The sequence below is a fragment of the Cladophialophora immunda genome, assembly GCF_000835495.1.
Source record: "Cladophialophora immunda strain CBS 83496 unplaced genomic scaffold supercont1.3, whole genome shotgun sequence".
NCBI classification, from domain to species: domain Eukaryota; kingdom Fungi; phylum Ascomycota; class Eurotiomycetes; order Chaetothyriales; family Herpotrichiellaceae; genus Cladophialophora; species Cladophialophora immunda.
Window position 1 is genome coordinate 1,366,728 of NW_015622543.1, and position 253,313 is coordinate 1,620,040.

Here is a 253,313-nt window from a genome sequence, read left to right on the forward strand (position 1 = left end):
ACAATGCCCTGTGCCATGGTTCGAGTGGTGCCGATGAGGATCAGTCCGATGCACAGCACCACGCCGCCGGTGAGGGAGATGTATCGACGGCCGAAAACGTCTTGGAGATAACCGCTGAAGGGAGCCAGAGAGGCAAACGCCAGGGCGTAGGACTGGGGCAGCCATGAATCGATGTCGGCCCCTCCGACTTGTTCGACTATGAAGGACAGACTCGCCGACACAAAGTAGAGCGGCAGTTGCGATCCTGTCTCGTGTAGTACCGTGTCAGTTTGGAACGGCTCTTTTGGACACAGGACTGGACAAACGAGGGAAGCAAGTGGCGCTGGAGAAGGGAAACGGACCGCAATAGAGAAAGGAGAGCGACAGCGTTGCCAGGATTTGTCGACTTGTCCATGGGGCGTGGCTGGCGGTGTCATCACTGTGGCCGTCTGCTTTCGTCTCGATTTCAAGGTGGGATGCCTCGTCTTTGGCAAGGTCATGAGCAGTCTGAGGAGAGGCTCCTTCAACGCCCTTCTCACCGCGTTCTTCGTGGCGGGATTCCATGCTGTGCTCTTCGGTCCGCTCTGCTTGCTCAGCGTGATTGCGGATGGATTCTTGAGTCATTGCTTTTACAGATGGTCGGAGGCTGATCCCTTACTGTGAAAGCGACTCCATACCCCAGATATATATCCACATGTATAACGTGTATCGAACTCGTGGCCTTTGTTGTGTAGTCTCTGCATATGCCTCGGAGCTGTTACAATACCGGGTATACAGTACACAACGATGTCTCTCGATGCTAGCCTCTTATTGGGCTATAGGCAAAGCCTCATTAGGAGTCTGCCAATGACTGTTCTGTTTTTGGCGGCTCGCAACACCCATCTTTGTCATTTCTCTTTCTTGGACAGTCGTCACACCATACAAGATACTGGTTTTTCCTGAAATGGCAGGCTCCACATTCGGCTATACAAGACAACTTTACCAGTATCATCATGAGTCAGATCCAAAGCCTCGGACCATACAAGCAAGTCGGCAGGCGGTTATGCAACAGAGGCGTCCTCCAGGCTGAAGAGGCCCCGGTGCTTTTCGTTGTCGTTGGCGGAAGTAAAAGTGTTAAATCGTGGCGAGGTCATGCCCCATATTGTATGAGATGGGCCAATCCAAATTAAAGCTGCTCCAGTCGAAGATATCTCCCATATCATCCGGACCAATACCATAGGACCTCGGGTTTCCGCCAAAACTTGAGAGGTCTGACGCACCATACCAGGCATTTTCAGCTGGTGCGCCCACACTCATACCACCGCCAGTGTTTGAATCAACCCATTCTTGGAACATATTGAAGCCCATATATGGCAATGTGTCCTGATTCGTGGAGCCAGCCTCGTTTCCAGACGAGGATGACATGTAAGACGTTTCCCTAGGGAGTGGACTCTGAGCTGCTGGATACGATTCGGCAAGATTCTCCCTGAATGAGACTTCTATCCTCTTTCGTTTCTGAGCTGGTGGAAGGGCGTCGTTGGTTGGCGACTCGACCACTGTCAATCCTAGAGAACTGAAGAGAGCATCCACAAACGATAATACCACATCCGCACCAGCGTAGGCCTGGCGCAGCGAGCAAAGACAAAGCAGGACTTCGTTGAGAGCTCCCTTCGCACGTTCCGCGTCTTGAGCAACGGTTACGGTATGCTGATGCCTCCTATCCCCCAATCTTGCCGACTTGAGCGCAAGTGCATTCGAGATGATGCTCGGCACCAACATAGTAATGGCATTGACAGGTAAGTAGCGCGCAAGGGCTCGCTCATTGAGCTGAGCACAGATGTTGGCAATGGCGGCTGCGGCTTCAGCGACTCTAAGCTTGGACGCAGGTAGGTGGCTTCGAGGCCGGTGGAGAGCTGATACTGCCGTGTTATAAGACATGTGTACGAGCGCACATTGCACCACTATACTGGATGGCGGCGGATCAGTCCTTGTATCGTCTACGTTCTGACTGTGGTTTGTCTCGAGGCAGGACTTTCCCAATGGATGGTCTATTAATTGCCGAAGGAGATGTGCTGAGGGTGGCAGAGATCCGACCCATTCAGCGAGCATTGTATCGAGCAAATCGGCGGTACTGCTTGGCCGCTTGCAGGCAGTTTCGTCTCGTGTATTCCCTGAAATTGGAAGAAGCATGGCGAAGCCACCAAGGCTGGTGGTCCCGCCGCTTTGCAAGAAGGCTTTTGATGGCTTCCGAAGCGTCGAGTACTGAGCAGACATGATGGATCCCATTATCGTGCAGAGTTTGACATTGGAGAGGAATATTTCTGTCAGTGATAATCCTGGGTGCTGGCGGGATGATTTGCTTGAGACTGGACGCTCTTGATCCATCATGGGGGACATTACCTCGCCATTGGGGCCAAAATCTTCAGGTGTTAGCAAGGGAGTATCGAAGTCATCACCACGAATCCTCATGGGGCGGCTCATTCCCAGTGAGATTAGCCGATCTCGCATGAAGCAAGACCACCAAACTCGTTTCCGGAGAGTCTTTCGCTCGGATTGGATCTGCAATGGTGCGGGATCACGGTTCAATCCCATAGTCTGAGCGAGTGAGATGGCTATCCCGGTCCAATGCCAGCATTGCTTGTGGGCATCAGGATTATCGCACCACAAACTCATTAGCAACAGCGATTGGACGAGTGTGAGGCTGTCAGATTCATAATCCGCGTCATACAAAAGCTGTCGAAATTGTGAGAATTCGTGAAGTCAAGATTTGGTGGACACATACCCTGGTTCTTAGATAGAAACTTTTTCGTGCGGCCTTCAGATTGTCATAACCATCTTCCTTGACGAAGGTTTCATCCACAAATGCTACTCCAGCAAACATGACGCATTGAAAGAGTAAGAGGCTGTACTTTGCCACTGGACACGCAGTGGCATCCGATAAGAGAATGTGCAGAAGCTTATCGGCATCGAGGAGGGGCATGTACGGATGCATGTATTGGACATAGCATCGAATGATCTCGAGGCGTAGACGCGCAGAAGGTACGCAAAAGGCACCTTTGTCTCGAAGGTACTCAAGGTCCCGTGTATCCAAGTGACCTGGATGGGGTACAAAACAGCCAGGTAGCTCTTTGGTGGGCTTTTCAACAGTTTGGGATTCAACGGCCGGAGCTTGCACTGATAGAAGAAAGCCCAGCTTGGGTGGAATATCTCCCAAACCCACCATTGAATTGAGAACATCGGCCGTGTTAGACGACGGTAACGAGTCAGTTGAGGCATGGTTGCAAGGTCGTGGAAAGCCTGAGTTAGCCAGACCGAATGAGGGATCCTTGGGTGGCTGACGGAGACGGATGTCGCTGTTTCCAGTTGGGGCGGCCTTGGAGTACCATGATGGAGGTTTCCTGCATTCATGGTCAGAAGCAGCTCCCGGTGACGATCACATTTTGTCTCTGCTCACTTTCCGCGACGGCAGCGGGCAAGCACGCACTGGCCATGATTGTCTCGGCAGTTGGTGCAAGGCACACCTTTCAACATCACGTCGCATTTGACCTTTCGGCCCCGGCAATCCTGGCATGCTTTGCCTGCTCTGCGCTGGACGGTGTGTTTGGTTAGACCATGTCGAGTCTCGGTAACGTTGTTCACTGTGCCAGCCATAGGAAATGTGCAGCACTGTTGGCCACTATACCTCTACTCGTAGGACCTAGGAAAATACGGGGAACAAGGACGCGAATGGCCTTCTGATGTGGGAATTGGGTTTGTGGGGAATTGGCGGAGGCGGGGAGTCCAAGGGCTCAAGCTGTGGGGGTCCGGCCTTGTTGTATAACCGGTTGCCGATACTTGCTCGGCCCGGCGCATGAAACCACAGAGAGAATGAGGCTGAGTATCGCAAGGGTGATGGATCGTTGTCGTCAAATTTCCCATGCCCCAGCCGGCCGAGATAACCAATCATGAGGCGCTTGTATAGCCAGTATAGCCTTGCCTGTGGCCTATGATATCTACCCGTTGGGAATGACTTGCAACGAGCCGGCGATATTGCCCCAGGTATTACTAGGGAACATGTCGCAGTTCTTGGACCAAGAAAGTTGAAGGCGAGTAGTTTGCCAAGCAGGCAACCAAAGTGTCTTTATCAATCCAAGGGCTCTTGCGTCGACATCCCAAATCCCAATATGAAGTTGACAGCCAGAAACCTCACTCATGCTGCTTGCATTTCCCAATCCTTTCGATATCCAAGCCTCTTTGGTTCTGAGACACTCTCGTTGACCGCCGAGACCGTCACCAACCTTTCCCTGCAGATTGATCAGGCCGGATACCCTAGCCACGATGCACGAAACGTGACAAATCTCAGTTTTTGCAATGTCAGCCTCATCTATACGCACCCCGGACAGCACGATAATATTAACGTCCAAGTATGGCTACCATTGGAAGGCTGGAACCAGCGGCTTCAAGGAGCAGCGGGCGGAGGTTTCCTCGCAGGACTTAACTTACCTTCCATGGCTGGTGCATTGAGTGATGGATTTGCGGTCGTTTCAACCGATGCAGGCCACAAAGTCGAAGATGCAAGCACATGGGCACTCTTGAGCCCTGGAAACGTCGACCTTTATGCGTTGCAGAACTGGGCCTCGGTGTCTTTGAATGATGCCGCGGTTATTGGGAAGTCAATCACCCAGAATTTCTATGGCCAAAGACCAATTCGTTCCTACTGGAACGGTTGTTCTGGTGGTGGCAGGCAGGGACTGCTGATTGCTCAGCGCTATCCCCAAGCATTCGACGGCATCTTAGCTGCAGCACCAGGGATCAACTGGAATACCGCTCTTGTCGGAGGGATGTATTTTCCGTTGCAGGTCCAGCAAGGCGGTCACATACCTGCACCATGTGAGACATATGCATTGTCATTGGCGGCAGTTGCTGCTTGTGATGCAAACGACGGTGTCATCGACGACATCATCTCGGACCCAGCACAGTGCAAGTTCGACCCATTCGCATTGGTCGGCCAAAACGTCACCTGTTTTGGCATCAACGCCACGATTTCACATGCGGCGGCACTGGGCGCGGCAAAGACTTGGGACGCGGTACGGACAGCAAATGGGTCTTTTCTTATGCCAGGACTGAACCGTGGTGCGTTGCTGAATGTTGCATTGAACAGCACTTGCGACGCTCAGACCGGAAAGTGCACGATGGTTCCTTTTTGGTACTCAGAGGAATTTGTGAGGTATTGGTTGATCAAAAGGCCGGATTTTGACTGGACCACTCTGACCTTGGATGATTTCTATCGCCTCTGGGATTATTCGGTGGACACCTATACCGATATGACCGCCAGCAATAACCCTGATCTTAGCGATTTTCGGGCATCTGGTGGCAAGATGATAACGTGGCATGGCCTTGCTGACCCAGCAGTTCCAACGAACAGTTCGAGGATTTACTATAACAAGGTCGCTCAGCTTGATCCGGGTGTGAGTCAGTACTATCGATATTTTGAGGCGCCGGGAGTATCGCACTGCGGAGGTGGTAATGGACCATATCCAGGGCATGCGTTTGAAAGTCTCATAGCTTGGGTGGAGGAGGGAAAGGTGCCGGATGTTCTTCAAGGAGTCAGTCTGCCGACAACAAACGGGACAGTCTATCACAGGCCCATCTGCGCTTATCCCCTGATGGCGAAGTACAAAGGCACAGGGGATGTTACGCAGGCCGCGAACTGGAAATGTGCTTAATGTCTGTCACTGAAAGCGGAGATTTGGCCAACGATGTACAGAGGCTGTTATCTCATCCTCGTTGTCGGGACAAGATACTTCCAATTTCTGAAATGATGAACTAGCACACCCCGTAATTGTGTAGAATGGTTCTCCAATCTATGGTGATCTTGCCTGTTGATTCCACCAAGGAACGCCAGAAGTTGCTCCGCCGGTCAGCGAACAACGGCGGAGATTGATGCGATCGGGAAAATATATATCCAGCCCCGAGGTCTGGGCGACGAGGCTGGCAATTGAGCAAACTTGGAAGTGCGTGCTGAGATGTTCGGCCATCAGACTGACAACTTTCAGGGACCTGCAGCCTCGTCCGGAACAATCAGACTACTCCCTTAACACAGTATTCCTTGATGCATTGAATGACCAGACGGCGTTGCGCCATCAAACACAGATTTATGAAACTTGAAACAGACTACAATGTAGAAAGCCTATGCAGCATTCGGTCGAAGTTCGTCCGTTGCAGCCTGGAAGCTCAGGGAAAGCTCCATCTTTCCTGCGGTGTACAAAAACCGGCCATTCCTCCTCTCTGCCTTTTCTTCCTTTGGTTGTTTCTTCTGCCGCAGACCTTCTCATGCTCACCTCATACGAGCTAGTACTCTGCCCATCACTGCCGGATTCATTAGCTACCTTAAATTTCGTCTTTCCTTGTCCTGCCCAGCAAAAAACAATGGCTACAGCATCTACATCCCCAGCTCCCACCGCAGCCGCTGACGCGGCCGCCAATCAACAAGCCAAGATCAAGTTCTTCACAAACCATGGATGCGGCTGGTCTCACCGTGTCCATATTGTCCTGAAGGAGCTCGGACTGGAGTATGAGGAAGTCATCATCAACATGGATGAACCAAGGCCGCAATGGTTCCTGGAGCTGAACCCGGTGAGCCTTCGACGTCTGCTTTGGTTTGATGAACTATTGTCTTGGAAATGATGCTTGGCTGTCGGAACTTGGGACCTGTATCTTCTGCTCCTGACCAGAAGGTATTGGTTACAAGTTGCTATTCGTTTCCCTACGTCTATTGCATTGATCTTTACATCCGCTGGGCTTCATCAAGCTGTTCCATGGCTCAGCTCACAATTGGTCCTTATGTCTAACCAATCGGCCCCTTGCCGATTGTGTCTTGAAGCGTTTTGCTTCTCCTCGGTTCTGCTGTGCTTTCTCGAATGATGCTAACTGACTGTTCTCCCAGCGTGGCCTTGTTCCAGTCCTCCAGTATACACCTTACCCTTCCTCTCCCGACTCCTCCACCGATACACTCACACTCACCGAGTCCGCTCAAATTGTCTCCTTCTTTACGGACCTCTATCCTTCCCACCTTATTCCCACGATCCCCGCCTTGGCTTCGGGCTCGATCCAATCTGCCGGTGCGGGCCAGGTTGAAGCAGCATATGTCCGCTACAGAATGTCCTTCTTCGTCGACACCTACTTCACCAAGATCAATCCTCTCATGTTCAAACTCGTGGGCGCAGATAACGGAGAGCCACAGGATCGGATCGTGCAAGAGATCTGGCGACTTTTGGAGAGAGATATCGAGCCATTACTTTCCGAAGTGAACGAGAACGGGAGGGGTCCTTATTTCGGAGGAAGCGAAAAGTTGACCGTTGTCGAGGTATGGACCCTACTCTCAAAGTCCCGAGCCTACATAGGGCTATTGCCTGCTGACGTGCACTTTCCTCCTAGGCCATGACAATCCCTTTCGTCCTCCGCTTGGTCGATTTCTCCAACGACATCATATTTCCCGCTCGTCTCGCGAAGGAAATCCTGGACACTGACAAGGCCACGGGCAAGCTGCCGCGATTCGCAAAGTGGGCGAAACTGTGCATGCAGCATCCGAGTGTCACGTATACCTGGGACAAGGAGTATATGGTTCCCAGGATTGTAGAGCGGTTGCCGGCTGCCAAAAGGAAGTATGCGCCAGCGAGGGACTAGACAACGGGGATGGTGAATCGTACGAGTACGAAATAAGCGGACAAGGGAACTATGGAACTATGATGGAAGCGCAGGGAGCTGTAGGATGGGCCTGGACTGTTTGGATAGACGTGAGTCAGGGCATCTAAGCAAGAACAGGTGCTCGACCCGGAATAACATCAAGAGGTACAGACGGATCATTGAGGAGCTGCTGGTGTCTTGGTACCTGCTTAGTGTTTGTATAGAGCCAATTGCGATGGCTTCCTCTTCCGATAACGGTCGAGTCCACGATCCACTTGCCCCTCGGCTGCCCCTCTTCTGATTTCATGCCTCCCCCCCTCCCTACCTAACCTATATAAGGATGATATCAATGAGGTGATTGCCCATCCCTCCTCTCGACACCTCTCATAATTTCTCTCTGACTTTTTGCTTCCACCGCCAGATCGCAATCTTCCAGCTTTGTTGGAAAACTCGTCGCTTGGCAACATATCTATCATCCTTTTTCCAAGTATTCCGCTCCCTCCGCCCTCCCCGACACTTTTGCTGCTGCTTGGACTCCAATGCTGACACTCCCAGGTCACATCATCCCATCCATCACGCTTCAAGTAAATCTCACTTGACAAAGATGGAGGTTGGCATGCAATCGTCTCGCTCGGTCCAGAGCCATCATGGTCAAGGTACACTTAATCACAGACATGAGGATGTCTGCGCATGAACCGGTGTTCGCGACTTTCCTGCCAGCAAGATGTTTGCTGCCATCCAACCAGACCCATAGATGGATCTGGAGATGGCGGTTCGCTTGCTGGATCCCTGGGAGTCGCGTTCTGAGATCATACGGTTTTAACTTGATCTGGATAATACCAGCGAAAGGATTATGCGATCTCCCTCTTTCCCCCTTGACAGGTATCTGAGCTTCGCCTAACACCATGCAGGACGTGCACAATGTCTCCACCAATTGCCACCTTCAACGAGTTTGATGGCTACACTGGCACCAAAGAGATAAAGAAGCAAGGCGCCCTTGGAGCTACAAAGGTGGCTTTGACGGCTTCTGGCGAACACAACAGTCTGCTCGAACAATTCGGCGACAAATGGGAGGGCTTCAAGTTTGCCCCGATCCGCGAGTCCCAGGTGTCGCGAGCCATGACCAGACGCTACTTCGCCGACCTCGACCGCTATGCCGAGTCGGACGTGGTCATTGTCGGTGCAGGTTCCTGCGGGCTTTCCACCGCCTACACCCTGGCCAAGGCGCGACCAGACCTCAAGATCGCCATTATTGAGGCCTCGGTCAGCCCTGGCGGCGGTTGCTGGCTGGGTGGCCAGCTGTTTTCGGCCATGGTCCTGCGCAAACCCGCCGAAGCCTTTTTGAATGACATCGGCGTGCCGTACGAGGACGAAGGCAACTACGTGGTTGTCAAGCACGCCGCGCTCTTCATGTCCACGCTGATGAGCAAGGTTCTGGCCATGCCAAATGTCAAGCTGTTTAACGCCACTTGTGTTGAAGACTTGGTCACCCGTCCCTCCGCTGATGGCGGTGTCAGAGTGGTTGGCGTGGTCACCAACTGGACCTTGGTCACCTTGCACCATGACAACCATAGCTGCATGGACCCCAAGTGAGTTTCTACATGACCCCTCGTGGATTGTTTCAGCAGTGCTGATGGGTGCTTCAGCACCATCAACGCCCCCTTGGTCATCAGCACCACTGGCCACGACGGCCCGTTCGGCGCCTTCTGCGCCAAACGCCTCGTCAGCATGAACGCCATTGAGAAGCTGGGCGGCATGCGTGCACTCGACATGAACCGTGCCGAAGACGCCATTGTCAAGGGCACGCGCGAGGTGTCGCCGGGCTTGATCATGGGCGGCATGGAGTTGAGCGAGCTGGACGGCGCCAATCGCATGGGACCTACCTTTGGGGCCATGGTCTTGAGCGGTGTCAAAGCTGCAGAGGAAGCGCTGAAGATCTTTGAGACGAGGAAGGCCGAGTGCGCCGAGTAAAGGGAGGAGGCACGTCGGAGAATAAATCACAAGCGGCCTGTAGCAATCGAGGCGCCCGTCACTCATTCAGATAATCCCAGAATGCCAATGGTATGATTTTGTAGCCATGACAATCCCTCACTGACGTATATCATTGGACGGCAATGCTCGGAACAATGGCATCCCGCTGATTCTGCATTATTTTTTGATTTGTCTCTCATTCTTCGCTCGAGTTGCCCATCAAAGAGCGTGAGTGAGACCGACAGCCGGAGGCCGTCGGGCCGTTTCGAGGGCGCCTTTTGTCAGCATCTCGACCATCGCGTTATTGGCTGTGTGGCTTGATAGGCAATTGCGTAATTACACAGCACCCCTTTCGTCAAGTTTTTTAATCTATCTGTCTCAAATTGCTATGCTGAAATTCATGCCCCTTTGAGCTCAAGGAGCTCTGCAGAGAACCAATGACGGACGACAGTGTCGGATCCGAGAGGACGCCTCTCTTATCCTCGTCATCCACCGCTTCCACCCCGCCGCAGAGTCGCACACCGGAGCCACGAAACTCCCCAAATGAAGGGCTCTCGTCACTGCGAGGCTTCCTCATCTGCGTCTCCGTCTGGGTCCTCATCTTCATCCTGACCAACAATGTCTCGCTCATCACCACCATCCAGTCTCCCATCGCCACCGATCTCCGAGTCTCCAGCGAAGTCAGCTGGTTCACGTCGGCCTACCTGATCGCCATCACCAGCATCACCCCGGTCGCGGGTCGGCTGTGCACGATCTTCAGTCCGCGGGTTTATCTGCTTGCCTCGATCGTCGTCCAGTCCGGGGGCCTGTTCATCACCTCGCAGGCCAAGTCGCTGGCCGTGTTTCTGGCCGGCCGTGCCGTGACGGGGGTTGGAAGCGCCTCCATCACGCCCGTGGCGTTTATCCTGGTCACAGAGCTGACGAGCCCTCGACGGCGAGGTCTCTTCTTTGGCTGCATCAACACCGGCTACACGACGGGCGTGGCCTGTGGAGCCATCATCGCCGGCGCCCTGGAGCCGTTGGTCGGCTGGCGCGCCGTCTTCTGGCTCCAGATCCCCTTTGCCCTGTGCGCGGTGACGGTGGCCTTCTTCGCAATCCCCAAGCCCAAGGCTTCTCTGGCTGCGGGATCTTCTGAATCGCTGGCCAAGAAACTGTCGCAGATCGACTACCTGGGCGTGCTCAGCATCATTTCCGCCGTCGTGCTGCTGCTCTACAGCCTCTCGTCCCCGCGCATCAAAGTCACCCCGATCATCCTGTCGCTCGCGTCCTTCATCCTCTTCCTCTTCGTCGAGGCGACGTGGGCCAGCCAGCCCATCGTGCCGGTCTCGGTGCTGCGGTCGCGGGGCAACATCCTGACGGGCATCGCGACGGTCGGGGTGATGACGGCGCGGTGGGGGGTGCTGTTCTACACGCCGACGTACGTGCTCACGCTGCGCGGCTGGCCGCAGACCAAGGCCGGCCTGACGCTGATCCCGACGAACCTGGGCTTCGGGCTGGGCGGGCTGCTGGCCGGGTGGCTGCACATCCGGCGCACGGGGTCGTTCTACCTCGCGTGCGTCGTGACCTTTGTGCTGTTCGCGCTGTCCATGGTCGCCGTGGCGTGGATCTCGACCCCGACGTCCAACATCGCCCTGTACCTCGGCGTGCTGTTCCTCAACGGCTTCATCGTCGGCGCCCTGCTCAACTACTCGCTCGCCCACGTCCTGCACCTGACCCTGCCCGCCACGCACGTCATCGTCATCCCCCTCAACGCCATGTTCCGCAGCCTGTCCGGCTCCTTCGGCTCCTCCATCTCCGGCGGCCTGTTCCTGCGGGCCCTGCAGCGCGCGCTCACCCAAGGGTTCGAGCAGCGCGGCATCACCGGCAAGGCCCAGCTGATCAGGCAGTTGGTCGGCACGCCGATCCTGGTCCAGCGCCTGAGCGGCGTGGACAGGGAGGTCGCCATGCTCGGCTACGAGCAGGCCCTCCGCACCATCTACATGGCCGGCGGTGCCTGGGCTCTTTGCATGTTGCTGGTGCAGGCGGGCACCGGGTGGACCGCGCCCGAAGTCATCAAGGACGAAGAGGGGGCGGGCAGCGACGAGAGCAGGGAGAGGCAGCAGGACGGCCTGTCGCCTGTTGTTTCGAGGGAGCCGATGGCGAGTTAGCGTGCATGGGTGGCTGAGTGAGGATGTTTTACAATGTAGCCTACTCCTTTTTCCATACCATAGACTTGCAGACCACACTTGGACAAGATATTAGAGCATTGTGTTTGTTTTTCGTGTCTATGCATTAACTTGAGAGGCAATAGCGGCTTCTATTTTGTAACCCTAATTTCCTGACAGGCTGTGATCAACACTGTCTACCTTTTTCAGCTTCCTCCAGGCTGCTTATCATCCTTCAGATCCATGGGATGCGGATCAGCCGTTCCCAAACCCTTGTGTGCACCGAGTCCCGTATGCTCCCCTGTTGTCCTGGGCCCATTCCCTCCTTTTCCACTCTGATGTCCCGGGGCTGCTCCGCCGCTGAGGGTGCGGTCGTTCATCTCGTCCATGCCTTCCGGTAGAGGCGCGGCCTTCTTCGGCCCAGAGAGCTCGGCTTCGGATGTGGACTGGAAAGCCAGGGAGGTGATGTGTCAGTAAGGTATCATACTATGCTCCGGGGAATGGAACTGAGGATTGTCCGGTAGAGGGAGGTGTTTGATGGGGTGCCTGATGGGGTGCCTGCGTCTTACCTTCGAGCCTCCATGGACGATGTCGTGTCTGGCCTCGATGGGGTTGTCTGACTGAGGCTTTCCGTCGTCGAATTCGGCTCCTCGAGGCATCTTGAGATGTAAGAGATGTTGGGACTTAAGGTTGATGCAAAGTGTCTCTTCAACTTGGGTCTGTTCACAATGAGTTCGATACAGAGTACACCAACAAAGATCCCGTGCCTTTGAGGGGTCTATATTTCCTTCAGCCTCAGCCTCAGCCTTTTCTGTCGAGCACTATTGGGCACGGAGAGTCCACCCGGGGGCATTCAACGTCACTGTGAAGTCACATCTGCAAGGCACACGACACAGGCGGATCGATCATTCATTCATGGAACAAGATCGGGGTTGCTTCGACAATAGCAGCCGCGGGAGGATCTGGGACCTCCTGGATTTCATGCTTTCCATCTCACCTTCTGTCCTCCGAGGATGTCGTTGTCGTTGGGAGGACGATGAGTTGGGGAACAGAGAATTGGTGGCATTGAGGTGGATGAGAAGTCGACCGGGGAGTTCCGGACACGCCAATCTGCGGGTTTGCAGGCCCTCAGCGGAAAACCGGCGGGAAACTACCCACTGATTCTTTATTTCCCGACAGCACAAAAGCACAATGCGGGATTGAAAGATGCCTCCAGTTCTGTTTATCGGGTGTCGCCAGAATTTAGCCCGAATTGATGGGCCTCTGGGGGGACGGCCAAGGTGACATTCCCTCCTCCTTCTTGCACACAAGGATTTTGTTTAGAACTACTCAGGACTCACCTGCGCAACCTGACACGTGGCTTTCGTGGAATGTTGAGACAATGATCAAGACCTCAGGCCGCTGTTTCATCTCCTGTTCCTCCTGCCTTGGTTTCGTGGTTTGACGCACTCGCAGTTTCCTCGACATGACATGAACCCAGTGAGAAGAACAAAACAAAGCTAGCACCAGCGAGGTGGACAAGAAAAGCAAACCACAGCGTCCCTACTGACATCTCAAACCGGATCCTACATACCTCCGCAGAACAGAGCATACCTAAAGCATTCTCCTTACTGGCAGACCTCGTGGTGCCTCTACCAGAGTCGTCATGTCCGAAGCCACTTCCTCCACCGAGTCCTCCTCGCGTCTGCTGCGCGTCACGCTTGAAGGGGCCATCATGAGCGCCGTCTCCAACACCCTCGCCCAGGTCCTGAGAGCCTACCGCGGTGGTGGGGCGTTCATAGATCCGGTCGCACTCGTGCACTTTATCATTATCGCCGTCATCACTACGCCGCCGAATTACAAGTGGCAGTTGGCGCTCGAGAGAAATTTCCCGACCAATCCCACGAAAAGCGACAAGGTCGTGGACGCGAGGGAGAAAAAGGACGATGGTGCGCAAGCGGTGGGCAAGAAAGAGACGCTTTCCGTCACCAATACAGTCGCAAAGTTCGTGCTGGATCAGACCATCGGGGCGTCGTTGAACACAATCTGGTTCATCATCATGATCAACTTGCTGCGAGGCGAGAGTTTGAGCTACATAGTCACAACCATTCAAAGGGTAAGTTAGAAAGATTCCGCAGTTTTGCTGGTTGGTGACAAGACTGGCTGACGCTTGTTTTAGGACTTTTTCCCTATGCTTATCGCAGGCTACAAGTTCTGGCCCATCGTCACGCTCCTCAACCTCGTCGTGGTCCCCGTGGAACACAGGATGTTTGTTGGAGGGCTGGCAGGGCTTGCATGGGGTGTTTATGTTAGTCTCATGAACATCTAATGTCGAACAAGAGGCGGAACCTGGGGAGGGTCATACATGGAACGAGGCACACGCAGTACCGTCATGTACGAAGTTATGATTAACGAGCACCGCCTAAACATAGACCGATACGGTTGAGACGTCACCTTGGCAAACGCCTCGCAGACAGCTGTTGATTTGCTGGAGGGCATATTCATAGCAGTGTCCTGAAGTTTGGACTATCAAGTGCTGATAATGTAAAGTCAATGGCTTTCTCGCAAACATTTTCCTCCGTTGCCATTATCGTTATCATCATCCCTTCGACCAGTTCCTGTGAATGTGTCCTATACCCCAGCATGGCATTGGGCTCAGAGGAAATATACAGGACGTGGGCGGAACTATACGGCACGCTCCCATTCTGGCAAATACACTGCACAACGACTCTCGCGAATCCCCAAGCCACCTCCCCATTCTTCGACCGACTTTTTTGACAGCCAGCCACAGCAGCCACCAAGCTCACAACTTGGACGCCTTCCAGACGGGCTTCCTCTTCTCCCTGAACGCGGCCAGCCCTTCCTTTGCGTTCTCGCCGCCCATGAGGCCGCGCTTCATGCGCTCGTCGATGAGCTGGTACCCGCGCTCGACGGAGCCGTTCTCCCAGGTCTCGCGCAGGGCGGCGCGGGTGACGACGATGGCGTCGGGCGAGATGTCGGCGACCTTCTGGGCCAGCTGCACGGCCTCGGGCACGCACGACTCGCGCGTCGCCGAGATGCGGTTGATCACGTTGTACCGCAGCGCCTCGTCGGCCGACAGCGTGCGGCCCGTCATCGACACCTCGGACGCGATCGGGAGCCCCGCGTTGCGCACCAGGCGCGGCAGCCCGCCCGCGCCGGCGTAGATGCCGCGCAGCGACTCGGGCAGGCCGAACGTCGCGGTCGGGGAGGCGACGACCATGTCGCTTTGAGGGGTGTGTTAGTACGAGGATTCTCGTGACCAAAGGGGGAGTTGCGGGAAAGGGAGGAGAAGGGTTGATCCGACACTTCTACGATGTGTATGGGATAAGAGAGGACAAGGATTGATGGCCACACCACAGCTCGTGCAAACACCACCATCCCAGCCAGGACCATATCCGGAGAATGAAAATGAGATCCTCCCACCCACTCAACTCGGACTCACCAGTTCAAAACAATCTCAAACCCGCCGCCCAAGGCGAACCCATTGACCGCGGCGATGATGGGCTTCTTACCCAGCCGCCGACTGATGCCCGCGAAGCCCGTGCTGGGGTGCATGGCCAGGTAGGGCTTCTCCTCGAGCTCCTTGGGGTCGCGCTTGCCCAGCTCGATCAGGTCCTGGCCCGCGCAGAAGCTCTTGGGCCCCGCGCCCGTGATGATGGCTGCGCGCAGGGTCGGCTCGCGGTCGAACCACTCGAACACGCGGTGCAGGTGCCAGTGCACGGGGAAGGGGATCGAGTTCATCTGCCGCGCCCGGTTGATGGTCACCAGCAGGATGTTGGGCGTCGGGTACGAGAGGAGGACCGACTCGTTGGGTGGAGGAGCGGGGATCTCGGTTTTGGCGGTGGTTGGATACATTTTTTTTCTCTCTCTCTTTGCTATCTGTCTGCTTTCGTCTTGCAAAAGGTTGGCTGTGGTGTCCTTTTTGTCGGTTTTGAGGGTCGAATGTTTTCTGAGAGCCGAGTCTTTCCCTAGTCGAGATGGATGAGGGGATTGTCGATGTCTTTGATAGCTAAGCCAACAGAGCGGCAGAAGAACTTGAAGCTTCTAAGCTGATGTTGCTCGGTTGTCTTATATGAGTGCAGACCGATAATAACAGGAGTCAATTCGAGAATGACATTGGAGAACTCCTCTCAGCTACTTGGGATGTGGTCAGCATTGGATGATTGCCAGGAACCTCGGTTTCCCCCACACGCACAAGGCTCGCCGACAGCCTTTCCGAGGCATCTCGACCCGCCTCCTCCACGCGCTGCACGCTGCTCCTACTCGACCAATCACAGCCCCAACGTTCTTCGCCATGGGATCTGGCGACCTACAGATCCCCTACTATGAGGACAAGGAAGAGACGCGGGCGTCGGGCACGATTTACAAGCCCCGAGTCATTGTCAGTGTTATCGCCAGAAGATCCTCCTGACTATACATGTCTCCGCCAGTCAGCGCATCGGGGCTCGGGGCCAAAGAAGTCGTCTCGAGGCGCCGTGCGTGGTAGATAAAAGGACGACTCGCCACCCCGTCCATCACACTGCCGCTATTCGTATCCGAAGGGAATGCTCTCCATGGCTCCACTCCGCTGCACACACTTCGCCGCAGCCTCATTCGCTCGACTGACAGCCTCCCGGATGTTGAGATTATCCAGCCCCTTCACGCGCGCAAGGTGCCGGGCCACTGCTGTCGCAAAGTATCCCACAAACGTGTCCCCTGCTCCGGTCGTGTCGACGACTCGCTCCACCTTCACAGCCGGTATCAGAGCCCGATCCAACAGGTCGCCCGTCTCGAAGGAATAGTAGACCCCCTGCGAGCCGAGCGTCACCACGACGATGCGTATCCCTGCCTTGCCGTGGAGGTAGGTCGTCAGGCGGTCGAGCTCCGACTCTGTCATGATTTCGTCCGGGCGCGAAACCGGGACGGTGTTGAGCTCCTCGACCGCCGCAAACAGCTGCCGGCATTCTGTCTCGTTGACCACCAGGACGGCCAAGCCCTGGAGTGCGTCGATCGGGACCCCTTCCGGGAACATGGGCGCCGGGTTGAAAATGACACATGTCTTGCGTTCGGGCGAATTGAACGCCCTCAGTAGTCCTAGCACGGTAGAGCGAGGTATCTCGCCCTGCATGACCACCACGTCCGGGAGGCCATCTTTGGTCGCCGCCTCCATGACTTTCCCCAGGTCATCGACCCGCGCGTTGGCTCCGGGGACCACCAGGATCCTGTTTTCGCCATTGGCGCCCTCATCGACAATGATTGTAGCCGTGCCCGTCTGGACGCCCTCCATCTCCTCGACCCCCGCGGTGCTCACACCGCTCTTTTCGAGCGTAGGTTTCAAGAGCGAGGCGTAGTACGGGTCATTGGCACCCACGGCGCCGATCATCTCGACCACGACATCTTGGGAGGTCGGCGAGGTGAATGCTGCTTTCCCACAGGCGACCGCCTGATTTGACCCTTTGCCGCCGGGATGGACCGTCATCGACGTCGCGGATAGAGTCTCCCCTGGCCCGGGAACACGTGGAGTCCGTGTGACGAAGTCGATGTTCAGGGAGCCGATGACCCGTATCACCGGTCGGGGCGACATGCTGGTAATGATTTGTGCTGTACCGTCTTTGGAACACTAGTGCAAGTTCTCGGTCTCAGATTGTTGGCGAGTGACAATGACGCTTTGGTCGGTGGTTCGACGATGAGCTGAAAAAAATTGGCTTGATGATGTGCGCGGGGTAAGAATCAAGATAGCCAACCTCCTCTACCACGAAATCGGCGCATATCCTCGAGTCTTGAGCTCGCGACAAAATCGACTGCAAACGGGAAAGAAAAAGAAAAGTTGCTGCAGAAAACGACGATCAACTTGTGATTTTCGATCCCTTGCCTTTTGACACTTGGCTATTCGATCTTGCCAGGTCTGTTGGAAAAGCGCAGTTTGCTCTCACCCGATGTCCCCCCAAATTTTGTGTTCAGTCTCCGCCTGGCATAGCTATGAATGAGGATCTGCTGTCGCGAAATAAAATGAGAAACAAGGTGGTAACGGTGTAAGTAACGGGAAACCTGTAGAGCCGTGGTCTGACGCCCCTTCTCTCTTACTACCTTGCCTCGCTTGGTCCTGGGCGGCTCGACGGATGTTTTCTAGATTGGCAATGGAAATCTCTCTGCCTACTCTTTGTATCTGCGGCCACGAGGACTTCAAAGTTCTTTCCACGGTGTTGCACATGAAATATTGACCCAGTCAGACTCGCCTCTTTTTGTCGTTTCCGTGTCTCGACTGTATCCAATCGGCATGACGTTGAATATTCACTTTGGATTGGCGGAAGGGCGGGGAGAAGATTGGTCTGCGAAAAGTACCAGTGACGCAGTAAATTTGAGAGGCTCATGGCCGGTCTCTGATTGTGAACTAATCCTCCCCTCTACATGCCGTGACTGACCTCCAAGCTGAAGGGGTAGCGCCGTGATGGATGTGCTGCACAGCCTTGAAGAGCAGAAGCTCGAGCGCACGTTCCTAGTCGTGCATTGGCTTGAACCGCCACACATAGAGTCATGATGTCAACACTTTGACCAACGCTTGGTGATATGTCGCACGTCGAATGACACGTCCAACTTTGCCGGTTTCTCCCCAAGAGGTGCTGTCTAACAGTCCTTGTAGTCTTTGGTTGATGGAAATGTACAGCAGCGACCATGCATCGAATTTCCATACCAGAGGCTCCTATCACAGAGAACTACAAGGCCCATATACCACCAGATGGCAGTCTGCTAGAGAATTCCGGCGTGGTTCGGGCTACGTATGCTCCCACATCTGATGCACCAAATGGTACGGTGAAGGGTGACTGGGCAGAGAAACATCAGCATCAGACTGTAAGTCGCCTTCGTTCTGGCAACCCAAATGGCTTGCTGAAATGTGGACTCTACAGGTTTTGGAGCAACACTGCTCCTTCTTCGATCCTGATGGCGACGGAATCATATGGCCCGCTGACACCTATCGCATCTGTCGTTCATTCGAGTGGTCAATCCCCACCTCACTGTTCTTTACCGGCTTCCTCCACGCTGTGCAGTCGTACAACACAGTTCCCGGCTGGTTGCCTGACCCCTTCTTTAGACTTTGGGTGAAAAATGCATACATGAACAAACACGGCAGTGGGACAGGGACTTTCGATTCCGAGGGTCGGTATAGGCCACAGCCACTGGAAGATTTCTTTGCAAAATTCGACAGAGACGGAAAGGGCGGGCTGACCAAGGCCGAATTGTGGCACGGGCTGAGGAGATCGAGAATGGCTTTTGACTTCTTCGGTCAAGTTTCTGCCATGTTTGAATGGGGGTTTGCCTGGGTCTTGATCTGGCCCGAGGATGGGATCATGAGAAAGGAAGATGTAAGGAGACTGTTGGATGGTAGTCTGTATCATGAAAAGGTGGTGGCGTCGGGGCGGCGCGAGAGAAGCCAGAAGACCTGTCCTAAGTCGACATCAGACGGGCCACTGCAAAGCATGTCGCTGAAGGTACAGTGACATTGCTCTGCGGCAAGCAGTAGTCCATATAGAGCCCTACTCCGACCCCAAATGTCACCTTCATGTCCAAACAGTGACGTATCGAGGCCCGTCTCATCCATCACAGATCCGCCATTCTAGGTTGTTCTCACGTCAGAAGAACTGAGACATCGTCGATACTATGGGAGTACGCTGGGTAGCAGAGGAGATCTTGGACAAGAACGACCTGTAGAGTGCGCACCTACAGAGCGGTTCGGGCATTGGGGACATTATCGATCCATATCGATGGACGGATTGTACGTATAGGACATACGTAGGTGCTGTTGGCATCGTTCGGACATTGCGGGCGATAGTTGAACCATTGATTTGAGGCAGACGGGAAAAATCGAGTAAAACAGCTCTTCTCAGCCTGAGGGTCACACTCGCAAACCAAAGTTGCTGCTTGCTGACCCCTATTGCATGTGCACCTGCATTTTGGGTGCTTGTGTCCATGCAGGGGATGTATCGAATTGAGTCCACGTGGTCCGAATCGAAACGAGGACCGTGTTAACATATCTTAATCGACACATTGACTCGCCAAACCTGGGGTCCGCGAACCGGTTCATATCGGATGCACCAATAGCCGCTTCCAGTGTCGCCAGAGCTGTTTATACAGATCGACGATGCCGCCAATGCCGCCAATGCCGCCGACGCCCCTGGTGCCAGGGGAAGTGACAGCCAAGTTCATCGTGGCTGGCGGCCGACAACCGGCTGTGCGTTTGACATTGTCCGTGGATTGGTTCGAGTCGCAAGCACACCTGTGCGTCTGCAAGTATGCGTACGACGAGCACAAGGGGTAGAGAGTTCAGGAGTTCAAACCTGGCCATATATGCATGCAGTGTCACTGTCCGTATATGCTGTGGTCAGTAGCTGCATCCCCTTTCAACAACACATCTTTGCGAGGAGTTATGTTCTGAACTGACTTCGACAGCTCGAGTCTTTCATTGAGCCACGATTGTCATGGCCACTTTTCGCTCCAGATGCTTCTGATAAAAGTGGCACAGGCACGAGTGTTCACTGGCCGAATTCGATGCAGATCCTCGGACAGCCCTATTGGTAACTCACATTTTCAGTGCCTTTTGGAGCGAGTACATGACTTCTCTTCATTCATGCTTCAACGCTGCAAAAAATGCAATGATACGAAAGAATTTGGGGTGGGTAAAACTGAGACATCAAGTTGGCTAGAGGCTTTGGGTGCTAAAATCCGAGGGTATCACATCGACATCTAGACTCGATGATCCACAACAGGGGCATCATTTCATGGGGGGAAGTTGGAGGGCAGACTAATGTCATCAACCGGATCCAGGCCAAATGTCGAGATCGAAGGCTATTGGAGAATGTGGAAGATATTGGCATGATGCAGCGAGAGGTAGGACAGCAGGTAGTTGTCGGCATGTGGAGGTTAAGTTGGGAATTCACGTCGACCCCCTGGCGCAGTTGTGTACACTTTGGCGCGCATTGCGTTTCCTTTCCCAGCAGGTATTTGCCTCGACGACCTGAACCAGATTAATTTCCGTTGTCCAGAGGGCAGAAGAGCTCGAGTCGGCTCTGGAGTACTGAAACGAAAGGCCGAGAATCCTTGTAAGTGAACAACAGGAATGGACATGAAGACTAGTATGTCGAAGACGAAGATTCTCGACTGGGAGCTGTTGATTCTGCTCATCTGATCTGCGCTTTTCCATCTCTTCCGGTATGCGTCAGTTTGCGGTGAAATGCCGCGCAAAGCTCATCTAATGGGGCACATGGTGGCGGTTTCGTAGGCAGCCCGGCAACGGGGGAGGGGCGAGGATGAACATGCTCGGCCATAGCGCTTGAACCTGGATGGGACACGTCAGCTCCGTTCCTCTATCAGCGCGATCGGCAGGCTCAATTGATGAGCAAGGATGGTCGCGATCACATCAAGCTGAAGCGAGCGGAATGAGATACTCTTGTTCCAGCTTGGGGAGCTAGAGGGGTGTAATGAGCCGGCCTCGTGGTGGATGATTCGTGGGCCTCAACGAAACAGACGGGGAACAACTCGAACATGTCCGCATCGTGCCTCCAACTTTACCTTGCAAGGTGGTCTAGCTATTAGCAAGGAGATGAAACAAACCAGAGAGCCGCAAAAAGAAATGCGAAAACGGGGCACACGAGCGGTTGAAGGTAGCGAGGTCGCAGGGCAGCCCTGTCGGTCTAGGATGTGAATTTCAGCAGCCTGAGCCAATCGCTGGGCACCCAGCTGCCCGATCTCCGGGGCGCAATTTGATAAGCGGCTAAGCTCCAGGGCCCCTTGGGTGCCCAGTGGTGCCCCTAGACACCCACTAGAAGCTGCAAGCCACTTTATTCTCCGACGGAACCTTGCCAAAATGTCAGCGCAGGGACCTTTGTTTCAACCCTCCTCGCTCCAATTCGGCGAACAACCGATATATCTCACTTGCAGGCGCGTGGTGGCAGGGATAGCGAACAGTCGGGGTCTGCGCAGTCGCAGATGGGAGCACGAGAGACACCATCCAGAGGTCTCCGGCTGAAATTCCAACTCGCCGCGTCCTGGCCGACCACGCACCGGTAGTCGACATGTAAACACCACGCCCCGTCTATCGTCGAGCAACATCATTCCCTGCTCAGGAGAAGGAGGCGGCGGCGGAGGAGGAGGAGGGACGAGGCCCAGATGAAATTCCAAACAGGGACTCAGTTTGTAACCGTCCTCTTCTGTGTCTTCCCGTTTCTTCAAAAAGCCCTCTGTCGTCGTCTCTGGCCGCTGATCTTCCCTCTGTCCTTTCCCTCAAGCAAATTGTGCGCACCCTCATCTCCTTTTTGCACCACGCTCTTTCTCTCCTGCTCTTGGTGACTCTTGGGGCCAAGGGAACTTCGTGGGCTTCGGCGCTGGGCAGTGGTCAAGGACTGGAATATCATCTGCCACCCTGGTCGACTTGGGCGTTTCAGTCCAGATTGCCCTTCAGATCGTCATTGCGACAAATCTCCCGCCCAACCTCCCAGGCTTTCTAGCTCCCCGCACTCGCCAGCACCCCAACTGTGTCGGGCATAGCCTAACCTGCCATTAGGCCCTATTTGGCTAAGCCCCAGGTACCGCCTGCGAGCCAACGTTCCTTACATCGGACACTCACGAGGCTAAGGCTATCCTTGTCCACGAGGCCCTTGTCGTTCGAGGCCTGCAATTGGCGCAGGACCATCGTGGAGTCACTTTTCTTTGTGCTGTTCGTTCTCCGACTGGTGGCCGTCACAAAGAGGGCTAAGCGCATTCCCAGTACGGAGTATCGCAGACTAGAGGGACAAAACCCGCTTTCATCAAGTCCCTCACTAAATATACTCCCCTTGCGGCTTCGCCTTTATACCACTCCTTTCACCTCGACAACCTCGACTTCTCGACCTCTGTTCTTCTCTCACCTCACCTCCAGTCCTTCTTTAGGCCTTCTGCCACCTTACCTTCGTCTCCAGTCCCTTTTGAGCCCTCTTCACTCACTCGAGGTGCATTCAATTGGACAGTCGCTCTTTTTTTCGACCAACACTTAGCCACATCCCCCGATTGTCGCTCAAGAAGCACAAGCAGAAGCACAAGCAGAAGCACAGTCAGTGACCGTGCCGTTTGGACTAGATCGTCCCTGCCCTGTCAACACAGCTCTTTGACCAGAGTCCGTTCTCGAACATACTGCCTCACCTGGTGTGAAGACCTTGCGTCAACAGAAGCACACTCCTCACGCACCAACAGTGCAGACCTTTCACTTCACAACCTCTGCTTGCTCAGATTGACGTTCTGTGCGTTTGAAATTTGCGGTTTCGGACCCATTGAGACATCTCGAGTCCAACTATCCATCAACATAACATCGACCGATCAACCGTTCTTCCGTCGTTCAAGATGAAGACTCTTGCCCCCTTTGCCGTGGCCGCCTTGTGCGCTGGTATGGCGGCTGCCTCTCCCCTCGACAAGCGCGACTATGTGACCGAAATCGATTTGTACACTGTGACCGTCACCGTAACTGGATACCCTCCTACCGATACACCTGCACCCTCTGTCAGCGACTGGAATAGCTGGAGCAGTTGGGGACAATGGCACGGAGGAAGCAGCGGGGATTGGAGTAGCGAGTCGCCTTCTCCTACCTCGGTGGCCCCTGCCGATACACCTGCCCCTTCTCCAGCTGCAACCTCTGAGTCCTGGGCAGCCTCGACGTCAGAAGCGGCATCGACTCCTACTCAAGCAGCACCTTCGCCGGCCTCCACCTCGGTCTCTTCAGACTATCAGCAAGGAATTCTTGATTCGCACAACATGCATCGGGACAACGCATCTGTGCCGCATTTGACCTGGAGTGATGATATGGCCTCTATCGCCGCTCAAATCGCCGCCAGCTGTGTATATGCTCATGACACTTCCACTGGTGGCGGTGGCTATGGCCAGAACATTGGTGCAGGAGCCCCTCCCTCCGACATCCCTGCCATGATCACTGATGAGATGTATAACGGAGAGATCAACTTCTATCCGGCCTATGGCGTGGAGCCGGACATGAGCAACTTCGAAAAATGGGGTCACTACTCCCAGATCGTCTGGAAATCCACCACCTCTGTTGGCTGCGCCACTCAGTACTGTCCCAATGGGTTGGCCAATACCGGTGGCAATGTCAGCCCTTATTTCACCGTCTGCAACTATAGCCCACCAGGTATGTGCACTCGGACGTCTGTTGTCAATTGGATTACTGACCGATTCCTTAACAGGCAATTTTGGTGGCGAGTATGCTGCGAACGTCTTGCAGCCCGGGAACATGCCTACTGTCACGTTATAAGTGGCGCTTCGCTTCTGCATGATCTCACGATTCATTGGATGGGCCTCCAGCGCAAGGAAACAAACCAATGACAATGATATGTGGTGCTCAGTTCCAGGACGAAATGCATATGCAAGCACGGAGCGGGGGTTAGCGAGCAGTGTGGGATTATTTTCTTTTTCCTTTCTTTCTACAAGCCTGTTGCTTCACCATCTGAATGTCCTCGCTTGGGGTTCCATTTGGATGAGCTGAACGTCATGGCCTTCCTGGATTTTGATTCTTGACCACCGGGAGTGCGGCTTGAAGGACATTTTGGAGGATGAGAGTACCTGGGAAAGAGAGGTCCTGAGGAACAAGAAGGCTTGAGTCTGTAGAATAGAGACCCGAGCAGAAAAGTGTGTATCAACAGCTTGATTGCAAAATCATGAATGGAGTCCCCGTGGGTCACAGGCCTCTTTTTGATGGGTGGCGAGGTTGTCTCGGTTTTAACCCGGCCTCGTCTTCCGTCGTGTCTGGACCGCCTGTTAGCATCATCCTTTCACCCTTGCTACAATTCGGTTCCCCAGGTTTGGCTTGCGGAGAAACGGAAGTGCAGCTCAGCCACCAGAGAGTGCCCTTCCGCGAGTTATTCTCATGATCCGGTTTTGTCATTTTCGACACCCATCCGATCATCCGTCACTCATTTCTTCAGCTGGCGAGAAGGGCGAAGAGTCGCGACATTGGGACGAGAATGCCGTCTCCTTTCCAGATGTTCTAGAAGCCCCGGAATCCCAAGTCTTTAAAGGGATTCGAAGCCCAGTCGAGATCAGCTGGGAACTTGGGATGGTTCGAAGTCACCAATACGTCACAAGATTCTGGCCAAGTGGTGCTGGTATCCGTCAACCATCAAGACAGCTCCAAGGCCCCAACGGTTGCAGACCACTCTTCTGTACTTTTATTCCGCTAAACAATTGTCGCACGCAGACATAGAGTTCTCAGGTCCGATTCAGATCCCTTGACTCCTGCGCGTCTCATCGCCCATCCTCGGTTGAACCAAAGTGTCACGGCGCAGCAAATTCCCACACCTGCGAGGCCCGTGCTCTCAGACGGTCAGACCACTCAGCGCCCCTCAAACCGCCCAAAACGCGGGCGGATTTTAGCCTCCTGACGAGTCAGACTGCGCTCTGCCATTTCTACACTTCTGTACGTCCACATCTCTTTCCTTTCCTCCGAGCGCACCACTGCGAAACGCGGCGACAATTTGCCCACACCTGTTCCCTGTCCCTGCGCAGGCTCGCCCGCCTTGCGATATATTCCGGGCTGCGAATAGATCGTGGGGACCATATCGTCATACGACCACCATCCCTGCGGCACCCCTTTCACATGCACAGATCGGCTCTGTAAGAGGTTGTTTTGAGAGAGCATGCCCTCGGGCAAGGTTCAAAGGGCATGGAAACCCCTCTTGACAGTCTGACCTTGTTCCAGATGGCAATTTATGCAGTTCGCGCGACCTCTTCCCAAGCCCGAGTTCCTCTTTCTCTCCTTTTCCTCTTGCTGAAACCTACGTGCTCCTCGTCAGACCTTCGGGCTTCGCCTGCCTTTCCTCCATCGCGGAAATCACATTCCTCATGCCCTCTTACTATTTGCATGACTGCCACTACTTCTACCGCACTGCACTTCGCCTTCTGAGCATTGCCACTGTGTTGGCTGCGCTGTACGCATGATTCAAATATTGACCATGTCTTCCACAGGGACAGGAACGAGATACTTTGCCCGGCCCAAATCGCTTGACGAGACATTAAAGAGCTCCTCCCCCGAGAACGGCGCCCACGCCAATATGTCAAGCAACCAGGTGGAGCGGTCGCTCGAGGCGGCCAAGGAGGCCACATCCTCCTATACCAAGGCGGAGAAGGAGCCGGTGTCTTCAAAAATGGAAGTTTCCAAGCAGGGAATCACTTTTGCGGCTCAGGACAAGCTACCAAAGTTGCCCATACCTGAGTTGGATTCCACCATGAAGAAATATCTCGATGCCTTGGCTCCGCTACAGTCCCCACACGAGCACAACGAGACAAAGGCTGCCGTTCGGGACTTCCTCGAGAACGAAGGTAAGGATCTGCAGGAGCGATTGAAGAAGTATGCCACGGGCCGCACTAGTTACATCGAACAGTTCTGGTACGATTCGTACTTGAACTATGACAACCCCGTCGTCTTGAACCTCAACCCGTTCTTTCTGTTGGAGGACGATCCCACTCCAGCGCGGAATAATCAAGTCACAAGAGCTGCCTCGCTCGTGATTTCTGCTCTCTGCTTTGTCAGGGCAGTCCGAAAGGAAGAACTGCCTCCTGATACCTTGAGAGGAACGCCGTTGTGCATGTATCAATACTCGCGACTCTTTGGGACTGCACGAGTCCCCACCGAAAATGGTTGCATTATCGGCCAGGATTCCGACTCCAAGCATGTCGTTGTGATGTGCCGCGGTCAGTTTTATTGGTTTGATGTTCTTGACGACAACAACGACCTGATCATGACCGAGAAGGATCTTGCCATCAACCTGCAGGTTATTGTGGACGATGCCGAGCAGACACCTATCCAAGAGGCTGCCAAAGGGGCCATCGGGGTGCTCAGCACCGAAAACCGAAAGACCTGGTCACACTTGCGGGATCTGTTAACAAGGGATGAAGGTTCCAACAACGCGGAATGCCTAAGCATTGTCGACTCTGCCCTCTTTATGATTTGTCTGGATTACACCGAACCTGCCGATGTCTCGCAGCTTTGCGGCAACATGCTCTGTGGCACCAGTGAGGTGGAGCGGGGTGTCCAAGTCGGCACGTGCACAAACAGATGGTATGACAAGCTCCAGATCATTGTCTGCAAGAACGGCAGTGCCGGCATCAATTTTGAGCACACCGGTGTGGATGGCCATACTGTCCTCCGGTTCGCCAGCGACGTCTATACCGACACGATTCTGAGATTTGCAAAGTCCATCAACGGCCAAGCGCCCACGCTGTGGACAAGCCAGAGTCCAGACCCCTCGAAGCGAGACCCTGATAGCTTTGGTGACGTGAGCACAACTCCTCACAAGCTCGAGTGGGATATGATCCCCGAACTGCAAATCGCCTTGCGCTTCGCGGAGACACGGCTAGCAGACCTGATCAACCAAAATGAGTTTCAGACGCTCGATTTTGCTGGTTACGGCAAGAATTTCATCACCTCGATGGGCTTCTCACCTGATGCATTTGTTCAAATGGCTTTCCAAGCGGCATATTATGGTCTGTATGGCCGTGTCGAGAACACGTACGAGCCTGCCATGACCAAGACGTTCTTCCATGGTCGGACGGAGGCCATTCGGACGGTGACGCCCGAATGCGTAGATTTCGTCAAAACATTCTGGGCAGACAACGCCGCTCAGAAGAAGGTCGATGCACTGCGAACGGCGACGCAGAAACATACCAGCATCACCAAAGAATCGAGTAAGGCACAGGGCCCAGACCGTCATCTGTATGCTCTCTACTGTGTTTGGCAACGCAAAGTGAATGACGAGTCGGCCGAGATTGGCAGCACTACTGGATTTAGCTCAAACGGATATTCTAGTCCCACCGATATGAGCGACATGGGCAGTCCGAAACGACTCGAGGAGTCGTCTTCACCAATCAGCCGTTCCCGAACTGGGACCGAGTCCAGCCGCTCGCCGGCACCAGCTCTACAGCAGATGCCAGCCCTTTTCAGCGATGCTGGCTGGGACAAGATCAACAACACCATCATCAGTACATCCAACTGTGGGAATCCATCGCTGCGCCATTTCGGCTTCGGGCCTACCTCCGGAGATGGTTTCGGCATCGGATACATCATCAAGGACGACACTATTTCAGTTTGTGCCAGTAGCAAGCACCGGCAGACCCAACGTTTCGTAGACAGTTTAGAGTCATACCTCCACGAGATCCGTCGACTGTTGAGGGCCACCAAAACGAAAGACGCCGCAGCTTCCAAGATCACCCGAGCCAGAGAGGCAGAAGAAAAGGCGGGCAAGGACGGCCGCCTCAAGTCTCGCGGCCGAATTATCAAGACGGAGGCTTCCAAGGTCGATGGCTTCCAAACACCTACGAGTTTAGACACAGCAGAGGTGGAGGATGATGGATTGGGTGGATGTGAGTTTTCCCCTTGACATGCGGTGGATTGTTAACCAATTACTGACCTTTTGCTTCCCCGCCTCCTTCTAGATGGCTTCTTCGACGCCGGCATGCTGCTGCAGGCGCTCAAAAAGGATCAAACCAAACCGTCCGAACAAATTGCACAAAGGAGGAGGACTGTGGGCAAGAAGCTCGCCTTGAGCGAGTACTAGTACGAGTCCAAGCCCGAATTGGAGGATGGCATTGTGTTGGTTGGATGGCAATTTGGACAAATGGGAATGTGTGGCCGGGGAGATGATTAACCACGCGGAAGACTGACGACACCGAAGTTTTTGTGTGCGTTTTGCGGGGGATGGTTCGCATTCGCAGCTCCAGACCGGCCCGGGATGTTGTGCCTGGATCGACCAAGCGAACCAATTAGTAGCAGGAGGCGTGGGAGGAGGCGCATGTGTGGTGCAGGATGATGACACCAGCCACGGCCGATGTTGGAGTGCATGCGATGCGTGGTGCCGAAGCTTTTGAGATACCAGCGAGCGATATTCCGTTCATGTAGTCAACAGTTCAGCGAAATTGGTCGTTTTGAGGTCGTTGTATCCACCGGGCGCAGGACTGCTTCCTACGTTGTAGTATTCAGGCTGGTATTCCAGTGGCCTGATAGCGCCGATGCACGGCCGGCACTTCGCATGCCAAGAAGATAGTTCCTTCAACACGCTAATCCTGATTGGGCACCATCCAGGACTGCTCGATTCAACGTCCGACTCCCATCGCAGCCCAGTCCTGCGCCAGCACAATCAACAGCGCCCTCCTTCACGATAGACGTCACCCTGTGTTCCGGTCAAAGTTCGTGTTTAGAGTCCGCGACGGACCTCGTTGCAACTCTCTTCATGTGCTTGGACACGTCCTGACCCAACTCCATCCCCTCGCCACCCCCCCCATCAACCCGACCTCAGCCTTTTCCGCCCTTCCTCGTTCCGACCATGGCAGCAGTCACCATGCCCACGACCGCCACCCTCCCTGTTCCTAATGGGCTTGGTGCCGCTGCCTTGGACAATCCAGAATCCATGTCCCAGCCTCTTCCTCCGCCGCCCCAAGTCCATACCCCTCCTACTACGGACGAGGGGAGTCATAAGGATGATGACGCAGCCTCGAGTTCCTCCCTCTCCGAACTTGACGATGACATTGAAGATGAGGAAAATAGAATGAGATTCGAGGAGGCTGCCCGCGCTGGCGCAGAAGCCGAACAGTTCTCGGAGGTCAAACCGGACAGATATGAGAACGGAGTACCCATCTTCACTCCGGTATGTGATATATGACCGATGACATGGCCCGATGCGAGGTTGCGGAAAAGAAAAGCCAGGCTGACAAACACGGACACCAGACAATGGCCCAGTTCAAGGACTTCCAAAGATATGTCAAGGGTGTGGACCCTTACGGCATGCAATCTGGAATCGTCCTCATCGATCCTCCCGAAGAATGGTATATCACTCCTCTTCCAAGACATGCTGTCATCTGGCGGGCATGACTGTCTTCGCGGACCCCAACGCTGACTATATTACAGGAAGCGTGCTCGGAAAGCTCTGGACGAGATGGTCAAGACCATCCGGATTAAAAATCCCATAACCCAGGAGTTCCATGGTGCCCAAGGGATCTACACGCAGAGAAACATGGAGAAGATGAGGTCTTACAATCTTCCGCAATGGAAATCTCTCTGCGAGCAGACCGAGAACCAGCCTCCCGCCAAACGTGGCGAGAAACGCCTCAATGCCGACAAGTTGCTTGGGCGTGGCACAGCTCGCAGTAGAAAAACTGAAGCATCGGCGACACCTGAGGCTTCTAGAAGAGCCTCCAGTCGTGCCAAATCCATTCCTATCAAGGAAGAACCGACCGAACACGATTCTACCCTACTTGCCCCTCCCACCCCGACCAGTCCCGAGGTGAAGCCAGCCGCACTGGACAACGAGGAGGCAGATGATGAGGCGGTTTCCTCGACTGCTGATCCAACTCCAACCAAGGCCAAGAGAGGGAGAGGCAGACCACCTGGCACCGGCAGACCACGAGGACGACCGCCCAAGAGTGCCTCCAAAAAGGAATCTTCAAGCGTTGGTAAAGGGGCAGAGACAACCGTTGCCGCTCGTCGACTGCGGAATGCCCGCGAGGCCATTGATGAGATCGACGAAGAGGCTTTCCGCGATTTTGATTATCGAGCATATGATAACGACCAGTGGACGCCGGAGCGCTGCGACGAACTCGAAGAGAAGTACTGGAAAAGTCTCAACTTCAGCAATCCCATGTATGCCGCCGACATGCCCGGCTCTCTGTTTGACGAGGATACCAAAGAATGGAATGTGGCAAAACTACCAAACCTGCTGGATCTTTTGGGTCAACCTATTCCCGGTGTCAACACGGCTTATCTATATCTTGGGATGTGGCGAGCGACTTTTGCCTGGCATTTGGAAGATGTGGATCTTTACAGCATCAACTACATCCACTTCGGTGCCCCGAAGCAATGGTACAGCATATCTCAGAAAGACGCACCCAAGTTTGAAGCGGCCATGAAGTCTATCTGGTCGTCGGACGCCAAGGACTGCGATCAGTTTTTGCGCCACAAGACTTACCTAGTCTCGCCTGCAATACTGAAATCCAAGTTTGGGGTCAATGTCAACAAAGTCGTCCATCGAGAAGGTCAATTTATAATCACCTTTCCCATCGGCTATCACTCCGGCTACAATCTGGGTTATAACTGCGCAGAGTCTGTCAATTTTGCCATTGAGAACTGGTTACAGTATGGTAAGACAGCGCGTAAGTGTCAGTGCGAAGCCGACAGTGTTTTCATCGACGTGGACTGGTTTATCCGAAGAATGAATGGCGAGCCTACACCCGAGTTTGAAGAAGTTGAGGTCACGGACGACGAAGATGAGGACGAACCAACAGATCTACCGACACCTCCAAGCAGCGACAGAGGCAAGATCAAGATTCCACAGAAGAGGAAACGGGCTTTGAAGGATCTTGGACCCAACAAAAAGGCCAGGAAAATCATCAAAATCAGAAAAGTCAGCAAGAACCAACCCTGTTGCTTGTGCCCCAATGATTTCTCCTGGGAGCAACTTCTGCCGACGACGCAAGGCCAGCTTGCTCACAGGAGTTGTGCAATGTACACGCCAGAAACCTACATTGCAAGCCAAGACGGCAAGGAAATGGTCTACAATGTCGAAAACATCAGCAAAGATCGCTTGGAACTCAAATGCCACGAATGTCGGCAGAAGAAAGGCTCGTGCTTCCAATGTTCGTCGGCGAAATGCACCAAGTCGTACCACGCGACTTGTGCCATGCAAGCTGGCGTTCAAGTCGATAAGGGCGAAATCGCTGTTTGGCACGAAGGAGTGGAGTATCGCGATATCGGTTTCGACTGGAGATGTCGTCTGCATCGTACGGTCAAACGCACAAGAATCACGAGTGAACTATCTGCCTGCAATCACGCAAACAGCTGCTGGCAGAATGCAGAATTTCGACAGTTTCTTTTCCACCTTAAGGAAGGGGAGCTCATCCAATTTCAAGCCACCAATACCGACGATATTGAGGCTGGCCTGGTTATTGCTGGCTACGATGAAGGCCAAGACTCGGTTCTTGTCAAGATTCTACCAGATCTGAAACAGGTCAAAGAAGTAGATCCCACCTGCATCCTGTTTGTCGACTCTGCAACCTCGTATCTACAGAAGCCAAGTGCGAATGCGCTCGACCTACCGGAAGAGCTTCAGGGCAAGACTGCCTCACTCCCTGAATCCACAGAGAAGAAGCCAAGTCCAGGCGACCTGTTTACGGAAGAGCCAAGGACCGAATGGGCAGAGTTTGTCTGTTCTCTACCTCCCATTAATATAGCCCAGAAGCCTGTTGATCTGGGCAAGGACAAACAGCTTTGGTTGTACCTCGGAAAGACGTCATCAGAGGGCAAGGCATTCTATACGGCTGATCCTAACAACCCCGTTCATGATCCTGCCTCCAACTTCCTCGACCTCGTTATGCCTCCCAAAAAGGCAATGGCACCGCCACCTCAACCCAAACGTCAAGCGCTCTCTGCTTCGCACCCACTGGCCAACTTTGCCACCAAGAATGCTGCAATGGCAAGCATGAGACAGGCCATCGATAAGCGGCCTATGCAGAGTTCAGTCCTTCCGGGAACGTTCAGCGGAACAACACAAGATCTGACGATGGGAGGCAGCCAAGCTAGGCCAATCAAAGCCAGCCAGATCAAGCCGTCACAATATAAAGACATCATGACAGGTCAAGAAGCTCGCCTTAACGAGCAGGCCCGGATATTCCAACGACAGCAAGTCAAGGCTCGGCAACTTGACGTTGCAGAGAGCTCCATCAGTTCCGTGCGTCATCCTAGTATCGGGATTGACCATGATGCAGTCCAGCGCCAGAGGCATTTCCAACAGCAGGCATCTCAACATGCTAAGCATATGAAGGAGTGGTCAAACGATCCGTCACTGCCACCGCTCAAGCAGTACGAGCCCTTCCCGAGTTTCGCTACCCTCGATAACACTGGCCGGTACGGTCCTACAATGATGAATTCAAACATCCGGTCCCAACAATACGAATACAGCAGCGACTGGATGAACCCTGGAGCTGTGGGCCGGAGCCCAAGTTTCGGACATCCTCAAAATTCGGGTTTCAACTCCATGCTTTCATCTCAATACGGTCAACTCCAGTCCCCAGCCACTTCTCCCTTCCCTCCATACGTCCAGCAGTCTCACCTTCAGTTCCCCTATCACGGCAGTTCGAGTCACAGTCCTCCAGGATCATCGACGCCAAGCACTCCATATCAACAGTCCCGCATCGAAACCATCCGCGCGGCCGCAAGCCAACCCCCTCCTCCCCCACCCTCAGCCGAAGTCGAACGTCAACGACGGATCTCCAACCCAGCTTATCCCTTCAAAAGTCCTGATCAAATCAAGGCCCAAAGAGAAGCAGAGAAGCACTCTCCACCCGGTAGCAGGCCGAGCAGCTCATACATGATGCCCAGTCCCAGTCTGCAGCAGCACGACCACTCAGCTTCCTTTATGCAGCATGTAGGTTCATCTGCGGCGAGCCCCTCTATGCAACCGCTTGACCCACAGAATCCACCTCAATTTATCAATCCAAATGCGACGCAGATCAGTCCGCCCGGATCCAGTGCTGGACATCGCTCTGCGAGGGGAAGTTTCTCCGGATTAGGTCTGGGTTCAACCGTTCCTCTCCCCTTGACTCACATGGGCTTGAAAAGGAGCTCTTCGATGGACATGATGGATCTCGATATGCTCCATGACATGGCGCCCTTCCCCGCTGCGAGTATCAATCCACTGCAAATCAGCAATTACATTCCTAAGCGCTCGATCTACGATCCACTCAACACTACTGTCCATAGCGGTATCGTGCAACAGAAGCCTCAGCTCCCACTTCCCAAACCAATTCTACCGCATTCCTCGACAATCCAGTTTTCTCCCCAACCTCCAATGGCCGATCCATCCCGCCAACTGGCTCAGTCTCTTGAGAAACGTCCCCTTGGACCAACCGGCTTACTGATCAACGATCGTCCTATCCCAAAGCAACTGAGCGATTGGACTGTAAGGGGCGGGTTCTGGGCGAGGGTGGCCGGGTACTTTATCCAGAAACATAACGGCATGGCTAGTGTTTATAGGAGCCCGTTTATCGCCGTCAAGGACAAAGTTGGGCTGGACAGTTGGGAAGGAGGCTTGGCGGAAAGCTATTATGACAATCTGGAACCCTTGGAAAGGCAAAGGATTGATGCCGTGAAAGAAGGCAAGGCACTACAATGAATGTGAAGAAGATGCCAAGAATCTTCGTTGACATGTTGAACCATTGCAAGAAAACGAAGGGACCGGCACGTGAGTCGCGCAGATTCGTCCTTCGTGGCCGTCGATGAAGTTCCAGTGGATATGAATGTGATTATTCATGCAGGAATTATTGGACTGTTGAAGCGGATCTGAATGAAGGCACCAGAAAAGCAACGAGGATCCAGAAAGGCCGGATGCCACACCATGTACAGGGAACCGAGGAGGAAAGGGGTTCCATGCATACGTTGATTTGGGCTCGAACAAAGATGAAGGCCTGTTCATTCATTTACCCAATCTCCTGGGTCGGACAGCTCCGACCCCGACCAACATCTTTTCAGCTTTGGTACACTAAGTAGCAAAGAGAATATGAAACCCGAGAGCAAAGGACAAGTTTTTGGCCCCCTCGAGTGCTGCACCGTGCTTCCACCCCCTTTTTCCCCATTCGCGCCTCAGCCTCGCCCCTCTTCCGCTGTCTTCTTCGTCCTTCTTTACCAGTCCTCCACGCATCAAGCCTCGTAGGAAAACGAACAGATCCATGTATACATTTCCTCCCATGGGCAAGCAACGCCGCATCGAACCTCCGTACCAGGCTGTTGCGTCGACGGTTTGTCAAGGGAGATCTACGATGCCGGGATATCCCTGTGTTGTCTCATCTATGCCCAGGCCCTCGACCATGACCAAAGCCTTGTGCAGGCAGTGTCGCTTCCTGTTGTGAGGAAGCCCATAGTTTTCCCAAATGATCGGACACAGAGCAAGGGCCACCTTGTTGTCCTGGCTCAGCTTCGAGCCATTAGATCTTCTGTCCGCCGAGGTCATGGTTTCATGGTCGAAACACGCCCCGATTTTGGGATACTGCAGCTGGAATTCGAGGCCGGGTTTCGCCCTTCGTATGATCAAGCTGAACTTCAGGGCGGCCAGGAATGCGTCTTCCAACTTTCGATGGAACTGGAACTGATGATCGAGCCGGTAGTCTGAAAGTCCTCCTCCACTCGCGGCTTGGGCTTCATGGGTCGGGTGCTCCCACTGCATCAGATTGGCAGGCGGAGCGGGAGAAACACAGAGGCTGACAAGAGCATCGAAGAGATCCTTTGCAAACTGACGCGCAAGGCCCGGAATCATGGGTTTGATGACGAGATCCAGATAGGACAACTTTTCTTCCGTTTCCATTGATGCGGCAAATACCGGCAAGTCTGAATCTAGTTAGCTTGATGGCATGAGGTTTCTCTTCTAGAAAGGACTTACATTCTTCGCAAAACTCAAGAAGATTACCACTCATAGGTTTTGGTATCGCAGTTGGACACGAAAGGGAGAAAGGGGAGTCTGCGTCTACGAACACCCACTCCTGGATATCTTTCGATTAGCGACGCTGAAGAGGTGTTTTAAGACGCTATCTTTTCATGAATGAACATTCAAAGACAAGGCACGACTCACAAATATGGCAGCCCCGGCAAATGCGCGAAGAATAACCTGGGTACTTATGAACGGGTCGGCAAGAAGGCTATTCAAAGTGCTGTCTACACTGGTTCGGTCCCACAACAGGCATAGCGTCCGGCCCAATCTGAGTGAAGCCCGGGTAAGGTTGGATGATGTCAGGTGGGCAATAGGGAAAGCCTTGCAAAAGGCGTCGATGCCATGTTCGATATCAAGTGTAATCCCGGCGAATGAGCGAAAAGAGTCGATATTGGACGGTCCATCGCCCCATCGCCGGGCCTCACCGGAGATTGACCAGGCTGTATTGAGTATATCATCGAAGGATTCATAGCCTGGAAGCTTTACTCTGGACAGGAGAGCGAGGACACGATTAAAGGGCTTCGGGGACGAGTTGTCGATTTCATGCGCTGCGTTTGATGCAGCATCGTACGATAGGCTTCCACTCGAAGAAGAAGAAGAAGAAGGGGGATTGTCAGTAGCTGGCGCAGGTGCATTGCTGGCTACTGGCGATAAGGGGTCAACCGATTGCTGCTCTGGATCCTGCGGTGGAACTGAATTGCTGCCGTGCAGGCTTGAAGTCCCTGGGGGCGGAGAGGCACTTTGTTGGTGGTGGCTTCTGGCGACAAACTGTCGTCGATGTCGATCCCATTCGCTGACAAGCTTCTCCCCACTGACGCCGACCTTCTTGCCCAGTCCGTGCAGCTTGGTCTTGACTTGCTTCTCGCTCAATTGCGAGTTCCCCTTCTTCAGAATCGTGAGGAGGTGCTGTTTGATCTTTTCCACCGACTGGGCAAAGGTGTTGGCGCCTTCGTTGACGCTCTCGTCCAGCGCCTTGTATAGTCCCTTTGTCTCTTCTACTGACCACTGGCGCCGCTTTCTGGCCATTGTGTCTGTTGCGACAGTAAGGAGAAGCTCGGGTTTCAAAGATGTGCCTTGGGCACAGCTGCCGATGGAAGAGCAGAGTATGATCGAAGAAAAGGAGTGGTTGCTGGATTGGAAGGCAGAGGAAGGAGCATGAGAAATACTGGGCTGGCAGGGGCAAGAGCGAGAAGAGCAGTAAAACATTCCTGGCTTGGAATGCACGGCGGGAAATTGACCTGTTGGTCCAAGAATGTGAGCGGTGAGCCTTGGATGGCGTCTTTGTTTGCTACCACGCGGATCCCCTTTTCCCGCCATCTTTGAATTCAGACGCAATGCCCAAGCTGGGTTGGATGAAACTGAAATCAGCTCGCAAAGGAAAAGGTCTCAAACGGTGTCAACGAGCATTATCCGGGCAGTGGTGCTCTCGGCCAAGAATGGTTGATATCAGGCAATCACAAAGGCACAGCCTCGCCTTCACTGTCTTCGCTGCCTTGAGGGGTTTGTTGCTGTCGCGTGGAGAGGCAGAGATGTTCTACTACCTTCAGTTCATCATGTTCAGACCATTCAAATATCTGCGTCTCCTGCGAGGCCTGAACTCTCTACCATTCAACAACTTCATCACTTACTTGACACATATCCACTCACCTGAAGCAGACCAGTACCAACAACACCTTTATGGCTACACAGAATGTAGCAAGCCCAGTCAGGGAGTCAACTGGGTCTGGCACTCCGGGATCTAAACGAAAGCAGAGCGACACAGGCATCAACTCTAGCAAGAAGCCGAAATCTCATAGCCGCGAAAACCGATGCACAACAAGGTTCTCTCCAGCAAGCGTCACTCACATCATCGAAATCCAAGGGCCGCAAAAAGACCATTTACAATGTTCTCGTTTCGCTCGATCCTGGCACAGAGTTCTGCAAGGCGGCCATCTGCGTCCTTGAAAACACGGAATCTCCAGAGAAAATCGATCTGAAGAGACTGGAGAAGGTGAAATTCCCTGACGGCAACTACATCGCCCGTTCCCAAGTCGCATTCAAGAACATGGCCCGCAACAGGCAGCCAATTCGCATACCACTTTTCGGCCATGAGGTTGACAAGGCCCTCGAGAACAACGAGATCGAGGCTCACGAAGTCATTCGATACCTCAAACCCATGATCTATAAAGGTCAAATGGCGGCACAGAGGAAGCCTGAAGATGAGATTTCACAGTTGCAAGGGCTTATGGAGAATTTGCATTTCAAGATGAAACAAAATTTGAGTGCTGTTGGCGAATTCGGTACCAGCCATCAACTTGACGAATCCTCGGAGGAACGAAAAGGCTTGCAGAGCGCCATGGCCTCCCTGGAGGTGTTTGCCCAGCTTCTACGATGGCTTCTTCAATGCGCCATTAAATGGGCGATTGACAATCATCCCGAACTCGAGTGGCCCAGTCTCGAGCGGCCTTCAGACCTGGATAGGCTCCTCGCAAAGGCCCGAAACATTCACATCGCGGTCGCGATTCCAGCAGACTGCTCAACCATTCATAAGCAACACATTCTCGCAGCTGCCAAGAGTGCTGGTATACGGGAACCTTGGCCCTACTTGGTTTCTGAGCCTGCAGCAGCGCTCGAATACTATTTGGCAACTCTCAGACACAAAAAGCTGTCGCCACAGAATTCCTATATGCTCGTCGATATAGGTGGAGGTTCCGCTGATATGCAGGTTTGGTCAATCGAAAGTAAGTCTCCGTCGAAAGTCACCGAAATGCTTCCAGCAGTCACAGAATGGGTAGGCGGTTCCGAAGTCAACAGAGATGCTGTGGCATGTGTGATGCGAGCCATCCCAGACCTCGGTCAGGTGTTGCGTGAAATTCGAGAAACACGTATTTCCGAGGCGAGATTGCAAGTTCAGAGCTTCAGAGGAAGAGTAGGGGCTCCTGGTCCGGAATCTGTCAAAAAGATTGAGAGACGTGGATTGACAAGAACTATGCTCAAAGAGGAGATTGCCGAAGCGTTCGAGCAGGAAAAGAGGCATCCTGCCAACACCAGCGCCCGCCTCCTAACGGTCAAAGGTGTTCCCTTCATCCGCGCCAGCATGTTCTGTGGCGGGTTCGGCATTCGGCTTAAGGAGGAGAACATGAAGAAAGTCTACAAACGGTCCCTGGATGCTATCATTTTGACCATAACTCGCACTCTGCACCATCTTGCTGATGCGAAAAAGAGGGCTGGAAAGCAAGCACTACCTGTGGATGAAATCCTTGTTTGTGGCGGTGCCAGTTCCAATCTTCATGTTCAGGCAGAGATTCGCAAAGCCGTGAACGATTCGACGGACCATCTTGGTTCGAAACCATTCCCGGTCTATGTCAATTTCTTGGTGGCTCCCGGAGATCAGTACAATGTACACTTTGTGGCCCTGGGTGGCCTGTTGCTGCTTGCGAATCATTCCGCCCCTCGAACAAGGATGATGCAACGTGAATACTTCACTTGGGCTTTTCAAGACAACGACCATATGGAGCCGAGGCCTACACGAGATCTTCAGTCAAATGTGCAAAATGAACAAGTGGCCAATTTCTTCAACCGGGATGGGCAACCACTCGACTCGAACCAGAGCATTTTGCTCCGAGGCCAGAGCCACTTGCGCCTCGACCAAGTCGTCACAAACCAAGCGGGCAAGCAAGGTTGGTTTCTGGAGAATATGATCTGCTGGCAAAAGCCCGATACTCCTAAAATCACAGAAGGGACAAGATTTTCAGAAGCAAGGGGCCGTTTCGAGTCCTTCCCACCTGTGATCTTTCTCTCCAAAGACGATGTCTCGGCCATGCCTCTCGAGAGGATGAGGAACAGAATCTTGTATTACCAGTGCCAATACGTGGTCAAGTGGAGGCTCAGAGGCACTCACGTACGCATTGTAACAGAAATTTCTCGGTCTAGGCTCCTGGATGAAGACGGAGATCCCGGCAATGATGCATTTCGGTTTGATCAGGACCTGCACGCAGAAGCTCTGCTCTATCCCGTCGGCACTGCCACCAAGCGTGCTTAAGGGGCCAGTCATCAAAGAAATCGATGACATCGAGACCGAGCAGAAGGTATGACTGTGGCTGACCTGGGGCATATTTGGAACGTTGGGTGGAAAAGAAAAAGGGGGCCTTTCAACCCTGCAAAACAACCGGTGAGAACGCTAAGTCGCAAAGGCATGCACGAAACCTTGTCGGAAAAATTAATTGGCGTCTTCAGGCAACGTATGTTGAGGAAGTCGGCCTCAAAATGGGACCACGGCTGTGATCGTTCATGGGAATCATCTGCGGCACGAGACGAAGAGAACTCTTCGTCAACTATCGGAACAGCTATTGGCAAAGGGTATCTTGTTTTTGTGTGGGATCTTGTCGCAAGGGGTCCTCTCTTCTTGCTGGATATGTCATGCGAGCCTGACAAGGTCTGTTTGGGTGGGTATTCGGGGACGAACACAGTCGATGCGGCACTCAACTAGCTGGATGCTTAGATTTTCGAGTGACCGGCTATCGATCATTGAGTACATTGTGAAGCCCAGAGGGATAGATGATATTCGAGGGAAAGCGATCAGAGACCTGTGCCTTATGGATACATAGATGGCTCGAATCCCTCAATACTAAATAGCCTAGTGCTGTGGCTCCCACTTCCATCTCTCGCATTGACACCAATCAAAATAAAAACCGTCCAAACTCCCCTTCTCTGTTGACGTTCAAGAATACGGGCGACAAAAGGCCCAGAGCGCCCAGCTACTATTGCCCTGTTGCGCCTCCGCCTGGCCTCCCTGCCGGTCGCCACGGAGCTTGGCCATGGCCTCCACGCGACAACGGATCGACGCGATGTTTGCCGTGTTTTGCACCTGGATCGCCTTCTCGAGGGCCCGCTGGTAGTAGTGGGAGCTCTGGGCGCGGTCCTGTCGGGCGTCATGCATGTACCCCATGTCGGAGAACGTCTGCTGCAGGAACCGGGCCCTGTCGTCGGCGAGCTCGAAGCCGTCGCACAGCTTGAGGGTCTCGAGGAGGACGGGCTCGGCGGCGTCGATGTTGCCGTGTTGGAGGTGCTGCCTCGCAATCATCTGCAGGGACGTGATGTGCACGCCGCGGGGCACGTTGGGGTCGTGGGCAAGCCTCTGGGCGATGCGGAGCGCGTCGTGGAATTCTCGCCGCTGGTAGTTGAGAGAGCAGATCTCGTCCTGGATCCAGGCCCACTCCTCGACGTCCAGGCCGCTGGCAGGGCCAAACTTGTCGGAAGAAAGGCGGAGAATGGACGCCACTCGGCCGGCGTTGGTGTCGATCTCCCCCTGCGTCCACATCTTGAGCAAGGGCTTCAAGACATGGCCCTCGGTCAGAGTGCGGCCGGCTAGGGCTTGAAGGAAGTGAACTATCTGGCGCCGGACATCCGGGAATCGGCCCCAAAGCGGATACGAGTACAGGCGAAGGAGTCGCAGGAATATCCAGTAGGGAGACTTCTGGATACAATGCGACGCAAGACTGCAGGCCAGGTTAATTTCCTTGAACGCCTCGACTGTATTATTCGTCAATAGCAGGGGGATGGCGTTGTAGAAACACTTGTTGAACACGCGCGAAACGCCATCACCACTTTGGGGGTCAAAGGACGGGGGCTCCTGTCGTTGCTGTCGATTCGCGAAGCCTAAGGGACTCCAGAACGAAACGTTCCAATCTAGATACGACTTGGTCAAGAACAGAATGCGTTCGTCAACGTCTACGGTCGACCGAAAGGCGTTCGGGTGTAGGTCCAGGTGAATCTTCTCGCCTATCGGTGGCACTCCGGTTGCTCGCCGTGTTCGCTTTCGCCCCTGAGGTCTGCTGAATCGTTTGATTCGGTCCCATTTGACGGGTTTCCCACGCAGTTGAACCGGAGGTGTGGCTTCGTCCGTGCATGTAGATCGCGCCATCAAGCCCACGACCGCCTCCTTCTCGGCGGCTTTGTAATTCTTGAAGGCCCCCCACAGCGCAATCCGTCTCTTGAAAGCCTTTTCCCTGCATGGATGAGCCAGATCAGCCAAGACCCAAAGACGCTGATCACACAAGTAACCCACGTTGCATGGAAATTATATTGATCAGCGAGTATCTGCTGGATCTCGGAGAGCTTCTTTCCCTGGTGCACGTAGAGTTCGATGAATACGCCTTTGATGGAAGTCCATTCATCTTGAGAAGGACCCTCCACCACTGTCACTCCGGCAGGCTTGTGGTCTGTCATTTGGAGGCGCTTCGGAGCAGGAAGCACTAGGTAACAGGCCCAGGTGAGGCATCTCTTCAACCATGATCCTGCCTGCCCAGGCTTCAAGGGTAACGATCGTGATCTTTCTGCGAAAACGATCGAATTTGGTGTGCAAGAGAAACGCCAAAAACTCGTAAGCAAAACGACGTAGTTTTAGGAAGGCGCTAGCGCACCGACTGGAGCGCCGCTTTAGATCCAAGCTAGTCCTGGTTTGGGAATACAAAAGTCTCCTGCATATGCGGAGCTCGCAGCCTTGCGGCAAGCTACCCCAAAATTGTTTACTCCCTGCTCCTGACAAACCGATAAGGCGAACAGTACTCGCCCAACAATATTACTAGAGATACTACACCCGAGGTAGCCCATGCATAAAGCCCTTTGTGGACACTCTGCAGGACTACGGTCGCTCCCAGAAATCCTGTTGATTAGATCACCCTCGAGAGTGACGAACGAATTAAATGGTCGATCCGCGAATCTGGTAAATCCCGGTGCTCAAAGACGTTCAGAACCGCTTTGACATCCTCGGAGTCCACGAGCCCCAACCTGTCTGCTTGCATCTTGAATTCCTCCTTGAACCAGTCGTCGCTTGACATCGTCCCCACGAACAATATCCACAGGCGCATATTTGGCGGGTCGTTAGATATTGTGGTAAGCAATTCTTTGAGTTTCGGAAGGATCACCTTTCCTGCATCAAAACAAGTGATTCCGAAAAGCGGGATCCGCTCCATATTGGCCTCGAGACGAAGCCGGTAGAGAGCTGCCAGCGCCGCGCATTGCTCGATGTTGTCAGAGCTTGTATTGTACCGTTCCAGAATTGCCCTCATTATGTGAAGGAACTTGATGATGACAGCTTGTTGACCGGCCTGGAGTGTCTCGGACGCTTTCAGTATATCCAAGGCCACGAGAGCATTTCTCATATCGAGCAGAAGTCGTCGCTGAGGACATTGAATGTTGTTTGCGGCGTCAGCCTCAGGCCATTCAGGCCATAGAAAGCCTGCACAATCAGCCTCAAGGATTTCCCATGCGTTGTTGTCCATCATGAATAGCGGGTTTTCCAGTGTCAAGCTAGCACGTTGGATATCCGAGTGGAGAATGCAGATGAGGTCTGCAGCGCTGAGTTCATAGCGGTTGTTGATAACCTCTAGCTGGCCCAAGTGGACAGCCACAGCTTCGAGGTTGCGGCACCATGTCTCTGCATATAGAAGAGACATGACTGCCAGGGGGAGACGAGAGAAATCTGTCTGAGAAAGGTTTGTGCGGAGTTGCTGCATTGCCTTCGCCTTCAGTTTAAGAACAACATTGAAGGCCTCTTGATCGGGATTGCATCGCGCCTTGATGGCTGCAATACGGGCCAAAAAGCCGTATGCGGCCAATTCATCTTGAAGATATGCCGCAGATGGGTGAAGAGGGATCTTTGAGCTTCCAAATGCCGGGGAGAGATGTATCCGGTCGAATTGCAGCAACTCGTCGATCTGAGAGGTATGGGGGATGGCTAGACTGTCAAAGGGATCGTAGGAACCAGCAAAATAGGTTTCGAGCTGAGGGCTCTGCTTCCCTTGGTCTTGGAATGTATGGTACAAGGTGAGAGCCGAGGCCCGTAGGTTCCACGTCCGCTGGAGTCGTTTCCATTTTCGGTGGGCAGCCACATGCCGAAACACCTGGCTCTTCTGTGATGACAGGCTTTTGCGATCTGCTTGGCTGTCGTGGTGTATCCAAGAGTGAATTGTGGTTGTCGTAGCCATCTTCTCTTTTGCGAGTGCCAGTGTCGTGAAATCTCGTAGGAGAGAAGATTTGGTCCGTTATTTGTATATTCCTTTCAGACTTCAACCACGGCTCGGCTTCGAGCTGCTTTAGCTGCCCGTGCCTCCGCTGCTTTACATTCTCTCAGACGATGTCACTTAACTTTGCCTTAGTCATGGTCTTCGAAACGCTGCGGAGGCAGTAACTGCGCCGCAGACGGCCCAACTCACAAATTGTGCATTTCGACCCCTGGATATTTCGGCTGAAAGCAACCGACCTTAGATCTCGAGCCATTTGCTTGGCAAGTCTCGGGCGGAGAATTTGATTTGTGCTTTGCATGAGCCTTGCTATGGCAACCTCGTTTGGCGGCCTCAAAGCAGACCGGATCAATGTCAAGTCATCTCTGACATCCTTGCTCGCTGCAGCTCACCAGAAGCGCCGTTTAGGTTCTTGGGGGGTTTGAAGGTCTTTTCTGTGGGTTCTCCCTCCGGTCGGGGACTGGGGCGTTGAGCCAGCAGCTGGCTTTGTAGAAGCCGTCATCCACAAAGTTTCTTCCCCTGGAGCTCCTTTTCCCTTGTCAGACTATGCCGTGTTACAGCGGTTGAATTGTTCAGACTTCAGAAGCTCACTGGCAGCTAGTTAGACAAACGTTCACATGAATTACCCCGCCCAACACCGGCGAATAGGACGTGTAGAAGCTCTGCCAGCCCATTGGTGGGATCCCCCGGGCACTCGTATATGCAGGTTGAAGACGCCATGCATTGTGAAAAGCACGAATGCCATGGCTATCAGTCCCAAGGCTCCAGATTTCTCTGCCACAAGACATAATCAAAAAAGCGCGGCATCTTCGAGGACCTGTTTTTGGCTAGCACAATTAACTCCGCCAATAAAAGAGCGTTTGGTTTGACTTTAACCCTTTACGGAATAAGTTTGATTTCGTCTCATTGGCTACATTCCGTCCGTTGTATTCAGAGGACTGTTGTCGACAGTCTTCAAAACAGCGTTCACTTCACAAAGCAATCCTGTTTCGTTAGTCATTGTTGACAAGATAAGACGTTCTATCCAGCGAAGAGATTGAGTCTCTACAGTGATGTCATCTTCCTGCATGCCGAGAAGCTCAAGAAGTCTCATCGCCTCTCACCTCCCAAAGCGGTTAGCAGGTGAGAGGGATCGATATCAAGGAAACCTCACTCTTAACAAATATAGGTTTACTTATGTGACAGTACGTCCAGATGCGCTAGATTTAATGTATTACACGCTCTGGTTCATAGAAATGGACAGAGTAACCATTCGTATCCTAGTATTTTGGCGCACAGCGTGCGATATCTTCCAGAAGCCAAAAGCGCGAGATTTTGTAAACATAGTTTGTTTCTCTACAGGTAACGAATTCTCTCCATAGAAAGTCTGTAGATTCATTTTGAAGCTCCTGGAACGGAGTCGCTAGGAGTTCTCAAGTATAGTCCTGCGTTTCTGATCTTGAACCGGTTGTGCAATGAATCATGTTCATTGCGAGCGCTTGCTGTCTACCTGAATCGGCACATTCAAGAGTATTGAGGGCGCCACATTGGCTTGCCCGTTTACCGACCGAAGTTAAGCCTACACTATTCTAGATTAGCAGAAAAGCGCCTCTTATTGTTGCTAGTCGAAGACAGCCGAGCCATTAAAGGTGATGGATGGAGTAGGTTGTGCTTGTATAGGTATTGAAGGCCACATACCAACTGGACTTTAATGAAAACCATGAATATATCTCAAATAGATGTCCAATCCTTATCTAGTCAACTCCGCTTGTAGTACAAGGATGATCGTACAGAAGACAGTGTTGGGTGTACTCAACGGTTTTTGTGCGACTTGTAAAACACTATCCCAATATATCAACCGTGGAAAGGCGAGATTTTGTGGACTGTACGAGGTTTGTTCTAAGGGAATATGACTTGGATCTTGTATTTACGAGTATAAGAAGGTCCTCCAGCAGCCGCTGGAGCGTCGTAAATCTGGCGATCAACAACCAGGACGATCCAGCGTTAGTGGGAAAGAGAAGTCTTCACTAGCGGGTTTCAGGAGGCGCGAATTATCTCAATATAGAGCTTCTGTAGTGCAATTCCAAGAGATTTAACGCATTGCCGGGTTCAAGGATGTTGCCGACGTGTTGGTAATTGGGTATTACGAAGGGAGTGACAGAAACCCAAGACGTAGTACCTGAGTAGGTACGGGGCGCCCTCGACCCGTCTGCGAATCGCGTACAGTCAAACCCTTGACCAAAAGGATACGATGTCCCCAGCTGATCCCAAGGTCGTGTACAGGGGTGTTGGCTTTAGATCGCCATGCCTGTCATGCACTGGAAGCTAAAATCGACGGCCTATAAAGGGTTTACCTTATCCCTTCGGAATCCTGAATCGCTTCCTGCACCTTTCCAGTGCTACTCCCGGCGCAGTTTCTTCCGCGTAATCTTCTGGGGCCGTGGCCAAGATTGCTGAAGGAAAGTGTCGTCTGGCAGTTTGTGAATATTGGATACAGAGTTGAGGTGTGGAAAGGTTTAAGCGAGCCATATATGCTGGCCTGAGCAGCTGAGCTTAAGCGAGAGCTATAGGGCGATGAGGGAGCGACCGATATCGGGCTCGATGGTCACAGAACCTCCAAGGGCAACTTCTCTTCTTTGATGTTCCACAATAATATGAACGATCCCGTGATGCTTCTTTCATGGAATGACTACTTATCCTTGGACAGCTCGAGTGTTTGCTGATACCTCGGGTGGCACAGCAACGCCCGCCATGCCGTTGGGAATCCATCTCCTTCCGACGACGCATTCTCCAGGTGGTGCTGACCCTCCTCAGCCGCACGGTGTCTCTATGCTCACATTCGTCTTCCAGGACTCCAATACCTTGCTCGAGCCTTATCCGAAACTCACAAACTCCTCCACCACCACAGCTCGCGTGCGTTCCCTCCAAAGAAACCTCTCCTCGTCCTCCATGACCATCTTCCTGTTCTCACCCTGCCCCAATGCCATCAACCACCTCATCTTTGCCGCTTCATCGGCGAAGCCGATCTCAGTCATGACGTCGAAGTCAATGTTCCCCGGATCTACTTCCATTTTCGCTCGATCTGTGCCGTTGCCCTTTGAATCGGACGGCAAAGTGGGTACCGGCGTACCGTTGGCATCGACGCTCGCCCTCACAAACACAAACGCCGGGTCATCCCGGTGGGTATATCGCCTCTTGTATACCAAGGGCTGGTTCTCCGGGCCGGCCAGCCGGTTGATCATGGGAATGTGCTTCGTCTCATAATACGTGATGAACTCTTGGGTGGACAGGTGGGGGAGCTTGACCAGGAACGCAAAGGTGGTATGCATGACGACGTCTGCCTCGCCGTGCGTGTAGAAGGAAGTTGCTGGATGTTAAATGAGTTTGGAAACCGTACCTCGAAGGTATGTGGAGAGAACTACAAACGTGGCTGTTGAAGTTGGAGTCTCGGGCCTGGGAAAGCTCAAGCTTGCCAGATATACCTGTACACCTTGGAGGGAGAGATCCTCCGATAGACTTACTCCACGGACTGTTATATGCTTCCCTTCTTTCGTGGTAAGTGGTACGAAAAGGACACCTCTCTACAACTTCCACTCCGTCCGTTTTAGTCATCAAGACACGACTTTGCAAGCGCTAAGGATCCTACTGGAACCTTATCCGTCTCGGCCTCCGAGATCAGGAGACTGTGGATTTGACGTTTCGACTGCTGCGGTCATGAAAACATGCGAAGAGACCCCTGGATCACTCAAGACGTACTTGTGCGAAACACTGGAATCTACAAGGACAAGTGTGAAGACAAGATGATAGAAGTGGGTCTGCGGGATGACGGAGATCTTTAGCCAGATCAGCCACGTGACAAAGGGACAAAACACCCTTTCAGTTCATCAAGAGGAGATCGTGAAGGACGTGCGGTAAATCTGCGCGGAGTCCGTCACTTGAATGACGACAATGTGAGAATGTTTGAATATAAACACCTGGGTCGCTGTTGAAGTTAATGCTTAGATTCCATGAAAACTTTGAGCTCACGACGAAAGAAAAACATTAACGCGAGACCGGCTACAAGCACAACAAGATATTCTGCACAGACCAAAGAAACATATTTTGAAATATGAAGTGTTGGCATTGAAAGCTAACTCTAAGCTGCCAGGTCTTTTCCTCTGACTCTCTTCCCCCAGTGACCATCGGACTTGTTGCGATGATCCCGTAAACCTCATTGATCAATCCACTCACAGGATGATGCCGAAAAAAACTCTATGCCATGCAAGAGGTATCATTTCCATATCCCATTGACACCGCCAACGCCGGTATGATTGACACAAGAATTCAAGCCGCTCATGATCAAGTGCTTTTGGTCGTTTATGAAACCATTTAGTCAACCTCCTCGACAGTTGGGCCGTCATCGCCGTGGCCAGCACCGCCAGCGCCAGGGAATCCGCCAGGGCCGCCGGGCATACCACCACCAGGCATTCCACCGGGCATGCCACCTTCACCACCAGCGCCGTAGAATTTCATCATGATGGGGTTGGCAACACCCTCAAGCTCCTTCTGTTGAGACTCGTACTCTTCCTTGGTGGCGGTCTGGTTCTCGTCGAGCCACGAGATGATCTTGTCGATTTCGGACTTGAGCTTCTCCTTGTCGGATGCGTCGAGTTTCTCATCGACCTTGGAGTCGGCCAAGGTGTTCTTGAGAGAATAGGCGTACGACTCCAAGCCGTTCTTGGCGCTGATACGAGCAGACTCAGCCTCGTCTTCGGCCTTGTACTTCTCGGCCTCAGAAAGCATGCGCTCGATCTCTTCCTTGGACAGACGACCCTTGTCGTTGGTGATGACAATCTTGTTCGACTTGCCAGTGCCCTTCTCGACGGCAGAGACGTTCATGATTCCGTTGGCATCAAGATCGAATGTGACCTCGATCTGGGGAACACCACGGGGAGCAGGGGGAATACCGGAAAGTTCGAACTTGCCAAGCAGGTTGTTGTCCTTGGTGCGAGCACGCTCACCCTCGTAGACTTGAATAAGCACACCAGGCTGGTTGTCAGAGAAGGTGGAGAAGGTCTCGGACTTCTTGGTGGGGATGGTGGTGTTGCGCTTGATGAGAGGAGTCATGACACCACCAGCAGTCTCGATACCGAGGGACAGTGGCGCGACATCCAAGAGCAAGATCTCGTTGGTCGACTTGGACGAGGTGTCACCAGACAGGATAGCGGCTTGGACGGCAGCACCGTAGGCGACGGCCTCATCGGGGTTGATTGATTTGTTGGGCTCCTTGCCGTTGAAGAAGTCGGAAACAAGCTTCTGGATTCTGGGGATACGGGTGGAACCACCGACCAAGACGATTTCGTGAACGGAAGACTTGTCGATCTTGGCATCACGCAGGACACGCTCCACAGGCTCCATAGTAGATCGGAAGAGATCCTGGCAGAGCTCTTCGAAACGGGCTCGGGTGATCGAGGTGTAGAAGTCGATGCCTTCGTAGAGGGAATCGATTTCGATAGAGGTCTGTGCAGACGAGGACAGGGTGCGCTTGGCACGCTCACAGGCAGTTCGGAGACGACGCAGAGCCCGAGCATTGCTGCTCAAGTCTTTCCGATGCTTGCGTTTGAATTCGTTAACGAAGTGGTTGACAAGACGGTTGTCGAAGTCTTCACCACCCAAGTGAGTGTCGCCGGCAGTGGACTTGACTTCGAAGATACCCTCCTCAATGGTCAAGAGAGAAACATCGAAAGTACCACCACCAAGATCGAAGATGAGGACATTGCGCTCACCCTCAGCCTTCTTGTCGAGACCGTAGGCAATGGCGGCAGCAGTGGGTTCGTTGATGATACGGAGGACGTTGAGGCCTGCGATCAGACCAGCATCCTTGGTAGCTTGGCGCTGAGAGTCGTTGAAGTAGGCAGGGACAGTAATGACTGCGTTGTTGACTGTGCCACCGAGGTATGACTCCGCAGTCTCTCTCATCTTGGTCAAGACCATGGAGGAGATCTCTTCGGGTGTGAACTGCTTCTCTTCACCTTTGAACTCCACCTGGATGACTGGCTTGCCACCCTTGTCAATGACCTTGAAGGGGAAGTGCTTCATGTCGGCTTGGACTTCGGCATCGCTGAATTTCCGACCAATCAGTCGCTTGGCGTCAAAGACGGTGTTGTGAGGGTTCATCGCGACTTGGTTCTTTGCGGCATCACCAATCAGACGCTCTGTGTCGGTGAAAGCAACGAACGAGGGAGTGGTTCGGTTGCCCTGGTCGTTGGCAATAATCTCGATGCGGTCATCTCGGAAGACGCCTACACACGAGTAGGTTGTACCTAGATCGATACCAATGGCTGGTGCCATGATTACTGGAGGATGGAAGGAAAATGGGATGGGTGTGGTAAGGGAATAAGGTGTATTATGAAGAGTCTTTTGGAAAGACTGTTCGTTCCTGATAGAGGAGTTGTTTCTGAATGTGTGATCTGATGGTGAGAAAGAGGGCTGGCAGAGCCTGATCACAGAGATTTATGGGATTTCGTTGTTGTCAAAATTTTGCCAAGGCGAGGGCGGGACGCAGGTGGTAGAAGCGTGAAGAAGTGCGTGGAACTATGGTGACTGTTCTAGCTGCAGGACTGGTTCCCACTGGAAGCTGCCGGCCTCTTCCAGCTGGCGCAGGCGGTACCTGGAAGTGGGCTGTGAAGCTACCTGAAGCATCGCTACGATTCACCGTGAACGCCCTGCTTGTTCGTCTCGCCCAGAGGGAGCTTTGGTTAGGTGCAGCTGTAGCCTGGCTTCTATTTTTTTTGGTGAGGGATGGAAGCTGTCCCGCAGTGAGGGCCTGGTTACGTCATAAGCCATGCACCAATCACAGCCATTTTCGGCCAAATTCCATGAGACAAGGCTGAGGTGGGTTGCAAGGCGTGATTGGAGGGGCAACCAGGCGAAAACAAAAGAAAAAAGTCGCCTGATGCTTGCATCTTCGATACCCGTCAGGAATCTTTCACGATGCTTCCACTTACTGCGACACCTGGGTCAGCATGATGAAACGGCTGCATTGACGAACATCAGCCAATTCTTTCTCCTTCTGACGTGAACCATCGCCACAATGCGAGCTGCTTGTCATTCGCAGTGATCCACTGCCGCCGTGCAACATCCCCACCATGGCATGAAAACAATCCCTCCCCGCCAAAAGTCGTACAGGGCAACAAAGCAGATGCAGGCCGGAAGACTGTGCTAGAACATGAGCACTGTGTGGAGGCGCCTCGCCTAACCTGTTCTCCCGTCCCGTCCCAGCCCTATGGCTTCCCATTCGTTCTTCCATTCCCGCGTCTCTCCCTCATTACCCTCTGTGGTAGCCGCCATGAATTGGAATTGAGGGTAAGGTTAAAAGATCAGCAATATTTTCTCACAATATCACGCGACGAAATCAAACGCTCTGGAGAATGCTACAGATACAGGCAACTTATCTCACCACAAGGCGAACGAAGCCATGGCTGACGTTTTACTAAACCCGGGAGCATCCATAATTGGTTGCAAAATCTTCAAGATCAAGGCAGCCAGTTCGTTCAAGGCGTCGACTTGATTCTCGATAAAGGGGAAACGAGATCTCTCTGGTCATGGTATTGTCGAGGATATCCCCCATATCCGAGCCATGGATCCCTCGGCACAAATTGAGCATGCCGATAATCAACCAGGAAATGTAATAGCCATTTCACCTGATCGAATGTGGTTTGCCTACTTGTACATGCCACAGTAGTAATATCCGCACCATGCCGGTCATGATGGCAGCGATCAGAGCTGCAGTCGCCATATCTTGCTTCGTGGCAAATATGTCGAATCCAATAACGATTGCAATGATTCCAGGTGAAAGCACTCGAGAGGTTAGAATTTACGATTGGGTACCTATTACACAAACAGTGGATTGCTGAAAATTTCCCCTGTTCTTTGCACCTAATAAGACATCTGCGCTGTAGCCTCGGAGCTCTGTTGCTTCATAACCAGCGTCAACTTGCGTAGCCATCTAAGTATCAGGCCTTGAGCAAGATGAGGTTTCTCGTTAACTCACCACTGCAGTAGCATTTGTAGGCCGGTTGCGAAATCAGCGGACAGGAAGGGATGCCACAGCTCTTGATGAAGTGACGCATATGTCGCCCAGCTTTGCCAGTGAGTTCTTTCACGTGACCATTTCAATCCAAAAAAGGTTAGCTGCCCTGCGTTGCTTGGCGTGCTGTCGCGCAGCGCGCAGCGCCTCAAACTCGCATGTTTGTCCACCCGCAATTGTCGCACTTTGCGCACTCAACACCAACTGCTCTTTCGGTTCCGACCCTGTTCCGTTATTACTTCGACATCCTTGAGCCCCTCCTCTCTTAACTCTGCACTACAAAATGTCGGCAAACGGCGAGACCGTCCCCAAGGACACAAGCGAAGTCACCGACACCGGTAAAGGCAAGGGCAAGGCGGTTGAGCAACCCGAGATGATGGAGGAGGATGATGTCGATGACGAGGATGAGGAAGAAGAGGAAGAGATAGAGGTAAGTCTACGACACTCAAATTTGATTTTCTGGACCATTCTGACATGATTTTTGCCTCAGCAACTGGAAGCCGAAGCTGAAGAAGAAGGTACAATCTACCCCCTTTGCGAATAAACTCTCACACTACCACGCTTGTGATGGGATTCATGCATCGATTCCTTGTCATATTTCTATTCATCCATCCTTCGTTCGCCGCTTTCCGGAAAGGTGATTCAAACTGATTTCGTCACTCAGATGATGAGATGGAAGCAATTGAGCTGGAAAACATCGTCGAAACCCGAACCCGCCGCAAGCAGATCGATTGGGCCGAAGCCGAGCAGAAGTCCAAGGACGCCGGTGACGACTTGGATGATGATGATGACGACGACGATGACGACTTCGAAGAGCCCGAAGACGATGATGAGGAGATGAAAGGTTGAGATCGCTGCGTTATGACGCATCTTTCGAGAAGAGCATTGGAATATGAACTGTTCACGGCTGCGTTGGCGGCCGCTGCGAGGGTCTTACTTCAGCTCTCAGGGAAAGAATCACCCTAGTATGTGATTTGAATGGCGATGCTGGGCGGTCGGTTGGGCGCATGTCCAAAATTGACCCCGGACCCTCGTCACCAGATTCATGTTTACCTCGTTCCATCCGTCAGTCAATTTGACACGGCACTGAAGGCATTTCTTCGGGAGGCAAAAGACATACAGGCGCCTAGGAGTCAAGAATAATCTGCCTCACGGCAGGCATGGAAAAGCAATCGGAACGGGTTCTTGCCCCTATGGCAAGCGATAGACCGTTGGGTGGGTGACTTGCTACCAGACAGACAGCTCCGCAGGATCTGCTTTCTCTCTCTACCAGAAATCCTTGTAGGGAAGAGCCCAAAAAAGAAAAATTCAAAGCCAGAAAGTTTCCTCCATTCAGACTGGAATCGATCCTTTCCCACACTATCTCACTGTTTCTGTTTTCTCCCCCAGACTATGTGATCCCCTGTCTATACCCCCATCGCGCAGTATATGATCCCTGTCGAACGCCACCACTGACAAGGTCATATCCACTTCTGCGACCACAACCGCAGCTCCAATCATTCATACAGCCACAACAGCCTGGGTCGCCTTCGACGTATTGACACAGGACGGTCGGACTCCTTCTTCAGACCGACTCTCGCCAGCGGGTGAATATTGTTCTTGGGCACCCTCTACTCCCTTTTGTGCCCTTGCTTCTTGGGAAATTCCCCAGAGTCCAGCACACCTGGCGATGTAATTCAACTATCAGTCCAACCATCTACCTATCGACCTATAGATTTCCTCTCTATTCAGTCCAGGCCACACGATTCTCCCTTTTCAATCTCTACCTCGATGCATTCTGGCTCACTCCAAAGGAAGTCCAAGAAAAAAAAAAAAAAGAGATGTTTTCTCGCGCTTTCCCCCCTCTCTCGAATCATTCTTTGCAGAAAACTCCATCGGAGTAACTACAGATTAGCAGGAAAGAGCTGGGAGACAAAAAGGAGGGTTGAAAACGGTCTGGGGTGGTTTCTTTCCGAATTGATTGTCGGGGGGTTTCTGCTCTCGGTCTTTTCGTCCCCGTGAAATATCTACCTCGACATTTGACATCCAACTTATATAGATATCGACAACAGGCTGCGCGCTCGGCTCTGACTTTGGGATCAAAGGCCTCATTCTGGGTATCGGGCGATATCACATTCAAACAACGCATAAAAAATTTCCCACCTCCTTCGTCGTGCAATGTAGTTGCACACCCTTGCCCTCTGTATATCTTCCCCCCTCTACAGTGCACACCGAGGCGAAGCTAGGTTAGGCAAGGAAGCAAAGCAAACCAGGATTAATGGACCGAGAAGAACATAGACAGGGGGCAATAAGGGGCAACAGACCGCAGGCTACCGGTTTTTTTTTTGGTTCTTTTTTTTGATTTTCGGATGCCACAGATGTTTGTATTCTTCTGATACGAAGGATCACAGCAACGCATATGGTCCAGAGCCTCGTCGCTGGGAAGAGCATTGATCCCGAAGCTTGAGCTGAGCTGATGCTTCACGGCGGTCGCTGGACCTAGCGTAGTCTAGTCGTCTACTCCTCCTGTTTTTTTACAGCTCACAGGCTATGTGGTGGCGGTTGTGGAGGAGCAGGCCATTTGATCCAAGCGTTCGTTCGCGGGCCAGAGCACTCGCACGGCTCGCAGGGCCAGGCGCGAAACAACCAACAAGACAACTCCAGTCAGGATCGATCGATCGCACTGTGCTGCTCACCTCGCTTCTCCTCCATAAGCTCCCTGGTCTTGATCCTTCTCCTTCTCCTCCGTCCAAAGGTTCCAACGCTTAGCTTACGACAATCTTGGTCCTTCAATCCGCCACCGACCCAAAGCGCAGATTCGATGGCCCACTCCTCTCGTTGATCGCCAGGACTCTGGCCGCGACCTTGGCCTTCTCAGCCGCATTGGCCCGGGCCTTCAACGTCGCCACCGGGCCCTTGTGAGCTTTCAGCTTCGGGCTGCCCATCCTCATTGCACCTGAATGCCTCTTGGCGCTTCCCATCCCCATCCTCAAAGGCAGGCTCGTTTTGTTCGCAATCGGAGTGCCCATCCTCTTCCTGATCGGAGTGGCCGACCTATTCCTATAAGGGATGATGGATCTGTCCCTGGCCGGAGTGCGAGATCTGTCCCTGGTTGCGATTCTCGCTCTCCCCCGATCCGGCAGCCCCCACTCGTTTGCGACGGGAGTATCAGCACTGGCCATGACGCGAGTGTCCACGACAGAGGTCTCCATGCTGTTCTCAAGTGAAATAACAATCCCGCCTTGAACTGCAATGCCCGAGCTGCTCCAAGAGGGACCGTCCAGCGTCCCCTCTATTGGAGAGTCCGACTCGTACCCATCTGAAGAGTCCGAGTCACTTTCTGCTGGACTCTCTGTTGTGCTCTCATTCTGGGGACACGGGTCCCGTACGACCTCCTCGCCCTTTGAACTCGCCTCAAGTTGCTCTGCCTCCCTCTCCCTTAGCCGCTTGTTCCAAGACCCCAAAGCCGCCATTTTCAGGAGCGACATCTCTTCTCTCTTCTTCTTTTTCTTTTTCTCTTGTCCTCTTTCTCGCTCCCGGTCCTTCTCCGTCTGCGTCCGCTTGACAAGCATTCTTCCCCTATGGCCGGCGATTCTATAATTCATCCAGCGCTTCAAAATGCAGTCCCTGCATGCCCAGCGCTTTAGATTCCGCTCCGCAGTTTTATCCACCTCTGGAAGAGGACCAGAAAGGTCTCCTCGCACAGGCATTCTGTTTTCGTTCCATACCCGAAGCTCGCCCAAGGCACATCGCTTGTGGTACTTAGTTCCCGGCGACCCGCAATCTTCGACCGTGCAGTAAGTCGTGTCCATGTGCAGACGCTTAATCGGCAGTAGACAAGCACCACATTTGAAGTCCCGCGCAATTAGGTGTTGAGGCTCCTCACATGCCTCCTCGAGCTCCGCTTGCTCACATGGTGGACTTGGCGCCTCCTTTGAAGTTTCCAATTGTAGATGGGCTTCATCGCTCTGAGAGCTTGGCTCCGCCTCTCCGGTCGTGCCCGTCCCTGAGATATCGTGGACTTGAGAGTTCGCCCCAGACGACTCGTCTCCCTCAGATGCCACTGTCCCACTCGGTGCATGATCAAGTACCGCTTCGCGTGTCGCCATTTCATCCACCACTTGATCAGATGGAGGATCATGGAAAATGAATTCATTCACGTCTGCCACGACATTATCATCAATGACACGTCTCTCTTTCAAGCTGCCCAAAAAGTCAAAGAAAATCTGCCACAGCTCATCGTCCCCGTTCTTCAGCCAGACTCTTTGCTTTCTGACAAATCGAATCAGAGAATTCGACACATATCGTGAGTGCTCGAGCCGTTCTTCCATCCGGTGCCGATCCCAGCGTTTGGTTAGCTCGCGCTTGTTGTTGCTCCAGCCCTGTTTGTCAGCCACGGCATCAAGGCTTTCCATATGCGCTTCAATTTGCCAGCTATTGTCGACTTCGTCGTCTGTTTCACTATGTGGGTCTTCACTTGGAGAGATAGGTCGATGGGTACTGGAGGTCCAGACCTGTTCTCTTTCCGGGTACCTTGTCTGGAGGAGGACGGCTTTGGCCTTTTTGCGGGTAGGTTCCCGAAAGTCAGGAACCTGCGCCGCCAGCGGATATCGCGGACCCGTTCTGGTTGGTAACGAAAGACCGAAAGGCCGGTTACTGTTGAAGAGAGGTTGTAGAGGGGCTTCGCCCTCTGTCAAATCTTGATCACCGTTCTCATATGGCGGAATGGCCTCATCGCTCTCTTTCCTTCCGTTGCCCACGAGAGTATCAACCTTCATCTCGATTCGAGTCAACTTCTTTGTTGTCGGATTTCGGTGTTGTTTGGAAGGCGAGAAATCGTATTTCTCATGCGCTGACTTGAAATGTGACAGCAATTCATGCAATCTGTGCGAATCCCGCTCGGGGCATATTGGACAGCCGTACCCCTCGACTATGGTGTTGCGGAACTCTCCAGCATCTGCGTGCTCCCGGATCGTCCCAGAAAGTTTATAGCATATTTTCAGTCCGACTGGAGCTTCTTCGGGAAGAGGTGGCTGTTCCTCTTTGGCCCTGACAGGCAGTCGGGTCCTTTTCTGTTTTGCCAAGCGAAACGAATCGAGGTCTAGGCCTTTGCTCAACTTGCTCGTGGCTTCGTTGGCGACATCGGCTCTCTCCCACGTGGACTTCACTTGGAGACCGTATTTCGTCCGGTAGGTGCACCCTTCAAGCAGGTAAAATACACTGAGCGGGACGTTCCACTCAGGGGCGTCCGGAAGATGCATGTATCTGGCGACAATGGCGCCTTGCCGTTCTCCAAAGCCCAACTCGCGGACGTCCTTGTCCGCAGTAAAGTGGTCACCATCACTCTTACCCAGAATTGGTACAGGATGCCATAGAGGCTCAGCAGCGCATGGAATGATCTTGAGCTCAAGAAAATAGTTGTCGATAGGCTTCATAGCCGATTCGCCCCGAAGGTCGTCGGGAGCATAGATCTCGCTCGCTCGAACTCTGAAAGGTTCCTCTAGTTCCAGAATGACGAGCTCACCATGTACGCCATTGTCAATGTTGATTGAGCGACAGTAAGTTGATTTGGTGACGAGTGGTAGTGGCGAAGCCCCGGAGCCGCGATTGTCCCATATGGTCAGATGACATCTGCAGTCGACGTGGTCGAGTTTCTGACGTTTGGCCATCCTCTGCTTGTTGCTGATAGAATTAGTGCCGAAGTTGAGTTTCTTTCTGATGTTAGTGAGATCAAGCGTCATCTCCGCCTGGGGATCATCGTAGGGTTTATTGAGAAGGCCTCTGATGCTTCGCCGCGTCGTGGGCTCCCCATTTCGAGCGCTTCCGTTAGATGGACTAGATCTCGACGGCATCTTGAACACTATAAGTTCGGACCGACTCGAGGTGGTAAAAGCGTTGTCGGCAGTCTCCGCTCCGTTGGCTACAGCACCTTTCGCAGCCCCGCCTACCTCAGTGGCGCTCGAGTTGGGCCCGCCAGTAGCCTGGCCGATGGTTTTCGAGATATTCCTCTGTAAAAAGATCTTTTGACGTGGTCCCTTCTGATGGCGCCCAAACTTGGAATGACCGATCTTCCCGGAAAAATGTCTGCCTGGCCCTGAATACCTGAACGGAGAGCCAGACTTTTTCACACGCATGTTGATCAACTGAAATTGACGTGCTGCTCGACACAGTGTTCGACGCCCATTTCAGCGCGCACACAACGCCGCAATCACATGTCCGACTTGTTCAAAGACCAAGCAAAAGACAACAACACACCCACAAGAGGTGAAGACGTAAGTTTTTTGGGCTCTAAAGGCGCTTCTAATATCGAATGAAAATTGCGCTGGAAGCCGGACTGATTATGAGGATGTCTCAGCGCACCGCAGCATGCACGCTTAGACCGCCATCCAGATCAATGTTTTCCCGAAGTGAGACCGTATTTGTGATGTTTCGGTGAGACGCGATTGAGACTGGTGAAGCACGGGTCCCGTACACTAGTATGCTGAGGATAGGTCCAAACTCGGAATATAAGCCAAGGGTCGGTTGTGGTTGAGGATGGCGGCAGTGGGAATCTGGGCGTGTGGCCGATTCCTATCAGGGGGCGGAAATTATTTGCCAACACGGAGAGTTCCAGGGCGTGTCATTTGATTCAGATATTTATTGAATATCACATAGCCCATTCTGGAGGCGGGGTCGTCTGACAGCAAGCTCTTTACACGTCTGACGGATGCATCAAGCTTTCCGCTCCAACGCCTTCCAAGCGTGTTCCATTCTTCTCCACCTGCACCTCCTACACATCGTCCTTAGGTTGGACTGGAGGCTGTACGTCAACTTCGTCTCCCTGCTCTATTCTCATTGTCGAGCAGTCTGTGAAGCCATTTATGCCATGCAACAACGCGCTCCTCATCATTCTCCGACCTTGCTGTCCTCAAAACATCTGCCTGCTTCTTATTTAACAGTGTAGCTCTCCCATAACATTCACTAGACCGCTATACCGCCTGGATATACTTTGACCTCGGGTCTTTCCGGTAACTCTGTGCTTTGCCTATTCTTGGTTCGCAACGACCTGAAAATATAAACCAAGCCTCTATTCCTTTGTTTCTGGCCCTGCCTTGCTCCAGGCTCAGGATCTGTAAACCCTAGCACGGTCTGTTTCCGAGGTCCCCTCCGACTATGTTCTCTTTCGCCGTTCTAAAGCATGCAGAAACGGGGCGACCAACAAACTCCTCTGCGGTGACAAGTGTCAGCACGTATATTGTGTCGGAACTGAATCTGCGGACTCCGTAAGTCCCATAGCGAATGAAATTCATCCTGGCAAGCAACGTCATATGAAATATCAAAATCAGAGAAGAAAGAAATGACGATGCCTCACGACCCTCGGTAGAATTTCCTAGGGCGTCTTTTTACGTTGGGGGCGAAAGAATACACCCCTGTGATTATGGTATTGCGAAACAGAGTGACCAGAGTGAGAGTTAAGCGGATGTGATCGATCGGATGGGGAGGCTACGACTTGGTTCATCTGTCGCTGCAGTCCCATTCCCATACATGTGCTTTAGCCTCCGACCCCTTTGCATCGACGGAAGAATAGAGATGCTATTTCTTGTCTCTTCCCTATGGGAACCGGGGCAGGCATGACCTTTCATACAGCAAGCTGGCTTTACCGAACACTTAGTCATGACATCTCGATTCTCACCCTGGTACTGATGCTATCGGGTTCCTGAAGCCAATATTACTGATGAGCGCTACTATCTGCTCTGTATAGAGAACCAAGACCACCATCAATGGCCGAGCACGGATTGTGAACGATTGGTCCTCGCAACTATGAAAAGAGTTCGTGGTAGTTCCCTAGCGATTGCACGTCGTAGAGACTGTATTCTTTGCAGGGCTATCTTCAGCATGCGCCCATGCTTTCTAAGAGAGGGAGTCAAAGCCTTCACAAGGAGGTTGTCAATTGAGAGGCTTTATATGTTCAATCCTGAATGTCGCGATCTCAAAGCGCTCCGACCGCTTCCTTCTGTTTACCTCCCAAGGAGAATCTGCGTGCCCGTGTAAAATGTTCAACGGTCAGGGCCAGCTAGTTCACCACCTTGGAACTATCTTGGTGCAAGTAAAGATTTTCATGACCGATTTTCCATCTCATAGGAAACAGAAGCGGATTGTCATACCTAGTAGTATCCTGTTATTCGGCTGAATGTTGTTCCGTGTTCGCTTTGCGATACGATATAAACCCACATTAGCTAGCTTCCATCAGGTGCTGTTGACCATCTAAGAGTTAACAATGCAGGTGCAGCTGCGTTCCCGAAACAGGGCATATTGATTTCGTAGACCATGTAGCATCCTAGCGTGAAATGTACATCAAGAAATTCAAACAATTGCCCCGCTAATCACCAGCATTCACACCCGTATATTGATATGGCTCTGTGGCTTTCTCACCCGAAGAAGGCGTTAGTAAAAGTGTTCTCGATGCGAAAAGAGAATAAGCAAAATACCTCATTCCCCGCAGAAATGTGGTAGGCACCAAATGAAAGAAACGATGAAGAGACCGCAGGGAAATGATCCAGTGTCGTGGTGTCGAAATTGGCTTCAAGGGTCCTGGTCTTGTCTAATAAGATGTTATGACAGTAAAACGTGAGAACAGGCGAGAAGAATAGTTGCTGATATGAGAAAGAAGGCGAATACGAAAAGGCGACATGGATCTGGATAATAAACACCCTTATATATCAGGCTGGAGTATTCGTGGGCATATTATTCGAATGGGAGCCGTGAATGATGATGTGTTTCTGAGCAGGTGATCCATTGTGCTTGGATGACCTTGGCTAGAAAAGGTAGGAAAAAAGTCATGGGATTTTTGCATCAAAAGTTGAGGAGCTTGTTCAACTTGAGCGTGCCCTGAAAATCAGTCAACATTCATCCTGTCTCCATTTTGACTCTCCATCCCAGTCTGTTGTGTTCCATTTCTCTCGCCCTGTGCTTCACGCCCATCTGGAGCCGGCATCTCCGTCTCGCCCATCAAGCTCGTCTGCATCTTTGCACTCTGGCATCCTGGGCAGTTATGCACGACCTCGTGCGCAAATAGATCACAATCTATGCAGAAATGTCTCCGACAGACAGGGCACTCATATCTGCTGGTATTGGTTGTTGGAGGGGGAACTGCAGGCTGGGGAGGTCTGCTACCAGTAGTGGAGCTGGAGGCCCCCGAGCCGGTAATTGAGACACCGCCTTGCGTCGTTGACTGCCCATGCTGCTGATCCGTTGTCGTTGTAGTTGATGTGGATGACTGATGTAGCTTTGGAACAGGAGGAAAAGGCTTTAGACAAGCGAAGCAAGCAGTACTGCGATAAGCCTTCGACCAGGGGACTTCGAGCCAATTCACAAGCGGGAACAAATGATGATAGCTGCGTGCCAAATGTGTACTTAGGATCAGGGTCAGTCCGCACACGGGGCATTCACTCGGCAGACTGCAGACTTTGGTACTGCAGCGTGAGCACAGGTACCCGTCTCTTCTGGGGGTCGTGTGGCAAGCACACAATGAGGGATGATCCTCCACAATTCGGGAAGGGAAGCCCATCATCAAGAGCGAGGGCGCTGTTTTGTTGGCGCTGTCGTGGGTAATCGGTGGAGTCGTCACAGCCATATATAATTCTCGAAAGTGTTGCTCATGCAATACAACTCCATAGGGCGACAAATCGCCGTCATTTGTCCTAGAGACAAGTTCAGCACAAATGGCAACTTGCGCTGCAAGGCCAATGACCGTAGCACGGATCTTATCGTGAACGAGACTGTTGATTGTGTTGTGAATGTCGCCAGGATCCGAAGTGTGCAAGGCACCAAATACCAACAGTATCTCACGTGTCCCATGGCTGGGCGAGTGGAATAATCCAGCTCTTGCCATCTCAAGTGCATTTTCCAGAGAAGGACTGCCTTTGGGCTCTTCTTTCCGATATTTCTGTATTGCAGACAAGTGCGAGGTTGGGTTTCCAGACATATCACTGATTCTGATAGCGATACCGTCGCGCATGCCTATTATCCCAAGCTGAGAAATTGGGTTTTGCTCGAAGAATTCTCGGATGAACGATTCGGTATAGGACAGGGTAAGTAAGTATCGGGTGGGACGGAGGTCTTTCTCATTCATAGAGAGTGACATGTCGAGGATGAGGATCAGATGGCGGATGATACCGCGCTGGAGGGGTGTAGTGTCTCTGAGAAGTCTGTACAAAAGCCATGGTGAGATAGGTCAAATGAGGTGCACCTTTGTGTGCTTTTGAGACTATTCCCTCGTGTCTCTGTGATTCTTCCCGTCACTGGATCGATAGACCTACCTTTTCCTCTTACCCGCCTCAAGGAGACCCTCAACAGCGCCTGTAATAGTTCCATCGGCGCCTTCGACTAGCAAGTCCCAGGTTCTGGTTACCTCGAAGTTCTGAGCAGATTCACGAGCATTTGCTCTTCGAGCGGCTGCGCGGCCGCGGGTGGAGGCTCTAGGCAAGTCGTCGTCTGATCCATCGGCGACATATTCGTCCCCTGATGCCGGCATCACATTGGACGGGAAAGATGCGCAGAGGGAGAAAGGAAGAGAAGTAAGAAACGGCTAGTTTGGACACAATTGTCGCGCGCAGGACGAGGCTTGAAGTGGTAAGGCTGAAAATAATTTGGAGCTCCAGTTGGAGATGATGGCATCAGTCCCCCCCGCCAATGCAACACCGTTCAAATCATTACTAGATACCTACGGAGTACCTCGACTCGATTGGTAGCATCCCACCTTGTCGTGCCTATACTGGCTAGCCGTTGGGTGCTGTGACTACTCGGTACAGATCTATTTGTGCCTGAAGTAGGAAGGAGGGTTTTGATGCTCGAATTCAAATTTTATTCTTGTTTCACTTCGACATTCAAGGCTGGACCTGTTATCGCGGGCACGAAACGAACCATCTGCACGTTCTCGGTTTTCCCTCAATTCAGACAACTTTCTCTCTCTAGACACACCGGTCAGAGATTCCTCCAAGTTCGCTTTTGCTCAGCAGAGGCAAGGAGAACGATGGCACCCCCCACTGACCGAGATATCCTACCGGATACCGTAAAACCGCTCAACTATGACTTGTCCCTCTACAATCTCGAATTTGGTGGAAACTGGAGCTACGATGGAACTGTCAAGGTCGACTCAAAGGTGAAACAAGAAACACAAGAGCTGGTCATCAATGTCAAAGAGATAGAGATAAAAAATGCGGAAGTCCTGAGCAAAGACAGCGGCTCTACAATCACGTCGATGGCCGACGTATCGTACGACAAGAAAAGCGAACGAGCAACAATCAAGTTCTCGGGTAAAATACCATCTGGTGACGCTGTTTTCGCCATCAGTTTCAAGGGGATCATGAACAATGCGATGGAAGGTTTCTACCGATCCAAATACAAGCCTGCTGTCACTCCAGCTGCGGGAACCCCGACAGATGGAGAGCATCATTACATGTTCAGCACTCAATTTGAGGCTTGTGCTGCTAGAAGGGCATTCCCCTGCTTTGATGAACCAAATTTGAAAGCATCTTTCGGGTTCGAGGTTGAAATCCCAGAGGACCTGGTCGCCCTTAGTAACATGCCCGAGAAATCCACAAGCAAGGGCAGCAAGGACGGTTTGAAAAAGGTGGCATTCGAGAAGACGCCGTCCATGAGCACATATCTAGCGGCATGGGCCATTGGTGATTTCGAATACGTTGAGGGATTTACCGAACGCAAGTACAATGGCAAGCCCTTACCCGTCAGAGTTTATACTACCCGCGGGCTCAAAGAGCAAGGTCGTTTTGCCATGGAACACGCTCACAAGACTCTCGACTATTTCTCTGACGTTTTCGGCATTGAGTATCCTCTCCCGAAGTCAGATTTGCTGGCGGTCCATGAATTCGCGATGGGGGCAATGGAAAATTGGGGTTTGGTCACTTATCGAACCACGGCTGTTCTGTATGACGAAGAAAAGTCCGATGCCCGGTTCAAGAATAGAGTTGCCTATGTTGTTGCTCATGAGTTGGCACATCAGTGGTTCGGCAACCTGGTCACTATGGACTGGTGGAACGAGTTGTGGCTCAATGAAGGTTTTGCTACCTGGGTCGGCTGGCTAGCTGTCGACCATCTCCATCCGGAGTGGAAAGTGTGGAGTCAATTTGTGGTACGTAAGAAGTCCAGAGGTATTGTACCACTGTTGCCCTCGTTGACGATGATTCCAGGCTGAAGCTGTCCAAACAGCTCTTGAACTCGACTCATTACGCGCTTCTCACCCTATCGAAGTCCCAGTCCGCAATGCCCTCGAGGTCGACCAGATCTTTGACCATATTTCGTATCTCAAGGGTAGCTCGGTTATCAGAATGTTGAGCAACTACCTCGGCCAAGAGATCTTCCTGAAAGGAGTGGGTGATTATCTCAAGATCCATGCTTACGGAAATGCCAAAACGAATGACCTCTGGGCAGCCCTGAGTGCGGCTTCTGGGCAGGATGTTCAGGCGTTTATGGATCCCTGGATCCGTAAGATTGGCTTTCCTGTGGTCACAGTAGCTGAAGAGCCTGGCCAAATATCCATACGCCAATCGAGGTTTCTGACCACCGGGGATGTCAAGGCTGAGGAAGATGAAACGATGTGGTGGATTCCGGTTGGCCTTAAAACCGGTACCCCTGTCAAGATCGTCCACAGCGCTTTGATTCAAAAGCAGGACACCGTTCGAGATGTTGACGATGCATTTTACAAAATCAATGCTGATCAGAGCGGCTTTTATCGCACGAATTATCCACCTCAGAGGCTTATGAAGCTCGGTGCAGCTCACGAATATCTTTCAATCGAAGACAAGATTGGGCTGATGGGCGATGCAACCGCCCTGGCGATTTCAGGAAATGGTACAACGGCTGCTCTCTTGTCTCTCCTGGAAGGCTTCAAGGACGAAAAGAGCTTTTTAGTGTGGCAACAGATCGCTAGCTCACTGTCCAAAGTGCGACAAGTCTTTGCAGCGAACAAGGAAATTTCGGCAGCACTGAAGAAATTCACCCTCAAACTGGTCTCCCCTGCCGCAGAGGCAATAGGCTGGGACTATCCTGAAGGTGAAGACTGGCTGACTGGTCAATCAAGAAAACTCCTCCTCAGCACCGCTGCTGGCGCCGGCCACCGAGGAATCATCTCTGAAGGCCAAAAGAAATTCGCAGCTTGGAAATCCGGCGATGGGAAGGCCATTCATCAAAACCTTCGGGGCGTGATATTCAATTTGGCCGTCGCAAATGGAGGGCAAGCTGAGTATGACACCATCAAACAAGAGTTTATCAAGACTACCAGCGTTGATGGAAAAGAAATCTGTATTCAAGCACTTGGCCGCTCACAGAACTCGGATCATGCGTGGGATTTGCTAGACTTTGTCACCTCGGAAGAAGTCCCTCCACAGGACGCGCATGGAGGTATTATCGCTGTATCCAACAATAACACGACACGGGATGTGGCTTGGGACTATACGAAGAAAAACTGGTCCCGTGTCTTCAAGCGATTGGGAGTGACCAGTGTGATTATTGACAGATGGATAAAGGCAGGTCTGCCCAAGTACTCGGACTTCAAGGTGAGAGATGACATCGAACAATTCTTCAAGGACAAGGAGACTGGGCAATTCAGCAGAAGTCTGGTCATCGTGCATGATACGATTACAGGGAATGCACGATACAAAGAGCGCGACGAGGCTGAGCTGTTAGAGTGGTTGAAGGCACACGGGTATGTCTCATAGAACCTCCCGTTGTTCCACAAAACAGAGGTCGAAGGGCAAGCCCGGCGAAGGAATTTGCTACCACGGCTACCTACCGCCTTGATCAGGCTTGCGTGTCAGGAAAGGGTATGTTAGTGTGGATAGACACAATGAATAAGGAAGAACTCAGGGCTGCCCCATGTACATTCATCTATGCTTCCGCCTCGTGGCTATCTGCATCTGCGACTCTTGTCTGAGCTGAAAGCCCCTGGCTGCGAGCCATCCCGTAGACTAAGTCTGGACAGTAGCTGAACAGGAAGATGGAGAAACAGAGATCTTGCTTTGGCCCACTGGCTCCTGGTGATCTGCGACAGGTACTCTGCAGCGAGCTGAGCGGGCTGAGCAACGCTCTCATTTCCAGCAATGTATGGGTTCGTTACCCACAAGATCAAGTCTCGTGAGTGTGAACATGTGTGCGGTATTCTCTGTATTGCTATTTTGAGCGGCGCCTGATGCCACATGCGAGGGCTAGGTTGCTATGATGATGATGCTGGTCACTGGTGAGAGGGAGTCACGCAGCCATACAGCAACGCAGGCTTCCTTATTTGTGGCTGGGCCACGTGATCTGCCCAACCTTGTCATCATCAGCCACTCCGGAACGTTCTCTCTTACAGGCTTCAGCCGCCCAATTACAAGGATCTGGAAAGGTGACAAAGGAGCCTGAGCCTGCGCCTAACTGCCTACTACGTTGCCACTCTTTCGTCTCCAAGTAGCGGATCTCAAAGCCCAGGTTGGCCGCAAACGCCTGACGCCAGATTCGTTCTACCATCAAATTCACCCTTTCCCTTGAACTCAACGGTCTACTTGGCTTCACCGACCTAGGCTGTCCCTCAACTACTTGTACAAATCAAGTCCAACTGTTTCACGATTCCTGAACCTCCTGAGAAACCCCTGTTCCGTTGAGCACCATGAATCCAGAGTGGTAAGTCATCCAAAGTACCAACAATCGATCATCCTTTCGACTGCAACGTATCGGAGTGAGTCTTTCGCTAACAGTCTTTAGAGTCGTGCCTTCGAGAATCCGTCCTCCGAAGCCATCGCCCTGCTACTCCATAGATATTGACGCTTGTCCCACAGATACGATTACCTCTTCAAGCTCTTGCTTATTGGAGACTCTGGTGTCGGAAAATCATGCCTGCTGTTGCGATTCGCCGATGACACCTACACCGAGTCTTACATCTCTACCATTGGCGTCGATTTCGTACGTTGTTGCGATCCCTTGGCTGCTGCCCTGGGATTCCGGGTCAAGAGGAGTGGGAGGCTGACACGGGTTTAGAAAATCCGAACCATCGAACTCGACGGAAAGACTGTCAAGCTACAGATTGTAGGCATAACTTTCGCTCTTTGGCTTCGGTGTGTGATCTGACATCTGAATAGTGGGATACTGCCGGTCAAGAGCGATTCCGAACCATTACCTCTTCCTATTACCGAGGCGCTCATGGCATTTGCGTGGTCTACGATGTGACAGATATGGACTCGTTCAACAACGTTAAGCAATGGCTACAAGAAATCGACCGCTACGCCACTGAAGGAGTCAATAAGCTACTCGTCGGCAACAAGAGCGATATGTCGGACAAGAAGGTGGTCGAGTACACCATGGCAAAGGTACAGTGGCGCATACCCGGGTGAGCAGGCGAAAACGCAGCAATACTCATTTTGCAACAGGAATTTGCCGACAGCTTGGGGATCCCTTTCCTCGAGACCTCCGCAAAGAATGCGTCCAACGTCGAACAAGCCTTTTTGACTATGGCCAGGCAGATCAAGGAACGCATGGGAACCACTACGGTCAACAACAAGCCCACGGTCCAAGTCGGACAAGGTCAAGGCGTGCAGTCGGGTGCTGCCGGTGGTTGCTGCTAAATTGGCCACAACCGCCATGTCGACGACATACGGTACGAGGGAAACGCGCAAGAGAGATAGTCAATCGTTGGAAGCAGGAAAGGCATTGGCCCACGCTTGAGCAAGAGACAATCGAAGAGCAAACGTAAAGCATTCCTGTCTCTCAACATACAGATTTTTGCCCCTCATGGATTTTCGGAAGGCGTTGGGGCGCAAGATCGGCGAAAGATTCAATCCGATGTCTAGACTTTCTGCTTCAGACAGCCATCCAGTTTACACACACGGGCGAGGAACCTCTTTTTTGTTGTTGGAACGGTCTTGGGGAAACCTGTCTCCGGCTTCGGCAGGCTAATGATGGGATGTTTTGTGAGCGGAGCTGGATGTGGACGTCGATGGGACTTGCTCCGAGAAGGGAACGGCGTTTGTTGTCGACAAGAACGCCTTTTCTGATTTAGTCAGAGCTCCATCGAATTCACGAACGGTGTTGAACCATTGGATTTCTTATGCTCTCCTGTTTGCTTCCCTGTTCTACATGGATTATATGTTCTTTTTATTGACACACCATCCCCCGGACAAGCAAATCCTCCTGTGTTTGCACCATGTGCGTTTGCAGATGCAGTTTCTTAGTTGCTGACATACTTGATAGTGCATATATCAGAGATTGCCAGACCTCCATGTCACTCACTGGGGCTGGAGGAACACGCAAGAAGTCCAATGGCCATACCATGGCTTCATGCGACTGCTCAAAAGCCAGGGGTCATCGGTGCTTCTGTGCTTTTGCGAGCTCCTCATCAGACTAGCACCAGATGACCAGCAACCAGCGAGCGGTGGCAGAATCTCAGAAGTCGGTGGACGACGGCAGAAGGGATGTCGACAAGCGATGTGATGGCTCAGACGGACATGTGAGGCCATGTTCCAGACAATTTTGCGGACGGCATAGGCAAAAATGCCTGCTCTCCTCCTCCACGAAGGACTCAACATGGCTGCTGCCGGCCGGACCTGATGGGATCCAGGAAGATTTAAAAAGCCATGTTTCCCACCGTCCAACTTCACCTTTGACCCAACCAGCAGCGACACCAACGCGACACCGGCCTTCTCTTGTCCTGACAGCATGATCGCAAACTCTCTCGTCGCCGCGGCGATGGCATACACCACCGTCAGTCCGCTCCCCACTCTCCTGACCGACGGCGGAGCACCCTGCATGAGCTTGATGTGCCCCGGACCAGAAAACGGGTCTTCTCCAATTGATCCAACATATTGCACGGTGGTTGTAAACACGGCTGGATGTGTCGGTCCTGTCGCCACAGTCGCGCCAGGAACAACACTGAGCCCATTTGCACCATCGCCAGCAAACGGTACGAGATGGACCCGCGGACCTCTTCCCAGTCATGTCAGTCTTTCGCGCCAGCCTTCTGACCGTTCCTCAGTCACTTCAAGTCCAAACTCCGTCACTGTCACTCCTACGCCAGGGGTCAGCTGCACACCAATACCCACGGCATCTCTATCAATTTCTCCCACTGACACTTGCCTCGTGACAGAGGAACCAGCCGTGACAATATATCTATCACCGTCGAGCGCAGATGCGTTCCGCTCATCATTCTCAGACAACCCCACCACTTCGGTAAGCAGCTACTTCCTTTCGCCCTCTAGTAGACACCCTTCCTTCGTGTGCCTGCTGCAAGACTAGGTTGAAGGCAGATCCGCACCGCGCCTGTACCCAAAAACAACCTTTGAGACAACATTCAAGAGAGAAGAGAAGGCCAGACACAATCAAGACAGAGACAATCATCTCATACGGAACAACCTTTGATACAAAGCGCAGCCATTTCAACATCTAAAGTCCACGTGGCGTCATATCCTATCAAGTCGACAATCATCGCACAGGTTGTCAATTTTGTGAATGCGAGGATCTGGCTCCGCTACAATTACACAAAACACTCGAGTGTCCCATCACTGACTGGCTCTTTTCTAGATCGCAAGTTCCTTGTTGTCTCTGACTACTGCTCAACTTCAACCGTCCACCTCATCGCCCTTCATCTCCGCTGGAATAATGACCAGCTTATCTCCCTTGTCTGTCTCTTCAGCCTCAATCCCTTCAACCACGACTACGAGCACCAGCAGTGCTGCTTGGACTTCGACCGCATGCGTTGCTTTCGGAGTCCCTGATCCTGTCGCATGTCCAGGTGGCGCACTGAACCCTTCTGAGAGCTCAAGTCCTACGTCTCTTCCTCCGTCATCCTCTACCACGAGTGCCAATCCCGCTGAACCTGCAACTTCACACCTGACATCCCCTTCGTCCGCGTCAAGCACAGTAAGCACAACATTGTCGGCTTCATGGACTGCTGTCTCACCAGCCCTGACTTCAATTCCTGCCACGGCTTCAACTTCACCTGCAAATACCACCACACCGGGGCCTTTCGTCGATCACCCCTACGGTAGAGATCATGGACACCGTCACACCGCTATCGCAGTGCCCCTCGCAGTCGGAATCCTCATTCTCTTTTTGACGGCAATCTTCCTTTGGCGACGCTATCACCCCTCCTCATTCCACACAATCCTCGACTCCATTCCGGGCTTTGGCTGCTTTGCTCGATGGCGCAAGACACGAGAAAAGAATCGGCAGACTCGCGCCATACACCGCTTGGGTATCTTAACAGGAGATGGTCGTCGCTTTGATGGATCAGGATCAGTCGCAGGTGACACATACGCTCGGCATTTGAGGAAGTTTGAGGAAGATGCGGCGCGCGCAAAAGGGAGATACAGCTCCGACGCGGGTGGCCAAGCTCCTGGCTCTCCTTTCTCGACAGGAAACCGAAGTGCTAAGAGCGGCGGCACGCCACGGACCCCCAAGCTGGGGAGTCCCTGGAGATACACGCCGACCAAGGCCAGAAGCCCCAGAGACATGATCACGCCGTCGTCCGCAGAGAGCAACCGGGTCTACGGGTCGGGACGTCGGACGGACAGTTTGCAGAGCTGGGAGGAGACATGGTATGCCATGGGCACCATGGGTGGGAGGGAGGAGGAGATGGGGGAGGAGGAGATGGGGGAGGAGGAGGAGGCCGCAGGTGGACCTGGCCAGTCCTGGAGGAAGCTGGTTTGACTTGTACATATGATACCAATAGGGGTCGATTTGGACATTTGACAGGGAGACCTCCTGGGTGACAACAGAGAGCTCTTTACTGGTTACATCACAGGACCATTCCCATATGTAGTGGACCTTCTTGTCTTTGTTGGCAGCAGTGGGTTCGCCTTTTTCAGCTCTATACACAAGCAATATCTAAACGGCGGCCACCTCGTGCATGACAATGACGTTTGTAGAGGATGAAGACGGCTGCCGACATGTGTACAGTGCCATATGTTCAGCGTTTGCACCTGGCACCTGCCTCACCTTGATTTCTTGGACCGAGACTATGCTGTGCACAGTTTCACTACGACGTCCTCCTGCCTCCTATTTATCTGTGTTAGCTACGACGACCTCCTGAGACGTGACCTGAACTCCTCACCCCATTCCCGCCCAAGATGGACAAATCCTCCATAGCGCCTTGGGCACGACTGCCTCCTGAGATCAAAGCGAATATCATGGGACGCCTTGTACGAACAGACTTGAAGTCCTGCCGTCTACTGGACAAGTGTACCAGTCTGGCAGCCACGCGTGCTCTCTTCCAAACACTCTGTCTTTCGCCAAGTATGAACAGCGTCCACCGGTTGTCCAAAGTCGCAGCGCGGCCTGACCTCGCCAGTCAAGTGCATACCCTGCAGGTTCATCGGCACTATCTCAAAGCGGTGTCGTTCGACGAATGCATCAGAACCGGCCATCTGGCGGCCCGGCTTCAGAGACTGCCTCCTCTTGATGCAGCCTCGCATGCTCTGGAACTCTCGCGCGCATACAGGGACGAGCTAGACGCCCAACTTCGATTCCCAAACGAAGGTCCTCCTATGCTCTCAAGCTCGCTGAAGAAATTTCCGCGGCTTCAATGCTTTGTGCACCGCGGCACATTGACTCGAACCAAGGAAGGAGATTATCTCCTCGACGGAGACTCCGATTTGTTGAGACGGACGGGCATAAGAACGCTGGACGGTGGCAATCACTACCTGCTGATGAACTCGGTCTTGCAGAAGTGTCGGGGTATGAAGCCTGCATCCATCGACTTGTCATCGTTCTACTGGTGGGAGTTCTACAACTGCATGGAAATCCCACACGCAAAGGCGCTTTTGGAGAGAGTTACCAGCTTTAAGCTGACGTTCGAAGTGAAGAGTTTCGATCGACCGCCATGCCCTCTCAAGCCGACAAGCGCCCATTGGAGGAAAGGCCTGACAAAATACCTGGAGAGCCTCGCAGGATATCTGCCCGCGGCTGAACAGTTGTGGCTTGGTTTCGACGAATTGCCTGTCGGACATCAGAGAACCCATTTTGTTCGCCGCTACGCATTGACAAGAATGACTAGCCTGCTGCTCCGTTCTCCAAATCCCGAGACTCCTTTGTGCAGGTTGATTAGCCTCACTCTGGAAAACATAACGGCCCATCTGAAAGATGTATGCAATTTCATTGCACAACACTCCCAGACGCTTAGGTCGCTCACCATCATCAATCTTCGGCTGAGCGAGGCAGGTACACCCAGTGGAGGAATCTTGGCCTCAGTGATGAAGTTGGTCTCGTTCCTCAACAAAGAAACTCAGCTGGATAACTTTTCCTTGCAAGGCACTGTTCTGGATCCTGACGGCGCCAGGCTGATGTGCTGTCCAAAAGGGAAGGACAGTATTTTGCACGACGTTGAGGAATATGTTTGTCACCGCAGCAATTTCCCCTTCCACAGCCCTGAAATACTCCTTCGAGCGCTCGACACGTCTTGGCCCTCCGCCACGATCACAGGCAACAAGGTCACGATACCAGGTCCACGCAATAGTAGGGTTGAAATAATACTTGGGGGCGATGAATCGTGGTATGTTGAAGTGCCAGACTCTCCGCACCACTGACGAGGTCTTTGGCAGTCAGGAGTGGCAGGAAACGCAGGACGATGGAAGGTCTGTTGGGAAGGCGGATGGGATATGGATGCATGTCTTAGCAAGCGCTCGATGTAATCATTTGGCAGTAACTTGATTTGCTGCTGCGTGCTGTAGTCGTCTTATCAGTTAGGGGCAATTTCCATCAGCCGAACCTACAGCAATACTTGCAGCCACACCGGCCACTAGGTATTACAGAGCATATCGCAGCAAATAGAGTCCCTCCACGTGCACAGAGTTCCCCGAACTGTCTGAGATCGGTTTGAGCACGCAGAGAGTGCGCAAACAGCGGAAAGGTCTCTGCAGGAATTCCGTACGCTCGGATCCAGTCCAGAAGTCAAGGCGATGGACTCTCAACACCCAGGAATGTGGTTGCCCAGGACGTATCAAGATACATTGTATCGTCTCTCCTGTCAGCGCTGCTCTGTCCTCACTCTCAAGACTTCATCCGCGTCCCAACATCACCGACGAACCTTTCGAGGGAGGCCGCACAGTCCCGTCCCGTCGCTCCCCTGAGACCACAGAGAGAGAGGACCTCTTCGTCATGATCTGTGCTGGGTAAATCCAAACAAATTGGCACTCTGAACGTGTCTTGGGGTTTTCGGTCGTCTGGCAATTGCCAGAGGGTTTGGCTGTTGTATGTGCCCTGAGTGCCGCATTCGGTACATTTGTCCCACACATGCGGTGCTGGTGCAGGTGCCACGGTCACGCTGGAACGAGGTAGATACACCGAGCAGAACTTGTGCGATAGCGAGGGGAAGGAAAGCGACAAGACCTTTTGCCAATCGCGCAGAGGGGGATTTTCCGTCGTTTGTGTTGCGGTGTGCTGCCTTGTCTAGAGCATTGATATACATCCATCATTCTCGGCATCACCATCGGCCTCCACAGGGAGACAAAGCGTTTGGAAAGATGCATCCGATAGAAACGCGCCCTCGATTCTTCCCGAGACTTTTTGATTTCCTAAATCTCCGAAATTCCAACGAACCTGAACCTCCGAAATCTCTGACCCGCGATACTGCCCACAAACCAACCCCGTCGTCCGGGGGTGTGAATCATCATCACCTATCATCATCCATCATACTCGCCCGGTTTGCGGCTGCGACTCATAAACGCGTCGAGGTCCTTGTCGTAGATCTCGGCCTCGTCGCCTTGGCTGCCGCTCAGGAACGAATGCCACCTGACCTCCCCGCCTTCGATCATGATGGGCGTGGCGTACGGAGCGCGCTCGGGGCCCAGGTAGTCCCATAATCGACTCTGTGGTTTTGTGGGCAGCCAGTCAGGAACGAGCGCACCACTCTGCAAACCGAGTAACGACAATAACAACAACGTCCAGACCCGAGGAAGGTGTAAGGAAATCAGTACGTACCAGCTGGCCCCAGAGGCGCGCATTGACCTCCTTGCTCAACAGCATGGTCTCGGGATCAAAGTAGGGCAGCGTGGGCAGATCGTGGGTCTTCTTGGCCTGCATGCTCAGGTTCGTCCACTGCGTCTCGCACCACAGTTTCTTGCGGTAGTCATTGCGGTTCTGCTCCTCTTGTGACCCCCCGTGCGCCGACCTACCGGGCCGCGATGCAGAGGCGATGATGTCCCCCGCGGTCTTCCTCGTCGAGGTTGCTGCTGAGAATGATGACATGGCGTTTCGAGGGGGCTGCGGTCGGCGACGTGACAGCCACGGTCTCTAGAAGCGTCCTGGTGGACCTGTGACAGAGTGTTTACGGTGAACTGGCGACGCGAATCGTTCCTAGAATAGAGAGAAGAGAGAGAGAGAGAGATGACAGGCCGTCGCAAAGAAGTGATATAAGGCCTGGTCATGTGGTGCTCGGCAGGCTCGGGTAAATCTGCGCTATTTTTCCGATGTGCCACTCGTATCACTTGCTCAATGGTGACGTTGCGGGTTCATGTCAGTCGGTTATGGAACAATCAATTCTCGACGATAATTGTTTCTCTCAGCTATTTCGCTGTGGTGCTCGCGCAGCTAAAGTACAGGGTGTGATGTTGTGGGCTCCAGCCAAAGCCAGCAGTAGAGTACACAAAGTACAGGAGGAAGCCTACCCGCCATTGTCCCTCGAACAACCCTCGCTATCACATCGCTGACACAAGCGTCGTCACGTCATTGCATTTCATGTTTGACCCATCATCAGCTATCAGAACCAGCTCGCAAATCACACCTCGCTTTCGGATTTGTCCTATGTAGAAGCAACCTAGCTCACCACCGGCACATTGCTTTCACCTTTGTTTCATCGTCATGCATCTCATAGCTGCGCCGGGCAGTTTCGTGGAATGTTCGTCATCGTTTCTTGAAGGATAATTTCCAAGACATGATTTGGGGGTTGTCTGGATACCCAAATAAAGAGCCGCCTGGGCAGAAAGGCTATAATCACATATAACCACCCATTACAGCCGATCTCTTCCATTTCTGCGGCCATGCTTGTGCGCATGACGTTTGTGAGGGTTTGGTGTCGGACTGGCATCGTCTGCCATGGTGACAATCACGATTTCCTCAACCAGGATCAGATTCACCAGAACACCGTTACTCATATAGCTAGTCGTGGTGGTGAACTGACTGTTGGATGTGCATGGAGTTGTTGGCGAGGCGATGGGCGAAGATGCCGACATAGATCCAAGATTCTGTCCAACTGGAGCTGATATGGTGGTGTTTGCGATTGACGGAGAAGAGGTGGTGGCTGGTGCTGGAGCCCCGGGTATTGGTCCAATCGTCGCAGGCGCAGGGCCAGGCTGAACTTGGACATTACCAGGTAGCTGTTGCACAAAGTTGATTTGCTCGCGTTGAAGCACCTCGGGCACCTCCATCTGGCATTGTGTACCATCATCCACGTTTTGGAGTTTGAAGATTGGACAGTCATCCTGGTTTCCCGCGGTTCCCAGCGGAAGATTGCAGGCTGGGTCGTCGATGGCACTTTGTAAGACCCCTTCGTCCCAAGCGCACATAAAATCTCCATGGTAGCCATACCCAGTAGGGTCACCGTTGGCAAATGTAAACTCTCCATCAATACCTTTGAAAAGATTGGTTTGATAGATTGTCTCATAGAACAAGGCTGGCAAATGTACGGGATATCCCTCTGGACATCTCCCATTCTGGATCTCGTCTGGGTATGCGACATGGGTGGTATGATTTGCACTATCCAAATCCTTGCCATTCCAACATGACGGAAACATGATTTCTGCGCGCACTCCGTCCGCACATGTGGCATCAAGGAAAGTCTTGTTGCGGAGATAGTGGTATTCTCGTGCTCCTTCTGCTGGAAGTTGATAATTCAGACAGTTGAAGCCGAGAGCCTTTTCCATGAGTGCTTGTTGAGTTTTGTCACTGTCCTGCCAGTGTGACATTGGTGGATCTGGAACCGGGCCGTAAAAGGCGCGCTTGAGAGAGTTTCCTGCGATCATGCGGAAGTTCTGAGGGAATGCAACCACTGGTGTTGGTTGGTCTGCAGATGGCTCAGTGAAGTAATACCTACGGACAGTTAGAGTGTTGGACAAACGTTTGAGGAGAATCGTTTCTTACGCAGTCAGTCCGCCAGCAGTGGGAACCATCTCGAATGTGCCGTTTGCATGTTGGAAATACATGCGTGGGCTCCAGTAGACGGAATGGTCTTGGAGGATGGAGCAGCTGGTACAGTTGGAAGCCAGAAGCTCGTCGAGAGTAGGATCAAGTCCCATATCTGGAGGAATGCGTCAGTACAATTCTTGTGGGCTGTACGCGACAGTGTTGACTTACTAGAAGCACCAAACATAACATGAAGGTGTTGGGCAGGATTACCAGGGGCCATGATGGGGTCGACGCGACCGTTTCCCAATTCTCCATGGCAGAGATGACGGAAGAAGGCGCGAGCCGGGGTCAACAGGCAGAAGAAGAGTGCAAGGAGCATCAAGCGTGGCGCGGGAACGACAGCTTGAGCTTTGAGCTTGACTCTCGCGTTGGCCATGGCGGAGATTGGAGTGGTCTCTGGGATGAGCGCGTGAGAGAGGAATTGGTGGTCGCGGTAAGTCTTGTGGATTGAATTGGTTGAAGCGCGAGAGATCGGCTGGAAGGATGGAGGTTGGAAGATCAATGAACGAGTGGTGTAAGGGAGGGAAAATAAGGATGGACTGATTGATAATAAGGAGCGTGGGATGCCGGCAGACAAAGGGCAAAGTGAGGTGGTTGAGATGAATGAATGGACGCGAGAAGCGAGACTGAGGCGGATGATAGAGAGTCAAGAGACAAAGTCAGCGCTGGCATGTAGTAGAGGGGAAGGCGCTTTCGCCCACTTACCACTGTAAATTGCTGGGTGAGGCATACACTGCGCTTGTTGGTTCTTCACCAGCGACCTTCACTTGACCTCACCTCACTGTTGACCTTACAATCGACCAAGACGCGCTCCTTGCTTGCGCCCTCTGCCACTCTTGGTCTACCGCCACTAAACCGACCTGCGGCGCAAACGTCGATTCTGCCGACCGCAGTCTCGTCCTTGACTGTCTGCCTCAGCTAGCGAACCCGTTCCCAGTGACACGCGATCTCCCAGTCGCCGACTCGGTCAGCCTTTTCTCGTCCTTACAAACAGACCATCATCACAGACGATATACAAGATTGTGAAGAGCCAGGAAGAACTGTGACCGTCAATCAAACTATTTGCTGGGTTGAAGGATAGAGAGACTGCTTCAGTCAGCCAGCTGCGACGCCTTTCCAAGGTACGTGTCTCAACAGCTCTCTGGAAGCATAAGTTGTCAGAATTGCAAGGAGAGGACGTGGATGTGCAAGATGCACACACACAAACAGGAGGCAATGCCCAATAAATCCACAAAGACAGGAAGAACGCAATGCACACAATGAGACTGCAATCAACAAAGACTGCTTCACCAATCTCCTCTGCTCATCTTACAGACGTGGTCATTCGTTTGCACCTGTCTCCATTCGTTCCATCCTCTTCGCTTAGCAGGCCCGACCTGAAGGTCTGCAGCTGTGGCAGAACCATGGTTGAGTGCCCGGCTGAAATCCCAATTCCTGCTGGCTGCCTTCGCTCTTCCTGCATCAGCGGCAATGCAAAGGTAATGCAGGAGAAGGTCCAGCCGTTCATCTACCGTTCAACTCTTTGTTGTTGCACGTGTGGCATGGCATTTCTTTGTCATCGTTGCTGCACGCTGCCGTCTGCTAATCTCCGCCGAGGTACCATACTCTGGTTGGAGAGGCGAAAAAGCAGCTTCGATTGGAAGGAGCAACTTCAAATCGCCTTCAATGTCAATCATGATGCTTCCTTGACATGCCACGACTAGCCGGAATGTGCGAATGTGTACGCGTGTGAACAAAATGAGAACATCCCTTGCGTCACACTCCGCTAAGCTCAGGTACGAGCGCTTGCTATCAGCGACTCTCCAGGGCCTGGGAGAGATTGCTCCAGTCGACTTCGCAAGCAATCGCGGGTACATGGCAATCGTACCTGAGGTGGAGTGGAAAGGCAGAAGGAACAAACATCGGAGCAGAAAGAGAGTCCTTGAGACGACGACGTTTGTTAGGTTTGGTGAGCAGCGCTAAATTGGACAAAGCCGGTGCGAGATTGAGTCAAAACGAGTAGGGGTCCTCAGCCGGGTTCCGGATGCCGGTTCGCTGATTTCTGCCAGGGTTGTTCTGTTCGAGAAGCCTCTGTGTGTCCTACAAGCAGACCGACAGAATAAGGAAAACCACGATCGGGACCGCAACACGCAGACAGCACTCAAGGCGTCGATAGATCTCCGGATGATCCAATCGAAAGACTCCCGCAAAGTCTGCACTTGGCGTACCGAAGATCCTCGCTGATAGCCGCTGGTAGGCGAGGTGCCTAAAGCTTTCCCCTGTCAGGTCAACCAGGGGTTTGGAGTACTTAGTGCCTGTCGCAGGGCTCTGGACAACCAGAAGAAATTTTCTTAGGCACCGAAACCCTGGTATGCGGTAAAATTTGTAAGAGGGGATCATTAAAGAGACAAAATCCCACAAAAGATGGATGTGACAGCCATGACCTCAGCCGGTAAGCCTGGTACCCGTCAGATCTGCACGCTGGTCTAACTATCAACAGAGAGGGATGGTGAAATGGCTCTAACGCGAAGTATGTGGCACGAATTTTTGTGTCTTCCAGGAACTAACTCGTCTCTAGTGATGAGCAATAATATGTCTTCGTCTCATGTTCCCGAGGCTCGGGTTCTGATAATCATGACCGGGGGCACGATCTCCATGCAAAGGTCTCCCAATGGTCTTATTCCAGCTCGAAACTTTCTGGAAAGGTGCATGGCGCCCCGACCGGAATTCAACGATGGAGAGACCCATGATCCCATTTCTGTGAGGTTTCACGACGGACCCGAAGGCCTGGGCGAGTTCCAGAGTTTGCGGACGCCAACAAGCGTGTACGGGAAACGTGTCAGGAAAGTTGGCCATCTTCAAAACCCCAGAGCCTCGTCGCATAATGCATCGAAATCCGCCGTGACGAAAAGAACGAGTCGGAGGTGTTGCTAATACTCTCACAGATATGCCGTACTGGAATTCGAACCACTTCTCGACTCGTCATCCATTGACAGCAAAGGATGGGCGGAGATTGCGCAAGCGATATTTCGCAACTACAAGTTGTTCGATGGCTTTGTCGTTCTTCACGGCACAGACAGTCTTGCATACACCTGTTCAGCTCTCAGTTTCATGTTGCAGAACCTGGGCAAGCCTGTCATACTCACGGGTAAGTTGCGTCACCAGCGATCTTGCGGTGGGACGGAAGTTTTGCTCCAGGACCTCCATCTAACACGGCTCTTTCGAGGTGTTACCGGCGATGGTCTCGGTGGCTAGGAGGGGGATGGTCAGCGCTGGAATAGATGGCCGTTTTTCAAAACGGGGCTTTGGGCAAAAACGTGTGGACGAAGCTGACCTTTCTCAAAGGATCCCAGGTGCCTTTCTCCGAGCGCAAAAATGATGCTCTCGAGAATCTCCTCGACTCCCTGGACATTGCAGGGCACTTCATGATCCCCGAGGTTTGCCTCTGCTTCAACTCGACCCTGTTTCGGGGCAACCGAACCACAAAAGTATCAGCAAGCGCATTCGATGCATTTGCATCTCCGAACTTTCCTCCATTGGCCAAAATCACTGCCGTAGGTACCCACGTTGAATGGAATGCGGTCAAAAGATCGACCTCTCTGGAACCCTTCAGCATTCAACCAGACCTCGAGATACACCATGTGGCCTGTTTGCGCATTTTCCCAGGCATCAAACCGAAGATGGTAGAGGCGGTTCTGTGGACGGAAGGCCTTCGTGGGCTTGTCCTCGAGACGTTTGGTGCAGGCAATGCACCCAGTGGACACGACAACAAATTGACCCAGGTCATATCTGACGCTGTTCAACGTGGCATTGTGATCGTGAACGTCACTCAATGTCTGACTGGCAGTGTCAACCCACTCTATGCACCCGGAATGGTCCTTGGCCGAGCTGGCGTTGTTGCCGGAGGGGACATGACAAGTGAAGCCGCTTTGACCAAACTGTCTTACCTTCTTGCCCTTCCAGGAGCATCGCCAGAATCGGTGGCTAAAGACATGGCAACGTCAATTCGTGGTGAGCTCTCGGAGCACGCGGGGACCATTTTTAAACATCCGACGGGCGAGTTATCATCCCCCGTCACTCAGCTTACAGCCATTGCATACGCAATCGCCAGTGGAGATATTGAGAAGGTGAAGGACCTCCTTCGAAATGACAATCAACTGATCAACCGGGCCGACTACTCCGGGAACACACCCGTCCATCTTGCGGCAACTGGGCCTAATATTGCGATCCTCCGGCATCTTCTCTCGCTGGGTGCCTCGTAAGTTCAGAACAAGTCACTGTCGGCAGATGCTGTCCATATCGATCCAGGCTAACAAACCTTTGACAGGGTGCACATACGCAACCACACCGGATCGGGCAGGACACCTCTTTTCCTGGCTGCCAACGCTGGTTTATTGCCGCACGTAATGCTTTTAAGACAGGCAGGCGGACATCTCCATGCCGAAGAATTGGAGACGGCCAGACTCCACGCGAGCCAACGACCAGAGGTGTGGAAGCAGACAGGCCTGGGGGTGCCCTAAGGACCTGGAGACGGTGAGTTTCGAATGGGCTTCGAGGACCATCCTCAGGCCCTAGCGCAACTTTCCCAGCCTCCAGCCGTTCTAGCACATGGCTTCCAGAGGACGGTCCCCCTTGGTGGTGTGCACACTTGGTCGCCCATTGGATACCTACTACCGGGTGCTAAGTACACCAGGTCCGAAGTCCCTTCTGGGAAACAATGCCAGATCATCTGGAAAATGCCGCTGGCATTCACGCCTCGTGGCAGTACGGGACGCTACTGCTTTGCACTCGCTAAACAGGCGATGGCCAGCCATGAGCACACTCAGCAACCCAATTGTGCGATTTCCAAGACTCACGACACTGCTCGACGGGCTTGCGAAAGTCCAACACGATGGGGCCGCGGAGGTGCCCGGGGTCGAGATTGACACGTCTAACTTTGGTACCCGCCAACGGCGGCTTATGTTGTCCTCACAGCTGGAGCGGGATTGGGGACACTTGGAACCAAACAGTCATACCTACAACACCCACCGACTACCTGCTTCATCTGAATGAATGACATGGTCACCAAATGATCCTAGGACATCGGGTGAAGGCGCCACTGACGGAGACCTGGACCATTCTCGACCTAGGCGAGGCGAACCCAGCAAGCCTGGTTGGCACCATGGCATGCCGGGCGACCCTCACTTATGCTGGTTGCCACTCTCTCCCCCGCCTTTTCACAACCTGGCAACGGCCCCCGCATTTTATTCGCCAGCTGTGCCTGACCGTATGGCGGAAGTCGGCTGTCAACTCCTCGTCACCTACTACTGCGGCGTCGTTGTGCTACCCCCCCAACAAATTGAACCTATTTCAAAGGGAAATGATGGATTCGGGTTGTTATTCCTTACGGGCGGGCACTCAGGTCCGTCCTAATGTCGTGCTCAGCATGGACCCAGCACCCCGCCGCTACATTTCACTCCGGTTACGTAAAGAATAAGCTGCATCAGGTTTGGCGGTGATAGACCTTTTCACACACGGTCGCAGAATTTGCGCACCCAAAGGGTCCTCGAATAATGGGACCGAATTGACGCACGGAGTTCTTGTGACTCTCTTGCCCCTTATGGCGGAATCGGTTTTTTCTGGTTGTCCTCTAATCGTATGATACCTAGAAAGATTCTGAAAAGTACGGAGCGGTCCATTTTCGCTTTCTCATTTCTATCTTGACCCTATCGAAAACACTGTTGGCAACGCAGATTTTTTTTTCTTTTTTTAATATACGCTTGATCCTTTAAACGGAGATATTCTGTTCGCCTCTTGTGTCAGCCTCGCGCAGTCCATCGTCCCATACACACTCCCAGTTCCAGGCGTTAACTGTCTGACCTCGGGAGGCATATATTCGCCACATGCCCAATAGAAACAAGACCATAGCCATTGTCAACGGTACTGGTCGTCAGGCTGCGTCGGTCATTCGGGCAGTCGCAGCTGTCGGCTATGCTGTCCGCGCCCAGGTGCATTCGATAGAAGGCCTGGTGGCTGAAGAGCTTGCCGATTTACCCAATGTTAGGTTGTTCGAGGGGCCTCTGGTGAACAACCAAGTCCTCATCGACACAATCTTCGAAGGTGCTCAGATTGCCTTCATCAACACCAATCCCCTGGGTGGCGATGAGATCAAAATCGGCAAGGCTCTAGCCAACGCGGCGAAGAAGCGCAACATCCAGCATTTCATCTACAGCAGCATGCCTGACCATTCAATTCACAATCCACGCTGGCCAGCGCTTCCGCTTTGGGCATGCAAATTCACTGTTGAGAATTACATTCGGCAGCTTGGCCTCCCGGCAACCTTTGTTTATGCTGGAATCTACAACAACAATTTCACCAGCCTCCCGTACCCTTTATTTTGCATGGATTTCAAGGACGATGGAACCCTGGAATGGCGAGCACCTTTTCACCCAGATACCAAACTACCATGGCTGGATGCCGAGCACGATGTTGGGCCCGCTGTTTTGCAGATTTTCAAAGATGGACCCGGGAAATGGAACGGGCACAGGTACGTACCCGCGATCTCTTTTGCAGTAGGCCCCTAATTCTGGGAAACATGGCTTGTTCGCACCGCCCCGAACAGTCGAGAGTTTGTAGAGCGATCTTGTCCGGAAAATGTATCCAGTGTTACATGGCCTGGATGATCATATCCATTTTTGACGAGGTCAAAGTGGTGAGCGACACAAAGATAGTCTGGGGGCTAACAGGTTGATTCTCAGGATCGCCCTTGCATTCGAAATGCTCACCCCGCTACAAGTTTGTCAGGCATTTGAAAAGGCGTTAGACCGGCCGTGCAAATATGTTTTCAGCAAACGTGTCGAGGTGAAGGTGCCCATCCCAGACGGATACAGAGAGCAACTTGCCGGCATCGAAATCCTGTTTGGGGAGTACAATGCGCCGTACTTTCCCGGCCCAGATTTTGAGTATGACACAAGACGCAAAGGCAGCAATGATACCATCACAGGCAGAAGCAGCAACGAGGTGTCTCGCAAAACCAAATCGGGCAAACTGACGGACGAGGCTCGATCCCTCTGGCCGCCGTATAGATCCATCTATGAGTATGCCAAGGAGGCATTTGTTATTGAGGAAGAGGCAAACGGGAAAACTTGGATGATCGATAAAAGCGTCAGCACTTGAGGAAGCGGGCTTTCATCCCTCAGAGCCGACGATTCTTATGACCTTGACGACCCTGTGGTAATTACGTTTTGTGGTTAGGAACAAGCATAGCATGGGATGCATTTGTTTCGGGTTATTGGTGATAAAATTCCAGGACAGCTTCGCATTTAGATCCGAGACGGGAAGAAGGCGAGGGTTCGGTTCGTCTCGATAGAACTCATGCCTCTGCGTCGGCCATCTTAATTGTCTTCCAACAGCAGACTGAGGTGCAGAAATACGAGGTGCTTATCAAAAGTACATCGAGTCCAAAATCCGAAGGCGCATTTCTTCCTCTCCCCTCTTCTCTCCAGCATAGTGCGCGGGTTTTAGACACGGATCACATTCGACAGGCTAAACAGGACAGTGATCTTGCAGATCAATTAAGCCTCTTACCCTTGTCTTCATGATTCCAATACTAAGCAGAGAGGGACAGGACTATCATTACTGTTTTAACTCGTGTGCCCGGGGGCGCGTCCAGGGCCTCCCTGGTTCTTCATGTATATCCTCGAGGCCGATCACGGTCGAGGCACCGAAACAAACAGCAACCTAGAACGCTCTGGCCCGGGCCCTGTGCGGGAATCAAAGCCTTCCTTCCTACCGGAAGCTTTTCTCGCCCCTTGCAGAAGTTGTGTGGCCGCTTAAGCAGGCATAGGGCTATCGAAAAGCAGTAACTACTCATCGGATGTCCAAAAGTGACGAAGTTTGCGTGCATAGTATTACATGGTCGCGGCTGGCAAGTTCCACAGGGGGACCCTCAATTGCAATCAATGCGAGGAGGGGCTTTCCTAGGTTCTCAGGATCTTCTGGTCGTCTCCTCCCACTCGCACCAACCCTCATCATGGCGGTGGATTCCCTAATCTTCCACGTGGTAAGCCAGCACCGCTTAAAGGACTACCTAGGACGAATTCATCCGGTGGAGAGATCTACTGCAGAGCGGGATAAGCAAGGACACGGGCCCTATGTACCTAGGAGCCAGAAGCAAGATCCTAGCATCCACCAAGAGCCAGGGAGCATAGAGTGTTATAAAGAAAGCTGACTAAGGCACCGACTTGCTGTTGAATCCAGGATCCAAGGTTCGTTGAGTCTCCACGCCCCGTGTCCAGCCCCTTCTCAACACCCCCCAGCTTTTCTGTTCTTCGGTGGTTTCTGAACTCGATAGAGTGATAGACTGGTTTTGCGGACTGTTCTGCTGCGTCTACCACCGCTTGATAGACTTTTCAACTTTCTGCTCTTTCGCTTGCCGTTTCCAGCCCGGAGCCGGGACGCCAACATCCACCACCGCATCTAATAGAGCCGTGTAATCCGGATCCCAGGGCGACATCTGACTGTGGCCCAACATGTCCGACAAAGACGCCGCGACGCCGCGACTGTTTCTCATACGCCACGGTAAGACAGCCAATCCATTGTTTCCGAGATGGAGCCTCCACCTGGTGGTGTGGATGTACCATCTCTCTAGTCTGTAGGGAATGATTTGTGCCTCTACTCTACCTCGACAGCCGGTATTTTCAAGCTGACGCATTGCTGCCTCTACAGGTGAAACCGAATGGTCTCGTAATGGACGCTTTACAGGCATCACCGACCTCCCCCTTCTGCCCGACGGCGAAGAGAAGGTCCGCCAAACGGCCTCCGTCGTGTTCGGCCCCGGACGCTTAATAGACCCAAGCAAAGTGGCGTCCATTGTCTGCAGCCCGAGGCAACGTGCACAACGGACGCTCCAACTCCTCATGGACCAGATCCAAGACCCCCGCGCACGCACCGCGCTCGCCGGGAAGATTGACGCGACGGAAGACATCGCGGAATGGGGCTACGGCGACTACGAAGGCCTTCACCAGCACCAGATCGAATACCTCCGCAGGTCGAGGGGCTTGGACAAAGACCGACCCTGGGACATCTGGCGGGACGGCTGCGAGGGACCTGGAGGCCACACTCCCGCCCAGGTGACGGAGCGACTCGACCGGGTTATTGGGCAGATAACGTCGATCCACCGGCAAGGGTTGCAGGATGGCAATCGGAAATGCGATGCTGTGGTTGTGGCGCACGGCCATATCCTGCGAGCTTTTGTGAAACGGTGGCTGAAGCTGGAACTGGGCACCCCGATGGAGCTGATGCTTGAGCCTGGTGGCGTTTGCGGGTTGAGTTATGCTCACGGCGACGTCGAGGCCAGGGCAGTGCTTGTGGGCATGAGTTTCCCGGGCTCTGCATGATCCAACTCTGCGTCTTTTGGGCTTTGCCCATCCCCGTCCATGCTGCGCTCTTTCTCTGCCCCTTCGGCCTTTGGGTTAACAACCCTTGCCCCAGAGTGGCAGGTTCACAGACTCGCCGGTCTGAGGGATTCTCTTCTGGTGCTACGGGATCCTTCGCCTGTTCGCCTCTCTCCTAGACTCTTTGCCTAATTAGAAATAGATATGTCAAATAGACTCAAATGCTACCTCGGCGCAGAAGGGCTGTTCCTGGAGGGACCTAGGCAGAAGCACATCCCCTCTCTCCCCTTCATAAGAGTTGTGGTTTTCTGGGCAACCATGCAAGCTTGAGCACTTGACGTCACTTTTTGCGATAAGAGAATTGGTTTTATCGGATAGAAATATCGAGAAGGAAAAAAAAGCTTATCGCAGCTCCAGAGGATCTCGCAGCTCGCCTATCCGAACTCTCCACCACCACAGCGACCCGTGGCTCCCCCGATATCAACCCGACAACTACCATTCGCCAAGTCGTCCAGCTCACCTTGCCGAGTCCCTAACCTCGACCTCTCTTCGTATAATCAAGAGGAGGGCTTCCTCAGCCTCGTTGGTCAGCACACGCAGGCAGGCCAACTCCTACTCGACGAAGCAGTCGCACCCGGCGTATTGCTGTTGTGAGCGTCGTGTTTTCCCCCCTTATCACGTCCTGGGCTGGGGGACCATGCTCAGATGATCGCAGCAAGCTTCTAATCCAAGCCTAGCCCGAGCATAGATAACGGCGTGGGATCGAGCAGTCGGCGCGGTCACAAAACCTGCCCAGTGCCCACGAGCTAGGTCAGATCTGCATAGGGACTACCACGGCCCATGCGACCCCAGTGCCCATCGACCACGCCTTGCCAGAGATAACAAATACCCCCCGATCTTAGAGAACAGACACAAGCTCTCGTGACCAATTGCTTGTGCAGGTTGCTTGTGTCGGCCCCCCCAGCTCTTCCAAGCCAGGTACCCGGGATGGAGCTATCCACCTGAGCGCGGCATCTCGTCGTCATGGTCTCAGAGCCCGCTCGCCTCCGACGGGTTTCGATGCGTCGAATACGTCGCCTGCCAGAGCTGCTCGAGCCACGAAAGCAGCAGCTACTGCCGATGAACGAGGGGGGAGCTTGGAGCTTTGGAGCTCCGACCGAGGGATCAAAAGGTAGGGACGGTCCCCTCTTCTCTTGCGGTGAGTGTGCCAGTCTTTTTTTTTTTTGGCTCTATACCTGCTCGCGTGCTCGGGCAGAGACAGCTGTGCTGCGTGTTTTCCTTGAGTGCTGGCAGTCGAGCTTTCATAGCATCTGTCCCATCATGCGTCCCTCCGCCCTGCTCAAGCTGCTTGGTGCAGCGGCAACCTTGATTTCCACGTCGACGGCATCCCCAGTCGAACGGCGCGGCGATGTCGTCAAGCGAGCTGCACCCATCTCCCCCAAGGTCGTCATCATCAGCATGTTTGCCCCCGAGGCCGAGGTCTGGTACGGCATCAAGCAGTTCGACCTCCTCGCCCAGAACATCACGGTCTCGGGCCTCTCGCCCCTGTTCCCCGAAGTCCACTGCACCGCCAAGGGCGACGTCTGCCAGGTGGTGACGGGGGAGTCGGAAATCAACGCGGCCTCGACCATCAGCGCCTTCGTGCACAGCCCCAAGTTCAACCTCACCAAGACATACTTCATGGTCGCGGGGATCGCGGGCGTGAACCCCAAGGTGGCGACGCTGGGGTCCGTGACGTTTGCCAAATACGCGGTCCAGGTGGCCTTGCAGTACGAGTTCGACATAAGAGACATACCCTCGAACTTCACGACCGGGTACATCCCATTCGGCGTCGACGCGCCGGACGACTATCCTGAAACGTAAGTTTTTGTCTCCATGGAGAGAAACCCCCCCCCCCCCCCCCCCCAAAAGTTCCCCAGGAAATGCTTGTCCGGGGATATAACAAAAGGAGGGGGCGTATGCTTTTTGTGAGCGTGAGTGCAAGTGGCAGGGGCTAACCTAGACGTCGTGTCTCCGTGTTATAGGATCTACGGCACCGAGGTGTTTGAGGTCAACGAGGCGCTGCGCGACGTGGCCATCAGCCTGGCGTCGGGGGCCAAACTCAACGACTCGGCGGCCAGCCAGGAGTACCGGGCCAAGTACGCGGCGGCGAGCATCTACGCGGCGGGGGCGCAGGGCCCGAGCGTGGTGGGCTGCGACGTGGCGACGTCGGACGTGTACTACTCCGGGACGCACCTGTCCGAGGCGTTTGAGAACACGACCACCATCTGGACCAACGGGTCGGGCGTGTACTGCACGACGGCCCAGGAGGACAACGCGAGCCTGGAGGCCATCCTGCGCGCCGCCGCCAGCAACCTGACCGACTTCGCGCGCGTCATCGTCATGCGCACCGCCTCGGACTTTGACCGCCCGCCCCCGTCCGTCAGCGAGATCCAGAACCTGCTGTACGTCGACCAGGGCGGCTTCTCGCCGGCCATCGACAACATCTACCTCGCGGGCGTGCGCGTCGTCGAGGGCATCCTCGCCGGCTGGAACAGCACCTTCGCCAAGGGCATCGCGCCCACCAACTACGTCGGCGACATCTTCGCCACCCTCGGCGGCGAGCCGGACTTTGGCCAGCCCGCCGAGTTCATCACCAAGCGGCGGAAGAGGGACCTCGCCGGCCCCCGCGAGGACCAGTTCCAGGGCAATCTCAGGATGAAGCGCGCCGCCGAGAGCGCGAGGCGGCGCCTGGCCGTTGCAAAGGCCAGGGGCACCATGCCCTGATGGCGGAGTGACCCAATGCGTATAAGACGCTCGGCTCCGGGGGAGCTGGGCAGAAAAATATAGCACCCACCGACAGATTAATGGTATGACACGAGGTAGCTCTGAGTATGTGTACTCGTAGCTTGAGCAGCCCGATTCATGATGACCCGGCAGTATGTGAGAGAGAAACGTCTTAGATCTATGCTTCTCATTTATCGTTTTCTTTCCATTCCATCCAAACCACCGCGAACTGATATCTCCCAACTATTCACGGTTATTCCGTCCACTCGACCTCCATCATCGTCCTGCATTATCACCTCTTTCCCTTCCCTTTACCCCCTCCTTTTGACTTGCCCGTCTCCTTTTCCTCGCCATGCTCCTTCGCAAATCCGCCCTTGACCAGACTCTCCCTCGCGACTTGGTTGATGAGCCGAAACCGGTCCGGTCCGAGTTTGACCCCGCCATACCACCGCGTGACCACCACCATGCAGTTCCACACATCCATAAGCTGCATAAGGTGCAGCAGTCGGCCCCCTGCGGCAGTCTCACCGTCATCGTCGGAGTCCTGGACCGTGATGACCGCGCCAGTCTGCGAGTGGGCTGACTGTATGCGCCAGGCGCTTATGTTGTGCGTGGCACTGGCGACCTTCTTGTTGGAGGCGAGGAGATGCGAGAGGGAGGCCTGCGCTTCATCCAGCGACTGCACGGGGCAGGCACGGGCGACAAACGTGGATCGGCTGACCGTCAGGGGCTCCGAAAGGGTCCAGTTCGGCGGAGGTGTATCTGAGGAAGCTACGGCGGCGTTAGAGGGGACGTCCATCGCGGAGGATTCGTGGCCAGGCTCGGAAAGGAGGGCGTGGCCATCGTGGTGGATGGATGGGTGCGTGTGCGAGGATGAGGCAGACCTATTCGCGTTCGCAGCGCTTTGCTCGACGGCTTGAGTCGTCGCAAGTTCACCGGGCTCGCCCTCATATTGCCTCTGTGAGAGCAGCGGACCAGCTTCCTCGACCAAATCGAACAGGCACACCTGGCCCTCGGTCCACACCCTTGCGAGCACGTCGCGCAGGATGTGGACGGCGACCTCACCCTCTCCTTTCCGCCCACTGTCACCCGTTGACTGTGTTTTTAATATTTCCGGAGGGACATCCGGGTATTCCGCAGGGAAAGAGATCAGCAGGGAAATTTCAGATCCTGGGAGACGTAGAGCCCCGAGGATCGAAGGTCCGGCGGGGGATTGGAGGACAACAGTATCCGAACCGTAAATGGAGTTCAAGGCTTCGACCTCGTCAGCAAGAGCGACATTGGAGGTCGCGATGCCATCGTCAGTGTAACTGCCATCTCCCGAAGGCATGAGTTGGAGGAAAGACGGGATGAGGATGCGGACAAGCAGCGATTGAGGGAGGAGATGGGAAATCATTTCGGGAAAGTTGCCTCCCCGCCTCTAATAAAGTATTGGAGAAACAGTTGGCGCCGGCATCGGTGCCAGTGCTATTAATCGAAGCCTTATTCAGCCTCGTCCAGCTGCCATGAGCAATGGGACACGCAGCCATCATAAAGGCAGCTCGAACAAGGAGCGATGCCTGTATCCACCGGTCTGAGAGACCGAGTTGCAGAATGCAAACCCACTTCCAACATTCATTCGTATCAAGCAACAAGATTGATCTCCTTATTGACATCCCCTGTGCTATCCTTTCCCCGTCCTATCTTTGATTTGTGCCTTATCTCCTTCCATGAGCTATTCAATTCCACCCTTAAGGCGCCGCTGGGGTAGTTGATGGGAGACTCTCCGCCTTTGAAGATGAGAATGTCATAAACGCTCGCACCCGCGAGTCCACCAGTGAGCGTAGCGATCCAGGGTCCCCAAATCCACCACCAACTATCTTGGGTGAACACATGGATACCTGAGCCCGCCATTAATGTTATCAGACGGGGCCCGAAATCACGCGCAGGGTTGAGAGCTGCGCCAGTGTTGTAGGAGAAGGCCATGGAGAGAGCCATGACCAGTAGGGCGATGATAAATGCATGCATACCTGCTCCCGGCGGTGCGTTGTCGTCGTCCCCTAGTGCGAGCACGGAGCAGGCTGCGATCCCGGTGGCGACAAATTCGTTAAAGAAGGCAGCGACATTACTCAATCCTCCACGGGGTTGCGTGTAGAAGGCAGGTCCGACGCGCGCAATGTCTGAAGCCGTGTACTGGTCGATGGCGTCACTGTAGAGACCAAACACGAGTGCCGCCGCGGTGATGCTGCCAAGGAACTGGGCGGCAATATATTGCCAGCAGAGCCGCCATGGAAAGCCACGAAAGATGGACAGGACGACTGAGATCGTGGGGTTCAGATGAGCACCAGAGATCCCACCTGCAATATAAATTCCCATCATCACGCCAAACCCCCATGCCATGTACGCAGTAAGGAGACTTCCATAGTCGCTGCCCGCGGTCATGTGAACGATAGATCCCGAGAGACCCAGCGTCATGAAGACCAGGGTGCCGAGAAATTCGGCGAACGGCCTCCGATATTTCTGCCGTATGGGCCCCCAGGCATTGTAGAATCGTGGGCGAGAGGGGTCATGCAGTTGCGAGAACCGTTCTAGCAACGTGTCTCCTGAGGGATGATATTCTTCCCAGTCAATGTTCGGTGGACACTGTCGCAAGCCACTTTCGTACTCAGCCGTGTCTGCAAGTTGCTGTAGTCGTCGCCGGGCCGATTCAACAGCTGACTCACTCCTCACGGCCCGTTCCAGTTCGTGTCCAACGACCAACTCTTGCGTCCGATCTATGGAAGAATCATGGGCCGTCGAGCCGCTCGGAGACGTGTAGGCGTGGGTACCGGTCCCTTGAATTTCCTCATCCCTCTGTCCTTCTGTAGATGACGTACGGGCTTTGTCGTGTGCACTGATATTCTCAGCAACCAGTTCGCGTTCCTTCCGCCTCGTTTCTGCGCTGAGAATGCCAGGTTGTTGGACAGTATTGTGCGGGACAATTGGATCGCTAAGATATGAGGAGACATTGGCAGTGGTTGCTCGACGAAGGAGATCTGGCCCCCGAGTAGAAGTTTGAGTATCAGCACTTCTCCGGGGCGGATAGTCATGTTGCTGCTCTCCGTGCCTGAGAGGGCTGGCCTCCATCCGAGGTGCTGGGGGTATTCCAGTGGACGATTGTTGCTGTGCTGGCTCGCGAGCATGCCGCCGGGTTCGTGTTGGCTCCTCTGTGGATTCTCCCTCCAGTCTCGTGGTTGGAGACCGCATACCTCGACGCCTGACTCGGGGCAAAGGTGCCGCCAAACCCCAGATCGGCTCGTTAGGCGGCTGTCCATATTCGGGACAGGATTCTTGATATTCCTGACTGACAAAACTCCGTTGTTCTCTGGAAGGATGGCTAACTCTCGGACCTGCGAGAGAGAAAGGAACAGATTCGTGCGTAGGTACCGATCTTAATCTCCTCGCATCATGGGCAAATGAGTGGGGGCTGGCTCGGACTGAAGGGAGATCTCGCGACATGGCGTTCAATGGTGCTGAATGATACTTGAACAGAAGAGGAATCACGAACACCAAACGTATAAACGACTAAGAGAGACAAAGATGGAGATTAGTCCAGGAGAGACCAAATAAGAAATATCAACTCCCGGCCAATGTCACAGCTCAGCGGTAAGGAACCACGTGGAGCAGTTGGTCAGGAACGCTCAGAACGAGGCTCCTTCCTTCCAATGACGGCGCGGGTTACGAGGTTCAAGCGACCGTGAAAGGTATGCAGTGGCGATCATCAAATCATGGATCATCGACCAGCGACTCTCCGTCAGCGAAAGGGTGGAGAGGCACCGAGGGGTTCCCCTTGTCGGTCCATAGAGGCAAAGAGGAGGCGAGCGGAACGTATAACGATGGAGAAGCGAGGAACGTCATTGCGAACGAAGATCAGGGATCGGCGAACCCAGCCGTCCACCAACACGACGCCATGGAGCGAGTGAGGGATGAATTGGTGCCGTGATGAGAAGGAGGATGAATATTGCAGAGAGCAGTACAACGAAGAAGTGAATGACTCGGGCCAGACTGCGCCGTTATGTACTTGTCCCACGAGCTCACGCCCAGTAGCCTGCGGTTGTGCTCTTTCTGGCCAACCTCAATCCTGCAATCCTGCAATCCTCTGCCATACTCACTGACGACACCCACAGACACATCTCACACCCTGAGCTCCCTGACGGACCAGCATGAACCCGCTCCCCTCTCCGACGTGACCTCCGAGAATGCCGCCGCCATCGGAAAATCAGGTGCAGGGCAACCAGGATTTCCCGACCATCAACCGGGCTGACATTCCCCGATGCCTCGCCAAAGTCTTGAATAAGCCCTCATTCTCACTTTTTTCAGCGTTATTGGCCACCGATGCTGTACCAAGACCGCGGGGAGTCGCACTCTATGGAGAAGCGTATTCGCACAGTCAACGGAAAGCCTGACTTCTGCGTGGAAGAGCGGGGTGATGAACAGACAGCAGAGGACTGATGGGTTGTCATAAAGGATGGCTTAGACGGAGACTGAGAGAAGGTAACAGCTCTGATTCCTCGCATTGTACTCAGTCTTGCCCCCATTATTCCCAGACTACATACCAGCAATGAGCGGCAAATACCACATCAAAAACGCAACTGTCCTTTCCATCGACCCGTCTTTGGGCACGATCCAGAACTGCGATGTTCTCATCGACGACCATATCATTACCGACGTCGGCCCCAATCTCACACCGACAGCGTCAGAGCAATACACTGTCATTGACGCCACCAACGCTATAGTCTCCCCAGGGTTCGTCGATACCCATCGACACACCTGGCAGACCCAATTGCGCACCATCTGCTCCGATCATGTCCTAGGTGAATACTTCCTCCACATCCGCAGCATCTATGGCTCCTGCTACTCCGACCGAGACGCGTACTTGGGGAACTACTGCGGCGCTCTGGAAAGCATTGACAATGGTATCACCTTTCTGATTGATCACTCGCATATTATGAACTCCCCAGACCATGCCAATGCTGCCGTACAAGGACTAAGGGATGCGAAGATCCGTGCGGTTTTCTGCTATGGATTATATGCCAATCCTGCCTGGCCGGGCTCGTGCATGGACCCTGACCGAGAGACTAAGACGCCTGAATGGAGATTTGAGGATGCGAAGCGCGTGAGGGAGACGCTGTTCAAGTTGAACCAGCCGACAGACTTGGTTCGGTTTGGCTTCGCACCGGCGGAAATCGAACGCGTCGGTATTGATGATGCTGTCAAGGAAGTCGAGTATGGCCGATCATTGGGTTCGGCGATCATCACCGGCCATGTGTCGATGGGCAAGTACGATCGCGGCTTACACTTAGTTCGGCACTTTGAAGAGCGCAGTCTCCTTGCACCAGACCTACTGTTCAGCCATTGTGCTAGTTTACACGACGACGAGCTTGAGGCTGTTTGCAAGCGTGGTGTCTCCCTCTCCAGCACGCCAGACACAGAGTTACAGATGGGAATGGGCCATCCTGTCGCCTTCAAGGCAAAAGGCAAAGGGTGTACCGCCAGCATTGGCGTCGACGTGGTCTCGAACAACCCGGCCGACATGTTTCAGCAGATGCGGTTGCTGCTTCAGGCTCAACGACACCTTGAACATTACGCGCAAGCTGGCCCACCGTGGAGCATCTCCAGAGGTTGCGCCGAGGTTTTGGAGATGGCCACCATGGGCGGCGCAAAGGCTGTGGGACTGAAAGATGTGATTGGCAGCATCACGCCAGGCAAAAGGGCTGACTTGATCATCACCCGATGCGACTCGACCAGGATGACGCCGGTGCATGACCCTGTCGCCGCGCTGGTTCTCTACGCGAACGCCTCAGACATCGACACCGTATTTATCGACGGCGAAATGGTCAAACACAAGGGCCAACTGGTCGGCGTAGACTGGCCCACTGTCCGCAGCGAGCTCAGGGAGTCGGCGGCTAACATCATCCAGCGGTCCAAGAAGGCCCCCTTCGAGCAGATCAAGGAAGCTGTCATTGCGACCATGAAAGCCTTTGCCGGCAACGCCTGAGAAAGTGATAAGGGAAAGGCTTTGCTCTGCCACACACACACGTACGTGCCGAGATGTGGGAACTTGTAATGATGACGAGGCCTTTGCGGGTCCCAAGCGACGTGTCGGATTGTTATCTCATCTCATAGCCTCGACGATGGAGAATTTGGTAGCTGATGCAATCAAATACCGAGTACTCCTTTCGTGGAGGTTGTCAGCTGAATCCAGTGGTTGTATCAGGGGCCTGAGCCGCAAAAAGAGACTCGCTGTCTGAAAATAATGTGATTCACTTGAAACCCGTTCAATGTAACACCCTGCAATGTCCGGTCCACATTGACTGAGGACTACGGAGTACATGGATACATGTCTCGACATAGTTTTCCCCCTTTTCCCCATCAGTCATACTATGAACGTCGGTAGACCCGACATCTTTGTTCTTTTTTGCTTCGCCTCCCTTTGTGGTTCGCACCGACATGTGTCAATCCCTATCGTGGGAGGACGGGCACTCGTCGCCGCCTATCTTGTCCAACCCAGTCCAATCCAAGGTATCACGATAGCTAGGCTTCGCCAGCAATTACCCCCCATCGAGGGCGCAGGACGCGAATTCACTAAGCAGGGCCGGAAGGCCACAGCTCCAAAAAGTCGAGACTTGAGGGACTGGCCTCGAAGAGTGAAAAGTCCATCGCCTGGCCATTGGGGAAGGAATCGAGCATCTCGGGGTCGTGGAAAGGGCGAAAAAAGTCCAGCGATGGCATACCGGGGGGGCTTACTTCGATGGGCGGTGGCGGTGGCGGTGCGTACGGGAAGGGCGGCGGTAACGGCATCGACAATAACTCTCCAGAAATTTGTTGTCGCGCTCGGTCACAATCTCGCCGACTGGGCGGTGCGACTGCTTGTGTAAGGGAACGGGAACGAGACGTTTGTAGCGGCTTGGGCTGGATGGCGGCGTCCACCACGAGTTCTCTCCCGCGCATATCAAGTGCCGCACGACCTGTGACGAACTCACCATCACTCTCATCTTCGGGCCCAAGATCCGCGACCTCTTCGCCCTGACTGGGCAAGGCATTGCCATTTCTCCACAGTATACGGTTGTGCCCCAGGATGGACTCTCTAGCGTGGACCGCGTTGGTCCTGAAGCTTGTGAGCTTCTTTGGGTCAATATACTTCGGCTCGTTTTCGAGTATTGTAGGGTGGTTAGCATGAATCTGGTAGATGTACCGCACATGGCTTTCCTGGTCACAACGCGTATTAGCAAGAGTCAACCGTATTACTTTCCAATGGTGATGACTGCCCATACCAACAAGGCTGCAAACTTCCAATATTTTGCTAGGGTACGTATCATCTTGGTATTGGCCCTGACGTGTTCGTACGCCCTTTGCTTCACCGTCGGCTCGGTAGACCACATGAAAGGGATCTGTATGGCAGCGCCACAATATGCAGCATAGGCTACGAAACTTGGTATTGCGCTAAGTCGACGAAAAGATGAGAGGACTGCGTCGATCAGCACTGAAGCGGCGCAGGCGTTGTCGTAGGCCACCTGGGCAGACATCTGTCTTGCCGCAGACCACGTCGCGTCAGCTGCACTCCAGCAAAAGAGAGGCACTACTGAGGCGTGGAGAGCGCAAAGACACTGATGATGCACAATGTGAAGGAGTAGCAGGTTCGGAAGAGCCTCGTCGGGTATCTCTGTGACCAAGTCAACCGTCAACTGAAGCGAGTCTGGAAGTTCGGTCCGCCATTTCGATATCCGATCATCGAGGGCGTAGATCGCCTGAAGCCTCTCGCTAGTGCTGGACTCCGGAGATTTCACCAGAGCATTGACCTCGCACCTTGAATGCACAGTTAGTACAGGTGGGAGCTTGCGTTTGGAGGGTTCGCGTTTTGGGAACCTGTTCTCACCAAAATGTCAAGGCTTTGATTAGTTCGGCGAATATGCCACCATTGCTGTCTCCGGACTTCAAACAGACTCTGGCATTGGTCGCAACGCCAGCATCGAAATCCTCCTCGGTCCACGGCAACGTGAGGTTCAGAGTGTTTTCGGCAGACGCTCCCACAGCACACGTTTCGATGGCATGGCAATGCATGAGATAACAAGCCCAAAACCGACGGCGACGTATTTCTGACTGCCACATGTCTTCTTTACCTGGTCGGTCCGTTCCGAGCCCGAGGAGGTGCGCAATTTGTGCTGCAGTGCCTGGCATTTCGTCAGTCGAGATATGTCATGGCATGACGCGAGCTTGCTGCACAACCTTTGTGAATGACAGATCTACGCCATGAGCCCTGACTGTACCAGAAAAGTGCAAGGTTCATGAACGTCACGATGTGCTCGTCGGTTGGGTTCTCCACTTCTTGAAAGGCAAGCTTGCCTGCTTGGTCTGCCCACTCCGTACTGAAATCGTGGTTGCAAAGAGCTGATCGACCGTCAGGGCCTCGATAAAAACTGGGGATCAAAGGTCAGAAGTGTTCTCTAGTCCGCAGAAAGTTTGCTCTTATCTCACTTCAAAGCCCAGGCACATACGCTAAGGACGACATGAGGACGAGCTGTACCCGATGCTATTGCTTCAATGAACAGTCTCTTGTGCAGTAAAAGAGAGGCGTTATACACGCTGGCGTAATAGACGTCGACGAGAGTCATGATTAGAGTCATCGGAATGCCGACATAGGAGCCTTGGGGCGGAAATTCCGGGCGCACTGCAGGCCCATGCCATTGTGGCATCGGTGCTTTTGTCGCATTCTGAATCCTAGGGTCGGAGGGTCGTGTTATGTTAGGACTGGATGAGGACGTTGATGGCTGCGGCCGATCCGTGCTCACTGAGTGCGAAGTTGCTTTCGAGCTCCGTTGGCCATCAGTCGCTTTGTAGAGACATAGATGATTCGACCTTGAGCATCTTTTGCAAGTCGGCTTTTCTCCCGAGCAGCGAACCTATCACAACCTATCAACTCACAAGGTACGGCGCGATGATGTTGGGGTTTCATACCTTTTGGTTCTTGCACCGGCTGCAGGCTTTCCTCGGTCGACCTGCTCCAGCCAGCATGAGATGCGTCGTCTATGGAATAGGTCTCTTCCGTCGAATTTCCGACAGAGACTAGAATTGCGAGGCGCCCGTGGCCTCGTCGCAGAAGGGCTGGAGAGTTAGAACGTGAATCCTGGAGAACGCTGTCCTCGGGAAATGGAGAATGGAGAGGTGTGGGCTTCGGAAAATCACTTGACCTTCTGCCTGCGCCTGCGCCTCTACGTCTCGCGTATCTGCCGTCTTCCTCGGCTGGATGAGTAAGATGCAAGAGCCCTGCTCTCTCTAGTCTCCGGCCACGAGGAAGAGCATGGTAATTTAGGCAGAAGAAAATTCTTGTTGGAGCAAAAAGAGTCAGACGACAGGGAACGATCCATATCACAGATGCTCAAGTCGCCCTACACAAGCAGAGCGTGACACCCAGGGGAAAATGCCATAGATTGACGCTGGCGAGGACTGGCGGCACGGCTCAATCGTCATTGCCACTTCTCGGAATGTCCTTTCCTCCTTCTCCTAGTTCTTCCTGAAGTCTTTCTCCGCCCACAAGTACTGGCTGGCAGTCCTGCAAGACAAACAGCATCCTCGTCCAGTCCGTTTTGCTCGGATTTCTCCACGCGTGGTTGGTCCCCCGCTGCACTGCAACGTCTCCCCGCTTCAAAAGAGTGACGCTGCCATCGTCCAATTCCATCTCGATGGTGCCTTCCAACACTACCCCATAGTCGAGGCTTTGCGTGCGATGCATCAGTGGAGTGCCTCCCGGACCAAAATCAACAATACGACAGACGGTACCGCCTTTCTTGACAAGTCCGAGCTTACCACTGGACATGGTCGCCTTGTGGGTTTCGATGTCGACATCGTCGTTCAGTGAGACCGGGAAAGACGAGGTAGTGTACACCACGTTGAATCCAACGGCCCTTTCAGGGAACCAGTTCCATTGGTTCTGGGACGAAGAGTAGACTGTAGCTTTGCCAGAGGAGTTGTGAGTTGTGATATGGACGGTAGGGTCCGGGAGAGCAGAGGGAAGTGGTTCGGTAGAGGTCATTTTGATATTCGAAACCGAGACGATGGGTTGTGTACAAGGCTTGGAGTGAAAGGGAAGAAGAGCCCAGAGATGGTCAGCAAAGGGCTATATTCAAACGGGCTGTAGCCTGGTTATGAAGAGGAAAACCATGGTCCTGTTCATCCCACACCTCGGTTCCAAGTGATATATGGATTACCTCGTAATCTTCTGAAATGATTCGTGGACAAAGGGTTGGCACGCTGCACCCAAGAAGTTTACTCTTGAGGAGTTGCTGCATGCTCGGGAAAAGCATTGTTGTCCTACACACGAAAAGTATCGGAAAATTGTAGGATTGGCGGCTCGCATTTTGGTTGCGCAGACTTACCCATGCGAACTTGTGAGGCACGAGAAAAGTATCGTCCAACCCAGCCACGGGTTTTCAGGACGATATAATCTGGTGCTCTCGCAGCACATCATCAACGATAGTGCTCACTCTTCTTCGTCCGTCACAGCGGAAATTATTGTTTCAGGGTGTGGAAATCCTTGATGCTCAGAGCAAAGCTCCTTTCTCTCTCGGCTATTCGCAAGGTGACACTCGACCCGGAATGAGGCTGTGTTCTCTTCGGCCCCCTAGGTCATGCCCAGGAGGAATCTCAATCGAGTTGCAAGCAGGAGAGAACGACCCGTCATGGAAATGAGACTGGGAGCCAATTTGGCATGTGGGGTAACGCTTTGCATTCATGGTTCCTGGGCATGGTCGATGGTCGGGGGAAGCGTGGCCGGCGTCTCATATCAGCAGTTTCATGCTTGTCTCGTCCGAGAAACTGGAGTTGGATGACGACCATTTTAGGGTCCGCTGGAGCTCGAGGCATTAAACAATCGAATGTCTGAAGCAGGAAAGGAAAAATTTTCAGGTCAAAAACCCCGGGGTGGTTACCTATTTCAGGGGAGCGCTTCCGACCTTTGTCTGATTAGGTGGTTCTTGTGGACACCCGTCACCACAACGTGGGGTTTCACGCATGCTGGATGTCGGTAACAGGACGAGAAGCCCTGCACGCCTGGTTCCGTTTGAAGAGAAAAAAAGGAGAGACGATGGCGAGAAAAAGAAAATCGAGCTGTGCCGCCAATACTTACGCACTCCTGCTTTTGTCATCCGGAACTCGCAGGATCATTATTCCGCTTCATCCGTCATCTTGGTAGGACAGTCCCTTGTCCTCAAGCTGTACCGAGCATTCAGTACGGAGTACTCTCCTGGCATCTGCTGGAGGTCGGTTGACTATCCTCGCTATCTGACCTTTTACTCTATGTTGACAAGCCCAGCGCACGAGCCAGTGGGAAGCCTGCGTTTCCACAGCAGTCACCACTGACCAAGGGTGTCTTCACAGGGGTTCAATCCTTCTCTCGCAGTATAGCACTGACAAGATGGAGCAGCAAAGCCTTGGCAACTGTCACTATGCGGAATCATGTAGTTCCATGTGGTTGGGATGTAGAAGGTTGACGTGATGACGGTGTGCAGCCGAGCCAAACATGACAATGATGACAAGGTGAAGGAGGATGAGATGACCAGCTATCTTGTTGTGCAGGACGAGGCGAGTGGCAAGCTTTCCCTAGACCAGCTAGCTACTCAGATAGGATATGAAGAAGGGATTTGATCGGAGGCCGTATTCATGCCCTAAGCCCTACCCCTTTCCTGTTCGCAGTGGTTTGGTGACAAAGAGGGAGTGTGGGAGCGTTCACATACTTAGGGCACAGTGCACTGCCACAAGAATAGCAGCAACATACAAGGGGGTGGGTTGATGGAGCTTCTCCGGGCCGGTCAGATGCAGCACTGACAAAGGGCAGTGATCAGAGGATCCGGTTACGAATCAGGATACGTGTGTAGGTGGCCGGCTTGGGAAGGTGCATGGTATCCTAGTAGAGGAGGATGGTAGGAATGATGGAGATGATGACAAGACGGAGTACGAGGCGAGGAGGTACCTAGGGTATGGTTAAGGGAGTTTTGAGAATCACCACTGCGGGAGGTACCTGTGTAGCCACATCTCGAGCAAGCGAGGGCGAGGGCGAGGGCGAGGAAGGGTCATAATGATGTCTTATGCATAGCAGGGGCTGAGAGGGATTCGGCGTGCATTATTCAGTCTCTAGTTCGACTAGGTCCGACCAGGTCCCATGTTGTTGGCCACCCGCGTAAATGCACGATGGCGGCAATCCGACGGTTGATCTCTGACGCAAAGGTTGAGGCAAGAAGTAACTAAAGAAAGCTGAACGAAAAGGTACTTTTGTAGTGCTACCTGGAGTCTGTTGCCACCACCACTACCACCATCACCACCTGGGTAATGAGGGAGCAAAAGTCAACCACCGACACCACCTCCCGACGGTGCTACCAGGAAATGGATGGCAGTGATTGAACCACGGCTAACATTAAGCTAATCTGCTGCATCTCAAGTCATTCCGTAGCGACTGGTGGCGACGAGCCAATTACTAAGAGGCCTTTGCTTGGGGCTCCGTATTGGATGCTTGACTTCACTCACTCACCACCCACTCGTTCACTCGTTCACTCATTCACTCCCTTGGCTGCTCGACACACGCACTCACCCTCTCACCTTCTCACACACACTTTTTCCCTCGCTCTCCCCGCGCTGTTCGAACCTCTCCCTCGCTCTCACACACACGTCCACACACGACCACACGCTCACACATCTTCATCTGACTTTCTCTTTCCAGGTAACCTGACTTGAATTGAGCCTTCACTCTTTCGGAGAGGGGAAACTCCACCTTACTGCTCCTTGCTCCGTACATATTGGTGCTTGACCAAAGCTGCGGTCGCGGATCCCATTGGTCCTCTGGCCCTCTGGCCCTCTGGCCCTCGACCCTCTGTCGCTCCTGTCCCTGCTGATCCCCGACCTCTGACCTGGCCCTGCTCAGACAGAAAAAGAAAGGACAAGCTGGGAAAGTTGAGATACTCCGCAAGGCCCATGACTCGACAACCCACGAGGCCCCCACCATAGTTGGGTTGCTGGGATCGTTCAGGCACGCCTCCCCCAAACCCAAGTCCTCAAACTCAAGGGCTAGACGCTGACCCTTGATCCAGGCAGACCAGACCCTTTCGTTTAAGCCTACCACCCCAGTTCGCCTCAACCGCCCCGTTAGCAACAACCTATTTATCCTTGAAGTCTTCGAGAACATCCACCACCACCCAAGCCAAGAGACCCTCCACTACCACTACCGTCCACCCTCCCACCGCTGCCCGCCGGCCAAATCACTAAGCTAAACCCGATTCCCAAACAGCCAAGCAGTTTAAAAAGGACAAAGCACGGACAAGCAGCCTCGGGCGGGCAGCCCAAACCCCTGTGAACCTTTAGGCATTCATCAAGGCAGCTGGCACGTTTAAACTTTTTTAACTAACTACTCACCTTCGACTTCCTGCCCTCGTGGGGTGGATGGAACTCAACCTCGCCTCTCTGCCGACCTCCAACTCTTGCGCCTCGACTTCATTCCTGTCCCTCATTTCGGATTTCAGCCTCACCCTCTGTCTAACATTCTTCACCGGTTCCAAGGGTCAACGCATACCTAGCAGCTCCCGGATATCTATTGCGTGATTCTCTATCCAGCAGCCTTCATACGCGTCGCAAATTTCGGCCAACCACCGTTTACGCCCGCACTGCCCCCTTCGACCACCCGTCAACCGGAGACATCCCTATCATCCCAACATGCCTTGTCCTCCAAATCCCTCGATATAATGCACTGATTATTATCGCCAATTCCGCCAAATCGCCCTTGACACTTAAAATCCACTTTCCGCCATGGCTTCTGCCGACGGCTCGCCTGTCGATCGCAAAAGCAAAATCTCAAAGCGTTCTTCCAACTCATACACCTCGGAAGAGTGGCGGAGACATCGACCTTTAATCACCCAGTTATACTTCGAGGAAGGCCGAACCCTCAAGGATGTGGCCGAATACCTGAAAAGAGAATATGATTTTGCGCCCACGTATGTGCCCTTTGCCTAATGTTTCATTCACTTTACTTCCTTTCTTGTTACCCATCGGCGCTAACTTGTTCTGATACGAAGTGAGCGCATGTATAAAAGTCGACTCCATACCTGGGGTCTGGATAAGAAAAAGAAGGAGCACGAAATGCTCGATCTGGTTCGCCAAGGCCTGCAACAAAAGGGCGACGACAAGGACAAAGTCTTTTTGGTGAGAGGAAGGCAAGTTACCCTCGCCGACGCCTTGCATTACTTCAACCGCAAGGGCATCAAAGACCCTTCGAGCCTTTTGGAGCCTCACAGATCACTATCCGGCGAACTGTCATCTCCCGAGGATGCCGACGTCAAAACACCGCTGTCATCCAACGATGACGTTCTCAACGCCACCCAAGATGTATCCGATCTTGAAATGACCAGGAGTCCTATGGATATGAGCGAGCAAGAAAAGGCGCCCCTGGCCTTGAGATTGAGGGCTTCCGATGTTGCCGCCGACCGTCTAGCCATTTTACAACAAGCCTTGAATATACCCGAACTCCCGCCGATGCCACCATTCCGCACGATTTCTGTCGAGTCATCGGTCGCGCAAGTCACGGTTTCGGCCGAAGACCAACGATATCAGGATGTCATCTTTCAAAACATGCAAAACCACTACATGAATTTGTTCACGGCACGGAATTTGTCCATCCGCAACACTACCGGCACGTGGACTGCAACCTCGGACGACGCCCTGGCCGACAGGTTTTACTATTCCATGTACCATGGTTATTCATTTCTCTGGAACGGCCAGCGGGATCGAGCCTTTGACAATTTTTACAAAGCCTTTGCGCTCATCGAAGGTCTGTTAAAGGATGATCATGTTGGCTTCATGATTTACATCTTTGACCTGATCATCCGACATGACGGAACGGGATATGAAGAACCCTTACTCATGCTTTTAAAACACTTGGCCGACATGGCCAAAACCGTCTTCGAGTGCGAAGAGCACCCCATCTACATTATTGCTACGCACATGCACGATGCCACCGCGTCGCGAGCCTGGTTAGCCGAGTCCACCTTGCGTAGACTGCTCGATTTCTTCCAAGATAGCATAGGGTACTTCCACCCCGAAACGATCGCCTTGCTACAGACCTTTGCAAGTGGTCTCCTGAATCGGGAACATTTTGCCGAAGCCGCCGTCAGATTCCAGCAGCTGGTTGATGCTTTCGAAACCACTGTGAACAAACGATGCTACGAGGCTTGCTACGCTCTGCGGTCGACTTCGGAAGCATTTTTCCACATGGAAGAGTACACGCAGGCACTCCAAGCCATCAATGCGGCGCTGGAACGGTGCCAGACGTTGCCGCGGCCTGAGGAACGTGAGATCTACGTCCGATGCTTGCGAGGATTGGCCGAGATCTCAAATCGTCTGGGTCGGAAGGAGGAAGCCAACGAAACCATGCAACATGTGGTTGATATCTGCCGGGACGCATTCGGACCTGAACATCCATTCACGAACCGTGCTAGGATGCATCTCAAAACAATTTTAAAAGGCGACGCAACGAGCGACTCTGCGATCCCACCAATGGTTTACAGGCTGGGCCGCGGTGGCAACGCCGCCAAATATATCTGGATTTCTCGATCAAGTCCCACTCGATTGCAGGCTTAATGCGATCAGGGATTTTGAATCCTCAGAGAAAACAAAAGGGAAACAACAAAACAAACGACACGACTGTTACGACGTTTCATGACGGGATTGATAGGATGGTTGCGTCTGTCCGCCTTTCGCTGGTTTTACATACCCTTGTATCGTTGCATGGTTTTTTTGGGAACAGAGCGAAGTCCCCAGTTGGGCTCACCAGGCATTGGAGTGTTCACAGCACATGAGTACATGTTCTTGAGAAGGAAAGATTTGTGACGGCCTCTTATGTAGCTTGGAAGCTTTTGGCGGTGTTGAGGCTGGCTAGTTTTTTTTTTGGTGGTTGGCTTTCGGAGCATTTGCGCGGCCGTTGAAAGTTTGTTTACTTGGTGGCGGCGACGGGCCCTACCACGCATTTCGGAGTGCTCTGGGGCCGGACATGCGATCTCGGGTTGATTGCGTACGACATGCAGGATGGGTCTTCTGTCGAACGATCGGCGTCACAGTACGGAACTCCTGCTTGCAGACCTGTGAAGCGCAGAGCCACCAGGCGTACGATATAAAAGGGGAGACGCCTATCTCGGTGCACACGAGGACATTTCGTCGACAGGCACTTGGTGAGACATCGGACTGCAGTCTGCAAGTAGTGGCGGGGGATTGTGGAGGGCTATTAGGCTTTGTCCCGAGCCCGGGCCTAAACCGAGATACTTTTGGGGGCTGATTACAGCATTGTGCGTCGTGGTGGTGCTCGCACGACTCGCTGGGAAGGGGGGGGGACTAAGGCGACCTGAATTTAGCAGCAGGTGCAGCAATCTGGCCTCTCGTGCCTCTCGAAAGGATTTAGTGGCCCTGGGAAACTTCCGGGGGGCAGCCTCAGCTGCTTCAGTGCCTCGTGCTCGGTTCCTGACCCTTGACCCTGGGGCCTCCTGGACCCCCAAGTTACCTGCCCGTAGTACACTGCCTGCGCAGGTCTTATTTCCGCTGCTGGCCAATGCGTTTCTGCAAGCAAGATGCACACTATCCCTGCGTCTGTTTCCCAGTCCAATCTGTCCGTTCGCGCAGGTCGGAGCCTTTCCTGTTCACCTGCAAGCACTCTATGCCTAACAGAGAGCCAGAGAGCCAGAGAGCATGAGATGACGACCAAAGACTCAAGTTTCAGGGGGTCAATATCCTGTACGGAGTCCCGCGTAGCCGTTGACACCCCCTCCACATTTGGGTGGTCTCTCCCGCTAGTTGAGGAACCATTGAAGCCCCTCTTCAGCCACCCTAATCATCGTACAACGCCCAAGAACCCGCCGGGACTCGGCTCCGGATTTGTTTGCGCCGTGTCTTGTTTATTGACTGTCTTCTCTCTCACCGCGATTTCTTTATAGAGCCCAGGAGGCTATATTTCACGCGCAGTCAGCATTGGCCGACCGAAGAGACGCTCTCAACCACTCCTAAACCGATTCCCTACCCAATCTGCCCGCCATGGTGTCCGCATCGGAAAAATACTACATCAAAGATGCAATCTCGAAACCAGCCGTCCACCACGAGTCATTCCAGAAATTATGGGAGACCAAATGGAAGGGCCCTGTATGTGGAAGACCCAAGGGAAGCTGACTCACAATGACTTACGAAAATTTGGACAGTGCGCAATGGGCGTCTATCCCTTCATGTTCGGCAGTATCAAGGACTTTGAGCCAATTGCGGAAGAAATTATCAAGGTGCCTCTTTGCGACTTCTTCTCCCCCTAAAACTTCCGCTGAGTCCCACTGCAGAAAGGCTTGAAGGAGCCATACGACTGGGATGAGTACGCGCAGATATACTTCCCCAAGGCCGAAGAGCTCAGCAAGATTGCGGAAGAGGCGGAGAAGGCGGGTGAGATAGAGAAAGCCTCAGAGTATTACCTGCGGAGCTCCGCCGTCTACCGTGTCTCGCGATTCCCTACACCACGGTCAGAGAAACAGAAATATGCCTGGACCATCGGGAAAGAGATGTTTTACAAGGGTGCAGCGTCAGTGAAGTCTTCCAATGCGCAGTTTCGTGACGATGGCTGACTGGCGGTGGAAACAGTCTGCTGCCGCATCCTATCAAAGAAGTTCGGATTCCTCACAAGCATGCCATCCAAGGGGAGGGCGATGTCGTTCCTGTCAACTTTCTCGTTCCTCCGACTGCCTCCCCAGAGTCTCCCGCTCCGTGTGTCCTCATCATCACCGGACTTGACGGCTACCGAACTGAACTAGCAGTGTGGCAGCAGGGCTTCCTGGAAAAGGGGGTGGCTACGATTATTGCTGAGATCCCAGGCACTGGCGACTCTCCGGCCCTTCGTCAGGATCCCACCAGTCCTGATCGTCAATGGTCCAGCGTTCTGGACTGGATCGACACCCAAAAGGAAATCGACAACAAGAAGGTCATTGTCTGGGGCTTCTCGACTGGTGGCTACTATTCGCTTAGACTAGCTCACACCCACAAAGACCGAGTCTTCGCCAGCATCAGCTTAGGCGGCGGATGTCATCACGTAAGTCTACCTTCTGTCTATTCCCCCCCAAGCCGCAATCAAGCCCTTTACGAGGCTGACTTAGGTTTCAGATGTTTGACCGGGAGTGGCTTGAAAATGTGAACAAACTCGAATATCCTTTCGATCTCGCCAGCACCTTGACTTACAAATTCGGCTACCCCGACCTGGAATCATTCATCCAAGACGCTGGCAAGTTCTCGCTATTGAACGACGGCACCCTGGAGAAACCCTGTACCAAGGTATTGTTGGTCAACGGAAACGACGACGAAATCTTTCCGATTGACGACCTGTTTGTGGCTCTGGAACACGGCGGACCAAAGTTGGCGAGAATGGTCAAGGGCAAGAAACACATGGGAGTAGGTGTTCCACAAAACCTGTCACAACCTCTCAAGGGGCCCCGTCCCATTGTCGTATGTGCTTTGTCTGCTCGAAACTAACGCTTGCAAACAGGAACCGGACAGTTTCTTCATCATCTTGCGGTGGATCCACGGAGTGCTTGGACTGGATGGCAACATAATGGACCAAATGAAGCAGTTGCCCTCGCGCACGAAGTATTGAGTACTTTTGCGAGAAAGCGCATGGGTTCATGGGGCGATCAATCCGTCTTCTTGTATTTGCTCTTCAGCGTGAATTGTATAGCAGCTCATGGTGGTACAGTTTAGATGGATATAGGGAGCGCACGCGCAGGATAGCACCATGCGGACAGGATTTGCAGAAGTACGGAGTCCAGCGAAAAGCCATGTGTAGAATCCTAGAATTGCAGCACTGTTGTCGATAACGCACCCTTCCGTGGCTATCCAGCATTGCAAATTACCTCGACAATCTACGGGCTACGTTGTATATACCTCACTGTCCAAGCAGTCGGTTAGGTCGCTCAAGCCAGTGGCCAACCCGAACTCGGCCGTTGGGTGAACCACCAAGCTGGGTTAGCCCTATCCGGCACGATTTCTTGATTGGTACTGGGCCCTAAGCCTGCCCTATCTCCTATCTACCTAGCTGCTTCTGCACCGAGTAACGGGCACTGGTGGCCTCAAGCAGCGCCTATCAGTGGGCTTGTGCATTGGCGGGGATCGTCGGGCGGGACAGCCTATCTGGTAATGCACGCGACCCTCAATGCGCCGTCCCTCTTCCCTGCTTGTGTCCTCGCAGTTGTTGATCCTCAGGCAAAATAGCCTGTTTTTCAGTGTCCTTCTATAAATTCACGACACGTCCAATGGCCCTGTGAGGTTGCAGACGCCTTCAACCCGATCGCGTGTTAGATTTCCAGAGCTTGGGCTGGTAGAAGTGGGTGTTCACCTTTGGCTCTTGCATTGGGACCTCTATTCGTCTGCGCGCCGGAATCTGTGCTCGATTCTCCACCAGCTTCAGAAAATTATGCTCTGACGTCCTCAGCTCACCACCCACGCGATCGCAATCCGGAACCTTCCGCGGGATGACCTTGTTCTTTTCCAGTTCTCGATGACTGCGTTCGCTGTGTATCTGAGTGTGGAAATCTCCCTTCGCCAGAACATCCAAGTTTGCCAGACAGACGACGAAGCCGCAGCGCAGCGCAAATCCCGCTGAACACAGAATCGCACCATGGTCACCGTTACAAAGGTCCTTCGGCGGGCGAGCGCTGCCAATTTCTTTGACAATGGGAACTCAAGCGGCGAGTCTTCGAGAAGACCCTCAGCGGCTGACGCATCTACTCCTCGGCGGCCCAGTCTTGCGGCCTTGTCCCTGCGCCTCTCGTCATGGTCGAAGAAGTCGCATTTGTCAAAAGGAGACGAGACAGATGCCGACTCTACGTGAGTACTTTCATGAGGGAGCTGCGTGACAAGTCGACTGCGATGCTTATATCTGTTCTGACAGGCAAAAGTTATGGGATGCTGTCCTATCCTTACCGGATGAAATCGCAGCCCAAATCCTCTGCTATCTCTCAGTGTCCGACTTCTTCAGCCTCCGTTCGACGTCTCGATCTGTCCACCTCTATCTACGGTCTCACGCTGGCCCCATCACGCGATCTCTCCTTCTTCAGAACGCCTATGAGCGGACAACGGACTACGAGGGTAACATGAATGATGAGAAGGCAATATATCTCTACAACTACCTCCATACCTTATATCCGCCGCCACAGCCCTGCAAATCCTTTGACTATTTACTGCAGATGTTGAAAAGACAAGCCCAAGTGCAAAGAATGCTGCAGGTCATGATCAACTGGATCCAAATGAAAGTCTATGTTATTCCCAAGTTCAAGCGATGTGACAATTTCAACCCCTACAAATTCAAACTCATGAGGCGGTTACATCTAGCAACGTGGACCATATACCATTTCCTTGAAAGCTACCGGGCAATTCTTGTCACGGAGCATGCCTGTCATCCAAGGCTCGGGTCAACACTTTCGGGACAGGACAACTCCAGTGGACCCTGCCCTTTCTGTGTCCAATCTGTCAGAGATCTTCTGCGCACATACCCGGGGACCACGATCATTCCTGCCTATCATTTCTTCGAGCTCTGTCGACAACACCTCCGCGCTTTGAGTCGAGCTCCCTCGGCAGGGCCGATAATCCGATCCCGCAAGCCGCCCAGTGAAGCAGACCTTGTACAACTTGTTGTGTTTGGCGGCATTCCCGAGTTGAGTAAATTGAGTCTGCTCAAGGGGTCGTCAAATCAGCGGATCGAAGTGATCGGGAGCTTCGTGGATAGAGTCTCCAGTGCAGCGATACAACAAAGGATAGGACGAAAAGGGTCGCCTTCTTCTCGGTCTCAGGTCTCTTTACCGAGTAGCGCATTGTGGTCATCGTTCGACGACCTCATCGCCCCTCTTCAACCGCCCCTTTCCGTTATCCATCATCATACCATATCGGCCATACCAGAGCTCGAACACTTCATCATCGATTCAGATGAATGGGTCACCCGGATGTATGAGCTCGTCGGGCCAGGGGATCAAATAGTCAATGCTTGGGGATTTATCACGAACGTTCTCTCGGGAAAGAGCGACGATATTGAAGATTCTGGGGTTGAAAATGGGGCGGACAGCGATCTCGACTTTTTGGCACCTGTTAAAGGGTTTGATACTTGAACCAAAGATCACGGGAACCTTGGAATGGTGAGTCATCGTTTCATCTAACACAGGGGACTCGCACAGAATGATCCCGGACCGGCTCTGAGGCCTTCGAGTCGGCAGACCTCCTGACGCCAGTGCCACACAATCAAGCTCATGCTCTGATTGCATTTCCTACACATCCAGGCATCAAGATTTCTGTCTTGATGAACCCAGACACCTTCATCTAGCCTGGCTGTCAAACTTGACAAGCATTTGCGAAGAGGTCACCAAGGACAATAGGCCTATGGAATTGCAAGAGTCCGTCAAGAGGAGAAAGACGAGGATTGGCTCCGACGTGGCCACGAAGGAACCGATGTCTCGGACTCGATTTGACCTAGCCGATGAACGCATGAACAAAAGTGTTTCCGAACGATGTAGGACCGAGGAACGTTTTCAGTGCCAAAGGAAACTCGCGATGAGTGGCCCACGGTACCCTTACCAGATCACGGACGCAGCTGAGAGCCTGCCTGCCTTGGAAGCGTGGATCTCTGCGGCCAAAAGGTGCCTGAGCTGTGTTCGGGAGCGCAGAGGGACGAAGGAGGTCACACAGGCTGCAGCGGCGTAGGAAGCAGAGGATCGCCTTGAAGGCCAGCTGCCTGCATGCCTAGACCATTTCCGATCCTGGGGTATATCAGCGCTATACAAGCACTGACGGATTAACCTCTTACAATGGCCGTCTTTTGATCGAGTTGTGTATAATTACTATACGAAGCTCTTCGATTGCTCATGGCTCAATTCGTCTGTATAAATGCAACCTCTTCTCGTTTGCAAGATTGAGGCTCTGTCTGCTCTGTAGTTACTGTACCGTGGTTCTGCATAGCATACACCACGTCAGTCCAAAGGACAAGCAGTACTCCTTTTCGGTTGTTTTCCCTTTCCTTTTTCCTGTTGTGTGGTCCCAGCCTCACAGGCCCGAACCTCTCATGCCCAGGCGAGGTCGATCCTCTCCCCGACAACTTTGCTATTGAACCACTCGAGGATCTCGATGTTGGGGGTCAGTGTCTTGGCGCCGCGCAGGACGTCGGCCTCGGCGACGCGGGCGACGGCGGCGTACAGCTCGACGGTGGCCAGGTTGCGGGCGATGCACTGGCGACTGCCCAGGCCGAAGGGGATGGCGTCGCGGAGCATCTCGTCCGAGGGGTCGAGCCAGCGCTCGGGGCGGAAGGCGCGCGGGTCCGGGAAGACGTGCGGGTTCAGGTGCAGCGAGTACGGCGTGCAGCTGGCCTCGGTGCCCGCGGGGAAGAAGAAGCTGTCCTTGAACGTCCAGCCGCCCGGGGGCACGACGCGGGGCAGCCGCGACGGGTTGGCCATCGAGAGGCGCAGACCTTCCTTGACCACGCCGCGCAGGTAGGGCAGCGTCTGCAGCTCGTCGAAGCCCGGCCTCTTGCTGCGCGCCAGCACCTCGGCCCGCAGCTTCGCGTAGCACTCGCCGTGGCGCGCGAGCAGGAACAGGATCGTCGCCAGGTTCATCCCCGTGCTGTCCGTGCCCGCGAAGATGAGGTCCTTGCACTGCGCCCGCGTCTCCGACGGCGTGAATCCGGCCTGCAGCAGACGCGCCGGGTAGGACGTCAACGGGTGGTGGTGATGGCTCGAGGTGGTCGTTGTCTTCTCGGCAGACTGCGAGGAAGCTTCTTCGATGGCGATTTCCGCGTCGCGGACCACGCCGGCGACAAACTCGTCCACCCGCGCCAGGCTCTGCGACACCTCCTCGTCCGCATTCCACCATGCGTCCAACGACTCGACGATCTTGAACGCCCAGTTCGGCAGGTACCAGAACCGGCCGACCGCGACGAAGCAGTCGACCATGCCGGCCGCGCTCATGGGCTCGGCCAACTCGCGTTGCACGGCCGTTTTCTCATGCTGCTGCTGCTGCTGCTGGGGTGACTTCTCGGTGAGTCCGCCGTAGGTGGTGCCGAAGAGATACGACGTCACGGCGTCGACGGCCAGCCCCCGCGTCAGGTTCAGGACATTCAGCGGGCCGGCGCCCTGCTCGCTCTGCTTCTTGCCCTCGGCCAAGCGCTCCACGAACCGATCCACGCACTTGTATATGACATCCTGGCTCTGCCTCAGGTTCGCGGTCGAGAACAGCACGGCGACGGCCTTTGCGCGCGGGGCGCGGATCGAAGGGTCGACTTCCGAGAAGATCGAGTTGTGCATCTGCGTCGCGTCGGGCAGGGCAAAGTTCTCGTAGAAGGCCGGCTTGACGAAGCCCCCTCGCTCGGTGTAGATCGTGGCCAGCGCGGCGCCGTCAGAGATGTCGACGCTGTTCGGGCCATTGCGCACGACGGGGCCGTATTTCTGGTGGAGCGCCTCGACGACTGTGGCTTCGTCGCCGATCCAGGCGTGGTAGGTCAGCCAGAGAGAGGAGATGCGAGGGAGGAGAGGACCGGGGACATGGGAGAGCGGGTGGAGAGCAGAGATGCGGTATAGAGAGCGCAGGACGAGCAGAGTCAGCGGGAGAAGGAATATGGTCGAGATTGGATGCGCGAAGATGGCTGGCACCAACGCAGCACCGATGCTGGACAAGGCCATGACGTCAACCCGCCTTCTATTGAAAAGGGAAAAGAAAAAAAATCTAGATCTACACAGAGTACGGAAGCAACACGGACCTCAAGACGCAAGGGAGAAGAAACAATTATATTAGTCGGAGATGTTGATTTTGCGTTCGAGTCATATTATCGCACATGCAAACCTTCTCATCCAGGGCGACTGTGCCCTTTACAAGTCGATCTGGATCCCCGGCCCATTGGAAACGCGCTGATGGCCGCAGCGCCTTTGCTACTGGTGGGTAACTACAGAGCGTCGATGTCCTTCCCACGGCCCAGTCCCAGACGGACAACAGCGTACATGGGGACTTGAATGGGTTCTTTGATAACGCACCGATTGCGTGGAGGGTATAAGGTGAAGTCAGAAACACAGAAATAGACCATTTGAGATTCGGTGGCTGACGAGCAGAAGAGGTCCAAATTGGCCCATTAGACCTGTACCAGAACCCCCCCTCCCATCTAAGGTTCGCGCGAACGCGAAACTCCTTTTTGTATATCTCCTGGTTGTATTCGGGACACACAATTCCCAAGCAAGTGACTGGACAAGGCCGCTCGCTGCCATGGGTTCGATCCAAGGCCCCAGTGCAGGGCATACTGCAGAGTCGAGCCGCAAGGTCATTGTGGCGGGAGCCCAGCTGGGACCAATCAATGTCGATACTCCGCGGGAAGAGGGGATGAATCGAATGCTCAAGTTGATGGACGACGCGCACCAGAAACATGCCAAGTTGATCGTATATCCCGAAATCGCGCCCGTGACATTCTTCCCTCGCCACATCCTCGAGGGAGATGAGCTGGAACAATACTTCGAGCAGGAGGTGGACGGGGACGCGACAAAGTTGCCCAACCTGAAACCCCTCTTTGACCGAGCTCGACAGTACAAGATGGACATGTACCTGGGGTATGCCGAACACGCCACAGAGTCGAGCGAAGGCAACCATGTCCATTACAACACGGCCGTCTATTACTCGGGCGCGGCGGACAAGGTCATTTCCAAGTACCGCAAAGTCCACCTCCCCGGCACATTCGAGCCCTATGAGCGGAAAGACGCGACCAACCAGCTGGAGAAGAGATACTTCCTCCCAGGCAACTTGGGCTTCGAGGCGTTCCGGGCGCCAGGCTTGGTCCCTGGTGCGGTGAACCAGAAGTCGGGGGCCAAGGCCAACGCGCCTGACAGTCTGGGCAAAGGCGACCCCATCATCGGCATGCTCATCTGCAACGACCGCCGCTGGCCCGAGTCGTGGAGGCCGTACGGCCTGCAGGGCGCGGAGCTCGTTTTGTGTGGCTATAACACGACCGCCTGGGCGCCGGAGCTGATTGGGACGAACGAGAAGACGTCGACGCCGGAAAAGGCCAAGGCCGAGGCGCTGTTCCACAACAAGCTGTGCATCACGTACAACAGCTACGCCAACGCCTGCTTCAGCATCAACGTGGCCAAATGCGGCGTGGAGGACGGCAAGTACCCGTTGATCGGCGGGAGTTGCATCGTCGACTGCGACGGCGAGGTGGTGGTCGAGGCGCAGACCGAGGACGACGAGCTCATCGTGGCCGAGATCGATCTGGGCATGTGCCGGCGAGGCAAGGAGAAGGTGTTTGCCTTTGAGCGCCACCGCAGGACCGAGCATTACGGGCGCATCGTGGGACAGACGGGAGTCGTTGAACCGGACCTGTTGTGAGCCTTGGAGGGAAGCAGACATTGAAGCAGGTGAGATGCGAATGATCGGGCTGAGGGCTTTGAGAATATGCGTCGAGGGTTGGGTTGAGGTGATGTCCATGTCCCTGTGAGGGTCAACATGATGCCCAGTAAAGTTCCATACAGCCTAAACTTTTGGGTAGCCATCTTTGCCGCCAAAGCAAAGCAATGCACAAAATATCGTCTTCAAACATCGCCGAGCATGAAGCGACTCAAGACTTTACCAAGCTATTCCATGTTACTAAAAAGGCGAGTTATCCCTTACGTTAATTCCTCTGCCAGAAAATCGATGAAGCCGTCTTTGTGAGGAGCCTCGTGTTCAGTCTCTATCTATACTAGCTAGCCTCTTGGTAGCTTTGTAGGGTATGTGTCAGGAGTTCCTGACACTCGTCCATATTCCAGATGTTGGTAGTGTCATAGGCGCGCTCGTGGAATTTCGCGGCGACCGCGTCAAACTAGGCTTTGACCTTATCGTATAAGGCGCTATTTTATTCGTGCAGCCTCGAGTTGACGAGCATAGATACTCTAGATAGTGGGACGACGATTGAGGAAGCGATAGAGCTAGTCGTGGCCGATTAGTAGGAGGATTTTCGCAGAGACCGCATTTTGTCTTACTAGACACACTAATAAATTATAGTTGTTGCCAGGAAATCCGCCTTCGGTTTAGGCGGCCGTCCCGCTTCGGGTATAGTCGCATTCTGGGCCCGCCGCCGCTTTTGACGGCTATAAGAACCACGTCTCCCATCCCAACTCTCCCCTTCCCTGCTAACTTGTGTTTTCCTTCTCCCCTCTGTTCGCCTTTACACACCTTGTCGTGCTTCAAATAGCGGGATGATCAGGTCCGAGAACGGAAATGGGCTGTGGAGAGGTCAAGGTTCGCCGCTGAGTATTAGAATGGTATTCTAGTTTGCCCATGCAAGCACCTTACCTCCGTGCTGTGAATAGATATCTGGTTCTCAGTGTGCTACTTCCACGATTTGTATACAGCAGAAGAGTGCTGCTGCTCCTACTGACATCCTGAGCTGGTCTTGATGAAAGGTATGAGTACTCTGTACTGCCGGTTCGATTTTCCCCGCTCTCCGCTCACCATTTTGGGTCGCTCTTTCTAACTTACTCTGCTGCGGGGCGTGAGCCGGTGTCTGGTGCAAGTTCGCGAGTATGCAGCGGGGTCGGATAGAGGTGGCTGACTGAACGTGTTCAGCTTCGATGAGCTGCAAGGGGGTAAGTTTTGAGACCTGATGTGCACAAGGTGATGCGACCAGCCTCGGTTTCAGCCATTCCACACCACACGTGCGTCAATTTGGACAGGCCTGGCCAAAAACGAGTAGACCAAACCCCAACGCACCGCGTCAGCTACCTATTTTCAAGCATATGTGGGCAACTCTCTAGACCGGATGGTTTAATCCAGTTTCAGAATTGAGTGGAGCTGAAGAGCATCATTTTAAGTTCATCAGCCCGGATTTCAATCATTCTGGCTGTGGAGAGGTGTTTCTATACTTCAAATTGCCCGTGAATTGGCATTTGGTTCACTTTTTTGGGGCCAGGCCTTGCATGTCCCAGTTCTTTACATATCTGCTGCCGGGCTAGAGAGTGAGCAGCTCCGAACCCTGAGTACACTCGCTGCCGATAATGCTTCACGATCTTCAGCTTTCTGGCTTGTCCTCACTGATAACCATTACGACTTTGTTGCAAGCGGTTATTGGCTGCCTGACGACTTCTGCTGTGTGCGGGTTTCCATGATGGCGGCTTCCCGCTCTGGCTACCCCTCTTGCTAATTCCGCGACCAGACGTGTTGGGGTACATGTCCTCAATCTGTGGCGTAGCTGAAAGGCATGCATGGATGCCATCGGTCGCTGGCGTAGCTGAAAGACAAGCATGGATGCGTCACGAACAAATAATGCAGCAAGCTGCAGGGGCAGATCAGTGTGCAGTCCTGCCGAAAGACTCACATACCACATTCCCATCCCAGCGCGTAAGTGAATCGGTCGAGCAAACTACTTCCATCCAGCCTTTTCCGTCCGCATTGCTATTCAGATATAATTGAGCTACAGCAAAATGGGTATCTTTGCACGTCTTTGGACGACAGTCGTCACTATTACCCATTGGATCACCCTCTCCCCCTTTAACAATCATGAAGGCTATCAACAGCCAATTGGGGGCAAATTTCCGGTGTCAATCGACCTTCCAAATGCTAATCTACTGCGACCAATTTTTCGGCCGCCAGGCTCCAATATCCAAGGGTTTCAGTGCGACTACTCGGCAATGGGTCCGAACTGGATCGACTGCTCTACCACTATTCCTGGATGCTGGCTCAAAAACACTGTAACTGGGGAACAACTGGATGTTACTACAGACTATGAAGATGCCGCATTGACACCGAACGGTACCATCCGCAACTATACCTTGTACGTGACGGAGAATAACACAATCAACGCCGACGGTCTCAACTTCACGGATGCAAGAATGTTCAATGGCATATTTCCTGGTCCATTGCTTGAGGCTTGCTGGGGAGATACTGTCAATGTCACCGTCGTGAACAACATGACTTTCAATGGAACCAGCATTCATTGGCATGGTATTCGCCAGTGGAAAACTATGCATATGGATGGCGTCAATGGGATTACACAATGTCCCATCGCACCTGGCGATAGTTTCAGCTACGTCTGGAAGGTCATGCAATACGGCAGCTCCTGGTATCACAGTCATTACTCAGTACAATATGCTGATGGACTACAAGGCCCCATAGTAAATCTCCCCCACCTTCAACTATTGTCTAACTGCATCCTCGCAGCTCCTATTCTATTATCGAATCGCATGGAGATTTGTGCCTCAATCTAACTGTATACAGACACTCCATGGCCCCACAACCATACCCTACGATACAGCCATATCACCTTTGATTACGTCGGACTGGCGTACGTCCATCTTCTGGATTTCATCCTCTTTTTCGTCTCTACTGGTATTCTTGTATCTCGGAAGTTTTTTGGTAATGCTAACATGCACCCAAAAGTTCATAACAGTGCCTTTCAAGCCGAGTTGAGTACCACGACCGCTCCAACAATCCTTTTGAACGGAACCGGTAACATCACGCGCTTTTATGGACACAACACTCCTTCGAATCCAACAGGATTCAATAGTTCTACAATACCCAAAGGTTTCGAGATTACTTTCAATTCGACAAGCCCAAACAATCAAACAGGTGCAAGGCGATATCTGTTGCGAATTATCAACACATCCTACTCTACAGAAATTACTTTTTCTATTGACAACCATTATCTAGTGGTTGTTGAGGCAGATTTTGTCCCAGTGCTACCTAAAAACGTTACGTCGATACTGGTCGCTATCGGTCAAAGATACCACATCATCGTTGAGGCGCAGCCGGCTACTCTCGGTGCAGTCAATCCGATAGAACCCAATGGCAATTACTGGATACGAACCAACACCTCGGGGTGTTTTGACGATATCAAGGGCACAATTAACGGTTTCGAACGGACTGGGATACTTCGGTACACCAACAGCACTAGTGAACCAACTAGCAGTACTTGGCCAGACATTGCAGAATTGCCAGATTGTTATGACAGCCTTTCTGGGAGCCTGCAAACCGCGTACAATTGGACTGTCACCGCTCCTCAGAACGGTTTGAGCGGGTCACTTGGCCAAGGTGGGGAACTCTTCAACGTGAAATTCAATTCCAAAGGGAACACACCGCAATATGCGGCGGCATTTGTTAACTTTCAACGATCTCCCAATGCTGATTTCACACCCTTTCAAACTACTTACGGCAACCCTACATTCCTAAATCTCGACAACACCGCAGATGCTTGGCCCGTCGGTTGGGTGGTTGTGCCTGAGAATTATACAGACAATGACTTTGTATGTTGACGCTCTCTTCCACAGTGCTTGAGTTGCGCAGCGATCTGTTGGACGTTTTTGATTCTGACGTGGTCAACACAGGTCTATCTTGTTCTGCAAGGAGGAGGACACCCAGTAAGCAACACCTCAAGTTGATAAACAGACCATATTGACTCAGGTGTTCCAGATTCATCTGCACGGTCACGATTTTGCGATCCTTGAATACGAAGCTGACGCAAACTTTACTGTACACCCTTGGAAGGCGCCCTATATTGGTCCCGTGAGGCGTGATGTTGTACTCTTACCCCCGAGCGGCTATGCTGTCATCGCCTTCAAAACCGACAATCCAGGGGCTTGGTTAATGCACTGTCACATTGCGTAAGTTTTCGGTGATCAATGAGGTCAGGGAATTTGTTTGCTGACACGAGCATTGAACAGGTTCCACGCCTCTGGGGGACTGAGTCTCCAAATCATGGAGCGACAGGCCGATGCCAATACCATTTGGCAACCAGGAAACTCCTCAGCACTCTCGGTGGCCAATCGACTCTGCTCAAGCTGGAATTCATGGGCTTACGACTGCAGAAACTACTGGCCTGGAAGTATCAACGGATCTTATCCGGCATGCGACAATGCTACTCTACTCCAGAATGACTCTGGGGTCTGACCAGTGAAGCCTAAGCTGCACCGCCCGAAGAAGAGGATATTCGAATTGCTCTATGACTGTTAGGACTTGGAGCAATTTCTACACGGAATCTGACTTACCGGATTGTCGAGGACGTCGTCTTTGCAGAAAGGCAGCCTACGCACTGATGCAGAGGGAGCGGCATGGAAGATTGAGCGAGACAAGCAGCCTCGTTGGCAAGGCTGAGAAGGTTACACGTGACCGCGATAGCACGTGACCATAGTACTCCGATAGACTGCATCGGACTGTTGCAGTCCACCGCAGTCCATTGCGGAGCACAGTCATTACACAGACATATAGGTATGGACTGACACCCACAGGGTCAGTCCGTAGTCAATCTCAGTTATATTCTAACCCCTAGAGTAGGCGCTCTTTCAAGGGAGGAGTGTGAGACGATCCATTGTGATCCTTGCTACGCATCCTTGAGGCGCCATACACGGGGCAGTGAAGGCACCCATTGTTTTAGTGAATGAACGGTCCCGTTGTTTCTGAAGGGGACCGTTCCTGGTCCCACTGAAGCCGGCATGAGAGGGGAGTCGTGGGAGTCAAGTCTGCAATGAGGGAAGACAAGGGTCGGCGTCTTTGGCTCCGAGCTCCTAGCTGGGCAGTGACATCCAGCGCCTCAATACGGAGAGACGGCATTTCCTACATGGTGGCGCGGTGGGTGTTTGCTTAGACGGCTAACCGTGAGAGTCGAAGAAGCCTACAGATCAAAGAAACACCAAAAGTGGTTATCTCGGTCCTCGGGAAGATGTTCTCATCGTCCTTCGAACCCTTGGGACTTTGGAGAACGAGGTTGCGCAGGCTCATGGCTATTGGCCTCGTTTGCTCAAGAATACTGGCCTCTGCCTTGCAGTGAGCCTGGTCAACTCATACCAGCTTCCTGGGGAATACGAGGTCGCAGCCTGATCTCAATTCACAGAAGAAAGATGCTGCGACAGTGTCTCTCCTTGATCTTCTGCAGCTTGCAGACGACGTTCGATGCGCGATGCGCACCAAGATCGTCCGTGGAGAATCATGAACAGCCAACGACAAACCGACGCTCAGCCTGACGGTGCGTGCAGCAGTGCGGGAGAATCCGCCATCCCCTTCTCGCAAATAACCGCTACCCTTTCGGCGTCATCTGGCGAACTACTTCGACGGCCAACCTACATAGAACGCATTCGGTCCTGCTATCAAAACGACCCGGAGGCTTTCTCCTACTATGAAGAGCTGGTCGATTACATTGAAAAAGGGTTGAAGAAAGACCTTGGCTCGAGCGAAGACAAACCCAGAGTATTCGAAGTTCGGGCGGCCACGTCTTTAAATCATATCCCGCTGCATTTCCGTTCGATATCTTGGAGTGGTCAGCCATCTCGGAAAGACCGCGCGCAGTGATCCTGGAGGGATTTCCATCCCCTCATGCGGTTCTCCAGCTGGCTCAATGGTGGAACCTGCGCCCGGAATTCTTCACAGGACACATCTTCGGCAGCATTCAGAACCACCAACGCGGGTTCTACAGCCTTCCCACGTTGCCGTCGAGACAAGAGAACGTCATCCGCATCCACTTCGTCAGCCTGGTCAAGTCTCTGGTCGAAAGACCCGGCCTGACTTCGTTCCTGGAGAAGAGATCGGAGGTGGAAGAAGCTTGCCGACAATATGAAAAGCACCTCTTCACCGGGAATCGATTCGGTGTGACTAGGTTTCGAGAGATCAGCCAGCACGACGCATGCTACTGCAGCGTCGAGCAGATTATATCCTTCACGGTCGCTGCCAACAGATCACCGTGGGTTGGTGAGTTCAAGCACCCGACGATGACGACGGCCATCGTCACAAACAAGCTAACAACATATCCTCCTAGCTGTCTACCTTACCGACCAAGGCACGTCCCTCCTCGACGGCATCCGCCTCCCCTGGACCGACTACCACAGTGGCGCCACCACCCTCAACAGTGGCACTCCCATCGGCACGGTCCCTATCGTTCCGTACAATGCGCCTATCACCTCTGAACCCTTCCATCGCCGCCTCGCAGCCCGTCAGTCGTCCCGCGAAGGCAGCCCCTCTCCCCTCCCATCCCCGGACAACAAAACCAGCATCAACGGCCCGTCCTTCAGCCAGCTCCATCCGCTGCGGAACATCGTGGTCCACGACGAAACCGACATGCAACTCCTGTCCGAAGACCCCTTCTTTCTGATTGCCAGCCTGTTCACGACCTCGGCGCTCTCCTTCGTCCAGCTCCTCAACTACCTGCCGGTAAGCATCGCCGAGTGCCGCAGCACCGAAAGCGCGCTCCTCGACGTCAAGCTCGAGCGCCTGCGCCACTGCGTCAGCGTGATCTACCGCGCGTCGAGTTCGCGCTCGCCGAGAATCTGCGCTGGATCGCCCAGGGCGGGTGCAGCACGTGGCCCCGGGCGCAACCGGGGACGGACACGATGGTGCGGAAGGAGGCGCTGCAGACAACCCTGCGGACAGACCATGAGGCGCTGCAGCAGCGGTGCGTCATCATGCGGCGGGACTGTGAGTCGGCGACGATGTTTTTGGTGAGCTACTCGCAGCTCCAGTGTGCGGAGCGGAGCACCGCGCAGGCGAGCGAGATCCAGCGCCTGACGAAGCTGGCGTTGTTTTTTGTGCCGTTGGCATTTGTCACCTCAGCGTTTGGCATGAATGTGAAAGAGCTGCAGCAGCATTTCCCGTCGATCTGGGTGTTCTCGGCGACGGCGGTCGTGATCTCCGTGGCGACGTATTCTGCCATGTTCTGGTCGGAGGTATGGCACTGGTCGAGCTCGACGTGGAGGAAGCTCCGCGCAAGGGCTAAAAGGGATCTCAAACGAAGGTGGACTGAAGCTTGAGAGTTGTTTTCACTTGGGCCATACAACGGAGTATCACAGCACTCTCGCAAAAGCCACCGTCCATTACCTATCTTACACCCAACACACGGCACTTTCAGAGCATTTCCACAACGCACTCAACAGGTTATCAGTATTGACCATTAGCAATGGAATAGATGACTGCTCTTAAAGGTTCTATTTTAGTATCAATAAAGTCGCCGCTCGAATCGCTATATTTGCAGAACTAATTCTGTAGATATTCGAACAGAATGTTTGTTGTGGGAATGCTTTGAAAATGCCATTTTTGGGCGTAAAATGGGCAATGGACGGTGAATTTTGCTCGCATGCTGTGAAGGTTTCGAGAGACGTGACGCTCGTGAATTTTCTTATCGGGCTGCGAGGCTTCGGCGTCTAAGACCATCAGTTCCGTGTCGAGCGCCCATCGGCTTAGAATAGGGTCGGACCCCAAGAGCTACTCGCAGAGAAATTCGAAAGATGGCGCGGCGGAAGCTTCCAGAGGAACGATTTTCTCACTGGCCTCACTCATGATGTCTAGCCACGCCCTGTAGTCCTCACGAAACGCTGATCCTGGGAGCCGGCGCCAGGAGGAGTGCAGGACTGAAGACCATCACGACAAATGTTGAGCTTCATCGTCGCACTCATACCGTATGTGAGAAAATTCTTCCGCCGCCATCTCCCTTCCTCGACGGCTTCACAAGTTATGATCGAGTTCGACAAGGTCAAGCGTCTGTTCCAGGAACATCAGAACACCTTGGTCGTGTACGCGACACTCGTTCCCCAGCAATCCCTAGTTTCGAGAGACTCGCCAGGCTAAGCAAAGGCCGCCTCTACCGAGAATCACGAAGTACCGCCTAAACACATCCTCTCATTTCCCAAGTACCTCCGAAGCCACGACTGCGTTACAACAGGAATCCGATCTTGCTCCTTGCGTCTATTCCACCAACCTCCCAGACAGGTAGTGTTTTACTGAAAGGGCGACCACCCCGATTACGACTAGCGAGCCTCTCTTGTGGCTGATTCACGGCGGACCGGCGTTTGCAAATCCCAGCGCCGAGCGATGGAATGTGAGTTGGCTCGGCGTTGTCGAATAGGCAATGGACACTGGGCCAAAAGGGGCTCAACTGAGGTTCGGCTTCATTGCAAAAGCGCAGGTAAGGCCGATCAAATAGAACAACTTGGAGCGTGTTAACAAAAGAAGGCTTCGTTCCCTTGTGACGCTGACTACTTACACCCGTACAGATAAACGGCAAGCCCTTCAACGGATCTCGCAAGCCAATGCCAACACCAAGTAAGCTCTGGATTAGTGGCTCCCCTCCCAGCATGCCAAATTGTTCGACGAGAAATACGGCGCTGTAAAGGGTGGCGGCGCGCTCGGGGTCGATCCACGACGTGATGAGTGACAGGAGCGTCGAGCGGGCACCGAATCCGAGAGCGTAGATCATCGTTGCTAAACACGATAAGAGGAGCCAAGGTACGGGGAGGTGAAGAATACTAACCTATGATTAAAAAAGTCGAGCTCCAACTGAAGGCAACGAGTAGCGATCCGGTAGAGAGTAGTGACAGACTAGCCCTTACAATTCCAAGGTTAAGGGTTTGATTTGCAGGCTTCAAATATCTGCTAACCATGCTGATTAGGGCTGGCATGACGAGGAAGAAGAGAACGAGGTTGACAAAGGCGACTTCGCTGATGAGACCATTTGTCTGTTTCGAGAATGAGAATAAAGTTCGAAACGCGTGGGATACCAACTTGCCTTGGAAAGCTTCCAACCAAATCGAGCGGATGCATACTGTATCAGAGCACGCAGGCTGATGCCCCTGGATGTGCCGACGAGAAAGATTGCTGCTGCCAGTCGCATGTTGCGGCTCGAGAACATGAATTTGAGGAGTCGGAATTGATCAACCGAGGCATGAAGAACTGTGAGAAGGACGCCGGGGTGCTCTGGCGGCGTATTGACATCCGAAGCTTCCTCGGAATCCGTAGGCGTTGAATCCAAAACGTTGTGGTCGGTTGGCATCATGGCCAGGAGAGGGAAAGCTGAAAATAGTAGCAAATAGCTCACGGCAAAAGGAAGCCAAGGTGAGACGTCGGCAGTGAACGACGCTATCGGGGGACCTATGAGCTCGCTGAAAATGAAGCATGAATAGAAGTGGTAAAGGCCTCGAGTTCTATGAATGTGAGCTTGGCCGCAATTCGCAAAGCCATGGACGGTTGCAGAGCGTACCTTGTCTCTTCGTTACACACTTTTGCAACCATGGCAGCAAGCAGCATTTCAGCAGCGTATCTACCTCCTCCTATAAGAAGGAATACGGAAGAGGCCCATACCAGCTTGATGGGAAGCTTCGGATTCGTTGCTATTGCATTTTTAATTATTTGGAGCACAAACCGGTTTGGAATTCTTACCGATGACCAAGGTCCATGTCAGACTCATCAACATGCCCGCTATAATGACCATGAATACTCGGCGTTGGTCTCGACGATCAGCAATAAGGCCAACGGGTAATGCAACGATAATGGCTATCGAGGCATCAGTATTAATTCCGAACATGTATCAATAAGTCATACCGGCAAGGGTCTCGAACGAGGCTGTCCAGCCTCTGACTTCGGCCAAGGTCCGCTGAATGGGCGCGATCTTGCAGAGATCAGGATTCGAAATGTCTCCATGGTAGTATCGAGTGCATATAGCTTGTTCCAGAAGAGACACCATCGGCACGGTCAGAATCATCATGGCGAGTTCGCACAAAAGCTCAAGCGCAATGCAATACTTGAAGCTTGGAGAGAAGCTCAGCCAAATGTCGAGGATTGGGTGCGGGTTTTCGTTCTTCGGATCGCTGGTGGTGGCAGGAGGCTGCGAACTGAGGAGCGGTGCATCTTCTTCTGGCTCCATATCTGGATCACAGCGTTAGAATAGTGCTAGGGGAAGAGACTGGTAGCAAAGAGGAGTGATACCTTCTTCAAGCGTCAGCCTGCCGCGGCCGTCCTCAACAGGGCCTTCCTAGGTGTAGGTATTGTTGTAGCAGTGTGGAAGGGGCGAGGCTGGTAATCTTTACACGGCCCTTGACCGCATGTTTCGAAGCACTTGGCGCTGTCTTTACAATGCTTGGCGTATCGACATTAGCAAACAAGGATAAGGTTCTTCCCGAGGCTAGTAACTCCGCATTAGGCCCGTTCTGGATCTCGCTTTCTTTCCTTCGGTTTATCGTGATGGGATGGAAGGTGTGGGCGATATGGTATCGGAGGGAGCCTGGACCTGTCGGGAGACGGTAAGGGAATGCACAGAGAGTCGATATTGATTGATTCCGAATGATCAAGACCAACAGCCTCTCCGCGGAAAACTCAGCCAGCCCACGATTGAGACGAAATTGAACATCCGGTTGGGTTACAAGTGCGTTCGATTGCTGCTACAGTAGCCCTTTGCACGGTGTGTGGCAGGTCATGTCCAACCATACCGCCTACACCTGGATCCGGCAGTTAAGAACTCGACTCGTGGGTGCTGAAGCCCTTTTGGGCTCGCTTGGGGCCTGCAAGCAGGCTGGGACGAGCGCGCTTTTAACTCGACATGATTCGTTGATACAGATATGTTGATATCATTCCCGCTACCCGGTTGGCTCGCTGAGTCTTTCTACAGGGTTCGCTTAGTACCTCAAAGGGTCGCACTACCCCAGGGTTGCGGATCAGCGGCAAAACTGCGCCTCGTCACGAGCTGTGAGGTTGTGCCAACATTAAAAGACAGCGATGGTTGTGTTGAAGAAAATAGTGCTATCAGCCTCTCAGGACCCTAAGAGCCCTGGACAGGCCAAGCCTCCTCCTGGATACTCTTCACTTAGTGCCGTCTGTGCTGGACATGAGTCCTCTACCAGATCCCGCGTGCTCGGATCATGGCGTTTCAGTATGGTTTCACCAGCAAAGACGGCATATCATCGTGGAAAATGCTGCTGTAACATGCAATAGCTCTGCCTCTGGGCCTCACGATACGGCGGGAAGGTATGGAGCAGAGGCCAATCGTCTTCGTTTGCCATAGTTTTGGCGCTCACATTCTTAAAAAGGTAGATGCTTTTCATATAGGGAGGGTCTCCCTTTTTTTCATTGACGCTGTCAACATGCTCTGCTCGTTGCAAAGGAACAGTATCAGTTTCTTGCATCCTGGAAAGCACAGGCGGAGTCGTCTTTCTCGGTTGCCTTCATGACGAGAGAAATCCGCGCTTCGAAGACCTCTGTACCAAGTGTGCCGCCGTCAAATTTGGAACGATGAGGAAGACAGAGGTGTCGATTGTGCTTATGGAGCAAGTTCACCAAGCTTTTGCACCGTCGACAAGAGTTAATTTCGCCAAGAATCCACTGACCTCAGCGGAGCAGGATCTAGCGGTTTTGGAATAGTGCCTTGGCATGCCCAGTATTCTTTTCATTCTTGTAGGGCTGTCATTACACAAAGAATACCATACACAAGGAATTCAGCCACCAACGTTTTCATCCCTGCACCTTGCCCTTCACCACCTGCAAGTCTTCACAAAGAATTCGTTGCTCTCACAATGAGCTCCCCAAGCTCCAATCTGAAAGACAGCACGGATGTTTGCCCAACAGTGATGACTTCGGGCGACCTTTCTTTTCCGATTATAGACGGCATTTCGTATCTGGTCCATCCACAGTCTCTGGTATGTTTTCGGTATCTATCCGCCGAATTAAAGGTGAGGCTCAACTGAGCAACTAACATTCAACCATCTACTCAAAGGCTAAAGTCGTTGAGCCATCGGGCCAAACGAATCCCATCCCCGTTGTCGTGCTCACTATTGGTGATGCTACAGCTTCGGTTGACAAGGCTGTTGCACTAATCAATCGCTTTGCTGGCATCGACGATGTTTACTCTCAGTCTTTCGCACGCACTGTTGTTCTGCAGTCCATCCAAGGCAGGAATGGTGACGTGCACTTGGCCCAATTCAAGGCGTCTGGTTGCTTCTCTGCTGTCTACCATATAGCTTCAACCTCTCCGACGAAAGCCCTTCCTCCCGGTCCATATTTCCTGTCCCAAGGCAATGTTTGCCAAGCATATCGCTTGTATGAAGATGAACTGGACAGCTTCATTTCTGGCGTCATCCCCGACGACGTCTTGAGTCCAAAGAGGTTCGAATATCCTCGCTACTCCGGCGTCCATCTTGAACTTGCTCTGACCACCCCAGGTACTCCTCTCTCACTTCCCTCGGTCATAGCGGCCTCTGGAAGAATATTGCCGTTCCAAGTCGTCTTTACGCCAAACCAACCCCAGAAAAGCCTCTTGCTGGCGCGCGAATGGGACTGAAGGATATCTTCCGTCTTCAGGGCACTCAGTTGACCATGATGAGCAGGCCGTGGACCGAGCTCTACGGTCCGGACGAAGAGAGCGCTGACTACACAAAGAAGCTCATCGACCTCGGAGCAGTCATCGTGGGCAAGACCAAAATGACTTCTTTTGCATCACCGGAGGAACCTACGGACCAATGGGTTGACTTTCACTGCCCGGTCAATCCGCGCGGAGATCGCTATCAGAGTCCGTCGAGCAGTTCGACAGGCGCCGGCACGTCTCTTGCCGGCTACGACTGGCTGGATTTCTCCATTGCCGGAGACTGTACGACCGTCCTTCACCCCTTGTCTCACAACACATGCTGACCGTTCTGCGATGCACTTGAGGTTTTTAAATGTATCTTTCTTCTCTTAAGGTAAGGAGGAAGTTGCCTTCTAGTAACATGGAATAGCTTGTTAAGGTCTTTAGTCGCTTCATGCTCAGCGATATTTGAAGACGATATTTTGTGCATTGCATTGCATTGCTTTGGCGGGCAAAGATGGCTACCCAAAAGTTTAGGCCGTATGGAACTTTATTGGGCATCACCACGAGGAGCAATGAGAAGTCACCGCGTTGTGATGTCTTACGATTATTTAACCGCGCACCCCTGTTGCAGTGCCAGGCCCAAGGTTACTGTACAAGGAAATTTAGGCAGCAAGCTAAGGGCAGCGAATCTAACGGGTTTTCTCGCGCCCACCTGAAACAGATGCCTAACCGAGTGGCAGGCATAGCCGATCGCAAGGGGCCAGAGTACTGTAGGCCCCCCCCCCGACATGTTCGCTCAGGAAGACTCAGGGAGAACTCCGGGAGCACCAGGTGAGCCGGGGGGTGAGCACAGTGGCGAGCGGCTAATCAAAAACGGAGGGAGGATAGGACTTTATTATAACATACTATCCAGGTAGTGCGCGAAAACGTGTTCACCCTCGGCTTACCTTCCGCTCCCTGAGTGCTCCCTGAGTGCGTGGTAAGTTCATCTACTAGCCCTATTCATAGACATACCAAAAGCCGGAACACTTCCAGTCCAAAAATTACTTCAACCTTCGAAACATCGCTAAGAGGTTTGCAGCGCTTGCGCAATCGAGACGAGGCAGTCCATGTATCATGTCACATGAGGAGGCTGAGCAATATGCGCCTAGCCCGGATGGCCAGCACCGCGTCCTTGTTTTCAGCCTCAACGACACGGGAACGTCGAAGGTATAAGTTCTGAGACCTGGACGTGAAAGCTACCAACTTAATAATTGCTGACCATACAACCTCGATCATTCGTATCCGTCCCAACTCTCCCGATGGCAATGCCTTCCGATAATGTCGGTCCACAACGTCCTCCAGAACGACGATCAGCACCAGGACGGGAGTTGAACATGCCGTCGTGCTTCGAGCACCGGCCACTTGATCTTTCACAGCCATCCATCCGACTACTGGATGTCCTACCGCGAGATGGACGGAGTGAGATCCGATGCGCTGTCAAGCACGTTCTTCTTCCCGCTTCCTGCAAAGAACTTCGATACACAGCCTTGTCGTATGCTCGGGGCGACGAGAAAGAACCTCGACACGCAATCTCCATCAACAATCAACCGTATGAGGTCTTAAAAAATCTATATACCTTCCTCGATCTTCATGGTTTAAACGGCATCTCGAATCTCTTCATCGACGCGCTGTGTATTGCGCAGAACAATATCGACGAGAAGAACCACCAAGTTCAGCTTATGAAGGACATCTTCACGAATGCCGCAAAGGTTATTGTTTGGCTCGGACCATCTGCCGATCGCAGCGATGAGCTTTTCGACATGATAAGCGAACTCGGACCATTTGAAGTCCAGGACGGCATACGAGGTAACTACATATCAGGCCCGCAATCCAATTTTGATGTACAGCTACGACTTGCATGCAAGGCTGACGCCATCGGGTCGCAAACCAGCAAGCTTTGCCTACGCAAGTATTGGACGCGAGCCTGGATCGTTCAGGAAATCGTCCTGGCACGTGAGCTTGACCTCGTCTGTGGCGCAAAGTGGCTCCCTTGGATAGCCTGGGTATACTATCTCAGACTGCTTCTTGGCCTCGAACGAAACATGAAAAACGTCTGGAAAGCGCCACCTGCATTTGAGGCGCTGACTGCGGCTCTCAAAAGCTCTGTGATAGCTTCCTTGTGTGAACAACGGAGTTCCACGAGGCACCGAAACAAGTCAAGGCCTCTGTTATCGCTGGTTGCTAAATTTGCCAGATCAGAATGCTTACTACCACACGACAAGATATACGCTTTCCTCGGCTTGTCATCGGATGCCCAGACAGTGTCCGTGAATTACAGCTTGACACCGGAGAACCTCTTACTCGAAATGCTCTGCTTGATATCAAGGAGTGCTGTGGGGAAATCGTCCAAAAGAAAGGTCAATGGGAAGCCTACTGCTCAAGCTACTCGAGCCATTTTTGTGGCTCAAGTACACCATCTCTGTCATAGTTTGGGCTTCCATCCGGCGGCTCTAACACTAATGCTTGATTACAACATGTCAGCAAGAGCAAATCGTGCTCCCAGCTTCTATCGATCTACACAGATTGAGGCGGATCTTTACAATGCAGTGGCGAAGCTTCCCGCAAAAGAGGCGATGATGGAATATCATCTACCACATGTCCGAAGTATGCAACAGGCTGATAAGACATTGCTTTGTCTATCACAACCGGCATTCCATTTACGCGATTTCGTACTGGACAGACAGTGGCTATCGCCAAAATTGACCACCGCTATGGTCTACGACAACACTTTTATTTGCTTCTGCGTACGCTGTGAGAAGAAGGGCATCGATCTAGTTCGCATGGGCATGGCATGGATATCAAGAGGTGACTGGTTTGATATTTTTCGGGTTGACGTGCCCTCTCCACAACCTGAAATCAAAGGATTCCCTGACAATCGCGGGGGCAGGTATGCAGAGCTATGTTATCTGAGGGGCAGCTACATTGCAACGCGTATTGGGTCAAAAAGTGCCGGTGATGGTAAATGGTCATTCGATCCTCGTGTCAAGCCGAAATATGTATTGTATCATGATCCGCCTCAAGGCCGTGATGAGAATGCGGTACTGTCAATGCACCAGATTTTGAACCTCATTGCGCACGACGGTCGCTATCATCGCCACGGAAACACCATTAACTCGGCCAACGACATCGTTGGGAGGCCAGTTTTTCCCCTGAAGGAGTTGCACCGACTGTCTACTCCGGACGCACAGCAGCAGATCAGAGCTGCATACAGTCAAAGAACCATCGTCGAATGGAAGGACCCTGACAACTACCCCGACTGGACAGCTATCGAGCCTCAGAGGACAAAAAGCCCGCTCAAAAGGTCCATACTATTTTGAAAACGGCAGGTAGAGGCAATCATTGCAGATCATCCAGATCGCGACCAGGAATTCTCGGATGACGATTGGAATACGCCATCAGGCCTTGACTCATGAATCGAGATCGAGCAAAAGTTAAGCCGTCAGTTGAAAAGAGCAAAGAAGTGACAAGTTGACCTCAATCAATACAACCACTCACACTCAATTCTGGTATACGGTGACGGATCTCGGCGGAGGTGCATTGGGGTCTTTCCCGTTTTGGATTTTGTCCGCGCATCGCGGAAAAGTCAAGCTTCAGTTAAGTTACTATGAAGCGCTTGGCTCTCGCATACCGAATTCTGAACGCGGTTTCAAGCATACTCAGACTCGGCGCGAGCAAGCCTGTCTCTGTCCGACCTAGTCGTTCCCCATGCTCAGCCTTCTGGGCTACTGAAGTTTCTGCTGTCTGAGCTTGGGGTGGCACAAGGCAGAACCGGTGGTGATAGCACAATAGTGTAACAGCGGGCAAGCGGAATTGGCGAGCTGAGTCCTTTCGTCAACGTGCCAAAAGCCCAGGGCCAAGTTGTGGATTATTACTACCGTAACGCCTAGCTCTATTCCAGCTAATCAGAACATACTCGAGGGTTTCCGATTAGCTCTACTTAGTGCGGTTATCCTGATCTCAGCCTCCTCTTGGGCGTCTAGCAAAGATACACTATTGTCTAACGGATCAGGAAGTTTAGGTAGCAACAGGGATTTTGTCGGTTTCAGATTCTGTCCTAAACCGGTGCTAGCCGAGATGCAAGTATAGCCGATCACTGGAGGCACCAGATTTGGCTCCCGGTGTGTTTGCTCAGGGAGCGCTCAGTGATGCTCAGTCAAAGGCTCAGGGAAAGCTCAGGTTAAAGCGGTCTTCGTTCACCCTCTAGCATCAAACCGTAAATGGCAATTAGGTTTTTCGTTCTCGAGTAATCTAGGTAGTTGCGCGTGAGCCGTCCTAATCCTTCGATGTTTCTTTTTGAAATACCAACTCTGGTCAACTTTGGACGACGAGATCCATTTGGGACGCTAGAGGATCCCAATACGGATCATTCAAATGACTGTGGTCTGGGCTTTTGTCGTGGATGCTGTGCCGCACCTTGATTTCGTAAGGTAATGGAAGGGTGGGGTTGGTAAAGGGCGTTTCTGGAAAGGGAGGCGTTGAAATTGGGCTGTTGGGGTGGGCGGTTTGAATGTTTCTTCTGGTATGATGTGATTTGACAAGGCAAGGCTAGGAATAATGATGCATAAAGTAGGTGGGCGCGTGAGTGCACAGGTAAGTCGGTGGCTGCATCCTAGGTGCAGAGAAGAGGCGATCCTCAACGGGGTTGACATTCGGGTGGAAATTATGGAACATTTTTGGCAGGTGAAGAAAGAATTGCTTCGCTGGTATTTTGGACAACTCTGTTGCGATTAGAAGGTTGGCACAGTATTTCACTCGGTCCGTCTGATCAAGCGAGAAGCAATGTGAACCTGTTCCAATCACTTGACCCTCGTCAACAAGACCTTCGACATTCAATTTATTGATCTCCTTTCCCTCCCTACTCACGTTGCAAATTCCCAATTGCCTCTTTCACGCCAAAGCAAACCTCTCTGCGCTAAGTCCATACCTCCGTCCCAGTCGTCTCCCAATCCGTCTCGCCGTGCCAAGCCCCATCTTCGGCGCTGGATGCGGTTCGTGGATATGAATTCCCCGAGTGTTCGTGTTCTCCCAATCTAATCCATCCGGCGGAGTAAACTGCCATACAGAGCCATACAGCTTCTCCGCTGCGAAGCCAATCCTCGTCATCGCGTGAAGGAAATCTATCCAGCTAATTTCGCCGCCCTGGGAGGAGTTAGAGGGTGTTGGGAAGAGAGAGGCGAAGACCCTGTAAGCGCGTCGCGGGAGGGTGAAGACTGGGAAGGGAGGCGTCGAAAAGGAAGTCGGATCGTCGGGTACAGGTGGTGTTGCGTCGCTGGAATCGGGCGGGTGAGATGGGCCGCGGGTTTTGAACTTGGATGCTCGAGATACTTCGGGTCCTTTGAATTTGCCTGGTCTGTCGGGCTCGACGTTAAGGCGGGAAAATGAGTCGCTGAGAGCTTCATTTTCTTTCTCCTTGTTGGGCGGCTGGGGTACTTGTGGTGGGGGTGTCCATTCTGGCGTGCGATGGATCTCTCGAGCCTTCACATCGCGACTGAGGAATATCTCGTGAAGTGTCTTGTCGGTATATTTTCGAAAATGCGCATCGACAACCTTCCACAACCTATCCAGTTGATTTTCGGCTTGGCGGCAGGCGTTCACGTTTGTCACGTTGTGGACCCTTTCGGTGGGATATTGCAGGTGTCTTGAGAGTGGGACAACGATGCGCGCGAGATTCGGAGCGAGGTCTTCACGGAAAAATTGATAGACAGTTGCTGCATCTTCCGTTGCTTTAGCATACCCTGGACCTCGGTTTTCTGGACCCATCTCTATTTCCAAACCCGCGGCCCATGGAAAGAAGGTCTTTACCTGCCTAACGAGTTGTGCAATGAGGGCCAGGTCGGAGAAATACCCGGCGACGCAGGACGACGTTCTGCCCTTCTGACCAGGGTCGTGGTCAACGCATCGCTGTAGCTCATCTACGAGGTTGGGAAGCTGCGTTAAAAACACCTTGTCCGCATCCCACAGCATGGAGAATAGCTGTAGTAAGGGGTCCTTGCCGACACCCTGTTTCGTCTTGATCTGGATGACGGCCGTTCCTGGTTGTTGGGGTTCTCGAACAAAGCGCTCGCGCATTGGTGACGAAGCTGGCACACTGGACTTCAATTCTCCAATCAGGCCCTTTGAGATCATTTCGGCAGCGAAGCATAACTCCACCAGGGCGGTCTCGAGCTTCTCAGGCAGAGGTTGGTCATGGTTAAGGGTTCCGGCAGATTTGAACGCATCGTCTAGGCTGACTGCGTAGTTGTAAAGCACATCCCAACTGAGAAAGGACATGTAAGCCTCGACCGGTACGCTTCTTATCACTCGGTTCCAGAAAACCTCGTCATCGTCGTGTGGGTGGCGTTGGCCCCATACGTCGAGAAGGCTTTCCTGGCGATGCTGTGCTTGATCAATAGCCACCGATGCGAAATACCCTGGATCTTCTCTAAGATCCCAAACAAGGTCTTCGGCAGCTGCTCGCTTGGCCTCTACCAGGAGAACAAGCCGACGCGTATCAAGCTTGGCTGGTAGTCTATATGGCGCTTCTGCTGCCACTGAAGAAAGTTGTGCATAGGAGGTCTCAGAAGCAACGATCGGTGGTGGCTCAGGTTGCTCAGGAAGTTGGAGGCTGGCCAGCTCGTCTCGCGGAACATCGTGGAATAGTTGGTAGCAGCACTCGAGAAGGAAAGAATAGATCTTGCTCTGGATTTCCAAAACCAAAAGTCCCGTCCCAGGCTGGAACTGGAGACAATTTTGATGCAGCATGAACGCGTCGTCGTCATCGTCCCAGCTAACCAAGCGACCGTAGCTATCCGGATCTGATTCGCCAGCGATGTACATTGTGTATTGGTTGAGGAATACCGGGACAATCATCTTGCTAGTCTGTCCAACATGCGTTGCGTCGAGATCGGCGTGGGCAAAGGAATGGGGTGGATTTCGACCGCGTGAATTCAAGAATAATAACAATGCTCTTCCTTGCAGGAGATCTTCCTGGTTGACATAGGGATATTTGAAAGCTTCGATATTTCTTGACCTACCACGGGATCCGGTCTTCTCAAGCTCGTAGAAATCTGGTCGGTGTTGCTCGGGCATGTCTGGCCAAGCGGCTAAAAGAATTTTCTTGCGTTGTTCTTTCCTCTTGTTCATCCAGCGTTTTCGAATCACCTCCTCGCGACGCGCCAAAATGTCACGGAGGGTGGTCCAGCTATTGAAGATCTCTTTGGAATACGCCGTTGACTTGTTTCTGATTTCAGCAGCAGATGGAAATGAAGGAGGGACTGGTAGATTTGGGTGTGCCTGAGCCATCATGTCAAAAAATTTCTGCGGGTTGCTGTAGAACGAAGACATATCGAGGTCCATATCTGTTATTGATCTCATGATACTAGGTGCTAGACTGGAAGTATAGGGTCAGGAAAAAGAATTAAATTGTGCATAGGAATCTTTCGTGAGAAGCAGCGTCGTCAGCGAACCGTGGTGCAAAACTTGGAGGGGGGGAAGGGCAGGGAGGGTAGGACTTACCTACCGGTTTGAACCTGTCTCACCTGTGAATGAGGTGGCGCAAAGAGGGTTGTAGTCCCTTCAAATAAATAAGAATGAGAACATTATGATATTCTATAGGGTCACGTGATAGACTCTCATAGCCTTGTTGACATGCACCCAAACAAGGTCACAAAGGTTCAGTCGTACGCGATGGAAGTTTTAGTCACTGTTGTTCAGTATTTTGATCTCGGTGGCGAAGGCGGGAGCCGCAGTCTTGGCAACAAAAGAGAAGGTAAAACCTGCTCGCGCCTCACGTGCGACTCACTCTACGCGTGCCGCTTTTATAACCACCGAGGCCACTTAGCTCCCTCTCACCTTCGCGCTCACCTCGCTCGCCTTCACACTCACTCTTCATCCAATGACTGCGTTGGTCGTGAATAATGAAGTCTAGGTTTTGGGACTAACAGATCTGGCTGACGTCTTGGACGTCACGACGACCGGAGATCTTTTTGTGGTCACCGCTTCTTTGGTATACAAGTAGGTCAGGCTGAGCATCGAGACCGATCAGTCGGTGGTGGTGCGACTCAAGTACGGTGAACACACTAATGACGACCTTCCCTGCTCGACTATCCCAAACATACTACGCAGCTTACCACGGCTCAATCAGCATCACGGAACCCAGTGCACCAAACCCCTCACAAACCGCTTCACGACCGCTTCGTGCCCATTCGTTACAGCCCATGACAGCGGCGTCCGACAGATCTCATCCTTTGAGTCCGGGTCCACCTTGCCGGTATCCAGCAGCAGCTTCACGACCGCCTTGTGCCCCTGCTCCGCCGCCCTGTGCAGCGCGGTCAATCCAATCTCGTCCTTCGCGACGAAGTCCGCCCCATTCTCCAACAGCAGCAGCAGCAGCAGCACGTCTTCTTCACTCACGCTCTGGGCCTCCCTGTCCAGTGCTGCGCTTGCATATGGAGGATGACTTCTTCGCTGGATGTCAACCGTATGATAAGAGGGAGGTGGCGATGAAGCACGACCTATTTGTTAGATACTGACCCTGCGACGAGAGGCTGCCGTAAGAGGGGGGTTGGTTTGCCAGTTTTCAGACGGAGGGCTTCCGAACTGTGGTGATGAGGAAATGCGGCGTCGAGGCATTCTTCAGTTGGAAAAGCCGTTGATGAAAAGCGAGCGTCACACAGAGCCATGCTCCAAGATCGACGATGTGGAGCGACAAGCAGGTCAGATGGCAGAGAGGTGTGGTGTTGCTGCGCGACATGGGGCGCTCAGGATGCTCGTTGATTCCTTGCGAGCCCTGCCTGCATGCTAGCCAAGTATAGTCAAGCGCCGGCTCTATCGCAAGGGTGCCCAATTCGACAGGCGATTTACGACCGCCTCCGACGGGTCCTGTTGACCGCGGTTGCCAGCCTCCAACCACGACATCAAATGTATGGCAATCAGATCTCGGAAGACTCTTTCGGCAATGATCCAACGATCACCGCGATTGGCCAAGGTAGGATATGTGCATCTGGGTCCTGAGAAAGACATGTGCTTTTTGTAGCAATGTTGAAGGCCATAAAGACGTCGCAATTGTACCCAATGCCAAAGACGCATTGTAGTGATCCCCTTCATCGTTCTCTTTGCTGCTGTTCTGCGGGTCGGTCTGAAGGGCCTGTGCTCTTTTCCTCGGTGTTTCCATGTTTCCATCCTTACTCAATCAAATCAACAATATTGACATAATGGCATGACAGATGGTATGCCACGAGTCAAATCATTCTCTGCGCTTCACTACTTCCGCAGTTTGTCTAATGCGTCTTGATATCTATAAACCATGAAACTTGTCGTGGGCGATACTAGACGCGGTCGGTTACCTGCCGGTAGACACATCTATCAGAGCGAATCGGTTAGGGCAGAGCCCGTTGGTCGTCGTGGCTATATGTGTGATGAGTTTCCCTATCGTTATCGCCACTGGGTGGTGGAGACGAGAGGGCTTCTGCCGCGCTAGTCTGATGAGACGATGTTGAAGTCTTCCAGTCAAGATATACATGATGGTAAGGCAACTCGTTCGCCTCTGCCACAACTTGGACCGACACCGATATATCATATCCCGCAAGTGAGATGCGATTAACACTTTCCTCGCCCTTGATGGCCGGAAGTGCCTCGATCGCCGAGGCTTCCTTACCTGGAAATCCGAACGTGGTAGCGTTTAACCCCTCCCAAATTTCGGCGCTGACGATCCTCACCGACACCATTGAAGGGTCTCGTTTCATGTCATCGCCTACTTGAATGACCAAGACAAAGTATTTGAAGTCAGGGTTGCTCTCGTAGTTCCCTGGGATAAATTCAACGTGCATGTGACGCTCGGATGCCATCTCCAGAAGAAACTGGTTCGCGGGGATGTCCCAGCTCGCCCTAGGATATGCCGTTCGAACATGCCAGAATCTTCGTCCCAGCTTTTCCCAGGGCGTCCAGCGCAGACGCACTGCATAACGCTCCCACAGAGCCAGTTTTCGGGCCAGCGGTTCAGAGAGGTTATGAAGAATACACGCCGGCTCGTTGAATGGTTTGGTAACGAGCTGCTTTTGGAATGCTCTCAGCCGCTCCGGAGTGTCATGAAGGCGGGTAAAAAGTCCCGGACCTATTTTTTGAAGAAGGAGATATCTCTGTTTACGTTGTCTGCCCCGAAAGGAAGAATCACGATAGTTGAGGTCTAAGAGGTAGTGGTGGCGGTATCCTGGCACTGCATTCTGGTATTGGAGTTTCGCATTCGGGAAAAAGACGCCTTGATTCGTGAGAGAAAATTGTGTGCTCAATCTGCTGCCAAGCTGGCTACTATTACCACTGCCAGCATGAGCTAAAGGTTGCTGGCGAAGCTTGAAGGTGATGCAGACAAAATGGGCATGAATCCCGATGCTGTCGCTTCTCCAGTCCAGGCGAAGATGGACAGATCGTTGAATTTTCGAATAACTTCTTCTTGGAGTCGGATGAAGGCCATTGGTCCTTCCCCATAGAGCATTGGCATGTTGACGCCGAGAATTCCTAGAAGGCTATACGATATGTCCTCAATTCTTGTGGTCCGACGCTTGGCTATCCAGGATATTCGTGCCGCGATTGGATATTCATGGATTTCCTTCTCCGGGGGCATAACCAGGACCGCCTCAGGAACCCCGGTGATGTCTGAGATTAGTCGACTGAGCATGCTCTTCGTCCCGATTTCTTGCCATTGTTGGTTCAAGAACTGTAGATGTCGTGGCGCAAGTAGTTCTTGCAGACACCACCCGCGAGTAAACCACCGACATTTCCGGAAATCGTCTTCAAATAGAGCTGGCCGCGGAGAAACATCAGCAATATCGAGCGTGAAGTCGCTCAGGTATGCATAGCAGATTTGAGACCGCCGGTACCAGCCAAACATGGAATTGATAGCCTCGGTGAGTTCTGCACTGCTCGCTTTGTCTATACACACCGTATCAACCCACACATATGGGCACCCATCCTTCAGTGCCAGCTCGCAAGTTGCGGCAATTTTGCGATATCCTGCTTTGCTCGTGGTTCCGACGTTCTGAATTTGGGTGAATTCCCGGAAGGACATCTCGCCCTCTCCCCAGGTATGCGACAGAATGGCGTAGGCAGGAATGTCATCGCCGTAGAAGTGCTCTAGCGACAGTGTAGACGCGTTGATGAGCCACATATTTCGCTTTCGACGCAGTGTTGATGATTGGAGTCAGCCCTGCTCTAGGCCCAGTTTAACTTAGGCCAGCCCTCTGGGCAAGAGACCAGCCACTCCGGTAAAACTTTATCACGTGCAGTTGACCATGTACTGCTCTCTCCCCCAAACCTTCGGAATGTCAGTTACTGAGATCTGAGTGCTGGTGAAGCTTAGTGATAATCGCTCTAGCTAAGCACAACTTGGTGTTGGGGAAAGGCAGGAATCATTGGAACCTCCAGACCCACTGGATCTGATGCCGTGGAAAGAACTCAGACTCGAGCCACGGCCTGCTGCTCGAGATGAAGGAAGTAGAATCATGTTGAACGTTCAAACGCGCCATCAGGCTGAACGTCGAAGCTTGCTGGCATGCAGGCAAAGGTCTGGATGCGGCTTGCCGAGAGTAAATCGTCGCCGCTATTAGTGCACGCTGCCACGGCGTTCGGAGGTAACAAAGACAGTCATATAGTTACTGAAAGAATGTCGATGAATAGGGCTCGGTTCGCTGCTTAAGGGGGGGGACGTTGGCGTCCTTCTAGCCAATTACCAGCAGGCCTGATTTGGCCCCCAGCAGCTTGCTCAGGGAGCACTTCAGTGATAATCAGCTAATGGCTCAGTTAAAGCTCAGGTTAAAGCGACCTTCACTCACCCTCTACGATCAGACCGTATATGGCGATTAGATTTTTTCGTTCTCTAGTAATAGAGGTAGGTGCCTGTAGTTGCGCTGGTAGTGCCTAAGAGTGCCGCCGTTAGGAAGGGCAGGCGCCTGTAGTCGTAGGCCTCGCTAGCCCAAGTCCCCCTGCCACTATTAACGGCATGTGCCATCAACTGTTGCCCTTACGTGGCCCCTTGCTCAGAACTGCCCCCCGCTCACCGCTGGCCCCCCTGGAAAGCTGGTCAACGTGGCTTGGACTAGTCCGTCACTTGCTGGCGACACCTTGCTCTTTCGATCGAGGGATGATAAGCGACACCCAAATATAGCTTGGGAATGTCCGACAGCCTCCAACGGCCCTCGCCCTATCCAGCTTCACCTTGAGATTGCCGGCCTGAGGCTGTTTGATGAGCGTTTTCCCCAATCCTGGATCGCAGTTGCGCGGGTCAGCTCGTTGCTTTGCTGGGAGCCCGAGCAGGAATTAAACGAGAAAAGCTAAGTTGGACCTCTCTCGTCTCTATTATTGTTGTTGTTGCTATCACCTGTTCCTCTTCTTCTCGTGGGGTCTCCGTATTCTCTAAACTTGTCCCATCCCGACACTGACACCAAGATTCAAGGCAAACCCCTGCCGCGCACACAGCCCGCTCGTGTCAAGCACGTCATTACTGGCTCCCAGCTGGTCTCCAATTGGCGTGCCGGAGGATAAAACAGGCTTGCTCCTAGTCCACAGCCAAAGCCAAAAGCTCAAGCCCAAACCCACGAGGCGAGGGGCCCAGCGTCGGCCACCGCACCACCACCATATCTCGCCAGCACAGGCAAAACTCGCTTAGCCACTCCGGAGGTCGCATCTCGCTCTTTTGGGGGACATAATACCAAGAAGGGGGGAAAAACCACAAAAAAAGAAAGACCAAGAAACATGGCCGATTTACAACAACAACAATCACCTCCTACCATCCTTCAACCTCAGCAAGACGACCATCCCCTCTCCTTGCGACCTGGCGGCTCGAGATCTGGCTCTCCCCAACCGCAGCAGGCCCTTCTCTCCAGCTACGAGCAGCTCGAGACTGATCCCGCCATGTCCTCTTATCAGCGTGTCCCATCCGCCGGATCTGGCAATTTTGGGACTCAGTCACCGCCTCTGCCCCAGCAATCGTCGTCGTCGGCCAATATGACCAGCTACACCAGCGCGCGATTCCCCAGCCAGTACTTCCCTCCCCAGTCGCCCACCAATGAGCAATCCGGCTCTTCTGCCAACCCTTTCGCCGATGGGCCAGGAGGCTCGCGCTCTCGAAGCAGCACCATCGGCCAGAACTACCCAATCGCCGTCGCGCCGCCCATGCCAACTTCACCTCCTCAGCAATCCGTCCAACCACTGTTTGCCCAGCACAGCGGCCACGCCGGCTCCTCATCCCGCCCAGTTTCCCGCTCCGCTGGGTCTGGTGGCTCCGGCTCCATGGGCGGACCCATGCCATCAATGCCTACCGGTAGCGGAGGGAGTGGTCCCAGCACCCGCCCCACCAGTGCCAAATCCCCCTTCTCGCCACCCATCACCTCGCCGCCACGCAACCGCCCGCATCAGATCCTGCTGATCAACCCCAACTCGACGCGCGCCATGACCGAGGCCATGCTCCAGTCCTTGCGACCGGTCATCCCTCCGGGAGTCGAGGTGACAGGATACACGGCGCCGTACCCAGCACCCACGGCCATCGAGTCCACGACGGACGCAATCATGTCGACGGAAGCCGTGCTACGAGATCTCGCCAAACACGCCGCCTCGAACGGCGAGACGGTGCAAAACTACGACGGCATGATTGTCGCCTGCTTCAGCAAGCATCCGCTCATCGACGCCTTGCGAGAGTCTTACGATGTGCCCATCATCGGCATCATGGAGGCGAGTGTCTACGTGGCGCGCATGCTGGGTGGACGCTTCGGCATCGTCGCCACGGCACAACGCTCCAAGATCAAGCAAGATGACGACATCTCCGCCTACGGTCTCGGGCATTTCTACGTCGGAAGCGAAGCCACCCACCTCGGCGTCCTTGAGCTCGAGTCCCGCCCAAGAGAGGAGGTTGCTAAACGAGTTGCACACTGTGCCCGCGCGTTGGTCATGAAGGGCGCCGACACCATTTTGCTGGGCTGCGCGGGGATGACGGACATGGTCCGCGCGGCCAAGGATGCGGTCAGGGATGAGGACGGGCGCCGGACCGTCAATGTCATTGACAGCGTTGAGGCCGGCGTCATGATGATGAGTAGTCTGATTGGCATGGGCATCCCTACCAGTAAGAAAGGCATGTATAAAGGGGAGAAGGAAGGCAGGAGGACGAGAGGTCAGAATTGGTTGTGATTGTGAGGGGCTGAATGAATGCTGGGAAATAATAGAAAGGCGATTTCGATGGGTGAAGTTCTAGTGTTCCCATTGCAAAACGTCTGCGAAATGAAGGACAAGATGAGACGAGATGACTTTGGGCCAATTTGTGCAAAGATCGAGTATCCGTTGGACGAGCCTCTGCCGAAAGCACGTTTGTGTGGCAACACAACTATAGCTATATAATATAGCCAGCTGCACATATAACCCCAGACCACAGCCCGGGCTCCGAGACTTGAGAGCGGGAAGGCTTTTGCAATTTGAGCGATGAAGCGCATGGAGTTCCAACGGGTGTTCCGTACTCTGCCTGCTCTTCTTCTCCCAAGCACCCAAACATGTGTAGTGGAGGGGAGGGGAGGAACGGGTATTTCAAATGGGCGAAAATATATTCCAGAATCCAACTTCCGGTATTAAACAAAACGCACTAGGCACGTAAGGTAGATATGGGAGGTATGTAAATATGTATATATGTGATGCATACTGAGAGGCAGACTTGCAGACGGACAGGTAGAGCCGATCACGTCACGGTATTATAGCCCACTCCTGCAGACCGATGCCCTCGCAGCACGAGAAGTCGGGGTATTGACTGGGGATCAGTGGTGAGGCCCCGCGGCCCTCCTCTCGCGGCCGGAGATGAGATAGACGCTGGCGCGCATGTCGATGATGGGGTCGGCGCTGGCCTGCAGGCCGGGGACGCGGGGCACGGGGTCGAAGATGATGGTGCGCTGCTTCTCGTCGTTGTCGTCGGCGACGGCCTCGAGCTTGAGGGTGCCCAGCTTGACGAGCCGGCGCGACTCGGGCCAGTGGATGGTCACGTCGTCGGTCGGGTCGCCCTCCTCGGCGACCTGGGCCCACAGGGTGAAGGCGGCGCCGCCGTCGATGATGCGCGTCTGGATCTCGTTGTGCAGGAACGCCGGGTCCTTGGCCTTGGCCTCGTCGTCGGTCAGGTGGGCCTCGCCCGCGTCCGGCGTGATGCGGTAGCGCACGTAGGTGCCCGTGCCGTCGGCGGCGATCAGCTTGAACGCGTTCAGCCCAAAGTACTTCTCGGTGGCGAAGCTGGCGGGCGTGGGCTTGGGCGCGCCGACGAACGCCGCCGCCGACGGCGTCTTGCCCAGGTACACCTCGATGGGCGACGGGGTGGGGGCGTCGGGCGCGGCCGAGGCGCCGATGGCGGCCAGCAGCTCGAGGAAGTCCTCGCCCGTGCGCACGGGGAAGAAGGGCGTCGAGTGCGCGATCACGTCCGTGTGTTGGCGCCGCCCGTCGTGGTCCGGCAGCACGAACCGCACCGCGATGCCGCGCGGGTTCGCGTCGCCCGCGTTGTCCGGGATCTGCGGGATGCCCGTCGAGTTGGAGAAGCGCACGATGATGGGCGTCGAGCTGGCGTGGAAGTGGTGCGCCGAGCTCAGCGCGCCGGCCTCTGCGGTCGGCGTGAAGGTGCCGTTGAGGAGAATCCCTCGCGCGTGCGCTGATCGGGGTCGAGTCAGTTAGTCGGTCCCCCGGGCCATAGAAAGTGCTTCCATATGTTTGTGTGGGTGTGGACTAGGGAAAAGAGGACATACCTGGTCTGAAGCCCGGCGGGGTGTGGAATGCTCCTTGCAACGTCTTGACCAGAGCAGCGGCCGTCTCGTTGGTTTTGTCGTTGGTGGAGAGGGGCATCTTGAGGATGGGCTCGGGCTCGATGTGGTGGAAATGTGTGAAAAGTGAGAGGCTGCTTGTTGTTCTTCTTCTTCTGCTTCTTCTCCTTCGACTGACTGACGAGGTCTCGTTTGCATCCTGCTTCGAATGTTTCCCTCCATCCTTATATATACCACAACTCTGGGTGCGGTTCTTCTTCCCACGCGACACCAAACAGGGCCCGGAATGTCAAATACCCAGCAGACATCAGTCAGCAGGCATGATGGCACGGGCCAGTGAGGACCAGACTATTACCACTCTCAGCTCAGCCATTCCACCGCCATTGGACGAGCATTGGGCGCGTCGTATTCCTAACTCGCTCAGGTTCATGCACGGGCTTAGTCAGTGGATGGTGCGAAGGCTTATCGGCCTCTTGCTTGTCAGAGGATCAAGAAGTTGGTGAGCCGTGATTAGTTATGCCCGCGGTCGCCAAGTCGGTTCCTGAGGCTCCCATGGCCTGTTCTGACCACGATGCGACTCCTCCCGGCCATGTCCTCTCTCTTTGTGGTAGAGGAAGAGGAGAGGGGGGGTGGCAGGGGGGGAAAACCCCTCAATCGCGTCGCCCCCCATCGTGGTATTTGATATGGGAATTGCGTGCTCGGCACTTTCGGCTTGGCCCTGTGATTCACCATTAGCTCAAAGGGAATCATCATTGACAAGGGTGTCCATTCTACCGTTTAGATGTAGTGGTATCCCTATCCTGATTGAGAATATTGCCTATGTCTGATCCGGCAGCCACCTCGACGCTATTGAGAAAAGGTGTCTATTCTATTATCGGTTGCCACTTAATGCGGAACCAGGTTCTGGTATTAATCATTAAACATACATCATGGGAATAACTTTTTGCGGTCCTTGTTGGAGGTCCTTTTTCTCCTTTTTGCCCCTTTTGTCCCTTTTGTCCCTTTAGTCCCTTTGGTCCCTTTGGTCCCTTTGGTCCCTTTAGTCCCTTTGGTCCCTTTGGCCCCTTTGGCCCCTTTGGTCCCTTCGGTGACGCTGGTGACGCTGGTGACGTTGGTGACGCTGGTGACGTTGGTGACGCTGGTGACGATGGTGACGATGGTGACGATGGTGACGCTGGTGACGATGGTGACGATGGTGACGATGGTGACTTGAATCCCATCCTCTACCACGCCATGATCATAAACAGGCGACTGCAGTGATCTCCACAACTGGCACGTAAGAAACATGGCTTCAGATGAAGGTCTCACCTGCCCATGCCTCCTGGACACGCTGCGCTTCATCTTCCAGATCACCCTTGGCCCCGGATCTGTGACAGTCAAGACACTCGGGGGAGAACGCAGTCTTCATCATAGGTTTCCAGATCTTGATAGCCCATTCATGGATTCTGCCAATCCAGAGCTCGAAGCGCTCACAGTCTGTCGACACAGACCCAAAATCAAGCCTCGACATAACATATCCAGTGCCAGTATCATGGGCTAGCACAGTCTCGAAGACCAGGAAGTCGCCATTGCCGTACACGACAATGGCATAATGACGTAGATCGCTCCAGTGCCCATCATCACGGCCTATCAATTTGAGTTCTTTGACGTGGGAAGATAGAACACAAGAAGAAATCAGAGCCGCCCGTGCCGTCAGTTCTTGGGTAGGCTCATGATTGCCCTTTTGCAAGACGGTTAAATAGGGGAACATGAGTCTCTGTTGAATGATACCTGTCGCCGAGGCGGTGGTTGGGTGCGAATGCGTAAGCCAGAACGTGCCATGCGGGAGGAGTCTGTTGAGCAATGTATCATGTGTTTCGACCTGATTCGAGATGAGTGGGGTTGGATCGAGCGGCATAGGGTGCTCCATGACACGCGAGAGAGTTTGGCCAGTAGCTCCTGATCCAGAAGTCTTGGTTGTGTGAGAGCGGGGGGACGTCTGAACTGCAGGCCTAGCAGTCCGGAGGATTGATGGTTGTGGGACTTCTGCTATGAGTTGTGTGGCCGCAACACCAGAGGTACTCTCAAAGCCAGAGGTGCTCTCAAAGCCAGAGGTGTTCTCAAAGCCAGAGGTGCTCTCAAAGCCAGAGGTGCTCTCAAAGCTAGCGGTACTCTCAAAGCCAGCGGTACTCTCATAGCCAGAGGTGCTCTCAAAGCGTAACTCGCCAACGGAGAGAGATGCATTGAATAGTCTGTAGTAGGGATTTTTCAATCGCAGGGAAGGAAAGAAGAGTTTCTCGATCATGTCGTGGACATGATCACCATCCGCATGGAGCATTTCTGCTTCGTGCAGCAATTCTTCTACTTCATGGACATCAATCTTTGTAGTCGGAGGAGAGAGCTTCAGTAGCGGATAAGTTTTGATGAAATGTCCATCTGCAGCCGTAGGAGCAGATAAGTGCACGTCGATATTGTTTGCTTGGAGGTAATATGTGAGTGGTCTTGGTGGCATGGGGGTGTACGGTAGGAAAGAAAAGGGCGCTAGCTCCATCTCTGCTTCGGCGTGGGTGTAGTAGGTGGACTCGCTGAACTCACGTACTTCTTGCCAGAGTTCCTGGACAGCGGCCTCGTCACATAGATCGCTCTGAGTAAGCTCTGGTTCTTGTGGGAGAAGGGAACTTTCTGTATGAATGATGGTCAGTGTTTCAAGGTCCGGCTGGTTTATTGCTCTGGTCAAACAGGGCAGCGCAGCAGTGACTCCACAGCGGAGGCAGTGGCAGTTGAATTCGGACTTACCCTCCTCAGAGTCCATAGCTGTGAATTGAATGTCCATAGCGGGTATCGCGCGCCCCAAGCTTGAAAGAGTAGAAGATGGAGGACTTGGTGAATGGATGTTTGGTGGACTGTCGCGAAACGCGGCTGTGGACGTTATATACGAGACTCTTTGACTGTTTACGATTTTCCATTATCGATAATGAAAAAGTACTTGGCGCATCGGTATAACTCTGGCCGATGAGGATTGACGTCATGGATCAGTACGGTGGAGTGCACAGACCGCGTCTTTCTACCTCAGTAACACACCACGTGCACACCCAGCAGAATGAACACCTTTTCTCAGCAGCGTCGAGGTGGCCGCCGGGCAAGAACAAGGATAGGGATGCCACTACATTCATACGTTGGAATGCATTCTCTTGTAGACGGCGATTGCCTCTGAGCGAATATACTGTGGTACCCCTTTCTCGCCAGACTGCGCCGCTTCCTGTTTGTGATTAGCTTCACATATTCATAACAATGCTGGAAGTGGCGGTCACAGAAAATCATGCCAAAACAGTTGTCCCACTGCTTTGCGTCTGTGAGCATGTCGGAGAGCAAGGCAAACGGAGGGCATAGGTGCGTGGTGTCAGAAACACGGGAATCATCCTTCTTGAATACAGGAATGAACCTGCGTGCCGCGCCGAGACTCGCGGTTGGAAAGAATGTGCATCTATCAGCCCGTTGCCCAAGGCTGTCCCAAATAACTTATCCCCAACCGCAAGCTCGGCTTGAATGTGAGCTCCCCCTTTCCCTTCTTTTTTTTGGTGCTGCTCAATGTGGTATCTGTCATTTCCCCTGTTTTCCGAGTCCCGGCTACTGCTTTTCTGATGCTCACTTCGTGAACGTGTTTACCGGCAGTCGGTAGACGTCGATCGTCCAGTACGGCCTCCTCGTGCCCTCCCACTGCTTGCTTCCGTGCAGTCCCGAGGGGACGGCGATGTCTTCCCACGCGGTGTCGAATCCCGCCTGACGGAGATCAATTTCCGCAACCTATGGGTTTTTGCATCGGTCAGCCTGTTTCTAGTTTGGTGCGTCTCTTTCCTTCTTCAACGACCCCCCTATCTCGAAGCCGCTGCGGAATTGCTACCCGTGTTCATACATACCTTGGTGTACACGTCGTAGCAAATCTGCCGATCGGCTCCAAGGCCGTTGTACCACCCGAATCTCCCCGTGGGGCCCAGGAGCTGGACGACATATTCCGAGAAGAACTCCCTCAGCGCCTTGTAGTCTTCGGCAAAGGTGTCGTAGTAGATGGCGTCGAGCTGCACCGTGCCCTTCTCGACCAGTTCGGGGAGCACGTCCTGCCACCGCCCTTCGTGGATGGTGACGTTGGGCTTGTCGTACCAGCCCTGGTCGCGCAGCCGCTGGAGCACCTGCGGATGGGCTTCGACGATGTGGTGTTCGGCCGGTTTGTGCGTCTGGATGGCCGTGTCGACGATGCCCATGCCGTGGCCCACGTTCATCACCTTGAGACCGGCGTGGGGGATCAGGGTTTCGGCGTGCCGCTGCATGATCTGGGTCTCCCAGTCCATCATCACCGCGTTGTCGCTTTCGTCCAGCAATATGCCCGGCTTGTACCGTAGTTGGCTCTTCAGGTATGCGCGGTTATCGAGTGAGACGTCATCGAGGACTTTCTCTTCGACCGCCTGCTCGACTGCTTGTCGTTCTCCGTTCGAGAGCTTCTGCCTCTTTGGTGCCGGCCGTTTGTCATGTGATTCATCCCCGTCGTCGTCGCCGCCGTCGCCGTCGCCGTCGCCGTCGTTTTCATCCTCGTCCTCGCTCTCGTCCAGCCCTAGGGTCTCCATCTTGGAGAAGAGCAGTTCGGCCCGCACACCGGCGTCGACCATCATGTCGTAGATCCTCCTCTGCCCAAGCCGCAGAGCAATGCACCCGGGCGTCTCGTCCTCGCTGTTCAGATCGTTCCAGATGGCCCCGTTCTCGAGCAGCAACTCCACCGTCCGGACCGCGTCGACGTCGTCGTCACCCACCTCTTTCCCGGCCCCAGCGTTCCCGCACGCCGCGATGGCAGCGTGGAGAGGGGACGATGCGACCGGCGCCGTAGCATCCTGCACGTTCGCCGACCCAGTTTTGAGAAGAATCTTCAGGGCCGGCACGTCGTGGCGCGCTGCGGCGGAGATGATGCGCCTCGCGAGGAGGACGTCTCCTTCTGAGGCTTCCTCAGTCATCTTGCTTTCTCCCTTTTTTTTTTAATTTCCTCTAGGGATTTTGTTCCAGAGATCAGGACTGAGCGATGTGTTGGGGAAATTTTTCCACACAGAAAGTCTGATGAAGTAGGTTAAGCGACCATTAGTTCTGTTAAATCACGATCTACTAACTAGGGACGGCATAGCATGGTCGACTTTAGACACTCCCGCCCAGACCAAGGTGGATATCTTCACGCAGCACTCCAATCGCGTCCTGTATCTCCAATGTACCGAGTACACAGTATCCCCCTTGTCACAGCCTTGCGAAGGGAGAAGGTGATGTGGCAGCCAAGAAGCCTTGATGGCTATCGTACTCTTCAGGATTTATCCTGGCACGCCCAGTATCCATTGAGAGTACTCTTCGACCATTTTCAAATGACCACTACCCCAGTTCCCTGATCAGTGCCCGGTGCAGTGTTGACCTACACACTCCCAAACCAGGGGCAGGTAGCTCTTTGTGGGGGCTAGGATTGGGTTCAGAATGGTCTTTGCTGGGCAGAACGACAACTGACCTTTAATTCTCGGGCTAGCGGGTAGATCTGAATTCAAGAATGAGCTCTTTCGGCGCTATTCCACAATGTAGGTATATTGTCTACATGGTGACGATGCTCGAAACCCTGGAACGACCGACGGCGTATTTAGTCCGGCCATACTGAAGGTGAAGGGCGTCCTCAAGAGACCCTCGTCGCGCCGTCACTCCGCCAAATCAGTCCCTTAAAGGCTAGTCATTTCTTAAGGACGAAGCTGTCTATTGTCTATGTTCAAGAACTATTCTCCATCGCCAGCGGTTTTTTGGCGTTAACCCCCGCCGTAGTCCCTGGGATTCTTCCCTTGTACTGCGGGATCCATTCATTCTCAAACTTGCCTCTCGGCTGTCTGAGACTGTTCTCGACCCTCTTTACAAACATTCCACGGCTCTTGTCGCCCAACACGCCACCCTCGTCTCTGGCCCAGACCACTTCGCCTCTCACAATCGTGTATCTCGGCCAATTGCCGAACCGCACACCCTCAAATGGTGTGTAGTCGCATGTATGATGCAGCATCTCGTTTTTCAGGTCAAACGGTTCGAACGACGAGCCGGGCTTGCTATCGTTGTACCAAATGGTGATGTCTGCGTCGTATCCAGCGGCCAAGGTGCCCTTCGTGTTCAAGCCGTACAATCTTGCAGGATTGGTGGATGTGACCTCGACATACTTTTGGATACTGATTCGGCCGTCCTGCACACCCTTGAAGATAAGGGGGCAGCGCGTCTCCACGCCAGGAAGACCGTTGGGGATATCGGTGAATCGAGACACTCCATCCTTGAGCCCCAGTTGTTTCCCAAGCGGATGTTGAAAGGAGAACGGGCAATGATCCGACGAGACTGTAGTGAAAGTCCCGTTGGCGATCCCCTCCCACAGCGCGTTGAGATCGTCGTTGCTGTCCCTTAGGGGCGGGCTGCAGACGTATTTCGCGCCTTCGAAGTTTTCTCCCCGCAGCCGGTCCTTGAGCAGGTACAAATACTGCGGACACGTCTCAGCGTGGATCGGCAGGAGTTTTGTCTGCGCCTCGCGAATGTGTCGTGCGGCAATTGCGGAAGAGATGTGCACGAGCAGGATCGGGGTGTCCATTAACCGAGCGAGCGAGATGGCACGATACGTCGCTTCGTCTTCGGCAACTTTGGGCCGCGACACGGCGTGGTAGTACGGATCGCCCTTCTTCTGTTCGTAGAGCTGCTCGATGATCATCTCAATCATGTCCGCGTTCTCGGCATGCATCATCGTGGTCATGCCCAAAGCCCGTGTGGCGAGCATGATGTCTAGAATTTGACGGTCACGGAGCTTCAAGGGGTCGTAAGTCATATAGAGCTTTACCGAAGTTATGCCCTGTTCCACCAGAGTGGGAAGTTCCTCTTCGACAATCGATTTAGTCGGGTTTGTCAGGATCATGTGGAAACTGTAGTCACAGTACGAGAGCCCTGCCGCCTTTTTCGAGTCCAAATCAGAAAGCAGTACAAAAGGGGCGGAGGCGTAAGACTCACCTTCTTATGATACGCTTCCACTACAGGCAGTACACTCTCATCAGTCTTCTTCTGGAAAGCGAACGCCACCACGGTGGTGGTGCCGCCAGCAATAGCACTCCTGGTGCCGTTCTCAAAGTTGTCGCCCAGAGCGCCATTGATGTGCTGGTCTAGGTGGACATGGGTATCGACGCCCCCAGGTGTAACATACGCACCATCGGCGTCAATTACTCGCTGTGCCGAGAAGAGTCCTTGAAGAGCACCAATGCATACAATCTTCCCATTCTTCACGGCAATATCAGATGCCGGTGGATAGATCAAGTCACTCGAAGAGACCTGTAAGTCATAATGAGTACCGAGTTGTTCTTCAAGACATCTGACCACTTACAATGACACCGTTTGTGACCAGGAGGTCGCACTCCAGGGCAGGGGGTGCGTAGCTACCCATTGGTGTGATGTGTTAAGGCCGAAAGTTGACTGGTTTGTCTCCTGATTGTGCTGTCGCTGATCACTTAAAAATCGACGACTTTTGGAGACACAAAGGACCTGGTCCCTGCGCCGATAATCCTGAGAACCGAAAAGTACATTTTGTTGTTTCGCACTACCCATTGTACGACTTTCGCCTTTGGGATTTGCCGTCAGCCTTCGGGAATGCCGATAAAGGCCGTTAGGTAGCCTTTGAATCGATGTGCAATTCAAGTTCCGAAACCATATGGCTGGTACCTGGCAAGCCTGATGGTGATTGGCCAATATCAACGTTCGTATCTTGATCCTGTAGGTTGCCGCGACGCTTGATCGGCCATACTCCGCTAGCTGGGCGCGTTCCTCCGACACCAGCTTTCGGTTGAAAGAAGAATTGACTTGCTCTTCATTGATAATGTGGTGTTATTGGATACTCACAGCTATCGCGGACATGACCTTCCGACTTCGATGTGGAATGTTGGTTCACACGTGCGATTCCATATGCCAAACTAGCATGATAGGGCCCGGTTCGGGAAGGTAAGGAACACCCTTGGCCAGCCTTGTTAAGTGCCGAGTTGCGCCTGTGTATGAAGTCGAAGGCTTTGACGTGTGAGAAATTAGTTCTGGAAACCCTCAAAGTCCAGATTCACGCCGGTGCGTACGACGATCATGAGTCGGCTCTTATCGACCGTCTTCGATAAGGTCCACCAAGGGTCGTCCGCCTTCGCCTCGTCTTTGCCGGTCGAAGATAAAGTTGCCCGTAGATGTCTCCATAGACTGCCTCGTGTAGGCCCTATAAAAGGGAGAAGACCCAATATACGGCAGAAATCCGAACGCGGTCTTGGAAGGAAGACTGGCTCACCACACGATTCCCCCAGAACACTCTTCTTCACCTAACAGCCATGGGGTTCAAACATTTTTGGGACGAGCATGTGGTGCTCAAACCACATCCTGGCTCATTCGGGGCAGATGACCCTGACGCCGCCAAATACACCAATGAGGACATGGACCCGATCAAGCGCAAAGACCGTACCTATGCATGGTACCAGATGGGATTGTTCTGGATAGCTGAAGGCTTCAACGCAGCGCAACTAGAGGTGTCAAGCTCAGCCTTCTCTCTCGGACTGAATCCAGGGCTCTGTGTGGTGGCATGCTTGGTCGGAAACATCATCGTCTCCATTCCCTGCGCTGCATCTGGATACCTGGGTAGCAAGCTTGGTACCAACTTTCCGGGTACGGTCAGAGCATCGTTCGGCATGTTGGGGTCGAAATGGGCCATGATCGTGAGAGGGGTGCCGTGCATCATTTACTACGGCATCCAAGTCAGTCTCGCTGGCCAAGCAGTTCAAGCTTGCACCACTGCCATCTGGCCGTCGTTCGCTCACTGGCAAGTCAACGCAATTCCAGCCTCGGCCAACGTGACAGCGCAACAAATTCTGTGCTTCTCGATCTTCTGGCTGATATCGCTGCCGTTCCTCTACCTCCCGATCAAGACCCTGCGATACCTGTTCATCGTCAAGAGTATTTTGGTGCCTCTGTTTTGGACGGCCATGTTCACATGGTCAGTCACTGCAGCGCGCGGTTGGCCTGAGGTATGGAGAGCCCCGAGTAAGCCTCTTGACGGATGGAGTGTGGGCTATCTGTTCGGCATATGCGTCAACGCTGCTATTTCCGGCAACGCTACCTTCGCGGTCAATATCATGGACATCTCGCGGCACTCGAAGAACGACACGGCGGCATGGGCCACCCAGCTATTCGCTTTACCTGTGCTGGTGACCTTGACCGAATTTCTCGGCTGCACCATGGCGGTGGCATCGTCTGTCGTCTATGGCGAAGTGCAATGGAATCCTTTGCTGGTGATCAACAACTTCGAAAACCGGCCAGGGAAGTTCTTCGCGGGTGCCTGCTTTATCTTCTTCAACATCATGACCAATGTCACGGGTAATTCGGTCCCTCTTGCCAATGACCTGACGGGTTTGTTCCCCAAGTACATCAACATTCGCCGCGGACAATTCATCTGCGCGGTGATCTCGTTCGCTATCTGCCCATGGGAGATCCAAGCAAAGGCGACCACCTTTTTGGCTTTCTTGGGGGCGTACACGCTGTTCCTCGGCGCAACAACGGGGGTGATCATGATGGATTACTTCTGGGTCCGCCGCGGATACGGCATCAACATTTCGCACCTGTTCAAACCACACGGCATCTACTGGTACCAATATGGCTGCAATTGGCGGGCCTTCGTCGCTTGGTTCGTGGCCATCGCTCCGCTGTTCCCGGGGATGCTGTACTCGATGGGCGTACCGGTTCACAATCGGGGCATCCTCAATATGTACTCATGGAATTATGTCCTAGTAGTCGTCTTCTCTGGGTTGGTGTATTTTATCTGCACAACACTGTCACCCATCCCAGTGAGACCCGCTGACGGAGAGGAGGACTACGGCAAGCTGTATCTGGTTGATGGGCTGGAGCCGGCAAGTGAGAGCAGAACACCAACGGAATACACGGAAGGCCGAGACATTGAGAAGAATGAGAAGATTGTTGCCGAGACGCATGTGACGCCGGCCGCGATACAAACAGTGGTTTGAAGTGGATGAGGGTTGATGTAGATATAGAAATTCCAACTTTGCCAAGCCTGTCAATCAGCAGATTACCTGACACTTACCTAGTAATCTTCGAAGTTGATCTTTGATATCTCGAGTTCAGAAAGAGGGCTTTTAAGTAAAGGCTGCATTTCAATAACGACGTGCACCATCGTGCTGCATTTAACGAATATAGATGTCCAGTCACAAATAAACTGACGAGGAATGGAGCATTGCTCTTCAAGCAAATGAAGAAGCGTGTATCATATCCCCAGCCTCGGTCTACTTCAATGTGCCTCGTTGCTCCAGCCATCATCCCAAAAGCCTTGCGCGCGTCATGCAGTACCAAACTTGGTCAACTGAGGAGACCCTTCACTCGGTGGAGCGCTGAACTTTGTCTGAACGTAGACTTTCTGCAGGCCCTTTTCTCGCGCATCATATCGCTTGTACACCTCCTCCAATTCCTCCAACAACACACGATGGCTGACCATCTGCAAGACATCCAGACTGCCGTCTTGTATCTTCTTGAGGAGGTCTTCCCAGTATAAGTGCACTGGAGCTTGGCCATTGCCGATCAACCGGATACCGCGTTCCATGAGAGACCCGATGTTGAAGTGATTTGTGTAGCCGACATAGACGCCCGTGATGCCACAGCGGCCGAAGTTCTTAACGCTCATGATCATCTCATTGACGATTTCCGAAGTGTCTGTCTCGGCACCAAGGAGCAACTCAAAGTAATGAGCCCAGCCCTTCGCATACTCGCCCGCCACACATTCAATGGCGACATCGGGCCCCCCGTGTTCCATCTTTTTCAGAGTTGAAACAATGTTTTCGCCCTTGGGAAGGTCCGTGAAGTTGATTGTCTCGACCTTGGGAAGTTTGGACTTTACGAAGTCGAGTCGCCATGAGGCATCACCGCCGTCAATGACGATGACGCGCTTAGCGCCGCACATAAACGACATGGCTGCGCACATCTGGCCAATGGGCCCTGCGCCCCAGATGGCGACCACGTCGCCTTCCTTGACTCCCGTGTCCACAACGGCGTTCCAAGACGTACTCAACACATCAGACAGATAGAGACCTTTCTCATCGGGCACGTCATCTGGGAGTTTCAGGAGATTAGCATCGCCATATGCAACACGGACATATTCTGCCTGGCCACCAGCATAACCACCGGTGAAGTGCGAATAGCCCAGCATGCCGGCCGTGCGACCGCCATACATGACGTTCTCAATCTTATTGTCGTTGGTCCTCTCGCACTGGCTGCTCAATTTCCGCTTGCAGTACATGCAGCTTCCGCATGCGATTTGAAAGCTGCATACCACGCGGTCGCCAGGCTTAACTTTGCTGATTTTGGAACCCACGCTGTCCACAACACCACAGAACTCGTGCCCTAGAATGTCCCCCTTCTGAAGCTCTACCACCACACCGTGGTAGAGATGAAGATCCGAGCCGCAGACTGTCGATCCGGTGACTTTGACGATAACATCTGTGTCTTCAATTTTTGCAGGCTTGAAAGTCTCGACGACTTTGACGCTATTTTTCCCGTTCCATACTAGTGCTTTCATCTTCTTACCAGAAGGGTCCGCGTACTTTCCAGCATCTTTCGACGGGTTGCTCAGGTTCTGTTCGGTGTTGGCATCGCCTGTGTGGCCGATGATCTTTTCGACTACGGCTGCTGCTTGAGAGAGCGCCATCGTGAGGATATAACAAGTTTTCCGTGCTGGGCCAATACTTTCAGGGACTTGCAATTGTTGTACGGGATAAGGAGATGCCTAGAAGAGTGCAGCTAGTCTGGTTATATCCGTTCGTTCATTACAAGACGAATTCGGGGTTTGTTCATGTCGATGTTTTCATCATGACATCACGTACTTGAGAGCCGCAAGGGAGGCGCTCCCCTGCTGTGGCCTCTCGCCTCACAGGTCTGTGAGGCAATCATTTGTCGGAGAACGGCTCCGTCGCAAGGGTTTCCAATGCATGTGGTGCTTTTTGCGTTGGGAGGCTTTGCTCGTGCGTTGTCCTGGAATGTTCTTGTCAATCCCAGCATAGCGAAAGTGTGTTCTCTCGTGGCATTCGCTGCGCGTGTCTCCTCACGGAAAGGCAACATGAAATTCTCAATCTAGGCAAGGGTAGTGTCCGTGGGCTTGAAGAATTAGGAGCGCCATTGGCGATACATTCTTCCACCACGGACTTCGTGTGTTGGTGTGCTGTTTGTTTACCAAGCAGAGTGACGGAGACCGCAGCTTGTTTACCGGGTTGCACGTGACGCGTGCTAAGAGTGGCTCTGCAGGGGTTGGAGGGGCAGATGGTGCAGGTACAAGGCTCGGCGGGCAGCTGCGAACCCGCGTTTTCAGGGCGGCCATGGGGCGGACTGTCGGTGGCTTGGGCTGATGCGGGTGAGGGCAGGCATACGTAGACATCAACACCCGAAATCCAGAAATCAACAACTGCGACGAAATACCTACCTGGCGGGAGTCACTCTGATTCTGACACTACAGCCTCATCGTTGGGAAGGTATTCTCTCCCTCGTTCCCATATATCTTATTGAACAGCCGTCAACCATCTATTCCGCTACAATTGCATCTCATAGAATTCCTGCTAGATTCCAGCCCTTGTCCTCCCGCATCCCACGAGCGTCTTACCGTCTCACACCTCATCTGCCTCCAGAAGATTCGGTTTCCTCGAGTTAAGATTCCTACCCAAGTTGCCTCCCCCGCACCAATGCTAGAGGCGATGATGCTTGTCTGAGCATCTGTTGGTGGAAGTCTCAGAATGTCACCGCCTGGGTGACATCGGAAATCCTGGACCACACCGTGATCACCACTTATCTACCTGCGCACTCACCTCGAAGAATGTACCATCGGCAATAAGCCGAGCAGAGAATATGGAGCAAGGAACAGATGCTGCTTCGATCAAACCCGTCTCGTCTCTAAGATCACACTTCGAGGGCCTCAAAGTCAACCCGCCGCAGCCTGACAACCGTGGCAGCATACCTGCATCTCCGCAAGCGTTAAAGCCGATTGACAGACCCAGCCCACTGCCGCCTCAAAGAGCCTCTTTTGATCTGTCGCGGCCGACGTCGCCATGGGCCGGTGCTGGTGGAGTGCAGTCCAACTATGCAGGGCCACAAACTCCCACCAAGGGCACCGAATCACCCCCCAAACCTGGTCACCGACGGCCCATGTCCATGCTCCTACAATCCTCGCCGCAGCTAACTCCCTCGGTCAAGATAGACTCGCCGCGATCACCACCGCGCACATTCTTTGAGCGGAGTTCTTCCAGATCTCCTGAGCGGGTGGACAACACTCCGTTTGGCAAGGTGCGCGAACTCATTTCCCAACACTCAAGTCGCTCTTCAACCCCGGCACCTAGAGCGCCCAGTGCAGATCGTTCGGACATAGCGAAGACATTGGATAACACACATACTGGTACTGAAGCACAAGAAGAAAAGCCGAAAGCTGGACCTCCCCCAGTCAATCGAGCGGACAAGCCAAAGATACCTGTTAAGCCATCCGTGATTTCCATGCCGGGTGGTAATGTGTTGAATCCAGAGCCTCGGAGACCTTCGTTTGAAGCACGGATATCACCATTCAGTACCCCGCCAAGCAGTGATGAAAACTCTCCAACACAAAGCCCTGATGTATTGCCCCCTCCATCCTCGACGAAGTCCTCGGCGCCTGCTCCAGCCCCGACCAGAGCGACTCTCTCTCAAGTTCCTCCGGAGGCGAGCTCTGCGCGACCAAAGGATGCGCGAATGTTTGGATTCTCAAGCACGCCGACCGCGCCCGAGAGGAAGGACCCTAGGACTTTGGGATTCACAGCGCCTGAGCCACGGCCGCCCAGCCGCGGGTCGAATCTTCCATCAAGAGCAAATACTGTCTCCGAGAAGCCCACGAGGGATCCTCGTGAGCTGGGCTTATCGAATGGTAAACCAACACAGCGCCACGTTTCGGAGACCATTCGACACACACCTCCACCTCCGCCCCAAGTCGCTCCCGCACAGGCCCCGTGGCCACGGGCGAACATCGTACGTGATGCCCGTCTGCTTGGCTTCTCTGGTGCCCAACCATCGTTGGTGGAAAGGATAGCGGAGGAACCACACCCCAGTCTACCTCCCCGAAGAAACGTTGAACCCCCTCCGCGTCCGTCTAATGAATCCAAGAATCCGTTACGGTCTGTACAACCACAAAGCCATGTCGCCACCCCGGACCGTTCCAAGAAGCCTCCACCTGGTCAGCAACCCTTACGAGCACCGACTTTACCTTTGGAACAACATTTCCCTCCGCCACCGAAACGAGCAAGCGTCGATGAGCGAGTGCTTCACCAGCCGACACCGACACACAGATCTCAGACGTTTGCTGGCGATTTCTTGAGGCGACCTGCGGCAAATGTGAGTGCCGAAGACTCTGATGATGCAGAGGAACCAGTTGAAGAGCCTGCCACCTCTCGGTCCGAGTATCCGGACGCTACTCATACAAATCGGCGGCCTCCGTTCAGTAAAGGCAGTCTTTGGGACATCGGCACGAAGTCAGATTCACGACTTGCTGAAGTCTGCGGTCAATATTTGTGTACGGCTGGTTACGTGACCCGGGTGTTTGATATGTCTTCGGGAGATCAAATCATGAGCATCAACCATGGCGAAACCGTTAAGGTGACAGCTGTGGCTTTCAAACCTGCAGTAGATCTAGCCAATGAGGGCACCAGACTCTGGCTGGGCCTGAATACTGGCGAGTTGATGGAGGTCGACGTTGCAACGCACACAGTGATAACGACTAATTCGTCACATAATCGGCGAGAGATTGTGCGCATACTCCGGAACAGAAGAGACTTGTGGACAATTGATGATGAAGGGAAACTTTTTGTGTGGAAGGCTGACGAAACAGGCGTCCCCAACCTGAAATATAGCCATATCTCTCACAAGGTTCCAAAGGGACATACATTCTCCATGGCAGTTGACGGCAAGCTCTGGTATGCTTCGGGCAAAGAACTGCGAGTATACAAACCAGGAAATGAAAGCTCATTCACTGCCTTGACGCCGCCATTATCCCAACATGGAAATGGAGACGTTACTTGCGGGACTTACTCCAATGACGACAAAGGAAGAGCATATTTCGGCCACATTGATGGGCGCGTGTCGATCTACTCGACTAAGGACTATTCCACTGTTGCAAATATCAAAGCTAGCGACTACAAGATCAACAGCCTGGCTTTTGTTGGAGGCAAGTTGTGGGCTGCCTTCAAAACCGGAATGGTCTATGTCTATGACACTTCCAGTTCGCCTTGGAAGACGCAGAAGGACTGGAAAGCGCACGAGGGCCCGGTCACGCAACTTCTTTTCGACCCGAGTAGTGTTTGGACCCTTCAACAATTGCAAGTTGTCACGATCGGACATGACAACTTCGTCAGGCTTTGGGATGCCGCCCTCGAAGACGATTGGATCGAGATGGAGATGCAGCGGCGCAGTGGCGAATATTGCAAGTTTCGGGACATCCGAGCCGCAGTTGTCACCTGGAATGTTGGCGCGTCTACGCCTGCCGATTTGCGAGACGACTTCATTATCGAAGCGATCCACGCGTATGATCCACCAGAGATTCTGGTATTTGGATTTCAAGAAGTTGTTGACCTGGAGGATCGTGCTGTGACCGCAAAGAGCATTTTTGGATTCGGCAAGAAGAAAGACACGGTCAAGTCAGAACAACACCAAAGTCGTGTATATCGAGAGTGGCGAGACTATCTCAGCAAAGTCATCAGCCGGTCTACCACTGGCTATGGATACTCAGAACTCCATCTCTCCAGCCTAATTGGGTTATTCCAATGCGTGTTTGTTCGGCAAAGTGAGCGGTCGAGTATCCGAAACTTGCAAGCTGCAAGCGTCAAACTCGGCTTGAAAGGCCATTATGGAAACAAAGGAGCGCTCGTTACGCGTTTCATACTGGATGACAGCTCCGTATGCTTCATCAATTGCCACTTGGCAGCTGGCCAGACACACACCTCACATCGAAACAACGACGTAGCGACCATCCTAGAGGCCGAGGCCCTGGATTTGGAAAGCGACCCCGAAGTACGCAGTTCGATTTATATCGGAGGTGGCGACGGGACTCAGATCCTTGACCACGAAATATGCATCCTGAACGGCGACTTGAATTACCGCATTGATGCCATCCCACGAGACGCGGTCATCAACATGATCAAGCGCAATGAGCTGGACACGCTCCTGAAAAAAGATCAGATCATGCTGTCACGTCGCCGTGTATCCGGGTTCCGTCTAGCCCAATTCGTGGAGCTCCCCATCACTTTCGCTCCCACATATAAATATGACGTGGGAACAGATGACTACGATACCTCCGAGAAGAAGCGCGCCCCAGCATGGTGTGACCGGCTACTCTACCGAGGTCCGGGACGGATAGAGCAGCTTGAATACCGTCGCCATGAGGTGCGAACGAGCGATCATCGACCTGTCAGTGGGGTGTTCAGACTCACGGTGAAGACCATCGACGCCCAAAAGCGGGCCAAAATCAAGGAGGATTGCTTTGAGAAGTTCATCGAGGTGCGCAGGCGGATGGCGGAGAAGGCGAGCGTCGATTACTTGGTCACCGTGTTGGGCGTCGCTGAGCAGGAGGCTAAGCGGCTCATAACAGCCAGATGAAGTCATGATTGATGCCGGTATCGGACAGGAAAACTGGTTCGGGGGCGGTGCAGGCGCAACAAAGAATCTGTTCAACTAGCAGAATCGGTGAAGAACAGGCTCGTCTGGGCTCGTCATAGCTCTTAGCTTTCTGCGCGACATTAGGGCCGTTGTTGCGATGTGAGAGCCTTGTATAAAGGGTGGTAAAAGCCCTGCGCTATATGGCGTAACTATTGGAAAAGCCGTCGTGTTATCTGCGGGTAGAGCACCCCGATATTGGGCAGCGAGACATGTAGAGCTGGTGGTTTGACACCATATCAGGCACCACCGTGAGCTCTTGACGGCCCAGGCATGATTTGTCACGACCAGGTGTTTCAATCTCGGTGAATGTTGCTCGGTTCGTTGGTGACTGACTGCGCCTCATTCAGCAGTATCATCCCCGCCATCGCCCACCAACCAAACTGCGCCCCTCGCCGAGATTCCCTCATCTGCGTCTTCGATTTGCCGCCTATATCAACATCACATTCATATTCCTCCTCATCTTCTATCTTCGTCCTTTTGCCCTGTTCCCCAGTTCTGCCTCTTCTGCACGCGAATCCTTCTTCACAAATGTCGGATTTTGCGCCGCCTTCTGGGCCACCTCCACCGAGGGTCCCGGAAGGCTGGAAGGCTGTCTTCAATGATCAATACAAAGAATGGTGCGAACATCCGCGACCTTAAATAATCCATCAGCTGCCCGTTTCATTGTTTATCCATGCTCCGCCCCTGCTGAAGGTCACTGACATTGTTCCGTCTTCCCCAGGTTCTACGTCAACCTCCACACCAAACAATCGACATGGGAGAAGCCGACTGCGCCGGCTGCTGGTGCAGACGACGATGCCCCGCCTGGAGCGCCTCCTCCGTCCTACTCCTCCGGTCGGGATGCCCCTCAAGTGTCCGACGCAAAGCGCCCGTTAGAGTCGAACAATCCATACAACACGAGCAGTCCAGCCGGAGGCTCCCACGAAACAGATGAAGAGATGGCTCGACGCCTGCAGCGAGAAGAGAACACCCGCGGCGCGGCCGAGTCATACTATAACTCCGGTAACAGCAGTACTCCCAATCCTCCCGGCCTTCAAGGCGGCTACCCCGGTGCTCCCACGTCGCCCTCGAACCAGCTGCCTCCGCGACCGGACAGCGCTGGCCGATCCAAGGGTTTCTTTGGGAAGTTGCTTGGAAAGTCGGGCGGCAGCTCCTCGCCGTATCCACAGCAAGCACGTCCCGGCGCCGGCTACCCTTCCCAGCCAGCAGGCTACAATCAAGGCTACCCCCCGGGCCCCCCGGGTCCTGGATACGGCGGCGGCTATGGGCCACCGCAGGGAGGCTATCCCGGATACGGACCGCCTGGCCCCGGCTACGGCCCTGGTCCGGGATATGGAGGCTATGGTGGTGGCTATGGTGGTGGCTATGGTGGCTACGCACAACAAGCTCCACCCAAAAAATCCGGTCTCGGTGCAGGAGGCGCAGCGGCACTGGGTCTCGGCGGTGGTCTCCTCGGTGGTGCACTGCTAGCTGATGCCTTTAACGATGGGGAGCAAGATGCGTATCAGCAAGGTTATGACGATGGAGCAGACAACGGGGGCGGCGACGGCGGCGACGGTGGCGATGGAGGTGGGGATTTCTAAGGAGAGATTAGAGGCGCGGGCTTGTGCAACAGCAAGAGTGAGTGGCTGAAGTTGTTTCCGAGTATCACGATCATGAACGACGACTTGTCCCTAGAGGCCAGTGCGGCAGGGCTGGGGGGATCCCATAGGTGAAAGAATGAATCTTACTTCCAAGACAGGCGACGCATGGAAGCTGCTCAAATCTGAAGAAACCCGCATTTGAACCCTGTTGACTAGAGCGATTTCCGGATGAAGCGAGGCGCTGAGCCATAGCTAGGACGGGTAGCTTAGACCATCGAAAATGACCACTATGAAGACGACCAGTCCGTGTACTCGGGGTTTCAGAAGCTAGCCAGGGTATTCAATACCTTTGCAGCGCGAGACGAATGAAGTTGGGAGAATAAAGCCCGATCGGGATGGGTAGAACAGCCTTGGCCACCTGGGATACATCTTGCTTTCTCCATGCCGGAATAAAATCCGGCATATTAATCTCTGCGCCTCAGAGACTACGAGGCTATCTTTCAAGACTGACACACAGCACCGCACCGACGCTCATTGCACCCAAGATACCAGCCGCGACGGCTGCACTGAGCGTGAAGGGGGTGGCCAGATCCTTTTTTCATCGTCAGAAGATGCAGAATCCCAAGGTTTACCCATACCGATTGAAGAGCATCGAACGTGGATGACGAGCCATTTCCTCTGTCCAGGCTCTCGACCATCCAACGACACATCCGGTCAAGGCGTGGAAGTTAGCATCTCGCTCAGTATGCCGGTCCAAGACATCAGTGGATGAGAATGGAGAGCGATGACCCTTCACTCTCGAGAAGAGGAACGAAGTGTAGGTCACCGGTAAGAGATCACAAATCAGCTATACTGGAAGCTGTCTGTCAAGGGCCCAAATCTACGATATCCATGCTGATCCGCCGTCTGTCGTACGCCCAGAGGGTGCTGCAATGACTCAATCGGTCGGTATCCGCGAAATAGATGCCTTTTGAGCAAAAGCCTGACTGAAGATTGTGAGAAGCAGGATTCTGGCTCATTCCTGAGAGTTGCCGGATGATACTGTCGCCTCTCCCAACGACGAGCTTAACCTGTGACTTTGCCTGTGAGAGAGTTTCCTGTCTTGCGAACCGCGTCTATGGACCTCATTCAATAACGAGTTGAATGGTGGCGATCATTGCTGGCCACAAATATCAATCACGACTTGGTTGTGCAGAATCCGTGTCAAAACAAGAGACAATGTTTGCAGCGAAGCAATGCCTTCTCGAGCTTCGAAGCGTATAGCGTACCTGAATCAGACTGTGCTCGACTTCTGTCGGAGGCAGAGGTTCACCTGGAACCACTCCCTGTCGAAAGTCTCCCAGCTTTTCTTGAAGCCTCCGAGACAGCCACAACATATCCCGACCCGAATGACATCTTATTTGGTGGTACTATGGCATTGGTAGGTGCCACGCTGATCGGGCTGCTTGCTTCCCGAGAGAACCAAATAAATTTAACCGCGCTTCTGCTGACCTTGATGCTCAGGCCATACCCCTGGTGGACAGAGAGTCGTATAGAGATCCACTCTTCAATGCTGGGATTGTGTTACGAAAGCGCTTCTACGAGCGTTCCAGACATCCTAGGTTGTCGGGCCTAGTTTTCTAGCCTACATGCACTGTGAGCCCAGTGAGCCGTCCCCCCCAAAGAACACAAGAGGCCCAGCTCCGAGTACGCTTGAGACGAGAAGCAGGCGTAAAAGCTGCTCTCACAAAACATCGGCTATGCCAAGAGCAGCACTGATGCAGAGCATTTGTCACCGCTTGTCGCTGGCCTAACGTGATTCCGCACTGGAATTGGTGGTTCTATCCCAATCGTCCGGCTTCAACCACCACCAAAAGGGCCTTTCGAAGTCGCAGCCCTTACCCTTCGAGGTAGCAAAATGGGACTCCACATCCCCTCCCCTGGAAGAGACAAATTGCTCCGAGTTTCCCTCTGTGGAAGGGGCTATCTCAACCGACGGGAATCTTCAACTGCACTGTGGCTTTTGTTCGAACGGGGTCCAAAAAACCACATTCCCATTTCCCAGAAGCCCGAAGAAATCCTTCTGATCCCCGAAAAAGTCAGTCCACCATTTCCTCAGCCAAGGAAGTCTACGCGGTGCCGTGGACGGGGGGGAAGAAGGGGGGGGGGAGGTGGGCAACTCCTGGCCTCGAGCTGGCTATTGGCACGCGAGGCGTTGATGAGGCTGACTCAGAAGTTTGACCGACTCCCTCCTTGACGCTTGTGGAGCTGCGCGGCTCTTCCTCGTCCCCTTACTCGTACAGTCCACTGAATCACGCGTTAATCTTTTCTTTACCCTAACGAGGCTTTCCATCTTGCATGTCTGGACATGCTTGTAAGTTCAACCTCGTCTGAAAGGGGATGGTGGCGTGTGGAGACGCGGTGTGGTGTCACTGGTGTCACTGGTGTGGTGTGGTGTGTTGTGTTGGTTACTTGACGACCGGATCGAAACCGAAAACGGTTTCCGCTGCGATGGACAGAATTTCGATGAATGGATGGATGGATGGATGGATGAAATGCAGGCATTCGGACGAGAGGCCAATCAATCGTATCTGCGATTCCCCTTTGCGAGCGCCCAGCTGGCAGCTGCACAAACCATCCTTGGTTGAAGCCCCCACTGACTCAGCCTGATCAGTGATGAGACGGTGAATGAAAAAAAAAAAATGAAAAAAAAACCTGGGGTTCGAGATTAGTCATGGGCCCAAAAAATCCCCCGTCCGTCCCTTTTCGTCTTTTCCTCGCTCTTGTTTTCGTATGATTATCATTTATCAGGACGAACCGCTTTGGGACCTGGCGGCACAACAACGAGTAAGAATACGAGTCAGACGGTGAGAATGGGGGGGATGGATCATGATGTGGGAACGTGGACCTGGGATGGGGGCCATTGCTGCTTCAGCCTTGTCGGGTTCATTGGATGCCCGAATCCGACTGAGCCCCCATAGTTAATACTCGGAGTCATTAGTTAAGGCTCCTTCAACGGCTGGAACAAAAAGGCAATCGGGACGGCCCAGGTGATTTGTCCGTCGAAAGACTCAGGAATCTCCCCCTGCCCCTGCTCTGCCCTACTCGTAAGGAGTACTCTTCCCGCCTTTCCCAAGGGAGCCTGGACAAGCACAGGGGGGACATGGCGCATGAAATCAAATATGTCCCGAACACATCTGCTGAGAGAGGTGGTGGATGAGGAGATACTGAGTGCGATGACTGGATATGGAAAGGGGCATTGAATGCTCATTAATCATAACCTCGATTCATGTTCCTAGCCGACCAACAGCGACGGGAAAAAGCTGTATTGAGTCCCCAGGTACCTAGTAGGCAAGTTGGTTAGTCCTCCATCATGCTGTCCCCTGGTCTATCTATGTGTCCCCATTGCCCTTCCTCGTCAAGAACATTATTGGGGCATTCCCTCTCAGCTGTCCTGGTTCTTTTCGTTCTGTGCGTCTGCACCTCTGTCTGGGTTTCGGTTTCAATACCATTGATGCAGCCGAATACGAATCGTTACCGACATCCCTGGGCAAGGCCACCCGCCCACCCACCGTCCAAAAGAGCTCAGATCGATAGATATGCTTGCTGCGTTTCTATCGTAATCAATGAAAACAAGATGGCAAAACACTGGGCTGGTTATTCCAAGACTCGCAATACCATCCACACATCATTTCTCCTAGTACAAGGGCATAGTCCCCTCGGTGGTCTGCAGCGCCTTCTCCATAATCTCGAGGCCTTGGTCGAGCTGCTCCTTCGTGATGACAATGGGCGGCGCGATCCTGAACACGCCCCCGAAGCTCGAGTGGCTGCTGAGGTTGGCCCACAGCCCCAGGTCGTACATCTTGTGCGAGACGTTCCGGGCCAGGTCGATGGAGGGGGACTTGGTCTCCCGGTCACCCACAATCTCGACTCCGGCCATGAGTCCACGGCCACGCACGTCACCGATGCAGCCGTAGCGGGACTTGAGGCGCTGCAACCCGGCCAGAAGGTGGAGGCCCATGGCCCGCGAATTGGCGACAAGGTTGTCGCGCAGGACGATCTCGAGAACTTTGTCGCCCACGGCCGCGGGGAGAGGGTCATTTACATGTGTGGTATAGAAGCAGTAGTCGCGCTCCGTACACACGCGCTCGATCTCGGAGCTCATCACCACGGCGCTCAGGGGCAGACCGTTACCCAGCGTCTTGCTGAGTGTGAGGATATCCGGGACGATGCCTTCGTGGTTGATGGCGAACAGGTCGCCGCAGCGGCCCACACCGGTCTGAGCCTCGTCCACGATGAGCAGCATGCCCCGCTTTTCGCAGTGCTTCTTGAGTGCCTTCAGGTATCCCGTCGGCAGCACGTGCATGCCCGCCGACGACTGGATGCATTCGACGATACATGCCGCCAGGGAGCCACAGGAGGCCCGGTCAATCAGGTCCCACCCATAGTTGAGTTCGGTTTCCCAATCATAGGAGCCGTCCGGCTTGCGGAAAATGGAGCGGTAGGCATTCGGTGGGGGGAGCATATGCATCCCTGGCATCAAGGGGCCCTGGCCCTTACGCCCGAAGTGGTATTGAGTGCCCAGCGCCTGTGCGGTGACGCCATGCCAGCTCGCTCCCAAGCCGACGATTTCAAACTTGCCCGTATAGACTTTAGCCATCTTAATGGCGGCCTCGTTGGACTCACCGCCCGTGGAGAGGAAGAAAGCCTTGTCTAACCCGTTTGGCAGAACCGACGTCAGCCGTTGAGCCAGGTTGATGACAGGGGGCGACAGCATGCCAGAGAACAAATGGTCCAGGTTTGCCGCGTGATCATGGATCGTGGAGACAATCTCTGGATGACCGTGCCCTACGAGACAAGACATTTGACCTGATGTCCAGTCCATGACTCGATGGCCGCTGGCGGTGTAGACGTATAGTCCTTTGCTGCCTGTGATAATGTCCTTCTCGAATTTGGTGCCATAGTTGGCCAAGCAGGCCTTTGCCGTCTCCTGGAGTTGGTCTTCCTCGACATCGGTGTAGATGTTGGGGTTATCCCCAGATTTGGCCGGGACGGGGTTGTTGGAGGGTGACTGGACGCCATCCTCAATCATTGGAGCCATGGTTTCCTATAAAGTTCTTTGCCCGGGCGCAGCTGATCGCTCAACGGCCGAAAACACTGACAAAGACTGCAGAAAATGGGGCCGGCCAAGTTTTGGTTAGAGATTATGGGACTCGTAGTCATACACGCCTCTCTCGACTGGGAAATTTCCCTCAGGTAAACAAGGGAACTGATATAGACCAGGCACTATGCGACTTCCGTCGGGAAACTCGCATTGTTTGTGGTGCGGCCAGGGGGTCGACTTTACCCCGAGGAGGAGGGAATGACGGGAAGGGGGAGGGGTGATTGGATGCAGCTCGCATATCCATCGTGAAACTCTGCCTCTCATTCGAGCAAACGTATAGGCTCTGCGGAGCTGAAGTAGACGGTGTGCACCAGTGATAAGTGTTCCTCATCGGTAAGAGGTCGCACGGGACGTGGACTGCGGGCGCAGGGGATAGGCGATGTCATAACCACAGAGTAGCATTGACCACTGATGAGGCCAGAAAAGATCGGATTCGGGTGGCGATCTGCAATCACAAGGCGCCATTAGCCAAGAGAGGGGCGTGGCTTGCAGCCTGAACGAGTTTCCCGCATGACAGGATAGCCTTGTCGAGGAGCGGGCGAGGAGGGGGAGGAGAGGGAGAGGCGCACCCACCATTCCTTGATATAATAGTATGATGGCGCGCACTGCCACTGGCGATGGATTGTAGACAGGCGTTTCCTCTGCCCCCAACGGACGAGCAGGACTAGTCCAGTGTGCCTGGTCCTGTCAGATCAGCACCATGGCCCAGATCAAGTCTAGCAGCTCCAGCAGCTCCTCCATCAGCAGCGGCGCAGGAGGAACCAAGCGCAAGGCCGAGTCACGTGGCGGCGTCGCAGACCCGGGCGCACGTGACTGGCCCGCTTCCTCCCTCACTGCCTCACCTCGACCTCCATCTTCAGGCACAGCAGCAACGCTGACGCCGACCGAGTCCACCTCCCCTTCTCCCACGACGAGCCCCGTGGCCCCCGGCACCGCGTCGACCTCAATTCTGCTCTTGGCTGAGGCTCTTCCCCAGGACAACTCCCACCATCCGCCCACCACCATGAAGACCGCCCGTCCCTATCGCTCCCACAAATATCCAGCTTGTGCCCGCTGCCACAAACGGCGCTCGCGATGCACCATCGAAATTCCCGGACAGGCATGCTTACTGTGCCGTATGCACGGTGTGCCCTGCTCTTCCGCCACGGCCAAGAAGGATGATCGTGTTACTCCCAAGGTGGGCTTTGTCCATCGTTCCCTGATTGCCGACGATAAGTCTATGGAAGGCTTTTCCCACATTGTCGGCCCCGTCATCGCACGCGACACCCAAGTTCTCGACCAGTATCTACCCCAGGGGAATGGAACTCCGGGCCATGTGCCCATCCAGCCGAGCCTGGGGAGACGAGAGTCGCAGAAGGCCATCTATCATGTGCCTATCCCGCCCAGGAGACCCAGCCCGACGGACTGCAATTGCACCAGGAACATGCCGGCTGAATTGCTTGACCAAGTCGACCCTTTCCTCGATAAATTACTGGCCAATTATTACGAACATTTCCATCCCTGCTATCCAGTTACCGACGAAGAATGTGTCATGTCGCGAATCAAGGACAGAAGTCAGCTGCCTCAGACATTCTTTGTCAACATGATAGCCTACGCACTGTTTTATTGGGATACTTCGCCTGCATTGGTGGGCTATGCCAGACCCGATCAGGATTTCGCCTGGCAGACGGCAGTGGCGGCAAACATCGCCGACATGCAAAAGGGCGACCTGGCTACCATCATCTCAACTTGCATCGACATCTCTGGACGACCTTCACGATGCTTGGTGAAAAATGTCGCCGACGTAGCGCGGGCGGTCGCCTTGTCTCACGCGGTCGGGCTGAACCACGATTGTAGTGAGTTCAAGATCAGCGAGATGGAGAAGAAACTCCGGTGGAAGGCTTGGTGGGGAGTAGTGATACAGGATCGATGGTTCAATTTCGCTCAAGGAACACCTCCCTATATCTCCAAGGGCCATTATGACGTCCCACTTCCCACGGTTGAGCTACTTACTCAAGGCAGAGGCGGGTCTGTTAAGCATGTTCGTGCCGCCGAAGTTTATATCCATCTGTGTCGATTGACGGAAATCGTCGGAGATGTCCTTCCACTCATATACCATATACGGTCCGGAAACGACAGCATTGCCGCCGAACAAACCTCGAGATCGGAAATCGAACTCAACCGCTGGATGGAAAGCCGTCCGAGTTGGCTGAATCTGAACGACTTCAACAATCGCCCGCCCGTGCCGGGACTGGTCAACCTGCAGCTTTCCTATCTTTCTGTACGCATGCTTCTGCGACGCATAGCCTGGCACGAGATCAGCCAACGAGAGAGCGATCCTGCCTCGTCATGGCTGCTCGGTTGCCAAGCAGCTGCCGAGGATATCGTTCGATTCGTCAGTTCGTTGCACAAGCAAGACCTGATGGGCTTCTGGTTACCCTACAATGCGCATCATTTCACATCTGCCGTTACTCTGCTGCTCCGGTGCGCACTTCAGACAAGTTACTCGAACGTTCGGACGCAGTGCATGGGAAGCGCGAGGACACTTGTGGACTGCCTGAAGAAATACCACGACGAGTATCAATGGGATCTAGCAGAGACGGCACTGTCGCAGAGTGAGTCTGTACTGAAGCGCATCGAGGACTCGCTACCCAAAGCGCCGGTTGTGGGAACTCCCAGCTTGCCCGCGGTGTCGATGCGCCCTGAGCCAAATGACACGCGCGGCTATGTGGATGAGAACATGCTTGGTGATCCGCTGCCGGACGATGCCTTCATCACACCACAAGGTCAAGGCTCAATTGAGGAGTTGTTCCCCGAGATCTTCTCAGATTTCACAGACACTGCCTTGTTCGCTAGTTCGATCCATAATGAATACATGGATTGAGACATGTTACCTCTGGATTTCAATTCAATCGATTCAGCCCACATACGTGCTGAGAAATACTGGGCAAGCCGCGCATGCAGAGCAAGTCTCGACCCTCTGGTCTTCGGCTGATCTCCTGATATCGGGAGGGAAGTACTTACGGCGGCTACTCCAGTGGCCAACTCCAGTCCGACTCTCAATGAGTTCACATTGGCGCTGGAAGGTCGATTCAATCAGTAGTGCCACAAAAAACCAGTGTAGCGATACCGGGTGGTATCTCAAGTCACTAGGGCATACCAGCAACACACGGCAACCAGGGAAAATCAGCCTTACCCGCACGGGCACTCAATGGACCACCTATGGAACCCTCCTGAGCTCACTCTCCAGAGCGGGTATGTTGCCCCGCCAAGCTGATGATCGTCAGGGGCTTCCTGGTCCTTCCTGCGCTCATCGAGGCGATGGCGAACGCGATGGCGAAGACGAAGGCATTGTCTTAATGGCGGGGACCGAATGTCATGAATCAATAATCCTATTGGTGACGAAACCGACATTAAAATCCAACGACGTATCACGGTTCGCATGGGGGTCTTTATGGTTAAGTCCCTGCAGAGGGGGCAGGCATTTGACGTGGCCAAGTCAGCTGAAGAAGTTACGACAAAACTAGACAGGGCGGCAGGGCGTGACAGCATAGCATATGATATGATAGCATTTGCCGGCATGGTACGGGAGTACAGGATAGCATAGCACAAAACATTCAGGGGAACGCACACGCCTGATCGTGACTGGTCGTTGGGTCTGCCGCCTCCCTCTCTCTCCTTCTCTTCCTTCCTTTCTTCTTCAAAAGAACAAGGCCGGTCAACTCCAACAATTGACACCCTCACATCACCCGTGCATGAAGGCTCTGGCCCCCAAGACCCGCTTAGTGTCGATACGCAAGCGCGTAGCTGAGATCCCACCTCTGGTGCGAGGTACTACTGCTTTTGACCAGTTCTGAAGCTACCTATACGCATACGCATACGCGCCCGGGCACACATGTGTCCACACGTCCGTCGCGCAGACTTCCTTCCTTGCATCCTTCGTCCGTCCGTCCCTCCGCCCCTCTCGCCATCGTCTACCCATCTCTCTACCTCTCCAGCCCACCCGTTGAGAGCGCCCCGTATCCGAGTATGCACAAGCACAAGTACGGCGTCTGTGTCTGTGTATGTATAGGCACACACCCAATCCACACATGCCCCCCAATTGCAGTGATGCCAGACGCAGCATGTCTGGTTGGGCAGGAACACTCGCAGTCCGGGGTCGGCCGCGCGTAAGCCCGCATTGTACATGAACGAGTCTAGGCTGCTATGTATGTCGGTAGGTAGCGAGTAGGTAGGTAGGTCCTCCGTCGTGCACACCCATCCATCGCTAGACCCCAGGGGGAGAGAAGGGAAGGGGAGGGGAGAAGGGGGAAGAGGCGGGACGAGGGGGGGACTATCTACATAGGGTAATTACTCTATTCGGCATCGACATCTACATATTAATTCATTACAGTATTAATCAATACAGGAGTTAGGTATCTACCTACACAGATAGGTAGGCACCATACCACGGCCAGAGGTAAGGCTAATACACGGGTTCACATCCACATACACAGGCATACGTGTGGTACAAAAGTACTTCCTCCTCATCCCAGCGGTAGTCACTTCATACGAGCACGCTTATTTTGTTCGGTATGGGGGCCACGGCATTGCGAGGGTAGACCGCCCACTAATTACTTGGCCGGGGCATGAGAAGACAACGCGGGACGGGAGCGTCGATTGTTCGTGCAGGAAAGAAATAGCGGCGCCCTCTGTGGTGGACAACTTCATCTGTCTCGAGCCTCGACAGACCCGACATGTGGTGGATATTCACGCTTGCAAGAAGGGAGGACGGGGAAGGAGTTCTTGCACGCCAACCAATATAAATTGTTTATTTAGCACAAGTGTAGAACATGTGTGTTTACGCAGGGAGAGAAGATCGACATGTTCCTATCTTCCCACTTTGTCACCTTCACTTGCATTCGTCGAGCAGTTGACCGACATAGTCTCACTTCGGTCGACCCGTGCGTGTTCTCCCATTCCTGCTTCACCCCCGAGGTCGATCCTGGCCAAGTTGCAGCACCTATTGTCGCCCAGAGACAAAGGAAATGGGGCAAGGCAAACAACCAACTTTGCCTCCTGGCTGATTGACCACACTAAACAGCCGAAGCACGAAACCCCGACCACCAGAAGTCCCGGTCATTTCACACCTTGGGCTTGTAATTCCTCTTCTCCGGATCCACTTCCTCGCTGCTGACACCGTGTCCATAGGCGACCCTCTCCAGCTCATCAAACAGTCTCATGACCGTTGGGTTCAGAAAAGGTAGAATATTCGTGCATATCATCCCTGCAATGCCAGTCGTGGGATCAACCCAGTAGTACAGATTCCCGAGGCCAGCCCATGCGCCCGACCCGGACTTTCGACCAAAAGGTAAGTCTTCGTGGTTGATGAGCAACCCAGCGGACCAGCCCCGTTTCTCGGTCGGTAAGGAGGGTAAGAAGGAGCCCTCAAGCGACGCTTGTGGGACGCTTGCAGTAACTTCACCAACACCAGACCTGTCTACTTCTGGACCGAGCAGGTCCTGGAAAAGAAGGTTTTGGACGGTCTCGGGTTTCAGGATCGAATTGCCCGTGGTGGGTGATGTGCCGTTGTTGAGCAACGCCGCCAATAATTTCGCGTAGTCGTTCATTGTCGAGTAGAGGAACCCTCCACCTCCCCAGACCACGGGAGATTCGTTATGCTTTGCGTCCGGAACTCCTACAAGCCCTGCTCCGTCGGACGCATCCATGTGGACTAGGAAAGTGTTCTTCTTCCCCGGGGGAAGCTTGCCGCCCGTGTCGTTCATGCCTAGGGGCTTGCAGATGTGTTCGACGATATAATCGGGCAGGGCTTGGCCGGAGACTTCCTGGACCACGAAACCAAGCCAGTCGATGCTGATGCCATAGACATATTTGGTGCCCGGGTCGGCCAGCAGCGGGGTTTCGTAATCTTCCCAGTCGCTAATCCCGTGATATTGCATGGGAGTGCGACCCGTGGCCACACGGTATGCAAGTGTGCCGTGATCAAAGAAGTCGTACGAAAGCCCAGAGGTGTGGGTCAAAAGATGCAGAATCGTAGGTTTTGACGCTGGTGACCGCAAAACGGGCTCGGGTCTGCCATCTGCATCTGTCTTGACGGACTCGAGCACCTGAAGCTTCGATATCCGAGGAAGGTATTTCTCCGCCGGGTCCGAGAGCGAGATTTTGCCTTGTTCGACCAGTTGCAGGGCAGCAATCACGGTAATAAGCTTGGTGCATGAAAAGATGGTCATTGTGGTGTCCGCATCGAATGGAGCGGCATCCGGGTCCTGGAGATGAGTGGTTCCCAATGTCTCTTTGAGCAGGAAGTTGCCCTTGGAATCGATGATGAAGCATCCGACCCCTGGGACCTTCTTGTCCTGGACGGCGGCTTCCAGCATGGATCTCAGTTGGGCCTCCATGGTTTGATTTGGGCAATTGCCAGTGCCTTCGGTCTGCAGCGAGGAAGAAGTGAGGTGTAAATCGGGCCAACAGAAGAGCTTCTGCAACTCGCCAGAGGCCCTGTAGTTATAGCAACTAAGCTTCGCGCGAAGCGGGACTGGGAGCGACTGAGAAGCCGGGAAAGGACCGAGAGGAATGAGGAGAAGCGAGGGGTAGTGGAGGAACGAAGAAGTGTAACGGCAACTGGTGGCGGGACGCCCTGATACTTTATCTCCTAGATATGCGCCAACAGTCCTCGCCCATCTCGTGTGTCCAATATGTCCAGCGAATCAAGCGACCCGCTCTGACATCTCGCGGCGGCCGTGGTGGTCAGGATAGTGGTGGTGCAATAAGGGGCAGGGTCTTTTGCTGTCAGATATCGCCTGGGATCCCCAGGTAGAAGGATTCGTTCGTTTAGACGCTTGACCTAGTTGTCGCGAGGTGCCAAAAATCCGAAGCTGCATGATACCTTTTCCGCAGTGGGCGCCGTGGCCGCCTGACGTATTGGACTCCTCGAGGAGGCGGGTTTATGTGAAGCTCAATCAGGCACGAGATGCTTGTTCAAGACTGAAGATACAAGTCACAGGCAACTGCAGAACACAAGCCTTCCCAATCTAGTGCTTGATAGTGGATTTGGTCTCGTTGCGGGATCGGATCTATGTTTTGCTGATCGTAAAGTGTTTTCCAATCATGTCTCGTAACTTGTCCACACAATCCCTAGCTAGCTGTCGCATCCATCGTCTTGAGAAAGCAGCGGGTCGTCAGCAGGATTCCACCGAGGCGCATTGACTGGGCTGATTCGACCGAGTACTGGTTGTAATCGCTGCGTCCAAGCTAGACGTTACTGTATGATACCAGTGTGTCTGCTTCTGCTATCCAATTCTTGCGGTTTGTCGCAAGTGGGTTCACGATCGGATTGGCGGGGGCGTACTGCGAGTGGTGGAGAGCTCCAGGGGGAGGCATATGATAGGACATTGTTCCCCAAGCTCGTATCCCGCTGCTGACCGTCCCGAGAGCAGATGGAGTGAAAATACGAAGTGAAGACTGCTCATTCGGTGCTGCGGTGCCCCGAGATCAGGTATTCTCATGTAATCATCTCAAGCCTTTGGGGTTTCCGTCCTTCGAAGTCTTTGGCTAAACCCGAGGTCGGGATTGACTGCGACGCTGGATGAGGTGCGGCGTCAAATATCCGATTTACATGTTGTGGGCAGCGGAAAGTCCTAGGTTATTTGAGAAGCCGTGTCCATTGTCCTGTACAAAAAATCCACGATGCCATTTCGACAGAGGTTCACAACTGTGGACGGGTAAGAAGGAGCTGTCTATCGCTTTCTTTCGCGGATGCTGTCCGGGGCTCGATCAGTGCCAGTGCCAGTGCCAGTGCCAGTGCCTTTGCCAGATCCCGCCAGGTAGCCCGCGAGATCAAAGTTCTCTGCCGCAGACCCAGCCCCTCCGCCTTGCATGGCGCGCGTCAGACCGCCCATGGGGCTCTTTTTCTGCATCTCTTCGTACTCGGCGCGCATTTCGGGGTCCATGTTCTCCAACAGTTTGGGCATCCCAAACGTAAAGGCAAGAGCCACGACCGCCATGAGGATCATAGGATTCTTCAGGAGACTCAAAGGGTTGAAACCCTGGCGCTGTTCATAAAAGTTCTTCCTCGACAGAATCTTGGCAGACATGTCCAATTGCCCAGTAGGGGTAGCTACTAGAGCTACGCCTCGGTCATCCCATCGTGTTCCACGGTATGTTTCCCAAGCTCCTGCAATGACGGTACCGGCGGGGTCGGAGGACGAGGGAGAGATATCGATCCTGTAGGGTGCGAAGACGTAATCGTGACTATAGATGTCGAGAAGATGTGATCCGGTAGTGGAGATTTCCGGGAACTCAAAGTAGTTGCCCTTCCGCAGGACAGCCCGAACTGGTTGTCCAGAGCCTGAAGTTAAGACAGCATGCGTCGAGGCTGGCAGGACGTTAGGATTGGGAAGAATGTTGGAAGGCGTCACCGAAACCCGGAGCGAGGCAGCCAGCACGGGGCCGAAATAGCAGGAGAGGGCGAGTAGAGGCAAGATAAGGACAGCCATGGTTCTAGATCTGGTAGCAAAGCTCGGTGGACGTGAAACAAAAAGGATCAAGCGAACACAACAGAAATGAAGCGCCGAGTTGTTGAGCGGCGGCATGGCGGGAAAGAGAAGGCATATCAGGCCGCTTTAAGTGGCATGATGGATAACATTAAAGCAGCAACTATCACTTGACCGAGCGATACAACCGTCAGGTCACCTCGCCCATCCATTATTGCTGTCGCAAGATCCAGCATGGATTGCTATATTGATCTCCGGCGAAGTGTAACACAATGGATAGAATTGCACCACAAGCTATGGGCTTTACGCTCCAGAACTGGGGTACCTGCGCTTCTATCCTTTCGAGCAGCTACTTGAGATACATAGTTCGACCTACGCAGCAGCCCCCGAACAGCATACGAGATCATCATCGAGGAGTCAAATAGTGGCTCCCTTGTTATTGCTTCTGCTTCTTCCCTATCATACATGTCTTCATCATGGACTTCAACTCTTGATATCTGGTAACCATTTAACCACCAAAAAGACGACAGCCGCCCCCCCCCCCTTTACCATCAAAATCAAAAGCGTGCATTCGGTCGAGTCCGTGTGATGCCGCAGACAAGCTGGCAGCGCCATACGTACCCGATTAGCCTACTATCAACACCCTCTCTAGGAGACCTCTAGGTACGAGATCTCGACATCGGTCTGTTTTCTAATGTCGTCTCTGCGCTTGTGTCCTTGTGTGTCTGCTCCTGTCTTTGCCATGTCTTCCAGCATGACAACCTCATCACTGTTTGATTCGCTGATGGGATATGACTTGGGCCCCCCACCGGTGATGACGGTCGTGGAGAACCCCTTGGTGGGAGACGCAGGGTTCGGAAAAGACGAGACTCGCCCTTTGACAGAAGATCCATGATAGCTGTCGGAGAGCGGGTATGCTCCAGACCTAGATCGGAAATTGGTTGTTGGGTGATTGTAGGACGAGCCGCGGAAGATCCGCGGGAAGAATCTGGTAATCGTTGCCTTCAAAGGTGGAATGCAGGTGCAAATGATGGACGTGTTCACTTCGACGCCGAGCCACAAGTTATTCTGAGCCTGGTAGTCTGCAAAACAGGATTAGCTCGAGAATTCAAGTTTACCATTCACTGTGCCGGCGAGGGCATATTGAATCAATGTAGTATTCAGGGCAGAGGCGGGTGCTCACATGTGCTGTCCTTGGCCGTCGCTGCTGGGCCAAGGGTGGCAATACGAACCACGCAGGTTGCAATAATGCTGGTGATGCGTCAGCCATACATGTGGATGAGAGAACCCAGGGCTACATGTGCTTACAACAACCCCAGACTGAACAGGAGAGCCAATCCCAATTTCTGGGCCTTGGGTAGTTTAAGAGATCGGATTTGGATAATTGGTAGTGCTATGATCATCACGTCTGTGGCGATGTTGATTGAGGAGCTGGAGTACCAGATTCCCGGAGTCCAGATGCATTTGCCGGGTAAAGTTGGGGTCCATGCCTTCTGGATAGGGTGACATGCGAAAATTGTGGGAATGATGGTCCCAATGGCCGTGCCGGCGCATATGAACATGACAACAAAGGCGGCGATTCGGAAGTTGCGAGAAGAAGAGAAGATCCGTAGATAGAGGAAAAGCATGGACAGCTTTGCAAAGAGAGCGGCAGCCTTGTATAGCACTTGGCAGGCAAGGAAATACTTTTCGAGCAGTTAGCGTATGCCTATTTAGCCCTCGAAATGTTGCCCCAGAGCAACAAATGGGCTGCAACTCACTTTCCAGGCTTGCAAAAAATGTTCCTGGCTGACCGTGGCTTGGTGAAGTCCGAACCCATTCTTTGTTTCTGTAACAATTGTCAGTTCAGATCTGACATTTCACTTGAACTATATATCAAAAGTGTCGAACGTACCTCCGTAAAATAATCCGGTCATGGTGATCGAAATAAACTGTTGATGGGCAGTTAGAAGCCAGAAGTTACCAGATGAACCGTGAGGCGCCAGGCTACTCACCAGGGCCATTAAGACACACCAGTCGTCCAAACCAAGCATGTGGTTGATTGCAATGCGTGTCCAGAACCGCGCGATGACCAGAACTGCTGCAACCACCACCAGCGCGATATTGACTATAACCACAGTGTCACCTCGGGGGTTGGGAACACCGTTGTCCACAGCATCTCGTTTGAGCAACATTGTTTCCATCGATATGTGGTCGAGTGCTGGGAACTCGAGAGGCCTGTGGTCCTGCGGACTGCTGGGAGAAGGAACATATTTTGGGGGGGCGAAGGGCGGTATTAGGTACCGCCATATATGATGTTCGAATACGAGGTGTCTAGAGAGGCCGTGGCCAGGTTTCCAAGCCTCGCTCTCTTGTGCCGTGTTCTGAGCGGACCCAGACCAAGTAGCGAAACCCGTACCCCTGATCTGTTGCCACTAACAGTCGTCGCAATGACCGCAGACGAGAAACCACTTCTCGAGTAGTCTGGAGTGGACTGACTCGAGCCATTGAGGTGAGGCTGGGGCATGGGTCTTGGGCTTCGTCTAGTCCTGTCGCTAGCGGTTTTCCAGAATCCGCGCCAGGCACATGGTTCATGGGGGAGTCAAACGTGTTTGGTGATTTGAGCTTTGTATTTCAGACGACGTCGCCGTTGGCTGCGCCTTCTTAATCGAAGGTGAAGTGCTGCAAGGGGAGAACCAAGCCTGTAACTAAAAGACTAGGGACTGCGTGGCTGCAGACCCATCTTCTCTTAGCTTCTCTCACATTGCCCGCTTTCGGCAAAGGGAAACGGTAGGCCCATGATTCTGTACCAGGTACGAGGAAGCCATGGCGCAGGCCATCATTGCTTCACATCCGTCATTTCCGAGGGATGATGTAGGCTGCTTTGTGCTTGTCTCCGTCGACCGTATGCAAGTCGTCTTCGGCTTGAGGCATTGGTTCTCGCTCCCCACATGAACACTAGCAACTCGAAGTTCATCAGAGGTGCCTGCTCTTGGCGGGGTACCCATTGACCGTGGTGGGTGGGTATATTCGCTTATTTACATAATTGAGCCAAGGTAAGGTAGGTCGCTTCTGTGTGGGTGCGCAGCCTGATCGTCTCAACACATGTGCGTACAGGAGCACGTTGAATTATGCACTGAAAATGAGCAATTTGCCGTTTGACTGGCATCAACCTGCCGCCCCCAATTCTGTCGCCAGCTCCGGGAAAATGGCAGGGAGAGTTGGAAGGGGCGTGGTGTTTTCCCACTGAGTGGGCGTACGCCGACTCGATGGCGCAGGTTTTGACACAGCGTGAATAATCTCGCACGAATTTTGTGAATACGAGGTCCCTAGTGATAGAAGGGGCGTCTAATGTCGGGGCGAGCATCCCGGTACTCGTCGCAACTCGGTGAAATCGAACGATTGGAGGTATAACGAGTCAAACTTTTTGCTAGTAAAAGTGGCTGAAGTTAGGAGCATTTAGTATCCTGAAGCCGTGTAGTAAGTTGTTTTAGGTAGTGTCGCCAGACACATTTTGAAGCGACTGATATCTTTTAGTCAATTGTGTCAATCAGCGCATCCTCTTTCCACGTGCATGATAGCTTGAGTTTCGCTCCCGCAATCCTGGTGGATGGCGGGGTTAGCTTTGTAGCCCAGCTGCTCAGGCTGGGAATTTTCCGAGGATAAGTCCTCTCCTATACCAGCCGTTCTGTACTTACCGCAGCGTTTGACTTGCCTAGCAGAAGAGCCGGCTGTCCAAGGGGTTGAATAATCTCTTGGGTTACCGTACGAATAAGTAGGTAGGGGCATCGTCTGGTTCGGAATGCTAGCTTTGTACCAGGAACTCGGTGGTTCGACCTTCTTCCCCTGTGGTACGAGTACTTACTCAAGGATTACCCAGCGACCCCGGAAGTCGGAAGAAACCCTAATGCTCCTGCACTAACCACTAGCGTGCGTTCTGATCTTCTCGCTCCTTCTAGGCAACGGGCAGGCGGAGGACAGTTGATCAAGGGTGTGCATGGGGGCTGCGTTCGCTTGCAGGAGGGCCAGACCACCCAACTCCTGACCTAGCAACTGGAGGCAAGTGAATTATCCTCGATTAGTCCCGCTAAAAGACAGATGGCCCTGGTTAGATGCACAAGTTAAGTCCGCCAACCAGTCTCAGTTGAAAGACTAGGACGACGTGTGACCTGTGTTGAGACCCGATCCTTGAGCTGCAGTCGAAGTCCAGCCAGCCGGATGTTTGCCTGCAAGGGGCACTACTCGTATGCAGAAGCGATCCCGACACTATCATTCAGCGCAGCATGGGTCTGCAAGTCCTGGACATCAGTCGCGTACTTTGAGCCTCCTGCATAAGTCTTTTTTCTACTTCTTTGCGGTACCGCTGCTGTTGTTAGGTGCATTACATGTTGGCTGGTGTGGCGTTTTCTCTGGTGCCTCCCAATGGTGCCCCTGATAAGCACTGACAAATGAAAGAACAAATGAATCTCGAAATGAAATCTTCAGATCATTAAGTTGCCATTGCTTCTTCTTGCATTCTTATTGCCTCGGCTGCGTGCCTGGCGGTCCAAAGATGCACAGCGGAATGTTGAGTATAGGTATTCTGTGTGGTAGCACGATAAATTATAGAGGGCATGTGACAATAGTCTTTCAGTAGGTGGGACTAGAACAAGACTGAGAAGAATGAGTATCATGCTGGCAAGAAAAGAACAGCAGGAGATAAGAGACAAGAGAGGCAAGAGAGGCAATCAGAAGCTCTTGGAAGAGGGTTTGGGTTTTTTGTGGCATCCGATACCGGCATTTAACCGACAATCGACGATGTGGTATTGACACACTTTGGGGCTTCAGACAGCCACCAAACACTGACCACAGCTGCTGAACTCCCCTAGACAGGTCCGAGACTGTCCTCTATCCTCAACAAGTAATGGAGACCATCATTCACGTCTACGACCCGAAGCGGCCCCTGCTCCTTCTCGAGTATCGAAATACCAGCAGCAAGACCACTCCCCAGCCACTATCCTCCCCTCCAAATGTTCTTCTCTTCGTGGGCGGACTCTACGACAATTTTCGGTCGCCACGCTACGTCGATGACTTGGCGGCGCTGTTTCCGCGCGATGTTCCAAATCAGACATGGCGTGTGATGCACGTCCAGCTCTCGACGAACGGGAGGAGCTGGGGGTTGTTTGACCTGGATCGTGATGTAAGTTGTGCGAGTTGCGCCCTCTTTTGTTGCCATGATCTCTACAAAGGAGAGGACGTTACATGGGTCTCCTAGTCTCTCTGTTCCAATCTTGTAGAAGAACTTAGGACGTTGTCACCTGGGTTCACATTGACTTGAATGGAGGATGTTGATTTTGACACCTGAATCTAGGTCAGAGAAATCGCCGCTGCAATCACCTATATCAGAGACACGATAACTCAGTCTCCTTCGACGCCTGTGGTCTTGATGGGCCATTCCACCGGCTGTCAAGACCTCATGCATTATCTCGTCTCTCCTGTGTCGTCATCTTCTCCACGCCCCGATATCTCAGGCGCCATCTTACAGGCGCCCGTGTCCGACCGCGAAGCAATTTTGAATGGCGTCTCTGAGTCTGCGGCCGCAAAAGCAGCCTATGAAGCTGGCCTGCAGATCGCCTCCTCGACACCCAAGGAGAAACACAAGACGACAATTCTGCCCATGGACGTCATGAAGCCCGTCCTCGGCCCTGTTCCGGTGACCATTTCCCGTTTCCTCAGCTTGGCGTCACCAAATTCGCCAGAGAACCCGGCAATGGACGACTACTACTCCAGCGACCTGTTTGACCAGAGGCTCCGAGAGACGTTCGGCCGCATCGGCGCTGTTCCCCATCTGCAGCCAACAAGGCAGGGGATGAAGAAAAGTCTATTGATTCTGCAGGGCGCCAACGACGAGAGCATCCCCAAAACTGTGGATAAAGCCCTGTTGCTCTCGCGATGGAAGTCGGCGCTTGAGTCCACTGCCGAGGCAATCCTGTCCCGCCACTCGCTCATCATTCCCCATGCGGTGCACGACATCTCGGGCTCGTCTAAAGAGACGCGCAGAGCACGGCTTGTGGACATGCGTGGCGCGGTGTTGAACTACCTTCAAGACGTGGTTGGTGGGATTGATCCGCCATCGGGGACCGATGGTGACAACGCGATGAGCCCATGGGACATTCTGGAGAGGGATCGGAAGGAGATTGAAAGCGGCGACGACGCGGCGGACGGTACGGGGAAGGGAGTGGACACTTCTAAATTATGACCTGGGGATTGACCATTGACCATGACGAGCCGTTGTGGGACGACTGGTCATTCCCATGTGGTACGACGATGGCTACGACCATGCCGTGAATGGTATGGATGCATCCCGAGCCTCGTAGCCTCGTAGCCTCGTAACCTTGTAGCTTCGTGGGGCTTTTGCTATTGTCAGAAAAAAGGACCCGCTGGGCTCCTGCATGGGATGCCTGATTCTAACCGCTCGTCACTTCGCGCCTTACATACGGGGGGCGGGAATGATAAGCAGAACAGAATTATTCGAACCTCAACCTAATCTCTTCCCTCACTTCAATTGTTGCTCTGTGTTTGTGGGCTGAGGCCATGTTCTATGCTCATGTCCCTTTTCCTTCTTTGCGATCCTAACCTCTAGTTTTGTCTATAGGTGCTTCCCTTCGCCTGCAATGCAAAACCTAGCCCGACGCTTGCTTCCTTCAGAAAAAAAAAATACAAAACAAAATCAAGGTGAATTGATCCGGAGAGACCCCGCAATAGTATCTCTGGAACAAAGTTCCTCCCAACGCCATCGCTGAAGAAAAAGGGCATGAAACGACATCAGATGGAGAAGAGGACATCAATCAAGCAATGAGCATCCGGGCGCATTGATGGAAAGCCGCACCAATACCACCCTTGGAAACAAAACACCATAGGACAGAAACTACGTCTGGCTTTCGGCCTTCTTCTCCTCCATCGTCTCGGCCTCGGCCTCTTGCTCACCATCCTCTTCCACCTGGACGTCCCTGTTCTGCGACCTGATCTGCTGCATCACTTCGTGCGCCTGGGCGGCATACTTGCACTTCATCCTGATGCTTTCGCCGTATTTGTAGAAGACGAAGGGGAACGGGGCGCAGGCGAGCGCCAAGAACGCGGGGATCGAACTGGCCCAGTGGATGCCCAGGTTGTGGAACATTTGCACGGTGAAGAGGGGGAAGACGGCGCCGAACAGGGACCGCAGGACCGAGTTGGCCGCCAGCACCGACGCGGCGTAGATGGTGTACGCGTCGATGAGGTAGTTCATGCACGCGAGGAAGACGTTGACCATGCCGAACCCGAAGGGCGCCGAGGCGATGATGCACACGATCCAATGGATGGAGGGATAGTTGGTCCACGCAAACCAGAACATGCCGATGGGGATCGCGACGGCGCCCACGGCGGCGGGAGGGAGACGGGCTTCGGCGGGCGCCTCGCCACCGTGCTCGGCTTCGATGCGCGCGTATCGCTTGTTGTCCCAGATGGCGTAGATGACGCCGGAGATCATTCCGACAGCGACGCCGGAGAAGGCCAGCCCGCCGATACCCTGAGACCAGCCTCGCTCCTCTTCAAAGACGATCGGGAAGGCGCCGAAGAGCATGTACAGGGTGCCGTACAGAATGGCCATGTATATGGAGATGAGAAGGACGATCGGTTCGAGGAACAGCAATACCCATGGTCTCGAGAGGGCCTTGGAGAAGGCGGCCTGGGGCGTGACTTTGCCTTGACGTCTCTCGATGGCAGAGATATAGAGCTTGCCCGTGCGCTTGGTCAGCGCCTTGGCCCGGCGGGACAGAATGACGGGGGCATAGGTCTCTGGGATGACCAGGGCGCCGAAGATCCAAAGACAGCCTGTGAAGATGGCCATCACGCCCTCGACCCAACGCCATCCGATGGTCTCAGCGATGAAGCCTCCAACAACCGGGCCGATGGTAGGGCCCAGGAAGGGAGCGGCGGCGAAGATGCTCATTCCCAGACCTCGTTGATTGGCGGGAAACATGTCCGCAATGACGCCACCGGCGTTGGTGAGCGGCGAAGCCCCAAAGGTGCCAGCGAGGAATCGCATCACGATGAGACTGGCGATCGAATTCGCGCCAGCTGCGCCCGCGTTGAATGCGGTCAGGACTGCGTATGTGCCGATGAAGAGGACTTGTCGGCCATACAGTTCCGACAATGGTGCCCAGAGCAGGGGCCCGATGGCGAACCCTAGGACAAACAGAGCCACCCCGAGCGTCGCGACCTCTTGACTGCACCCAAAGGCTTCAATGAGCTGCTTTGTGCTGGCGGTGTAGGCCGTGGAGACGAACGCCACGGCCAGAGTTGCAAAGGCCACCGTGAGGGTGAGCGCCCACTTCTTCCAGTCCGGGAATTCCATGGGATTGCGAGGGTCGCCGGGGATGAATTCGACGATATAGGGGTCTTCCTCTGTTCCCGAGCCCTTGTATCGATGATTCAAGACTTCTTCCGTGATGAGCGACTGGCTGACCACGAGGCGCCAGTGGGGCACTTTTCTGCCCGAAGGGTCACTTTTCTGGCTCTCGACATCGTCTGTGAGGGTCGAGGTGGACGAGTTGTTCGGTGAATTTGACATGGTGTGTGTTGGTTAGGTGCTTCAGCCTACTGGGGGAAAAGAGCTGCGCGTGTTAGACCTCACGAGACAGGGAACGGGCGAAAGGGCTGTTCTTTAAAACAGAATCATGGATTCATTACGATATGCATCACCGCAGCACAGCGCCTATGCCTATGCCGAAACACCATATCTCCGCCCGTGGCGGCAGATCGTGGGCTGCCAGGGACCATGACCACCTGGGCATCATGTTAAGATTGTTCATCGATCTGCTTCGGCCACAACCTTCAGCTCGTCCGGCGGTCGGATGGCGAGCCCGTCGTCAAGGTTTGGAGTCTTTGTTTTGTCAGACAACATTGGCTTGGTATGCTGCTGGGGGGGAAAGACGTCGGAAAGCGTCTCGCCATCTCGTCACGAAGAATCTGGCTTTGGGCAGAGACTGCCGTGATAACCGCACAGGGCAGGGCGAGACAGACAGCATGCCCATACAATTGGCTGAAGGGGCCATTAGCCTTGTGCCGGCGTGGCTAGTATAACGCCCGATTGACGATTGTTGCATCATAAGCCATGCATAAAAGAGGCATAGATGGCTTGTGCTGGGGGCATAAGCTCTCACTCCTTGCCTGACAGGGTTACCGTCGCCTTTGTGGTGTGCTGCTTAGTCTTTTCCATGCAACCCAGCGACTGAGGGGCCCGGCCGAGCCTGGATATTTGCACTTGGTAGATTAAAACCCCGCCCAATCGCCGGGTGACGGTGGCATGCTCCCTTCCTTCAAGCACAAGCCTGCTGTCGTCCTCTTCGTATACAAGAACTCGCTCTGCCCAACGCTGCGGTGTTAAAGCTCGCTGTTAAGGCCACCGTCATCATACCCCGAACAACCCAGGTCATCCCATGGCCGGTCCTTCTTGTCTCAGTATGGCAGCTCCCGCCTGGCACATAATACTTGCTACACATGCAAGACTCCTTCCTCAATGGGGAAAATGCAATTGTCCTCCGACACGGACGCGCAAATATCTGTTTATATAATCGGCGGATGATGTGTTGAAACCACCCGCCCCATCCACCCCACATTGCCGCAAATCCCGGGTCCTTTGCACAGGGTGTGAAAATGCAAAGGTACAAAAAATAATAACAATAATATGTTCCAAGTCCATTCGACTGGCCAGGGGGCGTAGGTGTCGACGACATCTTGATTTGGACCAGGGACGCGGTAAGGGATGCTTTTGGCCAGAGATTCATATGATCAGAGACAAAACGAGATTCGCGGTTTGGAAAGCGTCGCGGCAGGGCAAAATTGCTGTGTGTTGTCCTACATACCCACCCGCTTTCGTCTTCCCCTGTGCCTGATGGTTTTTTTTTTTTGGCTGAACGCACGGTAGCAGTCTTACGGTCCCAATAGACCAATGGATCTCTCTTCTAGAACACAGACCTGCTGCAGAAGTTATCGATGCACCTGATATAACTGACGACGGCACTGTGGTGGTCTCCAAGAGTCATGTCGTCATGACCCACGTTCTTCATCCACGTCAAGAGAACCCCAAACTGACCATTTTGTATGAAGACATCTCTCAGTCAACGCATGTAACGTACCTAGTAGATTCTCTTTCGCATCGAGGAGAGCCATCATGGCAGAGACGACGCAAGAGCTCCATACCAAATACGAGCCTCATCCAGATCCCCAGCAACTGACGGGCCACGACCGCCATGCTGTAGATTACGAGCCTCACCCGGAGCACTCGTTGAAGATATCACCGGAGCACGAGACTATTGTCAAGTCCATCACAAACCTCTATTCGGGCAGCTGCAGCGAGAAGGACATGTCGGTGTACGCAGAGAAGGCGATCTACGATGACCCGCTCTCTTATTGCGACACCCGATACAAGATTGCCGGCCAGTGGTATGGCCTGCCCAAGATCTTCACCAAGTTGGCGACCAAGAAGGTTGAAGTGGTCAAGGACACGCCGACGGACATTGTCTTCAAACTAAGACAGGAGTACACTCTTAGGGTGGCCAACACTCCCAAGGAAGTCGACTCTCTCGTCTCACTGTCACTCGACGAGGCCGGAAAAGTGCGGTATCACAAGGACATGTGGAACTCCCAGGACTACAGCCATTCGGGCATTGGCAAGCTGATCAAGACCTTGAATGGTGATCATCTTCCAAAGATCACTCAGCCACCGGATTCATTGTAGGCGCCTTCACACCAGGCAGTCCTCCGGGGTTGGCAGCATGGTACCACCGGGCTCATTTCTGGGGTATAGATGCCTTTGCAGAGGGAGCGACCGAAGGAAGAAAGATATGCAATAGGATGAGTAAGGGTGAGCGAGCAAAGGTTCTGGCGAGAGATGGACTGCGCCAATCGGAGCGCAGGCGGGTGTGTTTTGGGGGCAACTGGAAACGGTTGGAGGAAAGGTACGGAGGGAGAAATCCCATGTGCTGGAACGAGAGAACTCGAGGGCGTTTTCGACAAAATGGCGGTGTGAAAGATGGTTGAGGCCTGAGCCGGAGCCCGTTGTCGGTGTTGATATTGATGTGTTGTAGCAGCCCTTCTGAGGCACCATGGGGATCCAGTCCATATTATCTCCAGGAGTGATAGCGATCACCGAAAACGAACAAAGTGTAACAGCGATAGAAAAGGGCCAAAGGGAAAACAAGCAATGGCAAGCAAGGCACGAAATGCCGTTGACCAACTGCGCGCAGTTTAGCCTCCAGGCTTGCGCTGGCGGGGTTCCGGCACTGTGGATGGCGCCCTCGAGTTCCTCCACTTCAAACGCCCCGAGAAAGATTCTGTTCCCTGCTGCTCAACTTGGCGTCATGCCTCCTCCTCAGCATATCATTCCCCTTGTGCTCCCTGCCATTTCACCACGCAGATCCTCATCCTGAAGGTGCCAGCTCTCTCATCCTTCTTCCGCTTCTTCTTCTGCAAAATGTGGTTTTCAATGCTCAACCAACGAACAACATCTCCTCCCCACGCCCTCGCTGTCATGCCGCTCCGCACTCCCGCTCCCTTGCTCCTGCCCTAATAACGAATGGAATGACCTGCCCTGACATGCGACCTTGAGTACCCGCCAGAACAGAGTCCTCAAGAAAGAAGGCGACAGTCTCGATTTGGGCCTCTATCCCCTTATCATCACCGGACTCCAAAGCCATGGGTCTGGCAGCAGAATGGGCCTGGAATTTCTGGGAGTTTTGCAAGAGAAATATCATCCCCGATGTCTTCATCAAGAGGAGGTTGAACTTTATCACCATACACTATTTGTATATGATGGGAATGACTATCCTGGGCTCGGTCATCATCTTCGGCATTGGTGACATCCCATACATCGACTCCTTGTTCTTTGCCTCCGGAGCTTGCACCCAGAGCGGCTTGAACACCATCGATGTGGACAACATCAAAACCGGCCAACAATTCATGCTCTTCTTCCTGGCAATGCTCTGCAATCCCATCGTCGTCAACTCGGCCGTCGTCTTTGTCCGCCTGTATTGGTTCGAAAAGCGTTTCGAGGCCGTCGTCAAGACCACAAATGCTCTACGACGAACAAAGTCGAGGCAGCGTACCATGACCATTGGAAAGGATGAGCCCGAGCCAGGTCTGCCGGGTGTCGCAGGGAGAGCAATTCGGATACTGCGAAACACCGGGCGCAGCCAAGGTCATGCAGATGCAGAGAAGCTCGACAACGGCAATGGAAAGGCAGTGGATTCGTCTGACACGTCTCAGGAGGACCAGCAGGAGTCCAAGGGCCACATCCCTGATCACCGTCCACCAATTCAGACATCTCGGTCCGTCGATGATGTGCGTGTGCCCCCGCAGATGGACCCAGAACAGCACATCCGCTTTCTCGAGAATCAACGAAATCCCAGCGACACGACTGCTCTGCGAATCCCCAGCCCTCGCGAGTTCGAACTGGGCGGCAGACCTCAAAACGTTAGTGCCAGCTTTGACGAGAACCCACTGCGCCCAATCACGAGCGAGCCCGACCTCTCCAATGTTAACGAGGGACGAGGCGATGTGGCCGCTGCAGATGACACTGTTGCTCCTACGCATATCACCATTGACGAACCTCAGTTCTTGCGAGACCGCCAGGACCGAACTGCTACCTTTCCCCGACTCAATACCAGACAATCCACACAACCCTCACATACCTACGATGCCCCTGAACCGGGATCCTACCTTCGTCGGAGGGGTTCAAACACCTTCCGATCGCTGCATCGCGTCAACACGCCGCGCACACAGGAGCTGGCCCCGTACCTGAGTTGGCAACCGACCATCGGGAGGAACTCATTTTTCCTTGGTCTGACCGAGGAACAGCGAGAAGAGCTGGGCGGGATAGAGTATCGGGCTCTCAAGGCCTTGGCCCTGATCCTCGTCCTGTACTTCTTCTGTTTCCACATTCTCGGTATCATCTGTCTGATCCCGTGGATCCTGCACACGAGCTATGGAAAATACGTGACAGATCAGTCGCAGGGAAGAGTCTGGTGGGGTCTCTTCACGAGTGCTTCTGCCTTCAACGACCTCGGTTTCACTCTGACCAACAATTCTATGCTCTCATTCCAGCGAGCAGTGTTCCCTCTGCTGTTGATGACCTTTCTTATCATCATTGGCAACACGGGATTTCCGTGCATGTTGAGGCTCATTATCTGGGCCACGTCCAAGTGTGTCCGGGAAGGCAGTCCCCTGTGGGAGGAGCTCCGATTTCTTCTGGACCATCCTCGTCGCTGCTTCACCCTCCTGTTTCCAAGAGAAGCTACCTGGTGGCTGTTTGCCATTCTAGTTATTCTCAACGGACTGGATCTAATCTTTTTCATCATTCTCGATCTTAATGATACCACCGTCACCTCCTTGCCAGGGGGCATACGTTTTCTTGACGGTCTCTTTCAGGCCGCCTCGACTCGAACCGCGGGATTTTCCGTGGTGAACCTCGCCGAACTCCACCCTGCCATTCAGGTCAGTTATCTGATCATGATGTACATATCCGTCTTTCCGATTGCCATTTCCATGCGAAGAACCAACGTGTACGAAGAGAAGAGTCTGGGCATCTACGGAACTCTAGCCGAGGAAGAAGAAGACGAGGGCGAGCCAAGCTATGTTGGCGCGCATTTACGAAGACAACTTTCCTTCGACTTGTGGTATATTTTCTTGGGCATGTTCATCATTGCCATTGTCGAGGGTGGACGACTGCAGAATATCAACGAGTCCGCATTTACTCTTTTCTCTGTCCTCTTCGAAATTGTGTCGGCATACGGCACTGTGGGACTTTCCTTGGGCTACCCGACTATCAACGCTTCCTTTTCCGCCGAGTTCCACGTCCTATCAAAGTTGGTGATAATCGCCATGCAGATCCGTGGAAGACATCGTGGACTTCCCTACGAGCTTGACCGCGCTATCCTTCTCCCCTCCGAGAGCCTGCAAGAGAAAGAAGCCAAGGAGGCCGAAAGAGTCATGTCTCGGGTGCAACGTCGGAGATCGTCCATAGGAGGGCATTCAATAATGTCGGCTGTCGACGGGAATATAGAAGGCCGCCAATTCCGGCCTGAAACGGGGCTCTCTTCGGGACTGCGAGATATCGATGAGAACTTGGAGTTTCCACGTCCTCGCGCCAATACGAATCGATCACACCACAGAACAAGCTCATCGGAACATCCACTGCACAGTGACCGACACAGCGAACCGCACAGCGCACGCCGCGGCCTGGGTGTTGGAATGTTCAAGCTGGCGTCTGGCGTGGAGGCCATCAAGGAGGAAAGGTTCCGAGAGTAGAGCATGAAGAGCATCTGAGCCGGAGAGCCTAATAGCCGGACAGCCGGACAACAAAAATTGTATTCATATTGACACGACGATTCCGACAATATCGATGCATTTGAGCAACGGCGAAGAATGGAGTACTGATTGATATGAGCCTTACAAGTGCGGGCTATATTGCATTGACATACAGCGACATGCTAACAACGTATGGTTGAATGCAGATTTAGCGTGCATGTCTATTTCAAAAGTGCCACAGAAGTGAACCACCGTTTAGAGATTCTTATATGCATGGACTCAAGAAGAGACTGCTATGTGCGTCGCGTTCATCCCTTCATCGACCTTTAGGGGGGTGAAGTCACGACCAACTCGGGACACGCGAATGGGCTAGCTGGCCTGGGGAACTCGAAGCCAGCTCGCCAGGGCTTTTGGGAGAATCCTCCGCCGGAAAAGGATCGTCAGGGTCAGCACCTGCAAGATTGTGCCAAGCCACGCCAAGACAAAGGACGTGTATTGTCCCGCCGCTCCAAGGCCAATTTTCCGGGCGGAGGCGCCTTGGGGTCAGGCCCCATTGGCTGCCGGTTCCTTTGCCAAGGAGACGACGTCTCACAGAGAGCCCCCTTTGAGGTTGGCATTGCTGTCTGGAACAACAGCAGATGGGCGGGCTGTCCTCCTTTGAGTTGAAGATGTGGCTGTGTGACGCTTTGTTGTTTCTACAGACCTTGGCTCGCCCCAATTTGTTGCACTCCCGTCCTCACACACCTCTTTCCTTTTCGTTGGTGTTATTGAAGACTTCATTCTCATTGTTCTTTTCTCTACTCCTGTTCTGCGTGCATAAACGGCCATCTCCCTCCAGGCTATTTCTTCCCTGAGCATACGACGGGGCGACTGAGATATCCCGAATCCCCCCCCCCCCCCCCCCGCCTGGACTGGGCACTACCCTCGTTAAACTTCCCCTTTTGTCGCTCTCTTTACTCAAAACCCCTTTACCGTCCCTCTGCTTCTGCTTCTGAGGTTTCCTTCGCAGAGTTGGATGGAGGCTGTGAGCTACAATTGTGCAATCCTCATTGATCAGCTCCATCCCGTGTCCGGATATTCGACTCACAATACACCATGAAGTCGCGAATACGTCCCTTTCTAGTACCGCTGGCCGGCTTACTTTCCTTAACCAATGCACTCACTCTCGACACAAGCAGCTTCGATTCCATCAAATCTGTGACCTCTACTTTAGCATACGATATGATGACCTACTATTCAGGCAATCAGTCCGGACAAGTGCCAGGCCTGCTACCAGGTCCGTGTGACTCCACGGCTTGTTATTACTGGTGGGAAGCAGGCGCGATGTTTGGGTCTCTGATCCACTACTGGCAGTATACTGGGGACGACAGCTATAATTCTGTCGTGACGCAAGCTTTACAGTTTCAGGTTGGACCCGAAGAGAACTTCAACCCTCCGAACCAGAGCAAGAACATGGGCGTGGACGATCAAGCCTTCTGGGCATTTACGGCCATGGACGCTGCCGAGGCGAATTTGCCGGATGTCGGGGGCGATGCTCCTTCCTGGCTGGCTCTGGCCCAGGCCGTATTCAACTTTCAATCAACCCTCTGGGATGCCGCCACATGCAATGGGGGAATGCGTTGGCAAGTTTACTCATTTAACGCGGGTTACAATTTGAAGAATACCATCTCCAACGGCGGCAACTTTCAACTGGCAGCGCGTCTCGCTCTATACACCGGGAACCAGACCTATGCGGACTGGGCCATCCAGATGTGGGATTGGATGGAAGCGAGCCCGCTGTTTCAATTTCAGGATAATGTCCTTTATATCTGGGACAACACGGATGCGACCAACAACTGCACGGACGTGGCTCACCATGCCTGGACCTACAACTACGGCACAATGCTGATGGGCGCTGCTGCTATGTACAATTACACCAAGGGGGCCGAGCCGTGGGGAACGCGTGTCGACCAGATCTTGCAAGGGGCGTTCAATCTATTTTTTCCCGCGGAATACGGCGGCAACATCATGACCGAGTTCCAATGTGAACCAAGCATGGTGTGTAACAACGACCAAAGCAGTTTCAAGGCTTACCTGTCTCGGTGGATGGCCGTTACGGCCTTGCTTGTGCCCAGCACATATGACATAATTATGCCAAAACTGCAAGCTAGTGCTGCCGGCGCAGCGCAACAATGTACTGGAGGGGATAATGGTCGAATGTGTGGGCGGCGGTGGTATTCCAGCTTTGATGGCTCATCGGGCGTGGGGCAACAGGTATGTCCTTCTGTGAAAGGGAGGTCAATAACATTGCGCTCAACTTGCTGACTTGGAATCAGATGCAAGCACTTGCTGTCATCGGAGCATCAACTATACATCCAGCCATTGCGCCCAAAACGGCGGGCACTGGAGGCACATCGGAGAGTGACCCCAATGCTGGGAATGATGCCGACGCCGATCCGGTCCAGTACTCACCCATCACAGTGGGAGATAAAGCTGGTGCTGGGATCCTGACGGTGTTTGTTATCGGCATCATTGTTGGAGGTACCATTTGGATCATCATGTAGAACATGTACAGGAATAAGAGGGCATCATTGGAGTCCATTCTGGTTCTACGTCCAAGCATATCATAGGAGTCTATAGCGGGCCTTTGTGCATTGAATTTGATCATGCGTCCCAAGAAAGGATTGACGCACAGCGTACCGAGTAGCTAGTTCTATTGGCTCCGTCGTAGCCTGACCTGCTTCTCAAGGGTCGAGGCTGGCTGGCGAGGTTAACAATCAGGCTGCGGATTCCCCTGGCTGGGTCCGTCGTGCACGTGTGGGGAAACCCACCTCGCTGCTCCAGACGAATTAATTACCGACTCACCGTTTTCGGCCAGTCAACAATCTTCCGTCTTTCGTCCTCCTAAACACTCCTTACTTCTGCGCATGGTGAATGACTACAATGACGTGGGACGGCTGTCTTGATTACGACTGATCTGCTTTGGAAAGTCATACTTTTGATTTACGGGATGGCGATATAGATCTTTTTTGCCTACGACCTTCGCCTCTTTGTCTGTTACAATATTCTCAACTCATCAAATTGCCACGCACGACTCGCTTTGAATGATCAACCTGGCCAACGGTAATGGAGAACGTGTCCAGTGCAGTGTCAGCTCAACATCTACCTTCGAGCGACCCATTAGAACCGGCCGACCATGACTCGAACAGCCCCCGGAATCCGACTCCAGCGCCATCGACGAACGCCACTGTTGCCCCAAGGAGGCACACAAAGGGACTGTCCCTGAACTTCCCTGTTCTGGTGCCTACCAGTGCGTCGTACTCTCAGTCCCCGACAATTGGGTCCGGAGTACAGAGCCCGATCGAATCAGCCAAATCGTCCCCTCGTATCCGCGCTGCCCCCTTCAGAGCGCCCGACTCCGCGACCGAACCGCAGGATCAAGCCAAGACAAGAGGGAGCGCAGAGTACCTGACACTGCTGGCGGCACAGGAGAGAAAAGTCCTTGAGTTGAGGGAAGAACTACAGCGGGCAGAAGCGGACCTGCTGGTGCTGAAGAAGCAATGGGCGGCATACGAAGCGAACAAGAAGAGGGACGAAGTGAGGCAAGTGAAGAAGCTGCAGCCAGTGGCATTGGGCGAGGTCGTTGGCGGTGAAGGTGTCGTTGCAGAGGACGACCTGGATGAAGAACGAAGGCGGAAACGGGCACTCGTCGAGAGAAGCTATACGACTGGACCTTTCTCGGCGAGTAACGCAGTATCCAACGGCTTGGTTAGGAAGGGGTCAAAGCGAGTTTTTGAAGGGGGCCGACATACCAGAACCTTGAGTCTGCTCAGTCCGACTTCTACAAAAGGCGCACTAAAACAGGCAGACGAACCACCACGCACGCGGGAAGACGCCGTGAACATCGATGGCGAAGAGATCAACAGACCTTCGCTCTCGAGGATGCCCACCCTCGACGGATTGATTTCAGGCGATGCCCTCCCCCTTGGCTTCGGGAAAACCTACAAAGACCTGGCGGCACATCGGAGATCTCTACCACCAGTCGCTGCAGATTTACTGGTGAAGCAGGGCAAACAGGTTTATGACGGAGTAAGGGAGGGTCTATGGACCTTCTTCGAGGATATCCGTCAGGCTACAGTTGGGGAAGAGGGCATCAACGGGACCGCTGCTCAGCAGCGCCCAGCGAGGCCGAGTCAGAAAAAGGCCTCAAGAAAGTCCTCCGACAAGCAAAGCAAACGCAGCTCGAAGGACAACGCTGAGAACCCCAATTCACGTCCCATGGAGCCCTCCTTCTGGAATGAATTCGGGCTCGATACTCCTCACAAGGGCTCAACTCGAAAGGAGACGGAGAAGCCCAACGGACATGTCCAGCAGAAGAGCAGTACCGACTCTTCGAACACCCCCAGTCTGTTACCAGATCTGAACGACAATGACGACGCCGAGGACGGCTGGGATGCCTGGGACTCTCCTGTGAGCACCCGAGGACCCCTAATCGCAGAGACGGAGGACATCAGACAAAGGCCAGAAGATGGAGAAGCTGGCCTTCCTTGGCCGGAGCTTGAGAGGATTACTCCAAGCAAGCTCACCCGGACCGTGAGCGATCTGATGAAGGAGTGGGATTCGAGTCAGGACGATCCCACGAAAACAAACGGGCTGGGTAATGGGCAGACGCACATACTCGACAGTCCGCATATGTGAAATGGAGCATACGAGATCGACATACGAGGAACACAGCGTTAGATTTATTTCCCGACTATCGGATCGTGTATTTTGTCTATTGACGCTATCGATGCCACGTGATTGACAGAACTGCGTGACTTTACATCATCGGAGCTTTATTGGTGATGTACGGAGTATTTCCCTTGTCAACAACGTGTGGGTTCTGCAAGTATTCCACAGTTTCGACGAGGTCAGACGACTTACAGATCGTTTTTGAATTTTTCCGCTCGACAGCAACGACCTATATCTCGCTGTGGTTATTGCGGAACAGCGCAAATTAATACCTCACATCCCTATGCTTGGGCGAATCTGCACAAGACGCCCGCGTCAATATGTAGCACATCGCCCTAGCAACACAACACGATCCGATAATTCTAGAAGGGCCAGCTGACCCTGTCCCATCCCTCTTACGGCCCGCTGGGACCCGAGGGCTTGGATCCATTTCAGTCCCTTCAAGCCGGGATTGTGATTGTTTCGGGACCAGCCCGGCATGGACGACCCTGTTACGAAGGACCTGGAGCGACTGAGAGTCTGGCGCAGCTCGACCTGAACAAGAACCGTGGCTACACCAGTCCCAGTCCAGACTGATAACGAGCAGAAAGGACCCCCCGTACTCGTTAGAAATTATGATGGAGCCGGATCAAGTAACGGGCCCCTGCATTAGCGTCGAACCTTCGGTGCATTAGTGGCTCTTGCACCCTCGCACCTTTCCCCATCCTGCGCCGCGTTGCCATGGCAGCGCAACAGTCAACATCAAGCCTCTGCCGCCATCCAAATTTCTGCGGGCAACGTTTCTTGCCCTCTGCACCGCCCGCTACCGTGTATCCTGTAGCCCGTAGGTATCTATTCCCCATGGCCGACCTTTCGGGATATCCTAGTCGTGAGGCTTGATTCGGAACGATATCCACGAGAGAGCCCCTTTTTTATGACCCCCGTCGTACAAGATACCTATATCCGCAGCGCCTCGGGCCCTGCAAGACCACCACTACCTCGCTTTTACCATTACCCTCACCTTCATCCTTTGTAACACTACCTCTTCCCCCCCTTGCTCTTGCATTTACTCTCCGGCGCAAGTTTGTTGCATTGTGGCATTTCTCAACTGGACGACATTATCAAATTTGTGCGCAGTTCCGACCCCGTCCATGACTCCCATGCGCGGCCAATGAACAGCACCGGGCGACCAGAAGTCCATTCGTGAGTGAAAGAGAAGATCATCCCACCACCGCAGTACCGAGGAGCAAAAACCAGCGCCAGCCGAACGGCACGCCCGCAATGGCCATGGCCATGATTTCCCCTTTCTCGGAAGCGCCTCACCAAGCAGCAGCGCAGCCGCAGAGCTACTTCGAGATCCAAGATGATTCCGCGCACGGCGATACACTTGCGGACAAATACCAGATGCTGGAAGAACTGGGTAGTGGCTCGTTCGGCGTCGTCTACAAAGCCATAGAGAAAGCCACGGGTGAAATCGTGGCTATCAAACATGTATGGAAAGACACATTCGGGCTGGCGGCAACGGGTTTCAGCTAATGATTTTCGAAATAACAGGTGGACCTCGAATCTTCCGAAGAAGACCTTTCCGACATCTTGTCCGAACTTTCGGTCCTCTCATCATGCTCGAGCCCGCACGTCACAAAGTACCGCCTGGCGTTCCTCCGTCGACAGACTCTGTGGATCGTCATGGAATACCTGGGCGGCGGATCATGCGCGGATCTCTTGAAGCCACCTCCCCATCGCTTATCCGAAAGCCACATCGCCATCATCTGTCGAGAGCTGCTCCTCGGCCTGGCATACTTGCACGGCGAGGGAAAATTGCACCGAGATATCAAGGCCGCAAATATCCTGCTCGGCATGGACGGTCGGGTGAAGCTGGCCGACTTCGGCGTCGCCGCGCAGTTGGTCGGGCTGAAGAGCATGCGGAACACTTTTGTCGGAACTCCTTTTTGGATGGCACCGGAGGTCATTCAGCAGGAAGGCCACGACGCCAAAGCCGACGTCTGGAGTTTGGGGATCACGGCCATGGAGCTGGCAAACGGCGAGCCTCCGCACGCCAACGTCCACCCCATGAAAGTCCTATTCTTGATCCCGAAACAGTCGGCGCCGAGGCTGGAAGGACCCGGGTGGTCCAAAGACTTCAAAGACTTTGTTGCTTGCTGTCTCACCAAAGATGTCGACAAGAGGAAAAGTGCAAGGGAGTTGCTCAGCCATCGCTTCATCCGGTCGGCTGGAAAGATCGAGGGGCTCCAGGAGCTGATCGTCCGGAAGCAAGACTGGGAAGCCAGCAAGGGAGGAGACAGAAACCTGAAGTATTACGCTGAAACGTTGAAAAACCTGTCGCAGGGCCGGAATGACGATGATTGGGTGTTTGAGACCGTCAAGGCCGTGCCGACCATGAGTTTCAAAGACTTCCACACCCAGCGGAAGAGGAAGGTGGAGAGAACGCCAGTCGACGTCCTGGGCGATGGCTTGGAGCAGAGCGCCGCACAGATGATGGAGGATTTGACCCTCGACCGGCGTACAGAGCCTGAACAGAGTCCGACCAAGCTGACGATGCGGAAGATCTCAGAGTCAACACAGCAACAGTACCACAAAGACCGAAGGGACTCTACTGATTCGTTATCGGGCAAGAGAACAAACAGAAAGCGACTATCTAGCGCCCAAGTCCGGCAGCCCCTGGGGGTGAACATGTCGTTTGGCAACAGCCCGAGCACCGTCCGACAGTTCAGACGGGTATCGCCCAACGCGAACACCAGCCCCAACACGGAAAATGAGGACCCGAATTCTAGCGTCATTCGAACTCCGTCCAAAGCCAAACCTGGCCTGGCTTCTCTGGTGGACATTGAAACTTCGCTGCTGTCCAAGCCGGACAAGGCGTCGAGGTTCTCGTCGACCGCCACGACCATCGCCATGGAGACCAAGGAGGCGAATCTAGGCCGCAAGCTCTATTCCAGCGCAATTGGCATCTCGTGTCAAGACGTGCTCAATGACACCGCCGACGAAGTCAAACGTGAAGCCGTTGCGCGGCTGGCCGAGGCATTCTCAGATTTGGAGAGCGTGGATCCAGACGGCATGTATCACATCATGCAGTCGATCATTTCAAAGATGAAGCAGGACGAGACGTTGAAAAGTATGCTACCACAGCAACCTTTAGCGGTCTCGCCGGAGAAGGAAATGCTGCAGTCGCCTCAGAAGCTAAGTGACCCTTCCCAAATATCGCAGCTGGCGACGGCATCACCGCAACAACCCATTGGCGCCAACGAAAGCAGACAAGTTACCCCCAGCACACCCACGGGGAAAGGCGCTGTGGGTGCCAAATTGGTGCTGGCGCAAAACAATCCACACCTCAAGAGTCATCGACGGAGGCAGAGTGCACAAGCAGCCATTGTCAAATCCCGAGACACAAGTCAGGTCTTTGCCAGTCCGTTAAGAAACACCAGTGTTGAGGAGAAGAGGAGAGCGAGTCTGTTAGAAGCTGATAATCAGACGGAAAGTGAGATGATGAGTGGCTTAGCAGGTGGGTTGGAACACACGAGACAGCTAGCCGACGCGTTATTCGAGAGATGGTGCGAGGGGTTGAGGGTCAGATGGCCAGCTGTTTAGCAGGAGGGAACGAAGACACCAAAAGTGTTCATGGAGTCCTGGACACTCATATTATTGGGACCAAAGGGCATAAGAGGAGGGTGATGGCCGCATTCCTTTTTCCATTTGGATGTTGGTCCGAAAGCTCCCACCAGCAGATGCATGTGAAAAAGTCTACGACGGAATGGTTTGGGATTCCCAATTTGCATAGCGACATGGAGTCGGCGCCTGGATTCGGTCGGAAAGGGGTGTCTTTTGTTTGACTTGCTTGCTCCTTTTCATTCTCACATGTCATCCTGAGGCACAACGGCGCGCGACGTTATAGCATCACCACCATCATCACCCCGACCATCACCGAAAGATCAACAACCGCCTTTGCATTGAAAGGGACAAGAAAAAGAGAAGACAAAAGTTACGATCTGATTTGTTGTTTGCACCAACTTTTTTCACGGCCGATACATACGAATTCTGAGGCGGGGGAAGAACAACGGAGTCTCTCTGGATGGATGTGGTTGACTAGAGCCTCAGAAGGGGGGGGGGGGTTGTCTTCGATAAGTCTTCTCTCATCGTGGAGAGGACTGGAGCGCTCGAATTCATAGAGAGGACCGAGCTCTGAGGACCGAGGACCGAGCCAGGGCTGCGGTTGGGAGCTGTGTAATTCAACCAGCCGAGTCAGGGCGGGAGGTGCTTCTCTGCTCGTATGGATGTATCAAAGGACGAGAATGTGTAAGAGAGGAGGGGAAAAGTGCGTGAAGGAAAGCGCGGCATCAAGGAAGCGGAAGGGACAAGTCCATGATCGACTTATGTAGAATACACCAGAAGAGACAGGGCTGGCGACAAGAGGCGAGCAGATAGATGGTGATCACACCTTCTGCATCTGCATCTGTATCTTCGTCTACTTCTGGCCCCCATGCATCTCTTCTGGACGACGCTGCTGTATTTTTATAGCCTATTAGATACCTTTGCAGGCAGACAGACAGGTACCGTACATCCATACAGACATGAACATAGATAGCCACTCTGCAAAAGAATCGCGGTCACTCAGCTGCTCATTCTTTCATGTCAGAGGAGGGGGATATGGAAACGTCGAATACAGCTTCAACTGGCTCCAATAGACCCAGTGTCTACGGCATTGTGTCCCTCGCACCTCTGTGCCTTTCAGAAGTGGCCCTTCAGTCACAGCGTAGCGTTTTGATGCAACCCTCTGCAATGAGCCTGGGTATAAGGTATATCATATGGCCGCCTCCTGGGCTGGCTACGGGCTTTACGAATACAACGGATCCGTCCTGTCTTTCAGACTCTATTTGGGCAAGTCTAATTCTGGAAGATTCACGGGCTACTTGGAGGCCAATGAGGCGAAACTCCTTTCAACACGGGGAGCCATTCGACCTTGAGGAGCTAAGCAAGGAATGCCAACCCCAGGGACGTTATACGTTTTTCTTGTTCAGTATGCCTTTGAATATTCCCGGGGGAGTAGCAAGTCCAGCTAATATTATGGCTATTTTTTGAACGGGGGCGGAAAGCGTGTTCTTATTCGTGAGACATGGTTGAATGGATGGGTACCAAGTTACTCAAAACCCGTCAAAACTCATGTCGACACGACTACGCGGCAGCGTCTAGTGGTCTAATAAGAGGCCATGATCTCCTAGCATGTGGCCCAGCTACAGGACAGCTCTCTTGCCTAAATCCCTTGACGCATCGCTATGAGCAAGGACTCTTCTTATCCAGCTCCTCTTCGCCGCTATCGCCGCTTTTGAGACTGGCGCATCCGGCACGAAGATATCAAAGGCGTGAAAACCTCCCGGCCAGACGTGAAGCTCTGTCGAGATACCGCTCTTCCACAACACGGATGCGTACGCCACAGCCTCGTCGCGGAACACCTCGGCATCCCCGACGTCGATAAACGCCGGTGCCACGCCTTTCAGATCTGTTGCTCTAGACGGAGAAACCAGCTCACTGACGTTCGGTCCGCCCCTCTCGCTACCCAGCACACAATCCCACGCCATCCGATTCGTCCGTGCACTCCAGAGTCCATCGTCTTCGAACTGCCTCGCTGACACCGAGTTGACGCGGTCATCCAACATCGGCGTCGAGAGCAACTGGGCACACAGATTTGGATGCCGCCAGTCTCTGGCGAGCACGGCACATGCTGCGGCAATGGGGGCGCCACCTGAGACACCGAGTACCATGATCTTCGATGGGTCAATGCCAAGGTTCGCGGCATGCTCAGCGACCCAAACTAACCCGGCAAAGCTGTCGTTCAGGGCCGCAGGCGCCGGGTGCTCGGGCGCAAGGCGGTATTCGACGCTGACGAGCACGACGTCAATGCCCGAAAACCAATCCCCAACAGCCTCCAGCCCAGCAAACCGGTCGCGGGAGATTTGACCGCCGCCATGGATGTTGTAAACGGCAGGTCGGGCGCCTTTGGTAGAAGTCTTGGACCTGTAGACAGAGAGAGTGACAATGCCGCTGGAGTTGTCTTCAGGACCGGGAATATTGAACTCGGCCTTCTCCATATCAGGAAATTTGGCCAGGTATCTCGCTTCGGCCTCAGCATCGAGCCGGCCGCGAATCTTTTCGACACTGGAGTAGTCTTCCTGGCGTAGGGCCGCCAGGAATCCCCTGAAAGCCGGATCGAAAGGGGGACGGGGAATGACACTCGTCGGGGCGTGGTCGGACATCTTCAAGAGGACGTCGAGTTCAGTTGATCAGTTTCTCATGGGGCGATCAAGTGCGAGATAAATGTTATGAACCAGGAAATCCCAGCCAGAGCCCAAGCTATCTTGGCTATGCTATTAATTCGGCCTGAAGTTTCTTGATGTGAAAGTCCTAGACCAATTGTCGTTGATGCTCGGTTTTCTAGAACTGCAGGTGCCGAGGTTGCGCGGAAATCTAGGGAAACACCAGGTAGCAAAGCCGGATTAGAGGGGCTGAGCAGATCGTAATATAGGGAAATGCAGCCACTGTCATATGGCCAGATTCGCGGTGGCAGCGTTTGATGGCAGTAATAGAGGCTCAATAGATATAATTGGGGGGCTTATGCTCCAGTCCGTTATCAATTACGGCCCACATTTTCGTTTTTGGGAATTCCCATTACTATTTTCGTTGGTGTAGTCGTCCGTCTCCTCTCCTCCATCACACACGCTCTACTCACCTTGTGGTCCCCTCAACTTCCGCTGGCTCGCCTTCAACCCGCCCTGGACACTCTCGACTTACTATCAACGCACTCACGTCTTGCGACTTGTAGACCAGGCAAAGAATGGAAGTTTTTCGACAGCGAGAGAGGTCTAGTAAACTTGTCAGCTGAAAAGTTGATCAGTGCGGCAAGAGAGTTAAATGATCTCTACAACGCAACAATGTCCTGATGAGAGGTTCTGATAATTAAGTCACCAGCCCATCTCTAAATATTTCCAACGCTACGGCTACTTACTCTGGTCCAAACTACCTAGCAGAGTATAACCACATTCAGAAACATAACTTCTACGTTGTTTCACCCTCACACCAGAGACCAGCTTACCACCTATGGTTCGGGCACGCAGTTCGTTGCTCTCGAACCGGCGAACAGCTCGCTGGGCTCCATTTGTCAACTTCATCCTCCAGGCTTACTCAGACCCCTTCTCCGCTGTCACTTCAACGTGGGTTGCCTCCATTCCATGCTCTTTGTCGATCGCTGCCACCTGTGTCTGGAGCGTGTTGAGATCGATATCTCGCTGGTACACCGCAATGCGATCTCCGTCCTAAACATGTGTTAGATACAAGTAACCCGCTTTTATCAAGAGGGAGACAAGATACGACTTGCTCCGTGGCTTGGAGTTGAAAAAGTTCGAGAGAAGGAGAGAAAGAGGACTTGATTTTGGGTGGGGGAGGCCAGGATTGTCCAGGGCTGACTTACGCCAAATAGTGCGCCCACTTCCTCTAGAGCCAGGCCTCTTGTGTTGGGGAAGTAGAGCCAGATGACCACAACCGAGGCAGCGTTCAGGACAATGAAGATCAGATAGTAACCCCATTTGATATTGCTGCTCACATGTCAGTCCTGCTGTGTAATGCTCACGCGCCCCATCATAGTTGGACAGAAGGAGGCGTCAGGGCACGCGACGCGATGGGAAAGGAGACACTTACGCGAAAGCAGTGGGTGCTGCCTCGGTCCATATTATGTTGAACAGAGCCTGGGTAGCCAAGGCTAGAGTATAGCCCTTGGCACGATAGGGGGTAGGAAAGACCTCGCCTACCCACGTAAAGAGCAAGCCGTCGATGAAGCAGCCATAGAAGAATCCGAAGAGGAAGATGGCCGCCACGCCTAGTCGCAAGATGGAGTCGGAGCCGTTGTCCAATGAAGTCGCGACGATGATGGCCTCGACCAGCAGACAGCTGCTTGCGCCGATGAAGCCTGTGACCGAGTAGCCCGGTCGGTTAAACCGGTCAACTACGAAGATACCGACCACGTTGCCGCCCCAGTTCAATGTTGCCCAGCCGCCCTGGTAGATGAGTTGCTTGTTGGAGGAGAAGCCGAGCAGGCTGTACAGAAGCGGACCGTAGTCTAAACCGGATCGAATTAGCTTTATCGATCTCAGCAGAGGATTGAGAACAGAAGAGACTTGAGCTCCAAAAGGAGTAAAAAGGGACAGATACAGAACCGTTTGAGGTGCAGAGTGGTGGCTGAGGCTTAGTTTAGGGCGCCACGACTTACTGACGATGACGTTCACGCCAGAGGTCGCTGTCATGGCGGGCCATACGATGCCAAAAATCGTTCGCCAGGCCATTGGGCGAGTCGCGACCATTGACTTGTAGGAAAGATCGAGACCTGCGTCGACTTCGGCTTGCCTGGAGATCTGGTAGTACTCCATGTCGGCGAACGAGTCGTCTTTATCGCTGGGAGATCGATGTAGGCGACGCAGCAAGGCGTGAGCTTCGGGGTGGCGGTCCATCATGATCAGCCAGCGAGGGCTTTCCGGGAGCCAAATACAAATAATGATGCAAATGATGGGGACAACCATGCCCAGCGCTGAGGAGAGAGATCCGGTTAGTGATGCGCTTCCTTTTTAACTTGTGCCTCTCGCAGGAAGGGCAGCTCCTACCTAGGATCGGGCGGAATGCGAGGACGCTCCCCCGGTAGTAAGAGAAGCCGTATCCAATCCAGTTGGCCGAGACATAGCCAAACCCAAGCAAGATGGCGCAAATCTGCATGAGGGCACCGCGTTGGCGAGGCGGAACTAGTTCAGATAGCCACATCGGAGTGACGCATAAAGTGATGTACCCACTGCAAGCGTGTTCACACCAAGTGTCAGCATTTGTTCCTGGCATACCGTTGCTTATTCCTACTCGAAAGATCTGCAATCCTTCTCGATTGTCACCGGTGGGCTCTTTGTCGTCAATACGCATCGGGCGATCTTCCCCACGAAAGGTAGAAGTGTATGGGAACGGAGACTTACGCGAATCCCGCGATAAAGCGACCGACAATGAACATTGCGATGTGGACGGAGCCTGTCTGGATGGCTTGCGCGATCACAAGACCGATCTGGGCCTGGATGGAGGTACTCTTGCGGCCCCAGCGGTCGGCGGCATAGGCAGCGTAGAAAGTGCCGAAGACGCCTCCAGCGTAGTACAGCCCGTTGGTGGCGCCAAATAGCTGGGTGGCATTCTTGGCTGTGATGAGGTTCATGTACTCCAGGAAGGATGGCTGTCCTCCCACGGTGCCGATGACCGCGCCGGTATAGCCATAGGCAAGAAACGAAAGCGACAGCCCGACCGACACCAAGAGCGTGTACTGGTTGAAATGCCGTTTAGGTGGCTCGGCGGACGTGAGGCCTTCAGAAGCAGCAGCAGTGGAATGGGCCATCTTGACGAAAGGGTCCAAAACTGCAGGCTGTGCGTTAGAGTCAGGAAGAGAGCTGGGGACAGACTCGCTTGTGGACGCACCGCGAAGCAAGCGCTGGGGTATTTGTACTTGATGCTGGATTGGAACCCCCCTCCACAGTATCTGGCCTCCTCCTTTCATCACTCTGGGGATGGTGGACACTAGTCTCGCCCTCTCGCGGAGCGGACAATGTGGACCGTTGCCAGGCCCAGAGAATTCCGAGGAAGTCTATATGAGGGCGGTCTGAGCTTGTACAGCCGTGTTACAATATATCCGTGGACATATCTACCAACCGCCTGCGCGTAAAGGCCACAAGCGGCAGATAGTGCACGAATTGGAGTCGGGCCCAAATCGATCTAGGTTAGTGTTTGAATTTCTGCACGGCGGTAAGAATAATGTCTTTGCAAGACGTCCACGTGTATCAAGGTGCGATTGACTAAAGGGGCAATGCATAGAGCTGGAGTCCAGAAGCATGAAGAACCACCCATTGAGAGGTACTAGACTCGAAGATCTTGAAGGACGATTGTGATAAACAGGCAACCAAGACTGAGAAGCTGAAGTCAGAAGGCGTCTTTCGATCAGCCGGCAGAATGGGACAGACAAACAACGTCGCATCATGAAACAGTAAAGTGGTAACAAGCAAGAATATTAATAGGCCCCCGTTACTTACCGGCTTTTGTTCTCGCATTGGTTGTCGTGGTTCTCCAAGCCTATAGCTCCTCGATTCATTCATAGACGTGTGCGAGACAGGTTACGAAAGGAGTTCGATCTTCAATCTCGAGGCTATAGACATAATCGTCCCACTTGTTCTCGGAGATCCTGGTTGCATGAATTAGGTAGAACTTGGACAAACACACACGCAGGATCGGCACATCCACACTCCAATTGCCAGCCCTGCAGTCTCTGCTGTTCAGCCATTGCGGTCTGGTACACTTTTGGCAAATTTACAGCCTCAACCTGAGCTGCGTTTTTCTTTAACTTCCATCCCGCTTCGAATCTCGTATCGTCAAGCTCGGCTTCATCAATAAGTGTCAACGTGCAGAGGGAAAAGCCAGCTGAATAAGGCTGGCCCGAGCGATCTTGTCCACGAAGGTAGGTGCAGAGAGGGCAGTGCACATGTACAATATGACCCGTCCCGCCAGGAAAGCCACTGCTTCGTCGACACGATCTTTCGAGATTGAAATCCGGGGTGGCTCGGGGATCCGGTACAAGCGGTCAAACAGCAACGTTGCAGGATCCATCTGAAGAACTGTACGAGGTAGGCCCGCGCCATTCCTCGATGCAATCAATAAAGTAGGAGCCTAGGGCCACGCCTGCCAAAAGCTGCTTTGCTATCGGAGCTGCTAAGCTATCCAATATTTTGAGGCCTCTTCGGCCCCTCGCCAAAGATATTCACATTCTTCCAGTCCTCGGTGGGAAAGTCTGGCGTAAGCTTTGCCCACTTCAATGAAGAGACCGATAGGAAGGAGGAGAGAAAGATGGAAAGCTAACATGACGATGACCTAGCCAGGCGAAGAATTATGCTTGCATGGTCTGCACGGAGATGGCTCTGGTCATCTCTGCAGATTCCTTGGCCTTTTCGGCTTTCTTCCAGTCCAGGCCTTGTCGCATGGGCACGTTGGGGTCATTGAGGCCCCAGCCGAATGGTCCCATGTCGAACACGGAAGCTCTTCGCATGTCTCGTGGGTATCGTCCAATGTATTGGGCGCCCGCCTGCGCCCGGTGCAAGACTGCCGTGTTGTCCCACATCACAAGATCACCGTCGTTCTGCCATTCGACGGTCTTTCTGTACTTTGGCTGCGTACAATGAGCCCACAGCTCGTCCAGCAATGCCTGAGATTCTTCGAAAGACATGCCGTCGAAATGGTGACAGTATGTAGTCAGATAAAGGGTTTTGCGGCCAGACGCCGGATGTGGTACCACGATCTTGTGCTTTGCCATGGGGAAATCCTCGGGCTCGATGTCTTTGAAGAAGTCGGGGGCAGCCATCTTTCGATTGAGCATGAGCGAATTGTTGGCGACCAACGGCTCTAGCCTGTCTTTCATCGCAGAGGACAAGTCATCGTACGCTTGACGGGCATCCAGGAACTATTTTATATACCTCTTAGCGCAGGAATGGACAAAATTTCTGGGGCTTCAGCTCACCTCCGTCTCTCCACCCGTGCCCTTGGGAGGAAGCTTATGCGCTCGTAAAATGGATACCCCCGTACGGCGTGCATTGAACGCAAGGTCGGCATGCCACAAAGTGTTGCCCTGGTCATACATCAGGCCAGCCCGCAGGAGAATGTTTTTCAACGCCGCGTACCTTGGCCATTGCTAATTTAGCTGGGTCCCGCTCACTGAAAACGTTACCCTCACTGTCGATATTGCTGATGTCGAAGAGCTCCACTGGAATGCGGAGTTTATAGCCATTCTTTACATGTGGTGACATGTCGTCGAGCTCGCCGAATCTTTTGGCAAAAGCAATGTGCCGGGCATCATCAAGACCGGCGTTCCGGCACACGAGCACTCCATACTGAGGGCGCACTTGTCAGTGTGATCATCCGCGTAAAAAGCTCTCCCGCAAAGATCTCGCGCAACGCACCTGATCTAACGCCGCTTGGATTTCTTGAAATACATCGTCCGACAAGTCCGAGCTCCAGTCAACGCCCTCTACCTCAGCAGTGAAAGTAGAGTGAGTGGGGATGACTTTGAGAACTTGCGCTGAGCCCATGGCTGATCAACTGACAAGATGGCGAAGATAGCTTCAGTTGTCGTTGCAGGTAGTCCTGACAAAAATGCAGAGATAGAAAGAGCCTAGTATACTGGTCTGGCCCGGTTTGGCCTCGGAAGGTCATCTCATTCTAAATACCCAAACCTTCAGGTGGTGTAGTGTGATGAATGATTCTCACCCACAAACTATTCTCTTCCCTGCTCGGGCACCACCGACCCACTCGTATATCCGTGGATAAATGTCTGCAGAGGTTTTCCGCCCCACACCCACGCCCTGCCCGCCTGGTGCACTCGAGAATCTAGATGCTATTAAAGCCATTAAATACATTCCAGAGGGTCGTGAGTCGACTGGACAAGTGCTCAATCTGCATTGATCTGTTAGAACGGATCGCGAAATCGCCTTTGCCGGAATGCAACCCGTCTTCGATCCAGATTCAGCTGAATTCCCCACCCGCGACAAGCTACCACCAATCGAGGGGGCGCCGGAAGGAGCGTGAGTACCTCTGGCAGCGTGTTAGTTAGCTGCATTTGAAACTTACACTCTCTAGGGCTTGGGTCTGGGGTAAAGATGATAACGTACGTTGCCGTTGGTTTATGGGGCTCCCTTGTAGCCTAAGCCAAGCTCCTGATCGAATTATCAGCTGGGACGATTGAATCTCCTCACGCCCAGCAGAGTCGCTCAAGCTGCCAAAGAAATCAAGTCAGGCGTGATTGTCCCTCTATAGTGTGTGGTCACATAACCTTCTCCTATTGTCCCACTGACAAGCGTTCTAGCCTTCCTCTGGATGTCCCTGAGGTTCCTGCCTTTGGTCGTGAAACCTTCAAGCATAAGATAAAGGCACTGGTCCTAAACCTTGGCTATGATGATCTCTACGAGCTGAACACCCAGAGTGGCACTCAATGGGATGGCTTCCGCCATGTGCGTCTGCCGTTGACTTTCCCTCTCCCCTTCACTCTTGCGTGCAGAGGCTCAACAATATGCATAGGTTGCGAATGCGAAGTCTGGGTTCTTCTACAATTGGGTAAGTTCGACTTGGCAAAAACCGACGGTGTGAAGAAGGACAAGAGACTTGCCTCACCAGTTCCATCTCGCCTTCTGGTGTACGGATTCATTGATCTGGTCTGACGAGAACAGACCACAGGATCGGATATCGATGGTCCAGAGCCCACGCACAAGTGCTCGGTGCACCATTGGGCTGAACACGGGATCGCTGGACGGGGGGTTCTGCTCGATTACAGGCGTCACGCAGAGAAGAAGGGCATCCACTACGATTCTTTTGATTATCATGCCATCAGCTTTGACGACTTGGTGGCAGTTGGGAAGGACCAAGGTATCAACATCTTGCCCGCTTCCCAAGGCGGAGATATCCAGGTGGGAGATCTCTTATTCATCCGGGCCGGCTTCGTGGCCGACTACCATGCCAAGTCAAAGGAAGAGAGAAAGCAAGCCGCGCTCAGACCTCATGTCTATGGCCCCGACGATCAACAACGCTGGGCAGGGGTGAAGCAAGAGAGCCCCATGTTGGATTGGTTACACGATTGTTGGTTCTCCACCGTCGCAGGAGATGCTCCGGCGTTTGAGGCTTGGCCATCGCAGACTGGTACGTCGCAAGAGCCTACTTTTCCCCTGCAAAAATCACTGACTACACGGATCAAGACTATTATCTGCATGAGTATATACTCCCCCTTTGGGGCATGCCGCTCGGCGAGATGTTTGACTTGGAGAAATTGTCCAAGACATGCGAGGAGCAGAAACGATGGACCTTCTTTGTCACCAGTGCTCCCGCAAACTGCCCAGGTATGCATCAGTCCCCCAACTGGGCCTCCGTCTCGCAGCAATCAACTCATTCCCTGTGTCCTTAGGTGGAGTGAGCACTCATGGGAACTGTGTTGCTATTCTGTAACACTACCAAGCATCTGTGCTTGTCTACCGCGGAGCATCGTCACCAGCAAACGCTACGAAGTTACAGGTTCGTCAAGAATGAGGTGGACTTTGACCCAACTAGCGCAACTTCCAACCTCATTTGTGATGGATCTATTTCCTGATGCCATTGGCGAACGGTGGTAGAGACTCTTTCTGAAAACGTTACTTCTTGCTGTAGCCGAGGTTCGCTACTATAGTGTCCATAAGAAACTGTAGTATGCTGGCATCCGTCTTTCTTCCGCTCGACGCTTTTGGAACAAAAGGGCGTTCCGATCGCATAGCTGTAGCCGTTAGTGGCATCTCCAAAACTGAAGAAATCTCGCTGAGAAAGAGAAGAACCTCTGCGGTCCCGGCAAGAACAACCTGGTGAGGAAGTCCCGCAAGATCATCAAAGATTGGTGAGACTCTCGGATCCCCTGGTGCGACGTCGTCCGGAAGTGGTAGTTTGACCAGAGTCGGGTTGTCCCTGGTGAAGGTGACCAAGAGGTCTGTGGCCGTTGCCCGAGATTTGAGAGTGTCTTCCATGACTAGGACTAGCCATGGAGAGATCAAGAGGAGCCCTCCTGGTAAAGCAATACATGTTGAGGCGCCTCGTGCGTCTTGAGCTCCTCGACTTTGAGAGCCCATTCTCCCGACTTGTCGTCCAGTATAGGCTTTCTGGCCTTGTGGTCAAGCATGATGAACTCATAAACTCTATAGATAGGCTTTCGCTCGGCCCTTCAAGTATTCATGAAGCTCGACAGCCCCGACATAAGTGCGACACAAATGCGAATCTCCCCTCGTGTATCGACTTGGGAGGCACAGATAGGTCCTGATTAGTCGAAATGGTCAGGCCATTATCCACGGAAAATGGAACTCGGGGCGTTCACCAATATCCGATTGGCCCTGGCGCACTTCCCCCGGGATTTGGAACACGTGCGTACCATTTACTCCATACAATGCACGCCTCCACGGCCCTTGGGGAGCCCACTGGCCCGAATCCATCTGGCTCAACTTACATCTGCATAATGGTCATGTGGAGGGGTGAAGGATAAGCGTCTCCACCGCCTGCAGGCAGGGATGTGGTGGTGTAGGGAAGGAGGTACATGTCCCTAATCAGATTGATGTGTTTGGCTGGGCATTTTGCGCTGAAGACTCTCCTTCCCCGTTTGGGGTGCTTCTTTTCCTCCACGTTTCACCCCCGCAATATGTTTGTGCCCCGGTATTCCGACCTGCTGTCTGCTTTTTTGTCCAGCTTTAGAAAGTTCCAAATATGCCTGCCAGAAACAATCATCGGGTGATGATGAGCCCTAACATGGCCTCAGTCGACAGCACCGATTCTTCGAATGCGCGACGAAAGTGTTCAAATGCCTGCGTTGCGTGCCGACGTCGCAAAGTCAAGGTACGAGATTCCGATCCCTCCAGTTTCCAAGCTAAAAGCTCGCCAGTGCGACAATTTGGCACCCCGGTGCTCAAACTGCGTCCTCTACAACTCCGCTTGTGAGTTTGCTCTGGACAGACGCAAGTAAGACTCCGCGGGGGGAAGATTCTGACCTTGCGCTATTACTGATCCATCCAAATAGGACGAGGGGGCAGGCGGCCAAGAGCAATCGTGTCCGGGCAAATCTACAACGACCCGATCGCGTCGTGGCCGACTCTCTACAGGCCCAGAGCCCCGAGCCCTCGACAGCCAGTCGCCGATCAAAGTCTCGAGTAAATGATGCGTCATCACTGTCGCCTACGCCCCGTACCAATATAACGACTGAGAGCACAGAGTCGCTGGGTCCGTTTGATGATACCGCCTACTGGGAAACACTGGTTCGCGACTCTGGCTCAACCCTTGCCCATGTGGATGATCCCGTACCAGAAGACGCAGAGGCTCTGCCCAAGGTGGCGGAGCCAGGGAATACAGGTGCTTACTGGTTCTCGTTGCGCCGCCTCGGTGTATCAAATGGACGGACGGAGAGGCCGACGCCGACATTGGCTGTTTCAATGTCGCCAGATACGGCCCTTCCGCAAAGACCAGTATTATCCGCTTCCGTTTGGGGCAAGACGGACCTCAGGAACCTTTTAGCACGACGGACTGGTCGCCTCCAACAAGACGAGGATAGCTGCTACACTTTTTCAGGTGGGATGAGCCTACGAGGAATCCTCCCTGAAGAGGAACCGCATACTCCACTCCCGCCGGAACGGCAACAGGTCGAAGTCAGGGACTCTTTCAACATCGATGATAACGACTGCACTCTTCTCTCGGAAAGTCTGGATCACCTAGGGTACCGAGATCGTTTGACAGAACTTTTCTTTATCTGGTACAACCCCTGGTTAAACGAGATCGATGAAGAGATGTACTTTGTATACAAGTCTTCTTCTCCTACGGCCCAGGACAATTTCTTTTTCTCGGCAGCCTTGGAAACAGCAATGTAGGCGCCAGGATTGAGAAGGAGCGTGAAATCTGCTGACACTATGTAGCCTTGCCATCGGCGCCACATATTCCCAAATTTACCAGCCAATGGTCTCTGGCCGTCCCTGTGAATTGTTTGCTCGGCGTGCCAAAGTCCTCATTCAAGCAGAGACATCCAAAGCCTCGCTTGCATCAATACAGACACTGATGTTGCTGTCGCAATATGAATTCGACCAAGGGCGCTTATCGCAAGGTAACTGACTTCGCTTTTGACATGTTGGAAATCAGATCTCTCCTGCTAACCACGACTTCATAGGCTTCCAGCTCCATGGTAAACGAAACTGCTCGCCTTGTTCACAAATGGGCTGCTGATCTTAATTAGATACGGCAATGCGCATGGCCACTTCTCTTGGCTTTCACCACCAACACGACCAGATAGAAGTGCCGCTACCGTTCAAGCAGATGACTGCAGACGCTCAATACGTCTTGGCCAACACTTGGAAAGCGCTTTTATTACACGACATGTGAGTGATTCTGATACCCTCTTTCGCCACTACAGCCTTCACCTTCCTCCGTCGCCCGAATCTCTCGTGGATTAGCGCTGAGGACGATCAGCATCTGGCGTATCGAATGCGGACGTCGATGCACGTCGGTCATCGAAGACCTCCTCTTGTTGCCCTCGAGCCCCTTGAAGAGCCCGGGATGGAGTCGCCATGTTCAACAGGCCCGAGCTCGATCCTCGCTGTGGGCCTACCAGCAAAACAGTGTGAACGACTTTACGATCGCCATGACAGAGCTAGTCAGCATGTCAGCCCGCGTTTCCAATGACCTGTAAGTACTACTGCTTGACACATTCTACCGCTCGTGGGATCTAAAGTCTTTAGCTATGTGGACAGCAGCAAACCCATCGGCGAGGCTGCATATCGATGCAGACGAGACATGCACGTCCGGCTTCAAAGTTGGATGCAAATTTTACCCAGTGCGTTACAGGTGAATCTCACCGAAGAGGAAAATGCGCAGTGTAATAGATCTTTGTCGCCCCACACGCTTTTACTACTGTGAGCAGGACTCAGATTCAGGCATGGTTGTGGTTGTTTCTAACTGTGTCAGCATGTTCTACCACGAAACCAACATTCAGTTACACCGGTGTTTCTTTACCCATGAGCACGGCGGTGATACTGAACCAAGCGCCTCTACCATGAACCCCTGCTTCGATTCCGCAAACGAGATATCCCGTCTGCTTTTGGTTTTCAACCACAGATTTGGATTCCAACATCTGCACCCTGCTGCCGCTGGTCCTATCTTACTAGCTGCTCTTACCCATCTTCTGCATTCTTCTTTAGATACTGGGCATCCCGACCTCCGAACAGAACAATATCGACGTCTTTGCTTTCATGCGCTCTCAAAGCTGGGCCAGAGATTCTATGGCTGCCGGAATAGCCTTGTCCGTTTGGAAGCTCTGTATGAGGAACAGAACCCACCTTTCAGGGCGGGTGCGAACGGGGCGAGTCGTAGGGGAGCATCTTGACCAGCACCTGCACAAGAAACCACCGGCGGCTGGTCCAACACATTCCCAAACCCGCGATTTCATGACTCTGTAAAAGTTGGGGTATGCACAGTCTTTACAGCTTTGCCTGCTGAAAGATCGACCTGGCCTCCTGGACCGAGTTTTTTGACGCCGTGGCCAGGAGGGTCGAGTCTCCGTGATACAAAAAGAACCGGAAGCCCAGTTGGATGTTTCTCTGCAAGGCCTGAGGCGTGCCTGTGAAGATCCCAGCCGGTTTTCCCGCCTTCTTTCCGGCCGCGACGATCGCCTGAAGGGCCTGGATGAAGACGTCTTCGGCGCCATCCCCACCTTGCAATCCCAAAGACACTCGGAGATCGTAGGGTCCCACGAACACGCCACTGACGCCCTCCGCCGCCAAAATGCTGTCTGCATTTTCCACGCCGCGCGCCGACTCGATCATGGGGAGAATGGCAATGTTCTCCGGCTTCCTCGCCGCGTCAAAGTATGTGAGCTGCGATCGGTCCGAGTCTGGATGGGCAAAGGCGGCATGCAGCGGCCCGAAGCTGCGGGCGCCGTCTGGAGGATATCTACTGTTCCTGACGACGGCCTGTGCTTGGTCGCCGGTCTCCACCATGGGCACAACAACGCCAGCGGCGCCACTGTCGAGGGCCCATTTGACCCATTCGAGTCCATGGGACGGCACGCGCACCAGAGGTGCACAGGATCCCTTCGACGCCGCCGCGATGGTGCCGACCGCGATAGTGACCTCGCGTGCGCTCATCGGGGTGTGTTCCATGTCGAGGATGACACAGTCATATCCGGCATTACCAATGATCTGGTATGCATGGATGGAATCCAGGCCGACGAAAGTCCCAACCAGGAGTCCCTCGTCACGGACGCGGGAGGTGAACGACCACATGATTGCAGTTCGGGCCACGATAGTAGGGAGTTGGGTTTTGTGCTCTCGAGCAGTAGAAAGCCAGAAAATGTTGGGGGTTTTTTTTTCTCTTTGCTCAAATTTGTAAAGGTGTCGAGGGCGCCTGGGTGCAGACCTCTCCGTAATAATATGAGTCCATCATCCGCATTTCTGGCGTTGGGTTAATTTTCCGTGGACTTTCGAGTGCGGTACCCCTGGAACTCCGCCAGACGGGAAAACCCAGTCCTTGTTCTCCGTGAAACCATCCACGCCTCACGCCGATGAACCGGAGCACACTCCCTGAGGGCCGTGGAGGGAAGCCGAGAGCTCGGTGCGGTCGGGACGCATTCCTATCTTCCTTGACCTCTTTCGGGGGCTTTGGGACATGGTTTCTTTATGATAGTGGCGCGGAACTTCGGAGTGTAATACTTGCAAAGTGTGTTCTATTTTCTTCCTCTTCCTCCTCACAAGATCAAGTATGCTGAGCCGTTCTGAAGTTACCGAGCACTGCTCCCGCGAGTCTTGCTGGGTTTCATCATCAAAGGCCAGGCTGACGATGTCACGAATTTCCTAGACGGTCACCCTGGCGGGAGTGAGGCTGTCCTGCGACAAGCAAGCTGGAAATATATATGGACGGAGGGGTGATCACCACAAACCCCCTCCCCCCTTGCTCGAACCACTTGGACAAGGGCTCCTGATATGTGCGTGAATAGTCGTGAGCGACGAAATCGAGCCTACAATGCGTCTATTGGGCGTCACGAAACTGTCTCAATTGAGGCCAGAGGCGATCAGTTTTGAGCTGCTCGGCCGCGAATTTCCAGGTTCCTACACACTTGATGAGTCTTCATCATTCTGGGAAGACCAGGTTGTGACAGTCATGTTCATTAAAGAGATTGTTTGAGAATTTGCAGACGTCATCGACGACCTAGGGGGAAGAAAAAAAATGGCAGCACGATTAATTCGAAGGTAGCCACAAGTCCTCTTCGCTGAAATACACCTCCCCGATGGTGGGAAAAATGTTCGCTACAGAGCCCATGGGAAGGTCCTGTTGTCCGAAGCCGAAATCATACTCGTCTTCCAACAGGGTTAATGTGCGGGCTTGGCCACCGAGGCTGGCAGCGAAGCCGGCGATGTCGTCTTCTGCGTAGGGTGTGGCGGCCGGCAGGTTCATTTCCCAGTTGGAGTTCGGCAGGTCCATGGGGTCGTCCTGTCCAAGGCCCATGCTTGAGCCATTGGAAACGAGACCCTTTGACGCGCAAAGCCCTTCTTCGATGCCTGGCGGCGTGGGGCGCAATGTGCTCTCTGGATCCATCGGCGCGACCGTAATGTGACGGTCCGACATGTTTACCCTCGAGCTACCTCCGTTGAAGTCCTCGGGAGCACCAGAGTCCAGTCGCCGGTCCGGCCTCGAGTATTGTTGTGTGGCCAGCCTGTCAAAGTAGACCAAAAGGGGTGTGGCATGATCGAATCGCTCGCCGAGCTTGGCCAATACCGTTATGCATTGTCCAAGGTCGTGATCGTCGGCTTGGCCGTCGGGCTTTGCTCTGAGATGCAGAAAGCGGACGACGGCGCCTAGGCAAAATGGGAATATCCTACTTTGTATTAGTCAATCTGGACAAAGGCCTAAAGAACTGAGCAAAGAGGAAACAAGCATACACGAATGACGGCAGGAGCTCCCCGAGGTTTTCCTTGAGGACGATCTCGGCCACGGCGCATATTTCCTGGGCCACGGCGCGAAACTTGTGGAGGCATTCAGAGCGCCATTGGCGCGGAATGCTGGCAATGTGAGGAACCTCCTCGGGCGCCGGATAGATGAACGGTCGGTACAACGCGCCAACCACGGAGAAGAATGTCGCTTGCAGCAGAATCTGGAAGACGCGGACATGCAACGTCGAGGGAGTGAGGGACACCTCTGTGTCTGAGGGGGTAGAGCCGGCGGATTGCGACTCGGACCACTGTCTGAGCTCGTCTTCACAACGCGCCACCTCTTGTATCACATTGTCCGTGTAAGAGACTCGGCCGTGCCGGTGATTCGAGCCCGCTCGTTCCAGGATCGTCAGAGTTGTTCGGATCATGATGACACGGTTTGCGCAGATGCAGAGCTTTGCCAGTTCGATGAAGATGATGGCTTGATCATGTTGCTGATCCCTGGTGAATGCTGGCTGTGGAGAAGCCCTTCGGATGAGTAATCTTGCGCTGGAGGATTGCTCTTCGTCGAGGTCAAAGTCACGCAGGCCAATAATGCTGAGAGGGGGGCTCATGTGTTCGACGACGGTGCCGCGTCGGAGCGAGAGGACGAGCATGCTCTCCCGAACGAAGCATGCCCACCAGGTCCGGCGCAACATTTTGCTCCGTGGAGTAGACGGGTCCATCCCTTGCAACATGGAGGGTATGTCCAGGATCTGAAGAAGAGACTTGGCCGCGTTTATCCAGAACAGCATGTTGCGATCATCGTGTCTGTCTTCGACCCAGTAAGTCAACAAAATCATGGCTTGGAGAGTTTGAATCTGGTCCCGATGTGCTTGGAGGTCATAAAGTGTCCTCGCGCGCTTGTAGAAGACCCGCCGTGCCACTGCCCGGGTACTGAAGCCCATCTGGTGGATGACAGCGTCGTCGACAAACTGCAGAGTAAAGTCAGCAGTGGGGTTCGGATCAAGGCTATTGGCCTTAGAGGACCACCTAGCGTAGGAACTAACCGCGGTAGCAGTAAACAACATTGCCTGCCAAAGCAGCAAGCTGACCTTGTCCTTCTCTCGGACAGCTTCATGGCTATCATGACTTCGTGCGATGGCATTAATCTGGCTGATAGCTAAGAACGGGACCGCAGGATGGACCAGTTGTAGATAGCACTGCAGCAGCGCTTGCGAAGTGTTCGTGTCAGGCACCGACAAGGCACCCTTCCTCCCCAGATATTCCTGGTCCACTGGGCTAAGGTCTGAGTCAACCTCTTTGATGAAGGGGGGCAGACTCAGCGACGGGTGCCTTCCAGGATGTCTCCCTTCATCTTGTATTCTGGATGCCATCATGCTCGACCGCGCCAAATTGTCGAGGAAGGGTGGTCGACTGCCGAGGTTTGTCAGCGGCTCAAGGTCTTGTAACTTCTGTCCCTTGTCGCTTCTCAGTTGTTTCAGACCGATGTGTGTCGCGTTGCACGAGACTCTCGCATATCCGACTCATCCAGGCACATGTCCTGTCTCTGCCCTGATGTTGTTACAAGACGTCTTAACTTTTCGCCTTACGCTGACCAAATTCTGCCTGGCTTTTCACGGCGGCTGAGCTCTGCTTTTGCGGGGTTGGAGAGGAGTCGATGTTGCTTCGCAGTCCTCGCTAGCTGGCTAGTATGAGTGATATGAGGACCAGTCCCAGCGGTTGCCTCGGTCAACGCGGCCTGGACAGGATACGTCAAGGTGCTGACCATTCTCTTCTCGCGGGAATCGAAATCCGCAGCTCAGACGTATCACATACACAGATACAACAGTAAACCGAGTTCACGCGTACCGATCGCGAGTGGGGTGGATTCTCAAATCATCGAGCCCGATACCAACCAGCTTTTGGACAAAGGTTTGGCTGGCTTCAACTGGGAACTCGGCAACGTATCCGGACTTGAGTTGGGGTGTCGTCCACAATCACGTGTGCAGTTCATGGCACGTGAGAGTCCAAGGACATGCTGCCCTAACCCTATCGGGAATGTTGCCCCGCTTTCTCACGACGACACCGCCTGGTAGTGTTCCCGCCTTGAGTGAGATTCAATCAATTAGGTGCTTGTAGGTCAATTGCATCAACCAAGTTAGTCCCACAGGTACAGGTCATCGATGAACCTGCAGGCGTCAAGGAGTTTCGGCCGCGAATCGTTCCGGTGCGGGGAGTAGTGCACCGGGACCAGGCAAAATTCCGTGGAAATTGCAAAGCATGTGACCAAGTCCAAAGGTCTCGACTGGCAATCCGCACCCCCAGTTTCCCATTATACTCAGGGGCGAATGTTGACCTCTCCAAAGTCCATTTCCGTTTCTACACCCCAGGATCCTGCTACTTAACCTGAGCTATGGCTGAGCTATTTTGAGATGTGATAATATATATCCTTTGCGTACATAACCACAGCGTGTCTAGCTAGGGCTTTCGAAAAAGAATCGCGAATGTATCTGAGTACGGAGAATGTATATGAGTCCTAGGGCGAGGCGAAGGCAAATACGTGGGTAAGAGCAATGTCCAGGGCAGTCGCAAGGTCGACGACGAGGGTGAATATTCTATGCTTCTACCCCGTACGCAAATAGATAACTAGCTGCCTGGCCCTGACTAGATATGTTCGTCCCCAAACCCTGACTTACTAGCACCTGTGCGAGAAAGAAGAGATCGCACGCCACCAATAGCGCTAGATCAAGCGTCATATATTCTGGTCATGACAGCAAACATCGCAGACTCGACTTCCAATCACGCATCCCTCTCGGCCAACCACTTTCGCCAGCGCGGTGCTCTCCTGCGTCGCCATCTCTTTCCATAAATGTATGTGGGTATGGCGGCAACCATGGAGGCCAGAACACACAACCCAAAGAAAAGGAATGTATACCCATATCCTGCCGCAATGATGAAAGGCTGCACCGAGTAGGAGATGGCGAAGTTGATGCAGGATGAACAGATAGCCAAAACCACAACGAGTTCTCCTGCAATCTGTGTTCTGGTTAGTACGAACCTAATATGAAAGGTAATAAACGGATTGACTCACCCCTGGGAAGCATTCCATAGCGTACGCCGTGGCAATTGAACAGGCAGAGACTTGGTGAGCGATCATGCAGCCCACTCCAAAAGCGATTGTCATCCAGTGGAGGCCAAACTCGGCGCCCCAGCCATATAGTTGATACCCGACAGCAGCGTAGACAAATGACAAACAGAGGGTCCACAGTCTCATTTCGGGCTCCTTCACGCCCGCATTGCGCCGTGCAAAGAAGATCACGACGTGATCGCCGAGAACGCCAGTGGCCCAGCCGACAAAGTTTCCAACCAGGGCGGCAAAGAAGATCAACCCCGTCGAGGTCGTCGACCAGTTGTAGGGTGGATCGGTCATGATCTCAGAGATGGTATTGAAGCTAACGATGCCAGCGGTGCATCCAAAGGCAAAGATTACTCCTGCAATAACAACATTGGGGAAGGTGAACAGCACGAAAGGTCTTCGGAAGTATTGCCAGTACGTGGTCCGATCTTGCGGGTAGTAGACCCACAGCTTCAGCTTCTCTGAATAGGTGCGCTTAGGAAACTGCGCCTCCAATGTGATGTCGTGTTCGATCTCGCTTGGACTTTGGCTCTGCGTCAAGGTATCACCAGGAGCTTTGCTGTCGGAAGAGTGTGGGAAAACCACGGACTGCGTCACAGGAGCAACGCCGGCGACTTTGCCGAACAAGAAGCGAGGGAACATGGTTTCCTCAAAAGTCAGGAGGAGGAGGACGAGCACGCTGGCATCGATGATCGCGACAATGTACTGGGACCATCGCCAACCCGGGCCATCCGCAATGCTGCCACCGCTGATGAGTCCGAGGATGCTGCCGAGTTGCTGTCCGAAGAGGTACACTGACAACATCCGCCCTCGCTGGTGAACAAAGAACATGTCAAAAACACTCAACTGGATGACGGCTTGGTAGGCCGAGGTGCCGATTCCGTTGCACGCCATGTTCAACATCCACGACGCTGTGCCGTTGACTTTCCCAAGCCAAACACCAGTAATCATGCAGATAGTGGTGGTAGCCAAGAAGACCGGCCGTCGACCGACTTTCATGGCCATTGGGATCCAGAAGATATTGACAAACCCCAGCAGGAGATAGTTGAGAGCACTGCCACCATTCATGTTCGTCAGGCTGACCCCGGTTTCTTCGGAGACTGTCGTCCAAGCGGCTCCGAGGGTGTTTTCACCAAAAGAAAACGCGCATGCATATAATGCGAGGAGGAAAAGCTGGTAATACTTCTTCCATCGATCCCATCGTAGAGGGTCGCCACCAGCGCCTGTTGGTTGAGGAATAAGGACAATGTCACTGGTTCCACCAGCGTGTGCTGCTTGCAGTGTATGATGCACTGGGGATCATAGTTAGCCTCATGGTCAATGGGTGTCCCACTCATGAGGACTCTATACTGACCATCAACAAGTTGTTCCGTGCCAGGCACGTCAAGCTCGTAGATCTCGTCTGCCATTTTGTCCAAGACGCCAGCGTCAAAAATCCAAATTGCACCACTAGCCAGGGGGGAATAGTGAGAAACGAAGTTGGTGAAGCTGAAAGAACTCAGACGGCACTTTATACAGTTATACAAGCACTTGCCGTCCTTTTCATCCCCCACGATATGGTTATTGCTATCTCCTCATCTTGGGCCATTGATACCTGAGGATGCGGATACCATTATCGAATGAAAGGTCCAAGCGGACGAATGGGAGGAGGTCAAGGTGTGGACATGGGCATAGACCCATAGAAAGAGGGCCTAAATATACAGTGGAGTCGGTTCCCTGTAGTTTCATTTGATGCGCTTGTACCTTCAAGCACTTGTGCGGGGCCAGACTCGCACCTGCAGGCAATCACCAAGTCGATCCGGAGAAGAGCGATATCGATGTGGCCACTTGTCGGGGAGCCAGCCTATTGCGCAAGCGGATCGATATGCCGGCCTGCAGACGTGGTCGTCCCCAGCACCAATATCGCATTCGGCCAGAGAGCAACTTCCCCCGACTAACGGTATCAACCCGCTCACGCCAAAGACATGTTTCCGCAAAAAGGCGCGACAAACTGCTCCCAGTCACTTTCTGGGAGAGCAGATGCGCTGGCTGGACCTTCCCGCAGTTCTCGGGCTTGCCAGACCTTTTCAATGACTGTGCGGATCCTGACAGTGTTGACCATTGAACCAGTCAGCATTTCTAGGACGTAGAGGATGAACGCTCGCGCATGTTTTGGAGCGTCGCCGGCTTCCCAGTACAGTTCAAGGTCTTGGTGTGGATGCAGTTCAACAGCTGCAATGAAAAGCGGCCAACTGATGCCGGACACCAATCGAGACTCCAGCGAAATGCTGATAAGGCGCAGGATTTTGGACACTTGCTGCGAAACCCACGGTGTTGAAGGGCTGGCTCCGTTCAAGGCGCACTGCAGATAGACCTCGGCGGCGAGCCGTTTCAGCTCTCCAGATTGACTCAGTATGTCGTCGCTGTAATCCAACACCGTTTGCTTCAGCATACTCAGTTGTGCCTCCAAGGCAGCTGCCGCGGCCTGGAACTCGGTGGTCTGACGACTCAGCGGATCTTGTCGTCCCAATTCAGTGATCCGGCTCAAAATGGAAACCAGCTGAGGAGAGCAACCGAGCCAAGGTTCGCAGTTGGTCTGATCATTCGCCCAGAAGTCGCTCCCGAAAACAGGATCCTCACCGCAGGCCGTACGGCCCATGATGTCCTGAAATGCAAAGAAGCGTTCACAGAAGAGGGCCAGAACACCGGCATCTGTGTGTTGCACGAAGGTTGGCTGGTTCGATCTGCGAATCCGGATCAAGTCGCGGGCCCCTTTCAAATGCACCACCCACCGACTGTCACATTCATTCACGATCTCAAACATACAAAGCAGAAGCATGACCACCAATGTTTCTGGGACCATAATGATCGACGTTGAGTCGCCATCTCTTAACATGGTCCGGAGAGCTCGGAGAGCTCGGTGGCTGAGCCCTAATGCCATCGCCTTGTAATGTGATTCTGTTCGAGATCGATGACAGGCAGCCAGCGCCGGCATAGAATCCATAGTAAGAGATGAGGTGCTGATGGCGAAAGGAAGGAGTAGCGTCGCGAAAGGAGAGACGGATGTTAAGCTCGAGATAGTCATTGGACATATCCTTTCGACGTAGTAGGAAAGTAGGGAAGACTGTTCTGGAGTTTCCCATGGCGGTAGGATACTTAGGGACGACGCTATTCGGGGCTGACCGGACCGTACCAGGCTCTGTGTTGTTGGCCACGGGCTGAGGTAGCATGCAGCAGCGGCGTCTGCTTCGGATAATGTCGAAGCTGCAACTCGATGGGGGTGGCCACCCTCTATTCCGGCCTCAAACTTGTCCAATTCGTGCAGAGTATCCACTGTGGTGTTCACAAAACTGTAGGGATAGATGTCTGGGATAGGACACCACCATAGGGCTGCATTCTCGTGGGTGGACCAGTCCGACGTCGGGGAAGGCGAGGCTGTCTTGTATGGGTCCTTGGACCAGACACCGGCTCTGCCAAACTTGAGACCCTTGGAGACGTAGTCTGTTTCCCACTTGAGGGCAGTTGTGGTGTCGCAATTCAATCCTTTGAGTAAGCATTGGCGACAGACTGGCTTCTCTTCGCTACACTTTAGCTTTCTTGCCCTACAAGTTTGGCATCCCGTCCGCGTGCGCCGCTTGATGAGCACATTGGTGGACTTCCGCGGCCGGGGCATTGGGACAGCCACCTGCCAGGAATCAGAAGCTCGTGCTGGTCAGGGTGGTGACATGGAGGAACAGGTTAGAATAGACGGAAAGGCTTCCAGGGAGATGGTAGTTGCGAGATAAAAAGATGGAGTAACGGTCGGGGCATGAGCTAGGAAGTGCGAGTGGAACGAAGTTGTGTTTGAGAGAAATGGATTCTGGAGGGCGATTGGGTGGAAGTGCGATGGTTGTGATAATGGCGATAATGGACATGGTGATGATAGTGGCGGGGCAGCTGCGCGGAGACACTCACTGGTCGCCTGCGCCCTTCCACCCCCCGCTGCGCCGTTGCAGATTTCTCGCCTGGACCTTCTCCCTGGTAGTCCATCTCCGTCCGCCACACCGTTCCAGATCACGTTGAGGGCACAGGTATGATTCAGTTAGATGGAGCAACATTCTATCCACTCGCCTTGGGACGGCCCACGATGGACATTTGGGATGGCTATTATTTAAGTTCTTTCGCTGTCTTCGGATGTTGTTCATGGCCGTTTCTGATTTTATTCATTAGTTGACAGGACACCAAGAGCGCCATGGCATCACCGCTAAGTACCGAATCCAAAATCCTTATCGTTGGAGCTGGGACTTGGGGCTGCAGTACCGCGCTCCATCTGGGCCGTCGAGGCTATAAACATGTGACCGTCCTCGATCCTTATCCGGTTCCATCACCCATCTCTGCTGGTACCGATCTGAATAAGATCCTGGAATTGGGGTCTTTCGCTGGTGACGACGCTGACGAGCGCTATGTGTCAAACAAATTGCTGGAAGCAGCCACTGAGGGATGGCTTAACGACCCCGTGTTTAAATCCCATTTCCACGAGACGGGCTGTATCCTGGCGGCGACGTCGGACGAAGCTCGTAGACACATGAACACGCGGGATGGGCCCAGCGAGGAAGGTGGGTGGATTCCGCTCAGGACTAAGGAAGACTTCCAAGCAACCATGCCCAAAGGCGTCCTGACAGGCGAGTTTCCTGGTTGGCAAGGATGGTGGATGCAGAAAGGAGCAGGCTGGGTTCACGCCCGCAAGAGTATGCAGAGTGCCGCCACAGAAGCCGAACGGTTGGGAGTCAAATTCATCACTGGTGAACAAGCAGGCCGTGTGTCAAGTTTGATATATGGTTCCTCAGACGTTCAGGGTGCCGTCACTGCTGATGGCACTCAACATCACGCGGACAGGACCATACTCTGCGCAGGCGCCAGCGCGGCGGCTCTGTTCGACATGAAAGATCAACTTCGACCCACAGCCTGGACACTGGCCCACATCAAGATGACTCCAGAGGAAGCCAAACTATACAAAGACCTTCCCGTGTTGTTCAATATTGAGCGAGGTTTCTTCATGGAGCCCGACGAGGATAATCATGAGCTGAAGATGTGTGATGAACACCCTGGGTATTGTAACTGGATCCCCGACACCGCTGGCCCAGATCCTCACCAGATCAGCTCTCCCTTCGCAAGACACCAGATTCCGCTCGAAAGCGAAGTGCGCTGCCGGGAATTCTTGCGCGAGACCATGCCGCATCTTGCAGACCGACCTTTCTCTTTTGCGCGGATATGCTGGTGTGCAGACACTCCCAACCGGGCATTCCTAATCTCCAAGCACCCAGATTACGCCTCCTTGGTGTTGGGCGTGGGTGGCTCTGGACATGGATTTTGTCATATCCCGGCAATTGGAGGCTTCATTGCCGATGCTATGGAAGACAAACTCGACGACAAGTTGAAGCAGAGCTTTCGATGGAGGCCGGAGACAGCCAAAGGAAGGGATTGGAAAAATCTGCAGGGTAGGTTTGGTCCGCAGGGCGCCAATCGGGTAATGGATTTTCAGGACATCAAGGAATGGACAAATATTGGTGAAAATCAAGGGCAACAGGATGCCTAGGCATATAAAATTTTTGTTTCTGAGAGAACACGAGCCTCTTCCTTCGAGGATGCCGATCGACCACGTCAAGTACGCCTGAGGTACGCCTACAGCGACATCTCATCCAATATCATGACGAGATGTACGTCCGGCGAGGCGTGGGTCGAACCCTACTCTTTGCCACCAGGTTAACTTCATTGGAAGGGTAGAAACCAAGCTGGATGATGTCCGGCTATCTACAATCATACCGAGGATCTCGGTTTCAATATCACAGCGCCCTCGAGGGTTGAGCTCGACTCGGCGCATCTAGCTCAGGTGCTGTTGTAATTTTGGCGATAGTCCTGCCATCCATCAGCGCATCAACAGGTGATTCAGCACAGCGCCAAGCAAGATGAGCAGCGAAATGGTAAAAGCCCCGCAGCTAAGTGGATGGCAAGCTCGTCAAGCTGCCCTCGCTGCTTGCTTGCCACGCTCGACTAAGGGGTCTTTGCCCATATTTGGGAATGGCTCCATTTCCCCAGGATGTGGAGGTGGAGCATAAAGCCAATCAGAGGCGTCTACCCCAGTCAGTGACCTGGCACCCCCGCCCTGTTGGCGGGGCCTAGAACGTGGCCAAGCTGCGACACTGCGAGCGCACTATGCTGGAAACGCCCAAGATTACGACCTTCCCCAATTGCATTTCTTGGACAAAGAAGCACCAAAGCTCGCTAGCAGGTGGGAGGATTCTGCTGATACATAAGTGTCGATTTCCGGAGACCGACTCAGCTTGACACCTCCCTCTTTAGTTCCCACGTTTCTCGGTCTTCTCTGGCTGGACTGTCGCAGCAAGCAATCCATCCCAAACATCAACCATGGCGGACGATAAGATTCCTCACCCCATCGAGAATGAGGGCAGAGCATCCTCTACTCCATCGGAGAAAGAGTCTGGCGCTCACATCGAGCAAGTCAGGACTTTCGAGAGGGTCGAGGGCCATCCTGGCTACTATGAGAAAGATGGCTTGCGAACCTACGGTGACGATCAAGATCACGACCACGAGCCTCCAGTAAGTCTGCGATCCTCTTCTCCTTTCGTGAAACATGTTGATGTTAGCCTCCAGTGGACGACGAAGAGGGTTATGAGCCTTGTCGCCATGGCTTTTCTCTGGACCGGCTCTCAGATCCCGGCCTATCTACTTGGCGGCATAGCTCCTCTGATTTACTCTGAAATCGGGGGATATGACAGATGGGTCTGGTTCGTTTTGGCGTACCTCCTCTCCCTGGCATCCATCTGCCCCTTTGTAGGCTCCCTGTCCGACTTGATCGGGCGAAGATATGTCGCGCTCTTGGGGTCGGGGCTTCTAATCGTTGCCATGATCGTTGCTGGCACCGCACACAATATGAACCAGTTTATTGGTAAGGAACTCTCTTCGTATTGGAATTCGCCTGCTGACATTACTAGGTGGCATGGGTATATCCGGCGTTGGAGCTGGAATTTGCGAACTCACCTGTCTGGCTGGTACATCCGAACTGGCACCCACACGCAAGCGTGGCCTTTACGTCGCGGTATTGGTCTTCACGATCATCCCGTTCTGCCCTTCCGCCCTGTATGCCTGGCTCATTGCTGGCTACTCGACGTGGAGATGGTGCGCCTTTATCTCGGGCGTGTGGGCCTTGATCGGGGCTGTCGGCGTCCTGATATTCTACTTCCCCCCACCACGGCCTAATTCTCGAGGCTTGACCAAGAAAGAAATCATCAGCGAGATCGACTTCTTTGGCGGCTTCCTCAGCATTTCAGGGATGATCATCTTCCTCGCTGGTCTCCAGTGGGGAGGCTATCAGTATACATGGGAGTCCGCTCACGTCTTGGTTCCCCTCATTCTTGGATTCCTCCTCCTGTTCGTCGCGTTTCCAATCTGGGAGATCAAGTTCGCAAAGTATCCTATGTTTCCGTCTCGGATGAAGAGAGACGCGAAAGTCCTTTCTTTGACGCTGGTGATTACTGCCATATCAGGTGCAAACTTTTTCTCAATCTTGATGTTTTGGCCTACACAAGCTTTCAACGTGTATGGTCACGACCCAGTCGGTATGGCAGCCTCCTAAAAAGGCCTGACATGAAAGATTTTAAGCTAACCTCACTCAGGTGTCGGAATCAGAACCCTTCCTATCGGCTTCTCGATCCTTGGTGGTTGCTGCATCGTCTTGGTTTTCCTGTCGCTGTTCCGAGGCCATATCCGTGAGCTACTCATGGCGTCTTCCATCTTGATGACTGCGGGCTGTGGCGCGCTTGCAACCGCAAACCTCCACAATATACATGCGGTCTATGGTATCCTTGTTGTTGCGGGCCTTGGAATCGGCGGGATAGTTGTCCCTGCCTCCATCATCACGACCATCATTTGCCCTGACGACATCATTGCCACGGTCACGGCGCTCACTCTGTCGATTCGTGTGATTGGCGGATGCATCGGCTACACGACCTATTACAATGTCTTTGTCAACAAATTCAAGGTCAAGATTGTCCAATACCTCGGAGCAGTCATGGTTGGTCAACTTGGAATCACCAACGAAACCTACATCGTCGACGCCATTACACTCACCGGACTCTCCCTCGTAGACCAGATCAAACAGATTCCCGGTATTGCTGGGAACGAGACCGCATACGAGATGGTGCTTACCGCCGGGCAAGTTGCCTACTCGGAGAGCTACCGCTGGGTGTATCTGGTTTCGATCGCCTTTGGAGGAGTGGCCATCATCTGCTCCGCATTCCTGGGCAACATCGAAAAGTATATGGACGACCACGTCGCTGTTGTCATCTAGCGGTGGCAGCAATTGCAGTCAGTGGGAGAAAGGGAGTATTGTGGGCTCCTGCAGTAACGAAACGTCATCAGGAAGGGCAGTATTGGCGAGATCGTCGTGAATGTATCCCTGATGTCAAGATAGCTCGCCAATCTTTCCCAGTTCACTCCTTCGAGCGAAATCAATTATTTCCATGTAGCCACAATGCTGTGCTCACTCATTGTTGCCTCTCTGTTGAGTCCACTGTCAAAGCTGAGTGTCTCCTCTGCTTCGTTTCAGGATGAAAACAGTACTACGTGGCTGGAGCCTAATTCCTAAATACGAAGCTGTGCCTCCTGTGTAGGTATCGGGTATGTGTAACAAGTCTGAAGCGTGCAAATGATCACGAGGGTGGTAACATTCAAAGGATCAAGGTTGTGTTCGTAACACTGTGCTGTGCCTCCCCCACTGCTGCGTAGTCATGCCACCCGTCGTGTTGTCCACCTCGTGGCAACCGTGGCGAGGAATCACTCATCTTACACCCACCACCTATCCTACGCCGGGTTTCTACAACAAGTTTTCAAGCCTTTGTCTGACTAGGTTCTTGGATATTGGAGTTTAACATGACCAGACGATGCTTCCGTTGACCAAATTTCACTTTGCAAGCCTTGCAATGGCAGCTCATGCGATTCAATACCACCACTACATAACTTGCTTCATCATGAAGGAATTTACCCACGGTAATGTTGAAGAAAAGAGGCAAGAATGTCAGTATTTTGGCCCAAAGTTATGCTCTGATAGGGATTCGACGGGTCCAGTGGACAATTTTACCTCAGAGAAGTCGGGAAGACTTGCGGCACACAAAATCTCAACTACAATGCGAACAACACTAATCCGATGGGAATCGAGCATCTCTTCAGCACGCTGGAGTCTAAAACTGGCTCAATTTTTACTAATGAATCATATCAAACGAACACTGGCGTAAGGAGCTCCGCCTGCCGGTACTCGACGGTGACAACATGCGCGGCTTGTCGGCGCTGATGATCCTTGAACAGCTTACGGTGCGGGCGCTGCAAGGCTACGAGGTGGCACTTGGGCTGAGGCACACATCGACACTGGATATGGTCAATAATACACATCAAGAGCGACCGCGGATGTTGCTCTGAATGCTTCAGCCATTGATCAACACACGTGGTTCGCTTGCGAATGCGGGCGAAGCGCATAGAACTCCAGTGCTGCCTTAGATAGGGGGCTCTTGTGGTCGGACAGGGCCTTGCAATTCTCCTGCTTCGAGACCGTGCGACCCGTATTGTCTGATGCTCTCTTATTAGCCTTGAACGCCAGCCAAGTTCAGTGGCTTGGTGCTCTGATTCTCCCTCGTTAGGCGACATTCCATGCTCATGCCACCGACCTAGCATCTTCAGGTCTTCAGGTTGTCCGCCGAGTCCAGGTATCTTTTTTTACTCATGCGAAATCCTTGATTTGGAGAAGCAAACGAACTTCAAGCCAAGAATTTTGTGACCTTCACGTATGTACTTAGCTTCTGTCCTGATTATTATAATCTCAGCATATGAACGGGAAGCTAACAGCACCGAAGCAAAGGCACGTCCCTTCTCTGCTGACCTGCCTTTCTACCCAGATTCTCTACTCTTTTCCCTCTTTTTTTGTGGCTTATTGGCTAACTGCATTCGGGCATGCCATACATCGTAGTTGAAACTGTGTATATCCTTGAGATGTATGATATAATAAACAACATCCAAGTCAAGGGATGATGGCCACGTGCTTTGGATGGCACATCCTCTGCATTCCACGCCTGGAGTCTTCATCCCTTGAGGCACAGCGTTCCAATTTCCCACATTCCAGTCATGGGTGTCGACGCCCTTGTGCAAACAGCACCCGCAAAACTCGCCTTCTCCACCATGTTTCGGGCTGCGACCAGGCGGATGAGCAATAGACAACGAAACGCGAAAGATGTGGCCCTTATGGCTAATCATTGTGATTGCGGTGGTGGGCGCGGCAGTCCTGACCTGTACAGGGATCTTGCTTGCTATCACCCTGGAGCGACGCCGACATCGCCACATCATGAGAGCGCATGGATTGACGCGGGGTCTCAGCAAATATCACCGCCCGAAGCTCAGTGCCTGCGAACACAACTACTCTCACGTTACACATCCGACCACCCCCTTAAGACGAAGTCTGCAGCTTCCCTTCGGAGTCATATCTATCGGGGCTGAAAGTGCGAATGAAGATGAAGAGAAGCAACTCAACTCTGTGGCCGGGTTCGTCGACGACTATATCGAAGTGCTGCGGCCCAGAAGCAAAAGGAGCATACGACGACCTTTCACCGGGCACCCGCTCTATATTCCAAAGACGCGCCTACAGGGAAAGCTTAGGAAGGCTGTACCGTTGGACCGGATTCAAAAGTCTCCTCTCTCAGCAATCACCGAGTTTAGCGATCCTTCGACAGGTGTATCGCCCGTCGCGCCTGAGTTTCCAGCGGAACCCATGGCAATGGCCACTCATGAAAAGGCGGTGCTGGAACCAGAAGATGATACTTCTACTCAATGGCCGTTGAGGATTGCAAGTACCAGAGCCTCTGATACCATTCCCACCGAAATCATGTCGATAGCGGTACGGGAAAGTGTCCTCATGAGGAAAGGGGGCGCAAAACACGGTCAAGCAGCAGCTCCGCAGTTGGCAGTAGTTCCTCGCTCGGTCAGCGCAGCGAGCATGGCTTCGATGGCACCGGATGAGCCCCTGCCACCGTTACCGACAATACAGGTTCCAAGACATCTCAAGCCAAGATCCTCGAATGCCAGTTTGGAAACAGTTGGCAGCTCGGTCTTGGGGGCATTCATGAGTTCGCCTGCGAACAATGGTACAGAACCTAGCACTTCGATGCTCGAATTGAACCGACAGGCCCATAACCTCAGCCTGGGACACGAGCGGGAATTCTCGACACCCAGACTGCAAGCGCCCCCGGTCAAGCAAACAATACATGGTCTCTGTGCGGGCCAGCCGAGCATTCGATCCCTTCACCCAACTGTTGACACGGACGACCTAAGCCCAGGTAATACCACTCATATCTCGAATGCCCCTCCGTTTCCAACAATCATTGTACAAGAGGAATCCTTCAAGGTCATCGATGCGAGTGGCTGGGATTTGCCGCCTCTCAAAGTGGGTAAAACAAGAGTTCCACCGGATCGGCCTAATCGACATTCGATGATCGAACAGTCGCGAACTGCCCAATACCGCGCCGTCAGCGACTCCGCTACAAGCTTGCATGCTAACGACGATGTATTTTCAGTCCTGGAGGCTCCTAGACGACCCAATTCAGTGGCCACTGGGCATCCCCTCAAATGGGATCGACAAGGTAGTTTTGCAACCAAGCGGCACTCTTTATCTTCTTTGGACGGACCAAAGCGAGGACACAGACGGCAGAATTGTGTTCGAATAACTAATCTGCCGTGTCTAGATCCGAGAGCAAACGGCGCGATGCGGCTCCCCGACCTCAAAGAGGAGCACCGTCAGTTGGCCCTGGCCAGCACGATCCGCGCAGATGAGCCTTCCCATGGGATTGAAATCCAGCAGCCCCGGCCAATGTTCAAGACAGGGCAATCGGAGATGTACTCCAGACCGTCAACAACTCCAATGCCGTCTCCGTTCAGAAATCCACCGATCTTGACGCCTACGCCTCGTCCTACGCGGAAGCAATACATACAATGCTCCGACAGTGGACTGTCAGGAACACCCAGAACAGATTCAGAGGTCTTCAATTCCAGCTTCGTGGCCACTCAAATGTCGGACCGTTGTCACACGTCGCCTAGCCAGTGGCCACTCTCGCCATGCTCAAGACCAAATGCTCCCTTGAGGGATGCTCCGCCATCGTCGCAGCCGTCTAGACACATTCCCTTTGAATCACCCACTTTGCCTTCTCCTGCGCTGGACTCGGCGTCCCTTTATCCTCGCAAGTCGCTCGTCAAAGGCCCACGCGACCCTCGGAATCCGGGTCGAAGCAGCCATGCAGCTTCGGTTAGTCCTCTGCAAAACAAAACTGGACCCCACTGCCGGATCACCAAGGCTCGCGACTCTACCGGATCGGGAGATTTCACCCTTCGGAAATCAGTCATGATGCTGCGAAGCATGGACTCCGAGGGCCGCCTCCTTGACCAGAGGAGCACCAGGGGCTCCAATACTGGCGCAGCAGGATATGAAAGCCCCGACATCGTCGCGATTCCGTCTCCGCTCATGAATAAACGTGTCATGGGTCTGCGAAGCACCAGCTGTACTCCATCCACGACGAGCACGCCCTGCGCCGCGTCGTTGGATAGACAGCAAGCCAGTCGCGGCTCGAGTCCGCTGGCGCAGTCTGGACCGAAATTGAACAAACCGCCCCAAACAAGGCCGGCAGCACGGACATCATTGCATGCCGATCTCGACCTGCCACCGCCAGCCATGTGCGTATCGCCGTCCGTCATGTCCGTCGGCGGCGGCTCCATCTGGGAAGACGTCAGTGTATGCGGTGACAGCCCCGAGCCCGAAGTCCACGTGGCTCCCCTGGCGTTGCGCACCAGGACGGACCACAACCAGCAAGGGTACCCATCGAGCTCGACACCACAAGCCCGGCGCGGCGAGGATTTCTTCGACGCCCGGGCCCACGGGCAGTACCTTGTCCCGCACGCACCTTTCGTGGGAATCGACAGTGAAAACTCGCACCTGGTGCAACAACTCGAACGGGCCGTGAGCGGCGGACAGTGGAGCCACAAGGAAAGCGTCGTCCTCAGTGACGACCCGTATCTGAACATGGCACCAGTTCGGTACGGTGAGCGGGATCAGCATGACAGCGATGTATTCCAACTTGCCGTCCACCGCAGAAAGGAAATCGGGCTAGGTTTGCGACTACCGAGCTCCACGATGGGAAGCACATAGCCGGACAGGAACCATGGGCGGACGGCCTCCCCTCTTCGTCTCCGAAGGATTGCTTGCAAAGCGTCGACCCTTCACCGCCTGAGGATGTTCATTGCGGTGTTGCAATGCTTATGATTCCGGTTGCGGGTTTACGACGGGCATGGATTTCGCAATTGCTTCGCTCCAAATATTCTCCCTTATGGTGCTGTTTCATGTTTTCTTCCTTCTTACGATATCGAACAGAACAGTTCCCTCTTATTTTGGCCTCTTCTTCATCCACCTTGTTCTTATTTTTCCATTTGATGATACCCCAGAATGGCAGGCAGGAAGGATCGTGGAGCGAGCTGGTGCTGTGATCTGATTTACTTTTCCCCTTTGATTCATCTGATTGTTTTTGTTCCTCCCATCTAACCTTCACTTGGGACGCAGGGATCGGGTCGAAAGTGTGATTGAGGCTCGAGATTCGGGGGCTTGGAGGTGTCGGGTACGTCACAGGCCGGGTGGTCGCTCGGCCGAAATACTGCTACGAGATACTGCCAGTCCGTCCTGCGGCCGTGCCTGTGTAGCTACTCTGGTACTGTGCTGTAGACATAATGTTAATGATACTTATTACTTTCCACCCTTTTCGTCCCGTGGTCTCCGATCTATGCTGTACTTCTCCAATTATCGGACGGATGCGCAGGGTGAATGAAGGGCGATACCATTGAAGTATAGAAGTCGTTAAGACTCTTCTCGAGCTCTAATGACCGTCAAGTTTGGGTTGATCCTCTGCTAAGGTTGCATGTCCATTTCCAGACCCATTTCCAGACCCATCCCATCCTTTTCATTGCCGTCTGTTGTTCGTTTGTCCTCCCGAAGAAGCCTCTCCTACGACCTCGTTGTGAAAGGCTCAGTTACGATTCGTGACGATCGATCACAATCCTTGCGCTTTAACGTCACGACTGCGTGCCTGTAAGTCAACGACTACCCCCACATATTTCATGTCCGCCTATTCCACTCATCGGCACTAAGTCTGGCTTCCCCTGACCAAGATCTTGACATGATCCTCCTTCTTCTCCAACAGTGCCTTGAACGCCTTCTCGACCGCATCCTCAAGCGGCACGGTCCCCGAGATCATCTTGGTCGCCTTCTCCGCAAAGTCCGCGTTCTTTTCCAGCGCCGAGATCACGGAGCGAAAATCGTCCGCCGTGTAGCCGATGCCTCCCATGTACTTTTTCTCTAGAATCACGAGGTCGTTCGGGTTGATCTGGATCGGTTTGCTGTGGATCGCCACGTTGAACATCGTCCCGCCGGGCCGGGTCGCCGCGATGGCCGTGTCGAGGGTCGATTGGAGCCCCGAGGCATCGAAGGCGACGTGCACGCCCAGGTTTCCCGGCGTCAGTTGACGGCAGGTTGCGACCACGGGGTTAGAGTTGCCCGCTGTGTCATCTGAACCTGATGATGTGGGATCGATAACGGCATCTGCGCCGAATTCTTGAGCACGGTCCCGCCGCTTCCCGAGCACTTCGCTGACCACGACGCGTCTGGCGCCGACGACCTTGAGGACCAGGAGTAGGCCAAGTCCGATGGGACCTGCACCCTGCACCAAAGCGTCCTGTCCTGCTTGAAACCCCGAAACGCGAACCATGTGCCATGCCACAGAGAGGGGTTCGACCAATGCGCCGACATCCAGGGGCACGTTATCAGGGAGTGTGAATGCATTCGCGGCCTTGACGACTGCTTCTTCGGAGAAACCTCCGCTCAAAGCGTCGAGACCGTAATAGGCAGTCTTGGTGCACAGATTGATCCTGCCGATCTCACACATCGCACACTTGGACAGCCCGAACTGTGCATCTCCCAGGTTAGGCATGACAGCCACGCGATCTCCCACTTTGACATTAGATACGCTGGGGCCGAGTTCAACCACAGTGCCCGAGAATTCATGTCCCAGAATGACAGGCAGTCGAGCACCGGTCTGTTCGTGTGATGAGCCAGGCTGCGGACACATGATAGGTCCAGAGGTAAATTCTTTCAAATCAGTTCCACATAGCCCACAGAAGCCTGGGCGGATGCGAATCTCGTCTGGGCCACATGGTAGAGAGGGAACCTGTTCGAGGCGAATGTCTGAGCGGCCATGGAAGCGTAGGGCGCTGAAAGACGACATTTCCTGGTGAGTAGGGTTTGCTCGGTTTAGAAGCAGGCCAAGGCACTTCTAGAGAGGACTGCTATGCTGCAGAATACTTCCAAAACTTCTGTGCTTTACCTGCTTGCCTTTGTTTTTATCGCGACATGCAGTGATACCCCCACTCTCAATGAGTTGTCCTTGCGTCACCGTGCGGGGGTCCGACATGATAGGGCAATCGCCAGTTCTCTCAGAAATCGATTGTAGGGCCTCTTTACCTACGTGTCAACTCCTGTGAGGGTGCTAGTGCGCGCACTCGGTAAAGCTCTGAGATTCACTGGATCGTCCATGGCACGGGTCATTGTGATCCGAATGCTAAGAGACCACAATTATGCCGGCGTGATCACCATGGAGGCGTAAGCGTGGTGATTGGGCACAATATGGCTCGTCTGCTGGGCCTGCAGCGACGTTGAAAGCTTGTTGGAAGGTGAAGTTGTGCTTTCGGACTGTCTGAGAGCGAAGGGCACTTCTGAGCGTTGAGAGGATTGGAAATCAGACTGTATAGCTGATTAGAAACCCCCTCCTGGGATCTAGAAATTGTCCTGTGACTCGGCTCACAATTGCAGCATCCCATGGGTTCTGTCGACTTTGTAGCCTCTTCTCGGACGTTTGACCGTTGTTGAAGAGGCTATTGCTGGCGAATAAAAGAGCCCTTTGGTTGCTCTCTCGCTCCTTGTGCGCGAACCTACCAGGCAGAAAAGATGTCAGTATTTCTGCGGATGTCCGCTGCTTGCTATATGATATGAGCAAGCTCTTTGTCCAGCTGCAAGTGCCATTCCTGACCTGTAATGCTAAAGTGCTTGTCTTCGTGGCACAAACAAACAAGCCGTCAAGGAGACTGATATGGGCATGGCGAGACGATTATAAGGCTCCTAACCCATTTTATCGGACGGTGAGCATGATGGCTAGTTACTATACCGATATATACGGGTCATGAAAGTTCTATGGATGATTCAAGGACGACGGAAGCCGACAGTGGCACAAGGGGCTTGTATGTTCACCAGCGTCGGTCGCTCACGTGAGATCGCGTCCTTAGCGCGAATCTTGGAAGTCGCGGTGTCGCGTCCTCAGCCACCCCTCTAGCACCTCTCACGACCAATCAATCATTCTCCCATACCAAACGTCGACCTCCCCTCCAAACGAGCTCTTCCACGTCTGATCTGTGGCGAGGCGCAAGCCCCAATGCCCTTCAAATACAGACACCTAGTACAACTCCTTGAAGAACTTGATGCAGCGCGGAAACAAGCCCAGTTTTCCTCCACACGTCACTGCAAGCCGGCGGACGAACTCATCATCTCATGGTTTGGTCAACACGACTCTGAGATCCTTCGGCATGGACCCTCCGCTGTGGCATTCCTGTCTTGCCTGCTATTGGGTCGAGTGCCACATCTTGTTTATGGCTTGCAGGAGAAATCGTTGGCCAGTGTATTATGCAAGGCTCTGTTCATCGAAAACACGACCCGTGGCCGCCAGTTGCAAGCATGGGAAGCGACAGGTCTCGACTTTGCCACCTGCCTTGAGAAGTGTGTCATGGCCCTCTCCGAGAACGACTCGTCGCCGCCCGAACGAGAGGTAACGCTGGAAGAGATTGATGATGTTTTGCGACAGCTTGCTGCGAATTCCAGGTTTGCTTGCCCTGAGCTGAAAAACCGTAGGGATGGCGTCAAAGCCGAGGTCCTCCTACGGTCCATTCTATCCCGACTGCACAGCAAAGAGGCCAAATGGTTCGTACGGATGATTCTGAAATCTTATAGTCCTGTACAGATTCCAGAACACCTAGTCCTCGGATGCTTCCACTTCTTGCTGCCTGATATTCTGCCCTTTCAAAACTCTCTCGACGAAGCGATCAAGATCCTGGGGAAGCCCGAATTGATCTCCATTCCTTATGATCCACCAAATGCGTTGCAACGAAAATATCGACAAGAATGCGCCCGTCTCGTAACACCTAAGCTTGGTGTTATGATCAAACGCCAAGAGTATGGCAAGGCAAGAAGTATTAGGCACTGCTGTCTGATGGCGAATACAAGGACGATGAGCGTCGAGCGGAAGTACGACGGTTGGTACTGCCAGATCCATATCGACAAATTAAAAGGTAAAGACTGTATACAATTATTCTCCAAACGCGGGAAAGACTCAACAAAACCCTGGGTCCCGCTTCACCCAGCACTGGAAGCCGGTCTACGCCTTAGTGAACCGGACTGTGCTATTACTCAGAACTGTATACTCGAGGGCGAAATGCTGGTCTGGAGCCGTTCGCGAAAATCGATCATGCCCTTCGAAAAGATCAGGAAATACATCCAGTACAACGGCAGAGCCATAGGCGCAGCTGCCGATTCTCCTAGATCGCCAGACGAACAACTGATGATCATCTTCTATGACTGCCTGTGGCATGACAGCCAGAACTTGGTCAATGAGCCTCATCATATGCGGAGACAGCGATTGGAGCAGATCGTCAGTGTCACTGAAGGTGTCGCTCAGATTGGCGAGGGTCGGGAGATCAGATTCGGCTCCGCAAGTGCGAAGGAGGAACTCCGAAAGTTTTTCGGGCATGCGATTGAACAGAGATGGGAAGGATTCGTGCTCAAGGGTCGCCGCGACCCCTATTTGTCAATCAATTGGAACGCTAACGCCATCAAGCTGAAGAAGGACTACATCAAGGGACTTGGGGACGCGGCCGATCTTTGTATTGTTGGCGGACGCAGGGATGCGGCAGAAGCAGAGCAGTGCGGTGGATCTCCCAACTGGACAGCCTTCTATGTTGCCTGCCTCCAGAATAAGGAGATCGTTCAAAGATTTGGAAGCAAGCCAGAGTTTCTGATCCTAGACATCCTTACACGTCAAACCATGTCGGAAGACACGTTTCGGGAACTGAACCAGCGTGGCTTGGGGTTCTGCTTGCCTTATTCCGACTCGACAGAGCAGATGGATGTCAATATCGACCAGCCGGATATTAGGCGTCAACCTCCCACGGTCTTATTCACAAAGCCATTCGTTGTCGAAGTCACTGGGGCGGCCTTTACAAAGCCCTCGGACGTTGCCTATTACACCCTGCGGTTTCCTCGTAACGTCAGGCTGCACTTCGGTCGGCCTCTAACAGAGACCCATAGCTTTGAGGAGCTGCAGGAGATGGCAAAGGATAGCCTCACACCTGCAGGCCCTGAAGAGCAGGAAGAGATTGATTGGATCTTGCGTCTCACTGAAGCCGATGGAAAGCGAGACCAATGTGTCGACCTCCACGCCGGGGGTACGCCAAGTCCTTCACGCGTCTCGACTGCTAGCATCAGCATATGTACGTCGTCTCCTTTGACTGCCAGCCGCGGTGGGGCTATGGGCGTACACCCAACACATTCGTCTCTCAGCAGTCGCGATGTTGCTGTCAATCATGACGGCACACTAAGCCCCAGCACCGCGAGCAATCATGGACCATCCCATCCTCTGCTACCAGCAGATCACGTTGAGCTTGTGGACGGATCTACGGCACTGCCAGTGTCAATAAACCATACCTTTGGTCCTGAGTTGGGCGTGAAGCGTAAACGCGAGGGTTCCAGCTTGCCCGCCGTAGCCCACAAGCGGCCGAGGATCGATACAGCCAAGAGAGCTCTCATTCCTCTGGGGTCGTCCCTCCGAAGACAGACCTCTCCTGTTCACCCATATCAGCCTCCAGCAGTATTTCGCACCCCAACGACAACCACAGACCAGAGGTTCTCTGCCTCTATCGAAAGGCAGCCCCTTAGTGAACTGAAGAACGTCCGTACCAAACATGGTTCGGAGAAGCATAGCACCTCTCTAGCAGAGTGTGTTGCTCATGGCGAGAAGAATGCTGGAAGGACTATGGACATGCATGCGGAAAACAGAAGTTTCGCCACTCATCCAGGCAGCTCATCCACGACCAGGTCAGCCCACAGTCTGGACGATATTATACTAACAGTCATGTCGTCTTCTGCGCTTTCGCTACAGGACGTCAAGTCCGTCAACCGAGTGACAATGGTGTTTGTCCAGCTTGTCGATAAGCCATATTCGAAGTCGGTCCGCAACACCATATACGGAACTACAAAGGCAGTCCTCAAAGAGTACAAGAGACAGCGCGATGCCGAAAGGGAATGGCGGCTCGAACGCTGCAGCAATGACCATGCATCTCAACCGCAGCCTTCGCAGCAACAACGCAGAATGATTCTATTCTATGACGAAAAGATGCGAACCTCCTTCTCAGACTCTTCGTTGGACAGCCTCAAAGGAGCAGGCGACATCTTGCGAAATCAGCAGGTCAAGAAGTATTTCGCGGGAGGCTTGCTCATCACGGTCCACGCGGATAGGGACGAAGTCATCTCCAGGGCGATTTGGTACTGGCGCGAGTCTGTTCGACTTTTGGATGAGTTGCAGCCGTGATCAGGCAGGTACACACACTATGATTGGAACGAGGATTCGGTTTCCGTACCTCCCTGGTCGATGTATAGACTGGTGTTATAATTTTGGGTACGAGATGATTACAATCCTTACAGAGAGCAAGAGAATGGACGACGGGTCGTGAGGTAATGTGTAGATGGATATGTACATCAATCGATTCCGACGGCTGTTGAGAGTATGACAGTGAAGGGCAGCAGGCACACTTCGTGACCATTTCACGTTGACGAAGTGTCGAAAGTGAGTCCGCTAGAACAACCAGGCGACGAAAGTCCTGTAGAACCAGCCGCGGCGGCCCTTGGTCGCGGCGTCCTTCCGGGCCTTCTCGGCCAGAAACTCCTCCTCCTCGCGGTCGATGGCGTCTTTGCCGGTCCACAGGTCGGCCTCGGCGGGGCGCACGCGGCGACAGCGCGTCCACCACTTGTAGCCGGCGATCATGGCGAGGTAGAGGGGGATGCCGAGGTAGCCGGTGATGAAGTTCTTGTAGTCGAAGGCGCCGTAGGAGGACGGCGAGCGGACGAAGACGGCGAAGTTTTTGGTGAGGGCGATGAGGATGCACATGGCCAGGGCGCCGTAGGAGCCGGCCACGCCCAGCGGGGCCGTGTAGGCGAGGGCGGCGGACGGGACGGCCTGGGCGCGGCGGGCGCGCACGAAGCAGATGTGCGCGACCAGGATGGAGATCCAGGTCAGCAGGCCGAAGATGGTGACCAGGTTGACAAAGTAGCCGAACACGGTCTTGGAGTCGTCGGCCACGTTCATGAACGCCAGCAGCGCGAACGCCGCCGAGAGGCCCAGCGCGTACACCGGCACGCCGCGGGAGTCGGTGCGCCGGAAGAGCGCCGGCGCGTGGCCCTCGCTGGCCAGCCCGTAGAGGGTGCGCGACGCGATGTACAGGTCCGAGTTGGACGCCGAGAAGACGAACAGCAGGATGCACCCATTCAGGATGCCCGGCAGGGCCGTGATGCCCGCCAGCTTGACGGCCACGACAAAGGGCGACGCCGACGCCGACGACGACGCCTTGTTGGCGAACGCCAGCTCCTCGCTGTCGTACGGCACGAGCATGCCCAGCAGCAGCACGCTGAGGCAGTAGAAGAACAGGATGCGGTAGAAGGTCAGCTTGATCGCCCGCGGGATCGTTTTGCGCGGGTTCTGCGCCTCGCCCACCGTGACGCCCACCAGCTCCGTCCCCAGGTAGGCGAACGTGGCCGTCACCATGGTGGACCAGAAGGCCAGGAACCGTCCCGTGGCGCCGTCTTCAATGTACTCTGCGAACGCCCCGGGGTCACTCCAGTAGCGAAAGCCCTTGCGGTCGTGGTCCGGCCCACCACCCAGGGCGAGCACGAGGGATAAGATGATGACACCGACGATGACGATTACCTTGATCGTAGAGAGCCAGAACTCGAACTCGCCAAAGAACCGAATGCCGAAGTAGTTGATGCAGACGATGGCGACCCAGAAGACGGCGATGAACACTCCGGGATTGACGCGGTCCCGGTCCACCCAGTATTGGATGATCAATGCCCCAGCAGTCAATTGATTGGGTGTCACTATGATATACTTGAACCAATACCTGTGCACGTTAGCCTTTCGATATCAATGTATTGGGTTGGGAAAGACCGACGTGTAGCCGAGAGCAAACCCCAGTGCAGGGTCACAGAATCTGGCGGCGTAACCGGTGAATCCTGACGACAGCGGCAGCCAGGCGGCCATCTCTCCCAGCGCACACATGACAAGGTAGACAAGCAATCCGACAATGGTGTATGAGATGAATATAGAGCCTGGACCTGCCTGGGCCAGAGCTTTGCCAGTTCCAATAATCAGTCCGGTACCTGTCGTCAAAAGTCAGAATAGATTCATTGTTTTGCTGGAGTGCCTCTGTGTGACCAACCGATAGCGCCCCCAATGGCGATCATGGTTATGTGGCGGGCCTTGAGGCCGCGGTGAAGTCGAGTTCTCTCTTCATTCTCGCCGCCATGGATACCTTGTCGGCTCTCTATGGGCGAGACTGTTTGTTCTCTGATCTGTTTCTCTGCAGCATCCGCGTCTGGGGATGAAGTAGAATACCTCTGGTGAAGATCCATCCTGGAGAACAACCAAAGGGACGTCGAAGGAAAGCATAGAATACGACAAGCTAACTTGACCTAACTGCTTCCTACCTCCACGGAAGGCCAAAGCGAGCCAGAGATGGTGAGCGGATCAAAGAGGAAGACTCGATACTTATCATTTTGACGCTACCTCGCCTGGCAACTGCTGTCAGACTGAACCTTTGGGCGGAGGATTCCTGGTCGATCAGTTGTGGCCGAGACTTGTCCTTGGACTATGTCACATTATCTCAAAGACCAGGGATGAGGCTGCGCCAAGTATATTCGCTGTCCAAGTGTCGGCTGCATGGGCGGAATCCCGCACCAGCTGCATGTTTGACTGGAGGAACCCAAGAGGATCTGCGGGGTTTCGGGATCTTGGTTCGCTGGTCAATGCTGCGGTGATGAGACCCAAGAAATACCAAGAACTCTTGGAACCCAGGGAGAAGATAAGGAGTGGGAGTTTCTGCCCTGCAAATGGACCCAAGTTGCATAACATCAATGAAAAGGTGACACCGGGGGCAGTGCTGGTGGAAGACGTGCGCCCAGGCCTGAGTGGAGCACAGTAGCACCAGCTTGAACTGACCACAGCTCGCTGTATAGCGTCCACTTGCGCCAGAGAGCATATCGACTTGCGAAAGCGATGGAGCTTTTCACAAGGGCGCATTGAGCGTGTGGGTGCTCTATTGTCTGGGTTCGAGGACTCCATTTGCAGGGTTATAGATAGTAGATTTTTGAATGAGTCGAGTGCGTGGTCGGTGCTGCTCGATATACATTTGACCTCGAAACAGATCTTGTGGTCATATAAAACAGGTCATCAATTTTCCATCATCACTCACCTGAATGCCTTTTGTCTTCCCTGTGCCCGCTCACCTAACTCCCAAGCCTTGTCACCCACCCAAACGTAGATTGCTTGCGGGAGCGCATCCCGAACATTTCAGCTGCCCCAGAAAGAATCCCACAAGTCTGAGAACCAGCCGCCACCTCCGCCTTCCCCTGCTCCAGACCCTCCTCCTTGAGGTCCGTCTTTAAAAGGATCCGAGTCTTCTGACCCCCAGATATCTTCACCTTGATGCGGCTCGTCAGAACCGCTTTGCGGAAAGTCAGTATCGAATGGTTGGCCAGAGGGCTGATCCGGAGACGGTCGTTGCTGAGGATTGTCCTCATCGGCTGCGGGCTCGGACCTTCGTCCCATTCCCCGTTGCATTGCTTCGTAACCTGCCATCGTCCCGGCGCCCGCAATAGCACCTTCACCCATCCCTGCTGCTCCGCCTGCAGCCGATCCAACTGCTCGACCAGCTCCTCCGACAACAGCACCGCCAGCCTCGGCAGCTCCAGCAGCTCCAATAGCTCCAGCCTCTCCGGCCCCGGCTGCCCCAGCTCCAGCAGCGCCGCCAGCCGCTTCTCCGGCACCACCTCCAAGCCAGATGGGGAAGAATCCATGCCCTCCGCTATGCCGAGAGAAGTAGTCATAATCGATCGTCACGGCGGTGGCGAGCATCACGGCTCTTTGATCAAGCGTCATCCCGTAGTTGCCTTCTCTCCCCCCCAATGCCTCTGCATAGCCACGGTCACCCTGCTTGTCTGCTGGCTCTGGCGTCCCAGCCGCATCCATCCGTAAAACGTAGCTTCCAGTATCTGTGAAGATTTCTCGTCCAAATCCCCGGAATTCGCGATTAACCGATCCGATCTTCTGGTTGTTTTGATCCAGCAGAGAGAAGTCCCAAGATAAGAAGGGCTCATTGACTGCGGCGAATTGGGTAAAGTCTGTGGTCGAACGAGACCTGGTATTTTCTGCAATTTGGCTCTGCTGCAGGCTCGACAGTTCCTCACCTCTCCTCCTTGAGATCGCATCTGGGCCAGGGTCATTCAAGGCGAGGTCGTGGGAAAGAAAGAGATCGTATTTACGGCGTAGTGGCGCCCACTGTGAATGTGTCTCGCCAATGATGCGCATTGATTCCAGGGGAAGAGGAGATATTTGTGGCTGGTCTATCGAATCGGCATTTTGTGAAGTTAGCATCGTGGAAGAGGATCTCTGGGTCTCGGAAGGCGTGTCCCAGGGGTCGTAGACCCGAATGCGAGTGTTGATCCACGAAAATGGGCGATGGAACCTCAGCACCTCCCGCGACTGACGATTGAAGACGTGGGTGGTGAACGCCCGATGTGTTGCGAAGAATTGCCTCCTCATAGTGTACCCTATGCCACCCTCATGCTCGGCCATGTACCCAATGTGATTCCCGTGGGGATCAAGTATGACATATCGATTGGCTTGCTCGAAGCCGATCAAGACGTTCATCATTTCCAGTTGTCGCTGAACAACTATGCCTGACTGAGATAGGATGTCGGCGGCAGGGTGATCGGACTTGAGGATAGCGTTTGCATCTTCCGCTATGTGTACGGGGGCCAGGAGAGAATTGTCTTGAGGATTTGTGTTGGCTAGGAGTTCCTCCATCGACGGGCTTTTCGGTGGAGGGTTTCCCTGCGAGGACGTCGAGCCATCTTGCTCTTTCTTCGGATTGGGTCCTGTGGACGATTGCCGCAGGCCTTTGCTGAAATTTCTACCGACAATGAAAATCCGCGGTGTTGGGCTCAGTGCAGCGCACGCAGAGCGCCTGAGAAGAGAGGCAGGGTTCAGCATGAAGGATCACTTGCAGGACGGTGCCCGCGTGGTACCTTTTCTAGAGGATGGTTTGACAAATGAGATGGATGCTGTGCCTCTGCACCGGAACTAAGGCATAGGACGTCATGACATGCTTGCGATGGACAAGGTCAGTGGAGGCACACTATCCCGGAGCTGGATTTACGAAGAAGTCAACACTGAGACATTAACACGAAGGGGCCAGCGTAGAAGAAGTAGAGCTTCAGGCATAAGTTTGGACACGACACAGTCTGTATGGGCGCAGTTTGGAGAAATGCGAAGTGACCTCACATTCTTTGGTCTCCGCAACCTAGAAGCCCGGCTCCTCCGGCGAAATGGTTGTTCCATGCCCGTGACGTTGTAACCCCCGAAGTCCGTATCAAAGGATCCTGTGTTTCTCCTTGACTATCTTCATAATAATGCGTCCGCCAGCAATTCTGTTGATCTGATTGCGAGCTCTCGTCGTCATCCTTCGTCAATTCCCGCCCCCAACGCTGCCTGAAACTCTCAACCTTTCATCTCGTTGTCTGCCACGCGGAGCTCATGCGTAGCCTCATTCCACAGCTCCATCGCAGGCCTGTCCACCACAGGATCCCACCAAAGAAATTTGGAAACGTGCCTTTTGAACTCCGCCCAAGTTCCGGAACTGAAACTCGCGTCCGATTTGGTCCTTCTCAATCTGGTCCTCAAGCGGTCTTGGAACCACCGCCGGTGCTCGGTGAAAGATGCAGCAATTCCACCCATGACCAGCACCCACAGGACCATGTCCGAGACCGGATGTTTGAAATCTTCTGTTACGATCTTCAGGTCTTGGAATTCTTCCAAAAGCTGCCTCAGCTCTCGAGCGAGGCGTGGCTTTATCTTGGTGCAGCTCGGCATTGGAAAGAGGACCATATCACTATAAATCTGCAAGTGATTCGAGGTCAGTGACTCTAACATTGAGGATGTGATGCAATGGACCTCAGCGCCGAAATGGTGCTAGTACTCGAGACTTGAATTTCGGTGCAATAATGAAAAGAAATGGTGAGAAAGATACGTGCTGAAAGATCAACTCACCAATGATCCTAAACGACAGCAGTTATTCACTAGTTGCTCCAGACCCAACCCTTCTCTTGGGTCGAGTTCCAGGAACGATCGATGCGCCTCATTTGCCGCAAGCATAACGTCAACCAGGCACGGTTGGCTATTTTCGTGGCGATGGTAGTGGTCCAGCGCCACTGTAGCTTCCACACCCTTCACTACCGCTTCGCGCACGCCCGTGGTGAGAGAATCGTCAATGCTGTGGAATCCACCTCCGAGTTTCTCGGACAGCAACGTGGCTTTGGCGTCAAGAACGTGCCTACCGCTGCTCACGATTGAATGATACGGCCGGATTCGAGGGTACAGGAGTCTGTCGCCGGTCCGCGACGCGTGGTGGAGGTCAGCCCTTGATCACGGGTGAGCAGACATTCTGTTTTCTGAAATCCACAGCTACTCACAAAAGAAGCCAGTCCGGCAAAGCCAGATGTTTAAGCGCGGAGATTCCTCCCCGAGCCCTGACCAATTGCTCCAGCGCCGCGGCATAACTCGGCATTAGCGTGAGTCTCCCATAGAGATGCATGTATTGAGAGGTAGCCAGCGGCGATCGAGGGTGGCATTCTGGCATCGACGATTCGATATCAGCGTTGACACCTAATATCAGAACGCTCATCATGAGGTCCTCCGAGGCCGGCCCGTCGAGATTCTCAATCCTCTGCTTCAGCAATCTGATAGCCTTGGAGTAGTGAGATAAACGGGCGAGACCGAGCGCCTCCGAAACCTTGGGGACATTTTGTAAAGCTAGGTTCAGGCCGCAGGCGAGAGCAACCTGGACGTGGAAAAGTAATTCGTCGTCGAGGCCGTGGTGTCTCCATTCGCGCTTTGCAACAGCCAGATTCTCGCCTCGTACCGAGCAGAGCATGTCGGGCCATATTCTGTCGAAAGCTTTGCCTTGTCAGCATAGTGCCATGGATATCGGTTTGAAGCTGTGCTCATGACGACTGTAGCAAAGAATCTCCTACCGCGGGTATACCATCGGATCCCGGGACCACCTACCATATTGCACCACCTTCTCTACATTTTCCGGCAATCTACGTTCAGGATAAGAGTCGAATGGATCTCTGCTCGTTTGTGAAAGAAGCGACTGGACAGACAGTTTAGTTCGGGGAAGAAGTCTAACGCCCTTGGAATGAGCGGGCGATGGCCGACCGTGGCCCAGCGCCGTCTTAGTCTGGCCCTCGATGCTGAGACGCTCCTCCATCGAGGCCTTGAACGACTCGGCAGATTTCACATCTTTGGGCGCGGCTAGCTGGGCCACCTCGTCTTGGGAACTGCTGATCGAGCTGCTGGCCCGATCCTGCTCTCGCGCCTTTTTCTTCAGGTAAGCGATCTTAGCTGCATGAGATCTGGCATCGGCATCCTGCAGCTCGGCGAGCCGTCGATCCGCCGAAGACTGAGGTTTGGGGTTTTTGAACACGAAATGATACATGCCTGCCTTTGGCCAGTTGCGTCGATCGGCCGTTTGCCAGATGTGTAGGTGCGTAGGTCGAGTGACATGGCTTTCCTCGTATTGATGAGTGAGAGTCGACGGGAGCCAAAGGCGATTGAAGGTGGACTTAATCTCTTTTTTTCTTCCCAATTTTCCCCCTTACTTCAAGCCTAGTTGGATGGCGAGTGGCCCAGGTGCCCCGTGTCGCCACAGTAAGACCGCACACCTCGAAATTGGGTAGTATCAAGCACCGCAAGGAGCGTGTAATCGATTTGTGTACGGCTGTGTGCGGCCGCCTCCACCGCCTCCGTTTCACCCGTCGCCAATTTGTCTACTACCCAGAGACTCTCCGGCTGAGCGGGTGCCTCTCCAGCCAGTATGACAAAGCACTAAATGATCATGATGACAGCCTATAGACACCTGCGCAAGACGGGCAATGGCGACAAAGTATTGTACGCATTAAATTCGATCCCGGCGATACCTTGAGCCAAGAGAATGATCGACTATTTCCCTAGTCTCGCCGATCTTAAAGTTGACGCCGCAGATCCTCTGAAGAACCATGAGGCTGAAAGGGCTCAAAACCTGTCATTTGCTGCCTTTAAGCAGCCTCGTTGCGGTTTGCTCGCACCAAATTCAAGAAATTGCATTTGTCTGACTCAACGGTGGAATATTCATTTGTCAAGTCCAGCTCGGTGCTGCTCAGCATGATCACAGGCCTGAACGAAAGGCCATGTCGCTCAACGCATCAATCGACGCACCATGTGGTCGCCTCGTTGCTCAGCGTTACCTTGAAGTAGTCACCCACAAGACAGAAATAGCCCACGCAGCCGACCGCATCCAGAAGAGAGGCCTCCTTGTCGAGAGGACCGTGTTGTTGGCGCTCGTCGTCGTCTAGTGCGGCGTGGCTCTCAAGCTCCAAGAGCTCCGAAAGCCTAGGGTAGCTCTCCACCCACGACCTGATGCTGTCGTGGAACTCGTCCACGACGTCTTCGTCGTCCTCGCTCTCGATTCCATCGTCCTGGAGCTCCTGGTGCTCGCTCCTGTACCCGGCTGCACAGGTCACAGCTTCGTCGAAGTATGCCCAGTGCTCAGGGGGTACCATGTTGACACTGACATGAGTGTGTGCCTTGACTCGAGGAGTTGCGGCAGATGGGAGATAGGTCACAAAAACCCCTAGATAGCTTGGTCTCTCGGGCTCATTTTCACTGTTGTCATCGTCGCTCTCTGCTCCGATAAGCAGATCATAGTCGGTGACGTTCGGTTCCTCGACGAGAAGTAATATTCCGGGGGCTTCTTGCCGATAGAGGGGCTCTCGTGGGGTCTGGTGCCACAGATCCGTTACGAAGCAGGTATACCAAGCTCCGTTCTGGTCTTGGAGGAGAAAATCCCACCTCGTCGCCTCGAATTCTTGGATATCTCGGCAGATTTGGATGAGATTCCGCCTGGATGCTAAAGATGATGCATCGCTTGAGCATCCAGCATCGAATGTCATTGATGGCGTGTCAACCAGAAGGCCATCCTCGGTGGGTGTCGCGTAGAGGGCGAAGTTGTACATTGGTAGAGCTGTAAGACCATGATTTGAGCCGCCTAACAGGGTGGCCGGAGCCCAATGAATCCCATCCAGGTCGAGCTTTGGTAAGAACTTTGTGAAAACCAGATCAATTGGTAGATACGCTGGTGGCATCTGCCGCCACAAGGCAGCCATTTTCTGACTGTCGTTGGCTGCAATAATCTCTGACAAGTCAAGTTCAAGGATCGCTCCTAGGCACAAAGCCTCATCGCTCTGCCAACTAGTCTGACGTGAAACGAGCGCAGCCTTGATCTGCGAAAGCTGCAGTAACTCCTCTTCAACGTCACTGTCGCGGGTCAGGGTGGTTGCCGTGTACAAGCTTGTCATCTGGTATGCCACATTGGTTGATGGAAGTGACGGAATCTGGTTTTCCCGCAATTCCGCTTGCCATGCACTGATGTATCGATGGAGGTTGATCGCCGTGTCGCTGAATTGAAACCAGATCTGCCGTGCCAGTCGGCCCTCAGAGAATGTCCACAGACGAGAAGTCCACCCTGAAAGTGATATTCGAGCAAGTATCTCGATCGCCGACATATTTGCACACGTTCGTGTCTGGAGGTATGAGTCTATCACCAGAACACCAGCGGCATGCCGGAAGATATCGCTGAGGCGCAGAACAGCCTTCCTTCGGAGCTCAAGAGGATGGCGAGGCAGGCACAAAGTATCCATCCAGATTGGTGTCTGGGTGCCCGGTGTCAGCCCTAAAGCATCGACGTTCGCTTGCAGATTGCGGAGGAAGCACGATGGAAGAGCATTGGAGTCCAAGTTGCCGTGACCATCCGCCCACACATGCGAGATCGCCACATATGTTGGAGTCTTTCGTTGATTATGCAAAGCTAATGTCATTCTCCCTCGAGTCTCTTGCACTGTGAATAGGGCGATAGAGCCTTCTTGGACGGTATTAAGCAGCGAAGGGGTCGCAAGTTCTTGGAAGTTGCAATTGCAAGCCTCGTCTAGATGCTGGACCTTATACAGTTGCGGGTCAACAAATGGTGAGTTGCACTGTTCAGCGCTACAAGTTGAATGTAGATCGTGCACCTGAGGGGTTTCTAGGTTCGCAGCATACCATAAAGCTCCTGCGCCGATGCCGTTGCTAATGAAACTGTATATTCTGTTGGGGCAGAAATGCTGCATTCTCTGCGTCACAGGTTGGGAAAGAGACGCCGAGAGCGTCCATGCAGGAAAGTCCTCATCGTGGTAGCCTCTTTCAAGAGCAATGCTAGCAATAGTACGACCTAGATAATCGCCTAGAGCAGCGATGCTAAGTCCGACATGGCTGATGATGGTGTGCTCCCTCGTTTCGTATGCGTCGACAATGCGGTCAAGCATATCGTCGGCGTTCTTCAGTACAGAGTAGCATTCATCAACCCAGGCTTCGAGCCGATGGGCTGACTGCCTGGTATTCATTCTGGGCAGGTGCGAAAGCGCCTCGACAGACCAGTCGCTAACAATGTTGGTGAGGGGCTCAGACGAAAACTGTGGAGTGCCAGTAGGCGTCGTCTTGCGGAAGAGAGCAGGCTCAACCTGGCGACCAGTGATCTGAAATAATAGACCAAAGTAGAGCCATGTCTGTAGAAACGCGCCAACCTCACGCTCGTCATAGACTTGTTGGTCGCGGCGGAAAAGGAGAAAAGGGCTATCAGCCTCAGGCACCTGCCAACCTGCCCGAGACGGATACGTCTCGAAGTCACCGCCATCGTACCGCTCATTGCACAGGAAAGGGACAATCAGCGACTTGATCAACGGAGCGGGAGGAAGAGGCAGGTGGTCTATGTCACCGAGGGATAATGCTGGACTGACTAAAATTGGCGCAAGTACTATATGTCGTCCAGAAATCGCGGGGGAGGCGTAAAACTACTCAAGCCACCCAGATCCCTCCCTAGCTATCTCTACCCGGCGTCAGTGATTTCTGCCTTCCTAAAAACACTGAGCGGCACGGCTCTGCTGGTGACAAATACCCAATTCCGCCCCCAGCGGAGCAAACAAATGCGCCCTGCCTCATCCAATAGTCGCCCGTAACGCGCCGTTGAGCCTTGTTTACTTGTACAACTGTTACCACTGGTGGCACTGCTTGAACTAATGAGCGTTTAGGGGGCCGACAGATCGACGGTATGATTGGAAATGGGCCTGATTGAGGCGCCCAACCACCCCACTACCGATGGTACTGGTAGACCTCTCTAGGCTGGCTGTCTGGCGGTTGCAGGCCATGATTATGCCAGGAATTTGAGGTGCTTGTACAAAGAGCCAACCTATATTGACAGCTTTCTGGGCCATTTACGGCCTCAATTGCCTCTATATGAAGCGGACACCTGTGCTAGGCATGAGGCTCGTCAGGGAATAGAGGCAGGTCTGGCCAAGCCCAATTTCGCCCTGACTGGGTTCTGAAAACAATACCAGAAACTAGGCGCTGCTGCACAGGCGGCCCCAGGCATGGGTGGGCTGCCTTTGCAAATATGGGGCAACTCACGTTTCAGAGATCAAAATGGGCGCCTGCGTCCGAGTTCTTTGTCGTTGTCCTCTGCATCATTCTTCTGTTGTCGTCGCTCCTGCTGCTACTGTTATCGAGGTCCACGTCGACATCATGCTGGGCGCAATTGTTGCGCTCGGCCTCGCTGCCGTTCATGCATCTGAAGCGGCCCTCATCCGCGACACTATTTTAGAGTGGTTCTGGCTTGCTTGTACGGACCTACCCTTCCCTTTGCGACAGACTGCTGTGCTTGGTACTAATTCTCTTAGCGGTGGCTGATAATAACTACCTATATATCACGGGAGGCGAATTTTACGAGCCGGCCGACGATGTGGTGACGATGTACTACCGTAAGAGATGGAGGCCCCCCGCATCCCTGAGAGCCCGGTTCTGACCCCGACCAGAAGGCAATACACTTGTGGTCGATCTCACACAGTCTTGGACGAACCAAACAGTTACTGCTGTTACTTCAGCCACTGATCCGGATGGATTAATCTATGTTCGACAACCGATGCTTTTCTATGACAAGACGCGGAACAAAATAAGCCGATATGGTGGATGGCCGTACGAAGAAGCAGATTTTCCGTCCTTGCTGTGGTCCTTCACCGCAGGAACATCCGATGTTACGTGGAAGAATGAGACGGCGCCGTCCACGGACGGACTTTCAACGAGTTCGCCAGGCCCGTTCGCCTCAGCAAATGCCTTCACCAATTCCACTTATTACAACTTCGGTGGGAATGTTGTCAGCTCGCTTCCCGACATGACTGTCCTGTCTGGTCTGGTCACGCGAGACTTTGTGGCTCAGTCTTGGACGAATTCCACGGCGATCATCCCGAACCAGAGCAGATATCGGACGCAGGCCCGCATGGTATACACACCAAATTTCGGGAGCCAAGGGTTTCTTGTGATGGTCGGTGGAGAGGCCCCTCCGACGGAAGCATCTGTCTACGAGACTGGGGCACATATGGTTGATATGTCAACAATCACTCTTTATGATATTGAAACAGGAAACTGGTTCACACAAACAGCAACTGGCGACATCCCCCCTCCAAGGTCGGAATTCTGCGCCGTTGGAGCAGCATCTAGGGGCGGCAAAAGATTCGAATTGTAAGAACTCCCCCAAGACACAGCATCTGGGTTTTGCTGTACTAAAGACACTCTCCCAGGTTCGTTTACGGTGGTTCAACCAATTCTACATTTGATCTGAACCACTCTTCCGACGAGGGCTATCTTAATGTCTACGCGCTCTCTCTGCCTGCTTTTCGGTGGTTCAAGTCGAACTCTACAACCCCGGTCCGCCGAGCTTGCCATGCCTGCTCCGTCATCGGCAACCGACAGATGGTGTCGATAGGTGGCAGGCTGCCTAGTTCCTTGCAAGCACTGGGTGCCGAACAAGATCCTTGGGCAAGCGGCCTGGGAGTCTTCGATATGACGGACTTTGAATGGGTGGATCATTACGATGCAGCTGCAGCTGCCTATGAAACGCCCGACGTGGTCAAACAGTATTACTCTGACAGCTACCAAGAGCCAACTTGGAGTGATGCAACATTGGCCACGATTTTTGGTACGTCGTCTTCGCGCTTCGTGTTGTTGAGGTTTGGAACCTTGCTGACTGCCGTTCTCCAGCATTTACACCACCCGCAAACTCGTCTTCCAATTCTACTTCCTCAGGCGATTCAGGCAGTTCCTCAGACAGTTCCTCAGGCACTTCGGGTAGTCAATCATCCTCATCATTCACTTCCGCGAAGAAGGGTAATGCAGGCGCGATAGCCGGCGGTGTTGTTGGGGGCGTCGCACTACTCGCAGCAATCCTCGGGCTGTGGTACTGGGTGGCAATACGACGAAGACGACAGGCCCGGGCTGAATTCGCTGCCACAACGGACAGCAAAATCGACTACAAACCACCTCTCGAAGCGGCCTCAACACCAATGTTTGAAGTGGACGATAACTCCCGGTCGGAACTACACGGATTGTCGCCCAAGCCCCAGATTATCGCGGAGTTGCCTGTCAACGAGGAACCGCAGAGAAATGTCGGTCCTGGTGCGGCAAGGAGATGACAATGTAAAACGTGACGATCATTAGAACAACCCCAGCGCCGGCGTTTCGGAGGGTGAGGGCTTTTGTAAAGAAAAATGTGTATAGAATTGTGCAAATTTTGGAAACGCATCACGCCCAAAACAGCCCGGATTCGGTTTTTGAAGATCCGCGAGGCATTTCCCCCTTTCCTCTTCGGAATCATTTTTCTGAGGAAACGTCCCAGGTCTCATGTGTCTTGGACTGCACAGCTGTGCGTCTCAGCCGTGTTCCGCATTTCGTACGGCAGGAGTTTCGGCAGAGCCACTAATATTGCACAAGACGCTGCCAATCATGACCCTCCCCCTGCAATTTCTCCCGAACAACCCCTTTTTCTTGTCCCCAAGCTAGGCACCTAGGGAAGGACGAGAACAGTGAGTTGAGAGTAGGCCGAGGGGTGTCTTTCACAGAACCTTGGACACCAGGCTGCGGCCCCCTATTTTTCTTACGTCGATCACCCGAGCTCACGTCGACTACCTGGGCCTTGCATCGCATGGTAGAAACGCAGTGCTCCTGTCACTACCGCTGCTTCACACTGTGCGAAGGTGGTGCCATTTGGCTACATCCTGCCACTTATTCCGCACCGGTGATAAGTTGTTTGCAGCTCACAAGGCTCCCTTGAGACAATAATCCCGTCCCCATTTCCGATTTCCAGTGTCTGACAGGCTTGGAGCTAGCTATGGGCAGAGTGCATCCTGCTATATTCTTCCTCATTACTCGGATCAGCTACTCTCAGGCGGAAAGTGTGATGATATGAACTGCTTTAGACCCGGCTCTGCCAGCTTTTGCGTGCAGTTGACCCTCGTATTTACGGCTTGTCAACAGCGGGACGGCTACAGGAATGTACGAAAGCCAGATGCTGCTCGACTGTGGATTGATAACAATAGGAAACATTTACATACCACTTCTCCTCTCACCGTAATGCCTGTGGGAGACTCGCGAAAGAGGATGCCGTCCCGAGTCAGCTTTGCTCAGGAACTAATCTGGAGAGGAAGGTGACCATAACCGCTCTCGAAAGAAGCGCACAACCGTTTCCATCAATAGTTAATCAGAGGTATGTCAGGTCTTCATTATCCCATACTCGCCATAAGGGTGCTCGGATCGGCCATAAGATAGAGTATGGGGCTGATGTGTACTCCTGGAGAAAGGAAACAAGTCGTCGCGAAATTCGAGCGAAAGTGGGCGGAGCTCTCTGCTTCTAAGAGACCGTCATCTTCCGTACCATGAGCGTCGGATGGGTCTTGAGGAGCCTACTTGGCCAACGATGTGTGTCTCTTTCGAGGATCAAGAATACTGATCCCAAATATCAGTAAGCACCGGGGCATTCATTGTTTGTGTCGATTTCCAAAAAGTAAAGGATCACCACCACCCTGACGAGCTTCGCCTTACCATCAACATGTAACTCGTACAGGATAAAAGGCTCACTGAGAAATGGGGCCGAAAGACCCTTTTTTGCAAGGTCATGCTTTCCCCGAAGCCGAGGAAGAAGTGGTTTATGTTTGATGACGATGTGTTCTTGCCGTTTTCGGCAGGGCCTGACTCGGGTTTTGTCTATACATACATACCTTGGACTTTTGAGCAAGTGGGCCTCAATATCGTCCCGACGGGCATTTCAGCTCCACTCGGCCTGACAGGGCAGAAGAAGTCTTTGGTGTATTATCCGTCCTCTCAAATGCGTCAGCTTCTGAGTCATCCCTCTCGATTCCTGACGCTGGTGGATCTCTTCATCCCCCGTACGAAGTGGATACCGTATGAGGAGGGTAACCTCTTTTGAAGGTAATTGCCGTATCGGGAATGCAGGTGTATATTAATCTTCGCTGCTGTGCACGGCTCACTAGGCTATGGCCACAGCTCTAGCGGTGGCAGCTGTGAGAACTGCGCTGAAAGGTGTTGACCGGAATGTAAACTAAAACATCGATGCAGAGATGGTGTATGCGGTGGAAATGATGCATTAGTTAGCGTCACACGCGACGTTGCGCCCGCGACTGAATATGCTAAGCTATGACGGATGTTTACGCATGGTCTCTAATCAAAGGCACGTTTTCTCGCCGCTGACACCTAGAATGTGGCCTTCTCCAAACTCACATAGCACATTCGAGGGTGCCGGGCCAGTTTGTTCGCGGCCGCCCAGCTGCTGACCTCGGCCGGGGTCCCCTTCAGCTCAAAGTTCCAAATCATCATGACCAGGATGATTCGCATCTGGAGATACGCCAGTCTGCGACCGAAGCACGCCCGGGGACCTAGTCCGAATGCGAGATGCGGTCCCGCCTGGGCGTCGAAGACCTCTTTCCCGGTCGCGGGATCTTGCACGAGCCAGCGCTCGGGGCGGAACATCTTCATGTCTGCTTCATCCGGTGTCCACTGTCCGACCTGGTTCTTAGCCGCCAGGCTGGATGGGCTGCGCTTTGCATCGTCGACGGGCAGAGGAGGTGACAAATACCCAGGACCGTTCTGCATGAGAAATACGTCGGTGCCCTTGGGGATGTTGTAGCCCAGCAGTGTGGTGTCGACGGTGGTCGTACGAATCGAGCCATTGAAGAGTTGAGCAGTCCGAGACATCTCCTCAATGGTAGCGTCCAGGTAGGGGATCTGGGTCTTGATGATCTCTTCCATCGTCGGGTTGCGTTGTTCTGCGGTCGCGCTGGCGTAAGCGGCTCGAAGGTGAGAGCGAAGAGTGGCTTGGGCAGATTGAGCAGCGGCTAGGTATTTGACGGTCCATGTAAGCGTCGTACTCGTCGTATCGTGGCCACCGATGATGAACCCAAAGAGCTAGCAGATGTGTCAGCGTGTTATGTCCAGAAACCCCGTGGGTAACGCCGATGTTAGAGCTCCCTGGGAAGTAATTTACCTCATCATAAATTGCCCGGGAATGATACTCTGGTTGTCGATCTTCTTTCTTTGCAGCTGCCGTCTCTCGTTGTAAGATGTCATCAAGTGCTGATCTCTTGACTTGGTTCCCGGAGGATAGCTTGCTGAGTGACTCGTTGACCATGTCGGAGAACAGCTTCTCCTTGTCGGCTTTGGCCTTTCGCATATAAGGCAGCTGGCGTAGGACCCAGTGAGCAAAACGAGGGAAAGGCGCCTTGATCGAGACCTCGAGAGATTCTGTGAGCGTTGCAATGGCCTCGAAGGTCGCCGGACGATGAAACTGAGGGAATGACATCGGGTCAGTGAGGGACTGGGGAAGGTCAATATTTTTGGCCGCCAAAAGTTGCTGCAACTGCGCGAACGTGTTGCTATCCTTGATTTGCAGGCCGAAAGTGGTTGCGAAGATGACATCGAGCGCCACGTTGTAGATATCCTGGCCAGCCTCAAAGGCATGCCCCTGCGCCAGTTGAGTCTTGAAGGCCCAAAGCTTTATGAAAGTTTCAGTGTTGGCGTATATCTGAGGGCCACCAACCCCGTGGAGAAAGGCAGGAGTCATAAGATCTTTCAAGAGATTCCGATGGAGTTTGAATTGCTCCTCCGTGGATTTCATACTGATATGCATCTCTGGAACCAGCCCCGTGAAGACATCGGCTGTAAAATTAGACCGGTCAAACTCTTTTGTCCGTCGTAGGAGAATGTCAGAGCTTTCGCGGTGGTCGGATACAATGACCCAAGGCCGGGCGAAAGGTCTTGCAAAGACTTGTACAATAGGCGAGTGATGCTTTGTGATTTGTTCTGCGATCCAGGGCCAGATTTCTTCGGTTCTGGCCATATAGTTCATCATCTCAGGTATATCGCCAAAGAGAGACCGAGTGGCTGACTCATTGTATGGGATGCCAGGGATGGGCTTGGGAAGGAGCCTGCGGTAGCCAGTGTAGAGAATGATGATGCAGACAGCAATGAATATGAAGTAGGGGCCAGTTGTTGGCATTGTGTCGACGACAGGGGGAGCTGTTATCCCTGACATGGCCAGGGAACGTGCTCGGCTGACTTGGTTTTTATTTCGCAGGAGAGGGAAGAGGGAGAAAGGAAGTACTTGACTGTTTGTCTCACCGGTTCGACAAAGGAAGAACTGACTTTATGTACTCAATATAGTCTGCGAGCCTTCGAGGGTGGACACCCTCTCACTCAGCCCATATCGCAGGACGCCTATTCGATATGTGCCTACAAAGTTGCATCCACCACTTTCGGTCGTCACAGCTGACAAGAGCTCTTCTTGTACACCCATAGAGTCGCTTGCGACGCCGGTACTGTCTCTGTGTAGCCGTAGTGACATTCCTGCCTGACATAGTAAGGGAGAGCCTCATGCTAGGTGCCGGTAACTATACGCGGCATCTCACGAGGTGAG

At 53.4% G+C, this 253,313-nt stretch overlaps 74 protein-coding genes across 84 annotated transcripts; 36 read left to right on the forward strand and 38 right to left on the reverse strand.

Annotated features, from left to right (window-relative positions):
* The first annotated feature begins 6,262 nt into the window (after positions 1-6,262).
* On the forward strand, positions 6,263-7,832 carry PV07_05009 (uncharacterized protein). The gene is made up of 3 exons (XM_016391871.1): positions 6,263-6,573; positions 6,884-7,303; positions 7,375-7,832. The coding sequence occupies exons 1-3, from the start codon at positions 6,271-6,273 to the stop codon at positions 7,621-7,623; spliced, it is 972 nt and encodes a 323-aa protein (XP_016249390.1). The 5' UTR covers positions 6,263-6,270; the 3' UTR covers positions 7,624-7,832.
* Positions 7,833-8,002: 170 nt separating this feature from the next.
* PV07_05010 (thiamine thiazole synthase) lies at positions 8,003-9,751 on the forward strand. Of its 4 annotated transcripts, none has more exons than XM_016391874.1 (4): positions 8,003-8,110; positions 8,179-8,279; positions 8,535-9,212; positions 9,270-9,751. In XM_016391874.1, exons 3-4 carry the CDS (start codon positions 8,545-8,547, stop codon positions 9,592-9,594), a joined length of 993 nt encoding a protein of 330 aa, XP_016249393.1. In that variant the 5' UTR covers positions 8,003-8,110; positions 8,179-8,279; positions 8,535-8,544; the 3' UTR covers positions 9,595-9,751. The 4 variants fall into 4 exon arrangements, with proteins under 4 accessions (XP_016249393.1, XP_016249394.1, XP_016249392.1 ...); XM_016391875.1 differs by having other exon boundaries at positions 8,179-8,207; XM_016391873.1 differs by having other exon boundaries at positions 8,179-9,212.
* A 192-nt stretch (positions 9,752-9,943) lies between these two features.
* Positions 9,944-11,969, forward strand: PV07_05011 (uncharacterized protein). Its single transcript, XM_016391876.1, has one exon. The coding sequence runs from the start codon at positions 10,032-10,034 to the stop codon at positions 11,739-11,741; it is 1,710 nt and encodes a 569-aa protein (XP_016249395.1). The 5' UTR covers positions 9,944-10,031; the 3' UTR covers positions 11,742-11,969.
* PV07_05012 lies at positions 11,832-12,795 on the reverse strand. Of its 2 annotated transcripts, XM_016391878.1 has the most exons (3): positions 12,506-12,795; positions 12,308-12,457; positions 11,832-12,184 (listed from the first exon to the last, which is right to left on the reverse strand). In XM_016391878.1, the coding sequence occupies exons 2-3, from the start codon at positions 12,395-12,397 to the stop codon at positions 11,945-11,947; spliced, it is 330 nt and encodes a 109-aa protein (XP_016249397.1). In that variant the 5' UTR covers positions 12,398-12,457; positions 12,506-12,795; the 3' UTR covers positions 11,832-11,944. The 2 variants fall into 2 exon arrangements, with proteins under 2 accessions (XP_016249397.1, XP_016249396.1); XM_016391877.1 differs by having other exon boundaries at positions 12,308-12,795.
* A 122-nt stretch (positions 12,796-12,917) lies between these two features.
* Positions 12,918-14,329, forward strand: PV07_05013. 2 transcript variants are annotated; one of them, XM_016391880.1, is made up of 3 exons: positions 12,918-13,018; positions 13,072-13,833; positions 13,897-14,329. In XM_016391880.1, exons 2-3 carry the CDS (start codon positions 13,384-13,386, stop codon positions 14,044-14,046), a joined length of 600 nt encoding a protein of 199 aa, XP_016249399.1. In that variant the 5' UTR covers positions 12,918-13,018; positions 13,072-13,383; the 3' UTR covers positions 14,047-14,329. The 2 variants fall into 2 exon arrangements, with proteins under 2 accessions (XP_016249399.1, XP_016249398.1); XM_016391879.1 differs by having other exon boundaries at positions 12,918-13,833.
* A 191-nt stretch (positions 14,330-14,520) lies between these two features.
* On the reverse strand, positions 14,521-15,860 carry PV07_05014 (uncharacterized protein; the record flags this gene model as incomplete). The annotated part of the gene is made up of 2 exons (XM_016391881.1): positions 15,181-15,860; positions 14,521-14,962 (listed from the first exon to the last, which is right to left on the reverse strand). Exons 1-2 carry the CDS (start codon positions 15,591-15,593, stop codon positions 14,521-14,523), a joined length of 855 nt encoding a protein of 284 aa, XP_016249400.1. The 5' UTR covers positions 15,594-15,860.
* On the reverse strand, positions 15,841-17,905 carry PV07_05015 (ribokinase). Its single transcript, XM_016391882.1, has one exon. It carries the CDS (start codon positions 17,299-17,301, stop codon positions 16,264-16,266), a length of 1,038 nt encoding a protein of 345 aa, XP_016249401.1. The 5' UTR covers positions 17,302-17,905; the 3' UTR covers positions 15,841-16,263.
* A 4,650-nt stretch (positions 17,906-22,555) lies between these two features.
* PV07_05016 (uncharacterized protein) lies at positions 22,556-24,513 on the forward strand. The gene is made up of 2 exons (XM_016391883.1): positions 22,556-23,880; positions 23,936-24,513. Exons 1-2 carry the CDS (start codon positions 23,085-23,087, stop codon positions 24,001-24,003), a joined length of 864 nt encoding a protein of 287 aa, XP_016249402.1. The 5' UTR covers positions 22,556-23,084; the 3' UTR covers positions 24,004-24,513.
* Positions 24,514-24,545: 32 nt separating this feature from the next.
* On the forward strand, positions 24,546-28,797 carry PV07_05017. 2 transcript variants are annotated; one of them, XM_016391885.1, is made up of 3 exons: positions 24,546-25,164; positions 25,713-28,106; positions 28,179-28,797. In XM_016391885.1, the coding sequence occupies exons 2-3, from the start codon at positions 25,799-25,801 to the stop codon at positions 28,298-28,300; spliced, it is 2,430 nt and encodes an 809-aa protein (XP_016249404.1). In that variant the 5' UTR covers positions 24,546-25,164; positions 25,713-25,798; the 3' UTR covers positions 28,301-28,797. The 2 variants fall into 2 exon arrangements, with proteins under 2 accessions (XP_016249404.1, XP_016249403.1); XM_016391884.1 differs by having other exon boundaries at positions 25,143-28,106.
* Positions 28,798-28,860: 63 nt separating this feature from the next.
* On the forward strand, positions 28,861-34,307 carry PV07_05018. 2 transcript variants are annotated; one of them, XM_016391886.1, is made up of 3 exons: positions 28,861-29,386; positions 29,467-29,564; positions 29,647-34,307. In XM_016391886.1, exons 1-3 carry the CDS (start codon positions 29,066-29,068, stop codon positions 33,902-33,904), a joined length of 4,677 nt encoding a protein of 1,558 aa, XP_016249405.1. In that variant the 5' UTR covers positions 28,861-29,065; the 3' UTR covers positions 33,905-34,307. The 2 variants fall into 2 exon arrangements, with proteins under 2 accessions (XP_016249405.1, XP_016249406.1); XM_016391887.1 differs by having other exon boundaries at positions 28,861-29,564.
* A 5,456-nt stretch (positions 34,308-39,763) lies between these two features.
* PV07_05019 (uncharacterized protein) lies at positions 39,764-41,544 on the reverse strand. The gene is made up of 2 exons (XM_016391888.1): positions 41,259-41,544; positions 39,764-41,199 (listed from the first exon to the last, which is right to left on the reverse strand). The coding sequence occupies exons 1-2, from the start codon at positions 41,417-41,419 to the stop codon at positions 39,912-39,914; spliced, it is 1,449 nt and encodes a 482-aa protein (XP_016249407.1). The 5' UTR covers positions 41,420-41,544; the 3' UTR covers positions 39,764-39,911.
* Positions 41,545-45,703: 4,159 nt separating this feature from the next.
* Positions 45,704-46,737, reverse strand: PV07_05020 (uncharacterized protein). The gene is made up of 2 exons (XM_016391889.1): positions 46,617-46,737; positions 45,704-46,561 (listed from the first exon to the last, which is right to left on the reverse strand). The coding sequence occupies exon 2, from the start codon at positions 46,521-46,523 to the stop codon at positions 46,068-46,070; it is 456 nt and encodes a 151-aa protein (XP_016249408.1). The 5' UTR covers positions 46,524-46,561; positions 46,617-46,737; the 3' UTR covers positions 45,704-46,067.
* A 554-nt stretch (positions 46,738-47,291) lies between these two features.
* PV07_05021 (hsp72-like protein) lies at positions 47,292-49,921 on the reverse strand. The gene has a single exon (XM_016391890.1). The coding sequence runs from the start codon at positions 49,522-49,524 to the stop codon at positions 47,563-47,565; it is 1,962 nt and encodes a 653-aa protein (XP_016249409.1). The 5' UTR covers positions 49,525-49,921; the 3' UTR covers positions 47,292-47,562.
* Positions 49,922-51,440: 1,519 nt separating this feature from the next.
* PV07_05022 (uncharacterized protein) lies at positions 51,441-52,617 on the forward strand. The gene is made up of 3 exons (XM_016391891.1): positions 51,441-51,692; positions 51,753-51,780; positions 51,927-52,617. The coding sequence occupies exons 1-3, from the start codon at positions 51,546-51,548 to the stop codon at positions 52,109-52,111; spliced, it is 360 nt and encodes a 119-aa protein (XP_016249410.1). The 5' UTR covers positions 51,441-51,545; the 3' UTR covers positions 52,112-52,617.
* A 1,243-nt stretch (positions 52,618-53,860) lies between these two features.
* On the reverse strand, positions 53,861-57,375 carry PV07_05023 (uncharacterized protein; the record flags this gene model as incomplete). Its single annotated transcript, XM_016391892.1, has 1 exon — positions 53,861-57,375. One exon carries the CDS (start codon positions 57,373-57,375, stop codon positions 54,031-54,033), a length of 3,345 nt encoding a protein of 1,114 aa, XP_016249411.1. The 3' UTR covers positions 53,861-54,030.
* A 2,437-nt stretch (positions 57,376-59,812) lies between these two features.
* PV07_05024 (uncharacterized protein) lies at positions 59,813-61,836 on the reverse strand. The gene is made up of 2 exons (XM_016391893.1): positions 61,540-61,836; positions 59,813-61,428 (listed from the first exon to the last, which is right to left on the reverse strand). The coding sequence occupies exons 1-2, from the start codon at positions 61,752-61,754 to the stop codon at positions 60,117-60,119; spliced, it is 1,527 nt and encodes a 508-aa protein (XP_016249412.1). The 5' UTR covers positions 61,755-61,836; the 3' UTR covers positions 59,813-60,116.
* A 107-nt stretch (positions 61,837-61,943) lies between these two features.
* Positions 61,944-65,248, forward strand: PV07_05025 (uncharacterized protein). The gene is made up of 2 exons (XM_016391894.1): positions 61,944-63,371; positions 63,430-65,248. The coding sequence occupies exons 1-2, from the start codon at positions 62,067-62,069 to the stop codon at positions 64,954-64,956; spliced, it is 2,832 nt and encodes a 943-aa protein (XP_016249413.1). The 5' UTR covers positions 61,944-62,066; the 3' UTR covers positions 64,957-65,248.
* Positions 65,249-65,569: 321 nt separating this feature from the next.
* On the forward strand, positions 65,570-67,488 carry PV07_05026 (GTP-binding protein ypt1). Its single transcript, XM_016391895.1, has 5 exons — positions 65,570-65,893; positions 66,052-66,175; positions 66,251-66,298; positions 66,352-66,579; positions 66,640-67,488. The coding sequence occupies exons 1-5, from the start codon at positions 65,883-65,885 to the stop codon at positions 66,832-66,834; spliced, it is 606 nt and encodes a 201-aa protein (XP_016249414.1). The 5' UTR covers positions 65,570-65,882; the 3' UTR covers positions 66,835-67,488.
* A 4,365-nt stretch (positions 67,489-71,853) lies between these two features.
* PV07_05027 (uncharacterized protein) lies at positions 71,854-73,563 on the reverse strand. Its single transcript, XM_016391896.1, has 2 exons — positions 73,181-73,563; positions 71,854-73,068 (listed from the first exon to the last, which is right to left on the reverse strand). The coding sequence occupies exons 1-2, from the start codon at positions 73,445-73,447 to the stop codon at positions 72,883-72,885; spliced, it is 453 nt and encodes a 150-aa protein (XP_016249415.1). The 5' UTR covers positions 73,448-73,563; the 3' UTR covers positions 71,854-72,882.
* Positions 73,564-73,784: 221 nt separating this feature from the next.
* On the reverse strand, positions 73,785-76,013 carry PV07_05028 (uncharacterized protein). The gene is made up of 3 exons (XM_016391897.1): positions 75,551-76,013; positions 75,338-75,494; positions 73,785-75,286 (listed from the first exon to the last, which is right to left on the reverse strand). Exons 1-3 carry the CDS (start codon positions 75,756-75,758, stop codon positions 74,209-74,211), a joined length of 1,443 nt encoding a protein of 480 aa, XP_016249416.1. The 5' UTR covers positions 75,759-76,013; the 3' UTR covers positions 73,785-74,208.
* Positions 76,014-77,785: 1,772 nt separating this feature from the next.
* Positions 77,786-78,616, forward strand: PV07_05029 (uncharacterized protein; the record flags this gene model as incomplete). The annotated part of the gene is made up of 4 exons (XM_016391898.1): positions 77,786-77,813; positions 77,862-77,891; positions 77,940-78,285; positions 78,307-78,616. The coding sequence occupies 4 exons, from the start codon at positions 77,786-77,788 to the stop codon at positions 78,614-78,616; spliced, it is 714 nt and encodes a 237-aa protein (XP_016249417.1).
* A 26-nt stretch (positions 78,617-78,642) lies between these two features.
* On the forward strand, positions 78,643-79,881 carry PV07_05030 (uncharacterized protein; the record flags this gene model as incomplete). The annotated part of the gene is made up of 2 exons (XM_016391899.1): positions 78,643-79,619; positions 79,689-79,881. 2 exons carry the CDS (start codon positions 78,643-78,645, stop codon positions 79,879-79,881), a joined length of 1,170 nt encoding a protein of 389 aa, XP_016249418.1.
* An 847-nt stretch (positions 79,882-80,728) lies between these two features.
* Positions 80,729-82,895, forward strand: PV07_05031 (uncharacterized protein). Its single transcript, XM_016391900.1, has 2 exons — positions 80,729-81,887; positions 82,099-82,895. The coding sequence occupies exons 1-2, from the start codon at positions 81,244-81,246 to the stop codon at positions 82,514-82,516; spliced, it is 1,062 nt and encodes a 353-aa protein (XP_016249419.1). The 5' UTR covers positions 80,729-81,243; the 3' UTR covers positions 82,517-82,895.
* A 773-nt stretch (positions 82,896-83,668) lies between these two features.
* PV07_05032 (uncharacterized protein) lies at positions 83,669-84,968 on the forward strand. Its single transcript, XM_016391901.1, has 2 exons — positions 83,669-83,920; positions 84,068-84,968. Exons 1-2 carry the CDS (start codon positions 83,872-83,874, stop codon positions 84,736-84,738), a joined length of 720 nt encoding a protein of 239 aa, XP_016249420.1. The 5' UTR covers positions 83,669-83,871; the 3' UTR covers positions 84,739-84,968.
* A 2,617-nt stretch (positions 84,969-87,585) lies between these two features.
* On the reverse strand, positions 87,586-88,862 carry PV07_05033 (uncharacterized protein). Its single transcript, XM_016391902.1, has one exon. The coding sequence runs from the start codon at positions 88,829-88,831 to the stop codon at positions 87,794-87,796; it is 1,038 nt and encodes a 345-aa protein (XP_016249421.1). The 5' UTR covers positions 88,832-88,862; the 3' UTR covers positions 87,586-87,793.
* Positions 88,863-89,124: 262 nt separating this feature from the next.
* On the reverse strand, positions 89,125-91,078 carry PV07_05034 (uncharacterized protein; the record flags this gene model as incomplete). Its single annotated transcript, XM_016391903.1, has 1 exon — positions 89,125-91,078. Exon 1 carries the CDS (start codon positions 90,976-90,978, stop codon positions 89,125-89,127), a length of 1,854 nt encoding a protein of 617 aa, XP_016249422.1. The 5' UTR covers positions 90,979-91,078.
* Positions 91,079-91,849: 771 nt separating this feature from the next.
* PV07_05035 (uncharacterized protein) lies at positions 91,850-93,803 on the forward strand. The gene has a single exon (XM_016391904.1). The coding sequence runs from the start codon at positions 92,081-92,083 to the stop codon at positions 93,515-93,517; it is 1,437 nt and encodes a 478-aa protein (XP_016249423.1). The 5' UTR covers positions 91,850-92,080; the 3' UTR covers positions 93,518-93,803.
* PV07_05036 lies at positions 93,759-96,346 on the reverse strand. 2 transcript variants are annotated; one of them, XM_016391905.1, is made up of 5 exons: positions 95,995-96,346; positions 95,746-95,936; positions 95,396-95,690; positions 94,794-95,325; positions 93,759-94,728 (listed from the first exon to the last, which is right to left on the reverse strand). In XM_016391905.1, exons 1-5 carry the CDS (start codon positions 96,210-96,212, stop codon positions 94,105-94,107), a joined length of 1,860 nt encoding a protein of 619 aa, XP_016249424.1. In that variant the 5' UTR covers positions 96,213-96,346; the 3' UTR covers positions 93,759-94,104. The 2 variants fall into 2 exon arrangements, with proteins under 2 accessions (XP_016249424.1, XP_016249425.1); XM_016391906.1 differs by lacking the exons at positions 95,746-95,936; positions 95,995-96,346 and having other exon boundaries at positions 95,396-95,739.
* Positions 96,347-96,818: 472 nt separating this feature from the next.
* On the reverse strand, positions 96,819-98,367 carry PV07_05037 (uncharacterized protein). Its single transcript, XM_016391907.1, has 2 exons — positions 97,893-98,367; positions 96,819-97,827 (listed from the first exon to the last, which is right to left on the reverse strand). The coding sequence occupies exon 2, from the start codon at positions 97,547-97,549 to the stop codon at positions 96,977-96,979; it is 573 nt and encodes a 190-aa protein (XP_016249426.1). The 5' UTR covers positions 97,550-97,827; positions 97,893-98,367; the 3' UTR covers positions 96,819-96,976.
* A 1,681-nt stretch (positions 98,368-100,048) lies between these two features.
* Positions 100,049-103,942, forward strand: PV07_05038 (uncharacterized protein). The gene is made up of 3 exons (XM_016391908.1): positions 100,049-100,534; positions 100,596-101,492; positions 101,574-103,942. The coding sequence occupies exons 2-3, from the start codon at positions 101,308-101,310 to the stop codon at positions 103,132-103,134; spliced, it is 1,746 nt and encodes a 581-aa protein (XP_016249427.1). The 5' UTR covers positions 100,049-100,534; positions 100,596-101,307; the 3' UTR covers positions 103,135-103,942.
* Positions 103,943-104,403: 461 nt separating this feature from the next.
* On the forward strand, positions 104,404-106,450 carry PV07_05039 (uncharacterized protein). The gene is made up of 6 exons (XM_016391909.1): positions 104,404-104,679; positions 104,736-104,810; positions 104,865-105,100; positions 105,160-105,604; positions 105,676-105,960; positions 106,055-106,450. Exons 1-6 carry the CDS (start codon positions 104,575-104,577, stop codon positions 106,160-106,162), a joined length of 1,254 nt encoding a protein of 417 aa, XP_016249428.1. The 5' UTR covers positions 104,404-104,574; the 3' UTR covers positions 106,163-106,450.
* Positions 106,451-106,767: 317 nt separating this feature from the next.
* On the forward strand, positions 106,768-109,488 carry PV07_05040 (uncharacterized protein). The gene is made up of 2 exons (XM_016391910.1): positions 106,768-107,391; positions 107,456-109,488. Exons 1-2 carry the CDS (start codon positions 107,183-107,185, stop codon positions 108,663-108,665), a joined length of 1,419 nt encoding a protein of 472 aa, XP_016249429.1. The 5' UTR covers positions 106,768-107,182; the 3' UTR covers positions 108,666-109,488.
* PV07_05041 (uncharacterized protein) lies at positions 109,364-111,225 on the reverse strand. Its single transcript, XM_016391911.1, has one exon. The coding sequence runs from the start codon at positions 111,219-111,221 to the stop codon at positions 109,611-109,613; it is 1,611 nt and encodes a 536-aa protein (XP_016249430.1). The 5' UTR covers positions 111,222-111,225; the 3' UTR covers positions 109,364-109,610.
* A 380-nt stretch (positions 111,226-111,605) lies between these two features.
* PV07_05042 (uncharacterized protein) lies at positions 111,606-113,119 on the forward strand. Its single transcript, XM_016391912.1, has one exon. It carries the CDS (start codon positions 111,796-111,798, stop codon positions 112,906-112,908), a length of 1,113 nt encoding a protein of 370 aa, XP_016249431.1. The 5' UTR covers positions 111,606-111,795; the 3' UTR covers positions 112,909-113,119.
* Positions 113,120-118,476: 5,357 nt separating this feature from the next.
* On the forward strand, positions 118,477-120,287 carry PV07_05043 (uncharacterized protein; the record flags this gene model as incomplete). The annotated part of the gene is made up of 4 exons (XM_016391913.1): positions 118,477-118,786; positions 118,810-119,232; positions 119,300-119,691; positions 119,769-120,287. 4 exons carry the CDS (start codon positions 118,477-118,479, stop codon positions 120,285-120,287), a joined length of 1,644 nt encoding a protein of 547 aa, XP_016249432.1.
* A 1,117-nt stretch (positions 120,288-121,404) lies between these two features.
* Positions 121,405-123,172, reverse strand: PV07_05044 (uncharacterized protein; the record flags this gene model as incomplete). Its single annotated transcript, XM_016391914.1, has 7 exons — positions 121,405-121,461; positions 121,517-121,734; positions 121,784-121,971; positions 122,031-122,453; positions 122,510-122,639; positions 122,689-122,802; positions 122,851-123,172. The coding sequence occupies 7 exons, from the start codon at positions 123,170-123,172 to the stop codon at positions 121,405-121,407; spliced, it is 1,452 nt and encodes a 483-aa protein (XP_016249433.1).
* Positions 123,173-124,814: 1,642 nt separating this feature from the next.
* Positions 124,815-125,925, forward strand: PV07_05045 (uncharacterized protein; the record flags this gene model as incomplete). Its single annotated transcript, XM_016391915.1, has 3 exons — positions 124,815-124,937; positions 125,015-125,403; positions 125,460-125,925. The coding sequence occupies 3 exons, from the start codon at positions 124,815-124,817 to the stop codon at positions 125,923-125,925; spliced, it is 978 nt and encodes a 325-aa protein (XP_016249434.1).
* A 927-nt stretch (positions 125,926-126,852) lies between these two features.
* PV07_05046 (uncharacterized protein) lies at positions 126,853-128,943 on the forward strand (the record flags this gene model as incomplete). Its single annotated transcript, XM_016391916.1, has 1 exon — positions 126,853-128,943. The coding sequence occupies exon 1, from the start codon at positions 126,886-126,888 to the stop codon at positions 128,941-128,943; it is 2,058 nt and encodes a 685-aa protein (XP_016249435.1). The 5' UTR covers positions 126,853-126,885.
* Positions 128,944-130,266: 1,323 nt separating this feature from the next.
* On the reverse strand, positions 130,267-133,280 carry PV07_05047. Of its 3 annotated transcripts, none has more exons than XM_016391919.1 (2): positions 133,144-133,280; positions 130,267-132,995 (listed from the first exon to the last, which is right to left on the reverse strand). In XM_016391919.1, exon 2 carries the CDS (start codon positions 132,977-132,979, stop codon positions 130,514-130,516), a length of 2,466 nt encoding a protein of 821 aa, XP_016249438.1. In that variant the 5' UTR covers positions 132,980-132,995; positions 133,144-133,280; the 3' UTR covers positions 130,267-130,513. The 3 variants fall into 3 exon arrangements, with proteins under 3 accessions (XP_016249438.1, XP_016249437.1, XP_016249436.1); XM_016391918.1 differs by having other exon boundaries at positions 133,125-133,280; XM_016391917.1 differs by having other exon boundaries at positions 130,267-133,041; positions 133,125-133,280.
* A 188-nt stretch (positions 133,281-133,468) lies between these two features.
* Positions 133,469-134,652, forward strand: PV07_05048 (uncharacterized protein). Its single transcript, XM_016391920.1, has one exon. The coding sequence runs from the start codon at positions 133,687-133,689 to the stop codon at positions 134,134-134,136; it is 450 nt and encodes a 149-aa protein (XP_016249439.1). The 5' UTR covers positions 133,469-133,686; the 3' UTR covers positions 134,137-134,652.
* Positions 134,653-134,940: 288 nt separating this feature from the next.
* PV07_05049 (uncharacterized protein) lies at positions 134,941-135,450 on the reverse strand (the record flags this gene model as incomplete). The annotated part of the gene is made up of 1 exon (XM_016391921.1): positions 134,941-135,450. One exon carries the CDS (start codon positions 135,448-135,450, stop codon positions 134,983-134,985), a length of 468 nt encoding a protein of 155 aa, XP_016249440.1. The 3' UTR covers positions 134,941-134,982.
* Positions 135,451-135,493: 43 nt separating this feature from the next.
* On the reverse strand, positions 135,494-137,065 carry PV07_05050 (uncharacterized protein). The gene has a single exon (XM_016391922.1). It carries the CDS (start codon positions 136,764-136,766, stop codon positions 135,933-135,935), a length of 834 nt encoding a protein of 277 aa, XP_016249441.1. The 5' UTR covers positions 136,767-137,065; the 3' UTR covers positions 135,494-135,932.
* A 753-nt stretch (positions 137,066-137,818) lies between these two features.
* Positions 137,819-140,196, forward strand: PV07_05051 (uncharacterized protein). The gene is made up of 2 exons (XM_016391923.1): positions 137,819-137,992; positions 138,051-140,196. The coding sequence occupies exon 2, from the start codon at positions 138,350-138,352 to the stop codon at positions 139,775-139,777; it is 1,428 nt and encodes a 475-aa protein (XP_016249442.1). The 5' UTR covers positions 137,819-137,992; positions 138,051-138,349; the 3' UTR covers positions 139,778-140,196.
* On the reverse strand, positions 139,989-141,617 carry PV07_05052 (uncharacterized protein). The gene is made up of 2 exons (XM_016391924.1): positions 141,358-141,617; positions 139,989-141,263 (listed from the first exon to the last, which is right to left on the reverse strand). Exons 1-2 carry the CDS (start codon positions 141,452-141,454, stop codon positions 140,392-140,394), a joined length of 969 nt encoding a protein of 322 aa, XP_016249443.1. The 5' UTR covers positions 141,455-141,617; the 3' UTR covers positions 139,989-140,391.
* Positions 141,618-142,299: 682 nt separating this feature from the next.
* Positions 142,300-142,659, reverse strand: PV07_05053 (uncharacterized protein; the record flags this gene model as incomplete). The annotated part of the gene is made up of 1 exon (XM_016391925.1): positions 142,300-142,659. The coding sequence occupies one exon, from the start codon at positions 142,657-142,659 to the stop codon at positions 142,300-142,302; it is 360 nt and encodes a 119-aa protein (XP_016249444.1).
* A 4-nt stretch (positions 142,660-142,663) lies between these two features.
* On the reverse strand, positions 142,664-144,260 carry PV07_05054 (uncharacterized protein; the record flags this gene model as incomplete). The annotated part of the gene is made up of 2 exons (XM_016391926.1): positions 144,148-144,260; positions 142,664-144,033 (listed from the first exon to the last, which is right to left on the reverse strand). Exons 1-2 carry the CDS (start codon positions 144,182-144,184, stop codon positions 142,664-142,666), a joined length of 1,407 nt encoding a protein of 468 aa, XP_016249445.1. The 5' UTR covers positions 144,185-144,260.
* A 33-nt stretch (positions 144,261-144,293) lies between these two features.
* Positions 144,294-146,381, reverse strand: PV07_05055 (uncharacterized protein). Its single transcript, XM_016391927.1, has 2 exons — positions 145,269-146,381; positions 144,294-145,155 (listed from the first exon to the last, which is right to left on the reverse strand). Exons 1-2 carry the CDS (start codon positions 146,349-146,351, stop codon positions 144,997-144,999), a joined length of 1,242 nt encoding a protein of 413 aa, XP_016249446.1. The 5' UTR covers positions 146,352-146,381; the 3' UTR covers positions 144,294-144,996.
* Positions 146,382-151,587: 5,206 nt separating this feature from the next.
* Positions 151,588-153,614, reverse strand: PV07_05056 (uncharacterized protein). The gene has a single exon (XM_016391928.1). The coding sequence runs from the start codon at positions 153,104-153,106 to the stop codon at positions 151,745-151,747; it is 1,362 nt and encodes a 453-aa protein (XP_016249447.1). The 5' UTR covers positions 153,107-153,614; the 3' UTR covers positions 151,588-151,744.
* Positions 153,615-154,293: 679 nt separating this feature from the next.
* PV07_05057 (uncharacterized protein) lies at positions 154,294-158,055 on the forward strand (the record flags this gene model as incomplete). Its single annotated transcript, XM_016391929.1, has 1 exon — positions 154,294-158,055. One exon carries the CDS (start codon positions 154,294-154,296, stop codon positions 158,053-158,055), a length of 3,762 nt encoding a protein of 1,253 aa, XP_016249448.1.
* A 351-nt stretch (positions 158,056-158,406) lies between these two features.
* PV07_05058 (uncharacterized protein) lies at positions 158,407-160,111 on the forward strand. Its single transcript, XM_016391930.1, has 2 exons — positions 158,407-158,732; positions 158,837-160,111. Exons 1-2 carry the CDS (start codon positions 158,422-158,424, stop codon positions 159,696-159,698), a joined length of 1,173 nt encoding a protein of 390 aa, XP_016249449.1. The 5' UTR covers positions 158,407-158,421; the 3' UTR covers positions 159,699-160,111.
* Positions 160,112-162,933: 2,822 nt separating this feature from the next.
* PV07_05059 (uncharacterized protein) lies at positions 162,934-165,366 on the reverse strand. Its single transcript, XM_016391931.1, has one exon. It carries the CDS (start codon positions 164,776-164,778, stop codon positions 163,375-163,377), a length of 1,404 nt encoding a protein of 467 aa, XP_016249450.1. The 5' UTR covers positions 164,779-165,366; the 3' UTR covers positions 162,934-163,374.
* Positions 165,367-165,541: 175 nt separating this feature from the next.
* On the forward strand, positions 165,542-168,442 carry PV07_05060 (uncharacterized protein; the record flags this gene model as incomplete). Its single annotated transcript, XM_016391932.1, has 1 exon — positions 165,542-168,442. The coding sequence occupies one exon, from the start codon at positions 165,542-165,544 to the stop codon at positions 167,702-167,704; it is 2,163 nt and encodes a 720-aa protein (XP_016249451.1). The 3' UTR covers positions 167,705-168,442.
* A 1,501-nt stretch (positions 168,443-169,943) lies between these two features.
* Positions 169,944-171,218, reverse strand: PV07_05061 (uncharacterized protein; the record flags this gene model as incomplete). Its single annotated transcript, XM_016391933.1, has 1 exon — positions 169,944-171,218. One exon carries the CDS (start codon positions 171,216-171,218, stop codon positions 169,944-169,946), a length of 1,275 nt encoding a protein of 424 aa, XP_016249452.1.
* A 1,338-nt stretch (positions 171,219-172,556) lies between these two features.
* Positions 172,557-173,369, reverse strand: PV07_05062 (uncharacterized protein; the record flags this gene model as incomplete). Its single annotated transcript, XM_016391934.1, has 1 exon — positions 172,557-173,369. The coding sequence occupies exon 1, from the start codon at positions 173,313-173,315 to the stop codon at positions 172,557-172,559; it is 759 nt and encodes a 252-aa protein (XP_016249453.1). The 5' UTR covers positions 173,316-173,369.
* Positions 173,370-173,879: 510 nt separating this feature from the next.
* On the reverse strand, positions 173,880-175,486 carry PV07_05063 (uncharacterized protein; the record flags this gene model as incomplete). The annotated part of the gene is made up of 6 exons (XM_016391935.1): positions 173,880-174,394; positions 174,496-174,563; positions 174,621-174,997; positions 175,073-175,140; positions 175,207-175,243; positions 175,307-175,486. The coding sequence occupies 6 exons, from the start codon at positions 175,484-175,486 to the stop codon at positions 173,961-173,963; spliced, it is 1,164 nt and encodes a 387-aa protein (XP_016249454.1). The 3' UTR covers positions 173,880-173,960.
* Positions 175,487-178,126: 2,640 nt separating this feature from the next.
* On the forward strand, positions 178,127-179,759 carry PV07_05064 (uncharacterized protein). Its single transcript, XM_016391936.1, has 2 exons — positions 178,127-178,470; positions 178,642-179,759. The coding sequence occupies exons 1-2, from the start codon at positions 178,195-178,197 to the stop codon at positions 179,527-179,529; spliced, it is 1,164 nt and encodes a 387-aa protein (XP_016249455.1). The 5' UTR covers positions 178,127-178,194; the 3' UTR covers positions 179,530-179,759.
* A 65-nt stretch (positions 179,760-179,824) lies between these two features.
* Positions 179,825-181,942, reverse strand: PV07_05065 (uncharacterized protein). The gene has a single exon (XM_016391937.1). It carries the CDS (start codon positions 181,879-181,881, stop codon positions 180,199-180,201), a length of 1,683 nt encoding a protein of 560 aa, XP_016249456.1. The 5' UTR covers positions 181,882-181,942; the 3' UTR covers positions 179,825-180,198.
* A 704-nt stretch (positions 181,943-182,646) lies between these two features.
* Positions 182,647-184,590, forward strand: PV07_05066 (uncharacterized protein). Its single transcript, XM_016391938.1, has one exon. It carries the CDS (start codon positions 183,484-183,486, stop codon positions 184,048-184,050), a length of 567 nt encoding a protein of 188 aa, XP_016249457.1. The 5' UTR covers positions 182,647-183,483; the 3' UTR covers positions 184,051-184,590.
* A 17-nt stretch (positions 184,591-184,607) lies between these two features.
* On the forward strand, positions 184,608-187,986 carry PV07_05067 (uncharacterized protein). Its single transcript, XM_016391939.1, has one exon. The coding sequence runs from the start codon at positions 185,007-185,009 to the stop codon at positions 187,614-187,616; it is 2,610 nt and encodes an 869-aa protein (XP_016249458.1). The 5' UTR covers positions 184,608-185,006; the 3' UTR covers positions 187,617-187,986.
* Positions 187,987-188,504: 518 nt separating this feature from the next.
* Positions 188,505-190,365, forward strand: PV07_05068 (uncharacterized protein). Its single transcript, XM_016391940.1, has 2 exons — positions 188,505-189,869; positions 189,932-190,365. Exons 1-2 carry the CDS (start codon positions 188,712-188,714, stop codon positions 190,157-190,159), a joined length of 1,386 nt encoding a protein of 461 aa, XP_016249459.1. The 5' UTR covers positions 188,505-188,711; the 3' UTR covers positions 190,160-190,365.
* A 133-nt stretch (positions 190,366-190,498) lies between these two features.
* PV07_05069 (uncharacterized protein) lies at positions 190,499-192,509 on the forward strand. The gene has a single exon (XM_016391941.1). It carries the CDS (start codon positions 190,722-190,724, stop codon positions 192,291-192,293), a length of 1,572 nt encoding a protein of 523 aa, XP_016249460.1. The 5' UTR covers positions 190,499-190,721; the 3' UTR covers positions 192,294-192,509.
* A 693-nt stretch (positions 192,510-193,202) lies between these two features.
* On the forward strand, positions 193,203-196,428 carry PV07_05070 (uncharacterized protein). The gene is made up of 2 exons (XM_016391942.1): positions 193,203-193,796; positions 193,860-196,428. The coding sequence occupies exons 1-2, from the start codon at positions 193,587-193,589 to the stop codon at positions 195,909-195,911; spliced, it is 2,262 nt and encodes a 753-aa protein (XP_016249461.1). The 5' UTR covers positions 193,203-193,586; the 3' UTR covers positions 195,912-196,428.
* Positions 196,429-203,052: 6,624 nt separating this feature from the next.
* PV07_05071 (uncharacterized protein) lies at positions 203,053-204,457 on the reverse strand (the record flags this gene model as incomplete). The annotated part of the gene is made up of 4 exons (XM_016391943.1): positions 203,053-203,832; positions 203,890-203,997; positions 204,050-204,259; positions 204,329-204,457. 4 exons carry the CDS (start codon positions 204,455-204,457, stop codon positions 203,263-203,265), a joined length of 1,017 nt encoding a protein of 338 aa, XP_016249462.1. The 3' UTR covers positions 203,053-203,262.
* A 409-nt stretch (positions 204,458-204,866) lies between these two features.
* On the forward strand, positions 204,867-209,595 carry PV07_05072 (uncharacterized protein; the record flags this gene model as incomplete). Its single annotated transcript, XM_016391944.1, has 14 exons — positions 204,867-204,949; positions 205,005-205,032; positions 205,098-205,180; positions 205,231-205,375; positions 205,443-205,478; positions 205,592-206,057; positions 206,114-206,254; positions 207,685-207,761; positions 207,808-207,884; positions 207,943-208,779; positions 208,829-209,013; positions 209,077-209,091; positions 209,143-209,284; positions 209,376-209,595. 14 exons carry the CDS (start codon positions 204,867-204,869, stop codon positions 209,593-209,595), a joined length of 2,535 nt encoding a protein of 844 aa, XP_016249463.1.
* Positions 209,596-210,382: 787 nt separating this feature from the next.
* Positions 210,383-211,186, reverse strand: PV07_05073 (uncharacterized protein; the record flags this gene model as incomplete). The annotated part of the gene is made up of 1 exon (XM_016391945.1): positions 210,383-211,186. One exon carries the CDS (start codon positions 211,184-211,186, stop codon positions 210,383-210,385), a length of 804 nt encoding a protein of 267 aa, XP_016249464.1.
* A 952-nt stretch (positions 211,187-212,138) lies between these two features.
* Positions 212,139-214,385, reverse strand: PV07_05074 (uncharacterized protein; the record flags this gene model as incomplete). The annotated part of the gene is made up of 3 exons (XM_016391946.1): positions 213,880-214,385; positions 212,840-213,804; positions 212,139-212,775 (listed from the first exon to the last, which is right to left on the reverse strand). Exons 1-3 carry the CDS (start codon positions 214,207-214,209, stop codon positions 212,139-212,141), a joined length of 1,932 nt encoding a protein of 643 aa, XP_016249465.1. The 5' UTR covers positions 214,210-214,385.
* Positions 214,386-215,611: 1,226 nt separating this feature from the next.
* On the reverse strand, positions 215,612-217,357 carry PV07_05075 (uncharacterized protein; the record flags this gene model as incomplete). The annotated part of the gene is made up of 3 exons (XM_016391947.1): positions 215,612-215,848; positions 215,904-217,240; positions 217,303-217,357. The coding sequence occupies 3 exons, from the start codon at positions 217,355-217,357 to the stop codon at positions 215,612-215,614; spliced, it is 1,629 nt and encodes a 542-aa protein (XP_016249466.1).
* A 12,789-nt stretch (positions 217,358-230,146) lies between these two features.
* On the reverse strand, positions 230,147-231,424 carry PV07_05076 (uncharacterized protein; the record flags this gene model as incomplete). Its single annotated transcript, XM_016391948.1, has 1 exon — positions 230,147-231,424. The coding sequence occupies exon 1, from the start codon at positions 231,281-231,283 to the stop codon at positions 230,147-230,149; it is 1,137 nt and encodes a 378-aa protein (XP_016249467.1). The 5' UTR covers positions 231,284-231,424.
* Positions 231,425-232,483: 1,059 nt separating this feature from the next.
* On the forward strand, positions 232,484-235,762 carry PV07_05077 (uncharacterized protein; the record flags this gene model as incomplete). The annotated part of the gene is made up of 1 exon (XM_016391949.1): positions 232,484-235,762. The coding sequence occupies one exon, from the start codon at positions 232,484-232,486 to the stop codon at positions 235,685-235,687; it is 3,204 nt and encodes a 1,067-aa protein (XP_016249468.1). The 3' UTR covers positions 235,688-235,762.
* Positions 235,507-237,876, reverse strand: PV07_05078 (uncharacterized protein). The gene is made up of 3 exons (XM_016391950.1): positions 237,591-237,876; positions 237,324-237,531; positions 235,507-237,272 (listed from the first exon to the last, which is right to left on the reverse strand). Exons 1-3 carry the CDS (start codon positions 237,781-237,783, stop codon positions 235,952-235,954), a joined length of 1,722 nt encoding a protein of 573 aa, XP_016249469.1. The 5' UTR covers positions 237,784-237,876; the 3' UTR covers positions 235,507-235,951.
* Positions 237,877-238,461: 585 nt separating this feature from the next.
* PV07_05079 (uncharacterized protein) lies at positions 238,462-240,678 on the reverse strand. Its single transcript, XM_016391951.1, has one exon. The coding sequence runs from the start codon at positions 240,419-240,421 to the stop codon at positions 238,721-238,723; it is 1,701 nt and encodes a 566-aa protein (XP_016249470.1). The 5' UTR covers positions 240,422-240,678; the 3' UTR covers positions 238,462-238,720.
* Positions 240,679-240,840: 162 nt separating this feature from the next.
* On the reverse strand, positions 240,841-243,070 carry PV07_05080 (uncharacterized protein). Its single transcript, XM_016391952.1, has 4 exons — positions 242,495-243,070; positions 241,900-242,383; positions 241,478-241,847; positions 240,841-241,327 (listed from the first exon to the last, which is right to left on the reverse strand). The coding sequence occupies exons 1-4, from the start codon at positions 242,925-242,927 to the stop codon at positions 240,929-240,931; spliced, it is 1,686 nt and encodes a 561-aa protein (XP_016249471.1). The 5' UTR covers positions 242,928-243,070; the 3' UTR covers positions 240,841-240,928.
* Positions 243,071-243,349: 279 nt separating this feature from the next.
* On the reverse strand, positions 243,350-246,705 carry PV07_05081 (uncharacterized protein; the record flags this gene model as incomplete). Its single annotated transcript, XM_016391953.1, has 2 exons — positions 243,350-246,351; positions 246,598-246,705. The coding sequence occupies 2 exons, from the start codon at positions 246,703-246,705 to the stop codon at positions 243,673-243,675; spliced, it is 2,787 nt and encodes a 928-aa protein (XP_016249472.1). The 3' UTR covers positions 243,350-243,672.
* A 134-nt stretch (positions 246,706-246,839) lies between these two features.
* On the forward strand, positions 246,840-249,187 carry PV07_05082 (uncharacterized protein). Its single transcript, XM_016391954.1, has 5 exons — positions 246,840-247,175; positions 247,234-247,314; positions 247,369-248,071; positions 248,131-248,528; positions 248,591-249,187. Exons 1-5 carry the CDS (start codon positions 246,980-246,982, stop codon positions 249,019-249,021), a joined length of 1,809 nt encoding a protein of 602 aa, XP_016249473.1. The 5' UTR covers positions 246,840-246,979; the 3' UTR covers positions 249,022-249,187.
* The last annotated feature ends 4,126 nt before the right edge of the window (positions 249,188-253,313 follow it).

Excerpts from the sequence above, each read along its gene's own strand:
- PV07_05028 (XM_016391897.1), bottom strand. The coding sequence starts at position 75,758 with ATGGCCAACGCGAGAGTCAAGCTCAAAGCTCAAGCTGTCGTTCCCGCG. Across the intron at positions 75,495-75,550 it reads TGTTATGTTTGGTGCTTCTA|ATATGGGACTTGATCCTACT; the intron begins GTAAGTCAACAC and ends GCATTCCTCCAG. Across the intron at positions 75,287-75,337 it reads ACTGCTGGCGGACTGACTGC|GTATTACTTCACTGAGCCAT; the intron begins GTAAGAAACGAT and ends AACTGTCCGTAG.
- PV07_05027 (XM_016391896.1), bottom strand. The coding sequence starts at position 73,447 with ATGTCATCATTCTCAGCAGCAACCTCGACGAGGAAGACCGCGGGGGAC. Across the intron at positions 73,069-73,180 it reads CGCGCCTCTGGGGCCAGCTG|AGTCGATTATGGGACTACCT; the intron begins GTACGTACTGAT and ends ACAAAACCACAG.
- PV07_05052 (XM_016391924.1), bottom strand. The coding sequence starts at position 141,454 with ATGCCCCTCTCCACCAACGACAAAACCAACGAGACGGCCGCTGCTCTG. Across the intron at positions 141,264-141,357 it reads CCCGCCGGGCTTCAGACCAG|CGCACGCGCGAGGGATTCTC; the intron begins GTATGTCCTCTT and ends GACCCCGATCAG.
- PV07_05066 (XM_016391938.1), top strand. The coding sequence starts at position 183,484 with ATGGCAGAGACGACGCAAGAGCTCCATACCAAATACGAGCCTCATCCA.
- PV07_05038 (XM_016391908.1), top strand. The coding sequence starts at position 101,308 with ATGGCTTCTGCCGACGGCTCGCCTGTCGATCGCAAAAGCAAAATCTCA. Across the intron at positions 101,493-101,573 it reads GAATATGATTTTGCGCCCAC|TGAGCGCATGTATAAAAGTC; the intron begins GTATGTGCCCTT and ends TCTGATACGAAG.
- PV07_05013 (XM_016391879.1), top strand. The coding sequence starts at position 13,384 with ATGTCCGAAGCCACTTCCTCCACCGAGTCCTCCTCGCGTCTGCTGCGC. Across the intron at positions 13,834-13,896 it reads TAGTCACAACCATTCAAAGG|GACTTTTTCCCTATGCTTAT; the intron begins GTAAGTTAGAAA and ends CGCTTGTTTTAG.
- PV07_05012 (XM_016391878.1), bottom strand. The coding sequence starts at position 12,397 with ATGCCTCGAGGAGCCGAATTCGACGACGGAAAGCCTCAGTCAGACAAC. Across the intron at positions 12,185-12,307 it reads TCGTCCATGGAGGCTCGAAG|TCCACATCCGAAGCCGAGCT; the intron begins GTAAGACGCAGG and ends CTGGCTTTCCAG.
- PV07_05025 (XM_016391894.1), top strand. The coding sequence starts at position 62,067 with ATGCTCGAATTCAAATTTTATTCTTGTTTCACTTCGACATTCAAGGCT. Across the intron at positions 63,372-63,429 it reads AAGTGTGGAGTCAATTTGTG|GCTGAAGCTGTCCAAACAGC; the intron begins GTACGTAAGAAG and ends CGATGATTCCAG.
- PV07_05031 (XM_016391900.1), top strand. The coding sequence starts at position 81,244 with ATGCCCAATAGAAACAAGACCATAGCCATTGTCAACGGTACTGGTCGT. Across the intron at positions 81,888-82,098 it reads GGGAAATGGAACGGGCACAG|GATCGCCCTTGCATTCGAAA; the intron begins GTACGTACCCGC and ends GTTGATTCTCAG.
- PV07_05079 (XM_016391951.1), bottom strand. The coding sequence starts at position 240,421 with ATGCTGAACCCTGCCTCTCTTCTCAGGCGCTCTGCGTGCGCTGCACTG.
- PV07_05026 (XM_016391895.1), top strand. Across the intron at positions 66,176-66,250 it reads CTACCATTGGCGTCGATTTC|AAAATCCGAACCATCGAACT; the intron begins GTACGTTGTTGC and ends ACACGGGTTTAG. Across the intron at positions 66,299-66,351 it reads AGACTGTCAAGCTACAGATT|TGGGATACTGCCGGTCAAGA; the intron begins GTAGGCATAACT and ends ACATCTGAATAG.
- PV07_05011 (XM_016391876.1), top strand. The coding sequence starts at position 10,032 with ATGACGGACGACAGTGTCGGATCCGAGAGGACGCCTCTCTTATCCTCG.
- PV07_05032 (XM_016391901.1), top strand. The coding sequence starts at position 83,872 with ATGTCCGACAAAGACGCCGCGACGCCGCGACTGTTTCTCATACGCCAC. Across the intron at positions 83,921-84,067 it reads ACTGTTTCTCATACGCCACG|GTGAAACCGAATGGTCTCGT; the intron begins GTAAGACAGCCA and ends CTGCCTCTACAG.
- PV07_05055 (XM_016391927.1), bottom strand. The coding sequence starts at position 146,351 with ATGACTGAGGAAGCCTCAGAAGGAGACGTCCTCCTCGCGAGGCGCATC. Across the intron at positions 145,156-145,268 it reads GCTACGACGTGTACACCAAG|GTTGCGGAAATTGATCTCCG; the intron begins GTATGTATGAAC and ends AAAAACCCATAG.
- PV07_05058 (XM_016391930.1), top strand. The coding sequence starts at position 158,422 with ATGTTGCTCGGTTCGTTGGTGACTGACTGCGCCTCATTCAGCAGTATC. Across the intron at positions 158,733-158,836 it reads AATGATCAATACAAAGAATG|GTTCTACGTCAACCTCCACA; the intron begins GTGCGAACATCC and ends CGTCTTCCCCAG.
- PV07_05021 (XM_016391890.1), bottom strand. The coding sequence starts at position 49,524 with ATGGCACCAGCCATTGGTATCGATCTAGGTACAACCTACTCGTGTGTA.
- PV07_05022 (XM_016391891.1), top strand. The coding sequence starts at position 51,546 with ATGTCGGCAAACGGCGAGACCGTCCCCAAGGACACAAGCGAAGTCACC. Across the intron at positions 51,693-51,752 it reads AAGAAGAGGAAGAGATAGAG|CAACTGGAAGCCGAAGCTGA; the intron begins GTAAGTCTACGA and ends TTTTTGCCTCAG. Across the intron at positions 51,781-51,926 it reads AGCCGAAGCTGAAGAAGAAG|ATGATGAGATGGAAGCAATT; the intron begins GTACAATCTACC and ends TTCGTCACTCAG.
- PV07_05035 (XM_016391904.1), top strand. The coding sequence starts at position 92,081 with ATGAGCGGCAAATACCACATCAAAAACGCAACTGTCCTTTCCATCGAC.
- PV07_05080 (XM_016391952.1), bottom strand. The coding sequence starts at position 242,927 with ATGTATCATTTCGTGTTCAAAAACCCCAAACCTCAGTCTTCGGCGGAT. Across the intron at positions 242,384-242,494 it reads AGAGAAGGTGGTGCAATATG|CTTTCGACAGAATATGGCCC; the intron begins GTAGGTGGTCCC and ends GACAAGGCAAAG. Across the intron at positions 241,328-241,477 it reads GCTGTCGTTTAGGATCATTG|ATTTATAGTGATATGGTCCT; the intron begins GTGAGTTGATCT and ends AATCACTTGCAG.
- PV07_05018 (XM_016391886.1), top strand. The coding sequence starts at position 29,066 with ATGGCAGCAGTCACCATGCCCACGACCGCCACCCTCCCTGTTCCTAAT. Across the intron at positions 29,387-29,466 it reads GAGTACCCATCTTCACTCCG|ACAATGGCCCAGTTCAAGGA; the intron begins GTATGTGATATA and ends CACGGACACCAG. Across the intron at positions 29,565-29,646 it reads ATCGATCCTCCCGAAGAATG|GAAGCGTGCTCGGAAAGCTC; the intron begins GTATATCACTCC and ends ACTATATTACAG.
- PV07_05020 (XM_016391889.1), bottom strand. The coding sequence starts at position 46,523 with ATGCATACCACCTTTGCGTTCCTGGTCAAGCTCCCCCACCTGTCCACC.
- PV07_05047 (XM_016391919.1), bottom strand. The coding sequence starts at position 132,979 with ATGAGATCAATAACAGATATGGACCTCGATATGTCTTCGTTCTACAGC.
- PV07_05068 (XM_016391940.1), top strand. The coding sequence starts at position 188,712 with ATGAAGTCGCGAATACGTCCCTTTCTAGTACCGCTGGCCGGCTTACTT. Across the intron at positions 189,870-189,931 it reads CATCGGGCGTGGGGCAACAG|ATGCAAGCACTTGCTGTCAT; the intron begins GTATGTCCTTCT and ends ACTTGGAATCAG.
- PV07_05048 (XM_016391920.1), top strand. The coding sequence starts at position 133,687 with ATGACGACCTTCCCTGCTCGACTATCCCAAACATACTACGCAGCTTAC.
- PV07_05041 (XM_016391911.1), bottom strand. The coding sequence starts at position 111,221 with ATGGCCTTGTCCAGCATCGGTGCTGCGTTGGTGCCAGCCATCTTCGCG.
- PV07_05042 (XM_016391912.1), top strand. The coding sequence starts at position 111,796 with ATGGGTTCGATCCAAGGCCCCAGTGCAGGGCATACTGCAGAGTCGAGC.
- PV07_05040 (XM_016391910.1), top strand. The coding sequence starts at position 107,183 with ATGGTCACCGTTACAAAGGTCCTTCGGCGGGCGAGCGCTGCCAATTTC. Across the intron at positions 107,392-107,455 it reads GAGACAGATGCCGACTCTAC|GCAAAAGTTATGGGATGCTG; the intron begins GTGAGTACTTTC and ends CTGTTCTGACAG.
- PV07_05016 (XM_016391883.1), top strand. The coding sequence starts at position 23,085 with ATGAAGACTCTTGCCCCCTTTGCCGTGGCCGCCTTGTGCGCTGGTATG. Across the intron at positions 23,881-23,935 it reads CTGCAACTATAGCCCACCAG|GCAATTTTGGTGGCGAGTAT; the intron begins GTATGTGCACTC and ends ATTCCTTAACAG.
- PV07_05070 (XM_016391942.1), top strand. The coding sequence starts at position 193,587 with ATGGCCATGGCCATGATTTCCCCTTTCTCGGAAGCGCCTCACCAAGCA. Across the intron at positions 193,797-193,859 it reads AAATCGTGGCTATCAAACAT|GTGGACCTCGAATCTTCCGA; the intron begins GTATGGAAAGAC and ends TCGAAATAACAG.
- PV07_05039 (XM_016391909.1), top strand. The coding sequence starts at position 104,575 with ATGGTGTCCGCATCGGAAAAATACTACATCAAAGATGCAATCTCGAAA. Across the intron at positions 104,811-104,864 it reads TTGCGGAAGAAATTATCAAG|AAAGGCTTGAAGGAGCCATA; the intron begins GTGCCTCTTTGC and ends GTCCCACTGCAG. Across the intron at positions 105,961-106,054 it reads AGGGCAAGAAACACATGGGA|GAACCGGACAGTTTCTTCAT; the intron begins GTAGGTGTTCCA and ends GCTTGCAAACAG.
- PV07_05078 (XM_016391950.1), bottom strand. The coding sequence starts at position 237,783 with ATGGATCTTCACCAGAGGTATTCTACTTCATCCCCAGACGCGGATGCT. Across the intron at positions 237,532-237,590 it reads CGCCATTGGGGGCGCTATCG|GTACCGGACTGATTATTGGA; the intron begins GTTGGTCACACA and ends TTTTGACGACAG. Across the intron at positions 237,273-237,323 it reads GGGTTTGCTCTCGGCTACAC|GTATTGGTTCAAGTATATCA; the intron begins GTCGGTCTTTCC and ends TAACGTGCACAG.
- PV07_05056 (XM_016391928.1), bottom strand. The coding sequence starts at position 153,106 with ATGGCGCTCTCTCAAGCAGCAGCCGTAGTCGAAAAGATCATCGGCCAC.
- PV07_05082 (XM_016391954.1), top strand. The coding sequence starts at position 246,980 with ATGGGCGCCTGCGTCCGAGTTCTTTGTCGTTGTCCTCTGCATCATTCT. Across the intron at positions 248,072-248,130 it reads GGCGGCAAAAGATTCGAATT|GTTCGTTTACGGTGGTTCAA; the intron begins GTAAGAACTCCC and ends ACACTCTCCCAG. Across the intron at positions 248,529-248,590 it reads AACATTGGCCACGATTTTTG|CATTTACACCACCCGCAAAC; the intron begins GTACGTCGTCTT and ends GCCGTTCTCCAG.
- PV07_05033 (XM_016391902.1), bottom strand. The coding sequence starts at position 88,831 with ATGCCTTCGGGAGATGGCAGTTACACTGACGATGGCATCGCGACCTCC.
- PV07_05019 (XM_016391888.1), bottom strand. The coding sequence starts at position 41,419 with ATGACAGACCACAAGCCTGCCGGAGTGACAGTGGTGGAGGGTCCTTCT. Across the intron at positions 41,200-41,258 it reads CAATATAATTTCCATGCAAC|GGAAAAGGCTTTCAAGAGAC; the intron begins GTGGGTTACTTG and ends TCATCCATGCAG.
- PV07_05065 (XM_016391937.1), bottom strand. The coding sequence starts at position 181,881 with ATGTCAAATTCACCGAACAACTCGTCCACCTCGACCCTCACAGACGAT.
- PV07_05067 (XM_016391939.1), top strand. The coding sequence starts at position 185,007 with ATGGGTCTGGCAGCAGAATGGGCCTGGAATTTCTGGGAGTTTTGCAAG.
- PV07_05015 (XM_016391882.1), bottom strand. The coding sequence starts at position 17,301 with ATGTCGCCCCGACCGGTGATACGGGTCATCGGCTCCCTGAACATCGAC.
- PV07_05069 (XM_016391941.1), top strand. The coding sequence starts at position 190,722 with ATGGAGAACGTGTCCAGTGCAGTGTCAGCTCAACATCTACCTTCGAGC.
- PV07_05064 (XM_016391936.1), top strand. The coding sequence starts at position 178,195 with ATGGAGACCATCATTCACGTCTACGACCCGAAGCGGCCCCTGCTCCTT. Across the intron at positions 178,471-178,641 it reads TGTTTGACCTGGATCGTGAT|GTCAGAGAAATCGCCGCTGC; the intron begins GTAAGTTGTGCG and ends ACCTGAATCTAG.
- PV07_05024 (XM_016391893.1), bottom strand. The coding sequence starts at position 61,754 with ATGCCGGCATCAGGGGACGAATATGTCGCCGATGGATCAGACGACGAC. Across the intron at positions 61,429-61,539 it reads GAGGCGGGTAAGAGGAAAAG|ACTTCTCAGAGACACTACAC; the intron begins GTAGGTCTATCG and ends GCTTTTGTACAG.
- PV07_05010 (XM_016391872.1), top strand. The coding sequence starts at position 8,545 with ATGTCTCCACCAATTGCCACCTTCAACGAGTTTGATGGCTACACTGGC. Across the intron at positions 9,213-9,269 it reads CATAGCTGCATGGACCCCAA|CACCATCAACGCCCCCTTGG; the intron begins GTGAGTTTCTAC and ends TGGGTGCTTCAG.
- PV07_05036 (XM_016391905.1), bottom strand. The coding sequence starts at position 96,212 with ATGCCACAATGGCATGGGCCTGCAGTGCGCCCGGAATTTCCGCCCCAA. Across the intron at positions 95,326-95,395 it reads ATCAAAGCCTTGACATTTTG|GTGCGAGGTCAATGCTCTGG; the intron begins GTGAGAACAGGT and ends TGTGCATTCAAG. Across the intron at positions 94,729-94,793 it reads GGAAGTTTGCAGCCTTGTTG|GAAAGCCATGTGCGGTACAT; the intron begins GTATGGGCAGTC and ends CGTTGTGACCAG.
- PV07_05051 (XM_016391923.1), top strand. The coding sequence starts at position 138,350 with ATGGCCGATTTACAACAACAACAATCACCTCCTACCATCCTTCAACCT.
- PV07_05009 (XM_016391871.1), top strand. The coding sequence starts at position 6,271 with ATGCTCACCTCATACGAGCTAGTACTCTGCCCATCACTGCCGGATTCA. Across the intron at positions 6,574-6,883 it reads GGTTCCTGGAGCTGAACCCG|CGTGGCCTTGTTCCAGTCCT; the intron begins GTGAGCCTTCGA and ends CTGTTCTCCCAG. Across the intron at positions 7,304-7,374 it reads AAAAGTTGACCGTTGTCGAG|GCCATGACAATCCCTTTCGT; the intron begins GTATGGACCCTA and ends CTTTCCTCCTAG.
- PV07_05037 (XM_016391907.1), bottom strand. The coding sequence starts at position 97,549 with ATGACCTCTACCGAACCACTTCCCTCTGCTCTCCCGGACCCTACCGTC.
- PV07_05059 (XM_016391931.1), bottom strand. The coding sequence starts at position 164,778 with ATGGCTCCAATGATTGAGGATGGCGTCCAGTCACCCTCCAACAACCCC.
- PV07_05050 (XM_016391922.1), bottom strand. The coding sequence starts at position 136,766 with ATGTGGCTCATCAACGCGTCTACACTGTCGCTAGAGCACTTCTACGGC.
- PV07_05017 (XM_016391884.1), top strand. The coding sequence starts at position 25,682 with ATGATTCAAATATTGACCATGTCTTCCACAGGGACAGGAACGAGATAC. Across the intron at positions 28,107-28,178 it reads GGATGATGGATTGGGTGGAT|ATGGCTTCTTCGACGCCGGC; the intron begins GTGAGTTTTCCC and ends GCCTCCTTCTAG.